At 47.0% G+C, this 288,358-nt stretch overlaps 3 protein-coding genes and 3 non-coding genes across 11 annotated transcripts in view; 1 reads left to right on the forward strand and 5 right to left on the reverse strand.

Moving 5' to 3' along the window:
- Nucleotides 1-56,358: 56,358 nt before the first annotated feature.
- Nucleotides 56,359-112,502, reverse strand: LOC119446256 (6-phosphogluconate dehydrogenase, decarboxylating). 3 transcript variants are annotated; one of them, XM_037710639.2, is made up of 12 exons: nt 112,346-112,502; nt 73,765-73,840; nt 71,304-71,448; nt 68,778-68,997; nt 67,005-67,071; nt 65,501-65,635; nt 63,964-64,089; nt 63,467-63,530; nt 60,116-60,243; nt 59,373-59,506; nt 57,938-58,160; nt 56,359-56,637 (listed from the first exon to the last, which is right to left on the reverse strand). In XM_037710639.2, the coding sequence occupies exons 1-12, from the start codon at nt 112,492-112,494 to the stop codon at nt 56,518-56,520; spliced, it is 1,587 nt and encodes a 528-aa protein (XP_037566567.1). In that variant the 5' UTR covers nt 112,495-112,502; the 3' UTR covers nt 56,359-56,517. The 3 variants fall into 3 exon arrangements, with proteins under 3 accessions (XP_037566567.1, XP_037566568.1, XP_049519997.1); XM_037710640.2 differs by lacking the exon at nt 112,346-112,502 and adding an exon at nt 89,009-90,086; XM_049664040.1 differs by lacking the exon at nt 112,346-112,502 and adding an exon at nt 75,937-76,178.
- Nucleotides 112,503-121,823: 9,321 nt separating this feature from the next.
- On the reverse strand, nt 121,824-200,760 carry LOC119446259 (chromodomain-helicase-DNA-binding protein Mi-2 homolog). Its single transcript, XM_037710642.2, is given in 34 exon segments — nt 121,824-123,239; nt 125,972-126,066; nt 128,300-128,374; nt 130,904-131,263; nt 131,768-131,862; nt 133,604-134,231; nt 142,579-142,792; nt 143,436-143,618; nt 145,919-146,105; nt 147,938-148,029; nt 149,942-150,042; nt 150,969-151,010; nt 153,448-153,825; nt 154,607-154,841; nt 156,689-156,813; nt 159,661-159,778; nt 160,527-160,658; nt 161,912-162,053; nt 164,314-164,369; nt 164,695-164,812; nt 171,254-171,375; nt 173,044-173,181; nt 175,765-175,965; nt 176,662-176,956; nt 178,826-179,241; nt 181,452-181,730; nt 185,814-185,990; nt 188,187-188,330; nt 189,239-189,439; nt 190,567-190,667; nt 192,881-192,926; nt 192,928-193,050; nt 196,918-197,546; nt 200,532-200,760. Coding segments are annotated over 33 exon segments (6,309 nt in total). The 5' UTR covers nt 200,617-200,760; the 3' UTR covers nt 121,824-123,239; nt 125,972-125,995.
- A 57,642-nt stretch (nt 200,761-258,402) lies between these two features.
- On the reverse strand, nt 258,403-258,474 carry Trnae-cuc (transfer RNA glutamic acid (anticodon CUC)). Its single transcript has one exon. It is a non-coding gene; the product is annotated as a tRNA-Glu (tRNA).
- A 13,016-nt stretch (nt 258,475-271,490) lies between these two features.
- Nucleotides 271,491-271,562, reverse strand: Trnae-cuc (transfer RNA glutamic acid (anticodon CUC)). The gene has a single exon. It is a non-coding gene; the product is annotated as a tRNA-Glu (tRNA).
- A 2,624-nt stretch (nt 271,563-274,186) lies between these two features.
- On the reverse strand, nt 274,187-274,258 carry Trnae-cuc (transfer RNA glutamic acid (anticodon CUC)). Its single transcript has one exon. It is a non-coding gene; the product is annotated as a tRNA-Glu (tRNA).
- Nucleotides 274,259-275,314: 1,056 nt separating this feature from the next.
- LOC119446263 (calmodulin) overlaps nt 275,315-288,358 on the forward strand; it is a 112,271-nt gene continuing 99,227 nt past the window's right edge. For 3 of the 4 annotated variants that reach the window (XR_007466129.1, XM_049664047.1, XM_049664046.1), the window contains exon 1: nt 275,315-275,908. Coding sequence is in view for 2 of the 4 variants with exons in the window: in XM_049664047.1 (XP_049520004.1) it covers nt 275,906-275,908 (3 nt within the window). In the remaining 2 variants the exon portion in view is untranslated. The remainder of the gene's footprint in view (nt 275,909-288,358) is intronic. The other variant, XR_007466130.1, reaches the window with a different exon arrangement.

The raw sequence follows: 288,358 nt of genomic DNA on the forward strand, positions 1-288,358 counted from the left end.
CCACGTTACAGGACATCTAGGACTTTGTACAGCTCAGGCGGCGGTGTAAGCCGACGCAGTGGTGATGGAACGCAGCCTGCTGTATATACCGCAGCTAGTAAAACGTGGCCCGAATTGTCGTAGCTATAACTGAGATAGCCTCCGAAATCTCCGGCGCTAAACTTACAGGCGCTGACTAACTAAAGGCTTTAAGTAACCTGCACGAGGAAAAGGACACATTCGTTCGGCATCGTTGCAGACACGCTGCCGCCTTGCACACTAAAAACGCATGCGGTAATAGCGGCATAGGTATAAATGTCCTGGGCCAAATTACATTGCATGGAAGGCGGCAATAAAGCTGATGCTTAGAGCACGCGGGGCGGCGCTCAGCCGCTCGATGAAACTGCAGTAATGGCGGGATCGTCGTGTTCTTCGCCAAGGGAGGTACGGGAATCACCGGCCGGGTAATGAACGCGGCTTCATTCAGATACATGCTCAACTATGGCTCTGGACAAATCTGCCGAGGAAAAAAAATAGTTGCAGTTTCGCCCGAAAGGCGAAGCATCGATTGCGATAGCAAATTAATAGACAGCTATACAAAGCAAAGATAGTAGATTTATCGGCCGTATACAAACTTGCGAACATTCGCTTACTAACTTAATTAACAAGCACGGTGTCAGCCCGCACCCGCAAACATGAGCACATCACACTCGATGAGCGCGGACACTCGCTGTCAAAACGCTAGCGTGAGGAAGCGCGGCAGCGAGCGAAGTGACCTTCTTGCTGTCTATCGCTTTAACGCAAATTGAGCGGCGAGAATGCAGCACGCTCAAAGATATGTGAGCCGTCGAAGCACCTAGACTGCCCTCAACGCAGATCGGTTTCAAGATATGGCGCGCGCCGCTGCGCCACACACTTGCTGCGGGAGTATAGACGTTTTCACGAGGGCGCTCCCGACGGTCTGGCGTGGAGAGTATGTGTCAGTGTTGCCTGTTCGGTCTGGACTGTGAGCTTGCCTTGCGCTTGCATTGCGGAGTGGTAGCTTTCCTTCGATGTTTCCGTTTATTTTTGTCACGAATGACTTACGCTCGTAAATAATGGCATATATACTCATCAAAAGGCTACAGGTCAGCACTGTGCAGTTTATGGGTGTGCAAACAACCAGCGGAAAATAACGATTTTCGGGACTAAGTGTGTCCACAACACAGCACTCCGTGAGACCACTGCCGCGATGTGGTATGTTCACGCTTCGCCGGTTTCCTGCATCACCTGAGGACTTGGCATTTCAGCCTAATGTGAACCAATGCACACATCAGTAAAATAACGCATTTTGGTAAACTCGTTTCGGCACATTTCCCAACATGTTGCGAGAATTGTCAGCTCTTCGATGCAATATTTTCTCGTATGTAGTGGCAGAGGCTACATTTATTATTCTTTCAAACACGACTTCATTCCAGTGCCTAATACGGGGGTCACATGGCGCACTTTTGATCGTGATCGATCGAGCCCGATATGGGTCGAATTTCTTGGTCGCGATTGGATTCTTTGCTCAATCTGCGGAAGGGAGCCAATCGCGGTCGAACATTCCGATCCATATCGGTCTCGATCGCTGTCAAAAGTGGCCGTGTGACACCGGTATAAGACAAATTGGAGCACTCTGCGAGAGAACTAGTCGGTAAATACACTTCGCAACGATCTGGAAAAATCGTGACCTATGGAAGATGTATGCAGACCCTGTGTCCACCAAAACATTGTCTCTGCGTTCACACGCACCCTACGCAGCCCTGCCCATAAAGGTAATTAACTTCAACAGTGTGGTGCTGCATCGAGCTCACCCATCTTTGAGCGTTGTCTATGTGCTTGGGCAGCAAGAGAATGCAAAAACGAACGTGTCAACCTGATCAGTGCGGCCTAGCGCCAGTGTTAGAGTTCGGGAACCGTAATGCGCTAACTGTGCGTGGCGTAGAGATTCGCTAAATGAGCCCGCGCAAGTAAGAACGTAAAAAAAACAGTATTCGCATGGGTACGCGGACAATAGCATCATGCTTGCAAGAATAACAGTAACGAAAAAAAATTCGCACAGTCGATCAAGTGAAATACTTACGTGCGTGCAGAGACTGCTTCGCTGACCACTAAGCGCTTTTCACGTGCACGGTCAGTAGTGGTTTACAGTCATATGCATATGTATTTATTCGACAATTGTTAAGACTCGACATTACTTTATTATGAACATAGCACAGTGAGACGGTGTAAGGGAAACAAGAGAAAAAGCAGAGATGGCCCTAACGCTGCAATATTATTGGCTTATTTCGCTTCAGAGATAGCGCACAGGAACAATTCTTGCCGTACGCGATATCTTCAATACAAACTTCGCGCACGATCTACGTTAAGGTTCACCGTGAGCGAAGCTTGTTCCAAATTCAGACATTCGAAAGAAAAGCCATCCCAGGTAAACAAACGTAAAATATGTGTAAACAAATATATCTTTATAACAAGTCCTGTTATAATCCCTATTGGGATTGACAGTATGTAAAAATAAATAAATACTAAAAATAAAAATCTAGCACCTGGGCTGTATCAGTCGCGCTGGCATCTGTGATCACTGCCGCGCGTCGGTTCGCTGCCGGTACCGCGCTGCTCGATCGCCACGCTGTATGCTTTGACATTTAGTTATAAGCACCCTGCACCGCACCAGATCCAATAAATTTTGCATGATTGAGCTGTTCAGTTGCGTCGGAAGCGTATGGAGTAACCACCGCATATCTACCAACCACAGACACGCGTCGTCGGGCCGCCGGCGCCTGGTTCTATAAGCATTGCCCGACAGCTACGTACGCGCCTGCTTTCGCTAAATGAGGCAACCCTCAATCGCGAAACGTAATGGTGATCAGATTCAATCGACGATACGGTCACATGTGCCCAGCAATAACAATGAAATACACCGCTGATTAGCACGCCAGGTCTCGACGAAGCAGACGTGGCTGCCGCCGCTACCGACGAAGAAACACCACATCCACTGGCTGGGCTTGCTGTTGCCATGGCACACTACACTGAGCGCTCACGCGAGCACGTGAAACATGTAACAAGTCAAGCGGCACAAGACAAGCGAAGCGGAAAAAAACAATCGAAATAATGCGCGGCGAAAATCACACAACCGAAGTGCGGCCGGCCTGCTCTCGCAAGGCGCACAGTCCAAAATGGCGGCGACGCTAGACGTCGCTCGTGTCGGCCAATGGCGCTGCTCAAACGTCGGTTTGTGAAAAGGTCTATATTTACAACGCCGCTCTCTCCCTGCCTCCCCTCCCTTCGGAACCTAGCGCGCGACGGAAGACAGTGCGCTTACTTCCCGCTTTACGCCCTTGCGCGTGCGAGACTGAGCCGCGATCATCGGCTCCTCTCGCGCGTTTTTCACTCGCACATTCCACAAACGGCTCGCGGCGACGGTGTTATCGCCCTTGGACTTTAGACGGAACATCACGGCGACGCCGACGGCAAGAATGCGCCTGGAGTGTCCATATAATTGATATCGCAATAAAATAGACAGGCTTGTTCAGCATCGCTTGCAGGCATGCTGCCGCCTTGCCCACTGAACACTGAGCATTTTATTGTAGTAATTTGGCAAAGGCTGCCTGCTATCAGCTGAGACTGTTGTCGTCGTGGGGGTTGTTGTTGTCATTGTTGCTTGTTTTGTGACTCAAGTAGGCGGAGTAATTATCGATGTCAAAGATAATCGTGTGCCGCAGCTTTGATGACACGCATAAAACACAGGGCAGATTCCACGCACTGTGGAAATCGACGTTATGCTAAGCATTTTGCAGGCAGCTTGCCATGCAGCATTGTTTGGGGTTCCACAAAGCGCTATACGAGGTTGGCCACTGCGTTTGCGTAAATCCATTATTTGCGTGTGTGACGCGAGTGCCTGTGTGTGGCGACAGAAGCAAGATGACGACGGCGGTAACGACGATTGCATGACTTCAACGAACGATCGAATTGATGTGTAATGGTAATGTGTAAATTAAATATTCACTGACGACAGCGCGTGGTATCAGTTAGAGGAGACTGTAGCACATTCTGATGCCCGTGCTCTTTTATAGCCATTCGGACGAGTAACGCGGTGCACCTGCTCGCCTAAGCCGAACAGTAATGACGCTGCCATAATGGAATTTGATGCCACGTTGTCGTGCTCAGACACTATGTCAACCAGGAAAGAGCGCGCCTCCATATTTGATTAAGTGGACTGGTAACGACGACAAGGGTGGTGAAAGTTCTGTACGATGTTTGGGAGGGATGAGAAGGTGGCGCGTTGCTGTCCGGCGCTCGGAAATCAACGCTCGGGGGAAACTTGCTTTTTCAATTGCTGTTTGAACGGATGTAACCACCACTACCTGGTGTTCTGCTGTCGAGATGCCATGGTCTTCTTACGCGTGAAACCTGGCTCGACCGCAGATGTCACGCGAGAATCAAAGGCGAGAGTCGGATTACTAAGTTGGAATGTCGATGCAACGACCATCACGGCATCACGAACACGAGCATATAGTGATCGGCAGAAGTTAGTAGAAATATTTGGAGGACGCTTAAGCTTCGCCAGAGTGGAACGCGATAGCATTCAAATATTCCTGACTGTTTCCCACGCTTCCCGGCAACCCGAAGTTCGGTTTCGCCTCACGCGATTGGCCTAGGCCGCGATATCGGCGCGGCTTGGGCAATCGCGTGAGACGAAACCGGACGTCGGCTTTTCGAACACGTACAAGATAGCGGCCTGGCAGCTTTCATTTTCTTTTTGCTTCACCTTCGCCCATGGAGGAAGGAAACACCAGGAGAGGCCCTGGCCAGCACGAGCGTATTGGAGAAGGTGTGGCGGAAGTCACGTGCTGTTTTTCGCAAAGGAGCACTGGGACGGGTACCCCAAATGTCAACGTTGCCATGACAACTGCGCTCCTGAAGCTTCGCTGCTGTTCTCGGTCTCTGAAAAGTGAGATAAGATTTTTCCGCCGGTGTCTTTCCCGCAGCACCTTTTGTTCGTGAGAAAAGCTGACTTTGGGGTTTGGTGTGTAAGCTTGAAAGTTATGTTTTGGGTCTGTGAGTGTGAGTGTCGGCCAGCAATAGATACACTCAAGCAATCACGGCGCGGGTTTTCGTCGTCTTCTTCAACGTGCCACGGAAAAACACAGGAACGCGTCTGCTTCACTAAACCTGCTACAGAAGTGTCGTAAGCTTTGTTTTGACGCACGTCGGCAGCACACACTTCCGGCCGCTCGTAACAATGCAAGTTCAAAGTTCGCGCCCATCTGCTCCGGCGAGCTGCAGAACCCCTGATTGGAGGCGCAAAGAGAGGTGGCACACCAACATGGCTGCACTTCCGGCTTCAAAAAAGTGACGTCAGGGCCTCTCCTGTTTTGTTTCCTTCCTCCATGCCTTCGCCTCTGCGCGCCGTGGCTGCGCGGAGGCGAGAGCCATGTGGATGATGTTGTTGCATGGAACACAGCGGGCCGCGCCGCTTTATGAATGGCAGAAACGCTGGAAAATGGGCTTGTGTTTGAGTTACCAGGTAACAGAACTATGTTTTCTCGAATATTCAAATTGCAGTCCAACGCTATTATGTCAGTAGGTTGTGATTTAAGTTGCACTTTACGATTTTTCTTACGCATTTTATTTGAGAAATTCAATTACTTAAGTATCACCTCTGCGTCACGCGGAGGGCCTGCGTTGTTGTGGTTCGCTTTATGCATTGAAGCACAAAAGTAACTGGAATGCTAATGCATTTCTCCGCAAAGTTCGGGAATTTTAATATCTCGAAACTGGTGTCATCCTGAGAATTCGTAACAAGTGGATCCGCCTTGCGAACTTCACGGCTAGAATTTGTACATTGTAACATGAATTTTTGTTGATAATTCGATTATGCATTTCAGTTTCTTGGGCAAGTAATGTCCGCCTCTTCGAGTAGACCAGCTCGTGATCTAGAATTGTGCTATCTGCCATAGGCAACCTTTAGAATATTTTTAAAGGGTTCGCTAAAACACCCGGTGTAATTTTTTTATATTCGTGCATACAAGCACCGTCGTATATACGATGGCGCTTCTCGGCTGCGTCGCTTCAAAAGCAGGGGTATAGGCTGAGGCAGGACTGCTGGAACATCCCGTATTTGTATACGAATTGCAGGTCAAGGTAAATCGGAGGCCTTGGGAGGCCGTTTACCGGTGATGCCACCCGTCCAAGTGCACTCCGCTTCAGCAATACAGTCGGATGGGCGTGGCCTGATTGCCTCTGCGAGGGTGACGCAGCCAGGACAGCCTGCGAGTGGAGTCGACGGTTCGCGCTTGAGAAGAGCTTGGAACGAACGCGAGATGGGCTACTCTTACTTCAGGTCGCCATGCAACGAGACGGAGGGACAAGGCGGTCGTGCGCCGAAGAGAGCCCGACACGGGATGAACTCGTCTGGCCTTTCTAGCCTACAGACCGGGGTGAGTGCCGCAGGCCCCCTGAGGTCAGCCTACTTGAAAACGAAACTTTACCACGTGAGCTTCTTTAACCTACGGTCCCTATTCTAGGGGCCGTACTTAAACGCATGCGAACGGAGAAATCATTTGTCTCGGCGTGCATCCAGTAATTCAGTTATGGCGGTATATATGTTGCATTTAAGGCAAATCAGTTCTGTGGAAATCCGCTAGGTGGAAGAAGTTTCATGAAACCTACAGCTGCGGGACGAAAAAAAAAGCGATATTTTTGCGTTGCTGCTTATATCGAAACATAAATACTCGTGAGCAGCGGTTGTCACCTGGACAGGTAAGCCGCAGTCTTCAGTATGGTACATCCGGAACTTTGTAGCTGCTTTGCTATGATGAGCAGAGGGATGCTCAGAGCATTTATGAGTTTGGCTAAGTGCTACGATATTGATGAATGCTGTCGCTGCGCAGTTTGCTAGCGAAGCCTTCTCTGCGAACCCCTCGGGACATTGCTGGCCGCTGAATAGCTCATACATAGTACAGCAGGCGTATAACGAATCAGGTTATATACCAGATGAAAAGTTACATGCGCGTTACGGCGAAACCAAGTGGCTCACAAGACATCTGCTATGTGAGAATAACGTGAACAATTCTGTGTGCGTACTTGGATACCAATTCAAATTTCACTGTAGAAGCAATGAGAGTTGAGCGGCTCGCTATGGATTGGTGACGGCTTTTCCCCCTTGTGATGTTGACTTGCGCTGTGCAGCCACCATGAATAAAATCGCACGCAATGTGTGTCTCTTTGCCTAGCGTGTAATTCAAACGCTTCACGAAAGCTTTGCTTAACGACAATTTCAACAAGGACGTCGTATCTACCGATCAGTGGCGCACCAGCTACTTTCCGAGTAGAGGGGCAAGCTCCCCAGCACCCTCCTCGCTCTAGAGAGAGAAATCTGTGACGAAGGCCAAACCTCGGCCGAATCGTCGGAAGGCGTGCGTGCGTGCGTGCGTGCGTGCGTGCGTGCGTGCGTGCGTGCGTGCGTGCGTGTGCGTGCGTGCGTGCGTGCGTGCGTGTGCGTGCGTGCGTGCGTGCGTGTGCGTGCGTGCGTGCGTGTGGTGTGTGTGTGTGTGTGTGGTGTGTGTGTGTGTGTGTGTGTGTGTGTGTGTGTGTGTGTGTGTGTGTGTGTGTGTGTGTGTGTGTGTGTGTGTGTGTGTGTGTGTGTGTGTGTGTGTGTGTGTGTGTGTGTGTGTGTGTGTGTGTGTGTGTGTGTGTGTGTGTGTGTGTGTGTGTGTGTGTGTGTGTGTGTGTGTGTGTGTGTGTGTGTGTGTGCGTGTGTGTGTGTGTGTGTTAGCTTCTTCTGATATTATGATTAAGAATCGAGCCCCTCGGTTCCTTTTATGTATATATATATATATATATATATATATATATATATATATATATATGTATATACCTGCAGGTTCGACATTGTTGTACTAATATTTCAGTACAGGCAGGAGGCACGGTGATTTGTTGGTCCAGTAAGCTGCAGCGCTATTAAAACGTTTAAGTACACCCAGAAACTACTTTGATCGGTTGGCTCATAATTTTGCAGCCGCTACAGCGCTATACGAATGTTCGGACACGGCCGCTGGATAAAAAAAATCACAGCATATCCACGGGGTGAATGATGATGAGTGGGCGAAGCTCCGGAGGGAATCATCGGATCTCCCGCTTAAGGGGACGCTAGCACAAACGCGTTAGAAACGTGCAGTACTCTCTAGTAAGGGGGAGCGGCCACAGCGTCTTACGCAGCCATTTACACATGCCGGAACGTGCACCGCGTTTGCCGACGCCACCACATGACTGCTGAGAGAGTATACCCATAGAGAAAGTAACTTTTTTTTTCTTTCTCTATGGTATACCCCCCGTATTCATAAACGCTCCTCGACTTGAACTTGACTTGCCACCGCTTTGGGCAGCGCGTTCGAAACGCGTTGAAGGTAAGACGGAGAGGCCACAGCGTCTTACACCAGCTTCTTACACGGGCCGTAACGCGCTAGCACAAACGCGTTAGAAACGCGCTAGAAACGCGGCCTTTCGTTAATGTTGGGTATTTATTACCATCGTGGTGCGTGTGTCCATGTCCGCTTCGTGGCGTAGTGGGCTAACGCCACGCGCTCGGAAGCGAGGGGTCCCTGGTTCGATTCCGCGCTACGGACACAACTTCGGAATTTTTTCTTTCATTTTTCCCAGACTGGTTACGCACTACTACTACGACGACGGGGACGAACGAGTGCCGCTATAAGGAGCTTCGCCCCTAAAAAAGGTGCGGCCTGCCGCGTGCATCGAAAACGGTGTGATCCGCCGCGGCCCCACACGCCGGGGGCTGTTGTCTGGCATCGGCATAGGAAACGCGTCAGGAACGCGCTTGGAACGCCGTCGCGCGTGCAAGCTGACGGGGTTGGAACGCATCAGCTAGCGCCGTTCGGCCCAGCCAAGCGGCCGACAATGCAACTACGGCCGTCACGTTCGCTCCCATAGCAGCATGCCCGACGTGGCAGGCCGACCCTTTTTTTTTTTTTTTTTATCCAGCGGCCGTGGTTCGGATATAGTCCCATCGGTAGGCCGAAGCTACAGCTTCTACATCGCGCATTACAATGATGATTGAATGGGCAGGAAAATCATTCTATACGCCACAATCAGTTGGCGAACTAAGTTCACTTGCTTGGTTTTGCTTCCAGCGTCGGATTCCCGACTCATCCGTTACATCTCCGGGATTCAAGACCGCCTGGTGCGAGACCACGATGGTCGCTGCCGGGTTCTGCATATTCTGGACGGTGTTCGCCATCGTCGTGATCCTCTTGCGGGAGCGTCGCGCGTCTGACGACACCAACGACTCGCTATGCCAAACGGACGACTGCGTTCGACACGCCAAGCTTCTCGCCAGCATTACGGCCACCTCGAACGTGGATCCCTGCGAAGACTTCGCCGCGTACGTCTGCTCCGTATGGTCTCCTCCCAGGTTCCAGATTGACGGCAACTACTTGTCTGCCATGGACGCTGCCATCTACAGCTGGTACAGAGGACTGAAAGAAACGCTCCACAATGGCGTCAGCCAGATGCCCGTTGGCATCAAGGCACTCGAGATGTACGAGGCCTGCGTCGGCGGCGAATCGCGGTACGGCACCAACCGGGACGAGTTCCTGCGTTTCATCAAAGAGGCGGGACTCGGCTGGCCCGAACACCCTCCGGAAGGCGTGAACGCCCTCTCCGTGTTCGTGTCGCTTGCGTTTAACTTCGAAGCTCCCGCCTGGTTTTCGGTTGTCATTTCCGATTCCCGAGACCGGAAGCACTGGCGACTGGTCATATCCCCGGACGGTTACTTGCCCATACTGCTGGCTCATCACAGGGACATCGTTAAGAGAGGCGGGTACGTTTCTTACTGGAAAAGAATCTGGAACTCTATTGCGCCAGGGGTCGCCCTTCCCAGGGAGTCCGAGCTCGAAGCCGAGCACCGCACGATGGAAGACATATTGAGGAAGCTCCACGTAGTAGCGTCAATTCCACTGAAGGAGACTGCGCTGTTTACTCTAGGCGATATCGGCAAGTACACTCCCTCCCTTCCATCCTCAAGTTGGCTCGAGGCACTCAACGAGACCTTACCTCTGTATCCAACGACGGCCACAGAGGTATACTTCACCGACGTAAGCTACATGAGGACGGTCGGCGACCTTTTTGCCCAGTTCGACGACAGGCAGCTCGTGCGACACCTCTCTTGGCTCTTCGTACAGCTGTACGGCCCCGTCGCAGATCCCAGTCTTCTCGTCGATCGATTCGGCAACGACGACCTCGCGAACGCGTCTCGCCCTTTATTCTGCGGCTCCAACGTCGAAGTTTCCTACAAACTGCTCCTTTCGGTGTTGTACTTCGCCTCGAGAATTTCCAGCCACGACAGAAATTTGGTCGACACCTGTTTCGACTCGTTAATCGTAATGGGAGCGGAGAAGGTCACAAACTCCAGATGGCTGGACGAGAGCAGCAAACTGCTCGCCGGAGCCAAGATCAAGGCCGTCGAAGCGCGCGTCTGGCCCGACGAAGTGCTCGTGAAGACCGGCGTCCTGGAGCAAATCTACAAGGAGTTTCCGGAAAACAGGTCTTCGTTCGCCGCTTACTGGGCCGAATCTCGCAGGAAAATTCGCAAGGTCAAAGAAAGAAAGCTTTACCGGCGACTGTACAATCAGCCTCTCAGTTCTCGAGAGCCGTACCTAAACTACGATGCAACTCTCAATCACGTACTCATCGCCATAGGCGCTCTAGTTAGGCCGTTGTTCTACAGGAACGGAACCAAGGGCATGTTGTACGGAGGGATCGGTTTCTTGATGGCGCTGGAAGTTGTGAAGTCGCTGGACAGTGCCGGATTGCGATGGGATCCCAGCGGCAACGTCGTCGCCGATTCACTTTTCCCAAAGACGTCATTGAAGGAGTACGCTGCGCGTGCTTCGTGCTTCGGCTCAGAAGAAAGGAACGTCACTGTCTTTCCGGAGATCCCGGCGTTAGAAGTCGCTTATGCCGCGTTCCAACAGGCACTGAAGAGCGACGGACGTCGGTTCAGGATCGGTGGGAATATTACCGAGGAGCAAGTGTTCTTCTTAACCCTCTGTTTCACGACGTGCCTGCGAAGGTACGTCGTAAGCCCCACCAGCGCCGACTGCAATAAGGCCGTGCAAAATTTTCCCCCGTTTGCGAAGACGTTTTCCTGCCCCGACGGTTCCAATATGAACCCGCTCGTTCGGTGCAGATTCTTTGACTGACGCCCGAAACGCAACCCGACAGGACACTATATAGCTTGCTTGAAAGACGCTTGTTTCTTCTTAATGAATTTCCGTTTTTGCACTGCGCTCAAGAAAGAGACGAGATATTGTCGACTACTAACTAGAATTGGAACTAAGGCGTCAGTGCGGGGGTTAGTGGCCCACTATATGTCACCCACCTCTTGCCCTAGTTTGCGAAACATGTTTCTTGCAGCCTAGGCAGTGCTTCAAGCAGTAGGTCGCCATTTTGGTTAGGCTAACTAAGTTGAGCGGTAAGGCCTGGTTTTTGTTTATAGATTGTTGTAGTTTCTTTTTTTATATATCTTTACGGTGGTCTTTTATACGTATCTGAGGATATTCTTCATACAATATGTCTAGTTTTCTGGTTTTCTTTTTCTTTTACCTTGAACCATGTGTGCTAAGTGGTGCCGCGGGCGTGGCATTTCTCAAGGTTTTGCGTATTCATAGTTAGACTATAATGCCTCTGTATGTAATATAACTGGTCAAGAATTGGTCTGTGGAACGAGCTTCCCGGCCAGCTACTTCCATTTTCATTGCTGATGTGCAGGAAACGTTTAAGCGTATATCTACCATATTAAGTGCGGAACATTTAAAGCTTGCTGAAGTGGCCTTGCATGTATGAACAGCTTAATCTGGTGCTGCGCCATTTTTGTATACGAATGAATGGCACGTGTCCGTTGTGCAGCAGTTGCAAAAAAAAAAAATGATGCTCCACGTTAGGCTTCGTGCAATTTTTTATCTTGACTTTATGGTGAGAACTTCAGTCTCTGCATTTTAAAAGAGAAATGTGCCGTTAAATTTGTGTTTGATCATAAATGTTGCTGCTAAGGCAAAAGAGAGATGCGCGTAAAGGAAACGTGTGCCTTGTAGTTAGTCTTTGCTCCTGTCTTGTTTCTGATAGGTTTGATAAAACATTTAGCATTCTATCGTCAATGACTTCTTTGCTTGTCATTGAACGGCCTATACTCAGGCGTACCATAAACACTCATACGAGTCATTTCAGAAGCCGATGTTTGGAAGCTACGTTTTCTGGAGATAAGTTTATTTTTGTCCGTTTTTGCCTTGGTATTTGTTCGCGAGAAAGTATTCACAATAGCGGCTCAACGCATCGTAAAATATTTTATAATAAAATCGAGTAAATGTCTACGTGACTCACATTTTCAAAACACTGAACCACCACCTTGGCAAATAAATTTGTAGGATGAATATCGCCCGCATAGAAAGCGACGTTTGAAAAATTGTCATTCCAATTATCTGTCGTACTAAGCGCACACCCGCTTCTCGAAGAAAGCCTTAACACAACTTTGTGCATAGCTTTATTGTGTACGTGTGTGCGCGTGCGATTGTTTGACTGTTTATGTGTTTATCTGATCACTATGGAAAACACAAGGCATACGGGAGATGGAGATTCAAGACGACGAGCAACGTGAGAACAAGGTACAAGCAGGAGCCAACGTTTCGATAAGTGGGCTGGTATTTTTTAAGGCGGGAGCCAACGTTTGAACAAGTGGTTTATTTATTTTTTTTTTTTGTAGTAATGTCAAATTGTTGAAAAGACACCACACGTAACTTCGTTACGTCGCTGCGCGCCGTATGCTATATGCGCGAGTGAAATCGAGTTTAGCGACTATAGATTCACATCACCTTGCACCATCGGCCGCAGCACGTTGGGCGCTGTGCGTTTGGCTTCTCGTCGCTTTCGTATCCATTCGCGCTGTTGAGCGCGCCGGCGCTCCTCGAAGGCGCGCTCTACCTCTTCGGAGCGAGCGACACGGGTTTTACGCATACCCGAGTCCAAGTGGCCAACTGATGACGTCGCAAGGGATATGGCTATGTCAAGAGAGAATAAGACACAGCTATTTGTTGGTAGACTATTACGTTTTATGACCGGCGTTTCGACACGCATCGTCATAGATTAGGGTTTGGGCAACAGGGTTCATCGCTCCGGCGCATTGTTTTTGTCTATTTGGGTCCCACGTGTGACAAGGGTAGTTCAAGGGCACGTTGCAGGTCCCCGAGCCCACAGGGGTATGTGCCATCGAGCTTGCGCCCTTTCTGCACTATTACCAGGATTGGTCCACTTTTCAGCGTGACACCACCACCACCGCCACCGCCTCTTGTGAGCCTATAAAGCCCCGCTTAAAATTCGGCACCTTGTAGACAATCGAGGACATCGTCCATTCGTGGTAGAGGATAAACCTCCTTGCCTGTGATCTTGTTTAGTCGGCGGTAATCCACACAAAATCGGATTGAGCCGTCCTTCTTCCACACTAGTACCACCGGAGAAGCCGAAGGACTGCGTGATTGCTGGATCATGACACATTGCAGCATGCTATCGACTTGTTCACTAATAACGTTGCGTTCGGCTTGTGACACTCGGTAGGGACGCTGACGTAGTGGAACATGGTGACCCGTGTCAATACGGTGAACAAACGCTGACGTGCGCCCCAGACAAGGTTGGCCGAGGTCGAAAGAAGCGCGAAGACGGTCAAGCAGTTGAACGAGCTGATTGCGCTGAGCTTGCGGGAGCGTGTTATCGACGCTGCACAACAAGACGTCGTGGTCGGGTGAGGCGGGTGCGGCGGCAGAGATGATGGCATCGATAGGCAGTGGTGTCGTATCGCAAGGCGCATCGTACGGAAAGATGGCATCAAAAGTGTCGAGACGCCCAACAGACTCGCCGTGTAATAGAGTTGAAGGGCATGGAAACGGATTGCACGCGTAAACTGCAGTTGAATCATCAGCAAGTGTGACGACTGCGAACAGGTAGTACAATGTTCCAGCGACGCGCCCATTCCTCCGACGGCGCAAAACGCGCAGTGGAATTGGAGGCGACAGAGAAAGCAGGGATGACGACGTCAGCAGCGACAACCGCTTTAGCAGACGGGCGAGGGTCATCAACGGTTGTGGTACAGAACGGAGACAAGGTGAGTTGTGCACGAGTGCAGTGCATGATGCGTGGAAAGAAAGTCCCATCCCAGGATAACGTAATGCGACACATGAGAAAGGACGACAAATTCGACAATGTAGAGCGCATCTTGAATTAAAACACGAGCGGTGCAGATGGCCGAAAGCTTGACGTGCTGCGAGCTCGCTGTGCATAGCGGAATATCAAAAAAACACCATGAGAGCACCAAGACGTAGGCGGCTGTTTCATGACCTACATGACACGCATGCCATGATATTCAGGTCATGACATATCATTTATATTCGTCATATACTCTTGTCATAGTGTGCCAATTTTGGTACATAACAAGAGAGAGAGAAAGAAAGTACGTAACAATTGTTTAACGAAACGACCATGAGAGCACAAAGTCATAGGCGGCTAGATAGATAGATACGGTCAAAGTAGCAAATGTTCGCCAAGAAATGCTTCGCATTTAAAACCGGAGTCGTCGGCATAGAACTTATCTAATCACACAAACAGCTGCTCCTGTGTCTGGCGCTGAGCCGTGCTCCCTCAAGGGCTGCAGAAGATAGCGCCAACCCCCTTCCTTTCCAAATGAACCACTTAGTAGTCCTGTGTCGACAAAAGCGTTCGTCGCGACACCGTCTATAAACACTGCAATCTCGTTAGGCGGTGAAAGATGAGGTCTTGGAAATTTCGACGACGGCGCAGTTCTTGCCTCAGGAACTGCGGTCGTTAGTTTACCTCCTGGGCATGGTTGGAACGGCGAATCACGGGGGAAAGGGAGCGGTGGCGGGGTGAAGGAGATTGCGTGAGCTGTAGGCGGGCGACGTTAATACGAGTCCGTTGCGCCAGGTGTAAGACGCTCTGTAGGTCGTTGAGAGACATGGCTATGGTTGGATGCGCCATCGCGAAAATAGAGTCCGAGGAGGCGACAGAGGCGCGCAACGTGCCCCGGAGTACCTTAAGCTTAGTACACTGGACTAACAGACAGGGACAGGGGACAGACTTCGGATCCTCGGCTTACACTTACAAAAGGACGGGGGCGGAGGATACGCCATACAGAAGCTACAACACACGACCACGCAGATCTTGCGCATGATTCAACGAATTACTAGCAGGAAGAGGGGACTCAAGGAACAGGACCTTATTCGATTAGTGCAGGCTCTGATTGTGAGCCGCATTGCGTACTCGGCACCATATTTAAATTTAAGGAACGCGGAAGTGGAGGTACTCGACCGGCTGATACGCAAGGCGCATCAGCAAGCGCTCGGACTCCCACCCGGAAAAGCTACTTTTCGCCTCGAGGAGACAGGGGTGTACAACAACGCACGGGAAATCATAGAGGCCCACCTGGTAAGCCAGAAGGAAAGACTACTACGCACAATAGCGGGACGCTGCGTATTGGAACGTCTTGGATATTCCGTACGGAAGACCAGCGCGCTGACCAAAATCCCAACACGAATACAAGAAACTATGTACGTCTCACCGATTCCCAGGAACATGCACCCAAACTTCCACATCGGACGGAGACAAGCCCGAGCGCAGGCGCTCGCGAGAAAGTATGGAAACCAACCCAATGTCTTGTACGTAGACGCGGCCAGCACCGCAAGAAGCACCGCATTCGTCACCAGCGTAGTCGACAATCACGGGACGGAAATAAATGCATCGTCGGTTTCCAGAGTGAGCGCTGCGGAGGCAGAGGAACTAGCGATAGCGTTAGCCATCACGACGAGACCGCAGTGGGATTGCGTCATAGTTCTGACGGACTCTCAGACGGCATGCAGAAATTACTCGAGGGCCAAAATTTCCAGGGCTGCACATCGCATTCTGAATGGAGCGCACCAGCTGCCACCATACATACAAATCGTGTGGACTCCGGGACATGAGTCCTTACGCGGCAATCAGCAGGCACACGCCTACGCCCGAGCGCATGCACACCGGGAGCCGCGAGATGACCGCGCCGAGCAGTTCCAACCAGAGCCCATACCATTAACCTACACTCACATCCTACAACACTATCGCCTTTCACGAAGAACACTACCCCCACCTCATAATTCTCTGACGCGAGAGGAGGCCGTAATATGGCGAAAACTCCAAACAAACACATATCCACATTTGAGTATTTACCACGCCATACACCCTGCGCTGTATTCCTATAAATGTCCACACTGTGATCAATGTGCAACACTTTACCACATGGTATGGGCTTGCGCAAACACATCACAGCTAACACCCATAACTCACCCCACCACACGGCAATGGGAGGCAGCGCTGTGCAGCTCCGACTCGACGGACCAGCTCAACCTGGTCAACCGAGCGAGAAGGGCAGCTAAGGCCGCTGGACTCCTGGACTGAGGGGACCACCCACTGCAGAGCGGGGGAGCTACCTACGCTCGCGTGCTCTTTTTATTAAAGTTTATTCTCTCTCGCTCTCTTAGTACACTGGCCCTTACAGGTGGTCTCGGATGCGAGAACGGTACGTGAACCAGCCGTACCGGACTTAGTAGCGTGTACAAGTTGGTCGCTGGGCTGGATGGGACTGGCGTCGGTTTGCCATGAGATCGTGTAAGGACCTCAGCATAAGTGAGCGGCGCCGTAACTTGCGGCGGCGAAGCTGGGGACGGGAGGGCCTCCGCAACTTGCGTCTGGATAACCCGACGAAGAGATTGGTCCAGTGTGGTGAGAGCCTCGGTGACCGATGCCACAAGAGAGAGCTGACGTGCAACTTCCTCACGTACGTATTGCTGAATTTGAGGCCGCAAGGAGGTGTAGTCAACACTAGTGCGGCTAGGATCCAAAGCTGAAAGTTTAGCCGTTTGCATTCCAGGGCGACGTGTGGAGATGCGCTGTTTACGCAGCTCGTCAAAACTTTGGCAAAGTTCAACAACCTGAGTAAGGCTCTGTGGGTCTTTAGCCACGAGCATATGAAAGGCGTCATCGCCTATGCCTTTCATTATGTGTTTGATTCTGTCAGGTTCCAACATGGACGCATTCACCCTCCTACAGAGGCTGATGACATCCTCAGTGTAGCTTGTGAAGGTCTCACCAATTTGTTAAGATCGTTCGCGGAGGCATGTGTTCAGTGCGAAGCTTGCGCACCACTGGCCGGCCGGGAAACGAAACGAGGGTCTCTTTGAAAGCTTACCAGGTGGTAAAAACAGCTTCGTGGTTCTTGAACCACAGGTTGGCCACGTCGGTAAAATAAACGATGACGTTAGTCAGCTTGACGTAGTCATCCCACTTGTTGTGTACGCTAACCCGTTCATACTCGGCCAGCCAGTCTTCTACGTCGTGACCGTCAGTGCCACTGAAGACTGGAGGATCACGCTGACGAAGCACCCCAGCGCACACGACAGATGTGGGAGCGGGAGCAGCTCACGAGGGGCCGGCGTCCTCGTTCATTGCGAAGGCAGATGGTAGCGTATGGCTGCAGAGTTCCAGGACGCTGAAAGGGACGACCCAGCACCTCCACCAAATGCAACAAGCGTATTCTTCAGGTAGGCTTGATAGAGCACTCGACGAAGCGGTTAAAGAAGCTGGGTCAGTTGAAAACCGACCTAGCGCGAACCACACGATTGTCAACGTCTTCTTCCACACTGGCACAGAGCTGGTGCCGATGTGCTCCGGTACAATGACATGCATTACATACATACATACATACATACATACATACATACATACATACATACATACATACATACATACATACATACATACATACATACATACATACATACATACATACATACATACATACATACATACATACATACATACATACATACATACATACATACATACATACATACATACATACATACATACATACATACATACATACATACATACATACATACATACATACATACATACATACATACATACATACATACATACATACATACATTACATACATACATACACACACACACGCGCGCGCGCACGCACGCACGCACACACACACACATCAGGTTAGGTTAGGTTAGTTAGGTTAGGTTCGCTTGCGTAACCGCCTCTAACATCATCAACATCATAATGATGTGTATTGCAAGATGAAGGTCTTTCTCAGCGACCTCTAATTACCCCTGTCTTTCGGTAAAGCTGTTTCTCTAAATATTTCTTTTTACTAACAATTTTGCCAACAGCAGCATATCACTTTGGGCTTGAAATACGAAGTAGAATAGTAGAATACATATAAATTACGATACCCGGGTAAACGCAAGGACAAATCAGATGCACATAAATCGATAGCTAAAAGGAAACAAGAAAGAAAATTGCAGGAAGCAAGAATGCCGAAGCCCCTCAGCCATTCGACGCAGACACATTCAAATATTAAATAAAGGCAAAGGCAGCTCCTCCATTCTATTAAAAAATGAACGAAGATCGTTTACATAGCTGTGAATATAACGCTTGTTGTTGCTGTAACAATCAAGAACGAAACACTTGGGAAACAAGAACAAGCTTGTTTTTTTTTTTTTTTTTTTTTTCATTTCTTGGTTTCTTTCTTCTTGGCGCAGGAACTATTTCGTGTGAAACTGCAATAATGGTGTACTTCAACACCATGATGCGCCTATATCTGCGTATGAGAAAACACTTCTCCTGCCAAAAACAAAAGGAAAGAAAAATATTTGCGAAGCTAGAGCAATCACGTTGTTTGTCGACCCACTCCATCATGCCCTATGCTTCTTTTCTCCTGCGTGGGAAGTGATAAAATACGACTAGCTGTACGATATTTGACAAGCACGAAAGCACTAGCACAGCCACAGCGTAAGTGAAACGCTAAGAAAACGAAAAGGATCAAAGCGATGCGCAAAACAGTACCACGAGCAATCTCGCTTTTGCGTTTTGGCCCTTTCGCACTTTCCATCAGACGGCAGCAGCGGCTTCCATCTGTTTAGCATGGATGTATGCATACCAGTGAACTCACTGGTGCGCAAAGCGGCATTATCACGATGTGAGCAAGACAAAAGAAAGTGCTCGCTCGAGTGTTTTCTCCCGGTTCCTTTATTTTGCCGCTTTTATATCCCACGTGAAGAAGCGGCTGGCGTACGGGCTGCCATGGGGCCGTTGTCACGCATCTCTGCATTCTGGAGACACGCTTGCCTGACATGTTTGTTTCTATTGCTCTTTTCGCTGTCAAGCTAATGCGGATTTTAATGTTATCGTGTCTGTGCGTTATAATCTTATCAATCTGCAATCTGACAACAAACCACGCTCCGTTCCTCACAAGGTGCTAAGGTGGCCCCGATGACGTGAGCGACTGGAGAAGGATTTGCACGGTGGCAACGCGGCAAACAAAACTCTTTGCTGGCAGGAACTGGCGCTGCTATTTTAGCCGGTGGTGTCAACGTGCTGATCAGAGTTGAACGAACGAAGCCGCCGTATTGCAGGCGCAAAGAAATGTAGCCGTTGTCCTCACTGGGCCTTTTCGATTATCCGTTCCTGACAGACCCGGACTGTCCAAAGCTGTGCTTTCAGCCAATGAGCGTTGCCTGTGCAGCTTCTCGGACAGTACGGGACTGTCAGAGACGGATAATCGAAGAGACCCACTAACACGTGTTATACGTGATATCGCTCGCACTCTTACTTATATAAGGATGCATGCTAGTAAACCGAAAAAAACACCACCCAAGCACTCCGTACAGATGGTTAACCAGCGAAGCTGAAGCGTGCAGCCCCGGAGTTTAGCAGTGTGTTAATCCCGACACTGTATTGAAGCGTTTCTCAATTATTGGTTACATGTTTGTGTTTCTAGTGGAAAGCAAGTGCCAATGGCAGGCGGATGCTGCTAATCACGACGCCGAGCTAACTCCAGATATCGAACGCATGCGACAACGGCGAGCCGAGGAGTAGGCGTGGCGGGCAGAGCAGCGTCAACGTGGCAATGGCGGGAACGCGTTCGCTAACGACGTCACAAACGGCGCTGCCAATGGCGCGCGTGCTTTAGTGCGACGTAGAGAACGACGTAACTGACGGCGCAGCCAATGGAGATGTTTAGCGAAACATAGGAAGAACGGTTTTTCGTTTCGCCTAGCCATATACAGCTTAAAAATCGTTGTAAAAATCCGCCCCGCACAATTCTGCGTAAGGCTCAAATGACCCATTGAGCGAAATGCAGATCCACTAACCTGAAACCTGGGAAGGTGCGAAGCATGCAGTGATGCACCGCTAATGGGCTCATATTGTCTTAAGCAATGGTTCATAACCCCGTAAACGCGACCTCCCCATTACGCCGATAGAAGTGAAATTCTAAGCTGGAATGATGAGCGGCAACGCAGCCAGCTGTTGAAGACGACGATGACGAACGCGGGAACAGTGGCACGAGCGCGTGCCGAGCGCGAGCACGAGCAGCTTGCTTACCGTGACTACGACTGCGACGACGACTACGACGACAATTACGACAGGAGACGCCGACAGCCCGGGCGCATAAGGTGCTTCGCACCTAAAAGTTCTGGCGGAGATTCGTCGCAGACCTGCTGCAGACATCATGTAGGCATGTTCTAAAAAGTACCTGCAGCCCATACACTTTGCTAAGGCAGTTTGGAAACTATATATGCACAAGAACCACAATACCATGGACCTGCGGCTTTGCAGTCTTACTTGACTTATATAATGCATGTCAAACCTAGCGTTCTAAAGGAAGGCCACCAGTCCCCTCAGCCAGGCGTGCCGAACAGCTTACGTGTAACTCTCCGGAGTACGGTGGTTATTCGGACGGCGTGAGTGCTACGGAGTACCTCGAGGCACTGCACCGCTATCAACATGCAATGCGAGGCTGGACGACAGCGCGTTGCCACGCACTCTATTGCCCGTCTGGCTAACAGCCTACGCGCCACGGTGGTACCGACTCGTCGGCCGCCAAGCTCGTTCGATGGAGGAGTTTGGAACGCGTTTCCACAGTAAGTTCCTCCCTCTTGAGTATGAGCCCCGCATGCGTCGGGAGCTCGAGCTTCGGACCCAACACCCCGATGAATCTCTGCTCGAGTATGTCCGGGCTATGTAGGAGTTCTATCTTCTTGCTGACGCAATGGTCAAGCCCTTCAAACCGTCAAGCCCCTCAAACCTTCGCCGCTTACCTTCGGAGCGCCCGTCATTGTGACCAACTGGCCTCCGATGCAATTTCCGATGCCATCTGATTTACTCCGCCGCCAGGGTCCGCGGCCGACGAGCCATTGCAGCCGGTAAGGAACACCACGTGAACCTACCGCGTGATCCCCACGAAAGGATCAGAATCTACCCCATCACGAAACACATGCACCCCATACACAACACCGAACAATGGCAAGCCTGGGCAGGAACCGTTAGGAAGGCGTGGGACGCCCAGGAAGACACATTATAGGTGGGCGCACAATGGGGGGGGGGGGGGGGGGGGGGGGGGGGGGCTTATGACGGCGACAGTCCCCGAGTCTCAAGTCAACCTCCGCAACTGTGCCTCTATCATAACTACGAACCCCAAGCAGACAAAATAAATGGAAATTGCGTTAGCCGCAATGACAAACCCCGGTGCAAACATCCTCAAGGACTCCCAGCAGGCCTGCCGGAATCTAATCAACAAGGCTGACGCTTGCTGCAGCCCGTGCCTATAGCGATGAATTGCGAAGAAAAGAAAGACCAGGCGAGGTACGCGCCACGCACTACACTGTGAGCTGTCAGAAGAAGAAGAAGGATCCTCGCCATGGCCACAGAACAGAACGGGCTTCCCGATTCAAAGTAAGACTACCTGATTTCTATACGTTTACAACAGTGCTCGGTGAGTTGTATGGCTTTTAAGACAAGATAGCGCAAATATTTCTTGAGCGGCAAGGATGCGATGGCTAGAATAAACCACAGATGGGACCGTAAAAGCTGGCGCTTAATGCTTGAGTGGGGCGCGTTTTTCGCCTAATCTTCTGCAAGAGAGATAATAACTACGATCAAGCATAACTGCTCGTGGCTGGTCGAAGATTGTTAACACAATGTGCGCTGAAGCTTGCCTGGCCAAGCGTGGTGGCAACAGTCGAGAGGCATGGCCTCCGAGGCTGCGGGTGCAGCAGATCTCGGAAGCCATCGGGGAGGGATGACGAGGAGATGGAGGGAAGCAACGCAAAATCTGAGTTGGTGAGGTAGGAGTATGTTGGGAAGTCGATCGAAAAGTTCCATGCCCTTGGTCGCCCCCGACATATCGCTTAAAAGTCCACGGGTTTCCGTCATATCAGTTTCAGTTTTCAGACGTTATAGCCATATTCTGCGAGAAGGCCATTGGCAACGTTACCTTCCATTAGTTTATCTCCACCTTGAATTCCGCGAAACTATCCGTGAAATGTTGATCTGAACCTATGATGACGCGTTCTGTTCACAGAGGCCCCGCGACGCTTCCAGAGCAGCCAGAACAACTGGATGGCGGAAACAAAAAGCAGAAGAAAAGGAAGAAGCGCCGCTCAAAAAGCTCGCGTAAGACCAGCGATGGCTCTACGCAGGAGTCGACGCTCATTTCGCAAGCATCGGCGGCGTGGAGTACACCCCTGACCGCGGAAGACGGGGAGACGTACAACGCATTGCCATTCCGGGTTGCAAGGGGGCCGAAAATCGCCTCGGATAGGGCATCGGTTGACAGTGCAGCACCCCTGGCGGCCGGGTGGCTAACATGCAAGGATTCCACCAGCAGCGACGCACCGCACCAGCAACAGACGACCGTCGCCGAAAGGAGCACGTCTGTTGTTGAAGCATTGCCGCAGACGACCACCGCCAAAAGCAGCTCGTCTGCTAAGGAATTGCAGCAGACGACTGCGGCCGAAAGCAGCACGTCTGCTAAGGAACTGCCTGAGCCCGGCGCTCCAGCGAGACGGGAGCGACAGCCGTCAGAAGCCTCACTCGTCCCTATGTCGCTAGGCACGTTCAATCCAAGCAGCAGGCGTGCATCGTCTCGTCACTGGGGCGGCAGCCTGTTCGACCTGTCACCCAGCACTAAGTTGGACGAGACGACGCTGGTCCTCGGATCTCACGCGAGCATGCCCGAAATCTTTGGAAGGTGGGCCCCAGACGAGGGGTCGTCAGAACATCAAGGTGCCGGTCCCGCTGGTGCCGCGGGACCTGCAGCGCTCAGCGTAACGCCGGGAGGCAGAGCGCCAGAATCGCTCCGACGTCCCGCTTCACCTAAGGACGGGGTCACGCCATCGCGACTTTCCAGAGGACAAAGGCGACTTTCTGCCGTGCGATGGCCGCCCGGTAACGGGCAAACACCGGACAGACGCTCTGCAGGAGGCACGTCGGTAGCGCTGGTACCAGGACATCCGACGAAAGACGCTCGGACCGAGTCTGAGGTATCGCACTGGTGCCTGGTCTCGTATCGCTTATTGTAGCACAAAATGCGATGAGAACGTTGACGCGCTTTCTTTTTTTTTTTCGCCTGAATTGAATTCGCTACAGAAAGCTTGAAATCGTTGAGTCAAAAGGTAAAAACGGAGGTTCTTTTATGCTAGCGACCTTCTAGTAAATTTTCATCCCTGCACTCCATACCGGCCAACATTTACAATTTTGTCATAAGATATCATATAGGTAGGAGTTGTTTACGATTCTCGTAATGACAGTAATGTTTCTTTAGATATACGACATTTTCGTTGTGTGCAGACAAGGGCAAAATTTATATCACGGAAATGCATATAGAGTTGCCCATCAAATTTACGACCTGACTTTTCGTGCTCACTCGATTATTTAGACATTCGCTGCAGCAACGGCCGCCAGCTACTCTATATAAAACTAATGTTATAGCGGTAACCAAAACTTCAGCCGCCATTACGCAACTATTTAATGAATAACCTTCACGAATGTGTTTTGTTTGTCGTAGGTGCGGATATTCTAGCTGCCTGCCTACAGCGTCCAGAACAAAGTCTCCGATTTTTTTTTTTAGCATGCAGTTAATAAACTTCAATAATACACCTTTTGTTAGTGATTTTCGCAAAATTTCAGTATTTTCTTACTGCGACTGTAGTATTGTTTCTTGTAAATTCTTAGATCGCCCCGTTTCCGACGGGAAGAACTTTTCTTTACACGCGTTCGGTGTTGCGCGCGTCGCCCAAATGCGATGTAAGCAAACTGATGAATTGTGTTATTTGGTACTTTATTGTACATCACGTAACGAACACGGAGGACGCAAACAATATGGACACTCGCTATGCATTATGGTGCTTCCTTGCTTTGTATGTCATTGCGGTAGAAATTTTATGGTCACTCCAGGCGAATTTCTGCTGTCGGCGTCGCCGTGAGGTCCCGTATAAAATTCCAGTGCGATAAGATTCAATCGCGCCCCGCACACCGTAAGCTCTGGGTGTGAATGGAAGCGTGCGAGGGTGGTCTGCAAAAGATGATGGCTTTGTGCGATGTCCAATATTGGAGGTCACGTGAGAAAGCGTTCGCAAGGCGAATGGGGGGGGGGGGGGGGGGAGTTGAGCGCATAGTTCCGTGATTGAGCATGCGCTAGGGAAGGAGATGCGTTGTAGTGAGAGGCAGCAGAAGCGTTCGATTACTCCTGTTTGTGCTCTTCTTCACGCTAGCCTTGGGACTCGGCCAGTGTTCGCGGTCATCGCGTGAGATCTGCTCATGTTTGCCTGTACTCGCATTACACGACCATGCTTGCTATTTTAATTAGTGAGCGAATGTTTACTGCAGTTTATACGGCCGATAAATTTACGAACCTTACTTGTGTAGTCGTGTAGTACTTTCCTATCGATATCAATGCTTCGCCTTTCTGGAGAAACTGCTACTTTTGTTATTGCCGCGTCTGTACACTTTCCACTCAGGCGAGTCTACACTTTCCACTTTCTTTACTCTTATTAGGAAGTCTTAGCTCGTCTGTAGACTCATTACCGCTTGAGGATTACCGGTTACCGGAGCTGCAAACGGTAGTAGCAACCTTGTTAACGACATCTCGTGATGGTTTGTCCTACTGCAATGCATTTAAAATGTTTTTGTGCTGCGAGAGTGTTCTCGTCGAGGGAAAATAATAATAAAATAAAATACCTGCATGTTATAACGATTATGTCGCTGTTGACGCTTTAACCCAACGGTTAAGTAGAATATCCAGGATCACTGCACTCGTAGCATTGTGTGATTTCCCTCGTTAATATCTGCCTAAGAAGGTGTCGCTAGCAGAGTTGTTGCATCCGTACTCCACTCACAATTCCGCGTACCGTAATACGATTACGGACAACCTAATCTCTCCATTAACAGCACCCGTGTTACTGGACTTTCTTTCAGATGCGAGCAATGCAAGCTCCGCACGCCGCCGTCAGAGTTCCGCGGAGCGGCAGAGTAGATCGCGGAGAAATAGCGGTCGCCAGCTCCCTCTGCTGCACGTTCTGGTTGACGTCGATCGGCATCCTGCTGCTTTTCTGGAGTCACCACGCGGCGGACGACCGCGACGACCCGCTGTGCAAGACGGAGGACTGCGTCAGGCACGCCGAGCTCATCGCCGACATCACTGTCGCGACGAACGTGGATCCCTGCGAAGACTTCGGCGCGTACGTCTGCTCGGCCGTGTCGTCGCCGGCCAGCTTGGCTACTGGAGGGCAGACCGGCCACCAGAGCGCGTTGTCCTCCGCCATGGACACCGCCGTCTACGCTTGGTTCGACGGTTTGGGAGAGACGCTACGCAACGGCAGCCTCGCGCTGACGACCGGTCGCAAGCCCCTGGAGATGTACGAGTTATGCATGGGAGGAGACGACTCGCGTCAATACGGCACCGACCCGGCGGAGTTCCTGCGTTTCTTGAAAGAGGTCGGGCTGAGTTGGCCCGAGGACCCTCCGAAAGGCGTGGACGCCATCTCCGTCTTCGTTTCGCTCGCCTTCAACTACGAAGCTCCGGCGTGGTTCTCGGTGGCCATTGCGGAGTCGCCATCGGGCTCCCAGGACTGGAGGCTGGTCGTCGCTCCGGACCGTTACACGCCCGCGCTGTGGGCGCTTCACAAGAACACGGTCAAGTCCGGAGCGTACGTCTCGTTTTGGGAAAGTATGCGGCGATCGCTGGTAGGCAACTCCGCGACTTCCCTCGACGATAAGGCGATCAACGAGACGGCTGCGATGGAAGACGACATTTTGTGGAAGCTTTACCGAGCGCTGACGAGGCCGCTGAAAAAGACAGCGCTGTCCTCGATCGCGGAGCTGGCAAACTACACGACCTCGATTTCGTCCGCGAGTTGGTTCAGGGCGCTGACGTGGAGCCTTCCGCTGCGTCCTACGCTCGCCACCGAGGTCTTCCTAACGGACGTAGCCTACGTGAGAACCATCGGCGACCTGTTTGCCACGTACGACGACCAGAAGCTGGTACGGCATCTGTCTTGGAGCTTCGTGAAGATGTACGGACCAGTGGTGAACCCTCGGTTGTTCGCCGATCGCCTCGAGGACGCCAAGATCGCCCTACTCTACCGTCCCTTGTTCTGCGGCGTCAACGTCGAGGTTCCGTACAAGCTGCTTATTTCGGCCCTGTACTTCGTCGCGAGAATTTCCGACCACGACAAGGCGTCCGTCGACGCCACTTTCGACAGCTTGATCCTCGCGGCTGCAGAAAAGGTGTCCAACTCCAGTTGGCTGGACGCCGACAGCAAGTATCTGGCCGAAGCGAAGATCAAGGCCGTCAACGCGAGCATCTGGCCCGACGAGTCGCTCCTAAGAACGGACGTCCTGGAAGCCATCCACGAGGAGTTTCCGGAAGACCAATCTTCTTTCGCCGCTTATTGGGTAGCCTCTCGGAGGGCAATTCGTTGGGGCAAAGGTCGAACGCCTTACCGTCGACACTCGGTCGGCCCGATCAGTTCCGAAGAACCGTACCTGACTTACGACGCCGTCGCCAACAGCGTGCTCATCGCCTTGGGCGCACTCGTCGGGCCGTTGTACTACAGGAACGGCACCAGAGGCGCCCTGTACGGCGGCATCGGCTTCCTGATGGCGCTCGAGATCGTCAAATCGATCGACAGAGAAGGTCTGCGGTGGGATCCCAACGGTAACGCCGTCGATTCGTTTCTGTCGCAGCCGTCGCTGGAGGAGTTCGTCTTGCTCAACTCGTGCCCCGGGCGAGGCCAACGACAGACCGCGTTCCCGGAGATTCCGGCCCTGGAAGTCGCTTACGCCGCGCTTCAAGCGGCGCTGAAGAAAGACGGACGTCGTTACAGAATCGCCAGATACCTGACCGAGGAAAAAGTGTTCTTTATAACGCTCTGCTACATGACGTGCGCGCAAAGGGGCTCGGATAACCACGCCGGCACCAACTGCAATAAGGCCGTGAAAAACTTTCCCGAATTTGCGAGGGCGTTTTCCTGCCCCCGGGGTTCCAAGATGAACCCGCGCACGAAGTGCGTCTTTTTCGACTGAGCGAAATGTGAAACCTGGCGGCTGGGGCTTATCGGTATTCGTAAGTATTCGTAACCGAATCTCGTTTGAAGGCGTGCTTCGATGGGGCGAGTTTGTTGCGACTGGACTACGACAGAAGCAGGAAGGCACTCGCCATTCGAACGCTTTTGTGCGAATGCCGTACCGCTCTTCCTTGCGGTGTCTCATTTTGGTTCTCTGGTTGAGAAACCTATTCAGTGTCATCAATAAGTGGGTCGTTTCGTTCAGCACTTATTCGGGGTCTGGTCATTAGGTGTCGCTGTGTTTGCCACAAAACAAAAACGGTACATCTTGTCCTCGCTACTGTTTCTTTTTTTATTTTTCTTTGTTGCTTTTCTTTCGGTTTTTCTGACCGTGCATCCCGATGAGTACGAATAACCCCATTTTGTCTCGTGCCTTCAGTGTCTTCTGTGCGGGATTCTTCGAGAATACTGGCCGGGTGATACTCGCGTGCTTTCACGAACCGAAATAAGGCTTCTTCGAGAACTTATATATATATATATGTTGATAGCTTTCACGTGACGTCACGCACCCACCTTATCACCGTGTCGGGGCACCAACATGGCGACTATATATATGTATACGAGTGCTTCAGTCCAATCCATCTTATTGAAAGCTTTCACGTGACGTTATAGAACCCAGCTTATCATCGTGTCGGTGCATCAACATGGCGGCTACAATGACGTCAGTGCAAGCCATATCTATAGTGCGCCACCCCGCTGGTTTTGAAAGAGCGAGGGCACCGTTTCAGATGCGGACAAAGCTGTTTTCTTTTTTAGATCCATCCGATCTCAACAAGGCTGCTACAAAAAGTCACGTGTTCAGTCGGCCCCTTCACATGCATCTTCCCGGTTTTCCACGAGAGCATTACTTTGCGCGATCTTTTGCGATCTTTTGCGTCAAAAACAGCCGTCGGTATTGCTTTCTTATTATCGTCGTTATACCATGTTTGCCATCGCCGCCCGTAACGCCTTGTTTTCAATGTTGATTTCGATCACCCCCTTGCCTTTCGCGCCGGCACGCGCATTCTTGACGGCGGCTGTTTTTTGCGAAGCAGCGTGGCACGATTTCTCGAGATTTCGAGTAGGGCTGACAGTTCCGAGCGACAAAAAGAAGCAGCATTTACAGAAGCGAGAAGTCGCGGCCTTTAGAGAAGTGCGAGCGAGCGAAATGGAAACGTTTGAAACGATCGAGTTTTGCTTGGGCAGAAATTACATCCGTGGAAGCTTAGCGCGGGCGTAATGGTGTTGTAACGGCAGACCCGTCACATTTTTTGCCTGCCGTCGGTTGGTGGAAGATAAGTGGGCGGGACGCGGCATTGATGCAACAGCGAGCTGCTCGGCGCGCGCCTCGTTCTCGATTTATTTTTTATTAATTTTTTTGCTGGAACTGCCACGCCACCGCGTGTTGTCAAATGATAATCGAAAAAACGCGACGCTTGCTAAAATGGCGTAATCTCTAGGCGTGGAGGAGCTTCCGTACCAATGTTTAATGATTGTACGAAACTGCCTAGCTCGGGGTAAAATGCCACTCACTCGTGGAATCGAAGCGTGGGAAGTGCGTACGCATTATTTTTTTTTCTATTACTATTATTAGTTCCCGATTCCGTTCAACGCTTAATGGCAAACATGACATGGCACAAAGAAAAAAGAAAAGAACGAAGCCATTTCGCGCTTCAGCTGGAAATACAAGAGTGCATCGCATGTTTCTGTGTGGGTGACTGACGGATTACCCATTGCATGAATAGTATATTGTAACGTAGATCGAAGACGGAGTCTTGAAAAATAGATGCTTCTCTTTAATGGCGGGCCAGAAGAAGAACGTGCAGCCTACGCGCTTCGTCGTCTTTCATGGCGCCGACCTTTGCGCGCGCCGTCCCGCTGTGCGTGAGCCCCACATCATTGTGTCAATTGCCCCCCGTGCGAAAAGCGACCGTCTCGGTCGCGTCAAAAAGTTCTGTCAGCCATGACAAGAAATGGAGTTCCTCAGGTGCATCTGGGCGTTCACGTACGCGCATGGTATGGTTTCATGCGTACTACATGAACAACTTCAGCGCGAGGACGACGACGGAGCGAACGGGGGTCGGAACTGCAGGGGACGACTTCGTAAGTGACGTCGCTGAGGCGGCGTGTAACCTTGTAGGGACCGAAATACCGGCGGAGCAACTTTTCCGAGAGTCCACGGCGACGGATGGGCGTCCAGACCCACACGCAGTCGCCGGTATTGTAATGGACGTCGCGGCGACCCTGGTTGTATCGAAGGGTGTCGGTATGCTGTTGGCTCCGGATACGATGTCGAGCAAGCTGGCGGGCTTCTTCGGCTCTTTGTACGAACTCTTCCACGTGTTCGCTGGTCGGGCTAATATCATCCACAGGTAGCATGGCGTCAAGTGTTGACGTGACGTGGCGCCCGTATACAAGTTCGAACGGCGTAAACTGTGTAGTCTCTTGTACAGCAGTGTTATACGCGAAGGTGACATAGGGTAAAATCTCGTCCCACATTTTGTGCTCTACGTCGACATACATGGAGAGCATATCAGCCAGCGTTCTGTTCAGACGTTCCGTTAATCCATTGGTTTGAGGGTGATAGGCAGTGCTCTTGCGGTGAGAGCTATGTGTTAGCTGGAGAACGTCATGCATAAGTTCGGCTGTAAATGCTGTACCGCGATCCGTGATGACAGCAGAAGGCGCACCATGTCGCAGGACGATGTGGTGAACGAAGAACTTGGCCACTTCATACGAGTTTGCTTGCGGAATAGCTTTGGTTTCGGCGTACCGGGTTAAGTAGTCGGTAGCGACGACTACCCATCTGTTGCGCGAAGAGGTCACTGGGAATGGCCCAAGTAGATCCATTCCTATTTGTTGGAACGGTGCTTGAGGAGGGTCCACAGGGTGGAGAAAGCCAGCCGGTTTAAAGGGCGGTTTCTTGCGGCGCTGACAATCGCGGCAGGTCTTCACGTAGCGTTGAACAGAAGAAAAAAGCCGGGGCCAGTAATACTTCTGTCGTATCCTTGCTAATGTCTTAGCGAATCCCAGGTGTCCCGCGCATGGCTCATCATGGCAGGCTTGCAAAATGTCTTGGCGCAGCGCCGACGGCACGACAAGGAGGTACGTATTTGGACCGCTTCCGCAGTTTTTCCTGTAAAGGACGTTGTTGCGCAAACAGTACGATGATAAGCCGCGCACGAGCGAGCGAGGTAAAACACCTTCAACTCCTTGAAGGTGCTCGATCAGCGGCAGCAGCTCAGGGTCAGCGCACTGGTGCTCAGCCATCTTTACGGCGTCGACAACGCCGACAAATGGCAAGTCATAGTCAGGGTCCGACGATGTCGTAGGGAGCGGTGCGCGGGACAAACAGTCAGCGTCACTGTGCTTCCTTCCAGATCGGTAGACAACGATAACGTCGTACTCTTGTAAGCGCAGGCTCCAACGGGCTAGTCTGCCTGAAGGATCCTTGAGGTTGGCAAGCCAGCACAAGGCGTGGTGATCGCTGACAGCCTTAAAGGGTCTACCGTACAAGTAGGGTCGGAATTTACTAATTGCCCACACAACCGCTAAGCATTCTTTTTCAGTGGTTGAGTAGTTTTTCTCAGCCTTGGTGAGACTGCGGCTTGCATAAGCAATAGTACGTTCCGCACCATCTTGCCACTGCACAAGAACTGCGCCGAGACCCGCATTGCTGGCGTCAGTATGGATTTCTGTGTCTGCGTCTTCGTCGAAATGAGCAAGTATTGGGGCAGCTTGCAAACGCTGGCGCAATTCATTGAACGACTGCTGCTGCTCGTCCGCCCAAATGAATGGCACATCGTCGCGTGTAAGCCGTGTGAGAGGCTCGGCAATTGTCGAGAATCCCTCGACAAAGCGTCTATAATAGGCGCACAAACCAAGGAAGCGTTGGACAGCCTTCTTGTCTGTGGGTGGTGAAAACTCGGCGACGGCAGCTAACTTGTCGGGGTCTGGTCGGACGCCTTGAGGACCAACGACATGGCCGAGAAATTTGAGCTCTTGGAACCCAAAGTAGCATTTTTCGGGCTTGATGGTGAGGTCGGCAGTACGGATCGCAGCGAGGACGCTCTCGAGTCGTGCGAGGTGCTCGTCGAGCGTGCTCGAGAACACGACGACGTCGTCCAAGTATACGAGGCAGGTTTGCCATTTGAGTTCAGCAAGCACGGTATCCATCATCCGCTGAAAGGTGGCAGGTGCGGAACAGAGACCGAAGGGGAGAACTTTGAACTCATAAAGGCCGTCAGGTGTCACAAACGCTGTTTTTTCACGATCCTGTTCATCAACTTCGATTTGCCAATATCCGGATTTAAGATCCAACGAAGAAAAGAACTTGGCATGTTGTAGACGATCCAATGCGTCGTCGATGCGTGGCAGTGGATAAACATCGCGCTTGGTGACACGGTTCAACTTTCTGTAATCTACACAGAAGCGTAACGTGTTGTCTTTCTTTCTGACTAACACTACAGGGGAGGCCCACGGGCTTGTGGACGGCTGGATCACGTCGTCTTGGAGCATCTCTTTCACCTGCTGCTTGATCGCTTCCCTTTCCACTGGAGACACTCTGTAAGGATGCTGGCGAACAGGACGTGCGGATTCATCCGTAATAATGCGGTGCTTTGTGATGGACGTACGCCGTACTTTGGACGACGTTGAAAAACAGTCGGCAAACTCGTTCACGAGACTCAGTAGTCGGTCTTTCTGATGGTTTGGCAGCGTATCGTTAACGTGAATCCGTTCGTTTAGGCTGGGTAACTCAGATTGCTGAGACGATGCGATTTCCAATGTGCCAATGTCAGTAACATGAATGATTTCTCGAAGAAATGCGATTGTCGTTCCTCGTGGTACATGCCGATACTCGTTGCTAAAGTTTGTTAGCAAAACGACTGAACATTTGTTTTGCACCTCAAGAAGTCCTCTGGCTATGCAAATGTGGCACTCAAGAAGCAGGGGGATGTTTGCCTCAGCAATTCCTTCGGCGACGTCCTCCATGTCGCATCGGACAAGGGTAAGCACACTGCTCTTGGGTGGCAACGTGACGTGATCGTCTGCAACGCGTAGCGCGATGTCACGGTCGTTGTCATTACTGTGCGCTATGGCTTGCGTAGTAGCAAAACTGACTCTAGACTCTTGCAGGTCGATGATAGCGCCGTTCGCCTGAAGGAAATCCATGCCGAGTATAAGGTCCTTTGAACATTCAGGAAGAATGACGAAGTCGCCGATGTACGTGAAGCCTCGAATGTTGACTCGTGCCGTGCACCGGCCCATTGGGGTTAAGAGGTGCCCTCCCGCAGTACGAATCTGAGTTCCGGCCCATTGCGTCGAAACTTTGTTCAGCATACGTGCGAGATTCTGGCTGATGACAGACGTGTCCGCACCCGTGTCGATTAACGCCGTGACTTCGTGGTCATCTATGGTAACTGGCACGTCGCAAGATACTGACACCGAACTGCACCGATTTCTCTGCGTCTCAATTGCGTCATATCGCGGTCGTCGTAGTGGAGGATCTTCAGCGTTCGCAACGTCAGCGACCTCACCTCCGCAGGTCGCTGGACTCAGTTTTCCCGGGAAGCAGGGCTGGGTGAGCGACGCCTTGTTGCGCTCGGCGTGAAGAGGGGGCTGGAAGACCTGTTTCGGGCGGGTGACGGTGACCGGGTGTCATGGAATCGTGGGGCAAACGAGGTCCTGGCGTCCGCGAGGTAGGCTTCAATCTCTAGAGGGCGTTCGCCATTTCGTGGGCACGGGGCGTTCAGTGAAAATCCACGGAGCCCAGCTCGGCGGTAAGGACATGCCCTGTAGAGGTGGTCGGCTTCACCGCAATGAAAACACAAGGGCCTCCGGTCTGCAGTGCGCCATACGTCGCTCTTGCGGGGTGGTCGCGCTTCAGCCATGAATGGCGTGCGGCGAAGCCTGACGTCGCCAGTTGCTTGTTCCACGGCGCGCACTCCATGGAAGTCCGGCACGTCGCTCACACCGTGAAAAGTCGGCGACAACGAACTTCGCGCAACTTCCGCATACGACATGCGAGGCTGTGGCTGCCGTATCTCGGGCTGTGGTGTCTCGCTTCGCTCTGGGACTTGGACTGCCTGCCTGATTTCCTCTCGGATGATCTCAGCCAGAGCAAGTCGCGGTACCGATGCCGGAGCCACCTGAAGCTTCTGGAGCTCTTCTCTAACAACAAGCCTAATGAGCTCCCGCAAGGCGTCGGTATTGTCAACAGGTATAGTGAGATGGTCACGTGATAGGGTCGACACGTCGCGGTTGTACTGCCTTGTTCGCTGCTGCAGTGCCTTTTCCATTGATGTGGCTTCCGCGAGAAACTCTGCAACGGTCCTTGGTGGGTTCCGTATCAGGCCTCCGAATAGCTCTTGCTTGACACCACGCATTAAGTTCCTGAGCTTCTTTTCTTCCGGCATGGACGGATCCGCGCGTCGGAAAAGTCGGCACATATCCTCGACAAACATTGCGACGCTTTCGTTCGGCCGCTGTACTCTCGCCTGAATTGCAGATTCAGCTCGCTCCTTGCGATCGAGGCTGGCATATGTGCTGATTAGCTGCCGTCGGAATTCGTCCCATGTTGATAGGGCCGCCTCACGGTTCTCAAACCATGTCCGCGCATAGTCCTCGAGGGCAAAGTAGGCGTTGCGTAGCTTGCGCTCCGGAGTCCAGCCGTTGAATTCTGCGACACGCTCAAAGTGATCGAGCCAGTCCTCAACATCCTCGAAGGTGTCCCCATGGAAGGATTTGGGGATTAGCGGCTGATTAAGCACGACCTCGGTCGGTGCAGTTGAGGAAGAAGACGGAACTGATGTACTCATCGTTCTGACTCGGTTGGGTAGAGGCTCGTGCTCCGGTGGCAGTCCTTGAAGTCGACGGCTTGTCCGTACGTGAACAGGAGTCAGCTCGACCGGACTTCGTACTGGGCTTGTAGGCAGGGTTCGATCTGGGAGTGGTAGCATATACCCAGCACCTCCACCAGAAAAATGTAACGTAGATCGAAGACGGAGTCTTGAAAAATAGATGCTTCTCTTTAATGGCGGGCCAGAAGAAGAACGTGCAGCCTACGCGCTTCGTCGTCTTTCATGGCGCCGACCTTTGCGCGCGCCGTCCCGCTGTGCGTGAGCCCCACATCATTGTGTCAATATTCGTTCATCTTCTATTTATCTTTTGGGGGTGATTTCACGCGCCAAAAACTTGCGTATTCAGACTTATTTGAACGCTATATATAGAACTGTTTCAGTCACGTGAACACCCGCAGCTGCTGCTGGTTTCTTCACAGCCACCACTCTTACGCGCGCTGACGCACAGACGCGACACAAACCTGCACACACATTCGCAAGCGTACTCGTACACATAGGCGCTCTCGCGCTAAGCTGGTTGTGAAATGAAAGCGCTATGAACTTCGAATTCAAAATGTCGAACTAGAAAGGAGGCAGACATTTCTGAGAAAGAGAAACTCGCTATTGGAAAGCAAACATTTTCTTTTTCCCCGGCGTGCGCATGACATCTGACATGCTACTCTGCTTATGGTGGGGGAGAGCGATTAAAAATGTTCGAGAGTATAATGGGTCAAAAATTAGGATGTGCGAGTACACTTGACGATGATATTTACGGGCGAGACGATTGCGAAAAAAATTCGGGCTTTTCTATGCCATGAAGTAAACTAGGTGGAAGCTTTCCGGGAAGCCCAATTTCCGAGAGGTACTTGAATGAATCCAACAGTGCACCCAACATGAATGAAACAATGAAACAACCACGTATCGCATTCTGCGAGAAATTTTTTGTCTCGAGCGCCAAATGGATGTTCACGACTGGTTCAGTTATAAACTTCGTTTCACAAATGACAACATTAAAGCTCTTCTTGCCCGCTTATCTCGAAAGTCTCAACCTATACCTCAATGCTGCTTATAATAATGAGGGATCCTTTATCTTGTTGAGATTCGCGACGCCTTTAACAGATATTGAGCCGAGAAAGTAGTTCGGATTCCTCTTAACTCAGTAGGAATGGACCCTGCCGTCCATTGTGCGAGATGTACCCGCTACGGCTCACCGAAAACAGAAAAAGCCATCGCCGATACGTCAAGGAGCCCCAGAAAAGAAGTTAAGTCAGAAAGTGTAAAACATTTTGGCGGTGAGTTAGGTAGGTAGGTACAACTTTATTCGACAAAAGGTGTCGTTCAAGGCGGGAGGTATACCGTCGGTTAGGTCATAACATCCTAACTTTTTTTTGTGTGTGTGTGTGTGCTGGGTATTACTTCGGGCTGTGGAATAGCCGGCCCTGAAGAGACCTGTCTTTCCACATTTCTTCATTTAATTACGAAAAGGATCATTATTCGCTGGAAGCATAACGAGGAAAGAAAAATTATTCTTCCACTATTCCAGACGGAACGCGGCACATTGATCATCCCGTCAAACATGCTAGTGGCATCAGCATGTTTGATGCATCAGCTAGTGGCATCAGCCTGAAGAGAAACGAATACACATTGAGTATGAAGGAGGTTCAATTGACCCGAAGCTCAATGGTGCTTGGCTTTTCTTCGCCGTCACTGGATATACGTGGCAAAAAAAAAAAACAAGTCGCGTACAAATATAGGTACACCGCGACAAAAGGAGACAAACAAAACGAAAATGTAGATTTTTGTTATTATTTGATTTGAAAACAGATATACACTTTCAAGAAAGTAAGACAGAATAAGGCATAGGCTGGCAACTGTCACTAGAAGCGGCAGAACGCCTGCCTATACTCTTCAGGAAGGAGAGGATGGAGGCAAAGAAATGAAAGAAGGGAAGAAGGGAAGGAAAGAGAAAAGAAAGAACACGATGACTAACCTAAAAAAAACTAAAATAAAACAAATAAAACACACAGAAAGATCACTACAGGTCCCGCTAATATTTTTTTTTTAGAAAATAGAAGAAATAATGTCGGAGGTCTCATCACTCGCAAGCAAACAAAAAAATGCTACGTACGAGAAGACAAGTCAGTATCTCTCAGAAAATTAAGGAGGGCGTGATGATCCTGGCTGCGTCGAGACGCACAATCACTCGGATAGAGGCATTCATCGAAGGTGGTACACTGCAGGCAAAGAAGGTGACAGTCTCTCAGTAGTGACGTGCACGTCGCTATGAAAGCAGGACACTTCGTTATCACGTGGAGTGTCCTGCGTGGAGTGTCCTGCATCCACAAAACGCGCTGTCCACACGTCCTTCTCGGTGTAAACGTCCACACACCACGGCACAGCAACGCCCCTTAGCTTGATTACCAGAGCTCTAGCGCTAAGAGGCAAGCCTCGAACGCGGGGGCGTACGCGTTCTATTTGCGACATGCCGGCGTTGGTGCTGCTTGAAGAGGTAGTAGCGACGAATCAACGGACGAGCGTCATCAAGCCTGCATATGTCTGGCCAGTCAATGACGGACACTGACAATGACGGACGTTGACAATTTCCGGACTAATGACGCCACGATTGGACAAACGTTGCAAACCGGAATGTAATTTTTGGTGGGGTACCAATGGTTTTCTACTTCGGCGAGCTTTTCTGCCACAACGACAGTACAGTAAGTGCTTCATTTTCGCTTTCAGCAAAATGGATGGATGAGCAAGCTGGCGTTACCTGGAGATTCATTTCTCATGGCATGGATATATATATATATATATATATATATATATATATATGTGTGTGTGTGTGTGTGTGTGTGTGTGTGTGTGTGTGTGTGTGTGTGTGTGTGTGTGTGTGTGTGTGTGTGTGTGTGTGTGTGTGCGTGTGCGTGTGCGTGTGCGTGTGCGTGTGCGTGTGTGTGTGTGTGTGTGTGTGTGTGTGTGTGTGTGTGTGTGTGTGTGTGTGTGTCAGCCGTTTTTATACTGCACTCCACAATGCGAGTTCAATTGTAGTTTCTGCAGAGCGTGCTTCACCACTGTATTGGTCGTTATGTGGTGAAGCTTTTTTTCTGGGCGCGAGAGAACAAAACAATATTATACATGTACAATTCCAACCAAATTTGACGGTATTCCATATGACTACATACCTATGTCCTACGTTATAATCAGCCAATACTTACCAATTATTAATGTGCTGAATGCACGCCTCAAAAGAAAAAAAGATGGAAAGACAGGGGCCTTAACTATGGTCGCGCAGGTGGTGAAAATTAATGCGGAGTCCCTCCCTCCTACGGCGTGCCTCATGATCATATTGTGGCTTTAGCACGGAAAACCCCAGAAGTAAATAAAAAGAAAACGTGATCGCGATCAGTTGGCTATGCTACACTTGGGGAATGTGAAAGAGAGGCGCACGTAGTCCAACGAAGACTTCTTGTGTCACCATAAAGGAATAACAGCCCTGACGCTTCAGTGGAGCGTGCACTTATAGAGTGTCCACGATACGACCAACTGCGGGATCGCCTGATTGGCCGTTTGAACCTTGTGGACGGACGCCTTCCATCAGTGAGCAAAGTGAACTGATAAGCGGAGGCATGTTTTCAGTGGCCTCCGTGGTTTTTTATCATGGGACGGCCTCTCAGGACCATTTCAGTGCTGTGAGTGCCATTTCAGTGTAACACATTACACTTTATGTGCAAGTTTAGATGTGGCGTTCTCCCAACGTGATGTGGCGACTGCACCAAATAACCAGGTCATGCTTGTGGAGCCCATGCCGAGTTGACACTATTTGCATGCTTGCGAGTTGGTTGATGGTGTGTGCAACGTTTGTTTTATTATCTTGCTATTTTCATCTTTTCTTCTCTTTTTTTTCCTCTAGAGTACTATATTATATACCTCTTCATTCGTCTTCACTTAATAATAAAACAATAAATAACGAGTGTCTCGATGACGTGTGCTCACAGTTCAGGTCGAAGTTAGAGGGCCGTACCGAGACACTGTTGTAGCTCTTGCGCGGGATGCCGTCTTCAGACGCCTGTTTATCGCTTAACCTTCCCACCCTCCCAACCCTTTTCTTTGCTTAGCCTCTTTCATTTCCTAGACAGCATTAATTTTCTATCGTTGACAGCGCGTTTGGCGCGGTAAGCTGGTCGCCTGAAAAATGCTGCAACCAGCACAAGCCAGGCTGGTGCTAACCCCCCTCACTCACGCAAAAAAAAATGTTCCTATTCATCGGTGTTCTACTCTTCCAATCACATTGTTTTTCGACATTATTCAGTGTTTATAGGAAGCAAACTTTTTGCGCACAGAAGAGCTAACTGAATAGAGTGCTGGTTCGGGCGAGTTGACGATGTGCTTTCGTCCTCCTTTTACGCGCAAGAAACCCGCCTATATCGAAAACGTTAACTTACTCCCAGGTCCGCCTGCAGCAAGCAACCTTTCTCTTCCTCCTCCTCTTAACTTGCTCCTGTATTAGGCTCTACAATCTAAAGTAAAACTTTCGCGCACACGTTCGACTTCGTTAACATCAAAAAAGCCGACTTGGTGGTGAAGGAAAGGGTACATCTAAAGAGTGTTTTGGAAGCAAGCGATGGCCGGAGACTGAGGTTAATACCCGGGCTCGCATGGTGACAAAAGGTAGCAGAGTCCCCTCCGCACCATGTGCGCAGGAGAGGAAGGCGCGAGATCGATGCGGTTTTAGCGAGACTCCTTCGTTGCTTCATCGAGACGCGGCCAGCGACCTATACGACGGTGTCGACATTCAAGCCACCGCCGAGCCACGCTTTCTGCTTCCCGGCGTTCCGCAACTCAAGACGGGGGCGTTGAGAACAAGAGGAGTCGAATTCCCGATGGAGCCGGGCTCTCGACAGAAAATAGTTCCGCGCCTAAGAACCTTTCACTTTGCCTTTATTTATTCCTTTTTGGCGATTCCGCGTGCTGTACGAGCATTTCGTATCCCTCTCTTTCTATTTAAGGCGGCAGTGTGTGCTCTCTTACTTTTTTCCTGGTTCGTGTTTTTTTTTCTTTCTTCGGACTTAATTTTCACTGGGCCTTCGTCTGTGGCTTTCAGTTGTAGTCTTTTGTGGTGATAATTTATCCTTTGCCACTAATGAAAAGGCAATGAACTGGTGACGCAAGAACATGAGATGGGGGTGGAAGTGGGAGGAATATGTTGTGAATTGCGTTACTTGCATCAAAGTTTCGAGTTGAGTTGCGGTTTTGCCGATTTTGTACGCGTGGCTTATATGCCCTTTTTTTGTCCACTAATTAAGCGGCACTTCTTGTGTCTCAAGACATTACTCTAGGCTAACGGAGTATGGAAATGCTCACAGTCTGCTTAGATGAACTGACGTATGGGCGGAGCAATTATGAGTTGCGCTAAGTACGACGGGTTTGATGCGTGCTGCCACTGGGCAATGCTTGCTGATGTACAATTTTTATATTCATTCTCACATTGATTAAACTAGCTTTTTTTTTTTCATTTCCAGCGGTCCAGCTAATGAAGAAGAGAAACAGAACTTAGCATCGTTAACTCTCTTGGGTATGTGATAGCATAATTTATATTGCGACATCTCTACAGCGCACGCGCGCCTCGCGGGTGACCTTGCCCATTCTCAGTTACGAAAATGATGTTTCTATACCATGTATCTGTATTGCGATTTCCTGCACACTGTGACGCGCTCGCGTACGTTCAACGCACCTCGAATTTTTCGGTTAGATAGCTCCAAAGTTGGGTGAAGTTCACCTATATAGTGCTATCGGTCACGCATAAAGAAATGCATGACCGATTGTGTGTTCGAAACTCTGTCTTCCAGCAAAGCAGCCCACTGCTCTAACCATTAGGCTACGATCGCACGCATGCTTCTCTCCCGCCAAAGCAGCGCTTTGAGACGTGTGGCGAGCGCGTCACGTGTCAGTTGCCCACATTCTTCCCTCGTGACCCCTAGCGCTTCGAGACGTCGCGTTAGAGTGCGCTGCCTTCGACATCTGCCCACATTTTAGAGCGATAGCTCTACTACCCCAGGTACAAATCCAGAAAACGGCTGGTTCCGTAAATCGGCCAAGGACAAAGTGGGCCTTAGCCTGCCTAATGCGTTTTGGACACGCGCGCGCCTCGGGGCAACAGGAACAATAAAATAATAGAAAAAATGGTCCTAGGATCTTCATATTTTGATATAAGACGGCTTATAATGCTCCTGTAAAATGTTTTTCCAGCAATGCAGTTGTGTTTAAACGTGAAGCCAACTTTAAAGGGATCGTCGTAAGCTTGGTTTTTATAAGCTGGCTTTCCCACATTGTGTGCTGCAGTGAAGCCTACTCATAAAGAAAAATGCGATGCGAACGGGGCCCGATAGCGCTATCGCGTTCCACTCTTAAAGGTGAAGCTTAAGCGTCCTCTTTTTTCGTCAGACAGATACCTACGATGTGCCATCCTATACTGCTGCCGCAATAAAGAAGAGGCGCAAATACTCCGCTGAAGTAAGTTGGAGCTTTACAGAAGTTGCTCCGCTGAGAGAGAGAAAAAAATGATGTAGTTTCGCCCATAATGCGAAGCATGTGATGCGATAGCTGGCACAATATTTTGCGCAGTATATCTTGCGCTGTTTCATCTGGCATAAGTTAGGGTAAACATTCGCAGGGGTGCGTGGCGCTGTCTCCTGTGCAGAAGAAGAAGAAAGCTTCGGTCATGTGGAGGTGGCGCTCCCGGTGGCGAAGTGGAGAGACACAGCCATTCCTTCCTTCTCTTCGCCATCGTGCATTTTACCACTGGTGCCATTTAAGTCATTTCACCAGGGTGCCAGTTTAAGGTAAGTTACCGAGCGTTAAGTCAGCTAAACATAGTGGCTGGTGACGTGACCGCATTCTATAGGCGCAACATTCTCTGCTGTAGCATCGGCGTAGTGGCTGAGATATATATATATATATATATATATATATATATATATATATATATATATATATATATAATATATATATATATATATATAGAAATCGCTTTATTGTATGATATAAAATGCATCGCTGCCCTCAGTCCAGGGCGTCGCTTAATGGCAGAGAGGTAAAACCTCCGACTGCCACTCTGTGGGACCGCAGTTCTAACTCACTCGAGGCACTGCACATTTTCTTTATTTTTATAAACTTCTCGCAAAGTTCTTTTTTTTATTTTATTTTTTTTTATTTCTGCTAGGAGCACCAGCAGACATCGGCATCTGTGGCAGGAATCAAAAAAACGACTAGGGTAGCGAGTCCATAACATATATCTCTGTATAGAAGCATAATACTTTAAATTAAGTTAAGCCCAATAAAAAATACGCAATCCAACTCTGCAGCACGTAGCTTATTTCGTACGTGCGTTGTTCGTGGTTTTCCTGTTTTTCAACACCAATCATGAAGGTACTCGCGTTCGATCGAGATCCGTGCGATCCCATACTGGCGAAATTGTGCTGGCTACACTTTCAAATGCAAGCGTTTTTTTTTTTTGCCTTCTTAACCAATTTTTGCTCTGTCGTGCCGCTTGATTTCACATTCGCACGAACCACAGCCACCACGAAGACGTAGAGCAGAGGTACAATTCCCCCCCCCCCCCCAAAAAAAAAAAAGAAAGAAAAAAAATCTGCCCGACTTTCTTTAAAGGTTACCCCGTAGATGTCGCATAACGACTTAGAAACCCCGCTTAGAACTTGTGGCATCAACGCCACATTGATCTGCACGCAGCTTTCTTGGTCTCGTGAACTTGTTTTCTGCTAGGATGTAAATTATCCCGCACTCCGTCTTCCCAATTCCGCGCAGTGCAGCGGAAGCTGGGGGTTGAGTCGGCCAATTAGAGCAGAGAGCCAGAAGAAGGACTCGTCCACTGCACGCCTCCGATAGTCCCTTCAGGCGACGCTGACTGAATGGAATCTTCACGAAAGCAAAGGAAAGCAGGACCCTCAACACAACTTTGAAGCAATGTATTTCACGTTTAACTCGCAATAAGTGAAATAGAAGCATTTAATGCGGCGCAGCGTGAGATAACAATAAACAAGTTGGCCCCAAATGTAGTTTTGTTCCTGATGAAAAGATTCACCATCACTGTACTATATTTTATAGCGTGACGATGGAAATAAAATTTTTATTGTATTGACATACTTGCCCCGCAAGACACTCCATCACTCATATTCTTCCCCAATCCGCAGATTTCTGTCAATAATTTTCTCTTTTTTTTCTAATTTTGGGAAAATGGCGCAGGGTGGTTCGCCGGATATTGCCCGATTAGTGCATTGTGGAACACTGTAGATGCGGTTACTTGACGCCCGTTAACCGTTCGCAGCCATTCCCGCCCTCTCTCCCCTCCCCCTCCTACGCCCCCCCCCCCCAAAAAAAAGAAAAAAAGGAGGGGAAAAAAGCTATAAAGAAAGGAACGCCGCAGAAACCGCGTGAGCCGGGAACCCATCACCACTGAACGGCTTCGGAGAAAATCCGCAGTGGCGGTGCTAGCGTTGCTGGAAAGCACGAATAGACAAAAGTATTTGGAAGCATGCTTAAGAGAGTACAGCAGTGTTCACAGCAATAAGCCCGCACGAGTGGCCGTGAAATCGTTGAACAAGAGTATTGCTCCCCTATCCTTATGCTTGGATCAGATGTGCACCGAATAACTTGCTATTGACGGAACGGGTATGTACATTATAGCGTTAGAAAATTGTTGCAGTCTCCTGTCTTGCGCTCCTCAAATTTCTACACTTAGGCGCACACAGTGGCCAATCCCTTGTCACTCTTTGCTATCTTGCACGATGACAATGGCTAATGCTGACTGGGCTGTCCATTCCAAGACTTGATGAACAAGCTATCTGTTCAAAACAAAACCGTCAAGCAAACATAACTATTCGTGCATGCGAACGAAATCTGTATAGGGGCAGCTAAAGAAACACCATCATTTCAGTTATTCCGAGTATTTTTTTTTTTATTTTGTGAACTTACCCATCGCCATCAGATTTAGGGGGGGGGGGGGGGGATGCTAAGCGCTAGATTTCCAGGACACACTTAGGTAATAAAAATCTGAATGGTGGCCAGAGCGCTACGAAGCAACTTAAAAAAATGTGGTTGATCCCTCTTATATAGGAATCGGTATAGAACACGAAAGTGAAACGTGTCTTCACAGAAGTAGTGTAATGTTTATTGCACATTGATATATAATGTCTATTGGTGTTTTGTGGCTAAAGCGCCCTTAGGCGTTGATGCACCCACGCTGACGCCTGGTGGCACGTCTCCTCCATCACGACTACCAACGTCGATGACCATGAGCAACCGTCGTGCATATGGAAGCTGCACTACGCTGCACACGCTAGCACAACGCGAAAGACGAAGCACGTAACTGACACACTAATACAACGCGCAAGACAAAGCACGTAACTGAATCGTCACCGAGTCAAATCAGCGCGTACAGCGCGTCGTAATTGCAGCCTCCGCGATCAACTTCAGAAACATTTTCAGAGCTGATTGCGGAGGCCACGCTCCGCTGTGCTGAGTACGGTGAACGCCACTACCAACGCCACCTAGGTGGCGTTGGTAGTGCTTCTTGATGCCAGCGTCCCTTCGAATGCTGGCATCGAGGCGTCGTAGTGGTGAGACCACCGAAGCGTTCACTGTCGGTGCGCGTTAGTGTCATAATGCAGTACTTCTCTTTTCTGCTCGTAGGCGGCGGCACCGCCCCGAACAAGAGCGCGGGTACACGGAGGAGTGTTAGATATATAAGGCGCGTCTGTGTAGCTCTCTGCAAATGCGTTTGTGGCGCAATGGGTTAAACGCTCGGCGATCTATCGTCGCGGACCGAGAGGTCGTGGGTTCGATTCCCAAATTTTGCATGTTTGTGGAACTTTTTCTTCTGGTTTCTTTCTTTGTATTATGTTCTATGACGTATTTCCGTGACGGAAATGCGTCAGTGAAGTCTTGGTGGACCCCGGAATAAAACACTTTCGTGTTAAAAAAAAGAAGAAGGAGGAGGAATAAACTTTTATTGTGGAACCAGCACTTTAAGATGACCGAGCCTAAGCCTACCATGAGGGGACGTCGAGGGCTTGCCTCGCCGCCGCCTCACGGGGGTGCTGGGTCGCCCAGGTTTGGTCGTCGAGGGCGGAGCTCCGCAGAGCCTCACGCAACCTCGACGAGAGGGTCGTGGTGTTAATTTGTGTGCACTGTGCTGGGCATTCCCACAGCATATGCGGAAGCGTAGCCGGGTGAGTGCCACAGCACCGGCAGTTGGCGGTATTGTAAACTTCAGGGAATATAAGGTGGAGGCGGGCGGGTGAAGGGTACGTATTTGTTTGTAGCAGACGCAGGGTGGTAGCCTGCGCCCGGCTGAAAAGAAGAGACATTTTTTTTGAAAAATATCAACTATAAACCGCTATTAAAAGGTTGACATTTCTCCAATATCGCGATCGCGTGCCCTCACCATACTCCTGGTGAGTAATTTGATAATGTTTCCCATAATGAGTTGATCAGTGAATTATTTTTAGAGCGAAAGCTCTACTACGCCATGTCTCGCCATGTCTCGCGTCGCAGTGACCTTGAGCCGCCGGAGCGCAAATGTGGCAGGTGTGACGTCACGTCATGTGATCCGCTGCGGAGAGGCGTCGCAGCTGCGGTACCACATGACTAGGCGAGAGTTTAACGGCTGATTCAAGGTCGATCCACATAGTTCACGAAGCTTCGGGTGAAAAGCGGTTCAGAACGAATTGTCACCGACATCAGCAAGGGTGGTTATGGGAGCAGCGATTGAAGCGCGACTATGTTTGGAGGGAATAAACACTGGGAAAGAAAAAAAAGCGATTTCTAATTAAAGCGAGACGCAGTTAGATTCATTCAACGAAAATAAAATTCCTAATCAATTTTATGTACGCATGGCGAGAAAAGAACGTACAATTCTATTTTACTTGATCATTATCAATAAGTACCTTTTTTCAGCGCCCACCGTAAGAGCGCCCATCGATAGCGGCGGGTGTTGACGCCGCTATCACTTGCAATGTAATGCAGCTCTTGGAGTGCATGGAAAGGCGCGCTCGTAAAGTTCACCTGTTACAATACGCCCCCCTCACATATTGTGTTGTCTTGCTTGTCGATGTTTGTCTGAATTTGGTGACGCGGGTAGTTTCATTGTTTCTTAACCTGTGCAGTCAAAAGTAGTGAGTTGCGATCGTCAGATACTTGTTTGCTTTAGTTGTTTTCGTGCGACAGCGCTGGCCGACGGGCTTGGCGTCCAACGAAAGGACGAGCACTACGTAATCTACTCCCAAAGCATTCGTCGGCCTTCAAAGAAAGTATGTTCTGTGCAGCGATGCGATTTCGACACCTGCACGGACTGACCTTTTCCTGCATCGCTTTCCGCGCTGAAAGCTGGGAACGCCCATCAAGTCGAGTGGCGGGGCATTTGAATATACAGCTCTAATGGCAGGCCTTCGAAAACAAATTTCGAGCCTATGAGAACAAAATTACGTCACTTCTGTTTTAACGGATATGACGTCACATTATTTTTTCTTCCACCGGAAGTGTTCCCTCCTCACACAGATGGCGCTAAGCCTCATGAACCGCCGATGAGCCGCCATGTTCTGAACGTATGGGCTTCTATGGAAGCTTCGCTACCAGGTATATTTACCTTGGGTGCATCGCCGGCGCTTGGTCGCCAAGTCTCGCCATGGATGGCGCGGGCTAGGCCGTCTGTGCGTGCGCTTCAGCGCAAGCGACAGCCTGAATCCAATCATTCAGCAGATATAGTTAGACGGCAGGCTGCGAAATCTCAAGCAAAGGCAACGTTGCCTGCTGAAACACCGGAGCAAAGGGAGGCCAGATTAGTAAAAGCAAGCCAAACAGACCTTCCGCTCATGATAACTAGGTTTACAAGAGTTAAACTTCAGCCATTTTTTTTTGTTTAACCCCACAAAGCCCGAATGCCATTCCACATCAAAGAAAAGTAAAAGAGCTTACTTACATTTATTTACGGCTATAGGGGGGTATATATATTGGTACAAAGAAAACAATGAAACAATAATTGTGTACCCATTAGTTAGTACGGTAATTAATTACTTAGTAATTGATTTGCAGAACTATCCACAACTGAGAACTAACTTCCTCCGGTATATCAAAAACACGTGTATGAGCCCTGCATATGGTTTCCAGTACTTAAATCAGTTTTAGGTGCCAAAATAAGCGTATCAAAAATGATACATTGGGCTTTGTGGGGTTAAACTGACATGTAGTTTGTTCTTTCTCTTTCTTTTTCTAGTTCACGGTCTTGAGCATTCCTTCAGTGGGTTTCTTTGACACAATTCGCGTCATCCTAGATACACAGTATTTCAGGCAAACAAGCCAGTATGTCAGGCACGCATAAAAAAAGGAACCTTATTGCAAAGGCAATGCGTTATATACTGCGACTATATCGGCTATGTTACTTGTTACTAAGCGACATAACAGCGTGGTTATAGTAGGATACTGGCGTGCACGCTCTGCTAGGTTAAACTATACATTTTATCACTTTTACTTGCGTTAATCACGACATGTGCTCTGAACCTGCTTATTTTTCCTTTAGTAATGCTGCCGATCTCATAAGACATCATGGCAGAAAAGGGTTTACATCAAAGTACATTGCAAATATAAATTAACCAATCTGAAACATAATTTGCTCTTATCAAAGATCAGTTCGATCATTCCAAGACCATCGTTTGCCTGCGTGCCCGCTTCACTGCGTGGCCACGTCACTGCACGTCACTGCACTGCACGTCACTGCACTCCACGTCACGATCACGTCACTGCGTGGTCGTGACTTTTGTCACGACCCCGTGACGATGCGAGTAATCTAATAAGTTTAAAAGCGCAAACGAATACGGGACGACAAGAACCACAGACAAAATTATTTGTCTTTGTTTCTTGTCTTCCCGTCTTCATTTGCGCTTTTAAACTTAATAGACTACGGAATACCAACTTTACCCCAAACTGCCACCCTTCTAATATACGAGTAAGCTCTGAAGAAATGATCGGAGCAAAGCTTCCCTTGACTGTGAGCCTATCGTTCTTGCACCTTTCCCCAGGTATCTTCGCGAGTATAGGGTAAAATAAACGAAGACAATGGCGACTATAAAGTAACGGCACCTAGCTCAAAACGAATTAAGTTTCTTCCCATTATTTTTTTTTTTCTTGTGCCTCGACGGTAACCCGCGGCGTTTCATGTAAGTGCAAAGCTTCGGAACAGAATACTTGAGAGCCGACGGGGCTTCAAAAGTTGCACCGCCAAAGAGGCTCTCGGCGGATTGCTCTAACCACCGGCCACGGCGGCTCAAGAAGACTTCAGAGGCCGAGACGGACAAACGAAATCCGCCGCCCTGAACGTGCTCTCCGCCACAAAAGACGCAGACGCTCGCTCCGGCTAGTTCCGGCAGCACCGCAGCTCTGGGTGCAGTGGCGTGGAGCCAGAATTCTTCTTCGAAAGAGATGCGAAAGGCCTGGGCACAATAAAAGTAGTATATATACTGTTAGCCCCACTGCTTTCAACTTCAGCCACCACTGCATTTCAGCAGTGTCCTTTCTTTAGACAAAAATTATTTTTTAATCTTTTTATTCTCTTTAGTTTTGTCCTTTTTTTTTCATTCTGGGCATTTAACCTTCCCCCTTCGTGAAGCATCTTTCATCTTCGGGCTAGAAACAATTTTCTGTTGCTGACAGCGCGCCCAGCACGGTCGGCGGTACGTATGAAATATCTCTGGAGCCGTGGAAGAAACGGTAGCGTCCTCTTTATCTCTTGTCCTCCCTTTCCTAGCCTTCCCTCTTTTTTTTTTTTTTTTTTTCCTTTTGCTATTGGCCAGTTCAAGATGAAATCTTGTGTACTTTTTTTTTCTCCTAGCGCTCACTGTTTCAACTCGATCTCCTGAGCGTAGTAATCTTACGGAGCAATTTTTTGCCGGCTACATACAGAGATAAAAGCCCGAGAAATGGCTGCGCGTGTTGCGTTTTACCTGTCCGTCAACTCTTCGTGTCATCATCGTCTTTAGGGCTAACAGCGGCGCGCCATTTTCATATCGCGTCGGCATCTGCAACGGTTGCACCCGACCGCACCGTACCGTGTTTCAGTGCAAGAGACGATCAGTCTTCGACGTTTGAAAGAACTCTGTGAACTTGAAGACAAGGTTTTCTTTGGCAACTTCGCAAGAGTTTGGTGTATACATGGAATCTGAGTTTACCTGACCTCGTGGTAAAAAAAGGGCTCTGGAGGCGCTGATACGGCGCTTCCAGAGCGCCGTATCGAGTCGCAATATGTATCAAAATGTGGGTCTTCACGAGGCAAGAAACGAGAATTAGTCACAGGGAAGGTAAAATTAACGGTACGGGCTAAATAGCACTACTATATTGGACTATATATTTCTTCTTTCTTCCAGGCGTTAGCACACACCGGCGCGCCATGTACAGGCTCTTGCTTATCTCGACTGCTGACCGGTTGATGCTTGCGTCTACTTTAAACCCAAGAGCTTCTAGGAAGTGTACGTTACCTACGGTTCACATTGGGTGAATCCCTTCGCATTTCATTACGATGTGCCGAGTGGTCACCGGATTTTTGCTGCAGCATACACATGCCTCATCTAGTTCCGAACATTTGCTCCGGTATGTGTTTTTTTTTTTTAATATTTTCTCCGGTGTTTGCGCTTGGCAGAGATGGTGCCGCCATCTAGGAGCGCTGAAGCGAAGTACTGCATCATGACACTTACGAGCGCCGACAGTGAGCGCTAAGGTAGTCTCAGCTCAGCCGAGGCTCCAACACGGTGTAGCCTGGTGTAGGTCACGCTGCCACGGCTGCTGATTTGTCAGTAGATCTACTGATATTTAAAATGTTCTGCTGACTCAGTGATAAGGCGAATGAATCTACTGATTTTTTTGTCTTTTCTACGGAAGCGAAAGCAAAAGCTGCTACTTTTCTAGTGCCGAGTTTAATTTTTTGCGGTGCCACCTGGCGAAAAAAAAAAAAAAAAACAGAGGGGCTACATGACTCGGAGACGAGCACATTCTTGCGTTTCGAGATTCTCAATCATGGTGCGACCTCTGTCTTATGAGCAAAGATGGGGAAAGGTAAGACGGTGAATCAGTGGAACTGAGTGGCACTACCGTATCCCACAACTATAAAACCAAAACAATAACTATTTTTCCTGCGGCGGTATGAGCGCCTGCTCTGTGCTAAAAGAGAATAGGAACCCGCACTTCTTAGTTATTTACTAGTTCTGAATAGTGCAGTCAGGCTGTCAATTGCTGCTCGTGTACTGCACATGCCACATGTGACAGGGCACGTCACCCATTGCGTCGCATCAACTCACGCATTAACCGGACTTCAGGGTGTGCGTTTCATTTAGCTCGCCAGAACTCACCAACACTAAATCTTTCAGGTATTAACTACCATATGACGCCTTTGAATTGTCTATCGCGAGGTCTTGAGTGTCTTTAATTTCGCGAACCCCGGGTTTCTCAAAATTATCGCCAAAAACCTCGACGTCATTTTTGTACAGTTTCATAGAAGCTGCAATACTAAAATAAGTACCAATAGAAGCACTGAATTCGTGGGTTCGAAAAACTAAGCGCAAAATTTAAATACAAAACTTACTGATTTCTATTAATTTTTTAACGAAATCTACTACTATATTTTTAAGTGTCATGGCAACACTGGGTGTAGGCCTTCTGACGAGATGATGAAGCAGTTTCCGTACATGGTTTGTCTTTCGCCTCCGATTAGCCTGCATGTGACGCCTCGTCGCCTACGGAGTGCAGCTTCAACGTGCGCCAGCAGTGCTTACTCCAAAAGGACTTCTTGGGCAAGTTGGTGCCGAGATTTTCTGGGTATACTTGACTGGGCGCGAAATACATTTCGTGAAAAGGGGGACAGCAAAGACAGCGAAGCGCCAAACTACCAACTGTTTAATGACAGCCTCCGAACGTACAGAAAGAAGGGTCGACTTCCACGCGTGCGCAGAGAGCCAAGGTGTGACATAGAAGTACATGGTCATGATTACATAATTTCAAGAAAGCACATTTTTGCAGAATACAATGTGATGGTTGTATCGCTAACACAATCAGACCCTTTCTTTTTAATAAAGAAAAGCTTCCAACTCCCTTGTTGTCCCCACTTTTGCCCAGAATCGGTATACTTGCTTAAAGCGTGGCTCACAAGGACAGGCCTTACAGTGCGCAGGAAGACTTTCACACTTACCAATACTTACCATGCTCCTTACCATGCTCCCTCAGTCTGTCATTAATGCAACGTTCCGTTTATGAGATACCGGTCCGGTCTATGAGATACCCCTAGACTGCCGCAGGTCCTACATTGGACAAACGGGACTTCGTAAGTTAGATTTTGATGACCCAACAATACATGGAATACCGTTCGCCGCATCTGGAAATCACATAGAAAATTCACACGCCATGTGTGTGTTTATGGTCAGTTCACTTGCTATCCAGCTCCGTTACCAGAGGTACCCGTGTACGCCTCGTAACGGGCGATTAGATAACGAATGTGCCAGTGTAGGAAAACTCAATAAAACACATACCACGCGAGGAGGAGGAGGAACAAACTTTTATTTAAACCAGCAGTTTAGTTGGCTGGGCCTAGGCCTCCCACGTGGGGACATCGAGGTCTTGCCTCTTCGCCGCCTCACAGGCTTGCTGGGTAGGCCAGAGTTGGTCGTCGAGGTGGAAGCTGCGCAGGGCGGCGTACCATTTCGACGAGAGGGTCACGGTATTATTTGCCGGATATTGGTCTTTACATTCCCATAGCATGTGGGGAAGCGATGCTGCCTGAGTCTTAAAGATCTTGCAAATGTTACTAAGGTAGGTGTCTGGGTAGATACTGCGGTAACGTGTTAGTGAGGGGTACTTGTTTGTCTGTAACAGGCGAAGGGTGGTTGCCTGTGCTCTGTTTAGCTTGTGATGAGGGATGGGGAAGTGAAAAAGAAAAACTTTGTCTTAAGAAGTAATTATACATTATACGCTGTATAACGTCACGAAATCGCACATTGTGTTATATGGATGGGGCCTGCAGTAGAGGGCTTCGATCGGACAACTTTTATCACCCGGGGTTTGTTTAATGTGCACCTAAAAAGAGAAGCGCGACTCGCTTTCAGACATCGTAACACGGTGGTCCAGAGTCCAAGAAAACGACGGGCAATGCTAGTCTTTGAAACATTGTGGCTCGAGTCCAGGAAAAAAAAAATGTCGAGCGGTCGAATGCGACGCTAAGCATTGGAAAGCGAGGAGCTTGAAAAAGGAAGAAGAAAGGAAAAGAAAAAAGACGCAGCCCTAAAGGCGCAGCGCGAGACATCGCAGCGCGACTGCGGGTACAGAAAAGAAAGAAAGAGAAGATATGGAGAAGGAAAGAAAGAAAGAGCTAGGGAGCGGAGGGCCGGAAACGCGACCAGACGTAGACGTTCAAACATGGCAGTGTAGAGTTAAAAAAAGAAAAAAAAAACTTCAACACTGCAGTGCAGAGTTAGAAAAAAAAAGTACACGATCTTTTCTTGAATTCCGCAGAATGCAGCAGTGAGTCGAACATAGGACCTCCCGCTCAGCGGTAGAACGCCATAGCCACCGAGCGAACGTGGCAGGTGGTATTTTGCATAACGCAGTCGAGCTTCGCTTACTTCGACAACCATTTTCGATAACTATTGGTATTCTTTTTTTTTTCTTTTTTTAGGTTAGGATTATGCCAAACATTCAGCGCCCTTTCAGTTTTGCAATTCTCATATTCAGTTCATTGACTATCTCATGCCAATTCTTGCCGCCGTGTCTATGTCATCCTACCAAAGAGAACGATTCGAAGAGCTACGTGTAGGGTAGCAAATTTAACGTTCACCTTCTAGTTGACTTGCCTGCCTTCGCCTGCCTTCCCATGTTTCTCTACGGGGTTGTGGTCAAACTATGTTCCCTGGGACACTACTCCTTTGCGCGAGTAAAACGCGGATTACATGAGACCGCGAATTAAATAGAAAGGTTAAAGGGTGTGTGCGTGTGTAGAAGTAAAAAGGAGGGGGGGGGGGGGCAATCAAGTAAAACGACGAACAGATGTAGCAGTGGAAAGGAAAGAAAAGGAGATTTGGATCAAGAGCATCGCAAAAGCTCTAACGGGACTTCTGCGAAGCACGGGTACCAACGGATAAAGAATTACTACAAGAATTCTGGCACGGCTGGCGAGTTCTCCACACATGGGTTTCGCCTTCTACGTGTGGAGCATTACCAAGCGCTCTGCTTTCTCGTTTCAGCCCGACCTGACGCATTTTATTATTATTTTTTTTTCGCTTGCGTGCCAAGATATATCCGTCACCTTAACGTGCGTTGCGTCTTACTACCTGTGCGTATTGTCTGTTTTGTTTTGGTTTCTTCTTGTAGCCCTCTAGATACAGTACACTGTACTCTAGAGAACGCCGTTTGCCGTGCGCGGTTTCGCAACCCGAACTTCGCGCCTCGTCGCCGTCTGGTGGTTGTAACGGAAATCTAATTTGTTACGATTTTTGAACCCCGTCGCTAGCAGAAACGGTACGTCGTCCGATGAACCGGCACATTTGCGAATTGTCGCGCCACAGACTTCCTTGAATAAAAGCGACGATATTGTGCACCGCTAAGCTGCCTGCCCTGTATAATATGAGAAACGTGTCATTTTCGCTACGCTGAGTTTGACGCCTCAAAACCTCTTCTGCAATTGATTGTTACGAGCTGTGCGATTTGTAGCTAGGACGCACGTAGATAGCCCATGTATGCATGCGTGCGTGTGTATGTATGTGTGTGTATGCATGTACGTACGTATAGATACACGCCTTTTACGCGTTTATGTAGTGATGTGTAGATATATCAAGGTGCATATGTGTGGGTAGTGTGTGTGTGTGTGCGTGTGTGCATATATATATATATATATATATATATATATATATATATATATATATATATACATATATAGTCGGTGCCTCCTCGCGCGCCTAATTGTCAGAAACTCCGATCCGATCAAGTTCCACTGGTGGGGCAACAGGCGCATATCACATATATAGTGGTCTTTCATCACTCTTCATTCACTTCTAATCGCCCGTTTCCCTTCTTCCCCTTTACTCCAGTGTGGATTATAGCAGGCCAGAGACACGGTCCTTCGGCCAACCTCTCCGCCTTTACCACTCATTAAACCTTCCCTGCTTGATACCCCAAACTTCTTTAGAAATGAAATATTGTGGCGTCAACTAAAACTCGCACTTTTCTTACCCCGCGTACGTTGCGCTTATTCATGTGTCGCTTCTGCCCTGTCCAGACAGCAGATCTCTCCCATACCATGTGCCAATGCCCCATAAAATCCCCCCCCCCCCCCCCCCCCCGCCCGCACCCTCAAACCATCAATCAGTAGCGAGGAGCTGTGGGAGACTGCCCTGTGCACCTCCGATCCCGCACTACTGGACCGAGTCCTGGGGTATCGGAGGCCTACCCCGACTGGTAGACTGACGTCTAGCCAAACAAGGTACGTGGTGACGGACCCCTGCTGGGAATGGAGCACACAGACCTCCCTCTCTCCTCCATGGCCCCTCCCCTTTCCTAAAAAGAGAAATAAAACTTCATTCATTCATTCATTCAACGAACCTCTTTAACGCCAACTTGGGTCACTGGGTATCACAATAAAAAAAGGAAAAAAAAAAACACCTACGTGGCATTACACAGGTGTCATCTGGAGTTCACTTACATTTTTCCATCTTGAGCTTTGGCAGTACAGGCGATGACCCACCTACGTTATCATCATGATTGGCCGGTCGTCAGCGACGAATAAGTGAAACTAGAGCAACAAAATTTCACAATTTCACCCGAAAGGCGAAGCACTGATAGTGATAGCAAAGTATTAACGAAGTAAGTGTTGTCGGCCTTATAAATTGCACTAAACATTCGCCTACAAATTAAAAGAAAGTCGCAGTTTCGACCGAAAGGCGACGCATCCATTCGATAGCAAACTAGTGGACAGCTATACGAAGTAAGGGTAACAGTTTTATCGGCCGTATAAACTTGTAAACATAGGCATACTAACTAAATTAATAAGCATGGTGTCACGCGCGCACAAGCAAACATGAACGCAACTCACCCGATGACCGCGGAAACTCGCTGTCAAAACGCTGTAGTGAGTAAGCGCTACAGCTGCAGCGAGCGAATTGACCTTCGTCCCGCTGCTCGCATAAACGCGAACCAAGACGCCAAAACGCAGCGCAGGAAGGAAGGACTCTTCCCCCGCCGCAGATGGTTTTCAAGATACAGCCGCCCGGGCAGATGCGCGCGGCGTAGTACGCGGCCTCCCCCCTACCTACCTACCCTCCCTCCGGAGGGTTGCGCGCGAGTGGAAGACGGCGCGCTTCCTTCCAGGTTCGCTCTCTTGCGCGAGCCGCGATCGCCAGCTCCCCCTCGCACGCTTTCACTCGCACATACAGAATACGGCGCGCGGCGACAATTTTATCGCCCTTGGACTTTATACGGAACCTCACAGTGACGACGACGGTGACGACGACCGTAGAAATGCGCTTGGAGTGTCCATATAATAAAATACTACAGAAATTCTGAGAATTGTCTATTAATGCGTAAGCATTTTTATTGCGACACTTCAACCGGATTTCTGCCGTCGGCGTCGCCGTCATCGTCGCCATGAGGTTCCGTATAAAGTCCAAGGGCGATAAAATCATCGCCGCGCGCCGTATTCCCCCGCGCGCTATCACGGAGAGCGAACGCACGGCGGAAAGCAAACGCGACCGTCGCGCGAAAGGCCGTGGTGGTATGGGAGGGAGGGAGGCGGGGCGACGCTGTGCTCCGGCACGAAATGCGTATCTTGCAACCGCGCGCAAGGGGAACTGGCCACTCAATCTCCCACGCTAAAGCAAGAAAGCGGGAAGGCAGCGCGGGAGGGAAGGAGGCTTCTACTCTGCCAACAACTGCGTTTGTACTTTGCCCGGCTGTGTCGCCCGCACCGTCTCTTATCTCCACGCGGCTCTGACCTTTGCATGCGCCGTGCATTCGCCACTCAATTTCCGTTGAAGCGATAGACCGCACGAACCTCCACCCGCTGCGGCGGCTGCGCCTGCTGCCAGCGTTTTGACAGTCGTTGTCTGCGGTCATTCAGTGTGATCTATTCATGTTTGCTTGTGCGCGCTGACACCACGCTTGTTAATTCAGTTAGTAAGCGAGTGTGTCCAAGCTTATGCAGCCGATAAAACTAAGATCCCTACTCCGAATAGCTCTACTAATTTGCTATCGCAATTGATGCTTCGCCTTTCGGGCGAAACTGCGACATTTTTTTGGCTCGGCTGTTACTTCGCTTTTGCTAACTTGCTTTTCCTAGCTCGTGCATGTCTACCCATCGTTCCTCCGGTGCCAAAGAAATGAAATGAGTGTACTAAACGGTGTGGAGGTGAGTTGCCAGGAAGCTGCTTGGCGCCTTCAGAGCATTAACTGAGTATTAACTGAGCCAGAACACAGTCACAATCTGTTTCACCACAGCTGTCTTTCCATTTTTTTATATTCTCTTTTTTCGTTGCAACCTCGAGGTGGGGATGGCGACGTCACCAGCGTTCTATTTAACGCCACCACTCATTTATTGTTAAACTATTATCACTTGTAGAAATCTTTATACTCAGCATCCCCACAGCAGGCTTCTTTGCACACAAATACGCAATGCGGGGAAGTAAGCTTTCAAGGCGGCCTGCCGGGAACGGCTGTCCGATTAACTTTATTGTTGTTTAAATTGTTTCTTATCGCTTATAAAGCGACCAATCATCTACATTTACACTATTGTATTGATTAAATTTATTACCTTCGCAAATTGTGCATTTTTGCGCAGATACAAGGCATTGAACAGAAGAGGAAGACATTAGCTGGCGCAGCCATTGGACGCCATTTTGACTGCACCATCAACCTCGTCCTTTAAATAAAGCCGGTTCAACATTAACCGTAACAATATATATACTACACACAACTTGTACTTTAAAAATCTTTATTTTAAACACAATATAAGACTACTATATTTCAAAACTGGCGTCAAAAAGTGACAAGCCTTCTGGGTGAGGAGGAGAGGACCACTTGTGTGGAGGGGAGGGGGAAGGGCAGGGAGGCAAGATTGGCCGAGGCCGCAGAGATCACGCGTTGTAAGACGACGAGGAGACATTGCCACCATGACCGGTCCAGTTCGTGTGGATGAACTTGCCGGGCTCGGAGAGTCGCTCGTACGTGTGCGCCCCGAAGTAGTCCCGCTGGGCCTGAAACGAGTGAACACGTGGACTGTAATGTAAGGCTGTGCCCACTTACTAGCACTTCATCAGTGTTTTCCTGGTTTTTAAGTGTTCCCAGTAGAAACTATCACAGTGAGGAACTGCCCAAAGCTTTCTTCAACCCAGAACCTTTATTTTCGAAGAAGCCGTATTGAGTTTCCTCTGTAGCTTCATGCTATACATGAAGCAACCCCCCACTTTCAGATTGCTGGAAAAATTCGAAAAATATAACTCTGGGGTTTCTCGTGCCAGAACCATGATCCGATTATGAGGCCAGCTTAGGTGAGGAGAATCTGGATTAATTTTGGCCACCTGGGGCTCTTTACCATGCTCCTAAACCTAAGTGCTCGTGCATTTTCGCATTTAGTCCACATCGAAATGTGACCACTTTGGCCTGGACTGAACCCGCAACCTTGAGCTCAGCTGTGCAACACCCTAGCCACTGCGCTGCCACAGTGGGTGCAAATTTCTGCAGTGCTGATTTGCTTACAGCTAGGAAAGATAAGGATAACGATAAGGATGTCCCACTTGGATTATGCGAACTCCTGAACAATAGATCTTTACCTTGCATTACTTTTATCTACAAGCATAAAGCTTCATGGTATTTAACCCAAGCAGGAAGTTTATCGAAACTTTTAGAAAATAAGCTTCTGTTAATTTGAACCACTTGGGGCTCCTTGACGTGCATTGAAGACTGGACAATACCCGCCTAGGTGAGCCACCGTGAAGGGTACTGTCCAAGAGAATAAAGTTTTAAATAATGCAACTGTATAAGCCTAAGCATGTTTTGTTTGCCAACTGCTGTCAAAATGTTGGGCGCCAAAAAAAAAAAAAGAAAGGCGAAAATATATTTAGACTTCTATAACCAGGATGGTTTTAAAGTTATCCTGTTCTAATCTCGGTGCACACGGCTGTGCATGACTTCAAGTCTGAATCGCATATTGCAAGTAAGCTTCATCGCCAGTTAATGCTTTTTCGTGTTTAACATGTCACTGCTATATAATATGGCATATTCAAACCAGAGATCAAAACGAAACAAGTGTTTTCTCATTCCCATCAAACATCTTGTCTCACTGAGCAAATTCTTGCAGGGCATGCGCTTTTAGCCACTACAGCCTCTTGAAGTCGCTGTGGATGTTCCTATTTCATAATGCTGAAGGGGATACATATACCTACATGCAGCTTTGGAAGAGTAATCTTAGTCTAAACTGTTAGAGTTTTGCTTTCTACTTCGAAAAAGACCGTTCAGAGGGCTTTGCATATCGTCTACCATGCTACTGAGGCACACCTGAATGAGGTTGGCCGGCAGAGTGTCCGAGCGGAATCCGTCGTAGAAGGCCAGTGCAGTGCTGAATGCTGGCGTGGGGATGCCTAGCTGTGCAGCAGTGGCCACCACATGGCGCCAGGAAGTCTGGCAGTCGCGGATGGCATCCACAAAGAAACTGTCGAGCAGCAGGCAGCTCAGTGCGGGGTTCTTGTCGAAGGCTGCCTTGATGTTGCCCAAGAAGGCACTGAGGGAGAACGATAAGAATGCAAATATAAAAGATTGATTAACCTAAGGCGGAAGTCCCTTTGTTCATTTAACAACAAAACTGAGAAAAGTGACAGCCAAAAGTGACAGTGCAAGTGACAAGAGGACTTCGATCACTAGCTTTCAGCACAAGCAAAGCGGAGTTATAACAAAGGAAATGTCAGGGTGTTTTCAACACACACACACACACACACACACACACACACCACCCACACACACACACACACACACACACACACACACACACACACACACACACACACACACACACACACCTTAAGGAAGCAAAATGTAACCGGAGGTCACAAAGGTTATTTTAATAAACACTCAGATTAGTTGTAATTTTACAACAAGCAGCAATTATGATTTTCAAAAGTGGCCAATTAATTTTATGTTTCTGTTCAGGCATAGTAAGAAAACATATAAGATGCTATATTTTGGGCAAACCAATCATTGTACTCTTGTACTAATACGCCGTAGCTGCTTAGTGCTAGCAAACAGAATACTTACAATGTCACAATGCCCCTACCTCATAGGAATGATTCCAGAATGAGTACAATTAATAGCATTTATAATTTAGAGCATCTGGAAGTGTCATAAATACGATAAGCACGTCGAAACTGTTTATAGCAAAGTCGCATCTGACATGAAAATACCTTGGTTATATCAGTTATATTTGTTATAAGCATATAATTGTTACATGCTGATATCAGTAAGACTGATTTATTTTGTAACATCAGTTAATTCATTTTGTCGAGAATCAACTATTGAAAGTATGTATCTGTGCCACCTTCTGGAAAGCTCGATAAATGGAAATGTACCTCCCCCAAAACGACCAATTGTCTACTAATTACACTGTCTCTAGGATCAGTCGTTTTCATTACACTATCTCTGGGATCAGCCCACTTTGCCATTACACTGTCTTCAGGATCAGCCCACATTATTCAGCGAGAAACCATGGAAAACAAGGGAAGAAAGCTTCACTTTAATAAAGAAATTATGCACTTATTATGTGCTGCCCTGTGTTCAGCTATCTGGCAAGATAGCAGCAGCCACGATCAGCAAAGTCTGGGAGTGTTTGCAAAGAGTGCTTTGGTTTAGCACAATCACAGCATCACAAATGAAATATCTGCGCCATGTGTTGGACACAATGTCTTAATAGCACTTGCACATAAAGATCAGTCATACTCACCTCCGGATAATGCAGCCACCACGCCACATCAAAGCAATGGCCCCGTAGTTAAGGTTCCACTTGTATTCCTGGGCTGCACTTCGCAGAAGCATAAAGCCTTGGGCATAGGACACAATCTTGGAAGCATACAGTGCCTGAAAGAGCACAAGATGAAGGATTTGATTGACTGACAATGTATCAATCTTTTTTTTTTTCATTTACTGGTCGACTGATTGCATTTGAAGCCCCAAAACAACACAGAGGCCATGAGATGTGCCACAGTGAAGGACCCCGAATTAATGCGACCACCTGTGGTTCTCAATGGGCACCTAAAGCTTGCTACAGGGTAATTTTCGCATTCTGCTGATAACCGAATGTAGCCACGACGGCAGGGAACTGAACCCGCAACCTCAACCCCATCAGCAGAACACCACCGCCACTGTACCACTGCAGCAGGCATAAGATGAAAGCTCGCTTCAACAAGAACAGTGTGCATTAAAGATTTGTGTAATAAATAAGTTGAAGCAACCTTTAAACAGTTTATGCTTTTTCGGTCATAACAAAATGTATGCTGCTAGAATAAGCCCTAAAGAACCAAAACAACCAAGATGTTTTTTTCTTTTTCAAGCAGTAGACATAGTTTAGCTTTGTGGCAAAAATTGGCACTACTTATCTGCAAATTTTCGGTACAGCAAGTCCATACCGTATCTGCTACAAGACGAAACTGGGATCGGTCTTAGGCTGAAGAAGTGCATTATGCTCACCTTCCGAATGTGCTCGACAAACTCCGTGGGGTCACCAGTCAGCTTTCCAGTAGGGCCGGACAAAATCTTGCTCGCCTCAACCCTCTGGTCCTTGAGTGAAGACAGGCAACGGGCAAATACAGCCTCTCCTGCAAACAACAATAGAAAAGGTATACATTATTAAAATAGTTCTGGGGTTTTACATGCCAAAACCACAGTATGATTATGAGTCGTATCATTGTCAGGGTATTAATTTTGATCATCTGGGTTCCTTTAATGTGTACCTGAATCCAAGAAAACAAGAGTTTCTTGCATTTCCCCACCATCACAATGCAACCGTTGCTACCGGGATCGCACTTGTGGCCTCAAGCTCAGCAGGCAAGAAGTTGGAGTGGCACCCTCTTGCGAGTGACATCACGCCCAGGATGCCACTCGCTCCAGCTCATTCAGCTGCTGCATGTGCTCGATCGCTACATGCATGCTCGGGTATTAAGTACGCCAGCCATACTTCCGGAAGGGCGTTTAGGCTGCTTTCAAACCTAAACTGCAGTTTCTTTTTTCGAAACCACATGAATCGTGAAAATTTGCGACTTGGATATCAAGAGATGTAGCGTTGAAGTAATGGGTCTACGGCTGTTTCAATGCAGAGGTGGGCCATGTCTGTCCATAAATTTTGCATAAATAGACTGTCTGCAAATTCAGCATGCAATATTTTATACGATGCTTCGCTCGAAACATAACATTCCTTTACCACTTCCTCATGGCAGACATTGTATTTTACATGGAACAGCAATCTTGGCATTTGGTGTCACCATCATAAATCTGTGGTAGAATACTGCCTGTGAAGCTTCCATCAAGATTATAAGTGCGCTGGTGAGTTTTAGTCAAACGTAGGCACTGCAATAATGTGTAAAAGAAAAAGTTAAGCACACATTTCGTATGAAAAGAAATGACTGCTACTTTCACCGTTCTCCAAAACAGGCACCCAGAAAAAGCATTGTTCATAGCATTTAACACGACTGCTCATCATGTATATTAGTGTACACTTCACGAATACCATAACAGCAATCACCTAAAAGAAAAGTTTCGTGGTTAAGATCAAGAGCCACACCATTACAAGCGACCTGCAGCAGCCTTTATATCGACAATAAGGCACACCCCTTCTACAAAAGAAGCAACTAACAGTCGTTATGGAATTATTGCGAGGCACGCATTGTTCACGAGACCCAATCATTCACTACAACTTTGAATTGAAACCACAAAGCAGTTCTTTACAGTGCCAGTTACAATACCTAAAGTAAACTCAAGGCACTAAAGTGCAGCATCTTGAAGAGGAAAATCAAAGTACCTTCTGCATCACGATGTCTCGAACCTCTGTGGTTTAATTAAACAAATTCGGAGCTATTCACTTGATCCAGTTCATAAAAGACCACCTCCTATACCAGCCTCATAAAGAAGACGCCACAAACTTCACGAATTCACTTGATTTTTCCCCTTCACCGGTGAATGATGATATCTTCGATGTGTCCCATACTACTATTGAATGAGGCTTCGGCTTCTTGCTAGCTGCAGCCATACGATCTAAAAGGCATATTTCGCCCGAATATTTTGGCCGAGCAGCTCTGTCAGTTTCAACAAACGGATCCGTCATAACGGTTCCTTACGTAACAAGCACTTGTTCATTGCAGAACAGAGTTGAACATGTAGTGCTGAAAGAGGAATAAATATAGGTCGATGCCTTCTCTAGGCTGCAAACACCTGAAAGTGTCAACTAGCTTTACTTCAAATTCCCGGCACTTAAATTTAACTGGCGAAGAACGGCCTAATATTGAGAAGCAGTTCAAAAAGCAAGCAGCACAGGCAGAATTTAGACTGCGGTGTTATTTCACTACTTGTGCTACTGCCAAACGTTTGTGAAAAAATGCGAAAGTTCAATATTATACCATGAACTACTCGTCGTGAGCAAATGTGGTTTAGCGGGTTGAAATCCAAATAAATACTGTCGAAGTCATATACAGCCAGGATTTATTACATACTTGTTGCACCATGTCAAGTATGGTCGCTTAACTGGACTGTTCTATACCGTGTTTTTGCGTTGATGCTTTTATTATTCACGTGAACTAGAACTGCAGAGTAAAACCGCACATGAAAAACCCGCAATGCTCTCGACTAAGCTATATCGGTTGGCACTGTAGCGTTGCCTTTGATGAATAATATATTGTTCTACAAGAAATAAGCTCTTTGAATAAATTTTTACAAATAAAAACATTGTAAAGATATATTTGTAAGGACCGTCATAACTGTACTAGCATAGGGAATGAGAGCGAACAAATGGAAACACTGCCGGAGGCGCCCGGACACAGCTCAAACTAAAGCCGGTTTAGCACAAACTGTAGCAGACGGTAGGCACGGCGAGTCCATGCCCTGACATTACGCAAGCGGCGCTCGCAGTGCCCCTGTAGGTCGTTCTTGGGGCTAATGGCCCCTGGGCTACCACGGCAGGTATTTAATATTTCACAAAACCTGCATAAAGCTTGGCTTGCAGACCTAAAGTGCACAGCAACCTCCCTAAAAAAAAAAAAAAGCTAGCCTGAATTCCATGATAACTTGAACAAGTTTGCATATTTTTTGTTTGGTTTCTCACACATGCAGCACATATTTTTATCAGGGCTTTCAAACAAAACAAAAGTATTCCCAACGTTTTCTTCTGTCACAAAGTTCTATGCAGTACGCTGCAATGCCTGTAGCATTTTCTCAAATGGTTGAGATAACTGCCAAATCAACCACAATGCGGATATTGTATGTGAACAAATAGGGGCCAATACCTACATTGTACAATTTGACCGAAACTGGTCATCGCTTTCATAGCCACAATGGTTTCTTTCTAGATTTGTGGCTACGAGCTCACCCATAGGGACTAAATACCAGGTAAGAAAGAAGCAGCAGCCTAGCCTGCGCAATGCTCCTTTTAAAATATGGGATCATTCAGTGAGCCACGCATAAAAGGTTTAGGTTCTTGCTTATCTCATTGCACATCGCCATGGCCATGCTGTACTACCACTCATCTGTTTCAACCTTGCCTTCCATTCATCACTACCACAGGCAGTCTCTCCCAAATCACTTCCATCGTACAAGCCACGAAACTCACCATAGGCCCCATGTCTCAAACGCCAGACAGTAATTGAACAGCATGGGGGGGTTCAGCTGGCTGTCACATCACTTATGAAGAACAAATCAATGAATTGCCACATTTTGGGCAAAGAACAAAATACGTTCTCGTGGTTGTTTTTATGACGCACTTCAGTTCACCCACAGAAATGCAGTGCACTGCAATGTGCACTATATGTACAATTTTTTTTAAGAGGAACTCACCAATCAATGTAACTGGAATTCCATGCTGGAGTGCAGATATTGCTGTCCACTTGCCTGTTCCTTTCTGCACGTCAAGAAACAGTAACAACAATGCAATATTGCATTACGAGGGACGCAGACATGGTAAAAAACAGTATTAAAAAAATTTGCAAGGGAAAAGCACATTTCCAATGCATAAACAAAATTGATTGAAGTGGTTTATCAATACGAACTAAAAAAGAAAAAGAATGAAAAAATCGTGTCCAGGAGCTAAACTTTGTGTAGGGTTTTTTTTTTTTTCGCCATCAATTACTGGCTCAACGAAGTTGCACTCCCACCATTTCCAGGATCAACCACCTGGCACGACGAATAAGCAATGATTAGAACTAGAGGAGAACCAATCCTTCACAAAATACAGCCCCTGCACCATCAAACCCAAAACAAAGATTATGGGACTTGACCAAGACAACATGAACAAAACTAAAAAGCAAAGGCAAACAAGTCAGATATAGGCTCACCTGCCCAGCAGAGTCTCTGATCTTTGTCACAAGGGGCTCATTGTCAGTGTCCTTGAACTTGAGAATGTTGCTTGTGATTTCAATTAGGAATGAGTCAAGAACACCCTTGTTCCACTTGGCAAGAACCTATAAGAAACAACAAAATTTTCATTGCTCTGATAGGAACCTGGCTCCTGCATCAGTGAAAATCAATGCATTGAGCAAGTTATGCAAAGTCCTGCAAGCTGCACTTGCATGCACTTGAAGCCACATGCATGGACGTAAAGTAATGCATTAGTTTTTCAAGTTGAGTAAAAATCTATTCATCACAAGGACAACAAAAACTGCTGCTGCTCATAAGCATGGGTCAGTGAACGGTTCCAAACGTACAGAACTGTCTCCTGCTACAGGCAATTCCTTCACGACCATGCTGTTTCGCCACATGTGTTGGCATCCCTTCGGCAAAATATCAATCTTCGAAACCTTCGAACAACAACTTATGCAGTTATGCAGAAATAGTGCACATCTGGGAACCTATGTGAAGCGAAGCCTTCCGGAATTGGTTAAGCAAATGCTACAAATTGGACTGTTTCATTCCTGCATCTTTGGCGTAAAGGAAACTGATGCACGCACATGTGCTTTCGCACACCCGTGCTACGCAGTGTGACACGCACCGAGATCTCAAAAATCTAGTTGGCATTGGCACAACAGAAGTATACGAGCGATTGTGGCCTAATGGTTAGAGCATCGGGTTGCTCTGCTGGATGACAGAGGCTCAATCCCACCATCAAGCACGTAATGCAAATAGTTCTTTTTTAAGTGTGAGCTATTCAGAATCAATGAATGAATTCTGATTACCACGATTTGATTAATTATGAGGCATGCCGTAGTGGGAGACTCCAGATTAATTTTGACCACCAGGGGATGTTTAACATGCCCCCAATGCACGGAACACTGGTGTTTTTGCATTTCGACCTTCTCGAAATGCGGCCGTCGCAACCGGAATTTGATCCCGCGACTGCATGCTTAGCAGCGCAACACCATAGCCGCTAAGCCACCGCGGCAGGTGGCAGTCGGGAAAGTCCGGGAGGGTTCGCAAATAATGCTTCGCTTTAAGACTGTTAATGTTAAAGGGCACACCAACTGCTTTATAAATATGCCATCATGGGGACCCATGAAAAAGTGTAGGCAACCTATAAGAAAGCTGGTTCATTGATTTGGATGAAAATTGGCACTGCACGCAATCGGTGAAACAATCTGCTAGCTGTTCCTGTTCAATCCAGTCATGGTCATGCATTTCTGGAGGGAGGGCTCAGCTCCTCAGGAATAATGACAACCTCATGAAACTTTTTTCCTCACATCGTGACATCATCCCTTGATCTACACCAGGTACAAGCCTGCATTTCATCAACTAAGATCCTTCTGACTGACCTACTATACCAATCACGTACTACTAGGCACACCGACCACAGAGCGCTCATGCAAACCATACATGAAGCGCTAACATGCATCAACAGCCAGGCAGTTACAGTTGTGCACTTGGCACTCCGCAACGCACCTCGCTCATCTGGTCGTGGTTCAGACCAGCTGCGTTTTTCATGAGGTGATAGGCCTCACAGATGAGCTGCATGTCACCATATTCAATGCCATTGTGGACCATCTTGACAAAGTGACCCGAGCCACCGTCACCAACCTGCACAAAAATACATCATAGCTTAAACTGAGAAGGTGGACACAATCAACATAAGGAAGCACTGAGGACAATAGGACAAAATTATGTGTGTGTCTGCGAGATAACCCACTCACTATGAGGGATGACTATAGCTTCAAGTAAACTTCCACCATGCCCTCAACCATGTCCAAACCTTAAAGCAACTCGACATAAATGTCAGCACAAAGCTAGAGCTCCACAAGACATTACTTTTACAAGTTAAAGTAGTCAGACACGAATGTAAGAGAGAATAAGTTTTTCCTGTGCAGTTTCTTTGGCATGGCCTAAATCCACAGGTACACACAAACTCGCTTACTTACTGCAGCAATTTCCCAGGAGCTCGGAACTGCTGCCCACCTGGCTCGAACACTGCGAGCTCGCCTCGTGCCGCCACGCTCGCGTACCCGTTCACTTCTTCCCAGAGCTTGGGTGGCCGCTCCGATCCTCTAGCGGCACCTCGCGGCACTTACATATGACATTTTACCCCCCACTTTAGAAAGTTGTTTCATTTAAACAACTTTTCGAAGCACGTGCATGGGTAAAGTTCGCAGTCCGTAAGGCACAAAGTGTTCACATGTAAGAGTTTTTCCACACGTACATAAGTAGTTCATGAATGTCCACAAAGGCAGCAAATGCAGTAGGCACACTTCATGCTGCAAATTTACACTCGGCTCATTTAGTCCATGCCTACATATTCGCTACCCGTTGTATATTCTGCCAATTCTTGTAGACGAGTGGTAGGTCACCCCTCTGAAGTACAAATTGCTTGCCTAAGCAGCAATAAACCATCATTACTACATTCATTAAAAGAAAGGTATTCACATTGTGAAATCTAAGAAACTGGTCTAAAAAAGGATGCTGAAGAGACACTAAATTAGCTCTGACTGATGAATTATTCTTTCAAAACTCCATTTTCATTGATCTCGCAGTACAACGATGATTACTAAAACAGAAAATGAAGGCAAGACTACAACTTTTATGTTCAATTTCTCGCCATGACCACAATGTCAGCATCTGTGTGATGCCATAGAACTCAATGTAATTTCACATTTTTGGCCCATTTGAAACAGTAAACCTTATTACACTTTGTTTAGTTCAGTCTTTGGCTCCTTTAGAATGCAATGTAGTCCATCTTTATCTATAAAAAATTAACTAGGCCGTAGCAGAGAATGAAAATCCATGACATCACAACGAGCTAGTGCAGAAATGTCAAAGCGGCATCGCCATCCGTCTTTAATTTTTTCCTGGCATTGAAGACCCCTTCTTCACGGTAAGGAATGGCTTTTTTCTAGAAGCATAATTTAATAGAGCTCTTTAGTGCCTCTTTAAAGGACAAATCGTAATTACTCACCCAATCACAGCATGGCTCTCCATCTGCCTTTGCAGAAATGCTCTGGAAGATTTCCTTGATGTGGGGCCTGAAAGAAATGCAAAGTGTCAGTTATCAAAACAATGGTCTCTAAGCCAGAATCCAAAACTTGCTGCACAATTTCCCAGAGTGCGTCAAAAAACAATGGGCAGCTTCGCCCGTAGGGGAAGCGCCGACTGCGATAGCACGTTTTAGCATTTCGATTGAACTTCTTGGGCGGTGTTCTAACTATACACAGCTCCGACCAACATAAACTGTCATGATTAAAAGCTTTAACACACCGTGATATGGCACAGGCACCACTACACTGCCCGTAAAATTACATTACTTTCAGTTTCATAACCGATATTCTTTTGCACTTTTGATACTAATTGTTAGCCTTTCAAGATTTAAGATAAAAGGCATGCGCTGTGAATGTTATGTTTCATGACAATTGTTTATGGGCCACCTTTCTCAAAATCCCGAGGAATATTTTAGTCGAGAACGTAAGACCTGGCATGATCAACCGTAGTGATAGAATAGTGTAGCAATATAACCGCATATACGGCATGAATAAGCATATAGCATACATATACCTAAATATATGATCCTCATGGGAATGCCGACAGCGAAAACATGCTTGGAGTGTCTATACATTTGCTATCGCAATAAAAATGTGTGAACTATCAAGCAACTGTCTAGCGGGAATATGGATTGACTGTTGTGCACACAGTCTAAGAATCTCAGTTCTCTAACTACAGGTTTTCAACTAAACCAGCATTCCAGCTTCAAAATGCTAACGAATTACAGAATGTTCCAGACATCCTTTTAAAAAGTTGCAGCATTGAATGATAGCAGGCTTTTCCATTCTGCTTGTGCAAATAAGTAGCTAATTAAATTTTGCTTGTTAGTACTCTTTTTAGCCTAACAATGAAAACAGAAAATCTAGAAAGGTGGGAGAAAGGCTGCTAAAGGATCTTTTCATTTTACGTGAAAGTCGAGGAAAAGAGCTTCAATTCTACTATGCCTGCGGAGATGGTGAAACACTGCACTACTGTTACTAAACGACATGTTTTATAATTGAGTGGATAATCCTACCTTGACAACATTACCTAAGGGAATGATATTAGACATTGTTTTCAAAACAAAAAAGTGTCACTCATTACAGGAGCCTGTTGCGACTGGCAGCTGGATTCATGCAAAGCCATGATAGCATTAGTGTGAATTATTGGCGCATGAAAAAGAGGACCAAAAAATGTATTGACTGATGAGTGTTATCACAATGTGGCACCTCGGATGTGAGAGACTATAGATTGGAGAGCTGCAGATAAATTGACCATCCAGGGTTTCTTTAATGAGCATTCAAAGCATTCCATCTCCATTGGTATGCAGACCCCCCGTAAGAAAAAAAATCAATCTGATCATTAACAGATCACTGTATCCAGGGTGATGTGACACCCATTTAATATGAAGTGCAGTAAACAACATGGATCATTACCACTATAAGTGGCTTTGCCGTAGTTATCTGAACAAAACAAAGGGATCATGGGGAAATGGAGATTATAACAGTGGGAAGACAAGGCAAGCACGTCAGCCTGAAGCCAACATTTCGACATAGGCACTCGTCTAATAAAGGCGAGTCCCTGACAGAGGCAACTCCTTTTGTCAAAATGTTGACTCCAGCCTGAAGCTTCCCTCATTAAACCACTGTTGATCATTTCATTATACTAAACTCTAATTGACAGGAATCTCAGCTAAGAGCTAGACGGGACCCACCAGGCATCGGGGTTGCCGCCAGGCATGAGCGACGGGCCTTGGCGTGCACCTTCCTCACCGCCGCTCACTCCAGAGCCCACGAAGAGGATGCCCTTGCTTTTGAGGGCCTCACAGCGGCGCTCGCTGTCCTGGTACTCCGAGTTGCCACCATCAATGATGATGTCGCCTTTGTCGAGCAGAGGTACCAGCTTGTTGATAAAGCCGTCGACTGCCTCTCCAGCTGTCCAAAAGTGAAAATTGCATGCATCGTCGTTGACACTCGATCGTTCAAATGCAATTTGCGAGGAAGTGTAAGAGGGAACTGAAAACATTTTCATGACACAGCGATGTCAATAATGAGTACTTTCATGCAACACCAGCTGCCGAGGAAAAAACATCCCTAGAGTATCCTCTTCGTCAGCTCCGTTGCTAAATGTTTCATGCATGCGAACGATGCTTCCTAGCATCTTGTTGCAACTGCAGGTTGTTGTGCTATATTTTCTAGCACTGGATTGCTCAACTTTCATCCACAGCTGCTAATGAATGACGTTAGATATGCTGATCTCCTAAGATTTAGCATATGCACTCTGCTCGCCTGTGTTCTCATGCACAATCAGTTGGAGCAACAGCTTCCTGAGCTAATGTGCCAAATATTAAAGCCAGGTGAAGTACATTCTTTCAGTCAAGTGTTTATTGCTCATTTATTATGATGCTTACTTCTGCCACAACAGCATGATACGCATGTTGAAATTGATGGCTTGATGTCTCGTCTGGCTCGGTAGTAAGTTGATGTTAAAAAATGTCACAGTTTCGCCCTAAGGGCGAAGTAATGAATGCGATAGCAACACAGCAATGTCATACGAAGAAAGGTGAGCGGCTTTGGTAGCAATATGAATTGTAGTAAACATGAGCTGATTAAGTAAGCAGGTGTGCTGCGGCGTAAGTAGACCAACATGAAGAGAGACTCGATGACCACGAGAAAGCGCCCAACATGAAGAGAGACTCGATGACCACGAGAAAGCGCGTGTGAAACGGTGGTGTTGATGAGAAGCGCTTCCCGTGGGCAGCGCGTGCGAAGGGACACACCTGTAGTGCTGCACTGCCGATCCGGGCAGCATTGCATGTGTAGCGTGCGTTGGAAAATGTGGCCCGACTATTACTAACTGAATGAACAAGCGTGGTGTGAGCGCGCACAACAAACATGAATAGATCACACTGAATGACTGCAGACACGACTGTCAAAACGCTGGCAGCAAGCGCATACACCGCAGCGGGCGAAGGTACAGTGCGGTCTATCGCTTCAACGGAAACTGAGCGGCGAGTGCACGGCGCATAAAGGTCAGAGCCGTGTGGAGATAAGAGACGGTGCGGGTGAGCGACGAGCGCGGTTGTTGGCAGAGTAGAAGCTTAGAACTGTGCTATCTGCCACAGGCAATTTTTTTAAGTTTGCTGAAACTAAAAAAACACCCTTTATATGCATGTCAGAGTTTACTTCTGGTATTATTCCATAAAATCAAGTTATTACCTTTTCGATGCTTCTTTTTTCAATGCCTCTGGAATTTTCAAGTGAGTTGGCACCGGTCAATTTTATTTACAGCAAATTTGCACATGACTACAGTTTCCTTTTATGGTGGACTCACGCTTGAACACTATTTTACTCTGAAGCACCATGATGTTGTGCAAGGCCAGCAAGAAAGAAAAAGTGGCAGTTTCGCCAGAAAGGCGAAGCATCGATTGCGATAGTAAATTGATACAGCTATACAAAGTATGGATAGCAGTTTTATCGGCCATATAAACAAGCAAACAGTCGCTTACTAACTAAATTAACAAGCATGGTGTCAGCGAACACAGGCAAACATGAACCCATTACACTCAATCAGCGCGGACACTCGCTGTCAAAACGCTAGCGTGAGGAAGCGCGGCAGCAGCAGCGAGCTAAGTGACCTTCATGCTGTCTTTTTCTTCAACGCAAATTGAGCGGCGAAAACGCACCACGCACAAAGCCATGAGCCGTCGAAGCACCTAAACTCTGCCCTCAATGCAGATCGCTTTCAAGATATGGCGCGCGCGGCCGCGGAACTACGCAGTTGCTGCGGGAGTACAACGCCCTCCCTCCTCCCTCTCCTCCTCTGAAACCGGCGCGCTTACTTCCGGCTTTTCCCCCTTGCGCGCTTTCACTCGCTGATACAGCATACGGCGCGCGGCGACAGTGACGTTATCACCCCTGGACTTTATACGAAACATCACGGCGACGCCAACGGCAAAAATGCGCCTGTATCCATATAATTGCTATCGCATTCGCAATAAGACTACCTCCCAACCTGTGCTTCAATTCGAACCCGGTAATGCCAAGCATAGCTTACACGACATTCTGCTGTAAACCTAAGGTACATAACAGCATGTACGAAATTCAAGCCGATACAGGGTCATCTTTGTTTTGTTTATCATTACAAGCAAGCATGCATCTTCTCAAGGCATCATTTCACACTAAGGCAGATCATCCACAATTGAGCCTCGCTGCCTGGGCATCACAAAATATAGCCTGACCTTTGACAAGCAGAACAATTCGGCGTGGAGTCTTGAGCTTGGAGACAAATTCATCAAGGGAGTGGGCACCGATAACCTTAGTCCCCTTTGCCTCTTTCTTGAGGAACTCGTCCACTTTCTCGACCGTTCTGTTGAAGGCACATACCTAGGGGGAAAAAGGGGTAATTTCAAAGCATTATAGACAGACAAAACTATCAAGATGCAACAAGAAGCGATGTGTTCCTTTATGCCTTTAAAGGGGCCCTGAAACACTTTTTATCGAAGTGGAGAAAGACATTTGAAGTGAAAATAGGTTATTTCAGCATCCCTTTGCAGGAAAAAGTATTTCAATGCGTTCAGCAGTAGCGGGAGTTATCAGCAATCAAACACTGCCTCCGTTGTGCTGCCCTACCTCCTTCAATGCCTTGCACTGCGAAGGCTACGGCTAAGTGGGGCGGGCCACAACGCTCTGCCTCCGAGACGTCACCGTGGCGCGCAGTTCAAATTTCATTTTGGACTTCCGATTTTGGTGCCTACGACACGCTAAACGTAAGCCAAACGCGGTTGTCCTCAGCGAGCCGCAGTGCGCTTAGCCAGTGGACTCGTGGCGGCACCTCGCGGCGGCCGCGAAGTAGCCGACCGCAGCGACCAATAGCAGCCGCGTATTGGAGTGTGCTTTATTACGAAATAAAGCACACAGAAAAGAGCGAGGATCATGGGGTTTTTGAAACAAGAGCGTTTGAGAGAAAGATAACTTCGCGCTCCGCTTGCGAGCTCCACGGACCACGTGCGACAGCAGAACTTGGCTGGGATGTTCACAACAGCGTATACTACCCGCGGACTATGTTATTTCACCAAGCCCGAGTGGTGGTTCAGGGCCCCTTTAAACGTTTCTTATAGCTTTGAATCTCGAGAACTCGCAGCTCTTTACTCGTTGCAAAACTTACCAAGAATAGTTCATCATACCCAACCATGCAGACGACACTCTGGTACTTCAAACACTAGAAGGTAGACTCATTTGCTGCGAAGAAGCCACAAGTAGCTGTGACATCATAAATGTAGTGGTGAGACCTCCAAGCCACAATGGAAAATATCAGTGGCAAGTCGAGAAAGCAATGACACCTGCCCCAAGTGTCTTAGTGTCCAAGTGTGACAGGGTAACATGTCACAATACAGCTTTAACACATAAGCAAATCCGATACAGAATTAAAAGTCGACAGCCACTGTCGGCATACGCTAAAGAGGATGAAGGCGAAAGAAAGCCTGCCCGCTCACGAGACATTCATTACATTACTTGACATTTTCGTTCTAATGCGTTGTTACTTCCTATTACTTGTTTTCTCCCACCAAAAGTCGTGGGTTCGAGTGCCTTAATTAACTCTACCTTAATTAACACCAAAGGTGGGTAGTGAGTTTGACTCGCTTCCTTCGCGATGTCAATTGGAATCCAAATTGGGGATATGGCCGGTTCGCCCATATTTACATGTTGGGTCGTGGGTTCGAGTGCTTTAATCAACTTCACCTAACACCAAAAGTTGTGGGTTCGACTCCCACCAAAGGTCGTGCGTTCGACAAACACAAGAACAGCCATGCATTTCTGCGCAAATTTCGGGATTTAATATCTCGAAACTCGTGTCATCCTGAGAATTCGTCCCAAGTGGATTCGCCTTGCGAACTCCATGGCTATAATTTGTAAACTGCAATACGGGTCATAAGGTAATTAGTTAAAAACTTAATTAGTAAATTTTTGTTCATTCGTCGATTATGCATTTCAATTTTTTGTGCAGGTAATGTCCGCCTCTTCGAGCTCTAGACCAGCTCATGAGCTAGAATTGTGTTATCTGCCACAGGCAACCTTTAAAAATTTTTGAAAGTGTTCGCTGAAACCCCCTATTGCAATATGAGAGCACAAAAGAGAAAATGGTAGAATTAACAGGAATACAAAGGTGCAAGTTATTGTGTTGTGTCTTACACGAGATGTGTATAACGGGCTGAGAGAGAGCTCTTAGAGGTGTTTTGCATTGCTGACTATATAAGAAGTTAGTGCGGTAGCCTATATGCATCTCATGTCATCATAAATTGAATAATCACATGTTACCCATGTCCCCACACTAAAACATACAGTAAAATATATTACGATTTATTTTTACATAACAGTATGTTGATGTCATGATGTACGATGTATGATGTCACCTTTGACACGAAAATACTACTTTCGTTACATCCGGTATTTGTTATAAGAATACATTCATTACATGCCGATATCGGTGAAAACATTTAAAGTTTGCTTCCTTATATCCAGTAATTCCTTATATCCGATAACTCGTATTGACGTCTGACAGTAAAGTCAATAGTCTGCTTTATTACATGTGAGCATTTAATACAGCAACCTTTAAACGTATGCGCTGTTGTCTACGTGCATGACTAGAAAGACTGGCTAGAGACAAAAGACCACATACAACAAAAAGTTCTGAATGCTCACCACAAAGCCATGGTCATTCATGTTCAGGATCAGGTTCTGTCCCATGACCGCCAGGCCAATAAGGCCTATGTCTGCCCTGCACAAAGAAAAGACAGGTACACATTAATTATTTCAAGATATTCAGTGGAACGGCACCTTTCTTGCATCTCTGTAATGTTCAAGTCTAAAACATCTAATGTAGTAATGTAATGTATGTAGAATATCTGAAGACTTATAGAGACAAGATTTAATAGAGCCAAGAGGTGTATGTCTGGTGCAAATGCTTTGACAAACGGATTTTTGCTGAAATGTTGGCTCCAAACTGCACTTGTCTCTTCCTCTGTTCTCAAAAATATTTCAATGTGTGTCCACCATGCATGGCTTCAAGTAAACTTTCACATTATTAGCAGGAAAGTACAATGGCCTAATCCAAGGCTAGAAAGCAGCATTTTAGGGTAGTAGACTGTAACCATATGCTGCTAGTGCAACAAAATACCTTGCAAGCATTAACACAGGTGCATTGCAAACTGCAAGCAGGTGTTAGCCTTTGCTTTTGGAAGTCTCGCATGCTGCAATAATGGCGTGACACGCCTAAAAATTTGCGGACACTGCTCCAGCAATTGTGTGTGTCTTGATTTCAGATAATCCAGATAGCAAGCACTAATTAGACTGAACTGATTGGTCAGCCATTTCACGAACAGCAGAAATTGCAACTTCTTTCGCTGTATGATCACTGACGTATCAACCTGTCGCGTGTACATCCATTGCACAAGTACAGCCAATGTGTAAAAAGTAAAATTTATAAGAAATTGTTTTGGAGCAATTTCTCCAAGCATGACAGCTTGCTAAATCCTCATGATTGGTGCAAACCCAAAGTGCAGTAAAAAAAAAGTTATAAAACCACTAAGCATCGGAGAAATGTTCCACGAAAGTGGCAGCCACTAAAGTGGACAAAGTGCCTAGTCTGAAGCAGAAGTATACTGCCGATCAAACAGTGTCATGCACACATCAGTTTCATCTACATATCAAACAAGTACGGATGAATCTCGCCAGAGCGCAACAGAAACTTGCAAAACATTGCAAAGAAGTTTCTTCAAGGAAATTCACTTACTCAATGTGCAGTTTGCCATTTGTTAAAAGAGAGGTAAAAAATAGGAAACAATTGTGAAGCACCATCTCCGAGGTAGGTCCAGGAAGGAATATCTGGAGAGGACTTAGGGAGCCCTTTTGTTGAAAGCAGAGAGATTTGCAAGCATAAAATATTCGCCTACACGCTACTCTGCAAGGGAGAAGGAGGGAAATGCCCTAGACGAAGGAGGGCAAATCAAAATGAAAAAAAAAGAAAGAAAAATAGAACAGCACGACCATATCTTGATTTCACTTTTGGCCTTTTCAGTGATGAAGTCTGGCGTCTCATTTTGATTTCACTGCGGGCTTTTCTAATTATAGCTATAGCGCTTTGAAAGCGAACCAACGAACAAAAAATCGAGGGCTTGATAGTGCGCGAATAGAGACTGCCAGGGACCTAATATGTGCCTGTGTGTCAAAGGGCTGACATCACAAACAGACATCAGCCCACATCGAAGTTGAATCATGGGAGGCGCACCCTAGCTTCCAAAACCCCATCATCTGAAACGGATGCTTGGGAACATTTAACGAAAATATTACATCGAGCTACATTGAAAGATGAGTCATCTGTAATAACGAATTGCTCATTCTTAGCTAAAGCAGAGCTTCCATATGGGCAAGGAAATGACGAAAAGAGAAAATCGGAGTGGCGCCACCTGTTGCGCACTATGGTGCCTCTCGCGTGACGTCAGCACTGGCTGATTCACAGAGAGCGGCAAAGAGGGAGGTCGCGTAGAGATTACGTCAACTGTCAGTTCGGGGCGGGCTGTTCAAACTGAGGAGCAGCAGCGGGACCTTCGGCGACAATATTCTACGCAACGAAGTGATCTGTTGGAACAAAGGAAGCGATGGGTAGACTTGTAGACGAATAATCTATCGATCTAGCTCGACTTATTTTCCTCTGCGTCCCTTTAACCCGAAAACGGCACTTGCGACGTTACACGTGACGCGAAACGGCAGCAGCTTACGCGCTGAGTATAGGAAGGCACTGCAGGTTGCATGTACGCGATCAAAAGTATATGAGCGAGCGCTATAGGCGATGGCGTACTCGGGCGGCTCGCCTACTTTCTCATCCACTGGTTGAGCTTCATCGCCGCTGGTGCAGGCGCGACACGGGCAGCCGCTCGGCTGGAACCTCTGCAACGCTCGCGGCGACAGCGACAGCGACCGGTCCACCATCGCGGTGGACTACCTCGTCCTCGCCGCTTCAGCCGCGGCGGCGGCTCCAGAAACTCCTCCACCGACGCCTCGGGTTGAGAGCACGGTGATGATGATCCCAGACAATGGCACATACCCACAACACGAGGGATTGATTGTCCAAGAAGCGGGCGGCAGAACAACGAATTGGCAGTTTCGCCCACAGGCAAATCATTGAACGCGATGGCAACGTTTCGCGCTGCGCTCGAGCTCTTCGGTGTTCTAACCGTACGAAGGCGATATGGCGCCAGAGCCTCGTGCGGCACACGTGGCCGCTTCACGTAGAGTGCGCGGCGATTGAAACGCCGTACTCGGACCCCGGACGCTAGTTTAGAGTTGGGGCGCTTAAAATTAAATTACGGGGTTTCACGTGCCGAAACCACGTTCTGACGAGGCACGCCGTAGTGGACGACTCCGGAATCATTTGGACCACCTGGAGTTCTTTAACGTGCACTTAATTCGAAGCACACGGGTGTTTCTCGCATGTAGCCCAGATCGAAACCCCGGCCGCCGTGGCCGGGGTTTGATCCCGCGACCTCGTGCTTAGCACCCCAACACCATAGCCACTACGCAACCAGGGCGGGTGACCGCCGAGGTGCCAAATTCAGTCACGATGTATCATAAAGGCCTTCGCTGTCATCGTATATATAACAATGCATCGGCTCGGTGGCCCCCAGTCTATTTTTTGTGACTCCCCCACGTGAGGTCAGCATTCGTTCGAAGTTTAAGGTTCAAGTTACACGAAATACTCGGTATCCAAAGCGTGGTCACGTCAGCTCGAATAAGCGTCGGTTCTCCCTCCTATTCTCTCATACGGATGCGCATTTATCCTTCAATGCGGGCAAATAAGTTGAAGTAATTACCATCCAAGAGAAGTGATGAAATGGCGACAAAGACAAAGGAAGTCCTTGACCCCGTTGCCACGACTGAACGCGAACGTAACGACAGTTTGCGTGTGTTCGGTCATTAGGAGAGCAGCGCCTGGAAAGCAAGCCGAAACAAAACCGCCTCGCTCGAAACTTGCGTTGATGAATAGCGCTGCTTCGCCAGTACCCGAACGGTCCTTTTCTTTTCTACAACGATGCCAAGGGTGTACAAGTTACACCCTTCGGACACCCTTTCCGCGCTAACGGGGACAAACTGGCGCAAAAGCGGTGAAGACGAAAGATTCCCCCCTCTCTCATCGCTACAACGCGACGAAAAACTTCTCGGGTCCTCGAGTTAAATAAGCTCATCCCGCTCTCATTCACTGCGCATCTTACCAACCACTCTTACGGCAGCTGCTAATTTGGCGCTCAAGAAAATCACGTCAACAAGGCGCGCGTGCGCGCCAACTCATTCGTAACGAGCGCGCTCGAAAAAAAAGCCGGTATATGTATACGGTGCCATTAGGAGCCGCTTAAGAGGGAGTTCAGAAAAGGCCGAAACACGTACACGACAACGACCGGAGAGATAGCTGGAACAGCGCGGCCGAAGCGAGAAAACGACCGAGCGAATCAACAGCGCGGCTTTCTTTTCTCCCCGTCCTCGACAGTCTCTCGACACCCTTTTTAGAGCGAGACTTTCGACAGGAAGGAGCGGCTCGCCCCCCAAACAGTCCTCCTCGCGATGTCCGAGATGGAGGCCAGAGATGCGACGCAACGAGCGCGCGCCTCGTCGGTCTGTGTAAGTCTATTGTGCGCTCGCCGCTTGCATGGGCCAGCCGACCGACCAACCATGCGCGCTCAATGTGAACTGCGCAAACGCGCTCAGAGCGGCTTTGCGAACGCAGCATACTTGGCCGGCCATATAGCCCAAGAAGGAAAACGTCGGTTTAGAAAAACATGAAAATAATAAATACTACTTGTCATTCGCAGCATGCGCGAAGACGGCAAACATATTGCTTAAGCGCGGTATAGAAAAGCGAGGCGATATATAGGATTGAAAATAGAGCCGTCAACACGTTCAGTTGCGCGCTCGATCGCTCTAAAATTGTTGCGTGCAGTGTGGCAAAAGCAGGGTCTCGTAAACTGGGGCACTGCGTGCCTGCCTGTTTTCCACCGGTCATTTCAGAATAAGAATAATACGTGGTAATGTTCAATAGCCTATAGCAAGAGAGCAAGAATTCGTGATGGGCCGTCTCAGCCTCTAGAATCCGTGCAAGAGTACGTTTATCCAGGCTAATTAAACGAAGAGGTAACGGATCATGAGAAGGAAGCCTACAGAAGAAGAAGAAGAATAAAAAAAGGAAAGGATTGAAGCGCATACGGCAGGCATTACGTACGAAGTCATGACCGGCAGCGTACCACTATCCTTGAAAAGGAAAGTGTACAATCATTGTATTCTACCGGTAATTAATACAGGGGGGGGGGGGGGGGGGGGGGGGCAGAAACACCGATGTTAACAAAGAATCTTAACTTTAAGACCGAGAAAATATCAAGGAACGAAAAATGATAGGCGTAACGTCCAGAGACGGGAAGAGAGTGGTGCGGATCAAAGAGCAAACGGGGGCTGCCGATATTCTATAGTTGACATTAAGAGGGAAAAATGGAGCTTGGTAGGCCATGTAATGCGTAGGGTAGTTAACCGATGGTCTATTACAGTTATAGAATGGGTGTCAACGGAAGGGAAGCGCACTCCAGGACGGCGGAGAATTGAGTAGTGTGACGAAATTAGGAGAGAGAGTGAGGAGAATGATAAATAAAAGGCAGGGAGGTTAACCAGGACCGAGCCCGGTTGGTTACGGCGGAAGCGGAAACAAATTTGCAGGCATAACAATAGAATCAGCTGGCGCAAAAAGGGCAATTAGAGATCGCTACGAGGGGCCTTCGTCCTGCAGTAGATATAAATAGGATGGAGGTGAATGTGCGTATTGGTGACATCACTAAGCTTCACAGCCAGCGCGAACCCGTGAATTGAAGTTATTTATAAGAGCTGCGCCTGGGTCACATATATGCCTCTTATCCTGAAGACAACAAAAACTAAAAAAAAAAACGCTTAAGGCGAGCGGCTTTAAGCTAGGTAGTTAATTAGCGCGCATTAAAATTATACTTTAAAATGACGTCTTGTTGGACTAGTTGGTTCATATTTGCAGGACTAAGAAGCGCACACCTTATACGTCCTACCTTCTTTTGCCCCGTCTATATAGGCCGTGCGCCTTGTTAAACCTGCAAAAATTATACTTCTCCAAGCTGCATGGAAATGCTGACCGAATCTGCAGAGAATGGCTTACGACAGTTGCTGGAAAAGCGCCACAGACAGTTTTGCGTCGTCCGCTATAGTTTGTGCGACTGAGTGTGCAATCTCGCAGGCAGAGACAACGCAGACCTATTTAAAATGTTTAGAAGGAGGACGAGTTTAGATATCGCATTTGTCTACATCACTCGCATAATAAACAAGAGATCCGAGTGCTGGCTGATTGATATCTGCAGGCGACGAATCTTTCTCGAACAGACGATGCCAGCGGTTCTTAACCGTCTGTTTGTTGCAGACGACGATGAAAACCACACCAAAGGCACCGAGCAACTCTGCGTTTGAAAGCGCAAGCTATACGGACGAACTTGTCCAACCTACCGCGTCTGCGTTAAAATGAACGTAAATATAGAAAGAGCGATTCTCCTAGACAATTCTTCAAGACTGGAGATGTCCGGTCGCTCAAAAAAGCAGACGTATTCGGTATAGGCCTCGCCATCGTCTGCTTGTTGTGCAGACGACGGCTCGAAACGCGCGCCCATGGCCGCAAAAGACTGCGATATAGAGCCGAGCGACACTGCATTCGATTATGCACTGCTGCGGATAAGATCGGCAGGCGCAGTGTGCGAATACATTGCAATGCTGCACGAGGAAAAAAAAAAAAAAGACAACGGCCACGAGCACGTGCGCCCCCACAACACGCACGCAGAGAGAAAGAAAAACGCACGATATACGTAACGGTGATTACTGGCGCGCACCGCTAATCGCGCACCACCGCCCGTCTGCGCCCGAAAGGCCGCACGTATGTACACACACACGCACCGTGCGAGCGGTTACGCCAGACGACCGACGGCCAAGTCAAGCCAAGCAAGGCAAGGGCCGCGTAGCGTGCGTCGAACTCGGCGCAAACCTTGCCGTTGCCGAGTGTGTCTGCGGCCTTGTGCCAGAAAGGAAAAACGGGCGTCCCTCGATTATTGCCGAGGGCCGTTAACAGGCGCTTTTTCAGCTTCACGCTATAAAGACTGAGCTCTTTGCCGATTTTCTTGCTTTTTTATCTTTTCCGGGTCGCTGTCTTTTGGCATGCACACGCCCGGATATAACCTATACAGAGACGCCCGTAATCGAAGGTGCGCTGGGCATTCATTACACGAAGCAAAAAATAGAAGAGAAACCGCGCAGCACGCCTCGGGTTAGCGTGAATAAGGGGCGAGGGCTCTTGGGCACGAGTAGAGATATTGCGAACGACAGCTTGCATACATCTTAGCCAAAATTACCCTGGAGCAACACCATGCCCCGAGGTATAACCAGGTGCGCGAATGGCGGCGTGCGTACGCTGTAACCAAAGAGTGAGTGAGGAAAAAAAAAAAAGAATTCCACTGAAAATAAATAGAAGTACACGTACTATAACACGACTTAGCAGGCAAAAAAAGGGGGCAATGACGAGTAGCAGGAAGTGCGTTAAAACAGAAGGCCGCAGATTTTCAACACCTTTCTTCTGTATACATAACGACAATTTTACAAGTCGAGTGTGCCGTAGGTTAACCGATAAATGATAAGCATCAGTCTTGAGGCATTATGCGCCTTTTATCGGTAAACGTAAAAAGAGGGACATTCCGTACATTGAAACGAGTTGAAAAATCGCGTTTTGTTCCGATGTAGTACGCACGTGACCGGAAGGCACGTCAGCGGAAGTTTCTTGGGGCCGCACACTCGCTGCTGTTGCGTGCACGAAACCGTCTATTCTACTACTGGAACGAGAATGCCATCAGCTAACGACATACATATGCAGGGAGGCTTCGCGTATAAGAAGTAAGACGCAAGGAGCACGCCAGTAAAATGAGACGAACAGGGGCGCTTGTTCGCATCAAGTCAGTAGTGGTTGATGACGAAAGAAACTTTAGTTTTAAAAAATATTTCTTTACAGGTGGTTGACTTCGGCTTTCGTATGTTTCGAAGCGCACGAAGAATACACTGCCTAGTTTGCCGTATACACGGTGTTTCCCACAAAAAAAAAAAAAAAAAAACACTGAGGGAACTGTGGCGCTATACAGTGTATATATGTAAGCAGCAAACGTGGCGGTTCAGTCAGTATACGGAATTGATGAAAACTGGCTTCAAACGGCTTTGCGAGTTCGCAAGTTTATTATGTTCTACTAAAATATTCCTTTATAAATGCATTAATTCGCGATGATTACGCGTGAGCACAGAGACCAATTGTCTTGGTGTGTTTAGAAAACTATGAGCGCTTCGAAATTTAGAAACCTAAAAGCGTAATAAACAGCGGCACAAGTACGTCTGAAGCCACAATATCGGCGATTAGACAAATCCGCCTAATATTTATCTATACCCATGGTAATTGTACAATCGCACCGTCACAGTCCTTTCAGGTACATTTTGTAGGAAACTATATGGTCCAACAAAACGGAATATAAAAGCAACGACATGTGTACATATCAGAACTTCGAAGCTTTCAACCAACAAAAATAGTCTGCGGTAACGCTGGCTTCAGTTGCTTACAGGCTCACTCTGCAGTATGCGATAAAGATATTGAAACGAAATACTTCCACATATGGGTGGGGCTTTTGGCCGCTGCAGACATGTCGATATATTAAGCTCCGCCATCCCTCGTTTCGAAACGCTTCGTGAAAAACAGTACTTTGCCTTTTGGCACAACAAGCAAAACGAAAACTTCGCTGCTTCAAACGCCAGGAGGCAATCGGTTATTAGAAGGCTTATAAAGCGCTCACAGGCGTACGAAGATTGACAAAATGTAAAAAAAAAAAAGAAAGAAAAAAAATTGCTACAGTTCGCAGTACCACCAGCGTATCGGAAAACAGCGGGCTGCAAGCGTCGAGCCAAACATCGCTGCATGCAAATTGGTGTTTTTCAGTCCACGCTTAGCCTCTGTGGGTAATGCAAGCTACAACAAACCGCGCATAAGGGGGCACCGACACCCAAGTCCGAAATCGTTTTGCTCGTTCCGCCTGAGTGACAGTGAAGGAAAGCCGGAGATACAAAACGAGAGGGCGATAACGGACCCCCAACCTTCGGCAGGTGAAACGAACAGGATACACGAGACCTGTGGCAACGTATTATACACGGCTCGGCGCGGAAAAGCAAAACACGAAAGCGTAGGGCCGCTCCAATTTGAACGCGAAACCCAGCGTGGGCTGCGAAGCACAAAAAAAAAAAAAAAAAAAAAAAAAAAAAAGCCTGCGGTGAAATCCGCCCCGCGGTGGAATGGGTTGCACGCCTATACGGTGGGTGACACGAAAAGTGAACCCTGTCGACGACGTACGACGGCGCGGAAAGAAACATTGCGCGTTAAGCTTTCAAGTCTTCAACAAAAAGCTGAGGAAAAAAGACCAGCTGACCCTCAAAGATGAAAGCAGGATCTCGAAAGTACGAGTGTATACCTTTTATTCCCGGCAAAGCATATAAACAACGGCCTATACTCTCGGTGCCAGCTTTATAGCTTGCCTGAAGTTATCGAAGGCGGATCCAGGGGACGTATTCTGCGACCATCGCCTGGGCGATACTATCACCTTCGCGTGACGTAGTGCTCAACCAACCAATCAGCTCGTCCGCATTTGCTCAACCAACCAATCAGCGCGCACCTAACGGCGCTACTGACGCCGAGGAGATCGGTATTTACTATCGCCGTAAGTGATCGTCGCAGAATACGTCCCCATAGTATAGGCACCGGAACAGGAGGTGGAAAGCTTATCAAAGTTAGAGGGGAGCATATGAAGAAACTCTAATCAAAGCATACAGAAATCCGAGGAGAGTGGGTCTCGCTGCACGTGCTGAACTTCCGGCATGCTTCAGAACACACAATGAAGCCACAGGAAGCGCGTGCAGGGGAAATTATTTGTCACGTTTGATTGAAGCGTAGAAGTAATAAGGAAAAAGGCCGAAAAGACAAGTAACCGCAGATGGGTGCCGATCCTACGTCTTCCGCATTGCGTGTACTAACCGCCATTACCATGCTGGCAGATCCCGTGGACACCGCGGCGCCAGATTCACCTCTACAATATCTTTATTATTTTTTTTTTTTGTAGGAAGCTATGCTCCCATCTATGCCCGATGTACAGAAGCTAATCTTTAACCAACGCTACACAATAACCAACTGTACACTAATTCGATACTTCCGGAATCTGCCCAGCGCGCACACGTACGGATACGCGATTTCGTCCGAATCGATAGGGCAGGTATGTAGCAGGTGTACTCTTTCGAGACCCCTCGTAGATTACATTGAACATTATTTTCCAATATTTTTCAAAATTTACTAAGAAGCGATAACGTAAAATGCTCCTCACGAATATGAAGTAACACGCACGAGGACGTGGTTTAATCATATTCCTGCCGTCGGCTTTCGCGAAAAAAAAAAAAAAAAAGAAAGAAACACCAATTCGATGTATGGACCGCTGTGTCGATACAGACGACGAAAAGCAACAGTGGGGCGCGTTCCGAATATTGCGAGTCGACAAAGTCCCGGACTGTCCGCAAACCGTCTGCGGCTTCCGGCCTGACTAGCCCTGACAGAAGAGCGCGTCGCAGTCACGTGATCCAACTGCCGGGGACTGCCCGTGGTTTCCTTCGAAAGCACCGTAACGGGAAGTCACTCTCCTGACTGCCGCCGTCTGCTCTTTGCTACTCGTAGATAGCCCCCTACCCAGCGAATTGATTAGCATGGCCTCCGAAAGGTCGCTGGATCGAATCCCGGCCGCGGCGGCCGCATTTCGATGGAGGCGAAATCCAAAAACGCCCGTGTGCTTGCGTTGTAGTGCACGTTAAAGAACCCCAGGTGGTCAAAATTAATCCGGAGCCCTCCACTACGGCGTGCCTCATAATCAGAACTGGTTTTCGCACGTAAGACCCCAGAAAGAAGAAGCTCAGTGCACACAGTATTTGCCGTCTGGAACGCGCAAAGTACAGCAGGAGCACACGGAATCTTTCACAACAAGGCGTCAAACACCGCGCGCGCATCTTTTTTAAGACAGCCGTCGAATGCTATATAGCTGCTTGCGCGAGCAAAAATCTGCCGACAGCTCCAACAGTTCGCGGCCAGTCCGCGACTCCCAGTCCATGAAAAACGAGCGCGATTCTGGCAGCCCACTACAGTGTACTAGTACACTCTTCTAGTACACTGTACAGCCCACGGACTGGTGGGCGGAGCTTCCGAAGCTGTTCGAAAAAATCGAATGCGGGACAGCAGTCCCATGCAGTCCGGGACTGTCAAGGACTGATAGTCGCAGAGGCCCACCGACGTCCCAACCTAACACGCCACGTGACACCTTCATCCGAGTCTTAAGGCCAAGAAAGGCGGCTTTTAATTGCCACAAAGAAAAAAAGACTGCGGGCCTTAACGCCCCGAAACTGCGCAGTCGGTGCAATCTTAAGGGCATTTTGGGCATTTTTCGGGCATTTTGTTGCAAGCTCATATTGAACGTGACTGCATATAGTACTTACGATGCCGTCTTCAGCATCTAACCACTGTTATATTAAACAAAAGGTTGGGTTTCCTTTTTTCACGTCCGTAACAATACCAGTCGCGGTAATCAGAACCGACTCGAAAAGCTGTTTTCGGGTCTCGTGAAGGAGGGGGGGAGGCATATGCAGCGACACATTTTCCCCCTCCTACTCGCCCTCTTTCTTTTGTCAGGCGGCCGCTTAAGCGAAGTGGTCGTCAAGAAGAAAAAAGGGGGGCTTCCGTCATTTCCGCGCTGATGTTCCCGGAAGCCGAGACGGACACAGGAGGAACGCCGAGCGGTCATGCACCCGTCTCGGCCTCAATCCCGCTTAATGACGCTGCCCAAATTGAACGCGCGCGCTGTATTTTCTGCCGTTCATTCTCTCTGGCATCCGAAGCGCGGCGGGTATCAACCAAGTACGCGCAGAAAAAGCCGGAGCGTCATATGTTCTCTTTGGAGGTCAAGGATATAACCGTGACGTCCCAGGCTCGAACGATCAAGACACCCGTTAACCAGGAATTCGACCATATCCTCCCAAGACCCCCTTATACAATACATTGCCTTCAATTTTTTTTTTTTTTTTCGAAATCCACTCCGAAGTGATTAAGCAAAATATTCATTCTGGGCAGGAAGTATACGGTGCATGTGTAACTAAAGTGGTTTAGTCCTTTTCTTGTCATGCGCTTTCGAGAAAGGTGACACTAAATTGATCTAGGCTACTGGGCCGGTATTTTGTAGCGATGCGCTATGCTTTATTCTATACTATAGCCTTAACATCCACCGCTCACGGCCGGCTGATTCCGTTGATAACGTGAGCGGACCGTCGCTCTGACCACTGACCAAGCGCGAAAAGGCATTAGCACCGGGAAGGCATCGCTACAAAATACCGGCCCTGGAACCAATATGTTTCGAAATCACCGAGATTGCGTAAAAATATCGGACGCGGCAGCAACGTGACAATGTACTACACGTAGTTCCGTCTTCATCTCTGCGTTTAATTAAGCACTGAAATGCAGTTTTTACCACAGCAAGCATGAGGAGATGATGGAGACAGTTTTTTTTTTTTTTTTTTTTTTTTTTTTTCATGTACATGAAGACGCAGCTTTTGGTATCTAACCGTGACATATCAATAAAAAAAAATGGTTTTCTAGTTCGAAACATAACAGTAGACAATAACAACCACCTTGGACAGCGGTTGTGTTTCACAGTTGTGTTCGGGTCTCGGGAGGTTATAGTTTTCAAGTGACGTCACGGGCACGGCTATACTCGCCGCATACTTGTACCCGAACATGGCGGTCACGATGACGTAAGTGCAACATACCGCGCGTACTATACATTGTTTTGCTTCTGGACAGTGACCGTTCTTTTTTTTTTTTTTTTTTTCACCGCATTGTCCCCAGTTATCGACATGTCGCTCGGCGCAATATACCGCCTGTCGTGCTGCCGCGACCCTTGTTTACGCAGCCTCTCGACGTCCCAGCACCCTAAGATTGCAGCAACAATGACGTCAATGCAAACCATTGCAGTATTTAACACGGAAACCACGGTATAAGGGCACACAACCACGCATATGCACCTGCGAAAGCGCCCGTGTACCTTCGCTATAAGCTTATAAGATTTTCAGGAAACGACTCGTAATTTGAGAGCCTGAATATATCGGGTGTCCTGCCTCGTAGGAACTTTCGTAACACGCAAGCACCAATATCTCGCAGAATTTTACTACAAAAATGTGGCGAGAAACAAAACAAAGATAACGACAGTAAAGACGACAGTAAAGACGACGTTAACAGACACTATCGTATAGTTGATCTACGTTGCTAGCACCACATTTTTTTTTTTTTTAGCGTAAACACGCACAAACTAGCCAAACGAAGCTTTCTATATTAAGATGCATATTTATCGACGAGAAGCCGGTCAGACGCGTATATACATCTGCATGTGGGCTGATTGTTCGCGAAAGCACTTTCACGCGAAGTCGGGCTTATTCGCGAAAATTGCGTTCTCATTAACTCCATTGTGCGGTACACATTTACCCCTTTTTATCAACCACCGGTGACGCACATGAATTCCGTTATCTACATTTAGTGTTTTTTTTTTTTTTTTCGTCGTTCTAATACGGGGAAAGCAAGTGCCAATGATGAGTGACGCAAAGGTGACCGCACTTGTTTGGGGCGCTCGACAGGTGCGCGCTTCGGAGCGAAATAGAAACAATGCACTCGCTGGGTGCGAGACGATATACTTCAGAGCCTGGGCAGCTGCTTATATTGAAACGCAAGCCGCGCATGCTCTTCAGCGTACGTTTAACCCGGCAGCTGGTGTTTGCGTGTTGTGTGCAACGATATATAGTATATATCATCCCGAGACACCGCAACAGCTCGGGGACGTAAAGGCTTTTCAAGTAAGCCCTCGTCGACTGTTATACTACGATAGTGAAAACAATTCTGTTTTCTTTAAATACATGCAGCGGTTAGATGCTGAAAGAAGCAGCTGCGTGTACACGGACCAATTAATTCGTCGCCTCGTGTTTATGACAAAAAATGACAGTCACTTAAGTATCCCTACGCGATTTGAATGCGAAAGCATGAGGACTTGTCTAATTAGTTATCACCTTAAATTGAAACTCGATCCATCCTAATCCACCTTGCTCTCATTTGTACCAACTTTAATCCAACCTTAATCCAGTTTTTGGAGTTGGCCAGGTCCAACGCCGTGGCTGTTCACCGTGGGATTTTTCGCAGTGCTAGGCCGCAGCAGGTCCAACGCCAGGAACGTGACGCAGTCACTTGGTCACGTGGGTTTTAGTATCATCGGATGATAACGCCGGATTTTCCGCTTTCGAATTTAAAGAAAGATCGGACAAAGCTAACCTGCGATGACTAAACGGTCCAGTTCTAAGCGACATCAAGAATGAACAGTAAAGGTGCGGACAAAAGTAATTGGAACGTAGGAACACAGGAGCTGCGGCCGAAACGCCTTCCAATGGCCTATAGCAGCCTCAACACTGCTGCTAAAGGGCATTGGGATGGAACTTCTATGATCGCCGTCCTGCGCGCATGCGTAATCCAATTTCTCGCTTCCCCTTGAAGCTGCTATAGAGGGATGCAGTTGTGCCACAGCTCCCGTGTTCCAATTACTTTTGTCCGCACCTGTACATCGATCGAAGACGAGCCTCCAGCACGATATTGCTTTAATGGGACCGTATAATGAGCAACCCCAAATCAGTTCGCGAACTGGGAAACTGTTCTTTGTAAACTGTTTTCGTTATTTTGAAGTAACAGGTTGGTTACCATGCAGAAGCGAACAGCAGCGCCGGTAAATCAATGCGACGTCACGAATTCCAAAGCATTCTCTCGTATCTGGGGCCCCCCCTCTGGTGCGAAATTTGCCAACTTCAATATTTGGCTGCTGTGGAATACGAGGCGGTCTATTTTTACTCGTAAAATATAACTCAGTGATATAACTCGACATAAATCGACGCAATCAAAATCAACGATATAACAGCAAGCAGGTGCGGGAACTTCAAAGGCTTTCGTTTCAGCGTCATTTCTCACTTATATCAAGCCCACAGGTAGGAGTGGCCTTAGTATTGTAAAAGTGTTAATTTACCACAATACCACTTTGCATGTTATTTTCCTATTTAGTGTCCCTTTAACTTAGAAGTACAGTCGCGGGGAAAACGCGCCCGATCGCTGAGCGTTCAATCATTCCGGCAGCCGACCCAAGGCCGTGACCTGTCAAACCCCAGACGCAATTTTATCAAGACGCGAGACAAATAAAACCTCGCAAGGCCACCAAGAAAGACAAACGTCAATGATTCATCACCGGGCGTTAACTCGCTCGTTTTCCTTCGAGAAGGCTAACCTGTGCAAGATGTAGAAGTACAAACGCGTAATAAAGAAGTAAAAAAAATAATAATAAATTAAGTGCACGAGTTTTCGACACGCCATACGTGAATTGTTAAATTGTGGGGCTAAACGGTGTCGAGGCTGCGCAGTTGGTTAATAACCTATCCCTATTTGCAATCGGCAGGCATGCAGGGAATCGAACGCACAACCTCTTTAGCAAGCAGAACGCACTATAGCCACTGAGCTCACCGTGGCGGCGGGTACATCCTCTTGCGAGTTCATCCGGGAAACGCGCAGTTTTCCGTTTCATTTAGCCCCGACAAAACCCGCATCGAAAAGCAAAGACACGAGAGCCGCGGTCCTTAGTATAGATCCTCGGTGTTATCACGGCGGTCACAGTCAACCAATCAAATCAGTCAAAACAGCGAGAAGGCGCCAACAAACACTTACTCTTTTCCAGGTTGCCACTTGGCCGAACGGCTGCAGAGACCGGCGCCCATGTCTGACCGCAGGAGATGTGTAAACCCAGCAGCGAAGTGGTCGGTTGCCGGCTGTGACTAACACGTACGGGGCGCACTCGGCTAAACAACGGAAACTGCGCGGCGCAGGAGCAGCACACGCCGTGTACGGGTCCGGGAGGCGAGAGTTTTTTTTTTTTTCCCCAGCCAGTAAGTCGCGACGGTCAGTCAACAGTAGAACGCCGACTTCTTCTGGCCGGGACACTCCGCCGAGTGACGTCAGACGCACAGCTCAGAGTGCTTCGTCGAACAGTATAGGAAAAGCCGGTGCGATGACTCGGGGATTTGCAGATATCCCGGAATATCACTGCGGCGTGAAAAGAAATCCCGGCTACTGCGAAACCACGGATGAGACGTTCTTTCTTGTACCAAAAGGAGTATTCTTCGGTCTCAAACCTTCCAGGCGGTGCACCCTCTGGACGAATCAGCAACAGACGGTGCCGTTGCTCGCAGAAGGGAACAAGAACGGTTCGGGAACAGTGTGGGTCCACTTCTGGACTACCAGGCCTGATCGGGAGAGCCTTCGACGCGGTTGCAGACGATCCACTCAGTGCACTCAAGAGATGGGGCACCCTGTCGTTTAACCGAAGGGGGCGTGCTATTTCTCCGTCGATTGAATAATAAAAAAGTTATCTCGGTAGAAGATAAGTAAGCGTTGCAGTGTCACTTAGCAGGCTGGCGACGGCCCGTGCTCAGCAGAGCCACAGAAGGCAACCTCGACTGAACGCGCGCCTGCGCAGGGCGGCACTGACAGGCTCTCCACTTCAGATTGGGGCACGCTGATACCAGGAGGAGGGGGGAGGAAAAGGGGGTTGTGATGATGGTTACCGCCGGCAACCACGCTTCCAAGGCATACACGTCGCACTCCCTTGCACTGCGCTGTCGGTAAACAACACACGAACACGACTGCGGTGTCGTCTCCGAAAGCGAAGCAGACGACACGGCTTGAAACGAAGCAGACGACACAGCCAGACGATCGAGACAGACGAGCGCAGCCGACTCGCAGCCAGCTAGCTCCAGCGGCGTAATAACGCGCGGGGCAGCGGTCCTCCAAGCAAAATTAAACGCGCCGCGCCGCCCGCAAAAGCCGCGACCACTAGCCGCTGCGCGACACGAAAAGAAAAGAAACAAAGTAAGAGCGAAAAAGAAACAAGAAAACGCGGAACCCGTTTTCTAGGTGCTCGCGCGCGCGTGAAACGCACGGAAGTGTGCCCCCCCTCGGCCACCTCTCCCACCCGTTCCCCCCTCCAACCTTCCCGACCTCCTCGAACCGAGCTGCCGGACGCCGCCACTTTGCAATGCGCGGCCCTGTCTTGCAGTGTGTGTGAGGATTACAGTGAAAGTTAAAAACGAGAGCGCGCGTCGACACACCGACACACAAAGCAGCTACGGGAGGTCCGCGATGCTGCCCCCGTCTACCGGGTTAAGAAAGAGAGGTGATGGTGGGGGGCATGACAGCGTAGTTGGTGCTGTGCAGTTAACAGGAGGAGGAGGGACAACACAGTTATACCGGGAGGCGTGACGAATCAATTGTGGCCGCAGCCGACGACGGCAGCAGCAACCTTACGGCCCTCCTTCCACAGAACATGGGGGGGGGGCTGCGTGTACTTTTATTCGTTTTCCTGGCGGAAATAAAGTTGCAGAAAGAGCAATTCTCGCGGCAGTCTTCTCGGTCAGAGCGTCACGCGCTAAGCCGACGCCGAAGAGCGCGTGCTGACACACAGCCACGGACGAGCATTCATCCGGCACGTGGAATGCCGGCGCCGTGCTAGCTACCGGTGCCAGTGCGTGCGCTGCCAAAAAAAGGGGCGAAACGTGAAGCGGAGAACTTCTAGCCAAAAAAAAAGGAAGTGAAAGTTCGCGAAATCTCTCGCGGTACTTTCTTTCCTTTTGCTTCGTTTTTATCAACTTCCTATCACGTTCCCTCCGGCACAAAAGCGAAGAAGCGGCAGCTCGCACGTGGTCCGGCCAGCAGAGCCATCCCGAGCATAGTTTGGCCGTTTACACCGGCGAGAAGGAGGTCTCATTTCGGGGACCGGAACAGTTATGCAGTACAGCCTCGTTTTGGAAAAAAAAAAAAAAAAAAAGGAAACCTGCAGGGAAATACGCGGCAAGGTTCATGATACGGATGACAGGCATCCAGCTGTGTATAAGGTACATTTCACTGATGAAAGGGATATTGACAGTAGCGCCAGAAAGCCGCCTAGCTGGTGGTGTAAACAAAATTAGAGTGACGCGACGAATATTCACTATCGTGACACCGATTGCGCGCTACGAGGCAAGATTGTCCGAGATCTGAAAAAAATCAAGGAGCGCATGGTCAGCATAAGTGAGCATGTTTAAGATCGAGATCGGGAGCAAGAACCTTTCGAGAGTTGGAGCTGGGAATGCTCGTGGCGTAACGCTCAGGCAAGCGATGTTGCTCTTCGGACCATCGTCTCGGGGTGATAAATGAAAGCGTCTTGGCGCCCTCTGGTCGTTGCGAAGCTGCGAAGGGCCTGTCAATGTTTCCATTTGAAAGATGGCAAAACCAACTATAACTCGGCAATTATATACTCCATCTCTCACAAGTCGTTTGCAGCTCTACCGAAGGATACGAGGCGTACACGGGCAATATCCCTGCGAAGTGGAATATAGTTCTGGGCGTAAGTGTCTGATTAATGGCAGGATTATAGATAGTTTTGTTTGCTTGGTACATGATACGTTACAGCGTTACGCGACATGTCAAGACTTTTGTGCATGGGGATACGCCCATACACAATGGGGGATACGCCCATGTGCGACTCTTGTGGAACCAGAGAAACGATTGAACGCGTCTTATGTCTCTGTCCCCAGTTCGACGTCGAGCGTGAAGCTCTTCGGACAGCATTGAACCGGCTGGACTCTAGGCCATTTTCGGAAATGAAGATCCTTGGACCATGGCCGTATGCGTCGATGGCACAGAAAGCCACGAAAGCGTTGTTGCAGTACCTCAAGTCGACAGGTCTTTGCGACCGTGTGTAGACTTCGTGCGAAGCTTCAAATGTGCGCGAAACTGTGCTCTCCCTATCTCCTTTCTTCCTCTTATCATCCCTATACCCCTTCCCCCAGTGTAGGGTAGCAAACCGGACGTGCGTCTGGTTAACCTCCCTGCCTTTCCCCTCTTCTATTTCTCTCTCTCTCTCTCTCTTGTGCATGTACGTCGTATACAGCGAATTCAGCAACCGCTGAGCAGACGACGCGGCGCGAATGAACACACCTCGAGGGGCATTCGGCCTTTCTATTGGCTAAGGAGTCCTGTAGCTTGTCAAATCCAATGAGAGCGCGTGAATTGGCCCGCTACTAAGCGTGCCTCAAAATAAGTTTTCATTGTAAGATCTTAACCCAGAGCCGTCAGTGGTGCTCGCTTCCAATTACGCGTGAACCACAGAATTCGCGACAAACGTACAATCAATCGGATTAGACGGGGTGCCGTTTCTGGCGCTCATGACGTCACACAGGTGACGTAATCTGATACGGAGAGCGCGTTTTTCAAATGAGACAACAGCGTTATGATAACATCAATAACTCGGCGAAAGCAGCGGCAAAATGTAAGACACATACATGACAGTATCGATCCGTTATCATATCTTAATTCGTCCTGGTCCAATGATCGAACACGGCCATTCCGGGGCAGAGCTAAGCAGGATTATTATTATTTTTTTTCTCGATAAGTATTTCAAGTGAGTTAGGCAGAAGGCTTTCAGGTGGCGGCGGCGAACATGATAACTTGAAACTCGCGAACTATGTAAACTAGCTTCGTGCCACATTAATCTGGATAATAATCTTCCCCTTTATTTTACAGGGTCAAGTTCAATGATCATTTAAACAAAGGGCAGTTAAGTATTTCAACTGGAATTGATGTGGACGACCGGCGACTGAGTTTACACGTTTTCACCTCGAAAACTTCACTGGTCACGTGATTATGCGGAGTCGGTTTATAGATCCCCATTTCAAGGTACTTTTCACTGGTCATTGTTTTGTTCCTCCTAAAAATTATATTGTGGGGTTTTACGTGCCAAAACGACGATCTGATTAAGAGGCACGCCATAGCGGGGGACTCGATCCGGAATAATTTGGAACACCTCAGGTTCTTTAAAACATGCACCTAAACCTAAGTATAGACGGGTGTTTTCGCATTTCGCCCCCGTCATTTGTCCATCCTAAAATAATAAGCTAGGCTGCTTTGTACTGCAGATCCGCACAAGGTTTGTGAAACCAAACACAAAGCCAAGACAGTAAAATTGCAAGCTGCACACTTGTATACCTATACACACAATTCACACATTTATATACTGTGTGCATCTACCATACACACTTACATATCAGGCCTTCTGTTTAGCTATCGTTGATTTGCTAGATCAAGACAAGGCCTTGTTAAAAGGAGTGGTGTGACGTTTGCAGCAACAGTGACGGGCGAGTATATAAGTGGGACATACGTGTGCGAATTTCCAGAGAATGAACGGTTGAAATTAGCGCACTTATTCCTCTCGTCCTTGCCTGAGTGTGCTAAAATAACTGTCTAGTACGTTTAGCAACGTCCCCAATACCTAACTGTTCTGCTGTTTGAATGTGACGTTATTCTATCATCGCATTTCTATAACTTTTCACGACGCCATTCGTTCATGCGCCTTGTTTTTCATTTCTCCGAAAAATATTGTAATAAGCCTCTCATATATACAAACCATCTCCCAGAAAGACGTGCACGGTGTCTGTCATGTTCACACCCACTGAAATTCACTTAAATTTCTTCGCTTTATCGGTCTCTCCGGATAACACACCACATCATCGGGGCTGCCACCTTGAAAAGTTCACCGTCTTGACTGCCGCCTGTGACCTCCAGCCACCGCTGAGTTCAATTGTCATTGAGATCTCAATGGCAGTTTGGGCTGCCGTGTAGACTCCAGTCAACTGTCACTAATCCCGTCGGTTATCCGCTTAATGACAGCTGGAAGTGCTTGTGTAAATATGGTGTTAAATGACCCATCTAAGTACATCATAGTAGACGGTCTCCGCAAACACGCAAACTTCAGTGCTATGGAATAGAGAGCGGACTTAATTGCGCAAAGAAGCCTAAACCTCAAGACAAAAGGTGGGCAAACGACCTATAGGGTGCGATCTCACGTAAACCGCCAGTCAGGTTAGACGACCTCACTTAGTTTGAAACTCGTACCATCAAGTTGAGGTGCTTTCAAGAGACTGACACTGTTGCTCCGAACGGCCTCGCCTTACCTCATTATTGAGGTTGAAATCGGGTCCTCAAGCTAAGCCTTGTTTCGTGAGTTCAAGATCAGGTACTTAATATCGCAAGTGCTTCATGTCTTTCACGGTTCCGATCCATCTAATACAGATGGCTCAAAGTTATGGTAGAGCGAATTAAATGTTTCTTACTATAGGCTGCGATAGTACATGCTAGGTCAAGGCGCCATCATGGCTTCAGTCAACCTCACCTACATGTATACGTGAACATATATTTTTAAATACGTAAAAATTTACACTGGACGAAAGTGTACTCAATACCGTCGACTCAATCACACAGTACCGGCAAATGTACAAATAAGCAGCTGCAAAAGATTAACCTCAAAAGCCAAACTTCACCAAGCATTCGACCTCACAGATGGAAGTCAGAATTGCTCACCTCAATCACAGAGCTTGTAGGTGTTGCCAACCTCGTCTCATTATGTGGAGTTAGGGTCAAATGACATTCGGGTCAACTTCACAAAATCGAGAATCTCATGAGCCTGCCAACTTCTGCAGTCAAACCTTTGCGTTATACTTCAGAAGTCAAACGCACTCTGGAGCAAGCCAGCTGCTCTGGCAGTTCAGTTCTGGCATTTCAGTTCCACCAGTACCAAATGTGCTTCCAACGACAAAAAAAAAAAAAAAAAGCATGACTGAAACTACACTGCTTTCCTCAAATATACCGGATTACCTATTTAATGGAAACAGACTTATCAAATATGTGTGGTACATATCGCAATTCTGTCACATCAGATGGATTGTTGAAGAGGGTATACGCGCTACTTGCAATACATAACTGCAGAGTGCCCCCTCTATGGTAATTTATTTTATTTATTTAGCATAATTCCAAGGCCCGAGGGCATTACAGGCAGAAGTGGAAAATAACAGATGTTTGCACAGTAAAAGAAGAAAAAGAATACAGTAATAATAGTCACAGTTACAGTTATAATTGACGAAAGTTCACTCATAGAAATTTCAATGACTTCTGAGCACATGTTCCAACTGCGGGATAGAAGACGATAAGTAATGACGTAGTACATATGTAACGGAAATCCTGATTTAGCAGCCATTTCGAGAAGTACGCCTACAACTGTGCCCCCTAGAATCCCTTATCACTAATAAGAACTCCAGCCATAGCTCATGTTAGTCATGTACTAACCGGACCATCACTGATGCACTTAGCCACAGAGGTCGAAGACGTATTTCTCAAACCTGGTGCTAAGCACGGAATTGCCGCTAAATTTGAATATTCAATACTGCTCGGCTTCCATTCCGTGATCGGAACATTTGCACAACAGTGATTAAAAGATACCGGATTACAGGCAAATTATTATTTCGCTCTGCGCATCATGGCCGCCACGTTTCGATATATATGAGTATGAGCACGAATCATAAGTGCTTTAGCACCTCAGAATAACTTCTTCTTGGGTGAAGTGGTGTTTTATACTTAACATGATACTTAGTAGCGCAAGAACTCGTAATAAAAGATAACAGTGAGAAGGCACTTTCGGTCACCACTTTCCTCGAGACCTGCCATTCATTCCAAGACGTTGTTGTCTAGCAACAGGACGCGGCAAAAAAGCGCTCCCACTGTCAACGTTCGTTGAGCTTTCTTTTGTCTCCCTCTCTCTCTCTCTCAATTATGGGGTTTTACGTGCCACAACCACGATCTGATTATGAGGCACGCCGTAGCGGGGGCCTTCGAAATAATTTGGACCACCTGCCCGGGGTTCTTCTCGCATTTCGCCTCCATCGAAATGCGGCCGCCGTGGCAGGGATTTGATCCCGCGACCTCGCCGAAAGTTTTACGGTCGCAGTTTGTGCGGCTTTACGGCGCTTTCAATCTAAGGAATTTATCAGCACTCATCACCTATCAGAACTTCAAAGGTAGCTCATAAGCGCTAACTGGGCCATCGATGCATTTTGCACTTAGATTTAGGTGCACGTTAAAAATCAAAATTAATCCGCAGCCCCACACTATACGGCGTCTCTTATGCATAACCACATGTATATCGCTTCGGGAGATTAAAATCTCGTGACTCAAATCATCAACCAGGCAATTTCATCCTACACCACGACCAAAGAGTCAGAGCGCAAAGCTCTATTCATCCACGCCACCCGTTATGTTCGGGACATTTCCAATCCGCGATACACGTCGTTCATGATCTTCACGGAAAGCAAATCACAATTTCCCAGCCGGCTCGTTCCCGTGGCTTTGGATTCCGTTTCTGACTGCCGCGGCCCGCCTCCCAAGCTTGCCACCAAATATCGTGGCCCGTACATGGTCGTCGAATGTACATTGCCCGTCAAGTACATCGCATAGCCACTGACATTTCTTTTTTTTTTCGACAACCGCAGCCCTGAACGTGGAACGGTTCACGTCAGCTGCCACAGGCCCTATACTGCGACCCTCTCGTTGACTAGTGGGCCTAAGACGCCAGGATGGCTAGTAGTCTTCGTCGCCGGGGCTATTGTAATGAGGAACACGAAGTCAGCGGTTCTGCGTTGCCACCGCTGAAGGGCGAGTCGCGGTTGGGTCGGCTGCCATTCTTGAAGTGCGTTCGCTGACAAGGTGCGATCAACAATATAAATACCCCCCGAACAAATATCAAAGGTGTTTTTTTGTTATTCCCCGTAAAGCACGGGGCTCCTATATACCCACTATGTGGGATTGGCACAGAAATGGATGGGTTATTCCAATTTATATAATGAAGAATAAATTACAGAATATATATGGACTTAGCGCTATAGAACGTAAAATTATTAGTTAAAATAAAATCATTGAGATCAGGTCGAATGAATAATCATTGATTTCAAAGTACAGAAAAAAACGAAAATATAGAGTTTTAACAGGGCATTCGGTGCTGGCCAAGTCTTCGAAGAAGTAGTTCCAATATTGTTTTTCTTGCAGCAGTAAAGCGGCGACAAGATAGAAGGAAGTGATGAAATGTTTCTTCCTCATTACAAAACGAGCAGAGAGTAGCGGGCACCAATCCCGACCTGTGTAAGTAGAAGTTCAGGGAGGGAATGTGGCAACGTAATTTTATGAGGGACACCTCAAACGTCATCGTGTTACAGGATTCACTACGCCAGGAAAATACCACGTGCTTATAATCAGGAGAAGCAGTCAGTACTGGGCCTGGTAAGGCTTTCATTTTATTGCGATAGCAAATATATGGACACTCCAAGCGCATTTCTGCCGTCGCCGTCGTCGTCGCCATGAGGTTCCGTATAAAGTCTAACGGCGATAAACTCGTCGCCGCGCGCCGTACGCAGTGTGTGCGAGTGAAAGCGTACGAGGGGAGCCGGCAATCTCGGCTCAATGAAGCGAACGCGAGGAAGGCAGGCCAGAAACGCGCGGTCGTCTTTCGCCTTTTGCGCGCGCGAGACGCGGGGGCGAGGCGACGGACAGGGGCGGGGGGAGTGCGTTCTGCTACATCGGCTGCTGTTCACAGCGCGGCCGCACCGTATCTTGAAAGCGATCTTCGATGCGGGCGAAGTGGGCGCCCGCGCGGGCCTCATCTTCAAAGCGATCTGCGATGGGGACAAAGTGCATGCGCCGGTAGCTTCGTATGCGCTCTGCTTTTCGAACACATCCGAAATCTAGCCGCCGTGATGTGTGCTGTCACCGGTATAGAGCAGGAAAGACAGGCCCGAAAAGTGACGTCGTTGCCAGTGAATCGGCAGTTTCATTGAATGACAAACCTTTACGACCGGGCACCCAAATCAAATGAACACATTGCAGATAGGCAGCAACTTGCAAGTGAAATAGTTCTAGCCTGGGCGAATCGCTAGACGCGGTAAGGGAAGAGCGCGCAGACAAAGAATTCAGCAGCTATTGTAGTTGTTTTGTCTAATTTACGTAAAGCTAGACTTACTGCTATAAGTTCAGCCAGAAAAAATAGACACAAAGTCAGGCAACCTTGATGAGAACTATCAGTCGGGTTTTCTTCTTTCTGCCGTTTTACGTGCCAAAACCAGTTCTGATTATGAGGCACGCCGTAGTGGAGGGCTCCGGATAAATCTTGACCAATGGGGTTTTTTTAACATGCACTACAGCATTTCGCCTCCATCGAAATGCGGCCGCCGCGGCGGGTATCGAGTGCAGGCAAAATATTCCGATGCCAGCCTTTTCCTCGCACTTCTGTCGCAGTGATAATGTTTGTTCCTAGTGTGTTTGGATGATCTTGTAATATGCTGCTTATGATGCCGTAAGGTAATAGTTTCGCGTGGTTTCGAAAAAAAAATGTCATCAAACAACTCACCGCGCAAGGGCGATAAAAATAATCTCGTCTGAAGCAACCTGACGATCCTACTTCCGTACTGTCACTCACAGTGGCCCGGTTCGCTTTAGTGAACTCATTAACTGTTTGCATTTCACAGCGCATAAAAAAAAAGAAGGAACGCAGGTGTATGGGGCGTAGAATTGATGATGTAGAGCGCCTGTTCACTTCATACTTTCATTGTACAGGAATCATCATCATCATAATCAGCTTACTTTTATGTCCACTGCAGGACGAAGGCCTCTCCCTGCGATCTCCAATTACCCCTGTCTTGCGATAGCAGATTGCGCTATAGCTAGCTGTCTTGCGCTAGCCTTGCGCCTGCAAATTTCCCAATTTCATCAGCCCACCTAGTTTTCTGGCCTCCTCAACTGCGCTTCCCTTCTCTTGGTACCCATTCTGTAATTCTAATCGCACAGGAATACAGACTTTCTTAAACAAGTGCAAGATTCGCAGAGAATGGGGTATTAATTACCTTGCGCAACAATATCAACACAGTAGACGGAATGAAAGCGGAACATAAATGAAAAGTCCCAAGAAAGTGCCGAAACAGAGACTGCGGCTGAGTGGTATAGTCCCACACCGCGTTGAATAACAGTCAGCGCTTTTTCCAAGTAAATAGAAACGTTCTGCGCCAAATATGTGCCCATTGGAAGGCAATATTATGTCAGTTAACTGCAGTCAGCGCGTTCCATTACCAGAAAATCGGGCCAAATTGTTCACCAGCGGTGGTACGCTGCCGTGTATACATTTCAATGCGCGTCGTCAGCCGCCTATCCACATGCGGTAACGGTGCTGCCACTTGTAATCTCGCGGCGAATTCTACTACCAACGGAACACTCACGCCATCTCTCGTCGTACCGCGTAGCTAACGGCACCGACCCTGTCCGCGGCATTTGCTATGCGTGGAAGCCAAATTCAAGGAGATGCGTCAGCCACGCGGAGAAAACATCATCAGGGGACGCGAGAGAGTCAAACAGTCTGAAACATCAAAGAAAGCTTCCTTTATTACCAATTCACACGTATGCGCGGGATCCATCGTTTTCTACCTTTTTTCGCTTTCTTTCTGGTTGCATAATTAGCCCAAATTATTTACTCAGCTCCGCAAGTCATAAAATTAGACGTAAGACTTCCGAACAACAGCACATGATGCTCAACGTTACGCACGACTTAGTATATATAGTCACGGTGCTGAGTCACTGAATACGTTAGACGCGCTCACTCACCAATAAAGGCGTTTTCAAATCAAGTAGCCCTTGAAATATTCGTTCTTGCCACCGTTCTGCTGGAAAATTACATCGATGGTCTCTATCTCTCTCTCTCTGTCTGTGTGTGCACATTTGTCTGTATGTCTGCGTGCGTAAAGAGCAAGAAAGCAAAGCACACACACACACACACACACACACACACACACACACACACACACACACACACACACACACACACACACACACACACACACACACACGCACGCACGCACGCACGCACGCACGCGACCAAGAAGACGGGTTACAACACGAGTATCTAGGGGTGCGCTCTGCGGAAGACGACGACCTTGAAATGCATCTCCCGACCGTGAAACGTAGGCATGTGGAAACGACTTATCCGCGTAACACGCTCTCCCACGATTGCGCGCTTTTCGTTGCGAGAACGGGTCACAGTAGTCGATCATATAGAATTACCCAGTTGCGAGAGAATGTGCAACGTCCACTAAGTACGCTAGCTACATCGCAGCCACGTACCGCAAAAATACCGAGCTATAGAGCTTACGATCGAACGCGTGCTTATACCTGCGCATTTATACTAGACACAATTTCCTGACGTAGCAAGCACCCGTACAACCTGTCCGGAGAAATTTTCAAAATCACCAACAGTCACTAAAAATCCCAAAAATACACGCACTTAGATATAGATAGGTGCCTTACGATTTATCCGACACATATTCACAGAGGCTATAACGAGCGGGAAACCTCGAAGCAACGAAGTGAACTCAGCGACTGGCCCGATTTAACGAAGTTGCGTGGCAAATATGGGTGAGAGAACTGGTGACAGGAAAACCTGTTGCGTTCAAGATGCTTGGAAATTTACCAACACGCTGCCACAGTAAACGCATTAACTGCACGGTGCATTGAGGCTGGCCTCTTTTACGGAACTGCCCGCTGCATGGGTTCCAAAATTGCAAGCTTGGCGTGGCTCCTACCCGTAGGTCGGCAGAATAAGTGGATACTCAAGCTCACGCAGACTCACTATATCACTGACTCTGTAGTTGTACTCACGTCATTATCCGTTGGCTTCTAATGGCTGTGACTACATAACAAATATCGGCGTCCCTCGGTACCCCTTCTCCTACATTGCATAGCGAGCGTTTCGACTCTGGCAGGTTTGAGATGCCTTCAGCGGGATACCACTCACTCACTTATCACTCACTCACGCTCACTCACTTTCGCTCTCACTTATCACGTAGACACGGTCGTCACCACAGATGGAGAAAATTCTCGCAAAAATGTCTACGCCATTTTCAACGCAGCCGCTGCGCAGTATTGGTCACTACAGTGGGCCGTAAGCTCTCCGTTGAAATGAAGGAAAGGAAAAAGAAAGCTTTTCCTCCTTCTGTATATCTTGTTACTGTACTTTCATTTTCGGGAGTGAATAAATAAAAATTCTTCTTCTTCTTCTTCTTAAAAGTCAGTTGTCGGTTCCGTTAGCTACAAAATCTGCAATACACGCCACTGCAAAGTTCTCCACATGAGTATTTATTTCATTTTATTTTCCCATCCTAAATCAGGAACCCTGTTGTTGCATTCTAAGTATATGCCACGAAATGACTTTATCATCCCGCTAACTTGAATAATATACCAACACGGAGTGAACAAAAAGCGCCACACAAGTGACTGAAATCGAAAATAACTGAAATGTTGAAGCAGACGTCCGCTCGTCGTCGTCGTCTGCTATTTATAGACAATAAAAACACAGAGCGCCGCCGTGAAGACGACGATGCACGCGGTGCGCGTGCGCACTTCGTGCTGCGCGAGCTTTCAGGCTCGAGGAGGACCTTCGGAACGCCAGATCGAACGGGTGTTTTTCTCTGTCGCGATCGTCAGCTGCCCGTACTGCTTCCCACCTGCCCTGCCTCAAAGTGTGTTTTCCTGCCAGCAAGCTTTCACTCAAGGCGTCCTGCTGAGCCCGAGGACCTTTCCTAGAGGACAAGGCTATACTCGGCGCTTTGTGGGCAAGACGTGAGTCCACCACCGATCGAGACCTGCGGCATGGACCACAGAGGAAGCGCCACGCCGAAAGGGGAGAGAAAGCCGAGCAAGAGCGAACAGCCTCGGGCGACGAAGAGCCGTCGCTTGTCGATCCGCTGTTCTTTGTTGGCATCGACTACCGAATTAATCTGCCGGTCGGCGATCGCCCCGTACGCCTCTTCTCCTGCGTGGTACAAGTTCATTGCAGTCGTTAAGACGAAGAGTCGGCGGAGGACCACACGAGCGGCAGCTACATACGGTGGCGTGGAACATCGGCAAAGATCATCGCCCTCTTCTGAGCGAACGGAGCGCGCAGCGGAACGTGCGAAGCCAGCGACGCGGAAGGTGGCCACGACGAGTTCTCGGAAGACCAAGCAGGTACTGGAAGAACCCCCACCGACCGGCGCCGACGACGACGACGTCAATGCGACGCCGACGAGCAAGAAGACGTCGAAGGCGAACACACCGGGAAGCTCGTCTCCGAGGACGACCGTAGCCGCCACGACCTGCGCTGCGCGGTGTTATCGTCAATGCTCGAGGAGTCGTCGCTCGGCGGCTTTTGGTATTCGCGACGTTGCGAAGACAGCGATGTGCGGCGGCAAACGAAGCGACTCGTTTGAAAGAAGCCGTCGTCGTCGCGGGCGAAAGCGCGAGTCCTCGCGTCTTCTTCGCACCTGCAGCACATCGGTCAGCGAGCGCGTCGACAAGGATCGCCCAAGCAGCTGTCGCCGTCAACGGGCAAGCACTTCGACTGCGACGACCGTAGCCATGCCAAGCGGCGTAAGCGGCGAAGCTCTAAACGCCGCTCGAACCTCGTCATCGACGAGCGCAGCTGCCACCGGTCGAGGCACGAGACAGCGTCGCCTCGTCGTGAACTGCTGCTCTCCGGTCACCGCCTGGTCGCCCAACGACGAGAAACGTGGATGGCGAGGGCGCACCGGGACCGCGGCCTCCGAGGTCGGCAACAGCATCGCGGAAGCTTCCGAGATGCCCGAATGCCACCAATGCGTCGCGAAGCGCAAAAAGGCACTGAACGAAGCGAAGCTTGGACGTTTACGTCGTCTAGGATAGCTTCTTCGATCGACGAGCAGCAGCCAGATTGTCCGTGCTGTCAGTCGCGCGAAGCTGAGAAAAGAACTCTGCAAGGAGATCGCGGGGCTGTGATTTGCGCGTTCGATTAAGCGTGTCACGTGGGGTGACACGAACGACGATCACCCGTTTCGGCACAAGCGAAACGTTTTATGCCAGACGACTCCAGGGACACGAAGACAGCATATATGTAATTAACGTACGGTAGTTGAGCAAGATCTAACGTTTTATTAAACGACGTAGTATGGTGCTTGTCTTGTCGTTCATTAAAGTGCAATATCATTTGCACGACCACGCGTCGCCGTAACCACTTCAGTCCGCTATCGATTCGAATGAGAAGTTGGTCACTACCCTCAGATGGCCATTCCTGCCTTCATGTTGTCAGGGCCTCGTTCACACTGGGCAACAACTTGTCTACACTTGTACACAACAGCACAAGTGCTGCCGGTGGCCCTGGCGAAATGATGTGGGGAAACACGTTCACAAAGGACGCCTGTGACTTGGCCACAGTTGTGAACGTGAGGTATTGAAAAATGTGACGGGAACATGGAGTTTGTTAGTGGAAGCCGGAAAAACGCCATATGTTTTATTTTATCCAGTGTGGCCAATCCCCCTCGTGGGTACGAGCCATGTTTTGAGGCAACAACAACAACAACAACGCCATAGATCGTTTCAGTAGACCTATTGAAACGCTTTATGTGCACACTGGCGCTATGGAGCGCAACAGACGGTTTGGAGATTGTATACCAGTACCTGGAGATTGTACCAGTAGCTGCTGCGTTCCCACTATTGGAGCAACCAGCACTGATCAATTAGCAAGCCCTCCAACCACCGACGCTACGGCCCCGACGTGAATACAGGGTTTGTGGAGCACACTAAATAAAAATAAAAAACGGCAAAGCTTGCACTAGGCCGCGCAAAGCTCGAGACACAGCGAAGCTGGCCGATCGATTGCGTCATAACATAAGAGATACCTGGCATAACCAAGCTCAACTCAGGCATAGCCAAGGCCGAACCTAGCTGCTACCTAGTTCAACCTCGACAAGGCCAAGTTCAACCTACCTACTACCGGGAGACGCAATCAACCGGCCAGCTTCGTTGTGACTCGTGCTTTGAGCGGCCTAGTGAAAGCTTTGGCTCCCCATTACGCCTACAGAAGAGACTAAGGAAGAGAAGCTGTGGAAGAAGACGACGAACTTCGCGGGAGCAGTGGCACGAGCGTGTGCCGAGCTCGAGTTCGTGCGCTAACCAAGGGGCGCCAACGACTCGGCCGCGAAAGAAGACGACGACGCTCGAGCCAATGCTGATGATGATCATTGCGTGGCACACGCACAAATTACGGCTGGCTTAAACAGCTTCGCCGTTAAAAATAATAATCAGTCAATTTCATTAACATGCCCAGGAACAACCTGGTGGTTTTGGTACTTTTGGTAGGACAAGGGTGACTTCAGCGTACTCGTCTGGTCGAACCAGTTTTCTGTCATCGTAGGAGACACGCGCGCTTTTCATATTCGACAAACATAAGTCCAATATATATCCATGATGCGAATTCGGCACATGGTTTCACTGTAAAATGTTGATGAAAGAATCAAAATGAAGGAGAGTGGACTCTCTATGTGTAATATAGTTGCTAAGGTGAGATATCGAGAGGTTGGCACAGGCGGCCGCATTTCGATGGAGGCGAAATGCAAAAACGCCCGTGTGCTTGCGTCGTAGTGCACGTTAAAGACCCCCAGGTGGTCAAAATTAATCCTGAGCCCTCCACTACGGCGTGCCTCATAATCAGAACTGGTTTTGGCACGTAAAACCCCAGAAAGACGTATTCCAGGTACGTTAAAGGGGCTCTGAACCAACCCCCGGGCTTGGTGAAAAAAACATAGTCCGCGGGTAGCATATACGCTGCTTTGAATATCTCAGCCAAATTTTGCTCTCGTACGCTGTGCATGAAGCTCGCAAACGGAGCGCGAAGTCACCTTTCTTTCAAATGCTCTCGTTTCAACAGAAGCCATGATCTCACTCTTTTCTGTGTGCTTTATTTCGTAATAAAGTACATTCCTATACGCAGCTGCTATTGGTCGCTGCGGTCGGCTACACCGCGGCCACCGCGGGGTGCCGCCACGAGTCCACAGGCTATAAGCGCACTGCGGCTCGCTGAGGACAACCGCGTTTGGCTAACGTTTAGCGCGTCGTAGGCACCTAAATCGAAAGTCGTAGCGTCTAACATCCAAAACTGAAATTTGAACTGCGCGATGCGGTGACATTTCAAAGGCGGAGCTTTGGGGTCCCTCCCCACTCCGCCGTATTTGTAATCTGCATTTATACCATACAGATTCGGGAACGGATTTCAAGTCCGCCCGCAGCTCACACGCAAGCGTACTACGAACAGCGATCAGCACTCGCCCTTCGATGTTCTTACCACCACTGCTGTCACGATCAATGCGGTAAACGATATCGTTAACCGAAAAATAATCTGATGAGGACACTTCGGAATAAAGCCACGTCTCTGTCAAAACTAATATAGAAGTAGATGAAAAGATATTGCAACGAAATTCATTAGATTTTTGTCCTCAGGCTGCGAATATCTTGATAGTAAAAATTAGGATTTCCATTCATGATTATCATTGGTAGGCTTTCTAACTCACTTGCGCGAAGCAGACTTTCGCGGAGAGGCCCTTCAAACGGCTTAAATAAACAGTCTTTTTTTTTTTTTTTTTTTGACTGACTGATGACAACTATTTATGTAGTCATCAGTCAATGACTGATTGTACTATTTATTTTTTGCTGTCACAGCAGAGAGCAAGTTGCAAGAGCGAATTCAGATCGAAGCGGGCAGACTGATTGCTGCCATGTTGTTGCGCAATCGCTGTCGCCAGCGGATGTCGTCGCGCTGACTTCCGGGCGACAAGCGATATTCTCTGGCTGGCCAGAAACCGGCGACGCGACCAGCGACAGCGACGAAGGCAAAACCTGCCGCTCGTCGCTAGAAAATCGCGTGCATGCGGTTGCGCCTTTAATCATTTTTCTCTGAGTCATTGTTATTTTTTGCTGAATCATGCTCATGACTATGACTTCTATGATCCTTTAGTGTTTCTTTCACTTAGTACCCATGTGCGAACACATTCAGCGGTTTTTGAGTGTTAATCTTTTTTTCGCTGAGTCATTGTCAATTTTGCGAAGTCATGCTCATGACTATGACTTCTATCATAATCCTTTAGTGTTTTTTTTTCCTTAGTACCCACGTCCAAACCCATTCCAGTGGTTTTCGAGTGCTAATCATTTTTCGCTGAGTCATTATAATTTCTGCGGAGTCATGCTCATGACTATGACTTCTACCATCACCCTTTAGTGTTTCCTTCACTTAGTGCCCACGTCCGATCCCATTCCAGTGGTTATTGAGTGTTGATCTCTTTTCGCTGAGTCATTGTCACTTTTCCCTTAGTCATGGTAATTATTGAGTCGTAATTGTATTCTACTATGATTATCGTTGCTACCATAACCTTACTTGCACCCATTACCATCATTAATTCTCGATTCTTTGGCACATCGGGTTTTTTTTTACCCCTAAGAGCACCAAGACTTAGGCGGCTGTATCATGACCTACATGACACACATGTCATGACCTATCATTTATGTTCCTCTACACTCATGTCATACTATACCAATTTTGGTACACACCAGGTTAACGAAACGACCATGAGAGCACGAAGACGTAGGAGGCTGTTTCATGACCTACATATGGCACGCATATCATGACATTAATGTCATGACCTATCATTTACGTTCGTCATAAACCTTTGTCATACTATGCCAGCTTTGGTACATACCAAGTTAAGGAAACGACCATGAGAGCACCAAGACGTAGGCGGCTAGATAGATACACTCAAAGTGGCAAATGTTCGCCAAGAAATGCTTCGCATTTAACAGTGTCTTGCAATTAATCAACAACCTGTAGTACTAACAAGCCGGCTACGTGCCAACTGTATCAACTATATCAACTGTGCCAACTGTTAATGTCGCCGAGCGACATTAACAGAATAAGCCTCTCCGTTCCAGACGATAGGCAAAAAAGCTTTCTGGAATGCACACAAGCATTCTCTTCTAGATTCGCGAAAACTTGGTGCAAAAAGATTAGACTGGATGCCAAGGAAGAGAGAGCGGTGTAGCTCTTCTGCTTGCAACGCACCGCAAGTTCACCGACGTCGCAATTTTCTTTCTTTTTTTTTACGTTTTCTTTTATTAATGACCAGGACGCTTAGCTGCCTTTACTAGAGTTGCTGCTCCCCTCTAGCATTTAGCGTCCCAGCACTCCGCGCACTAACGTGTCGCCATCTATGGTCCACTTACGCTACTGAAAACAATTTCCGTCACGGCCTCCGAGAGCGGCGTACATTGAAGCTTACGCGGCAGTCGTGTCGTTTACGCATCCTTTACACGCAGAATATCTGTGCTGCAATATAATTCGTACGTGTTTTCAGTCAGCAAACCTCCACTTTTGTGACAAACACACGGTCATCGTGGAATATGCGTAAAAACCGGTTTGGTGCATGTTTCCCAAATGCGTGCCCAATGCTTACGTGCACAGTCGGGTAAATAAATGCATGCGAGCTGTGTTTATGTCGTTTTCAAAAATGAATCTGTGTTGCTTCAGACTTTATTTGTATCTATCTGTCAGGAAACTGCAATCATGTGTAAAACCCTGAACATAATTATGTATACAGAACACTAATTGGTTTCCACCGAAATCCATGCCGGAATACGCTCTCTTAAGTGTTTTTGGTGTCGTGTACAGACGGAACATCTGCGCTGCATCATATGTCATACATGTTATTTTAGTCATCAGACCTCCGAATTTAGGTCGAACACAGAATCTTCATAAAATATGCACGGAAAAACGGTTGGGTACACGGTTCCCAAAGTATACCCAATGTTCACATGCACTGTCCAGTAAATGCACGCGATCCGGGTTCGGAAAGCGAACCGTTCGCTTTCCCTCGTGGTGACTGGTCAGAATCGAGCTTCCTGTGATCTTATAACGGTTTGGAGAGCGAACCGTTAGAGAAGATCGCCGTCCCTGGACATCCTCGAATTCGGCCATATTGTTGTATTCAGTAACGGTGGCATTTTGAGCCAACCAGAGACGCCGACGCAACCCTGTGGGCCAATCAGAGCTGACAAGATGGCGAATTAAACGATATGGAGGAATCTGACAAAACAGAGAGAGAGATTGATTATGATATAAAATATGAGAACTAGGCCTGAATCAAAGAAAGTTCTGATCTGCGACTTAATTAGCCTTGCACTCTGATGTGACGTGGTCTCCAACATCATCAATCCCGGAGGCCATTTATTCGGACCAAAGCCTCGCAAACTCGCGCGGCGGCAAATTTCGAAAAGTCGTGATTGAGCGAGGACAAACCGAAACTCCAAAGCGGCGCCCCACAATTTATGCCGTGTATATTTCTACCAATAGGAAATAAACGCTAGCGCTCTGGTGCCTCCAGGATTCATCATAAACCGCAGAAGCATACGCAGCAGAGGTTGACTGGCAAGGTGATTATTTTTTATGACATTTTCTTCGGTCGCCGGTTTACGCATTCGCAGGTGTTCATGCACCACCTCTTGCATCACGTATACGAAAAAGAAAACATTTCTCAAAAGTAGCGCGTACCTGTCCGGTAGAAAAGAGAGGACACAAAGGAGTTATCCGGAGTTTGTATTGACTTATTTCGAGTATGTAATCGAGATAGGTCAATAATCTACGCCGTACAACGTTGTGCTGTGTAACTTTCATTCTGCCATTTGTGTGACGCATTTGGTCGCCGAACTTTGTGCCGTTTGAATTGTACTTTATCCACATGATGCATAAGTATATGTCATGTATAGCGGATTAACACACACACACACACACACACACACACACACACACACACACACAAAAGAAAGAAAAATGGGAATCGAACCGCGCAACACACTGAACTTAGTGAAGGCAGCACACACACACACAGCGTGGTCATCACTCGTACGAGTTTACAAGTCACGACACCACGAATTCTGAAGTAAACCCTCAATTTTCAAAGAGCCTATATACGAGTCTTTATTACTGACTGTCCTCCTAAGACCCCTTGTACAATACATTGCACATTGCCTTCAACTTTTTTCGCAATTCACTCGGAAGTGATTACGCAAATTGGGTACGACGTACGGTGCCCCCCTCCCCATGTGGCACCGTACAGAAGTTATTTACTCTTATTATTGTCGTACGCTGTCGATAAATTTGACACTTAATTGATCTAGATCTCTGCGTCGTGCCAGACGGCGAAAAGCAACCTTGAGGTGTGTTTCGAAATCACTGAGATTGCGGGAGAATACCAGACACGGCAGCAACATAGCAACGTACTACACGTAGTTCCATTTTCATCTCTAAGTTTAGGCAATGAAATGCAGTTTTTACCATAGAAAACATGAGGAGATAGTTATTTTTCCCCGTACATGGAGACGCAGCTTTTGGCATCTAACCGTGGTACTTAAAATTTAAAGATTGTTTTTCACGTTCATAACATAACCTTAGACAATGAAAACCAGCTTGAAGATCGATTATGTCCGATAGCTTCAATCGGATCGCAAGAGGTTATATATGTTAAATTTTAACAGTGGACCGAACTGTACATGTAGTGGCTTCGAAACTTTCGGCAAATGCTCTAGACACGCCCAGAGAAAGACAAGGCCAAATGCCCATAATGCTTTCAACGGGACCTCCTGCTGGTTCTCACTCTCTCTCTCTCACTCACACACTATATCTCTCTGCTTGATACGCGGGGAGACTAAATTTACTCTTGATAAGGAAAAGGAATGGAAATGTTTTTTCGCAAGCAGCGAGTAAAAAAATACAATAGAACGACGTGCTCCCAGAACAAAACTGCCACGCTCCTGCATTGCTTCTGTGCTCGTGTGGTCCTCGACGAAGCGCGTCCCCGGTTCCCGGCTGCGCGCCTCAATTATATACGTTTTCGTCCAAGGTTAAGCTAGGAGAGTGAGAGAAGCGGGAAAATCCAGCAGACGAAAAAAAGACTATGTTGCAGACGACGTCAATGCCGTGGCGTTGCTCCGCTATACACACGCGGAAGTTTTGTACATCCTAGTGTACGGGAGACGCCCAGGCCAAGGTAGCGCGACCTCTTCTACGTACGTTCCCTCTTCACCAGACATAGCACTATCAGAAAGCCAGCGCGCACGGTGCAAACGCTCGCAGACTTCGCCGAGTAAATTCCGCGTTGGAATTTTCTCTCGTTTACTCCGCGTTCCCGATTCCAGGAGATGACAGCCAGAAGACTGGATAAACTTAGTTGTATTACGTGTCGGCTTGTAGATAATGAGAGTGTTCTAGATTCTCGTATTCATCCCAACCACCGGCCACCAGGCTTGCTCAACTGGACTCATATGGACCACGTGTGTCTCGCGTGTGATTCCACGAAATTGGTAGATGTGAGGTTCATGTGGAATACGAGGCTTTCTGACGCTCAAGCCAAGGTGCAGTGAATCACGGTGTGCCATTTCTCAATATAAGCCGCCTCGGATGCGTTGTTAAAACGACGTGTTTGTTGTTAATGCTTATACAGATAACCCCGGGTATGAGAATTTACGCTGAGAAAAATAAATGCGTTTTCATCAGTCAAACTCGAAGTCAGAAGGCGATTATAGATAGGTCTACATCCCGCTAAAATTTATATCGTTTCTTCTGAGCGTGGGGCTGCAAATTTAAGACGCAAATGTAAATACAGAGATAAAGATTGCGAGCAAAAATACGGTGAGGGCGATAGCGGTTTTCCCCAAGGCTTTACGTGATTGGAAAATAAACTTGTGAGGTCGACTGAAAACCCACACAAACAAAATGAAAACGAATTTAGACAGATACAGCTGTACGTACCGTCGCTAGAGTGTGGGCACAGCGAGGATATTCACGGCACATGATCGGCCGCACGTAGCGACAAGCCTTGCAAGGAAACGACCTTTCAAGGCAAAGTATGGTACATCTTTCGGCCACTCAACCGAGGCAGAGGAATACGTTAACTATGAGAGCAAGGCTTATTTCTCTCTCTCTATTTCTCTCTCTATTTTTTTTTTCTACATGAATACACCCTGCTCGTACATTTTACGTGGTTTCATTAGACCTCTAAACTACTCTCAGAAAATACCTGCGCATATTTGGTTTACCTTTTCAGTACACGCTTACTTTCGGATCGGTGTGTCAGTTCTGGTTAGGTTGATCGCTGCGTGAACGAAACAACTCACTGACTAAAACGTAATATACGATTTATTAAGCGTATAATACGTATTACTAAGTGTTATTCAATTAAAAAAAAAGAAACAGTCAATCCTGTTTGTTTACGCGAAACCGTACAAGAAAGGACATTTCGCTTCTGTGCACTCCTAGCCAAGTTTACAGTCAGTGTTTTGCTTTTACTCCAAAAGAAAACAGAGACATATATAGCGACAACACATATGTTGTCGCTATGAAAGTTTACTTACAAGCAAATACAGAAGCAAAAGAGCGAAGGCTATAAAGCGTGTTGAACACGAACTCCACATTGCTTCTTACAACCATAAACCTCGACCACTTCGATTCTCAATCACGAGGGAAAGAGCATCGCGTACGACATCACAGGGAAGGCGTGCCCTTGTTCTGCATATTTATTCGGTTGCTTGTGCGAACGTTGAAGAGAAGAATTAACTCACATCGATCTCGTCATGTCCAACATTGCGAACGACGTCGAACGTAAGTAAGTATACGTGAGCCACAAAAAGCGCCCTTCGTTCGATTGTCTCGAACGTGCAGCACGGCTCGCGTGATCGAAGGGCACGCCTACGTACATGAGGAGCAACACTACACCTGCAGTAGTAGTTCGACGGGTGACTACAGGAAATCCGCCAGGCCTGCCAGGCCCGTATGCCGTATCCACGTGAACACGTGATATCTTCCTTCCTGATCACGTCGCAGGACGCGAAAGCTGCTCGACGACGCGCTTTTGCCGGTAGCGCCTTGCCATATAGCCTTGCATATAACAGTCGCCACTTGTAGCCGGCAGAAGCCATCGGTTCCTGTGCCGGTAGCTTCCACGAAACGGAACGTTATAGAACTTGTTCACGGCAAGGATCGCGCGCGGTGAAGACAAGTCGGTGATGTGTGTGTGTGAACTTGAATTCCGCGGCGTTAATACGACAACATACTAGATTAATGCACGCGATCATCAGGCGCGCAAAGGGATAATCACGCCACCGCTAATCTCGCGCGCGATACACACACACACACGCACGCCGAAACGTGCATACTTTTGACGCGTCGCCGGCTCGGCGATCGCGGAGCTTTGACGCCGAGAACAAAATTCGCGCACTTACTTTGCTTTTTGGCAGCTCATTTTCGCGGGTCGTTGGAGGAAGGAGTTGGTCGAGTAGTGAAGACTTGGTGAAGGCACGAAGGGGAAAACACGATCTACTACAGCAGCTCTCCGCCCAAGTGCGGCAAAGAGAGAAGCAAGCTTTCGCATGGGACAGGAAGTTTTGTTTTATATTTTGCCGACAGGATGTGACGTCAAGCAGAGGAAGACATATTGCGCATGCGCGCTTGGTTTCCGTAACCGAAACCGTTTTTTCGCTGGCTCTGTCAGCCAAGGAGTCAGGGGAGTCAGCTAGCACCCGCCTCGACTTCGGTGAATTTTTCCGCGCGGCTACGTTCTGTTCATTCTGTTACAATCTTAATCAATTTACTTCTCACGTACTTCTCACGTACGGCAGACATCGGGGAATACCAACGGCGGTGGCGTGATTAGTTTGGCAAGGCAGCTCCTGAACGCAGCATTTGCACTCATTAGTGAGCAGTTTTCCGTGCTGTGGCTTTTTCTTTCGGCCGGCAATGCTGCGACTCGGTCGACGAAGTGGAAAAAAAAAAAAAAAAAAGGGGGGGGGGGGGGGGGGGGCGCTATATGCCTTCGTTGCCAAGGCGCTAGCCACAGCTAGCCTCGGCAACGGAGTTAGCGAACAAGAGCTGCAGCGTCGCCGTGTTCGAGACAATGAGGGTCCTAGCTACAAGTCAGGTAACGGTGATTGCGTACCTGCACTACGTCGACCGCGCGCTGTTCAACGCGAAATGTGTGGTTTGTGCGCTGTGCTTCTTGAAACAAGTAGTGCAGCCGTGCAGCAGGGGTGGTGGAGGAGCACAGTGGCTTCGGGGCTCCAGTTTCGCGTTCATAGACATGTGCCACGGCCGCTCAATGGAAACAAGGTTTTCCATTGAGCGGCCGTGCATGCATGTGCTCCCGTTTTGGTCTGACTGGCGGCTGTCGCGCGATTGTGGTGTGTTCCTGGCCAATGTCCTGGCCTAGTATGAAGTTTACGATGCTAATACAACTTGTTCACGTTCTTCCGTGCTAGATATATGCCATTAATTTGCATGGCGATCGAGCTGAAAACGAGTCTGTGTTCCTTGCGTTTGTGTGTTCCTAAATTACTTTCTATTGTGGAAGTTCTGGCAGTCTTATTACGAAGGGGAGTACGAACGTAAACATATTTCTGTGTATGTCTCAAATTTTGAATTGCATATAAATCGACCTTTACGACTGATATGTGGGCTACGCTGCCTGCCGGTTGCAGATCAGCTACTTTAACGCTCTTCCGTTTGGTAGACTGATACATGGTGCACGTTTATTTCCGTACTGTTGCAAAACAGCCATTTATTGTGTTTATTCACTCAGTACAGATGTACTGCAGCTTCGCCGAAGTGCATTTGAGTTACGCGGTGAAGCATTCTAAAAGTGGGAGAGGGCTGCTATCACCCAGCACTTATAAGGCGTCCAGTGTGCATAATGTGACAGAAGACGGCGGGTGCGCGAGCGTATAATTAAAGAACACTTGTTATGTCCAGTGACAGTGGCCCCCCTTTCCACTTTGAGTATGCTTCACCGCAGTACATTGCTTAGGCTTCACCGCGAAACATTATGTACTGCGGGGAAGCTAACTTTAGGGAGCGCCGAATTGTGCGATGTTTTTAGTATACCTGTTCGAACTTTTGTAGCTTGTTACACCGCAATACAGAGGTACGATGCGATGAAGCGCATCAATAGTAAGGGGGGGGGGGGGGAAACTAAATATCGTGCAGTGAAGCATACTAAGAGTGGAAAGGGCACATCTGCCACATAGTATATGCCTGTATATATATATATATATATATATATATATATATATATATATATATATATATCATCATCAGCCTATATATTTTATGTCCACTGCAGGATGAAGGCCTCTCTGTGATCTCCTCTGGGCTACCCGGTTACTAGGACTCATGCTGCCCTTGAAGAAAACAAGACATCAGCAGCCCCAGCCAGTAAACATGCGAAGCCGAGCACAAGAAGAAAATTAATTAAAACAAAGCAGACACACCCGATCATTGTCATTACGTGTAATAAGAAAACTTAACATAGGACTGCGCCTCCACAAGTGGGAAGGTGACGTGCCAGAACCGGAAGGCATGGATGCCAGCTCTATATACGTACAGTACACAGATATTGAGCAGGTGTTACCCAGTCATGGTACCTGTTGGCTAGATTGCGCTCTCCAGGATCAGCAATTGCCACGGCTGTAGCTTCGGCAGAGTGGCTATAATATAGAATTGTGGACTGCCTATCTTTTGGTCATAAGTTCGAATCCTCACGGCACAATGAGAACTTTCTTTATTTGCAATTTTCTTGCAAGAAATTTGGGAATTCCAGCAACAACACCAGTAGACATCAAAACAACCGAGGGAGTGAGCCCATCGCAGTTGTTGCAGTAATGAAGATGGCACAAGAATTGCGACGAGCACACTACATGCCTTTGTTCTTCTGCTAATGCTCAGTTACTTTTGTGGTACAGTTAAAATGAGTTCAAGGAGCAAGAATTTACCCCAGAACAAACATTTGGTTTAACAGCTGTATCTAGTAGTATACTTTAGCCTACGCAGCTTTATACAACCCTGTGCATGAGTGGCATCCTCCAGATTAAAAAAAAAAAAAAAGTTGAGCTTTTGATATTGCTTTCGAGCAAATGCATCTGTTTGGGCCTAACTGGTATATACATAGTGCACATACTTGCATTTGGTATACGTTATCAGCAAATGTCAAGTCACCTTACCTCTGCAGCAAACCACTCCTGCAATCAAGTGTGCTGGTCTGGGCTTTACATGCATTTCCGCCTGTGCAGTAGGTATAAGTCCTTGGCTGTTTACTGCCACTTTATCTTTCAAATGTCCGGTTGCACAAGAAGGCTTTGACAACACTGCAACAGTAATACCTGGGCAGGCTTCACGAAAGGCCACCAGTACCACCTTGTTGCAGACTGTGTTGAACGTCCTTCTTGGCTCGACTGTGACTAGAATCACAGGTACATTTCCTCCACAGCGGCTGGTATTAGCAATGCTTTGATGCAGAAACAGGCTATTGTCGCACAATGTCAAAGTTAGGTCAGAAACCAATCTGACAAAGGTGGAAATAATCTTGTCTTTTCCAGATAGTAGTTCAGCCTCCCTTGTGAGGCACATTCGTTCAAGCAATTTGCACACTGTCGATGTGAGTGAGATTGGTCAAAGGTTGGCCATAGGTGTCTAGGTTTCTTGCCTGGTTTTGGTAGTGGCATCACTACCGAGTGTTTCCACTCTGTGAAGAATTAACCAATATTCCAGATTTTATTGATTACAAGCAGTAGTGGTTGCTTTTTCATTTCGGGAAGATTCCTCAACATCTGCCAAGTGACTCCATCTTTTGCCAAGTGCGTTCTAAGTGTTGACAAACTCGAGAGCAGCAACAGGTTCTGCCATCATAGAGAGGTTTCCATTCCTTCGGCAAGTGGTCATTAAGGTGCATATAAGTTTGGTGACGGTCGGTCGCTGTGAGGTAGATGGGAAAAGCACCTGCTGCTTGTTCCTCAAATTCCTCAGATGTGCACTGAAGATCGAGCAGCGTGTTTTCAATAGTATAGCAGCTTTTGGTTCATCCTGTGAATGTGTGCCACAGCTTATGAGACGTATGCATTCAAATGACAGGCAGCGGTCCATCCACTGGTCTATGGAGTTGCTTAGCACGAAATCTCGTCTGCTCAGTCTTGTGCAGAACATTAATCAAGGCTTGTTGCGTGCAGCCACAATTTAAGTATGTTGTATGCAGCTTGGCTTGCTCACCCCAAACTTGCAGCAGGTACTTGTAAGGGCTGGATGTTGCCCGATTAAGCTCTAGTTCGCATGTCGTTCCTCGCACTGTGTAAAGAATGTGTGTTGCTAGTGATTCTTCAACGCCTTCACATTCTGCAGGCTCAAGTACGTCACGAAAAAGCTTCCAGCCTGCAACTGTGATTTTGCGAACGTGGCGCATTCTCACCCAGGCATCGTGTTATCTAGATTGGATAATGGTTGCTGCCTCTCGGGTCAGAGTCGCACTAACACTCTGGGCGAAGGCTGCAGTCGCCCAGGTTAGGTCACCATACTGTCCTGGTTTGAGTGGCGGGTGTGGCAGTTGGGATAGTTGGTGTCATTTGCTAATATGAGGGTCGTTTGATAAGTATGGTAAAAATGCAAGAAATAGCGCTACAATTCTGTTTTCTTCTAGGTGGCGCGCGAGAAGCACCCTTTATATGATGGAAGAACTTGTTTACACTGGTACCGACAGTTAGTAAGCTTCTGACAGCCATTGGCACTGAGCTGTAAGGAGATTCCCGCCAAAATTGGAAAAGGTGAATTTCGAGCAGTGATCAAACATATTTATTTAAAACACTGGACGGCTGCCCAAAGTCGAGTTAAGCGAAGTTCATGGAAACTCTGCACCATCACTGAAGACCATTTACTACTGCATAAATTAATTCAAACAAGATGAAGCACATCCTGGGCGTCCAGTGGAGGTCACCACGGCAGAAATGGTATTGAAAATTCATGGAATTGTCATGGAAAACTGCCGAGCGAAGGTACATGAGATAGCTGAAATTGTAGGCATCTCGGCAGAGAGAGTTCGCAGTATTCTTTATGAGAAATTGCAGATAAAGAAGGTCTGCGCACGTTGGGTGCCGTGACTGATGACGATTGACCAAAGGAACATAAGGGCAGACATCTCGAAGCAGTGTTTATCGATGCTTAATCACAATCCGCAGGACTTTTGGCATCGATTTGCAACAGTTGACAAGACGTGGATACATCATTACACTCCAGAGTCTAAACAGCAGTCAAAGCAATGGACTGGGCCTGATGAAGGTGCTCCAAAAAAGGCAAAGACTGTTTATTCAGCCAGAAAGCTGATGGCGACTGCCTGTTGGGATTCACGAGGAATAATCTTTGTAGACTACTTACAAAATAGCAAAACGATAACAGGACCATATTATGCAACACCCCTAGATCAACTGAAAAAAGAATTTTCATTAAACCAACCTGGTTTAGCACAGAAAAAACTCCTCTTTCACCAAGACAATGCTCGGCCCCACAGATCGCTTGTTGCAATGGCTAAATTGCATGAGTTAGGCTTCAAGGGTGTGCCTCATCCACCCTATTCTCCGGATTTGGCCCCCATGCGACTTTTTCCTCTTTCCAAACCTGAAGAACTGGCTGGGTGGAAAGTAATTTTCTTCAGCTGAGGAGGTTATCTCAGTGGTAATCGACTACTTCAAGGGCCTCGAGCCATTCTTTTTTTCTGAGGGGATAAAAAAATTGGAGCACCGCTGGAAGAAGGGAACTATGCTGAAAAATAAAATATTGTTTTCTTCAAACATGATATCTTTAATTGCTTTTTGCCACACTTATCAAACGACCCTCATATAAAATCTGTGGTGTCTGCTTCGTCAAGGTGGCATCCTCTTGGTCATGCATCTTTGTACATATCCCCAATGTGTGTTATGTGCATTGGAGTCACCTCCACTGAGTATTCCGTGTTTGGGAAAGCCAATTTGCAGATGTCGAAGCCAAGTGAAGTCACCTCGAGTGCGGTGATTGGTTTTGGGACAGAGGTAGACCGATGCCAAAATAGCTTCCTTCCACTGCCTTAGCCTGCAGCACACTGCCACAACTTTCTGATAAGAGGTGCAGTATAAAATAATGTTCAGTTATATATGCGGCGGAGCGTCTGCGCAAACAAAGATAGCCGTTTGAGCCTGCCCAAACGGTGCCACTACTCCCCCGATGTTCTGTAGGAGCATCGGGCAAGGAGTTAGCCTTTATTGGAGTTAGCCTTTGTACCCTTGTATATCTGGTGTTCTGCCTCAGTTTTCCTGGAGCAGTAGGATGATGGGTTGGCCCTCTTGCTGAAATAACGGACCTAATTTGGTTGCACTAGCGCTCAAGCTGCACCTTCCGTTGCACACAGTCTGGAGTAGTGGCTGCATGGAACGATTGAGGGAGGCTAGCAGTAGGGGATTGTTGGGGTTGTGGATTTCGCAGTCCTTCAGAATCTTAAAAATAAAAAAAAAAAATTTGGGGCAAAGATGACTACGGTCATTACGTGAGGATTAATTTGGAGGAGCTTGCCGTGCTGATCCATGTACACTGCGATCCTCTGTTGTTGCTGCTGGTATTCCTACTGCTGTTGAATGTTCAGTTTTAATTATTTTGCCTTGTTCTATGAGAACCTATTCGAGCTTGGCATACAGAAGTGACATGGCTTCTTTTGTCATTTCCTTGCGCACAGTTTGATTTGAGGGAGCACAGCCCTTAGTGGACAGTAGCTGTTGACTGGCGCAGCCTCTTCTGTTGCGGCTTCTTGCTGTGTTTCATTTTTTTTTAGGCACTGAAGAAGCAGACTTACAGAATGTAGACGTGCAATCTAGGCATGTCCATGCATCTGGTTCTATTTTTTTTGTCACAGATGGTTCTACAAGAAATTGAAATTATTGGCAAAAGTTGAGAACAAATGCTGTTTTCATTGTCGGGTGCCACAAGTGACTGGAACTTCCAGTGAACTGGGCAATTACTGAAGTTTCTTACTCTGAAGTTAACTTAGTTCAAAAGTGATGGCCCGATATACATTACTGATCTTCTCAATTTTAGCTCCGAATCCTCTGATAAACAATTAAGAAATTTCAGACAATAGACGCAAGTTTATGTACACAATCTGCCATGTTTGCCTCTACGTGGCCATCTTCAACGCATTTATTTTGTACAAAAAGGCAGGTATACAAAGCACTCGCATTTGTATTTCCTCATGGACATTGTGAAAGCGTTGATTTCTGGAAACTTTGACATGAGGCGAAGACACTCGGACAATCTAGCTGCATGCTTCATCGCCCGTCTCGTCCCTGGGACACCTGAATGATAGACGCCTATAGAGCACTCCTTTGTGTGCTCATGCTCAGAAAGAGCAGACAATGAGAGCAATTAAGAGAAAAACAAGAAGTGCACCAAAAGTCGTGTGAAGACTATGGAATGGCACTCGGTGTACTACCTCGTTAAAAATTGAGCATGTCATTTACCATGGTCAAAATAAAGATAAAATGATGTTTCAGGATTCACATGGATCCCTTGTTAGCATTTCTGCAGGCGTCTCAAGCAGCACAAGAATGATGTCACCACAGGCCACACAATTACAAATTGCCTTGCAGAGCATGCCAAGAAGACAAGTCGCAAGATAAGCGAGGGACAATGCCTGCATCATGGCCACAGAGAAGAACTGGACGATGAGGCTCGGTCTCGAATCGCTAATTTCAAACAAGTAACACAATTATTATCTGGAATTTAAAACCACATGTACGCCCGAATTTCGCAACATGCGCTCAACGCTACTTAAGAACCTTCATAGCAGACATTCCTTTGTGAACAAGGGATCCCTGTGGATATTGGAACGCTATTTTTTGTTTCAGCCATGGTCGGTGACCTCCTCCATTTTTAACAATGATCTTGCCTGACCAGACTATTCCGTCGAACTCTTGACTACGGTGCAATACCTCGTTTTGAGATGTACCTCACTGAGGCCTTCCTGCATGAATAATTGTAATCCCAGATGGTAGTTGGATGTATCTCTACACTGACCAGCTACAGAAGTCATGTTCCTTCTTTTTACATAATTCTCACTCGAAAAAAAGCAAAAAAAAAAAAAAAATTCTGGCAGCACAGCGAGACCAAATTTTCTCACACTAAATATTTTTTGTGTGTGCTCTCCAATAAGCATACCATTCTGAATGTATTTGTGGCATTTATTTAGTGTAGCAATTCTATCAATCAGTTTCTAAAATTAGGCACATTAGTAATTTTTTTTTTATTGGAAAACGCTACCCTTATTCTTGGGGAGCCTAAGCTCTTGGGTCAGAGTTGTTGACTTGCAGTAATCTATCTCTGCTGTCCGCTCAAGGAATAGGAGTGACAGATAGCTGTGTGGGCATTTCTGGTAACGAATAATTAAAGAAAACTACATAAGCTCACCAGTGTGATTGAGGCATCTCGTAAAAAAATTCAATGCCTGATGCACAATGTTTCCAGTTCCGACCTTGAAGATCAGCAACAGCCGATTGCGAGGGCCCAGGACGCGGCCCGAGCTCAAGGCATTCTGGAATGAGGATGCCTCTCCAAAGCTGCATTTACATAATAAAGATGTTTATTCTCTCTCTCAACATTTCTCGTTAATATGGCAATTTGAGTACTTGGCTTTAGTTCTTGCTTGAGCAGGTATAAAGTGCTTGCGTCGTCTTTGCTTTTTTGCACTTTTAATCTATTGCAACAGCCACAACTCTCCCTGACAGCAGTCCCACAGTCCACAGCCAATGCTCGCACCGCAGTGCTACCGTCGCAAGAAAATGGCAGCTCCGGAGAACGGCTCTGAATTCTAGTCTATAGTAAAAGAGTGTGCTGGTCTGGGCTGGTTGGTACATCATTAGGACGGGAATAAACAGCGCTAGGACGGGACGAAGTGAGTGTCGGTCTACTCACTTCGTCCCGTCCTCTATGCAGGGAGTTCCACAAGCAGTGTTGCCAGGTTTGGCTATGTATAGCCAAACTGGGCTATAGAAAAAAATTATTGGCGTCGACTTGGACGAGTTGGCTATGTGGCTATATTTGGGCTACTGAAAATATGCGACTTGGGTATGTTTGGGCTATAAGTGGCACCATAATCCACACTCCAGAGGTGGCTCCGATCGAGTAGAAACAAATCTCAAAGGCTATGTTTTAGCCAGCTAAGTACTGTACTAACATGGCTATGCTCAGAAAGGGAAAGCAATAAAACAGGGTCGGGCGATCATGGCGCCAACATGAAAGAAGGGAAGCACGGGTAGATGACGTGCTCCAGTGTGTTCATGGCCATGGCACTTCGTGAACTATCGCGCCAGGCACATCTTTCGACCTGCTCCACGTTTCTCACGCTAAGCTTTACTGCCACTTTCCTTTTCCTGCGAGATGAGTTTTTGTTCGTGCTTGCATTTGAGGTTCATTTCCATAGGTTAGACTTGAGGTCAAATCCTCCTTGGAGAGGAAAATCTGCGCGCTTCTTACACTGCATGGTGTGCCGTTTTGCACAGCCATCCTTTAAAGCTTCGCTTACACCGATTGAGACAGTGAGTGGCATCTGTTGTCTCTCACTTTCTTTAACCCATGTTCTTGGCGTTCTAGAGACCTAAGAGGGCGGCCAGGATGATGTAAATGAAAACTATATCGAGTGTGTCCCTCCTAACCCGGGCCAAGCTAAGTGAAGAAAAAAAAAAGAGAAAAAACAAGATAGGACGATGAGACAAATAACACGAGATATCACAGTGCAAAAGACTGGTGCAAAAGACCCCTGGTGCAAAAGACCCCCCCCTTCCTTCATCGCCGCTCATAAAGAAAACTTGACAGCCCTGACGGCTGCAGCCATTACAGGAGCTTCCAAGAATAGTCCAAGAAAAACAGTTCATAGAAATGATGATTTTATTTTTTGACGACTATACACGAAAGAATGGCCACTACAGGTACCAAACCAAATTTTTGCACATGAAACACCTGCACACCTATAGGAGGTTCATATCTATTCTGGCACAGTTAAAAGCCGTGAATGAAATCGCAAGCAAAACAAGTTTGACAAAATCCAGTATGCGCACAGCGAAATAAGGATGGGGCAGCACGTATCCATTAAATTTTCATTACTAGGATGAGAGGTGTTTTCTATGAGCTTCGGGAACAAATACTTTCAATACAAAATTTTACTGGCAATGAGTATCGAAACGTCGCTGGAAATCTTAGCGGAGATGCTGCCCGTGAATGATAAAAACACTCAAAAAGCTTCAGTGGTCTACGCCGTGCCGTTTAAACCAACTGTTTAACTTTCGGCCAGAATTTTCAATGAATAAAGTGCAATCGCAACTTGAGAGGAACCAACAAACTAAATGGACGAAGACAATTGCAATAAACCTCACAGTTTGACTCAGGTAAACAGAGGCACAGTGTTTGCAATCGTTACTGATCACTGTGATCGCACCAAAAATCGCATTCATTGTGCCAGGAAAATAAAGTAGACCACACCACTTTTGAGCCTACGACAGTATCCTATCTTATGGTACAAAAAAATAAAAATAATAATAATAATAAATGATGAAAGCTGGCCACGTCTGCTGACTTTCCATAGGAAGCAGGGAACGGGGACGAGCAAAGGAGAAAAGCACAATAATACGGCGCGCTTTTTTGGCGGCCAACAAGACGCAGACTTGTACATAAGAAAAACGATTCGCGAGCTAGGACAACAAGAACTTCTTTTTTTTTTTAATCTTAAAGGAGCGACAAAACAGAAAGCCCCGATGACCCCTTTCCCTCCCGATCCCTCCCTCCCCGAGATATAAAAATACTCCTCGTCGATCTTTGACGCAGCTGCAGTTTGCAGCTGCGCCTATGTCGCGATAACTCCCTCCCCCAACCCTGCACACCCCACACCACGGCAGATTTTAATTAAAAAAAAAAAAAGACAGAAAAGCAACCAACAGGACCGAAAGCAGCGGTAAAGATTGTTTCTTTTAAGACAGTGGATACGCCACAATGACACACACTCTGGTTCCAACCTCCTTCCCGAAATGAAAAACAAAGCGTCGTAACGTTGTCACAGATGCTTATCCTTTTTCTTTCCGTTTTCTTGTGCGAGAGAAGAGGAGAAAAATCTTGCAAAATGGGAAGGGGGTGCCTGAGTGGGAAAACATGAGGTGGGGGGCGGGGCCAATGAAAAATGTTTGGATTCCGAATGCTGGAAAAGCTGTGAATCCTGTCAGTCATCAAAGGAGACTTGTTTGATTCCTGTTGTCCAAACTGTACAAGGTCCTCTCTCACTTGTTGCTCACTTCTCTGCAACAAAAGACAAAAAGAAGGAACAATGCAAGGTCAGGGTCGCTGATGCACTGCAAAATTTCATATTATGAATGACAGTGGATTTTTACCATGCAACCCTGGACCTGGCCTAATGAGGAATGCGGTAACGAAGTATTCCAAATCTATTCGATCGCTTCAAGTTCCTTAAAGGGGACACTGAAGAGAAACACTTAATCATTGTAGACTGATGAAACTATTGTTTCAAAACTCAATTTTCATTATTTAGGTGTTAAAAGGTTGCTCATTCGATTGGCAAATGAATGTTGAAGTTCTATTTGTTCAATTTTGTGCCAGAACCCCAGCACCGAGACATCAGTGTGATGTCATAGATTTGAAAGCTTTCTCATATCGGGGAAGTTGTGTGGCAAAAGTTCTTGAAGGTCTATAAGTGCAGCTTTTGGATCCTTCAGAAAACGATGTAGTCCATCTTTACCAATAAACAAATAACTAGGCCGGAGCAGACAGCGACAAAATCCACGATGTCATAATCAGCTGGTGCAGAAATTCAAGCTGGCAGCGCCACTCCCCCCCCCCCTTTTTTTAATGCCTGTTCTAATAAGTGGCTTTTTTGACATTACAGAAGGGTAATATACAAACATAGTGAAACAGCACAAAGTTGAAAGGATAGCAAACGACAGGACGACCCGTCATCTTTGTCCTTCGCGCCGTTTCACCATGTCGCCACACCAGCTCACCCAGCTGTCATTACTTCATTAATTTACTAATACAGCTAAAATTATTTTTCTCTTTAGTGTCCCTCTAACGTGTGCCAAAATCAGAGCACAAATGCGTTTGTACATCCACTGAAAAATGGTCACCCAGCATAGGACATCTAATGGACTGAAACGCAAATCAGGTCTTCACTTCCACTATGGCCCACCATGTATGTCGTACTTGCCAATGTTTCCTGCCTCATAGCTGAGAGCTTTGTCAAATTCAAGTTCAAAAGGCACAAGCCAGTTTAAAGCGCCGATTCCTCACAATTTTAGGAAAAGGAAGATATGATGAATACAAATTACAATTAAACTCCATCACAAGAAAATTTCTAACAGTTGGAAAAGTCACCTTTCCAACATGCCTGTTGGTTCAATGGTTATAACATACCAATTTTCCAGTTCACATCACAATGTGCAATGCGCAAAAAACACTGATATACTGCAGCAGCAACAACTCAAACATGGTTCAGACATATCTAAAAGGAACTTCAGAATAGTGTTTGCCACATGAGGTGGGGGGCGGGGCCAATGAAAAATGTTTGGATTCCGAATGCTGAAAGGCTGTGAATCTGTCAGTCATCAAAGAAGACTTGTTTGATTCCTGTTGTCCAAACTGTACAAGGTCCTCTTCACTTGTTGCTCACTTCTCTGCCTGGTTATAACATACCAATTTTCCAGTTCACATCACAATGTGTGATGCGCAAAAAACACTGATATACTGCAGCAGCAACAACTCAAACATGGTTCAGACAGATCTTAAAGGAACTACAGAATAGTGTTTGCCACATGAGGTGGGGGGTGGGGCCAATGAAAAATGTTTGGATTCCGAATGCTGGAACTTCAATTCCGGCATATCGAGGCGGGGCCACAGGTGGGGCATGACATGCTTCACCACGAATGCACATTACCATCTTCGTAGCAATGTGCATGAGTGAACTTGCTTCTGCAGTTATAAATTTGTGTCGCCACTGCGTTAAAACGCAACACAGGATGCAGGAACATTACAGATTGGCGATGCAAGTGGGAACATAAGACATTTTTACCAATAAAAGGAAACTGGGCCCAAGCAGACGCCATTAAAATTCATGATGTCACAGCAAGCTGGAGCATAAACTTGAATTCAGTGGCACCACCCTTAAAGAAGGGCCCTGAAACACTTATCTAATCGTAGAATGGCCTACTATTAAAGGACGTCATTTCACAAACGGCGTGCTGCAAAAAGTTTCTGAATCCTTCCGCTATAAGTGGAGCTACTGCACCAATACCCAGCTTTCTTTTTTCGTCGCCGCTAGTGCACTGGAAGCTACACGGCGGAGAAGCCAAGAGGGCAAAGCCCCGGCCAAAAGTTGAGTGTTGCAGTGGCGAAAGAGCTCGCCGCGGCACTTCATGGTGGCTGCAGTAGATTACACTACGCAGCACACCGCTGGTATCTCAGAGCCCACGCACAGCAGATGTAGCTATGCGCAGTGCAAAGAAGAAATGAATTTCACCTTTTTGAGATTGCAGTCCATAACATATCTCATTTACTTAACTCAAAATTAGCAATTATGTATTACTGAGAATGCTCTCGCGATCATGAAATCAGCCAATAGCGTTGGGTGGGTCGAGCTGCCTTCAATGCTGCTGCATGACAACATTGCAGAAGAGAGAGCAAGCGATTTCTTGCTGTCTTTGACAGGAGATTGCGAATTCCATGCTGCATGTGCAGTGCAGTAAAATTTGGCTTGCATGTTCACAGCAGCCGCTATGACAGATCAGCACTGTTTTCTCACAATGTTGAAAACGTGCTTCAGGGCCCCATTTAGTTTATTGTATCTTTTCTGGCTCACCAAACACCTCACGGTAAAAGCGGCATTTTTGGTACTATAGTACTAAAACAGCTCAAATATCTTTTTTTTTCGTTAGTGTCCCTTTGAGAAAAAACGTAGCAATACCTAAAAGACACAATGAATCCTCATGCAGAACAAAGGGAAGGAGCGAAGCATTTCTTACATTCTTGATTAGCCGTGATTACGACTAGTACTGACCCCTGAATGGGTGTGGAAAATTGCCTGCCATCAACGATGCAGCTGCCCCACTAGGAAATCCTGTAGGAAGAGGGAAGGAACGAGTGAGTGGCCACAAAGAACACCCACAAGGCAAAACACCATCACTCAAAATGTGAATGCCCCCTTTTGGCATTCGGCAACAACAAACTTTCTGCAGCACAGTAAGACTCCCTTCAAAAAGAATGCGAGGAGCCCTTTCAAAGTCTGTTCATCTCTGAAATTCACAGTTCTTCTGAACCGAGGTTCATTTGTATGCATTAAAAAAATCTACTTGCATTTAGCCGATTCTGCGGTAAAATCAGACTTCCATGGCTACTTTCTCATAAGCCGGAATGACTGTACTATTGGCTTTGAATGACGACAGCATTCGTGAAAAGCTTACCTGTGCTGCATAAGAGGAACCACTGACTGATTCCCCGTGGTGCCTTAAAGACCATGGAACATGTACTATTTGAATGCCACATGGACCTGTCATGCGTGGGCATGGCATCTTAGGTTCCATGCCCTGCTGCCCAAAACAGTAGCAAGCCTGGTATGGCATGGTATGGTATTCCTTAGCTGATGGCAGCAAGCCCTGGATATATTGCTCTTCTTTCTGGGGTCTTACGTGCCAAAACCAATTCTGATTATGAGGCACGCCGTAGTGGAGGGCTCTGGATTAATTTTGACCACCTGGGGTTCTTTAACGTGCACTACAACGCAAGCACACGGGCATTCTTGCATTTCGCCTCCATCGAAATGCGGCCGCCGCGGCCGGGATTCGATCCCGCTACCTCGTGCTCAGCAGCGCAATGCCTTTGCTGACTGAGCCACCGCGGCGGGTGATATATTGCTCGCCTACATCTTTCTTAAGTTGGCCTCCTTGATAAAGCTGTAGTCAAAGTTTGCTTCATGCTATAAGAAGGTCTCAATTTTTTGCCACCATCTTCAGCTGCAAATATTGTCATCAGCCTTAGTCACATATATTCCTAAACAATCACTGCAATGGTTCAGTATCTATGGTATACTGCTGCCGAGCGCAAGGTTGCAGGTTCAATCCCCAGGCGCAGCAGTTTCATTTTGATGGGCAAAGTGCAAAAAAATTGATTGTGTACAAAAATTTAGGTAGCATGTGCCAGGTGGTCAAAATCAATCTAGGGCCCTTAATCTTTGTCTGATAGCCCCAGTGTTGCCTTGGGGCATTAAACCACACAAAGTAATCAATCATACCCTTACCAACATTTTGAATGCAGCCCCTGCGACTACGCATCAAACCTACAAGACCCGGTACTCAGGACAAGAATGAGATTACCATGGAGCAAAGAAAAAAAAAAAAAAACTTAGGAGGCAGCACGACATCAGCCTTTGCAAGGCAACTTCCCATGATGTCACACTCTCCCTGCTTTCATTTATAAAACGCGCACATCGTGCATTGAATCCTGGGAACAGCATGCCGCAAGTTGATTGGATCATATTAGGCTTGAACAACTGCTGGCCATCGAAGTTGCTGTCGCTTTGTCCAGCCTGTTCCACCCACTTTCTGCTTGCCGCATTTGAGACCTTTTTGGATTTCGGCATCGGTACCTGGAAATGTTGTCGCCGTTGCAACAACACTTGCTCCAAAGTGTCTGCACAGTTAGCCATGCATTACAACTTCCGAGCGTTGCAGCAGATGACGAACCCAGCGCTTCCATGCGAGGCGACTATACTCGCGGACAAATTTCTGTGGAAATGAAGGGAAAGCTACGGGCGCATGGCAGCACTTGACAGTGCTTTTAGTTGCTCGGAACAGACGCTGAATCGATGCAGCTTCCACGTGTGGCGGTTTTGAGTTTGCTCAGACGCGGAAGGGAAAAGCTGCAAAATAAGCAAACGTTTACACTCAGTGGTGTGTTCTCTTATTAACTGTTGCTAATAATGGCGTTTATGTTTTTTCTTCCCCAGCTTAAACTAATGTGGATTTATACGCGGAACACTTTTCAGAAGCACTCTCACTTGTATGCGCTATGCCTCTGTAGCTGCATTCCTTTCATTGCCACAAAGTTGTCTGCGAGTATAGAAACAACTGCTTGCTATCATGTGCTTAAGTGCTTTTCCCATGATTCCTCATTATTAGTTTGTGACCAGGCTTTAAGACTGTCACGTGATACTTTCTCCCAAGTTATCTTTCTTTCCTCCATGGCCATTACCACCAAGCCAACATGACAGGTGATTTGGTCTTGATCTAGAGTCTGTTGTGAAGGGAGCCCTACTGTGCTCGTATTCTTGCATACTGAAACATCCGGAACAATACCTCGCAGCAGTGAAGAGATTCTGTTGGAGTCATCACACCTCTCCTGCTGCACTCCCTCCAACATGTATCTGATGCCTTTGAGAGAATGCATCAAGTTCCGGTTTCAGCCTCGCAAGCAACAAAACTCATGCGCACTAAAGTGCCTACATACCAGCATTAATGAGAAATTCTCGTCGATGAGATCAACACACAAAGCCTACATGAAAGCAGCCAACTGGCTATTTAAAAACACTCTCTGTGTTTCCTGAATTGCTTTTACCAAGTCCACAGATCGGCAATTCAACTGCAAGGTAATGCCTCTTAGTTATAAATCCGCATCATGATCATCCCCATGCGAGTGTGGATTATTAGAAATATACTGAAAACTTCGAATGATAGCTATTCGACTCACTATTTGAAAGTTTTGATTAAATATTTTCACAACCAAGGTTTTTGCCGTGTGCTCTACTAATTCCCTCCCCCTCGGCCTCATTGCTTCACACTCTGGACATAACAGTGACAAATAGGGTTACGAGTGGACTGCCCTTTACACTAAAGAAGAAGCTAAACAATCACACTTTCCTAACAAAAATATGTGACCAGTTACTTAAAAGACGAGTCAAAAAACCTATACAGCGCAGATGGTGAAACAGGCATGAGAGGAAATTTACAAAGTTAAATCATTTATTTCATCTAACAAGAAAACGGCAAATATTAACAACAAAACATCAAAGCATAAGTCAAATATACTGGGAGGGGGGGGGGGGGGCAACAAAACATGACTCGGCATTTCCAGTGGGTTTTCATGCAACGAGCGACTGCATTTCTAAAACCAATCTATGCGTAACGGCATCAGAGGCACTGATCCTGTGACGCAAGGTTAGTGGGGGACTAGAGCTATCTTCTTTGTTATGACCGATACAGCGAAGACCTTTTGTGAGAAAATTAGGTTTAGAAAGAAAGACATTATTACGTTCAACACAGGGAATTGCAGGAGAGCAATGCGAGGAAAAGCAGGCGAATTAAGAATCAGCCACCCCGAGAACCATGACACCACAATCCAATGCGTAAGCTCGAGTGTACATGACAAATGACTGTCATTGAGTGACGTGCAATGAAAACTAGTGAACGAGGCAGAGAGGTTAGAATGCCAGTTTGTACAACACAGGCAAAAAGAAAATGCCAGCTGGCCAGCGAACAAAAAACAATCGAGAAAATCTCATCACTGGCACATGCTCTGCAACACCAAAATTCCACGTGTGAAGGTGCACGAACACAGAAAAGCATCAAAGGGGTCATTAAAAATACAAATAGTTCCAGCTGAAGATGCAAGCGTGCACAAGTTTCAGGTAGCCGGTAGCGCAATGACAAAGGCTTCAAATGGGCTGACGAGCATGTGACTAGGCTAAATGGCCAGGAAAAGCAAGCATACAGTTGCCATCTTGTGCTACAAAGTTGTGCTAGATGTTGCGCAAAAGTCACTAAGCACAGGACTTTTGCTGAACAGGCAAGCCACAAGCATGAGGGGAGCCAGGCAAAAGCCAACCGAACCAAGCACACGTAGTTCACAGCAGACGCTTGTCCTAGCTAAATCAGGCGGGACAAAATGTCCTGCCTGATGAAGCCTGAGGCTATTTCAACTGGTCATTTCAACAGTTTTCCAGCTGTGCTACAAAGTTTGTGTAAGTCCAGCTATCGGGCCACACTGCAAGAATAAGTAGGCCCTAACAGGGGTAATCAGGAGTAGTAACTACAGCCATACCATCTATATAGTATCATTGCAGTAAAGCTTATAGTAGTATTACAGTAAAGCTTAACTGAGTTCTTACACAACCTTTGCAGCACCACCACCAGTGCGCTGTGAACTGACCAGCTGAAGATGCCAAGTGTCACTTGGATCACAAAAGCCACAAGTGGCCTTCAGCAAAGTGGCTCAGCCTAGTGGCAACAGCAGACCAGCAGGCTTCAAGTCTTGCAGGCGTTAGCTACAAACAAGGCAGAAACAATAGAGCAGGCACTGAACAAAGTTGGACAGAGTCAGCAACAAAGATCGAATTCCAAGCATCCCACAGGTCACAGCCCGTTACGAGGTGCGGGTGACACAATATGAGCTTTCCAAGGTGCAGAAAAGGCAGGTGGGAACAGCAGGCTGAGACAGCACAGCAGAGACACAGGGCTAGCAGAAGGAACATGCGCCGCACTTCACAAGAGGGCAATAAAGGCGGGGTTAGCTTGAGAGACAGCTGCTGTGTAGATGGATGAGGCTTGAGGCGGCACGGGGAGCGCAGTCAGAGCTCTGAAGCAAGAATGGCTTCAAAGCTGTGTTTTTCCTTGACCTGAAGCAGGTCAAGGAAAAAAAGAGTCCAGAAAGTTGTTCATGCAAAAATTTGGCGAGGAAATAAAGCGCAGGCACAGGCAACATTGAGAAACACAGTCATTGCTCCTCATTGTGAAGGACAAGCAGGAGGGTGAGGTAGTGGCTGCTTCTGGCAGTGGAGACAGAGGCAGTCGGGAAACAGGCAGCAGAGCACTATCACAGCTCGGCAGAGGAAGGTGAGGAGGAGGATGAGGAAGACGAGGAGGACGGGCTGCTGTTGCCGCCAGCGTCAGGCGAGGCAGTCTGACCTGAGGCCTGGGCGAGGGCCGACTGGCTCGAGAAAGCGGCCGCGGCCGCCGCTGCGGCGGCCGCAGCCGCGGCAGCGGCGGAGGAGGGTCCGGCAGATCCCGGTGGTGGAGGGGGCGCGCCGGCGGCGGCCGCAGCAGCGGCAGCGACAGCGGCCTGTGAGGGCATCACAGAAGCGTGGGGTCCCATGGCTGCTGCCAGGGGCGACGCCTGCCCCGATGGCTGGCCCGCCAGCCGCGACAAGATGCCCCGCTCGGACATCTGCAGCCGCTGGGCTACCGGCGGTATGCGGGCCAGCGTGGCAGGCAGCCGGCTCACATCCGACTTCATGTCGCTCAGCAGCTCCTCCAGCTGGTTCAGCACTGGGAGAGCACAACGGGGCGCCAGATGAGGGCATGGACCAATTCCAACAGCGGTCACTTCACTTGCATCATTAAGCAGAAACTACAAGTGGACCTCATTATAATTAAGTCACACACAATGCAAGGATGTCTTCATTATATACAATATTCATTGTGAGCATACATATATTTGTTTGATGCTTATATTGGCAAGAAAAAAATTCTAGATTCACTTTGTTGAACCTGTGTTCGTTATGTATACTGCACATCTTCCAGGGTCAACAATGTCCTACTGCATAGGTCAATGCCACTTTCCTTATTTGCAACAAGTGACAATGGTGAAGACAGCATAACCAATCAGATTCACTACACTTGTGCATGTTATGTCACTTAAGCGTGAACGCTCGAAGACAAATAACAAAGGTGTTCTCGAGAGCTTAGGGAAGAGGCTATGCAATAAAAACTGCCCTGTCAGGGCACAAGAAACGCCAGTCAAGGAGAAAGCAACAAGTTCAGTGCACTCACCCTTATGGAGGACAGCATTTGCCGGCTTGTTCCCTGCAAGGGACTCTTTCGACAAGTGCTGGTGCGATTCCGCAAGGCACTCGAGCTCCGCAAACCTGGGGATAACAGCAACTAACTCGGCAAGCGGCCACAGCAACACTCAACCGTCACGCAAGCTTTCCAACCTGCCCCAATTAGTATTTGATTATTTATTCTAGTTCAAAGCCCAATATCGCCAGGCTGAGGCACAGGCAAACCTGTACTACCAGCTAGCAACAAGAGGCATATAGTAGTTTTCACTGCTTTACTGCTATCATCATCATCATCAGCCTAATTATGTGCGGTGCAAAACGAATGCCTGTGCGAGTGGTCTCCAATTACCCCTGTCTTGTGCCAGCTGTCTATACTGCTATAGCTAGGCTAAAACAACATTGAGCTGAACATTGAAGCTAGCTGCACTATGGATTTTGAGAGTCAATTATTTTTCGCTTTAAAGGTGGGGGAGGGAGGTGGAGGAATGTTTCAGCACACATCTTTCTCTTCAACCTTTGTTGAACAACAGATAAGTCCGTCATGTTAAGGCTTTTCAGTAGCTTGCTAAACCATTATATAAATTGCAGATTCAATTTATTTATCGCTGTGCTGCAAGCTTGCCCACTTTGTCCCTGAGAAGAAACTAAACAAGCATGCCAACTTTTATCAAGTTTGGTTCAAAAATAGGTAAGGATAGCTCTAATCACCATGTTCCCCCTTCATTTCAGCCCCCTTAGGACATGCTCCATCATCACTAGGGTGAGATAAGTTTTTCATGCAAAAGCGACAAAAGTAGATACAGTCGAACCTCGTTAATTCGAACTTGGAGGGATCTGTACGAACTAGCGGGAGGTCCCTTTTATTAGCGGTACTAGCACACAATACCAATATTAGAAACGTATGAGCTATAAAGTAGGCCCTACTGCACGTTTTTAGGAGCGCAATGTCAACGTACTGCGCAAGTACGGCATACGCAATGGCCAAACGGGAATCCCGAGAAGCAGGCACGCACTTTCAGGCCCGAACAGACCACCGCACGCAGCGCCAATCGTTCCATGCATCGTGGCAGTGTGCAAGCAGGAACACGACGCCATGTCACCTATCAAAATGTGTTTATTTACGTAGAACCTGCCTTGAAATAATCGGTAATTTGCGCCTGAGTGACCTTTTTTTTGGAGCAACTCCGACAGCATCGAATGCAGTCTACTCACGAGCTCCAGCGCGGCCTCTGAATACTCCTCACCGGAAAAGTAGCGTGCTACCGTTTTACAGAAAATTATGGCGCCCTTGCAAGCGCGAGGCCACATGATTTCTGCCCGCTGCTTTGAACATGGCGCCTTCCAGTGTTCGCGGAGCGAGCACATGGTTACGGGTTTTGGCATTCGGCGTGGGATTGTGCGAAAAGTAGTCTGTGCGGACATGCACTCTTGTTATAATTAACTGTGGGGCGTGTTTCAGGTTTAAATTAAGGAGAGTTTTTCCTCATTCAAATACACGTCACTTTGCTGGGACCAATGGGCCAGTTCGAATTATCCATTGGTTCGAATTAACGAGGTTCGACTGTAATATTTATAGCTTCCATTCAGTCTAGAAAGAACTACCAACTATACTACCTGCCTTTGCAGCAGTGATGTCTTAATACCACCAACTAGGGAGATTTATAAATAGGGAGCCCAAAATGTGGTAATGCACACAGTCAGGCACACAAACAATTTCAAATTTTTGGTTACACAAAGCCATTTGGGGACGCTACTTCAGAAACTCCCCTAATGAGACTCAACGTGAGACCAGTCTACTGCAATCAGTCAAACTTGGTCACCCCACCTGGTGTTGAGCGCCATGGCCGGATGGTTTGGGTCCTGCGTGAGGTTGAGGTAGGCCGCACGGCGCAGCTGCTCCTCAATCACCAGGGCCTGCTCCAGCAGCTTGAACCTCCTGGCCAGGAACTTGTTCTTTATCTCGAGAAAGTTTCCCTTGCCCACGTCCATCTTGAAGGGCTCATTGATGATGCTGAAGGCCACGTCGTTCTGGATGTCCTGCCAGCGGCCATAGCCGTGCTTCACAATGCCCGCCAGCAGCCAGTAGTCGTGCCGCCGGTGCCAGATCTCATACTCGCGGCCCGGCACAGCCGCCCGTTCCTCGTTCTGCCACAGTGTGTGCAGCTCCGTGAAGCCGCCATCGGCGATGTTGAACATGAACTTGCGCTTGCTCAGCGGCACGATGGGCTTTGGTGTTGCTGCCGTGCTTGGCGCAGGCGTTGCAGCGCCGCTGCGCTCACCACTGCTGCTGCCGTCGGCAGATTTCTTCTCGTCGGCTGCAGCAGCAGCGGACTTCTTTTCGTCTTCAACCGACTTGGAAGCCTGCTTCCCACTCTCGCCTTCTTCCGCTTTGGATGTGGTGGCCGCAGCCTTGGCCTCTGGCACAGGCTCTTCCACTGGTTCCTTCTTCACCACTGCGTAGAAACAAAAAATTCTCACAATTAACTCTAATGATCATTTCACTTTCTCCACTCTTCCTATCTTGTATCGCTGGTTCGCACAAGAGTTGGACATCATTGCGTTGCCGCTATCGCTCGACACAGCACTACGAAATATAGGCCTAGGGGTGGCATTCTTGTACGATCCCATACTCAGGACAATGACTATCGCACGTGTGACTTGCACTACATGGATAAGTATACACAGGAGACAGTCTTCCAGGCACTGTGCCAAAAATGCTGGCGCGCTCATCAATGCCGATGTGTCCAGCACTATAGTTGGGTGCAACTTTAGAAGGCAGCGGCATTTGCCCCACAAAGGCGGATGCACACGTGCCTCCACCAATGGGCGCAAACTCTAGACTGATTTAATGAGCCGGATGGCTGGTGACCCCGCTGACGGAGAACATAGCACCTTGTGCTTAGAGCTTGGTCGAGTTGCGTCAGCGGGACTATTTCTTTAGCCGCGAAGGCAAGCAACTGCGGTGCTGCAGTCATCTGGGTGGGGCCTCTCCAGCCTTCTCAAGTTGTACCCGACTATAGTCGTATGCAATCTGTAATCTGCTTCGTTATTTTATCAAAATTTTGTTATACTAATTTCACCTTTTATGCAAAAAATTACAGTTGCTAGTGGATTTTTCCTACATGGAAGGAGCTGAAAAATTTTTCTTATTATATTGGGCAATGGCAAAGAAGAAATCTGAATAAGAAAAAAAATTGTTTTGCTGAATTTGAGAGTCGGCGACGAACAATACGGTTTCATGCCATGTCAATGATGTCTTGACATCTGTGGCACGGATTGAAGCCACGCTTTCACGTTCCCTCCGCTCCCGCGGCTGATAGTGTCGCTGGTAGCAGGGAATGAACGATTCGTCTGCCTCTCGTTTCAATGCGTCTCCAAAACTCAAGATTACACAACCTCCAGCATTAAACATGCAGTCTTTGCACACGCAGCAGATTACCTCTAAAACAGGGCGTGCAGCCGGGCTGCTTATGTGCTCAGTCATGCTGACAGCCATGTGCAGCCACGGCAGTTCTAAAGGAGATGCATGCCAGCCTGCCCCCTGCTCCTTAATGTGTATAAACGTGTATGATCGAGTATAAACACAAATTGTTACATTAAGGTTCAAAATACAGCGGAACCCCGATTATACAACTTTGAAAGGACCACGCAAAACTGCTGTATAATCCGTGCATCGTATAATCGAAAAACAAAGAATATCGGCAGTGACACTCAGTCTTGCCCAAAAAATGGGTACAGACCGCCTGAATAAGCCCGCGGCACGAACCTGCACTGCTTCTAAGGAAGGTAGATTAAATTATTAAAAATTACTGTATTTATTACATTGTAACGCGGGTTTTTCGTTTCAGTATTTTCGTTGCGTGAGAATTCGACCGTCGCGTTACATAACGTCAAAATTTACCACTTTAAAAAATATTCTAAATCGCACAATTTTTAGCGTTACATGGCAACCTGTAACTTTACGTCTCAATCCAACCCACAGACAAGTCGATTGAAGTCAGAACTTGTTTTTGGTTGGAATCAACGCTTTTTTCGCTGTGCTTGTGACTTGTTAGAAATCTGCAATACCCTACGGCCTTTTGCGGTTTGACTCCGTTTATTCGCGACGTTATGGCGACTCAGAGCATTCGGTATGATGGTTGCATTCGAAAGACAAGCAATTTTGATGACCGAAGGGCTGGGAAAGTCCTCCGCGAACCGGTGTCTCGACGTCAAGGGGATTTCCCGCTAGGAGGCCACGGTGTGCGGACGTGTTTTCGCATGGGGCTCCTCTTTCGGATCTGTGTTTTGGATTTTCATCGACTCCGGTGCCCGATTCATCTACACCATACGACTCACCTAGTGGACCGGAGCTACCCGATACCTCTGGGGTCACTGTGAGTCCATTTTCCATCATCTCACGAGCCTTGAAGACTTCGACGCGGGGAACGCCCCAATAAGCCTAACGGAACAGGCGTCTGCCCAACTTAGGCACGGCTGCATCGATGCATGTCGCTCACGGTGGGCACCGCTCCACCTCGCGCTCTTACTGACGACATTGCCAACCACGGCCCTGCAGCAAGGCAGCGTCTAACATCATTACCGCTATTATGCACTGTTTCGGAGTGCGCTAACGAGCAAACGGTGCCAACAATGCTTAGCAACGCCGAAGAGACGCTCACAACCGACGACAAGCCAGCAGCTATCGGATCATTGAGCGACCGCGACGCTGCCAGCGTTCCCATCACAGAACAAACGAATGACTCGCCACCGGGGGAGGACATGGACGAGGATACCACACCTTTAGCCATCGACACGGACACCATAGAAGACGAAGCCTACAACGGAGCCTGTTGGAAGGTGGTCCGCAACAAGCGACGCGCCCGCAACGCTGCAGCCTACGAAACGGCGTCGCTCCGTCAGAACGCCTCTGAACACCCTTCCGCCGAGCCCAAGCAGAGCGGGCCAAAGCGCCTGCCTCCTCTTCCCCTCCGAGATGAAAAAGTTATCCTCCGGCCTCTCGGAGGCCTGAGATTGGATAAATGGCCCAGACCAACGTTGGCCACCGCGCTTTGGACAGCGGCCGGAGTGAGCCCAAATGACCGGAGAGACCTCATCCTAAGGACCCGGCCAGAACAAAACCTGGCAATAATAAGCACCCCATCATCGCACGTCGCAGATGCCCTGCTGAATATCCAGGAACTGTCGATCAACCAACGCACCTACCCGGTGTCTGCCTATCTAGCCGCCCCTGATGATTCGTGCAAGGGTATCGTTCCGGGACTGGAACCAGGCACCCCCTCACATATGCTGGTAGAAGAGATGCAAGCATCTGGAATCCAGATACTACAGGCTCGAATGATGGGTCAGACGAATATTGCACTGGTCACGTTCGAGGGCCTACGTGTGCCACGCTTCGTCCGATTTCTTGGGGCAGAGCTCCGCTGCTACCCACACCGTCCCCGCCAGCCAGTCTGCAAAACGTGCCTCAAATTGGGACACCGAGCCGACCACTGCCCCACACCAGACGTCACTATTTGCGAACAGTGCGGCATCGAGAATCCCATCCCATCACACCCATGCTCTCCCCGGTGCAAATCATGTGGAGGGGACCATCCTACAACTGAACCGAAGTGCCCGCAACGCCAGCGACAACCCTTCAACAGAGCCTGGGTGAAAAAAGCCATCGAAGATGAACAGCGACAACTGAAGGCCTCCACCAATGCGGATCCTCCATCAGCGACAACCCCTGCTTCTGGAACATCATTCAAGAAAGCTGGCCGGTCTCGTTCGAAGACGCCGTCCAGATCCCGCCCCAAGGCTCGGGTAAACTCCAAATCCCGTTCCCGATCACGCTCCCAGTCGTCCTCCGCCCGCAACCAGGTGAAGCGTCAGACTACCCCGGCGTCTCAGGCATCCCCGCAGCCCTACAAGAAGGCACTACTAAACAAGCTGGCAACTTCAGCAGCTACCCCGGACCGTCAGCAGGCCCAGGCCCCGGAGAACACCAATGCCAAGGCGGCACCTCGGGAGGTAAGTTGCCCGCGGGATCCCCCACAGCTCGCTCCCCCCCAACCTTCACCCCACAACATGTCCCCCTCTACTCCCCTACCGAACACCCACAGTAATCCTTTCCCCGAAATCGCGCGGCTACGCCGTGACATGGAAGCGCGCCACGCTCACATGCATGCGCAGCTGGAAGCTGCAATAGAGCGCACAAACGCCAGAATACAGGCAGCTATAGAGAGCGCGCGGCGGGAGTCTCTAGCGCTCCGGCAGGAGATCATAAGCGTCATACACGCATCAGAAGAGCGGACACACGCCCTATTCGCAGAGTTAGTCTCCCGTTTGGATTTTATAAGCGCACCCCTGCCGGATTCCAAATCCGCGCGTCCCCAGCCACCCCTTACAGGTGCAAGAAGATCGCACCCATACTCACGCCCGGCGGCTTCCTCTCTCGAGGATGATGGCGACCCTTAGCAAGCAGCAGCTCGTGGTCTGGCAGTGGAACTGCAGAGGATACCGTCGGAAAAGGGCATCCCTGCAACAGTACGCTGCTATGTCCACACATCCTCCTGATATTATCCTCCTACAGGAACCAAACTGCTCCCCTTCCCTATCCGGCTTCACCACTTTTACGGGTACCTCTCCACTCGTGGGAGCCCTAGTATCAAAACACTTAACGTGCAACTCCCACACTATAAACATCGATATCCCACACCAAATTCTTGAAATCATTACACAGGGCAAGAACAGTTGCAGTCTCTTCATACTTAACGTGTACAGTTCTCCCCGCTCACGCACACACTCGTTTCATCGTCTTCTAATAGAATTCGGACGCCTTGGGCGCACCCTTCTCGTGTGCGGTGACTGTTGAACGCTCCGCATACAGTTTGGGGGTACCGCAAATCTGAAGCCAAAGGAACTCGACTCTGGGATGACATATGTAACTTGAGATACACCTTACATACAGACCCAGGGCACCCAACACGTTTGGGTAACAGCGTCACACGTGACACGTGCCCAGACCTTACTTTTTCCAAAAATACAGGACCAGTGATTGCGCATGGTCCTCTCGATGAACATCTAGGCAGTGACCATTATATCGTGGCCACTACCCTACCACTGCAGAGTGCACACTGTCCCGAGCGGAAAGTGCGCATCACGGATTGGACGCGGTTCAGGGAGCGCCGACAGAATCCTCCTGAAGGTCTAGGATATGAGCAATGGATCGAGTCCCTTTCTTCTGACCTAGATGCGTGTACGCGCACACTGGTTACCACAACTGCGACCCCGGACGTGGACCCGCACCTACTGCATCTGTGGGAGGCACGTAGGGGGCTCACGCGGCGTTGGAAACGCCAACGTCTCAATCGCAAGCTTCGCCGGCGTATCGCCCAAATTTCGCAGGAGGCACAAGAATATGCTGAGACACTCGTCCGAAACAACTGGCGAGGTTTTTGCGAGCGTCTTTCAGGCACCCTAGGCACCGCGAAAACATGGTCGATACTTCGCGCACTCATAGATCCCTCAAATACAAGGACGCAAACATTTCATCGCCTACTCAGCTTAATACATAAGTACCGAGACGATCCGGCTGCTCTTCTCAAAGAGCTAGAAAAACGATTCATCCCTACCGGCACACCTCCACAGTATCTGAATTACCCGCACGCAGAACAATCTAATGAGGAACTCGACGCGGACATTACAATCGATGAGGTTCGCGTGGTACTTCAAGATCTCCGTCGAACCACGGCCCCAGGCGCAGATCGTATCAGATTTTCCACCCTTCGTAACCTCAGTGATTCAGACCTCCATCATCTGACAAAGCTATTCAATGATCACTGGCGTCAGGGCACGCTCCCACAGGCATGGCGTCATGCTGACATTTCGCTAATACCCAAACCAGGAAAGCCCGTAGACATAGCAAATTTACGGCCAATATCCCTTACTTCATGCATCGGAAAGTTAATGGAGCACGTGCTTTTGCGGCGACTGCAACCTTTTCTCGAACGACAGTCATTCTTCTCCCACTCACAGTTCGGATTCCGGGCACATCTCTCCACGCAGGACGTGCTTCTACAGCTCAAGGAAGAGGTTATCGGCCCCCCGTCCCGTGCCCAGACGAGGGCCATCCTCGCCCTTGATCTAAAAGGAGCATTTGATAACGTGGCACACGATTTGATTCTTCGAAATCTCGCAGAATCACATTGCGGCAGCCGCATGTATAACTACATTCGCTCTTTTCTGCGGGACCGAACAGCCACCATTGGAATAGGACCACATCGGACAGATACGATTCGCCTCACAGGTCGCGGCACCCCTCAGGGATCAGTTCTGTCCCCCACTCTATTTAACATCGCCCTCGCAAGACTACCTCAGCAGCTCGACCAGATCCCCCATGTTGCACATGCGATTTACGCAGACGACATCACGATTTGGACGACGCGAGGGTCAGACGGGACCATTCAGGATCGACTGCAGCAGGCCGTCGACATCGTCACCGCTTACGCACGACAGGGCAGCTTGTCCTGTGCCCCACAAAAGTCCGAGCTTGTTCTCATCCGCGCACGTAGCATTACCCCTCCACCCGAAATCACGGTGCACGTGGATGGCGTTCCTGTCCCCCAAGTAGACCGTGCTCGCATTCTTGGACTACACGTTCAGGCGAATGGGAAGGCGAACTACACTATATCTCTCTTGTCCCGGCAGACCGAACAGACTTTGGCCATGATTCGGCGGGTCTCCAACAGGCGCTCAGGTCTACGGGAACGGGACCTACTGCGCCTGGTGGAGGCCTGTGTGATCAGTCGCATTACTTACCACCTTCCCTTCCACAGACTTACGCAGTCGGAGCAGACACGGGTCGACACAATGCTGCGAAAGGCGACCAAGCTCGCCCACGGCCTCCCACACTACACCGCCACGAAACGTCTGCTAGCCCTAGGGACGCATAACACTCTCAGTGAGTTATTGGAAGCTCAGTGGGCCAGTCAAAGACAACGTCTTTTGCTCACACCCACTGGGCGGCACTTGCTCTCGAGATTGGGACATCCAGTTTTGCACAATTATGATGAAGAAATCACCATCACTATTCCGACTTGGGTCCGTACAGCCTTAAAGGTGCACCCACTACCACGAAACATGCATCCTGAGCATGACGCGGGACGCCGGCGCGCCCGTGTACGGTACCTGGTGCGCATGCTCGGTGACATCCCTGAGACAAATACCCTATACACGGATGCTGCTCGGTGCCACAACGGGTATTCCGTGGTAGTGCTGGATGGCGCTGAAACGTTTATTACGGCCGCCTCCTTACGGAATTCTACACCTGGACACGGAGAAGTCCTTGGAGTAGCGCTTGCTGTGCGACACGCTCTCCAGATTCCTGGGGAGGTGTATATCCTAACCGATTCCCAGCAGGCATGCCGCGCCTTTTCGACGGGACGCGGCTTCTCCAAGGCAGCTCTCCACATCCTACACCAGTCCCCAAACACAGACACATCTGCCCCACAGCGCATCCACTTGCTCTGGACTCCTGGCCATGCCTCACTGCCGGGTAATGACCGCGCACACGCGGTCGCTCGAGAAATTACCCTCCGAGCTGCCCGGCATGACGAGGATCGGAGTCCAGATCAGGCGGGCTCCCCACTCACATACAGAGACGTATTAAAATACTATACACGAGCTAGACACACCATGGGTCCGCCGCCGCTGTCATTCTCGCGAGAGGAAGAGGTGGCGCTCCGCCAACTCCAAACAAACACGTTTCCCAATCTCCTCTCCCTACATAAATTTTACCCTGACCGCTACGCAGACTCTTGCCCGGGCTGTAGAAGCTCCCCCACGGCGTTCCATGTCACCGTGGAGTGCACCGCAAAATTATTCCCTCCCCTGCCAGTCATCTTGCACCCCTTCCGCATCAAAGAGCTGTGGGAGGATGCCCTCCGCGACGGGCCTCCCGAGGTCCGCCGGGCCCTAGTTCAACGGGCCCGTGCTGTCGCTGAGATCGTTCTAGGGACCCCGGACTAGGGGTCCCTCCCACACTCTTACTACCTTTTATTTTTGCAATAAAATGTTTACTCTCTCTCTCTCGACGTCAAGGAGTTTTTTTCACTGATTAAGTATTCAGCTAACTATTTTATGCCACATATTGCAACGTATGAATTGTAGCTTGTGAGTCTGCTTAGAATTTTTTTTTTCTTTTTCGGACGGTACCGAGAGAGGCGTCGTACGAGGCGGGTCGGCGTCAAATTGCATCATATAATCGAGGTTATTCATACATTATTTTTATGGGGGTTTTGCAGGGACCAAACCAATTCGTCATAAAATTTGGCTCGTCGCATAACCGGGGAACGTATAATCAAGGTTCTACTGTACATGCTGTTCTACGAACAAGAAGTTAAAAAAAGTTGGTTACTTTATTACATAGAGAGTTCAGTTATACGTACTGAGGTTCGTTATATCGACATGTAACTGCATATCCGAAAGCAACCAGGGCTCCAGAACAGCCTCTTCTGGTAACTAGACACTCTACTTAGTGGAGATATGTCTCTCTTATTTGTATGTAGTCTCGCCGTTTAGATGCCGATATGTCCAGTCCCATTGCGAAGACCCTTACAATGCAAAGGGAAGGAAGGAAAAGCCCACTGCCTGAGAATATCACAATGCACCAATGCACCACCCTGGTAAACTTCCAACACTGGAGTGCATCAACCACTGCTGAGAAATGAAACCGTGATCTCCTGCTCAGCATCAGGATGCCACGGCCCCTAAGTCACTCTGGTGTTGGCAACACTGCTCGAGTGGCCAACAACTTACCGACTTCCTTGTTGTCCTTGGTCGCTGCTGATGCTGCTGCCTCTTCATCCTTCTTGGTCTCACTTTCAGCCTTGCCTTCCTGCGACTTTGACTCTGTTGTTGACCCTGAGCCCTCAGACTCCATTTTTGTGTCGCTCGCAGAGGACGACGGCTCCTTGCTTGCTGCTTCCTTGGCCTTGTCCCCATCTTCTGTTGACGTAGTGGGTGTTGAAGCCTGTGAAGCAAAAGGAATAATTCTGAAACTTGGTCTGTGTCACTTTGATCACAAGTCTTGCATTTTACCATCATTGAATACAAGCAGCAATGATGCCAAACGTGCACAAGCCTCTCGTACGCATGCTCTATTATTTCCCAAATGGCAGTCTTTGTCAAGCTATTACAAGCTGGCTCCTTATCGACCATTCCCCACAGGGGTCACTGCCTCAGTATGTGACGGCAAAAGTGTTGCAAGCAGGTATTCGTATTCAAATGAAGCACACAGAAATGCAGGGCTTTACAACTTTAAAATCTCTCCTCTTCTTTTTTTTGCACACTAAAGCAACCGGACAGATTAAAAAAGGCTTTTGTCTTGGGTTTACGTTCATGTGCTCTTTTCTGCCCGACTCTAAACTCGACAAATTACAACAAATAAGGTGCCGTCAAAATTTCTCAGGTCAGGTAATTGTGGATAGTCTCGTGAAAAAGGATACACCAAACAATACATGTAGCTACCCTGTAGAGAATTTTATAACCAAAAAAGTTGATAAGGACAAGGTGAGCTCATTTTCGGTTAAGGTACGCAAGAACAATCTCCAAAAGTCACTTTTTGCACTTGGTTCATTGTGCAATGAAAATTACACGAGGACAGGAAGAAGCACCTCAGAGCCTTCTTTGTCCTTGGCTGCTGCATCCTTGTCCTTGTTCTCATCTGCAGACGGCTTCTTGTCCTTGTCCTCAGAAGAGGCCGCTCCATCAGCCGTTGCCTCAGAGTTCTTTTTATCTAAGCCAAGTTCCTCGGGTAAGATGCTGTAGCTACCATTGATGTGCTCAAACTCTTGCACCTACGCACAAAGAGAGCATTTGGCACAAATTAACAGTAAGGAATAACAGTGCAGACGCAGTCGGGTACAAAGTATAGTGCATCCAAGGATTACAGCATGGAAATATATGAACTGAACAAAATAGAACTGAATTCCAAACCCACAAGTACAGTTAAACCTCGATATAATGAAGTCAGTAAAAGTGGTAATTTGCTTCGTTATACAGTCGACGACCGATAATTCGGACTTCACGGGGAACGTAAATAAGTCCGAACTATCGAATGCCCAAAAAAAAACGAATGTGCCCAAAAAAGATAATTTTATTTGTGTTTTAATGCCCTTGCGCAAAGATGTGGTAGATTCGTTGCTGTACACACTTCCACTTACGCGTAACCAAGTACACCTATATTTCTGCCAGTTTTCTGTTGTTGCTGTACGCTGATGCAAGGACAGCAAAGGCTCGAGTCAGATCCACACGGCACATCATTATCCGAGCTGGATTCGCTGTTTGACGGTGGGAGAACTTGCTCAATTATTTCGTCATCGTTCAGATCGGCACACAACACTGCGCTGTCGACGTCTGCAAAGTCTTCAAATGTAACAGCGGCAGGAGTCGGCACACCGCAGCCTAGCAGGTCATCAATGATGTCCGCATTTAAGCTCGTTGTGGTAGGCGGCAGTTCAGGCTCTTCAGTTGTGGAGTCGGGGTCATTCAGACTGCGACTCAAGGCTCATTTGGAGTCAGACTGTGAAGAGACCGTTGCTGCCATTTGACGCAGCCTGTCGATAACTTCATGAGAACGACTTCTTGGAGCCAGCAGAGCGCTGTCTGGAATGCCAACTAAACAAATGGAATAGCGAGAGCGGCCATGCGCTGGGATGCTGGAATAGGATGTGATCGTGATGTTGATGCGACCTCACAATTCAGGCAAAGCCTCCAAGATCAGCATTTGTAATTTAATATAAGGTGTAGTGCTGCGACCGAGACAAAGCCTCAGGGATTACCGTCTTATGTGTTATCTCCGAGGCCATACTTGATGCTTGTATATCTGAGGGCATACTTCATGTCTCATCAAGGCTGCCAAAGGAGATAATAGCGGCAGAATTCGCGTACGCTACAGTTACGGACGGAGTCCAGATAATCGAATGTATAGCTGGCGGCTGTCTGAAATATCGGTCGTCATTACACATCAAGTCTTCAGGGTCAGTGGCGATGCCGCGAAGCTGTCCGAATTGTTGAGCATGTCCAGATTATCGGTCGGCGACTGTATCGAAATTTCGTTATATTGTAATTCAACCTTTTATGCAAATAAGTATAGTCGCATATAGTATAATTTTCTTACCATGGATGGGGTCGCTAGCTTTTTCAAATTATCGGGCTATTGGAGCCAAACAAATTTGGATGCGAAAAAAATTAATTTTGTTAATTCGAGAGTTGACGACGAAAGATATGGTTTCAAGCCAGTGATGCTGTTGTGTCCACACTGTCCCCGTGGCTAATAGTGTCGCCTGCAATCGGACAATGCTATCATGAAAAGTGCCGGCAGTGAGTAATCTGCCCCTCTCGCTTCAATGCGTCTCCGAAACTCAGGATTAAGCAACCTCCAGAATTAAAAGCACGGGTAGACAGCGCACAATGCCACACTCTCTCGGCTCACCCAATCCTCGCACACGCGGCAGGCTACCTCTAAAATAGGGCGCGCGGCCTGTGTATGTGCTCAGCCACACTGACAGCCATGGGCAGCCACGGCGGCTCTAAAGAAGGAGATGTGTGCCAACCTGCCCCCCACTCCCTTCCGTGTATAACCATGTATAAACACTCTTCATCATGTTGAGGTTCAAAATACATGATGTTCTATGGACAAGAAGTTATAAAAAGGTAAATACATCATTACATAGAGAATTTTGTTATACTTAAGTTTGTTAAATCAAGGTGTAACTGTACGTAACCACGCAAACACAGCCACAGTATTTCATGATGATGAGCATCACTTCTTGCAGGAGCATGCACCAGCTTATTTTCCTTTACCACAAATAAAACATTTGCAGACGCTTCTAAACAATGCAATATGCAAGTTAATAACATTTCCTGCTTTTTGTAAAACCAAGTAGGATCAACTTTGAAGTGCAAGATGAAGGGGCAGAACAGACATACACATCAAGAAGAGCCTCACCATATAGCATTATAAAGCGAGGCAGAGCTGTTTTTGTGTATGCGCTCCAGACCAGAAACAAGGGACATTCCTGCTAGGCACTTCATTTTTTTGCTAAGCAGCGCTTACTCTGGGCGAAGATAAATGCGAATTCCACAGATCACACACCTTTTTGCGGATGAGGCTCATGACCCCAATCCGTGTTAGCACGTGCTGCCTGCTCAACCCTTCCCGAGGGACACCATCAGCAAATGTCTCCGCGTTGTCGACGCCAGGTTCACACAAGTGCCGCATGAACAACGACACGTACGCCTTGAAGTTCTTCTCGGACTTGCCACGCAGGTCTCTTACCAGCCTGGGCAGGGAGTGAGCAAAGGGCAACCTTGTGTTACCGTGCACGAGTGGTTAGGCTAATAGTTAGGGTTCGTTAGTCAGCTAGCTGGTTTTGAATCATGGTAACAGACAAGGGGACAAGTCTGACAAGAAAGGAAACAGAGGCAGAAAGGTCAATCTAAGGTGTGTCCCTTAGCCAGCTACTTTACGCTGGTGTAAGGAGAACTGGGAAAAGATGGGTGATGACAAGGACAGAGAAAAGAGGCACAGTACAGAACGAGAAGGTCTACTGAAAGCCTAGATTCCAAACCCGCATTTTTAGAAGGAAAAACCAGTAAGGCTTGGATTGGTTGAAAACTTTATTTACACGGCCATGAAGTGCCTTATGTAGAGTCCAACAACAATCAGTTGTGAGACTCTACACACAGCATCCAAGCGTGTCGTGCCTTCTCAAACTTATCCTATTGCATTATCAGACTATCACCATGCTAAGAACAGCATTTGGTGAGGACTGAGCTACAAAACACAACTACCTGACTGCCGTTCCTTCTCTTACCCCTTCTCATGTCAAACAACACGGCAGGTTGTGCACCTCTCGTCACAGCACAAATTCCTTGCAAAATACCAAACATGTGGAACAGTGTTGTGTGTAGTTCTTGTACATAGTATTGCAGCAGTGAAAGACTAACTGACATGCTGTCATATAACTAATGTTGAATCACTGGTTACTTCGTGTAATGTAATCTATGTCAGCACCAAGATGAGCAAACCGGATAAAGCATGAACAAAAAAGTATGCTGCAGTAGATACCGACTGCAGTTAGTTAGATCCAACATGTTAATTCCATTAATTCAACTCTGGTTAATTTCTTCTTCCTGGGGTTTTACGTGCCAAAACCAGTTCTGATTATGAGGCACGCCATAGTGGAGGGCTCCGGATTAATTTTGACTACCTGGAGTTCTTTAACATGCACAACAACGCAAGCACACGGGCGTTTTTGCATTTCGCCTCCATCAAAATTCGATCCCCACAAAAGGTACCGGCCAGCGCCCATGCAGGCCCATATTTTCTCCTAAAATTGGCCTTCACTGGATAATTCAAGCTTGACCAGTAAGCATGCACGCACCTTACCCCTATGGCGACTCCAACAGAGACACCTTCAGTGGCAGCGTCTGTCTCGGTGGACCTTAGGGGACAGTGAATGCGTGGAACATGTCTCCCATCAAAAACGCCTATATTCAGCTGCTTTAGGGGGATTTTCAAGCGATAACCATAGCTCACAATGTCTAATTACAGTATTTACACGATTCTAACATGTGTCTTTTTCGTTTTTCTTCTTTCAGTAAAATTGGCCTGAGAATTGCCTCAGTGTAATTGCACACGAAACCGAAACCGCCTTTGTGGTGGTCGTATGCTTTACTGCACAACACGAATGCATTGCAGTGAAGCTGACTAAAAAAAAAAAAAAGACCTTGCAGCGACACCGACTTCAGGAAAATGGCCGAAAATGACCCCATTACCGAAAATTACCGAAAAGACCCTTACCCATTTTTCTTGCTAAAAAATCGGATGCGCGTTGAATTTCTACTTTGTTCAGAAGCTTTATAGTCATTTCTATGTTAGTTTTCCACTTCGGACACACAGAAAATGGGTGCACATTTGATTCAGGCGCACATTAGAATAGGGCAATTACTGCCGAATGAATCAACGGTGTGTTCTGGCTTTTTTTTTTCCCTATATCTTGTTTAACTTGACCAGTTGGATGATTCAATCAATTTCATCAGTCCTCTCAGAGTCGAATAAACGGAAGTCTCCTGTACCAGCTTTACGCACCTTGAACCATTACTAACTCACCATTGAGAGTTAAAAGCATCCTGAGGAGGCATGCCATATCTCATAATAGCGTTCAAGAATGCCTTCCTCTGTCGAGCATTGAACCCAAGGACCTGCAAGAGAGAAGCATGGCTTAGTTCAAAATATGCACCAGGGGAGCCCTGAAGGTATTATGCATAATGTCAAAATGTTTTTTAAATATATATTCTCTCACATGAAAGCGCAGAACAAACATATACCTTAAGTAGCCAGCTAGCTTCAAAGGCTGAACATCATCAAGCTCATCACTATACAGTGCGACATAAGAGCTGCTCACAGATATCACTGCCACTTATTATATACTGATGTGCCTAAGTCAACCTTACTTTTCTTCTTTTATAGCAAACATACATATTTAAATTAGAGATGGTAGGCTTATATATAGAGCTTATAGTGCACCTATGTGAAAGTGGCCTCATGTTCGGCTGCGATTCACTTCAGCATTGGAGTTAAGACCATACCAGCTTTTTCACCGAACTTACTGATTATTATAGAAATCGAAAAGTAAATATTCGATTCGTGAATTCAATTATCCTAACTAACAAGTATTTTATTCGTATATTCGAGCACCGGCACTTCCCTAGTAGTCAATTATGCATGTAGAGTTATTGCTCAAGTAATGCCCACCTCTTCTAAGCAATCTAGTTCAAGGAATATAATTGTGCTATCTGCCACAGGCAATATTCTGAAATTCTGTATAGTCCTTAAAAAAAAAGCAAGAAAAAAGAGGGGGGGGGAGAGAAAGAGAGGAGGGGAGAGGGAACATCTGGTATAAGCAGTTTCATGAGCAAAACTGCGTGCACATAATGACATCAATGGACAGCACAGCAGACAAATTTGACCCCCCATACAGGCATCAGACATCTATGAATCTCGTCACAGGATGACGAGATTCAGGATCTCGTCACATGTGTGTGTACCAGGCCCCCTTTAGAACCAGCGGGCACGCTCGGCCCCGATTCCCAATTAGCCTGGATCGTCCTGCCTCACACAAAATGCGAGGACAAGCAACGATTATCGTTTATGTAGTCCACACATCAACAAGCAGCAGCATCCATGAACTCGTGGACATTGCCAGTCATTTTAGCATACTACCTGGGAGAATGTGGACATGTCGGATGAGTAAGGAGTCATCATCTGCCTTCTTCGCAAAAAGAGGAAAACACTGAAACACAGACTCATTTTGCTAGGACAAGCTGCAGAACTATACATGCGAAGAGAATGAGCTAGCAAGCACGTATTTCGGTCAGCATCAATTCGTCTGTGCTTTAACAATGTTCAGTCTGCGCCATCATTGGAATCCTGGAGCAGTGCTAAATGTTACGTCGTACGAATCAGTTTCATTTGATTCTGCCTTGTACTACTATTGCGGGCAAACAAAACTTGAATGAGAAAACTCAAATCAGAACGGCAAAACTGGAACCAGAGACCACCAGTTAGCTCGAATAAACATCTATATGCAATACGCCCGTCTCTGACGAGGAAAAAACTGAACCCTTATGTGGAATACACGGACAAAATTATTTAAATTTCTCGTACTTGAGTCTTAAATGTCTTGTTTTAGCTTAATTTCTACAAGACAGCACATCACGACCAACAACCCATGTGCTGCCTGACAAACTGGTTCAGATGTGAAGTCTAGGGTTTCACAAAAGCTTGTTTGGCCGGGGATGATCATGTCACAATTTATAGAAGTTTAAACGAATTGAAGAGGTTTGTTCCACTGACTATTCTGACCATTGTGAGCAAGGCTCGAGTACGGGGGCAAAAGAGAGCCTAGACGTCTTTTGTTCTTTTAAACTTCAATTTTTGGGGTCAAAGTCCATCTCTTTACACAATTATGCCATGGCCCATACTCGAGAGAACAGATAAATGAGTGCAAAATATAAGCACGGACTAAGGCAGAGACAAGGCTTGTGCCAGACTTGCAATCCCACACTGCCCTTTGAAGTAAACATCGCAGCCAAAGGAAGGAGTGGCACTCACCTCAATATTCCCTCCAACACGAGCCAGTAATGGGGGTAGAGGCCTGTCCTTCTCACTGCCGCCCCGACTCTTCCGGTTGCGCGACTTCTCTCCCGCGCCACCTATTGTCCCGCGTGACAAGTGAGAGCAAACGAGAGGGGGGGCAAAAGACATCAGCATGTGCAGCACAAACAGGAGTTTGTGGGTTAGTTGGCTGAGCATTTTTTGGGTTGCAAGTTGCAACAAAGGACCGTCAGGGGCACAAGAATGTAAAACAATATGCCACATGGGCACTTATGTAACAACTGACCATTTACTGTGTACAATATACAGGGTGTTTCGGTTAACTTTTGCCAAACATTAAAAATATGTAAATGCTACATAGCTGGACAGAACCAAGATAATGTTGTCTGCCGTCGCTTATAGATGCTCAGATTATTTTTTGCATTCCGCCTAATTAGGTAATTAGTCTTAATAAACTTTTCAATAATTTTAATTAGATGAAAACTGTCAATAAGACAATTTTAGAGCACCATGAAGAACTCCCGATACAGCTTTCTGTTGCTGAATACGTGCTACATCAAAGTGTTTTTCCGAGGGTGAAAGAAGCCCCCGAATACACGCAAAATTGCCGCGTGACCGGCCGTTCGAGTGAACAATGAAAAAGTTAATTAGTGAACATATTTATTTATCTACATGGACATTGCAATTTGTGCCCTAAGATGAACTATTAGAAGGTTAATTACTGAACATATCTAATTAGCTACCCAGGCATTGCAATTTGTCATGAAAGTAATTGCTCACCTCTTCAGGTAAGCCACCCCCGAGCAGACTAAACTAGCTAAATGCTCTATGCTATATTTTTAAAATATGTTCCATTTAAACGAACAAAAAGAGCATATGGTATGTGTACCGGAATAGTGAGATGGACAAATTAAATAGGGAAAACTGCAGCACTGCAGCTTTACCCCAAACACATGCAAAAGGAGACATCACGAAAACTGCACATGCAAGGCACAGATAAATGCAGGTCGGGCAGGAAACTCACCGTCATTCTTTTCTTCGAAGTCGTCATCGTCTTCTTTGTCATCTATGGAAAGTAAGAATCAGGGTTCAACAGAACAGGTTTGAGCACACCACCAGGAGAAGTTGGCAGGCGCAGGCGCCGAAACGACAGAGGGGCACAGAGGTCCACATCACCGCGTCTTGCCGACGAGCTCCCCCACCTCCGGGGGACCACTGGTGGAAGGGAAAAGAGGCTACGTCCTGGTGCGGCAAAGCGTCGCACAGACGTCCCAAGTAACGAGAAGGATCTCATTATTATTCTTATTTCTTTTCTTTCTTATTTTTTTTTCGGAACGGCTTTGAGCCTATCAACACGGATCCTCTGTGCCCACTGCTGTGCTCCCGGCTCCACTGCGTGTGCCACCAGCTGCTTGCGTGTGCGTGCTGCTTCTTGAACGCCCCTAGCAGCACTTGTGCTGAGGAGACTCGGGAGAGAGAGAGACAAAGTAATGAAGAAAAAACAATATTCAATACATGCGCACGGCAGTTACGTCTAGTCTATCCTACTCGGAAAGCACTTATCCAGCCACTTACCCTATGCAGAACACCGCGAAATGCAATGAAAAGTGAACCTGCTACATGACGGCATAAACTGACGTTGAGAGCAAACACTCAGCTCGTTCTACTTAAAACACTTTTACACGTATTACTCAAACTTGCAGCTCAGGTCCAATCGGAACTGTTTACAAGATGTATGCGACATGTCTTTATCTTAATCACTGCTTTTGCTTCGGTGCAGTAGCTTGGCATGTACAATTTATCACACAGGGCCTGCAGGGGATTTAAAATAAGAAGTTACAATAATTGAGGATCTTAGCGCTACGAATTCACAGAACAACACATGGCTGTTTTTAAAAGTGAAGTGACAAGATTCTATTTCAATGCAGTAAACGGCAAAGAGACCTGTCAATGTATTCACAAAAAACTGCCAATGTACATGCCAAAACCACGATTTGATTATCAGGGAAGCCGTAGTGGGGGACTCCGGTTTAATTTTGACCCCCAGGAGAACTTTAACATGCACCCAATGCACGGGACATGGGCGTCTTTGCATTTTGACCCTATCGAAATGCAGCCGCAGCGACCGGGATTTGATCCGGCGACCTCGTGCTTAACAACGCGGCGGATGTTAATGTGAGAACTCTCTCATATGAAAAGGGTGCTAGCCAATAGCAACATTGGACACACAGTAAAACCTCATTAATTCGAGTTTCACAGGACTGAAAAAAAAAAAAAAAATGTCAGAATTTAATGTCAAATTACCGAGGGTATCAGGAAAACAATAAACAAATGCTTACTACATCTACAGGAACTAAAATTTGGGCGAGTTCTTAAGAATTCATATTTGACTCAAAGCGCAAAAAACAAGTCCACAAGAAGGAAGACCATACAGGACAAGCGCTCGTCCTGTCTGGTCTTCCTTCTTGTGTCCCTGTTTTTTGTACTTTGAGTCAAGTATGAATTCTTTCTACGTCAAGACTTTTTATTTACTGAATGAATGAGGAAATCCTGTTTCTATTTTGCACAAATGCAGTTTGCAAGCTGAAGTTCTTGTCATCTCGTGAATGATTCACCTTTGCAGCGGCGAAGGCCACGCAACTTCCATTTGCAGCAGGGCCGCGGCGTGCGCCTTTAACTGAGACACTTTTCCCTACCGTGCACACATCTAGATTATTTTTTCGCCCATGAGCTGGTCACCAACAGATCATTTGGCCATTACAATGTAGCCAGTGCTCTTCATCCTTGACAGCTCCACACTCAAAATGAAACTGTTTGCTGCAACCGCTGCGGACGAAACAGGGCCGCTATCAACACGATGATAGATAGTGACCTCGCAGTTCTGAAGGCACACGGCTGATGCGCACACCGATTCAAAACAAAACTAGTTTTCCGCAACCGCTGCGGATGAAACTGTGGTGGCTTGCGACGCATTCATGGATGGCGACGACGCAGCTATGAAGGCACGCGGCCAATGCAGTCTTATGCGCGGCAGTAAACGCAAGAATAATGACTTTAAAGACACAAAAAGAAACACAGCGTTGCGGCGTTGCTGTCATTCACGTATGATTTGCGATTTCTGAGGCTGGCACCGTTTTTACTCTATTGCTTTGCACATTTGCAGTGCTCTGCGCTCGCCAAGCTCCGCGAGTTTTCCGAATAACCGATGTGCAGCCTAATACGTCCGAATTAACGAGAGTCTGAGTGCATTAAAGAATGCACATGGCTGCCGGGACCAGAGGACGAGTCCGAATTATCCAATTTTTCAAATTAATGAGGTTTTACTGTGCAACTAGCAAAGGCAGTCGGTCAATGGCAAACAGCTCTCCTAAACAAAAAAACGTCATGGATTCAGCCTCCATTCTTTTTGCAAGCACAGTGCCCCTTCTGCTTACAAAACATACAGCTTTGTCTATAATAAACCAAAGTGCGACAACAATAGAGTAAGGGTGCACGACACACACCGGAGGGCACTGAGAAGTCCGAGTTGTAGTCAGACAGGTTGTCCTGCCATGTGGCATCGTCCTGGGCGCCCATGGCGTCCGTGTAGTTGACCTGCTTGCGGACGCGCTTGCCCTTGCCAAGGGAGCGCGCCATGTCCTCCTGCTGCTGCTCGTAGTGGTGGCGCAGCAGTTTCTCCCAGTAGGCGGGGTCGGCCGACTCGGCCTCCTGCTTGAGCACCTCGGTCTCGGGCTCCTCCTGCTCGGCCTCCTTGGTGACGTAGGCGGCCACCTTGAATGAGCCCAGGTACTCGTTGGCCCACAGCTCCTTCTGCTCGATCCCTTCCTTGGTGCGGTCTAGCAGCTCCTCCACCGCCTTGTCGTCGTAGTGGATAGTGTCTTCTGCGCGTCAGCGACGCAATTATGGAACAATAGCAAAAAATTTTTTGGGTTATACAGATGACAAAAACCACATAACTTTCCTCGAGGGCAAGTGAAAAGCCAGAAGTAGACAAACTAGGATGTAGATACATGCAGGTGCATGCAGGACAATGTGACGCTGGCCGACGCCGGTGTGCCGTCGTCCCTACGTTTAGTCGGTAAGGTGATGAGCAAAAAAGCGGCTACCAGAGCGGCAGTTACAGCATCCAGCCCTGTAATACAGTGGAACCTCGTTGATACGATTCTGTGTAATACATTTTCTTTTACAAGATGCAACTTTCTTTTTTTTATTTTCCTGATCTCTTGATTTGGTTGGATAATACATTCGATGATATGCTCTATTTTCCGGTTCCCACGAGGATCGTATCAACGAGGTTCTACTGTACACTACACAATAGGACCTTGTTCACATTTTCCCAGTTACTGGCTGCTACTACACATTTGTACGTTTTCAACACATAGCTCACAGACTCCTGGCTTCCCAGCTTTAAAGTTTCGCTTCCAAGACCCTCTGGAAAATGTATCAATGGGATTTTATTGAATACATATCTTTGAATACATATCTTTTTTTTTTACTAACCAAACAAACGCACTAAACAGTGGTCAACCAGTCACACTTTCTGCATGACTGTGATTGAGAAAGCTGGGTGCACTTCACGCAGGTTTAATTTAGGTACTACTCACACACACAAAAAGACAGAGAGTGGAAAAAAACGACAGCAACCAGGAATTGAAGGCTCACCTTTGCCCTCATCGTCCTTGAAGAGCTCCTCAGTGCCAAAACGCAGAATGTCATCCAGTTCCTGTTTCGACATGGTGTTTGAGCGGCTGCCCATGCCCGGTCGCACTACCAGGTGAGTCAACATCATCTTTTTCTTCGCTACTTGCGTGATGCGCTCCTCCACTGAGGCACGCGTCACGAAGCGATAGATCATTACTTTGTTGGCCTGGCCTATACGGTGAGCACGGCTGAACGCCTGCATTGTTGTAACCACAAAGAGAGGTTAGAACACTGCGTTAGGGCACTTGTCTATCAAGTGAACATTTGACAATCTCCTCTATGGCAGACAAAACACCAAGGACATGCATCCACGGGCTTGTTAGTGGTCTCTTTGCACAGGTAATATCTCTTTCAGAAGAGTTTGATAAGGCACAGTCATGTCTCGCAATTGAGAATACGGAATCTGCTGTTATCAACGCCTACATTTACGAGAGGTGCTCCCGTGTTCAAAAGTACGCTGACCAGGCGTTCTGTGAAAAGAAGAACTAATTTCTTTGAAACTTAAACTGACAACTTGAAACAAATGAATGCCCTGTGACGTTTGCAATGCCCTAGTCTGATTTGCAGTCTTCATTTTCAGGTTACACGCCAAGGAACAGGTAAGAAAAAAAGAAACTGTACATGTGTACAACGCGTTGTAAAAACTAGATAGTGCAGTAGAACCTCGTTGATAGATCCCATGACGTACGATTTCCCATCACCAATGTTTGTGATAAAGAACACAACAAATGACTCAATGCAGTTACACTACTTTTTTGCCAGTTCATATGTTCCTGGAAAACACTATATTTCGGCACCAATATTCAGTACATTGCCAAACTACGATCACATGATACGTTTTCTGGCTGCTAGATCCCATGTAAACAAGAAAAGGCACGATGCACGCGCGATCGTGAGCAGCAGCCGCCCGCCACAGCAGCAGCTTCCCCACAATACTCGCAAGCCCGTCTCACGTCAAACTGTCAACGCGCACTCAGTTTTCTATTCCAGTGCCAGCAAATCTCCTCGCAGGTTTTCGCATGCCACATTAACAGCTATATCCCTGCCAACCTTGTTGTGAATGAGCATCTTCAACTATCTGTTTCACAGCACATGGGGAGTAGTGTTGTTGGAAGCCTACTGCATGCTTTTAATTTGCAATAACCCAAATTGCGCCGCCACACACCAGCTCGATTTTAGTTTCCCATAGCAGTCTTTAAAACCCTGAGCAATAGGAAAACTACAACGTGCGTCTTGGATCACTTGGGCCTCACCAGCTGGACACACATCAGTGTCTCCTGCCAAAACGATTTGCACCATGTCAGCACGTCAAAACTTCCCCGCTAAAATTCTCCACTCAAAGAAGCTGCTGATCCAGACACAACTCGAGGAGCACAAACGTATGCTTGCCGAAGCCGCAAAGACGACAACGCGCGTCTCGTGCTGCAACGATTCACGCAATGCTTTGCATGACGTAGATGTCAACTACAGTCGAGCCTGTCAAATATTTCCTAGTGACTTCGGATCGCACGTTTTACCAGTTAGTATGTTTTCTCACGCTTTTTTTTCCCCCAATGCGTATGAACGAGGTACATCTTGGTATCACACTGCTAATTACAGCACAGATTAGATACAAAAGTAACAGCTGACTAATGGCTGATGTCACCCAACTGTTCATTAGCACTTCTGTCTAAAGGTAGCAGTATTACAGTGGTGCCTCAAGTGCCAACTACCAACTGGGCATCATGCATGGCCTAGCTCTTGATACTGTGCTAGACATCAAAAACAGCCTTACAACTGTAGCTTGTATAAAAAAAAAAAAAATCCTGAGGCAGCACCTCAGCACAAAGGGAAAAAGCGGCTGAGCGACAAAAGCACCTTTTAACACTTACAAGAGACGGCCATAAAGCATTAAACTCTTCTCTGCATTGCCCCAGGCCATTCGTTGCATTTTACAGATGGGCATCATTTTTTTTCCCCCTTCACATCAAGCACACACAGCCGTCAGTCCAAGGACTCCGAAATCACACGAACAACCAACAAGCAAAAGGAAGCCACCCGTACCTGTATGTCGTTATGTGGGTTCCAATCGGAATCGTAAATGATGACAGTGTCTGCGGTTGCTAAGTTGATGCCCAGGCCACCTGCTCTCGTAGACAGCAGGAAGCAGAACTGGGGTGCACCAGGAGCTGCATGAGAATGAAAAGAAACACTTGTATAAGGACTGTCCACTACAATGCCCAATGCAATGCACAGACACAGTGTTATAAATCCACAGATCTGCTCTCACAGTTGTTTAGACAGCTAACGTCTTATTAGTCCACAAAGGTACAGAAACGCAGGGTCCTTCAATTTTATTCAGGGAAAATGACAGCACTCATGAGAAACTAACTTAGCCTGAAGTCCCATCAGAGATTGTGAACACGCCTTCAATTAGCTACCTTATAGAATTACAGTATTATCAGCAAACAAGCCACTGTGTACATGACAGAATCTACTGCTTAATGGCAGGATTCCTAGGGTACTTTTAATTCTCAAAAACTTCCAACAGGGAGTATGAGAGTTACTCTCATGTGACAATGTGCTGAAGCTGTGACGATGAGTGAGATGGTAAAGCATCATATCACATCACGGGGTTTACTGTCCCAAAGCAACACACTTGCTATGACGGATACCTGATAGTTTCGACCTCTTGGGGTTCCTTAAAATTGAGCCAAATGAAAGTACACGAGAGTCTTTGTATTCCATCCACATATGAATGCGGCTGCAGTGGCTGGGAATCGAACACTAAATCTCGTGCTCAGCAGCAAAATAAGTAGGAGGGTAAATTGTCGATTGATTGGCTCGATGAGTGTTTGACTGATTACCGTAATATCCCAAGAGATGCCCCACCCCCGAAAGAAAACCCACCACTGCTCTTGGCATGAATTGCTATTTTATTTTTCCCACAACACCAAAAGATAGCCAACTTGTAATCCTACTCCCCTAGGGGGGGGGGGGGGGGTCGAGCTCCACGAGCGACTGGCATCGGCGGTTCCCCCTTCTGCTTTCCTGCCGACCACGTCTGATCATGTGCGTGACGAGGTCATCGACATTTTGTTCGACACTGATAGTGACTGTTTTTTTAAGTTTTGAGGAAGGCTGAACAAGGGCACATAAACAAACCTTTACAACCTTTGGCTACAATGTTTTTTTCCCCAACTTTTCACGACTGTACAACGAAAGTTAGCCCACTCCCTCTTTTCACCCAATTTGGTCTAGATTTTAGGTGGGCTATCTCTCGGGATATTATACAGTAAATCCTCGTTAATTCTGATTTCACAGGAACGGACAAAATGTCTGAATTAACCAAAGGTTGAATTATCGAGGTTATTCAGAATACAATAGGCAAATGCTTACTACGTCAACACAAAATTTTATCTAGTGAATGAATGCGCAAATCATGTTGCTTTTCTGCAGAAAAACAGAGTGGAAGCTGAAATGCTCATTTACGCGACACATTGGCACTTGCGATCGAGGCCTCCACAACTTCCACGGCCGCAGCACACGCCTTCATTTGCAACATGCTTTGCTGTACTGCACACCCATCCCGATTATGTTTTCGCCAGTGAGCTGATTGCTAACAGATGGTCCGTCCATCGTGATATAGCCGGTGCTCTTCATCCTCGACAGCTTTGCACCAAGGCAAAACGAAACAACTGTTTGCCGCAACCACTGCGGAGAAAACCGCGGCTGCCATCGACGTGATTATGAACGATGACATTGAAGTGCTGAAGGCACGTGGCCGACGCACGCACAGAGTCAGAACAAAACTACCGTTCGCTGCAACAACCGTGGACAAAACCGCCGTCGCTATCGATGCGATCATGGATGGCGACTGCGCAGTTTTTTTTGGGCATGCGGCTGACGCACGTACCAAGTCAAAATGAAACTACTGTTCACCACAACCGCTGCGGAAGAAACCGCGCCCACTGTCGACACGATCATGGATGGCGACTACGCAATTATGACAGCCCGCAACCAATGCAGTATTATGCGTGGTAGTAAACGCAAGAATAAAGGCACAAATAGGCATGAAGCGTTTTGGCGTTGCTGTCATTCACGTAGTATTTCCGCTGATGATTTGGCGCTAAGGACTCTGCCGCTTTGTTTCGGTTGGACGCTAGTGCCGTTGTTGCTCTTTTGCAGTCACACCTTCGCAGCACTCCTTGCTCACCAAGCTCCGAAAGCTGTCCGAATTAACCGATGTGCGGCCAAATATGTCTGAATTGACGAGAGTTTGATTTCATTGAATAATGCATACACTGGCCGCGACCAGAGGACGAGTCCGAATTATGCGATTTTCCGATTTAACAAAGTTTTACTGTATTAACTGATCCATTCATTCAATTTAAGATCCCAAAGCAATACAGGTTCTATGAAAGACACCAGAATGCAGGGCTGCAGAATCATTCCGGCTGCCTAAAGTCTAAGCACACAAGCATTTTTGCATTCTGCTCTTATCAGAACACAGCCGCTGCAGCCAGGAATTAACCCAGCAACCTCGTACCCGAAAGAGAAGGAAGTGACTAAAGTGGAATTTGTTGATACGATTCTGCATAATACGTTTTTCGGGATAATACGTTTCTTTTTCTCTTTCCGATAACACGATTTGGATGGATAATATGTTGGATGATATGATTTTCAGAAGATACGCTTTATTTTCCGGTTCCCGTGAAGATCGTATCAACGAGAGTCCACTGTACTGAGGTTTGCTAGAAAGCTTCCTCCCACGGACATCATTACTGTCTCTACAATTGGATCACTACCACAGCCTTGAGTCTGCTTTGGCCACAGCGCCACGGCCTGTGCACTATTCACGAAGTGCGTATCCCGAAGTGGCAGCTAACAGAGTTCTGCAAAATTGAGCTTCCCATCTCTAGATCTCATTACAGAACCTCACTGCTTGGGCGTAGTGTCACAGGTTTCCAGCTACAGCAGCGAAGACACTCGAATCGCTGTATGCTTCACATTTGCAATGCATAACACAGCCATACCATTGAAACGATCAATGGCCTCTTGTCGCTGGCTGCCAGTGATGCCGCCGTCGATACGTTCATACTTGTATCCCTCGGCTTCTAGGAAGTCTTCCATAATGTCCAGCATCTTGGTCATCTGTGAACAGCAAGCAAATCATGCACATCTGTAGAGAACTATCAATGGCACTAAAGGTTTACACTTTTCAAAAGATACTACCTACGTTGCTAGTCCAAAACAAGATTTGAAAAGGACACAAAATAATTTTCATCACTTTCAGAAATCTCAAGCTAGGACTGCTTAGGACAGATTGCCAAAAGCTTGCTTCTAGTGTCTTAAGCAATACAACGCAAGAATCAAGCACTGAGCATCTACAAGCTGTGCAAGCTATACTTAGCCAAGAAGTTGCTAGACAGAAGTTGCCAGCTAGCCAAGAAGTTACCTAGTTCTAGTGTCTCGGCAATACAAGATGACATCCAAGCAATTGGAACCTTTACAAGGTAGTAGTTAAGACTTCTAGAAGTACCTCACGAGACAACATTCAGTTCAATGCATCATAGCCGTAACAGCACTCTGTGACGTGAAAACATCAAAATAGCCCTGGCAAGATGTCTACAAATTGTTTCTTCTCCTTGTCAAGTCTATGCTCCCTGCTTCAGTCAGCTGGCTGACACCAATATCCCTGCAACTGATAGCTCCTGAACAGAGTTAAAGATTCCTTATTGCCTTGTTAAGTTGTGTTAGCCAAACAACAAAACATGCATGCCTACAACTGAGATTCGGGTTATTTATTAAATCTAAACAGGCCTCCTGAGTGATGTTAAGCAACAACACTTTGATATTGGCCAGTGACAGTGACATACCTGTGAGAAGGACAGTGACATACCTGTGAGAAGATGAGGACACGGTGGCCAGTTTCTTTAAGGTGGCGCAGCATCTTGTGCAGCAGGATGAGCTTGCCGCATGCTTTTGTGAGAGCTGTGCCCTCGTACGCTCCGTTAGGCATGCGCGGTGCCTCCTGCGAGATGTACAAGAGACGCACACGAGTTCCAACACGGTTTTCAACAGATTACCGCATCACAGAAGAGTATAGTTGTCACCGGAATTTGTACCAAAATAGCCAATGACGAGTTTAGTCGACAGGGTGTAGAAGTTTATGGATATCTCTGGGAAATTCAGCACACTTTTCATGATTTCCTTCAGTACGGAAAGAGCAAATGCTAGGCACTTTTACCTAGACTTTCACCACAAAATGGCAGTTCAAAAGAACAACTACATGTAGAATGTAAACTTCAGTGTTGGAACCACTCATTAGCCAAATGCCACATAAAGAACTAAAGATGAAAGCAAGGATATGTAGCAGTTCTTAAGCACATTTGCATCCACAGCATTATGCACAGACTTCAAGCTATGTTCAGTAGAGCCTCAGATTGCACAAAGATGTGCAGGAGTGGTCCTCATAACAAGTCTGCTATGATCTGAAGACCGAGAAACACTCATTCCTCATTACAGCTAGCTCCAAGTCCAGTTTTGTGAAAGTTTTAACTTCCTTGTCAGACTCTTTACATGGTTAACTGGGTTCGACTAACTTGACTGATATGACCGATTGATGGGGCTTATTGTATTAAGAGAGAGAGAAAAGTTTAATGATACAAAATGCAGAGAGGTTGGCCCGAGGTACATTCTTCTAGCCAACTACTCTGCACTGGGGCAAGGGGAAGAGGGAAAAAAAGAGAGGAGCATGAAGGGTGACAATGCCGCCAGGAGGATGTAAAACATATAACAAGCAATTAGGGCTAGCAAAGAAACAACAGGGCTCTGAGAGAGAGACTGTAGTAAAAAGCTCAGGGTTAATCTGACTACCCGGGGGTTCTTTAATGTATATCCGAACTGTAGTTCACAGGCATTCTTACATTCTGCCCTTCTCGAAGTGTGGCCACCAATAGGGAATCATTTCTGTAACCTCACGTGCAGCAGAGCCACAACCACCAAACAACCACAGTGGGTATAAACTTTATAGTTCTTGAATTTGCCATATATTCAGAGCTCAGTTGCCCTTGCAGTTCCGTCGTGCTTGTCTGGTGTGTCCTTCCATTGTTGGCAGCTGTACTCAAGGTATTACAAAATGAACAAGCAAAAAGTAGCCCAATTTCTTGCTAAGCTCTGTTAGGTTTAACTTCTGGCAAGACAACTAAATTTGCAGATCCCTTCTGTGCTGGTCTCAAAAGGAATACTGTGATCATGAACACATAAAAAAAAGAAAGAACATACCTGTGAGGCAGCGGGGAATAGATATGGGTGGTTGCAGCATTTCTTCAGGTCCATCATGATGTTCAGCAAGGACACCGAGTGGCTGCCTCCCTTGGCGTTAAGTGCCTCGTAGTTACGAGTCAGGATGTACTTGTAATACTTCCTGCAAGTACACACAATGTGAGCTATGAGTAATGCAGCTATGCAGTAATGTACTCAAACTGAAGAGCAGGACTAACTTTCTTTGGGAATGGGCAGCAGTGTTGACTACATGAAAGCATACCGGACGAATGAGTCAGCTCCATACAAAAAGGACCACAATAGGCACATGGACAAAGGACAGACTGAAAAGTTCCTTTTATGGCAGCAGTGGTACCAGAGTTCACAACTTTGTTGTTTCTGTACCTGGACTTAACTTGGCTGTGCAGACTGAACTGCCTGTCCTGCGAATGAAGAAGCCTGGCGGCCTTAAATAGAAGAAACCAGTGGACAGACCTCAAATCTACTTGCAAGAAAGCACCCATGCAGAGTTGTTAACAGTCATCAGCTTCAGTCATGAGGTCCAGAAATCCTAAAAACACCTGTACTAGCATGCCTCCACTTTGCTGAAACTAAGATACAGCATGCTTGCACTGATAGGAAAAAGAGAAGGCTTGATCACATATCGACAACAGCATTAAAATTTGTGAATGTCTTTTCTTTCCTCCTGAAGTGAAATTGAACACTTTCGTATATTCAGTGGTGCCTGCCATTTTACAAGCTTCAGTTTCAAGAGTTGTTCATGACACCTCTTTTAAGTTAATTCAATTAAATTCTGGGGTTTTATGTGCCAAAACCACGATATGAGGCATGCCGTAGTGAGGGACTCCTGGTTAACTTTGACCACCTGGGGTTCTTTATGTGCACCCAATGAACGGTACACGGATGTGTTTTTGCGTGTCGCCCCCATCAAAATGCAGCTGTGATTCAATCCTGCAATCTCAGGCTTAGCAACGCAATACCAAAGCCACTACAGGCCAGCACAGTGGGTCCGTGAGACTTCGTTGGTATATTTCTGGGTCTTTATTTCCCATTGCCAAATACGCACCTTGATATGAAGCTGTAATATTATGGGACAGGTATCAGAAAGCAACTTATCAATAACATCTACCATGGCATGACATGTTAGATAACAGAATGCAACTTTCCTAGATCCCTGTGAAAGAACACAAAACAAAGAAATAGTTTTCTAGACATCATTTGACCGCCCTACAGAATCTTTATATTGTCTTTTTAATTGAACCAGCTTGCCCCGCAGTACATGTGGGTATTCAAATAATAAAATGGAGGTCCACCTCACATAGAGATTTAATTGAGTGCTTTCAACATCCAAAAGCAACACTGGCACTAGGAGATACCCCAAAGTGGAGGGTTCTGGATTGATTTTGAGCAACTAGTGTTCTTTAACGTAGACCTGAATCTAAATACACGAGTGTTTTTTGCATTTTGCCATCAAAATGTGGCAGCAGTGGCATTAGAGAAGCCGTAGAATTCTTCCCAAGCATCACTATAATGCACATGACTACTGCTACTTATGGGGATTGAGGTATGCTTCGGCACCTCTGTGAGGCATTCACTTGTTCTGTCGTCCCTATGCCTCTCTCCACTCGCGACGGTTGTCGGCAGTGGCACTCCAATCGCGGTGGTTTGCGGTGGGGGCACTCATGTTGGAGATAGGGAGAGATCTCTCCGGAGCAGCACTGGGTACGTACACATTTTCCTCTTGTCCACCGACTCCTTTGTATCTCGGACTTGAGCTCACATACGGTGCCTTTGCACGTACGGCGAGTGCGTACCTTGTGTTGATCATTTCCGAACGCTAAGCCGAAGAGCGGTGCCTAGTGCTCGCACATAGTCATACTGTGTCAAACCACACTTATCGGAGGCCCAAGCTGATGGAGTTTGTCTAAGCTGTTGCGAGTAGACAGATTGGCTATCACGGGAGCAAGCAGCACAGCTGCGGGGACGTTTCTTAGCGCCGTGTCACAGGGAGCCACCCTCTCGCAGTGACGTGCTAGCAGCGCCCTTTTCGCCCTTGGCATGGAAGCCCTTTGATTCCTGCCCCGGCCCGCGACCAGGCGTTTGTGCAGTGTTGGGTGACGCCACAGATGGCAAACTGTTTCTGCTAACTCAGAGCAATACTGCGTGCTCTTGTGTGCGTAGCACTTGAGCCCCATTTTGTGGTCTGAGCGCGTGCAGCGCAGCGGTGCGCTAGAGTACGCAACGCTACGGCCGACACGGCCTTGCTAAGCTTGAACCCGGGGTGGTCGGTGATCCTGTGAGATACGAAACCCCCCACACACTTGACATCTTGGTGACTCTCCCCCACCCCAAATGGTGGTGACATAAAACTGCAGCAGAGCACATAAAATATTCCAACTCACTTTTGGAGAGGGGTAAGGTCAACACGAATGATGAATTCGCTCTTCGAGGGCATTCCCTGCACAATAAAGGAGGACTATGTCAGTACAAATTTCACAGAAATCGGCAAACACCAAGAGTGTACCTTTATCCGATACAATAATAATAATAGATAAAAAGCAAGCTATTCCCCATTCCTGCATACCAGAAAAGAAGAGAGTTGAGCAGAGTCGCAATCTCATTGGTCCTTTCCCACAGATTGTGTCGACGCAGTGTATGCACAGTGCTCAAAAACTGAATGTGAACAATTTAAAAAGTACTGTAGCATCAACCAAGAAATATAACTAACGAGTGTCCCAAACAGCAGCATATCTTAGCAGCAGCTAACATCCCTGCGTACACACCTTGAGCACATCTGCTTTGAGCCTCCGCAACAGGTGGCATCCCAGCAGATCGTGAAGCTTCTTCACCTGCTCCTCTTTGGCCAGGTCAGCAAACTCATTCAGGAATCCCTGCAGGTCGCTGCAGGTGCAGGGACACGGCAACAATACACAGTCAGCTCATGCTGGCAAACTGAAATGTGCTCTCACCCTAGTGGTGCGTCGCCCAAGGTATCACTTCAAGGTCACCACACTTTGCGGAACGAAATGAGGTCCTATATTTAAGTGCTATTCGGTGGGCTAGGCAGACGGATAGGTGATTGATCAGGTTAGCAAATGGAAACCACGCATTTATTCGCCAGAGCGTGCAACTGAAGGAACCTGAGCCTGGTGCAGAAGCGTGTATTCACTTATACACAAGGAAGACTGTGCCACCATTAGAGTCGCCAACACACTTCATTATCAGTTGTTGGTCTCTTTGCGCCCTATCTCTAATTGATCACTGTGGTCTACCTCACATATCTTTCTGTACATTACCTGCACCAAATATCCATGAAGTGCACATACTAAGTGTGCATGTGAGTGATGTGCAACTTTTCTTAGTAGGGCAATCCGGAGTACACTGTGGTGAAGCATCACTGCAACTCTGTGCATTAGAACAGCAAGTAAGAATGACTCAACATACAAAACAAATTTCTTACTAAACTATCACTCTGCACATACATTTGAGTTCAGATACATATACCGTATTTACTCGAATCTAGGCCGATCCTGATTCTAAGCCGACCCCCTAAAGTCTGAAGCCAGAAAAAACTTACCTCGAAATTAGGCCGAACAAAAAAGCAAGAACAGCATTCACAAAATGAAAACGGCATTTATGAGCTGTTTTCATGAGCTTGGCATGAAGATGCCGAGCTCATTCTACGTCATCATCACTGCTAGCCTCATTGCTATCTTATCGCTGTCATCTTCTAACAGTGCACACTACATTCAGTACCATCAAGCGCATTAGAGATGGTGCACTTTTTGAAGGAGCACGCAAACAAAGTTCCCGGGTAAATGCCATCTTCTTTGTGGCGCATGCAAGAAGCATCTCCCGTTGCCCCCTCCAACGACGGGCGTTTTTCTCATCGATGTCGAAGTCCCGCCAAGCTTGAATGTTTGACGATGCCTCAGCAGCTAGCAAAACTTTTCATATGAAAGCGGCACTATAGTGGCATTGCCTGTTTGATGCTATTACGATAACGCCACGCCGCACGCCTATAATACCGATACAACACTATAGTGGCACTGCCTGTTTGGTTCCATTACGATAACGCCACGCCTATAATACCGATACAACACTATAGTGGCATCGCCTGTTTGGTGCCATTACGATAACGCCACGCCGAAACAATGATAATACCGAAACAACACAGGTCAAAATGGCGACGTCGCTCGTGTACTTCAGCTGGCTACTGGCGCGGCTAGTAGCGGCTGCGATCCTGACTTTTCTAAAAGATCTCGCTAGCTATATGCCATATTTATCAATATCAGTTAAAAACTGGTGCGTTTTTTAAAGATCCTCCAATCTAAGTCGACCCTAGATTTTGGTATATGATTTGAAAAAGACAATCGGCCTAGATTCTAATAAATACGGTATGAGCTTCATTTTGTGCATATATCTAAATGGATTAGGGCAGGGGTTCTCAAGCATGTTCGTTCCAAGGAACCTTGCTAAGCTCCATGAAGCGCCAAGGAACCCCCCCCCCTATTGAACCGGATTCAATTGTCCTAATGAACCGAATGTCGAATTACCCAGGGTATAAAGAAAACAATAAATGAATGCTTACTATGTCAACACGCCTTTATTTACTGAATGAATCAGCAATCTTGTTCGTATTTTGCACAAGAGCAGTGTGAAAGCTGAAATTCTTGTCATCTCATGACTGATTAGAGCTAGTAGCGACAAAGACCTCCCGACATCCTTCGCAGCACGGCTGCGGCGCACCTATTCATCTCAATTCAATCAGACACGCTTTTCACTACCACGGACACATCCCGATAATGTTTTCGCCAGTGAGCTGGGTAATGGGCATGGGTAATGGGCATGGGTAATGGAGGTTCTGTGGATCGAGCACACCTCGTGTTCGCCGTTTTAGCCACTTGGCGAGCGCGGGACCACGGAAAATTTATCAGTGGCTCGCGGAACCCCGAGCAGGGGCCTGCGGAACCCCGAACAGGGTTTCCACGGAACCCACTTTGAGAATCCATGGGTTAGAGTATGTATTTTTTCACTTTTCCAATGTGTGCATTAAGGGGACAAGTTATGTGCACAAAAATATTGCCTGCTTAGGTAGGAAGGCCAAAGAAAAATGAGAAATGGCAGTGGCACATTTCCAGGGGTGTAGAAATACAGTCGAATCTCGATAATTCGAACTCGAAGGGGCCCGAACATTTGTTCGAATTAACGAAAGCACGTATTTTTGAAGTATTCGAGCATCATAGCAAAATGAACGAACGGCGCGAGTCGTGAAATTTCGCGGCGCGCAAGCGCATAGCGAGTTATGTCCACGCCGGCCAATGCTCTGTTCCCGATAACGGCAGAAAACGAAACTTCAGGGAGCGGACGGCGCGGACATGGCGACGGGTACGTGCACGCGGGGACCGTCGAAGGTGAGGGAGGAGGGCGGCAGGAAGGTGGATTTGGCCTTGTCAACTCCGCCGCTTCGGTGGCTCCCCTCGCCCTCTCTCTCAACTCCCTCACAGCTTCCTCACCTTCGATTGTCTCCGTGCGCGCCCGCCGCTGGTACAGCCGGCTCAGCGCAGATTAGCCCACTCCTTGAAGTTTCGTTTTCTGCCGTTATCGGGAAGCGAGCGTTTGCGCCAGTGTGGGTGCCGACGCCACCGGCCCGGCGCCAGCTTAGGCCGCTCCCTGAAGTTTCATTATCTGCTGTTATCGGGAAGCGAACGTTTGCTGGCGTGGGCAGTTCGTTGGCCGGACTGGGCCTCCACCGCTGCATGAAGGGGTCTCTCCAATGCTTTTGCTCTACGGCGGTGTCGGAGCAATGCCGGTCGGAGGCGCCACCGCGTTATTTGGCGCGCTGCTGAGAGCATTGTCGGTCCGCGGTATGTTCGATTAAGGGGACAGACTCATTTTAGACACTTTTTCATTATTTATCCATCAATTTTAATGCAACTGCACTGGCTTGTGTAGTTTTTTCTGCTGATTTCAAATATGTAATTACTTTTCCAGTAAGTTATTTTGTTCCTGAGATAACTGAAGTTCATCTTCCATTGTTTAAGGACACAATAGGAAAAAAAGTGTTTAATTAAAAATTATATTTAAGCTATGGCTGAATAGACTAATGACTGAAGATTGATATAATGCAAGCACTTTTTTTATTTGGCCATTCTTAGCTAATTTACAGCACAACAAACTTTACACTTTGAAAAGCACCTGCCATGCAGTTATAATTTTAACGATTAATTAATTATGAAGACTTGTGCTCAAAAATCTGCTTGCATACTTGGATTGTGTATGCATTTAGGTTTCCATTGCAAAAAGAATTATTGTTGTACCTGCCCTAGGTGCTGAGATATGTAGGCCTCAAAATTGAAAAGAGTCATAAATTTACATGTTGAGAAAAGTGCAAAAAACAAATAGCACACAGTTTATTTAAAAAATAACAAGTAGAATGTGGATATTTTTCAATGCAGGTGCTAAAAGCCACCAGGGATATAGTCTGACTGCTGCTTAGCGTTGTAGTGGCGCTTCTTTAGTGCCTGCTGGACACGCTCGGTGCTTGCATGCTTGCGTGTAGACTCAGCCGCTCGGTGCCTGTCTTTCTCGTTCATCCGTCTGGTGCTTGGGAGGCTGGGGTTCAGACTCAGCTCCTCCAGGATGCCTGACGAGGTTCTCAAATTGCCACAGTTGAACTTCATCACTGCCTCGGCAACTGCAGCTTCAACCGTAAACAGTGAAGCATGGCGTTCCTTGGGTGCCAGTGCCCAGATAAGGGAATGAAGGCTTTCGTTATTGTTTTGGGTTTTACCCCGTTGGCACCTTTCTAAAAGCTTTCTTTCCGACAGGCGCTCATAAATCGGTAGCAGAGCTTTAGACACATGCGGTGGCAAATTGTAATGGTGCCTGGGAGCGGGTTCCCCCTTTGCTGCTGCTGCATTTTGGCGGCACCAAGAATCTGGGCCTGCCGGGCATAGGCTGTGATTTGACACATTGTCATTTGAAGTTACATGGTGATATGTCGCCATTACAGCCCTTTGCATGGCCTCAACATCTCCCTTGTGAGATTTGAGGGCCCAGCCATAATACGAGCTCAACTTTGTTATGAGGTCGCCAGTAAGCCTTCCCCTTCCTCCGAGGGTTTCAGAGCTGCCTCCCTTGTGCCTTGCAATCAAATTGCGTAAGGCAGTGCCCATGCGCTTCTGTACATGGTTCACACAATCCTCTTTTTGGATTTTGATGAAGCCATAAACATCTGCTTCTTGCAAAGCATGGAAAGCGCGGCTGTCACCATCTGAAAGAATGGTCGTGTATCTGAGGCCGTTTTTTCTCAGAGACCTGTTAAAAAGGAGAACAGCTGCTTCCACCTCCATTTCGCCAGCTTTCTTTGCAGTGTTTTTCTGGCACATGTGGCTGTCCCGCCAAGTCTGATATGCTGGATCGTTTTCCTTCGGCCCTCGTTCGCACCCGGCACAGAAGTTGCTCAACACAACATAGTCGAGCACTAGCCCAGTGAAGAGTTCAATCACCGCGCCCACACCTATGTGAGACGAGTGCCCGCGTGTCATCCATGAGCCGTCAAATGAAACGGCAATGTTGTTGGCGTTTTGAATGTCCAGTTCTTTATAAAGTTGCCGAACTGACGTCGCGCACTCGCTGGTGACTTTTTCGGCTGCGCGAGTTGCTGCAGGAGTCAACTTTTGTTTGACATATCCCTGCCACGTTTTTTTATGGAGACCGCGATGGGAAATGTTCATAGTAGAAAAAATGTCATTCATTGCTGCTTGACGATTGCCAGTAGACTGCATCGCTCGAGCGGCGAGGATGTTCACGGCGAACGGATTCACTTTCTGATCGCCGTCCACCCGCGGAGAACTCCATCCTTCCGCGATGTCCCCACAGTTTGCACAGCTGACACACACTTTCACGGCAAGGCCATACTCTCTCTCGCGTTTGTACAAGCTGACGTTGCCGCCGCCGCAAAATTTGCATTTTAGAACGCCGAGCAGTCCACTCAAACACTGAATATCGGCAATGAAGAAACTCTCCTCGTCGCTCTGTTGAGTCGGGGCAGCGCTGGCCGGTGCGTCGTTGCTGTCATCAAAAAAATCAAATTTTCTTTTCGTCGCGGCGGTTGAAGCAAGTTCCCGCAGTTTTGTATCGGCTTTTGTCTGCCTTGCCTGCAGATCTGACGGCGTCAGCATCAAAGTATCGCGGCGCACGCGGCCGCTGTTTGTCGTAACTCCGCAGGCCGGCTGGCCAGCGAGGCCTAATTCTCCGTCAGCGGCCTCGGGCGACTCGGCGAATCGCTCTTTGTCGGCGGCTGGGGTGGGTGACACGGAGCCCCGATCTTCATCCGCGCGTTCCGCTGATCGACGCGGCAGCGGCTTCTTTCCTTCGTCGCAGACGCGGCTGTTATCTGTCGGAGCATCCCAGACGCCCGACAAGCTTACATCGGCGGCGGCGGCGGCTGGCGACCCATCACGTTCTTCGTCGACGCTTCCCGGTGGTAGACGAGCCTTGAAGTTGTTGGCCAAAGACTTCTTCCTTTTCTTGCCAAACTTATTCCGCGAATGGAACTTTCGCGCTGAACCAGGCATTGCGAGAGCTTTGGTCGTAAGCGCGCAGATCGAAGTGCTGGCAAAATGGCGGCCCAACTGTCACGTTTTTTTTGCGTTGCGACGCGCCAAGCAGACGACGCGGGTCACGCTCAGCCAATGAGATGGCTCCGTGACCTCACGTGCGCCCAGTAGCCAATAGCATTGCGCATGTTGCTTTTTTTTTGTTGGCTTTTTTCTAAACAACCAATGAGTGAAACGAAGTGGCGACAGCGGGAATTTCAAAACGAAGAAATGCTCTTTCAAACGAGACCAAGATGGCGTCTACGGTGTTCGCGAAACGGCAGCTCTGCGTCGAAAGAAAACTGCCGTTTTGGCGTCGGATTCCGCGCGAGCTCGACTCGCGCGTGCTGTTTGAAATGTTATTACGAATAAATTACCGATTTCTGGCGTGTGAAAATTGGCAGACAGATAGAAAAATGCTCGCAGAACGCTAAAATGCCATATAAAAAAAATCGACTTTTTCACCATTTTCCGGTCCCAAAGACCCGTCTCCCCCCTTAACCGTCGCAAATGCTTTCGCGCTTGAACTTTCGAGCGTTTTCGCCCATTGAAATACACATAACTTTGACGGGACCAGAGCGTCAGTTCGAATAAACCGGCAGTTCGAATTAAGCGTGTTCGAATTAACGAGATTCAACTGTACATGACTTTGCATGCAAAAGTAGAATCAATCAGTCAGAACAACCGAAGTTACACCAAGCAGTCTTATGTTTAAGAAGCTGGCACTGCTCGAACTTACTTGAAATTTTGCGGACTCAGGAAGTTGAGGAGATGGAACAGTTCCTCCAAATTGTTCTGGAGTGGTGTACCAGTTAAAAGAAGCTTGTAGTTGATCTTGTAGTTGTTCAGCACCTTGAAGAACTGCATACATGCGCACACAAAAAGAAAGCAAAGACTGGTCAACATAAGAAGAAGCTCCTCAATGAAAAACAAAAGGACAAAAATGAGAATGTCACAGCAACAGCATGCTACTTTATAGTTGTGGCACATTTGCATAATATTTCCGTATTTGCGTAACATGTGGTGTTTGCGACACTGCAAGCATCTCCCAATAACAGATGTTCCTTCTCTGGAATGCCCCAGAAATGCCAAACAATGGCGGACGTTTGCACAGGCTTTTCGTTTGCACAAACAATTTTTCAAGTGAAACTGCGCAGTGCTCAGAGACTAATGTAATACAGTAGAACCTCGTGATACGATCCCGTTACACATGATTACCTGGTGCCAACGTTCACTATTTATATTGAGATCGCAAAAAATGACCCAGTACAGTTACACTTTTTTTTTTTTTTACAGGTTCATACATTCCCAGAAAACACAATCTATCGGCGCCAATGTTTGGTACATTGGCAAACTGTGATCATATGATACGTCTCCAGTTTCTAGATCCCATGTAAACAAAAAAAGACGCTAGGCGCGTGCTCCGAGAACCATAGCCACCTGCTGCAGTAGCTTCCCCGCAATACTTGCCCGCCCGTCTCGTGTGAGAACGGCGGCGCACATTCGGTTTCTTACTTTTGGTACCAGCAAATTTTCTCCCAGGGCGACGACGCCACATTCACAGCCATCACCCCCGACCCGATTGCGATCAGCATCTTCACTCTTGTTTCACAGCGTATGGGGCGTAGTGCCATTGGAAGCGCACTGCACTTTTAATGGGCAATAACCCAAATGAACCTCCATTCCCGGCTGCAGGCGGTGTGAAGTGAGTGTCATGTTTAAATCTGGCAGCATCATAGACATTCTATTCCAGCATCGCCAGCCGGCTCGATTTCATTTTGCAAAAGAAAATGACAATGCGTGTCTCAGGTGGCTTGGGACCAACTCAACGGTCTCGTGCTGAGTGGGCTTGAAGAAGCTTCTGACACAGGCCGAATTCGAGTATCGCAAACGTAAGTTTGCTGAAGCCACAAGAACATCAACGTGCCTCTCAGGCCGCCCCACCAGCTCTGCGCACGTCTGCCGTCTGCTTCAACGATTCATGCAAAGCCTTGCATTAAGTACATCTCAACTACAGTTGACCCTCGAACTTTTTTTTGTGACTTTCGATTGTACATTTTCCCAGCTAGCAAGTTTCTTTTTTTTTTTTTTTCGAGAACATATGAACGAGGTTCTACTGTACAAGGAGTGTGTGGCTGCCGGCACTTTTTGCGCTGCCAGTGGGCGCTGGGGACACCAAGCTGATGCATTTTTGTGTTGTAAGTGGGAGCCCTTTTGATCCATTGTGCCTGCATTAGGCCCCTCAGCCATCACCCAGCACTTGCTGGTGGCACAAAAAGTGCCATCCGCCATATGGTTCCAGTATCACGTTTGGATCACTGGGCACTGTACACGCTTAGCATTGTTTACCAGGGTACTGTTTAGCTCAGATTGTTTTTTGTGAATGCACAATCTAACATGTGGGCACGTTGATCTGTTTCAGAGTCTGTCCACAAGAGTGACTGATGCGGTGAATTCCCCCTTCCTTACTGCAACAGCAAAATTCAAGAACACAAAGAATGGGCCTTAAGCATGCCATTGTGCACCCACCTTAGACTGGTTATTTTTCAGTCGATGAGCTTCATCCACGACCAGCACTTGCCAGTCCACTGAGCCGAGAATGGTGGCATCAATGCACACCAGTTCGTAAGATGTCAGCAGCACATGGAACTTCACTGCTGAATCTTTCTGCAATGAGAAGCAATATGCACAAATACTGAAGGTGGAAACTTGTTGTCCATGGAAATCGATACGCAAAATTTGTTGCACACAAGTTCACCGAGACAAGGTGCAGCAATGCTATCAGAGAGCACAGTTTCAGCCAAATGAAAAAAGCTTGCAGAGTTAATTTTTCCACTTGCAACATAAAAAGAAGTACTGATGTGGCATTCTGGACATACAGTAGACTTCGATCAATTCGGTCCTGGCTGAAGGACCCGGCCAGTGCCCATGCATTTCTATGGGCCCAAACTTTCCTTATTTCAATCCTCAAATTGGCCTTCGCCTGATAATTCAAACTTGACCAGTCAGCACGCACGCGCCTGACCACTATGGTGACCCAAATAGCGACCTCTTCAGTGACAGTGTAAGCAAAGCTTAGGGGACAGTGAATGCATTGAACACCATGTCATATCACATCGAAAATCCCGATTTTTTGCTCATTATTGGTAGATTTTCGATTAGGGGCGTGCAAATATTCAAAAAATTTGGATACAGTCAATGACCGATTTTCCGGACGGCTGTTTTTTCCTACATGCCTGATAATTCGTACGCATTCGCAGCACCGCCACGTACCGCATAGAGTCAATGTATAAGAACGACTGAAATTTCGGGATGCAGAAAACCTTCGCCTAATAACTGATATGCCTAATAAGTTTATTGGCAGGCCTTTAGAGCTATTTCGAACGTGCCTGTGGCGATTTGAGCCCTTGGGGGCAGTAAAAGGCATGCATTCATTTTTTCGGACGTTTTCGCGGCTCCTAGAGAGTCAGAAAAATGGGACGTTGAGTGTATTATCAAAAATGATATTTTTAATATTTGTATTTGACTCAAAAACTAGGCATTTAAAACTTTTTGAATATTCGATTGGGTACAAATTTTCCAAACAAACCGAATATATTTCTGGCTATGCAGGCACAAAACATGATTCTTAGCGTTTGTTTCTAAGAATATGCATATGATTTTGTGCTGAATTTTGTAATAATTACATGCTGCTGGCGAAATTTCGCCTGTAAGGCATGCTTAACTACTAGACGTCTCGGCCTTGTGGGAAAACCAACCTCTCGGTAAGGCGCACAGGTTTGCAGACGAGGGCACATCTTTTGCAGCGCCACCCCAATTCCTGAGCTTATTGCTTGACAGCAGATGCCTCTGCGTTTACGGGCATTTGATGTTGTATAATAAGGCATAGGTTAGCGAAAACACACAGCTGGTGGGAATTATTCAATTTTCAAATGTCTAATGTTTTATCATTGGCAATGTAATCGTGATATTCTACCATATTAAAATAGCCAAGCTTGTTATAAATGCATGTGCATATCATTATACGATATTCCAAGCTATGTATTTGTATTCTGTTTATATCCGAAAATTTTGATATTTGCACACCCCTATTTTCAAGCAATAACTAACTCAGAATGTCAGATTACGATATTTACCGGATTCTAAAACATGCTTTTTTTATTTCAAGAAAGCTTGGCCGAAAATTGCCTGTGCGGTGCAGTCGGACATACTGTCAAAACTGCCTTCACGACGCTCGTATGCTTTACCGCATGACACGAATCTATTGCGGCGAAGCTGACTTTAGGAGACTGGCCGCCACTGTGCAACACATATTATAGACCCGTGCTCATTTATCTTGCTAAAAAATCAAGTGCGTGTTAGATTTTTACTTTGTTTAGGAGCTTTAATGTCACTTCTACGCTATTTTTCTGCTTTGGACACATAGAAAGTGGAGGCACGTTTGATTCGAGGGCATGTTAGAATTGTAAAATACTGCCAAATGAATTAGCGGTGTGTTTTTGCAATTTTTTTTCTGCTGCGATAGTTGGATCATTTTTGTCGGTCCCATCAGGTTCGAATTAACGGAAGTCAACTGTATAATATTTTAATGTTGAAAGTCCAAACCACAGGAAAAATATCTGCAAGCATCAGTATGCCCGAAATAATTTACTATGCTGTGTACTTGTTCCTGCAAACCAGTTTCAATTTCAGTAGCCAGGAAGTAGATGCATCCCTGACAAGACAGTTTCAGTCTACAAATTTCTTAACGTTTGCGGATTACTGGTTACCAGAGCCATGGACGGCAGTAGCAATGCTGGTAGCATGATCTTGTGGCATTTTGTCCAACTACCACGAATTTGAAAAATTTGTGTCGCCTCAATGTGATCACCGAAAAAAATCATGAAAGTGCTGCACGTGAATGATTATGCCGCTACCAACGCATTACACCAGCACTGAAGTATAATATTTAAGCCACTGCAATATTGGTTCTGTGTGCTCTCTGGTTAGACTTTGCATCATAAGATGTCGCTATCAGCGTTGTTACCACTGCAACTCCCTCCAGTCTCCCAGTGCTCCGCAAACAGCAATGCAAAGATTATCCCAACAGTGTTCACAATGACTGCGAAATCTTTAGTACACACAACCTCAGAATTCAGCTGCAGCATCCCTTTAGAGAGGGAAAAGCGATGCATACGTTGACCAACCCTTCGCAAGAGCAGACAGCACTGGAACGAACAATACAGCAAAAATGTACAAATGTGCACTCACTTTCATGCGGCAGGCCTTGTTGGGGTTGCGAACCGCCTTCTCGTCGAAAGAAAACTCGTGCTCTCGAATGACAGCTCGACTGTCTTTGTCCCCAATATAGGTCACCACGTAGAAATCCGGTGCCCACACCTCAAACTCACGCTCCCAGTTGATGATGGTTGATAGTGGGGCGCTCACGAGGAAGGGACCACGGCAGTGGCCCTGCAACACACCAACGCCCAAAGCATTGAATGCACGAGGTTGCACGTGCCAATACAGACACACAATACAGCACGCAGTTCTTGCTAGTTTCATCCTAATCAGCCTATTTTATGTTCACTGCAGCATGAAGGCCTCTCCCAGCAATCTCCAATTACCTCCCCCCCCCCCTTTTTTATTTACTGAAATAAAAATGTAAGAGATGTAGTCACCCTGTCTTGCTCCAGCCAACCCCATATTATGCCTGCAAATTTCCTAATTTCAGCTCAGCACTTAGTTCTCTTCCATCCTCGACTGTTTTTCCCTTCTCTTGGAACCCTTTCTGTAACTTTAATAGACCACCGGTTATCTGCCCTATGCATTACATGACCCACCCAGCTCAATTAGAACTCGGCTAGAATATCGGTTAACTCCATATAAGCCAACTCCTCTTCAAGAGATCTTCAAGGCACGTTCGTGCCTGCAGTGCAATATTACAGGCAACCAAGGCTTGTCGTATGAGAAGTTTATGGTGTTGAGAGAAGACCCGCAGCATAAAAGTAGGGAAACTAGAATAAGAGCTCATCACTACTTTAGCATCATGGCCAGGCAGGCAAAAGGGTCAAACAGCTCCAAGTGAAGCACTTTCCTATCCAGCCAGTACAAGGCTTCCAGCTCAGGTAGCAGCAAAAGAGCACAAAATGAGCGAGTGCTACTGACCTCCTTGAAAAGTGAGTAGAGGAAGACGATAGTCTGGATGGTCTTGCCCAGACCCATCTCGTCGGCAAGGATTGTGTCCGTGTGGTTGGCCCAGGAGAAGCGGAGCCAGTTTACCCCTTCCAGCTGATATGGGTGCAGCTCGTTGTCATTCTCAACGACAAAGGGGGGCTGCACCTCGTACTTTCGCTTTGGGTCGACAGGGGTGCGGTCCTGGCTGGTTGGGGTGCCCCGGCCGCCCCGGGAGTCGTCGTCCCGGAGATCCCTAGACTTCTTGCTCTTGGACTTGCTCTTCCCGCTGGAGGCGAGAGGTACACAACAGAAGGTGAAAAGGGGCAAAAGCTAAACAGCATGGAGAAACAATCCTTTCTCTCTAGTTTATTCGACCAGAAAGTACTAGAGGAGAGACAAGGGTACATGCACAGCTATTATGTCCCTGGCTCTGCTTTTGACCTCGTTTATAGCAGACTACAACATCAAATCACGCTACCAACTTCAGTTGACTTCTGTTAATTCAACCCTGATGGGACCCGACAAAAACAGTCAATTCAACCCAATGGCAGAAAATATGCTGCAATACACTGCCGATTCATTTGACAGCAGTTGCCAGATTCTAACACAGCCTTGAATCCAATGTGCTCCCACTTTTTATGTGTTCAAAGTAGAAAACTAACATAGAAATGACAGTAGAGCTCCTAGACAAAGTATAAATCTGACGCGCACCTGATATTTAGCAAAGAAAAAATAATGTTGCATGCTTCCGATCCTGACGATAGCAAAAAGATGAAACCAGTAAACTTTATCTGCACAGAATAGAAGTTTATTTACACCTAATGTCCATTGCCATCACTCTCAGAACTTCATCACCGTCTCTGAACCACAATGCCTCCACACGGTCCATTGCATGTTCCATATTATCCACTTCTCAAGCAACTTCGCAACAATCGCAAAATGGATGTTGGTCCCCGCATAGAGTAACCACTTCGTTAGTTCGTCCTGCGACGTGTTGCAATGGTCTGAAACGTCAAAAACATGTGGCACCATTTGTTGCCACTAGCTTAGCACGTACAATAATTTATCTTTTGAATTAGCTTTTGTAATCGAAGATGAAAGTGGCACATTGCCATCGTTAAGCTATGCGAGAACCACATCCATCGCCATGTTGTGATGGCTATGATGCTGGCTATGAATGACGGTAGGCTGTTTGATGCAGTTTCGGTTTTGTATCCGATTGCACTGCGCAGGTAATTTAACAGCTCAATTTTACTGGGGGAAAAAAAAAAGCACACTTTCAAATTGGATAAATACTGTAATCATTCACTATGAGCTACTGTCTTTGCTTGAAACATCTTCCCACGGTAGGCCGGAAATAGGCGTTTTCAGCAGGGGATGACGCGTGACGTATTCACTGACCCATTAGCCCAGCCAAGACAGAAACTGCTGCTAAGGGGATCGCAATTGGGGTCAGTCATATTCCTGCTGACCGGTAAAGTTCAAATTATTAGGCAAAAGAACAATTTTAGGATTGAAATACCAAACCATTGGGCCCATAGATATGTATAAGCACCAGCTAGGAACTTTGTTCAGCACTGAATTCAACTGGAAAATTGACTTAATCAAAGTTGCATGAACGAAAGTCTACTGTATCTGGAATTGCTAGGCTTGAGATGCACTAAAAGACCTACATTCATACAACACTCACAAAAGAGCCCCCCCCCCCCTCCCCTCCAATCCCTGTTTGCCCTTTCCTAACTCTCACTCTTACAGAATTCCTCAGCCTCTTCAGGCATCAAGATTGGGACCATCCCATCATTTAACATACAAGCTACCAATGACATTGGCTGATCACCGGAAAAAATTTTTTAGTGGAAAGTACTGTTGCTTATGTGAACGACCATGTTTATGATGACAAAAGCCTGAGGATCACATGAAAGCTGAGACTCACTGTAAATTAAACTAAGCACACCTGCTTGACAGCTGTTACGAACAGAAGGACCCCTCCCTGGGGCTGCGTTTCGTAACGATTCACTTTATTTTCCCTTCGTTATGCTCTCCATCACTGGCTTGGAGTAAAGGAGAATGGATAACAAAATGAATCGTTACAGAATATGGCCCCAGAACAGCCACGGCAGTAAAGGAAAAAGAAGCAGGGATAGGCATGTAGTACCCGGAGGACTTTTTGCTTGCGGCAGGAGCTTGGTCGGCGTTCTCGACCGAGGCCCTCAGGTCCCAGTAGTCCTGAATGGCCTTCTGGAGATCAGGGATCTCGAACTCTCCGGGTTCATCGGCCTCCCATGAGGACTGGTCATAGGGCAGCTCGCGCCACTTGACCAGGTAGTGGTTTGTGCCGTCACGCAGCGTCCGGTGGTTGATGACGCGGTGCACCTGCAGCCAATCAGGCCGGATGCCATACCGGTAGTACTTCTCCTCCAGGTTTTGGTAGTTTTTGTCTCGTGCATGCTTCTCCCCCCGGCTGCTCTTGTTGTCACTGGTCCCGTTGGAGCCATCGTCTGGTAGAGGGGGGTCGTCCATGTCGTTCTTGCGACAGTAGTTGCGAAACAACCCCGGGTGATAGACATCCAACTGCAAAGATTGACCGGAAACACAGCAACAATGTGATCAATGTTATCACAACAAATCCTATCAAATTATGGGGCTTAACATTTGCAAGTAACACGTGGGCTATGAGGGGCACTATAGGGGACGGTTCCAGATTAACTTCGACCACCTGGGGTTCCATAATATGCACCGAAAAGCAAGTACAGTGGAACCCCGTTGATACAATGCTGCGTAATAAGTTTTTCGAGATGATACGTTGATGATACGTTACGAGATGATACACTTCGGTAGCTCCCTTCACGCTCCCTCTCAACTCCCTCGTAGCTCCCTCACCATCGACTGTCTCTGTGCGCGCCCACCGCCGGCCCGGCGCCAGCTTAACCCACTTCCTGAAGTTTTGTTTTCTGTCGTTGAAGCGAGGCGTTGGCCGGCGTGGACAGTTTCATTGGCCGGACTGGGCCTCCGCCGTTGCTTCCCTCTGCGTCGCAGCGTTGGCGTCACAGCGACGTACATGCGTGTTCCCGCGCGACGCAGAAACGGCGACCTTGCCATTTGAGAGAGTGAAATTTCCGCCGCAGTTCTTTTTCTCTTTTTTTTTCTCCACGCAGCATTGAGGGGTCTCGCCTAAGCTTTTCGGAGCAATGCCGGTCGGAGGCGCCGCCAGGTGATTTGGCGCACTGCTGAGAGCAATGTCGGTGCACGGTATGTTCGAATTAACCATCACAAATGCTTTCGTGTTCGAATTACCGGGCATTTTCGCCCATTAGAGTACACATAACTTTGACGGGACCACAGCGTCAGTTCAAATTAACGAGATTCGACTGTAGTCCCCCCCACAGTTACGCGAAATTTTGCTTGACTCGGCACTGAAAGCGTCCCCACTAAGTGTTTCTGGCGCTTTCCTACGCACGCTATCCAACGCCAAGAGCACTGTCAGCTGTATACTTCGAGGAGTCCAGTGTCGGGACGAGCAGAGTCTCGCGAAACCGTAACTATTTCCAGAAGTGATCGGCCGAGAATTGTCATCTTCCGTGCCTTTGAGCTTGTTTGAGATTTAAGTACTTCTTAAAAGACCGCACTATCATTTCATTCAGGTTCAGTACCAAGCCTCGCATTTAAAATGAGCCTGCTGCAGGGCCCGCCAACCGCAAATCGTCGACGTCAAGAAACCGAGCCGCGGCAGACTTTCCCAGCTCCTTGGCCATCAAAATTGCTCTGCTCTTGAAGCGGCCATCGTATCGAATGCATAATGTCGCGAACGAACGGAGTCGAACCGCAAAAGGCCATAGGGCATTGCGGCATCGTAACCAGTTACAAGCACAGTGAAAACAGCGTCGATTCCAATCAAAAATACGTTCCAACTTCGGTCGACTTGCATATGGATTGGATCGAGAGGTAAAGTTACAGGTTGCCAACGTACCCTAGAAATTGCAGGATTTAAAGCATTTACATTTAAATAGCCAATTTTGCTGTTATTCGACTGTAATGCAAGGGTTGAGTTCAAGCAACGGAAATAGTGAAAAATATGTGCGTTACAATCAATAAATACGGTAATTTCTTTTTAATTTAATCTACCTTCATTGGAGCAGTGCAGGTTCATGCTGGAGTCTTATTCAGGCAGTCTGTACCCGTTTTTCGGGCAAGACTGAGCGTCACCTGCCTAAATTCTTAGTTTTTCAATTATATGACACCCGGATCATATGACAGTTTTACGTGGTCCTCTGAAAGTCGTATAATCAAGGTTCCACTGTAATTTCATTTGGAGTGCTCGAATTCGACCATCGGAACGCAAACTCAAGAGCACTTGAAAGCAACCCGTTGAATATACCATTAGAATGCCACCTCTAAAATGGTACTGCCGATATTCCAAGAGCATAGGACAAGGCAAGAAACCCACAACAGTCTCCCATTCTTAGTATCAGTGTGGACTCTCCTGTTTTGCTCTTGTGCAAACATGAGGTTCACCCCGCAAACGAAAGTGTTCAAACCACATGGAAGAATCTCTTTACAAAGCTTTGCTAATGATTTACAGCACCATCAAGGTCACCAAAACCATTACGATCTGCTCTTTATTATGATGACAGCATGTGCGAGAATGTAAATGAGACTTGGGTTTCCGTAATCGCAACTTCACTGTCACGTGCACAGTTACAAATAGTTACTATGCGATAACATTCATTTCAAAAGCAAAACCTGACCAAGGCACAATACTAGAAATTCAAATGCTGCCCAACCTGGTTTTCAGAGATCCAGGAGCAGTGCCAGTAGGACATGTCGTGCCACTTGACAAAGAACTCCCTCAGCGGCTTTGGCTGTGGTTTCTTGCTTGTCGACGGCTGCGGCGGGGGCGCCGTCGACGTTGATGGCACTGCAGCCACCTGGCCATTGCTGCTGCTCGAGCTGTCCTCGGCCTTGCCGCCTTCCTCCTTCTTGGCGTCGCCGCTTGCGTCTCCTTTCACCTCGGCCCAGCGCCAGAACAGGATTCTCTGAACCTTTCCCTTGAGCGGCTCCACCTAGTGTTGGCCGTCCGTGGTACCATAGACGCCACACGCGCAAGCACCAAAAGTGCATTGCAGAAAAAAAAAATCGAAGGAAATGGGAAAGGGTGTGATGGAAAAGAAAAAAAAAGACACAAAGCAAGAAAACGAAATTCATTTCATTTCCTTTCTCCTAGCACTTTTTTCTTTATAATGACAGTGCAAGTGGGACGACGGCACAGCGAATAAACACACTGGACAAGCACTGAACTATCAACTTGAACTCGCACGTTGTTAGTTCAGCGCTTGTCCTCTGCACTTCTATTCTGTGTCGCCATCCCATTTGCGCTGCCATTATAATGATAAATAACAAACTTGGCCAGTTATACACCCTGTTGCAATTTTTTATCTTTAATAGACCAAATCCTGCCATGCAACAAAATGGTGCATGGCACCGTAAACGGTGCACCGTTTTGGTGCACTCCAACTTAGTAAATTGCACTGCAATTTACTAAGTTGGAGTCACAGGCACAAAGAGAAAAGCCATATTTAGTTTGTTTCCACTCCTTTAGATTCTAACTTCCACTTGGATATCCATAATATTTGATGCACGAATGAACGCAGCATTAACAAAAACAAAGCCTTCAAGTTATGCTATGCCAGAATTAAACATGCCCTCACAATCTTTGTTCCCCGTTACCTATATTGTTAGGCATGTTTAGGATCATTGAAAGGTCTCAGGCAGCGCTAGACTTTGGGTACTCAAGCCTTCATCAAAAGAGACGATGCCACTGTGAGCACACACAAGTGTTGTCACACACACCAGCATTCGTCAAGTCCACGCTACTTCCGTGGAGGGTGCCAGGCAACGCTGAAGGGCGAGGAGAGGAGTCTGCCTCCATCTCCAGTGGTTTGAAATAGCGTAGATACAACGTGAGGCCAATTGGGCAGCCTTGAGTAAGCTCTAATGAGATATGCGAGCAGTAGCTTCGTTTCTCTTGACAAAATCTGTAACACACCAAAATGGATACTCCGACCAAGAGTAACACCCTGCTGCAAGCGGTGTCTTTTCATTAATGCAAACTTAAATCCTTTCCCTCCCCACAAAAACTGACATACGTTCCTTTCCAGCATTTTCCATTTCTTCCAATTTTCCCACTATTTCTCACTGCATACTTGGTGTGTTTCCATAATCTCCGACTTAAGGGAGGTACAAAACAAAGTGTTTACAACTGCACAAAAACAATGAGACTCCGCTAACTTCGACTATTGTCCTGACAGTTTTGTGCAAGCCTCTGTACCGATCAAGCAAAAATTCACCATTCCAATCTAATCCAAAATATTTGCAACGTCCAGCTGCCATACCCTTCCATGACACCGTCTATTTCGCATGCATGCTAAAAAAAATAATAGAAGAAGTTACTGAAAACAACTGTCAAAAGACATAAAAGATACTGCACCATACAGGCAGAAAGCAAAATGAATACACAATAATTTGTAGCTTCTGTGCCAAGGACAGCCTTCATGACTACAACACTTAGATTTCGGTGATTGTATTTTTGTCGACCCATCCCTCAATTTAATTTCAATCAATCAATTTAGTTTCAAGGGAACAAGAGAACCAACCGTTATTTTCTAAACCCTTGTTTACACTGGGAGAACAAATTCTGTAACACGTAACAACACATAGGGGAAAAGAAACCCGCGAATAAAATCAGGCAAGCCGCACGAAGACAATGTATGGATCAGCATTAGCTACAAGGGCAGAATTAAAGGAACGAAATAAGAGTGAACGAGCACGACTGCACTAACCTTTCCACGTGTAAAGAAGGAAATGTATCTTTAAATGTATTGAACAGCAGGCAAACATTAATCGAGCCCTAACCTGAAGTTATACGTGTGCAATCAGGAACTCGGAGGCACACAAAATTACTTACAAGCAACTTCCCGGGGTCACGAAGGAAAAGTGGGGAGGGTGTTCATCTTCGAAGAGGGAAGACAAGCAAACGAAGGGGGATGATCCTGACAGTTAGGCTGGCATTACCAAATGTGTGAAAGTCGTTTGGACAGGCAAGTAGCGAAGCAAGGAGAGTGAAAGATAAACGAAAAAATTTTAACCAGACAGCGGAGGCGAGACAGCAGGCAAACCAGTCCAAGCAATGTGCAAGAAAAAAAAAAAAAAAAAAAAAAAAGCTGGTGCTAGCAGTTACAACTGCAACTTCCAGGACATCATGCATAAGTATGACTGGCTATGCAAGTTAACGTTGGAATTGTAGACAAAACTTGTCACTAGTGGCACAGGACTCTACATGTACTAGTATCCCAGTAATGGCAGCATAAGATCCCCTACACGGACTCTCCCAATTTCAGCTGTAATGAGTAAATGTGAAAAACCCAACTTGAGTATTAGCTAAAAGGCATGTTACAGCCGTGATCACAATTAAAACTTCCTATCAAACTTCTCAAGATCCATTAATTATTTGTAACCACTACACACACCAAGACTGAATTAACATGAAACCAGCGTTATTCCTAAGAAATGTGAAGTAAACATGCTCAAATGCTTGCAACTCTAAGTTCAAGTGATAAGCTAGAATAAGCTAGAACAAGCATTTATGTAAACAGTTCCATCGCTGTGTCTGCGATTACAGAACTTCGAACTGAGTGAATTCCTCAAGTCTGACGAGAGAAGAAACATTTCCTACCACACGATCTCAAACATTACGCAATAGCTAAGCTGTGCAGTGCAAGGCGCAAGTGCAGGAAAACCAACGCCTCAGAACCAAAGTACTGAAAACCAAAAGCAAGGCACCAAGATTTGAAATAAACATTTCAACATATTATGTTTAGGTAGTATACTACGCAGCAAAGCTTGTTAAATTTAGCAAGCCTTGCAGGCAGGAGCTGTCAGAATGAGGCCTCAGTTGCAGCAATAGCCTCTGATGTAGTACTATATTTACTCGCATAATGAATGCACCCCCCAATTTTCCAATCAAGAAGTGCGTTTTTTTTTCCTCGCGTAAAGAATGCACCCTAAACTTGTTGCCGTGAAGTAGGAGAGACACGGTACGATACGGCACCCGATATGGCGTCCGGTGGGTACGATTACATCGGACGCCGAATCGCACTGTGTGTCTCCTACTTATACTGCGATAGCAATTGTACGGACACTCCAGGCACATTTTTGCCATCGGCGCCGACGATTGTGCCTCAATCTCCCGCGTTCGAGGGAGGAAAGGGGTAGGAAATGTATTCCGTCGTGCGCCTGGTGCCGGGGAAGGGGGGGGGGGGGGGGTGCAGCCAGCAATTGCACATTGCAAGGCTGCGCACGCCTTATCGTGTCAGTGGTGCTAGTCAGTGGTGTATTCTGACTACGGTACGTTAGGACAAAACACTGCAAGAAACACAAAACAGACATGAACACGAAAGTGCTCAGTCCCATCTGTGTTGGTTTGTGTATGTCACAGTATCATGCACTAACACACCCTAATATTAAAAAACTTACTGCTATGTAATGTTTCTGCAATTTTCAAGTCGTTTGAAAGAAACTTTCTAAAGTTTTAGCCACAAATAAGGCAACATAATGGCAACTATGTCAAATTTTGCCAACACTCTTATTGCACAGGATGATTGTGTGTGCCAATGTATTGATATAAAAAGCACACGGCAACACAACTAAATTTAACAAAGCTAAATTCCTTGAAAAACTAAACAGAACAATGGGCATTTAAGAGCGTCAATGACAAGGCGTTCTTAACATTTCTTAACCTAACCAGTTAAATTGGCAGTGCTAAGGCTAATGCTGCAACCAAGGCATGCACAGCTCTAGATAAGGTGCACACACACCTACAAGGCGTTAGCCGCGCCAGACAGAGCAAAGAACAGTCTGGCATGTTAATTGACAGGATGCGCATCCCTTGCCTCCTCGCCTCTCACAAGGAGATCTGAGGAGGCACGAGTCAAACGTTTTCGAGAGCAATCTACACGGGCTTGCAGCGCACGCCAATCGCACTACACAGGGTAAACGATCGATTGCAAGGAGAGAGCAGCCCCCAAGAGACGAGCGAGAGAGACAGAGTGAAAAACGAAGATGGTAGAGAAGAGGAGGTGATCACTTGCCGAGCAGCGCGGACAGTTCCACTTTCCGGTGGGGACGTTTTTCAGAGGGGGGTTCAGACAAAAGGTGTGGAAGGCCGCAGGACAACTGTCACAACACAACAATTCGCCACCGTCTTTACACACCCGGCAGAACTCCATGTGCTCGTCTTCCTCCTGCTCCTGAATACCTTCGCCCTCCTGCACAAGCGATGGCAGAGAACAAGTGATCAGGCCCGAGTGGGCAGTGAAATGCACGAAAACAAACTCCGTAAAGAGGCATGTGCAGAACTCCTTCAAGTTTCAAAGCAGGCGACACACAGTACGATTCCACATGTTATCAGACACGCGAGCCCAACAACAGCACCCAACAAGTTTCCAGCAGGTTACAGTAGGAAGACGGCTGCTCTGACCACCAGAACATGTTGGGAACTTGTTGGATGTTGGTACCACTAGTTGTGCATTATGGTCGACTCTTAAAGGAAATGAATCGGTCATAATAAAACGGACATTACATCAACAGCTTCTGTGCAAAGATAGCCTGCACACCACCTTCACGTCAAATTTTGATGTAATCGATCGTAGCGTTATTTTTCAGAGTGAACTGCACTGTGCATTTGATCATGGGAAGAATTTTACCGTGTGTTCAGTGCTTTGAGCGATTAAACAACATTTTGATTGTACAAATATTCATGAAGATTAACGTCTTGTCACATCACGTCTTGCTTTTTCATGCACCAAAAAGCAACACTGTTCTATTTTTTGTCTCTGTAAAAGAGGGCCTGGCTCAGGACATATAGACATGTCTATATAGACATATAGGCTGTTGGCATATAGACAATATAGACAATGTTGACAATATAGATTTGATAAGGTGATGGCCACAACATGAAGCATCAATCTGTGACCATGAATAACTACTATCAACTAAGCATTAGAATGAAAAAAAAAAAAAAAAAAAGCAGAACTAAGCACTACATAAACGAGTATTGCAGAAACAAATGCCAGTTTATTGTTGCACCTCTTAGCACCAGTATAAGGATGTGGTGATGTAAGCAACTTGAAATTACAGGGGAAAAAATCAATCCCATTGAAGTAGTATGTCAAGCAGGATAACTAAGATAGAATGAGCTTCATTTCTAGCTTGGCCTTAGCAGCACATGGCAAGACTCACACAAAGTACTTATCAATGAGACAAAGGCATTCAGACAGTTCTCACAAATGCATGTCAGTCAACCATTTTCGGTCCCATCACAGCACTGGTACACACCAACTGAACAATATGCTGCAAATACTCCAGTACGAGTATCCTAAAAACCAGGCTAGGCATGTGGCCACTTACAACAATCCTGCATGCTATACTGGACGATATATAATCATGATCGAAAGTGATCTACAGTCAAGACTCATCATCACAAGGTTTCAGAGAACTCGCATGATACAAGCAGCAAATTACTGATGTTCTTTACTACAAGTATGTGAAACCAGGAAATTGTAAAAACCAGCAATGTATTATTTGTTGGTTTAAAGCAGGAACACAGGACGAGGTAGCAGGTCGGCATGCGACTCACTTTCTTTTGAAAGCAAGATCAGAGGAGACGGCCAATGCAAGTTCTCTGGCTGCCGTGATGTTACACAGGTGGTGCAAAGCAAATGAAATGTGCACCTATGGTTAACGTATGATGAGAGTTGTGTGTACAAATTCTAAACGAAGCCATAGGTGGCTTGGGGTGAAGCCCACTTCCAGTTTTCTGCCTGGGGTTTGCCCCCCCTATTGCTAAAAAAAGTTTCTGCAAAACATTTTTCTTTTCGTTGATTACACGTTCTCGGTGTGTTTTACAGATTTAAATTGTAAATAAACACTTTTGTCTGGTATTTATATGAGCCGTCATTAAAGGGTTAGCATTGTACTGTAGCTTCCCGAACGTTAAACATTAAGCACTAATGACAAAATTTCAATTCTCATCACTCCCATGATGTGGATGATATTGGTCCAGTTATCACCGGAGATTACTACACCGCATCAGCACATTTTCCAAGACAGTTGTTCTCAGTGTCGTCCATGCTGTTCAATATTTCAGCTACTTTATATCAAAACCTTTAAGTGACAGTGCCATCTGATACCAAACACAATGCTTTTCAAAATTCAATCTTTGGTAAAATTTTCTTTTTTTTTCAAAATTTTTACATCAGAAGTTGGTGTAGGCCTTACATGAGCGAATAAATAAGTAAATAAATAAATAAATAAATAAATAAGTCAAGTAACCAAGAAATCAACATTTACTGAATATATGCGGTGGTGTTCTGTGAGTGACAACAATGACAGAAGGAGAGAAATGAACTGCCCAGCAGGGGCTGCGACAACAGGCGAAATGGACATCAAGGGCAGCAACTCACACAATGCGGGCAGCTCCATTTGCCCTCGGGCGGTTCTTCGAGCTCGGGCTCCAAGCAGACCAAGTGGTAGGCACGTGGACACGTGTCGCACAATATGATTTCACCCCCTTGCTGGCACACCTCACAGTAGTCTTGGTGATCCGTCTGCGTGTGGTACAGTTCATTGCAAGAAAGCGGATCAGTGCCAGAAAATAGCAAAGGGCAGCCTTCAACTCAAGTATGCTAGACCCATGCCTCGTTAAAGAGACAGCTCATCTTTACATAAAACATGCAAATAAGGCTACACTAAACAACCAAGAATGCTACACAAAATACCTTAGTAGTCAACGTACATGAGGAAACACACTTTTGTGCATATGACCGACCACTGGATGTAACCTACAATCCCAGCCAACAACTCTTATTTCTTGACCTATCAGTTTCAAGCAAATCAATTTCAGTGGTTGCCTTCCGTTGGCATAACCAACAAAAGAAGGCATGCCAAATGAAGACACGAAGGTCTGCTTCCTGTCATGAGTTCTTAATTTATGCAAAAATTTACAAGCTGAAAATTTCACAAAACTGGAAGGCTACAGTCTAAAGTGGACTAAACCTAATGCCACAAGCAAGGAGACACCCACGAAATTCAGTAGTTACGAATATGCATGATTAGCCACATTTGTGCAAAATTCAGGCCAAGAACTTATGGGCTCACACAGTTTTGCCACATTTAATGACATGAAAGGACGTATAAATGCTGACACGCCGTTGATATGCCGATCGACACACACTGTGATGCCAAGGCATCACACTGGATGTCGCAAGAAAATGACAAACAGAAAATGTGGTCAAGCAAGCAAGATCGGCTAGTTAATTACAAGTATTATGGTACATTATTTTACAATGCAAATTTAGATGATACAGAGCGAGATGCACAGGTAAAAAAATGTGGCCCATGTTCAATAGACCATTGAGATTGTCTGTGCAACACCAGCGTCCCACTGGAGATCGCTCAGTCCCAAAACTTGCCAAAGTGTGGAAATGTCGAAAATAAACCGTCAAATTAAACGCACCTCGTAGCCATCATTCTCAGCATCCGAGTTGGGGAAGCTTGCAGTCGTCTTGGTCTTCTTCTTCTTCTTGGCCTTCTTGGCTTTGCCCTTTTTGGAGGAGCCCTTGTCACTCTTAGCCGGGGGAGGAGTCATATTCTGCGCTTCTTCCAGCGCAGCCTCAAAATCCGCATCGCTCTGATCGCTCACACTGTTCTCGTCTTCCTGTAGGGCGCAAAGCATGCAACATTTTCACTCTTCAGACGGTCACTTATTTTGCCAAGGAGCAGCCAACAAACAAATTTTACTTGCTGTCAATACACGTCCCTTTCAGCTATGTATTGTATTTACCCAATTCTAACGCAAGCCTTTATTCACCAAGAAAAAGCGCCTGAAAATTAATTGCCTGTGTGTCACACTCGGACATAAAACCAAAACTGTGTTTGCTGCACTGGCGACAGAATACCCCGAGAACTACTGTCATAGCCAATGGCATCACCAGATGGTGGCATAAGTTTTCACACGGGTCAGCGATGTTATGCCACTTTCATTGCAAAACCATATTCAAAAGATAACTTATTTCACACGCTAAGTCAGCAGCAACAGAGCTGCATCTCGCATTTTTGGCATTCCTCAGGTTAGTATGCATCAAAGGATGAACTGGCAATGTGGTTAGTGAAGGCGCTTACTAACATAACAGCCCAAGGACGCTTTTAAAAACAAATGTCTGCTTTGCGTCTGGGCTAAATCTAAAAAAAGGATAACAGTTTCACAGCCATTCCCAGCATGTTAGCATGTTCTGTTTACCGTGGCTCTCTTTCTGAAATACAATGCTTACAAGCAATGGTCAACAGCAGTTATAAAGGTCACAGGGCCAGCCTATGTAGCGACATCATAAACTATCTTTCCAGCCGTGTCAGACAAGAATGGCCATCTTCATTCACGTTCAACTGCTCTTCAGACTACAAAGGCAACTAGCACTGCTGTGAAGTAGCACACAACTGAGTAAAGCTGACTATTATTAACTGTAAGAAAGTTAAAGCTGCTTGCCCATGAAACATGCATAGCATGGCAATTAACTTGGTAACGGTAAGAAAGGCTTGCGGCACAAAGTTACCATACCAAGGTAACTTGCTTGGTTCTCAGGCACATTTTCAAGTTTCAGGAATGGCAAAAGATAAAACAAACATTATTGCAATAGGTTATGTGTCATTTGCATCCCACACCACTTAATACTTTAAAGATTTTTTGGAAAGGATACCCAGACTTTCACATTACACAATTGTGCGTCCATGACACATTGACAAGCACCCATGCAAGAAATCCAGCAAACCATGCAAACAAACACTTACAGAGCTCTGCTTTTTACGCTTGCCGATGCCACCCAATTTAATTTTCAGCAAAGGCACCGACTTCTTCTTTTTTGTTTTGCTTCGGCTTGACCGCTCCCCATCTGCATCCACAAGAAGTAAACAGGGGCAAAAAACGTTAGGCAAACTTTCGTCAATGTGCTGCACACTCATGCTTTCAAGTCTTGCAATAAAGAAGCAAGTCTTAAACTCATGCATCCTCATTCTTCTACACAAGCGTAAAGAAGTCCTTATGCTCTGCTTCTAGCACACTGGTTCAACCTGGATGCTTTCAAGCGCACATTAAAGAAGCAAGTCTTACGCTCTTCCATCCTTATTCTTCAACACAAGCATAAAGAAGTCCTTATGCTTTGCTTCTAGCAGCCACATTCTGGAACCATCAGTTAGCAGGAGAACAGTCTCGACGTAATCCAACTGGCTAATGTAGTGCAAGCATACTTAAAAATAAATTTGTCGGCTAGGTTAGACAAGTACCGGATTGTTGGAAGACAGACACAAGGAGCTGCAATTGTGGCGACGTCTTGAGACAACAGGCGAGCTTTAGAATCAGTGTCCCCAAACCGGCTTTGCATGCCTAAACTGCTTTGTACATCCTTTGCATTCTTTTGTACTCTCATTGCTTTCTTTTGCACGCCCAGTGGTTTGTGTCGCCTAAATTTGGGTCCCCTATTCCTAAAACTTAATATTGTGTATAATATATGTGGGGTCCTTCATTTTTGGGTTTTATATTTTGGAAACTTGGAGGGCAAAGGTTGGGTGTTATAATTAAAGAGGAAATACGGGGATAGATCAGCCGTTTTGTTGTCTGGTAAAGAAAACCGGGAAGAATTTTTTTTTTTTGTGCGGCTGCCCAAAGTTTGAGGGTTTTCCTGTTAAATTTTACAAATGATTAACACAAGAAATAGCATCTCTTTGGACATAAACATTCCCTTTAAACAAGTGAAATCACTCACAGTAGCATGTAATGACAGAGATAGCTGCTTGCAAACAATGTGGCAAACTAACCTCTAAAAATGCTTTTGTCAGACATTATTAATACATTTAAAAGAAAGAACATTAACAAAAACAACAAATAGAGACAAGTTTCATGATCATTTCTTTACGTAGTTCTGTGCACTTTTTTAACTAAGTACAAACAAAAGTGCGCACAGGGATGGTTCACAGTAGGTGTGGTGCTTTTCCTTATCTTAGAAACTATTGTTGACGTACATTATCACATGCATTGGGAGCATGTCTGTGTCCATCCTTGGGGGGACCTGCTTAGCCTTTCATTCTTGTTTTTCATCATCCTGTGTTACTGGTTCCCAGTATATACTCTTGCAAAAAAAATAATGGCATGCCAACTACACCAATCGGCTACCCTTCTTCAAACGAAACATAGTTGGGTAAACATCTTCTCAACATCATCATGTTGCTGTGTTAATTCGCTTCCCAGTGCACATTTACATGCAAGAAATGTTTGGGAAATATGATGCAGTGCGCCAATGTCATATTCATGTGAACCCGGCTACTAAAAACAAAACAGGCTTTAGTTCACTCAAAGCCGGCAGGTGCTGAACATGTATGTTTACACAGGCCGACTTTCTGCATAAGTGTTAAGCGAAAACGGGGCACAACAGCGCATTCACATAATACTATTAATAATATATATATTGACCACTTGCTGATAAAGGCGGGCAGCGTTTGTTAGTTTTGTAACACTTGCACTTATAATTATCCTTTATGAAGGGGCGAACTTCGAGGAGAAATCGGGTTTAACCTGATTTTCAGTTATGTTGTTCAGGGTGCAATAAAAAGGGGACTATCGGGTTTTGCCCGAAGACGAAAGACCTACGTATAAGCAATGAGCAAGAAAAGCAAGAAGAGCTGATGTGCCCAATTCTTTTTTTTGCTAACAGCCACAAAAGCAGCCAGTAAAGCAGCATTCCGGGCAAGTTGGTAATCCATTACTCAAGTATTATTGCGCAACAAAAAGACACGGACGTGAGAAAAGAACAACACACACCAAGCGCAAACTTTCAACCCATTTTATATACAGGTCTATCAGTGTATCGGTCAGAGGGTCAATGTTGCATTTGCAACATTGGCTTTCACATGACAAAACAATAGACTTATTAGATAATTTAATAGACTAATAGACCGATAGATCTATTATACTAATACACTGATATAAGTACTAGATTGCTTAGTGTGACTCTCTATTAGTTTTTGCACTAGAACTTTTGCTAGGGTTAACACCGAGACACATGGCGTCCTCGTCCTATCATCACGCAATTGTCACAAGAACACTCCTTACCGTTGTCCTTGGTGGAACCAGTGGGTGTGGATGCAGCCGCCCTAGACTTGCCGCACAGGCCTGTCATCTTCGTCGAGGGCATCATCCGCGTTGGGGTTGTCCCTCAGGAACTCGTGCCACTTAGCAGAGATGAGCAACACTATCTTGGCCATTGCAATCTTGGGGTTTGCCTGCGCCAAAAGGAATGCGTTTTGGAGCTGGTAAGTGCTCGTCATGAGGAGGACTTGTCGCTTCTCCCCTAGTTGCTTGACAAAAAAGTTCCTTCACATTTCACAGCGCTCACCACGAGATAATGTTAGAACTACGATAATTTGAAGCAAGTGCTCGCTATCACAAGCCCCTTTCTCGTGCTTAAGTTTCTAAATTAAATCAAATTAGGAGGTTCAGCATTTTAAAGCAGGTCCTCATTGTATCTTGACATATTCAGCCATTTCCCAAAAGTGTACAGAGAATATTATTTCTAACAAGCCTAATTTCTACACATAAATTATTCAGATGTATTGTTTTTGCTTCAGGCTAGTTTTGGGCAAGCAGTACCACTCATCTGGGTCGAGAACGAAGTTGAGCAAGTCTGCTTTGATTTGAGATTGGCGACAGTGCTAACAGAACAGAGATTAGAAAGCAAGGAATCAAGGGTGCCAAATGGCCTTCTACGTCTGTTCTCTCAGCACAATTCCTATCCATCAGTGCTCATCTTAGCTTGACAAGAGAAAGTTCCATATGAACCAATGATGGCTGGACCTACTCTCAAAACAAATTAATACTTGCATTTCGTAAGCTGCTAGCAAGATGTCACAATCACATTTTGTGGCTTTCTGATCACTTTTAAGTTCTTTTGCTTCAATTAATTGCGAATTATAATATGGTGTTTTTGTGCATTATTTTCTATCAACACTGTATCCATGCATGGTACTGAACGGCAAGGTCATTAAGTCACTATGCCTGCAACTAAAGCAACCTATAAGCTATCACAACTCCTTAACCTGTGGGGATGCACAACTCTCACGTATCCCCTGATGTTTTCCCCACATGGCTCCTGTCTCCTGTAATCCAGCTTTGTCGCATGGCGTTTCGGCGGCAGCGTATTGCGAGAGATGGCGCTAGTGTTGCTCGGCTAACGCCACCTAACGGCGGGGTTACTTGGGCGCAAAAGGGAGAAGGCACTTCCTCTTGGCTTGAGAGTCGGCGAGCAGCACGCACGGACTGTCCGCGCGTGCGCCGACCCGCTTCACAGGACCGTCCCGTGAAGGCTTAGGAGCAGGACACCGGTATTGACAAACACAGATCGTTCGAACTCACCACCGTTCGCGTGACCATACACATGAACGACTAGGCGATGGTGTCATAGCATGGGGCAAACATATTCACTCGCTATCCGGTCGCGGCGAGTCCGACTTCCTTGACTTGTCGCGTGCCCATGTGAATGTCCTGTGGGTAGTTATTCGGCTAGCATGCATCCGTGTATGAAAGGCGCAACAAATGACCTTTTGATTGTTTGCACTATTGTGTTGTCGTTCCTTTGTCCCAGAGCAGGTGCGAGACCCCACAAACCCAAGGTGGCTTACTAATTGACGAGAAAGTTTATTTTTTGACCATATTGATAAACGCTTTTGACAGACTGAGCTGTCCTCGGAATCGTGCATGGATCTTTTAGATATATAATGTATTTTCAGTTGGAAAGAGAAATATTTAATTGCACTTACAGGACTTCATTCTTGGGCTCTAAATTTCGATATTTTCTAAAGCATCCTATGGTTTTGTAAACAATTTCGTTCCAGAAACAATTCACACTGTACACAACATTAAAATCTGTCGCTATGTGTACATACATTTCAGTTGCTCCAGCAAAATATTGCCCTTCAGCATGGAGCCTTACGACGAAGAGAAAATGAACACAAAAGTCATCTTCGAGTGACACTATGCAGTCATCTCAATTTCCTAGCTTCTAAAAGATACTTCCTTAAGGCCCACAAATGAGTGTTTCAACCACAAATCTCCGCCATCCTTCCAGGTTAGTGGACACAAGCAAAAATATACTTGTGAATGCCTTCATAAGCTGTATAACCACATTTCCTAAACTGGCTATGTTCACAGCACATCCACAGTGGTTCAACCATTTCCTCAAACCCACTCCTATTGTAGAATATTCATTCGCACCTCCATGCCTTTTCATAGCCCAATAAATTTGACTTTACGCTTACTTCAAAACCACTTAAGAACCAGGGCGAAAAACGATGCATTAAAACGAAAGCAAAACTAGTTTAATTCCAACTCAAATGCTAGCTGCTACAGCTAAATTCAACCTCCAATGGCGCCCCCTCATACACACCACTGTTACTAAAAGCGTGAAAACGCAATAACATTAGCAGAAGTGCGCTACTGCTTCCATAGGAAGTGAAGCTGTTTTATTTTAATTTATTTTTATATTTTAGCAGTCAACGCTCCTTCCGCTCATGAAGTCATTCATTGCCACTTGTTTCTTGTATTGTCACTCTGAAGCAGCTTTTAAACAAGTCAGTGCTCAACCAGCCTCATAACAATTGAGTCATGCTTCTAAAGCAAGCAACAAAAAGACATTACAGACTACTACAAGCAGTAAAAGATTTGAATTCAATAATTTTGCAGCAGTTTGTTAATTCTACCTTTTCAATGGTTTGACCAAATGTTCCAGTCCCACAAGGGTCGAACTAACAGGAGTTTGCTGTATTAAAGCCATCTTTTTTCTTTTAGCCCATGGTACAAACACAACATGCTTCTTATCCCAGTCACCCCTGAGCCTGCAAAAGACTATTACCAGCATGATTTGTGGCTGCCGTGGAATTGCAAAACTTATTGGGAAATCAGTCTATGGTTATTCGCCAGAAATCACAAAAAAAGCCACAGTTAAGAAAACTGTCATCAAAATGTGTGGCAAAAAGCACTGGCAATACACAAGTATTCTTCCAAAAGTCAATTGTTACGCTATGCCAGAGGAAATTATGTGGAACATCACATGACATCTTGAAAAATGCGTGGAAACACAGATGCTAGAAGCCGACCTGCAAACTACGACAGTGAACAGTTCCCATGTGACATCTTGCACTACGCACTGAATAAGTGCACAATGACACACAGACGCACTAGCAATACTCAGACAAGGCACACAGCAAGGCAGCAATGCATCACGACGGCACTGAAACCATCTGGGCTTTTCGAAATGCCTGTAGAGAAGCAATTTTTTCGTTACTCAAAATTGCATCAGAACTGGCACTTACTAGGTAGCTTCACTCGGCAGCTGAGACAATCTAAGCTCCAATGCGTACTGGTGATTTGAAATGCCATGCATAAGCGAGTGAGTCATTCGAAGACAAGATCTATGGCTTAGCATGCAGTAAATTTTCAAATGTCATTACTGTTAGCACCCCCCCCCCCCCCCCCAATCAGAAGTCTTAACTTTCTCAATAACAAATTATGACTGTTTTCTCATGTCCTCTACTTTATATATATTTTTGGAAATGTGGCAGAAGCTCGGCAGAAATTTCAGTTGTATCCTGATTATATATAGTAACATCAGGCCAGTCACCACAATTACAAAAATTAATCAACAGACATTGGTCTCTCATAAGTGATGTGTTACCGCATTAAAACAGTTTAAATATTTGTTACAAGTAGATGCACTGGCTATGAGTGAGTTGAGGGCCTTCTAATGCAAGGAAGAGCACTAAATTTAACAGCAGTGATAAAGAGCAACACATTGAACTTCTCGTCAAACCTGGTATTAAAGTTACTTGTGACATCGTTCTTGGTTAGCAGACTACCTTTACAGGCTACCTTTACATTCAGTGCTATGTTGTTGCGATTAGTCCGAATATCGAAAAATAAGCTGCATCTCCACATGGAGACACCTTGATTGAAAGGGCTAAACAAACAAGGCACATCTAAATCAATGGCACACGAAACAGCCACCGACAAGCGCCACTTCCTTCGGCACACAACACGTGCAACCTTCTCGCAGCTTGCAGAAGAAAGATCACTGCAGCAGAATTCACTTTGCGCACCTTGGTGATCAGAGGCCGCACGTGCTGCGAGAAGAGCTTGTAGCTCGTCAGGTTCTGGTAGTCCGCATCCGTGTACTCCATAGGCACGTCTGTCAGGCCCAGCTCCTGGCACACTTCCGTCGAGCTCTTCTGCTGCTCTGGCTCTCCCGCAGCGGCCGCCTGGGCAGCAGCAGCGGCAGCAGCAGCCGCTGCAGCAGCGGAGGACGCCGCAGACTCGGCAGCGGCAGCAGCCTTGTCCAGCCGGGGCTTCTTGGCACTCTTGCGGTCCACCACATAGTCGCTATCATTGTCCGAGTGTCCACCCAGCAGCTGGCTGTCGCTGTCGTCGTCGTCCTCCGAGGCGGCGCGCTTCTTTTTCTTTTTCTTGCCCTTCTTGCGCTCGCCGTCGCCACCTTTGCCCTTGCGCTTCTTCGCCTTGGTCTTCTTGGGCTTGGGCGGCGTCTCGGGAGGCTCTTCTTCCTCTTCTTCTTCCTCCCCGGGGGGCTCATCCTCTGTGCCTCCCCCGCCGACGCTGGGGGTCGGGGGAGCGCGTGTTGACGCCCCCTCGTCTGATTCTTGGCTTCCCCCGTCGCCTGCGCCTCCCCTGCCGCTGCCCGCTTCTTCTTCCTCCTCCTCCGCCACCTCCGACCCTGTGCATGCAGCAACCAGAAGAACAAGATTAAGAAAAGGCACGACTTTAAAAACAAGCAAAGAGAAAACTGGACATTGTCCAGTGTTCTCCACAAACCATTACAGTCTAAACTATATGCTGCAATTCATACTGGACATGTCGGCTGGTCTTCTGAGAGTTGGAATCCACATTGATCATATCCTCGTTAACGTTTTATTGCATTCTTGATTCTAACATCTGATGAGTGGTGGTGCAGCTTGCACAAACAGAAGAAATGTTTGTGTACCAATATACCGCTTTGCTTTGAGATAGTCCCAAGACCTCAGCAGACCATATGGTCTAAAGTTATACTGAAGGCGTCTTACGCTTATCTGAGTGATGAATAGAGCTCCATTGAAGATCACGGACAGCCCCAGTAAAGATGGACAGAGAGAAGTGGGACAAATAAAATGTGCCGACTTCACTGAAGGTATTCTAGCAACCCCGTCAAATACATACTAACATCTTTGTTTATGAGGCAAGCAATCAAAACATAACTCATACCACTATTTTGCGACTCCTGCACCTTCCACACAGTACACAGCAATGAAGGCATGGGTGTGAGGAGAGTTGATCAGTGTTCTGGTCGTTTCTTTTGACCGATTTTACTTCGCTGTAATACATTTCGGGGCTTTAAAACAAACTTTTGTTGGAAGTCAATGCTTCATTCATAACTCTAAAATCTGGCGTTATGTTACAGCATTGTCTAACGCAGAGTGACAACCAGCCTTCATTCAACTGATGATACTCCGTTATTACCCAAAAACTAAATGCAAATGTCAAAATCACACATCTGCCTAAGAGCATGACTTAATATCAATGTCTCAACTGTACACACTGTGCACCTCTCAATCACGGGGTGCATGTATGGCGCACCAAGAACAAGCTACATAATGCACCTGAGAGTTTGTGGTATCATTATGTGTACCATAACGCTGCAAAATGTCAATTAGAAATATTAACACTGTCATGCAATTTTTGGCTGAATGAGTGTCTTGCACAATGCACATGATACATTGTTCAAAAAGCTACGGACAACAGTAATTACCACTCCAAAAAAGGTTCAGGACCCTAATGATACCAAGTTACAAAATTGAATGCACTTTCTATATGTCAAGTCACTGCATAGGTGCAAATCCATAAAGTCGCTTTCCAAAAGAAATTGCATATAAAATTATAAGGCACTGCATCAATAAATGCACTGCTGCTTCAACTAATTTGTCAACAGAGCTATGTGTATTGTGTGGTGTTGAAAGTAAGCGGCACACACTAACTATATGTAAAGGCTATGTCCGAAAGAAAGCACCACTTTAGCCCTGTGGTCCCTAACTACGCATAAAACAGGTTTCACACTGCAATGTATTCCATGCAAAGCAAGGCTTCGATCAGGTACACATTACGGCTACCTGTGAAAGCAGCGGCTGACATTAGAGCGCATGCGCAGAAATAAATGCAGTGCAGTGCTGCTCCGGCCAATTCAATGCATTCATGCTTATGATGTTACTTGGATGCACACGAGCTTCTGACATGTTGCACAGCATGTCACATACATTAAGGGCTTCATACCAATTAGATCTGGCTGGCATGCTCGAAGTGTTAGGATGACACCAAAGCTTATTAATTTAGAAGGTGCTCAATCAATCGCGTTTTAGACCATAGACACTAAAAAGCAAATTGTAAGTGCGCAATCGTCGCTGGCCAATGGAACCGGTTCGATGTGCTCGGCCCTGAATTCCAGCAAAATCTTGAATGCCAAAACGATCACGAATGGCAGTGATCAGTTACAACAACGCATCAAACATACTTTTCTGTCGCGCAATGTGCTTTAATTTGACGCGTTCAAACAAGACGACGCCGAAATGCACAAGTCGCATTCCAGAAAGTCGGTAGGCCGTGTGCACACCGAGCCGGTACGTGCCGTATAACGGCGGAGAGTGAGACATCCTGTAATACGCTGACACCCGAGAATTCGCATGCATAACAACCAGGAACTCTGGTTGTCTTTGTCACCAAGGCGCCATTTTATGCTCTTTTATTTTCCTTTTGCTGTCAGAGCCTTTCATTCACAGCAACGAACGTGAGAGTGAAATCGCGAACTCAAAGCGCAAGTCGACATCTAGCAATGAATTAGCTGCCAACGGCGTCACCCGCAAATGACTAAAAAGAAGACAACAAAAAGGAACAGATCCTTCGGAGGTGCCCACCCAAACGTGTGCGAGCACGTAGTTCACGTTTCGGTCGCCACGTTAGGACCATCCATAGCGCGCCCATACAAACGGAATAAAGAAAAGAAAAAGGTATAAAACGGAACAAAATTTCATTTTGACAGTTTCATTTCGGTCATCGAAAACGTAAAAAAACCCAGCCATTTTGGAAAAACGCTCCTGCTAGCCTCGTTCCGAGGTTCAGATCAATATGATAATGAGATATACATATCCGGATAGTTATCCCGCCGTCTTCCTCCATTGGCGACAAGTACCGAAAAGCAAAATCGGGGCCCGGGTCCATCCAGCCCTGCTGCGAACAACCATTCAAAGCCCAACGTGCTCGAGACATCGGTGACACCCGTCAAGACACGATCCGCGCACACCAAAACAGACCCATGTGCTCGGTGAGACGCCGGTCAAAAAAAGAAAAGGCAAGCAGAGAGCCCTTCGCGTCCGACGCCGCCGTACGGCTTACTAAGCCTAGCGTGATCGGGATAGCGGGCGCGAAAGTTCGGCGGTTCCGAATTTGTTTCAAAGGGCCGACCGCGGTCGCCGGTGCTCGCAGCGTGCTCGGAAGATGCCCGCAGACACTGTGAGCGGCGGATAGACGCGGGGTGAAACCGATATCGAGCCGACGACGCCGGCTATCAAGCGCGAGCGACCGGCGAGCTCGAATAAGAGGAGGGGGGGTCCCGCTTCGACAGGTAGAACGCGGCGGGCGCGCACACACAAAAAGACCCAAGCGCATCATCGCTCACCGGCTAAAGAATCGTCTTCTGCTTCTTCGGTGGCCATCTCTTGATCTTCCGACTGTTCTTCGTCGCGTCCGGAAGGCGCGGGCATAGCAGTTTGGACAACGCCGAAACGTGTCCCCGAATCTTTTTTTCACAGGGGGCCGGAGAGCGTAAGTCCGCCGGGGGCACCACACAGAAGACTATCGGCGTAAAGATGTCTACGTTATTTTCTCACACCCTCCCTCCTCGCTCCTGCAACAAAGTAGAGGAGGAAAATGGACTGACGGGTAGAAGGCAGGGGGGGGGGGGGGAGACGCGCGAGGGAGCGCGCGCTTGGTATGTGCGCATGCGCTGGCTGACGTCATCAGATATCCCACAAATATTAGCAAGCGGGCAACCCTACCGCTAAGAGCGGCTGCTAGCTAGGAGAGGAGGAAATAAGAGGGGGAAGTCTTGCAAAAGAAAATAAGCGGTAAAATTATACCACGTGATCGCAGTTGGCAATAATGGCCTACGGCGACGCTGGCGCTTTTTGGGAGACGCCGCGCTCGGACCGCGAGATGTCCGCGTTCGGCAGAGTTGCGGTGACCTATCGTTATGTAACTTTCTTGCCATCGTTGCGTAAAAGCGCCGATTGTGCGACCTGTCATATGTTCGAGAAGCCGCCGGGTTCAGGCGCAGTTTACCGGTGTTAACCTTTTCCCCCTAGCAACTGTCAGCTATAGCTTCGTCAGAATGTCATTCACGGTTAATTAGCATAAAATTTCGTGAATGAATGAACTGCTTTGCCTGTGAAGCGGTACCATCGTCATCCCCTAAACTTGTCCGTTCAACAAACGAAATCTCAGAGAGAGGTGATTCATACCTCTGACCGAATGAATGAGATTTCGCAGGATGCTCGCCTCCGTGTCTTTCGATAGCGTCACATGAAGATTCCAGTGTTCATTTCAGAAGGCAGCAAATACTGTTTGGCACCAACTAAAAAGCTACAAAAGTCTGGCTAGACGCAATCTTCGAACTGTCATTTGACGGGAGTTGAAATGCAGCTGACTGACTCCTCTAAACGTGGATTGATTTCTTAAAATTTGGAGGAAAAAAAAAAAGAAAGCAAAGAATCTACAATTCATTAGAGTATAAGTACGAATAACCACCTAATCCCTCCCGTCCGCCATTGCGCACATTCGTACGGACCACTTTTTTCAGCTCTCTTCGTTTCTTCATTTCCTTTGTTCGCGGCGGGCGGAGGTTTTTGCTTTCAATTTTTCTCGTTCCGTCGTTCTTCTTTCTATCCTCTCCCATTTCGCCAACTGTGCGACTGTCGGCTGGCGGCGGAAAATTCTGTTTTTCTTTTTTCTCTCTCTCCTCTTTCCATTCTCGTTCAACCTTTCTCTCGCTCCGTGTGTCTATCTCTTTCCCGGCGCCTTTATTTCCTCCTTTCCGGCTTTCTTTCCTGCCGAAGGCTGAAGGCGAGTGCCAGATATATAGAGACGGATAGCTGCAACGCCGGGATTCGGAAGGAAAGAGGGGGGTCGAGAGGGCGAAGCGAAAGAGCGGCGGGGTGAGGAGGGGGAGAGAAGGGATGCCCGGGGGGGACCGTATACTCAACGGAATTATACATAGCCGGATACTTATCCCATGCCAGGCGCAAGCGCGCAAGCAAACACGTACAAAAACCGGCAAAATAATAAATGCGAGAAAAAGCGGCCACCGAGGCGACTATGCATTTTTTGCTGTTTTCTTTGGTTGGTGGGAAGTTACGCAAAACGTGGCGGATTTCGACTTTTAATACATCTGTGTTCCTGAATCTCCGAACAAGTGCGCAAAATATGCAAAGGTCTCGTTGCAATCTCCGCGGCGGCGTCCTTCGTGAGAGGCGTTGAAACAGCGGATCGCTGCTTCTGGTCGCGGGCGCTCAGGCGATCGGGCATTCTTTCGCCGGCGTTCGACGTTTAACAATGATGCGTTCCATAGCGACGTTTTGGGCGACTTCCTCAGTGCAAGACGAGTTGGCTGTCCTGAGCAAAGAGTTCGCAGGTCCTCGAAAATTGCTTGCTCTCGTGGTACCTATAACACAGTCGAGGTCTTTCTTTTCTTTTTTTCGTCTGGTGGATAGGAAAATAGGCGCACTTCATTCCTTCGTTTTCCTCCACTTTCGTGCGCTCTGGTGTTTCGGTTACTTTCCGAAAGCCAGATGTTTCGTGAAGTTGCACATTTTGTCAAATTTGAAATTAACGTTGAGCGATGCGTTCCTGCGTTCGCTATCGTGGGCAGTTAAGAACTGTTGACCCTGCCAGAGAAGCATGCGCTATACAACCAATAAATGCGAGCGCGTACGTTGAGAGCAAATTGGCGGAACACAGAAGAGATTTTAGAACCGTGACGACCACCGAGGGGCTATACGACCAAATTAACTGAGCCAATTTTGCTGACGTCGCGACCTTTTATACCATACCGTTAAGGCCGAGCTCGTGCGCGCACATACTAAAGCAACAATTAAAAAGCGAGAAGAAACGCATAAGCAAACAGCCGGAATCATAAGAACGCATGATGATCAAAGCTAGTTGACTCGACTTTTGAACAATGCTAAATCCAACGTCCGCCGTAAACACCAAAGACGTCTCTCGCACAATAAATAGACACTTTGGTGCAATTGCGGTTTTGTTCGTTATATCCCTTCAGGCACGCATCCGGACTTTCAGTGCACTTCGGACGAACACGTGACCAAACGGTGGTCACGTGTTCCATAGCCGCACGCTTGTAACTTGTCAGTCTTAAAATATATCTGCTATGACCAGTGCCATGTATGACGTATGTATTACTCCTGCAAGAATGAGGGTTACTTCCGTAACAAGGATTAACCGTGGGAAACGGACGAAATATACAGCGAACCGTTTTTATACGGTCTAAACTTGGTTTCGTTTAAAGAGGTGACATGTATGTTTCCGGAATGCGATCGCTGTCCATGCTCGAATTAGCATGCCGATACCCGTAATGCCGATTTTCCGTATAATTATCCTCATTTTTAAGGGCCCCTTTACAGGGCATTGCTTAAGGCTGAGGACGAGAAATAACAAAAAGGTCATGTCATATAATGAACGCAATAATTAACGGAACAGCAGCCGTTTGCCAAACAAATAAGTAAATACGAAGTCGAGAACAACAAAGAACAAAACTTCTATCGCTAATATTCTGCATAGTAATATCAGTAGTGGGAAATTAAAGCATACAGAAACAGCCAATGCAAACAAAACGCTCTTTTATGCGTCGAAGCCCAAAAGTAACTGGAACGCCCATGTATTTCACCCCACACTTTGGGAAACAATATCGCGAAGCTGGTGCCATTGTTAAGATTCTTTTCCAAGTTGTGGCGTCGCATCGAACGCAACCACAGCGCTCCGATGAACGCGCACCGGAACTCGTCAAATCTGGCGCCACCGTCTATGGGAGTTTCCCATTTGGGGCTTGGACTGTCGTTTGTTGTGTTCTTCCTTCAGTACGGCTGCCCCGACACGGTGGAAGCAACGCTACACAAGTGGATACGCCTTGCAAACTCGCAGGCTACAATTCGCAAATTACAATATTTGCCGTAAAGTAAATAATCAAGAAGTTAATTAGAGATATTTTGTTAATTATTTGTATGTGTGTTTCTATTTATCGTGCTAATAATGCCAGCCTCTTCGAGAAATCCAGCTCAAGGACAAGAATTATGCTATCTGACACCGGCAATTTTTAAAAATTCCGGAAAACTTAAAAATCATCACCCCGTATATCGGAACTTCAAGAGACCGAACATTTTAATGTGAAAAATTCAGAGAGGTTAGCCGGAGGAGCTTTGTCTCTGGCCTGCTACTCGAAGACTTCAAATAAGTGGCTATTTCCACCGCACTCTATGAACGAATACGTTCAGCCGACCGTACTAGATGACATCTGCTTTCTCATTTCTAGTTACATCCATGTGTGTATTCTGCTAGCAACACGAAAAAAAAAAAAAAAAAAAAAGCACTCGACCGCGCAACGCTTGAAACAGCGAAGCTTGGCGATCGTAGCCCATCATTTTCCGGAAGTGTGCGCGAACTTTTCATCTTATTACTCATGATGATGATAATTTCTTTTCGCACGTCTCGGACTTACGGCCGTCACTACGCGTTGCATAGCGCAGCTTGCAACACCAACACCGCGTTTCAATGCCGACACCGTGTTCCAGGAGATCCGCTCCGTGAAGGAGTCTCTCTCGCTCTCATAGCTTGCAAAACCTCTTCACCTCGCAGAGCACGAGCGTACGAACGCGCCAGCTGTGGACGAAGACGACGACGCTCGCACGCAGTCATATGATTCGCATAAATGCATGCTCTGCAGGTGTGGCTGTATAGCCTAGTGGTCACGATGCTCGCTTTGGGACCGGGGGTACGCGGGCTCGAATCCCGCCTCGGCAAGGAAGTTTATTTTCTTTCTTGGTAGTTTCTTGCTACGCACCACAAATTGCGGCTGACCTAAACAGCTTCGCTGTTAAAACGGCGCTAACATTTCCGCTGAATCTTATGTTACTTCTACAGCTAAACAAGAACAGTGAGTTCACATGAACACGGAGACTTGATTTCATCAACAGCGGCGAAACAACGCAGGTCACAGCCTGGAGTCGACGTTTCGACAAGAGTTGTCCTAGTTTTCTTCCCTAGGACTGACGAAGACAAGTAAATTTGCCGAAACGTCGTCTCTGCCAGGCTGATGAGTATAAGAATGATAAGCCATGGACCCTGCATTGGAATAGCTGACTCCCCCCATATGCGACCACTGTAAGTGTGAGAGACCCTCCAGCACCATCCTCGGCCAATGCATCCGCTTCCACGTCCAACGCCTGTCTCTTTCGGATCCCGCTAAGCCAACTGGACGATCTTTGCCCTTTACAGAGGCAAAGATCCTGCAGTTGCATGGCCTCACCCATCATCCAGTCAGAAATCCCCCTATTGGCGCCTTTTAATTGCTTTTCTAAAATCGACAGAGTTGAGAAGACACTGTGTCTACTATACTGCGCACGTGAACGCCAGCTCGTTCTGCCTCCACCTCCTCTCTTTCCATCCTTCGTCGCCCTCTCCTGTGTGCAGGGTAGTCAACCGGACGCAGTCTGGTCAACTTCCCTCTCGTTCCTTGTTTTCTGTCTCACCCTTTCCAGGATGAGGCTTCCCGTGTTCAACTTCAACCACTGTTAATCCCGTAATCTGACTGATATATATATATATATATATATATATATATATATATATATATATATATATATATATCCAGCTTTACGTGCCAAAACTACGTTTGATTATGAGGCACGTGGTAGTGGTGGACCTTGGACCAATTTTGACCAGCTAAAGATAAACACTAGTTCAGGTTATACTGATGAAGTATTATTTTAAGAACTATATAGTCTATTTCACGATAATAGGTTGATTACTGGAAGAGACAACGAAAGTCAACGTTAAATCTTCCTTTTTAATTTCGCGCCAAAACGACAACGGCGGTACGTCATTGCGACGTCACGGATTTCAAAGTATTTTTTCGTATTTGGGCCCGCGTTAGACCAGTAAAAATATGTTCCCAAAATTTGCCACGTTCAATCTTTGGCTTCTGTAAAACATTATGTATTCAATTATTTACCGATAAAAAAAATTACCGTAGCTTGCACTAGTGGCGCAAGGCTAAAGAAACAGCGGAGCTGATCGGCACCTAGCACTAACAAGACATCCTCAGCATCTTCCGGAATTTATTAATTATTGATAGATTATCGATTACCTACTGATTGGCTATCGATTGGCTATCGCAAGGCATTGGCCACGTATTTGGGCTAGGCTTAAACACCTTGGCTAGTTCACAGGGGTTGTTACGTCTCAACCTGGAGAAGCGCAGATCTTGGACGCAGATCTTCAACCTATACGTCAAAACACATTTCGGTGGTTTTTGAGTCTTAATTTTTTTCGCTCAGTCATTGTAATTTTTGTTGAGTCATGCTCATGACTACGACTCCTACTATCGTCTTTTAGTGTTTCCTTCACTTATCAAGCACTTCAGAACTCATTTCGGTGGTTTTTGAGTGTTAATATTTTTTTGCTGAGTCATTGTCATTTTTGCTGAGTCATGCTCATGACTATCACGTCTACCATCATCCTTATTGTTTTCTTCACTTACTACCCACGCCACAACCCATTTCGTTGTTTTCAGAGTGTGAATCTTTCTTCGCTGAGTCATTGTCATTTTTGCAGAGTCATGCTCGTGACTATCACGTCTACCATCATCATTTAGTGTTTCCTTCCCTTAGTACCTAGCTACGTCTGAACACATTTCAGTGGTTTTTGAGTGTTAATGTCTTTTTCACTGGGTCATTGTCATTTTAGGCGGCTGTTTCATCACCTACATGACACGCATGTCATGAAATTCTTGTCATGGCCTATCATTTATGTTCATCATACACTGTTGTCATACTATGCCAATTTTGGTACCTACCACGTTAACGAAACGACCATGCGAGCACCAAGACGTAGGCAGCTGTTTCATGACCTACATGACATACATATCATGATATTCATGTCATAACCTATCATTTATGTTCGTCATACACTCTTCTCATACTATGCTAATTTTGGTAAATACCAAGTTAACGATACGAACATGAGAGCACCAAGGCGTAGGCGGCTGGATAGATAGATATATACATACATATATATATATAGATAGATAGATAGATAGATAGATAGATAGATAGATAGATAGATAGATAGATAGATACTGTCAAATTGGCATATGTTCGCCAAGAAATTCTTCACATTTAAAAGTAGGTCAAGGAAGGAGTTCGGCGTTAGCGTTGGTTGTATATACGGGGCTTTGGTCAAGGATAGGGAGCCTACATGCAACGCCGTTTTAGTCAAGGAATCTTGTCTGGGAACGTCGTAGAAAAGCGCGAGGAACGCGCCAGGAACGCCGTCACCCGTGGACGCCGACGCGTCCCATCCCCCGCAAGTAGCGCCGTTCACAGCTTCGCTGTTCGACGATCTTCGCGGAGTGGAAGGGGCGGCTATTATTTCTTTCTTTGTTTCATTTTTAAGCGAAGCTTTATATGACTAGACGAAACGAAAAAGAGTCTGTTAGTCGCCTGTCCATCGAAAACTATCATCATCAGCATTCGCTCTAGCGTCGTTGTCTTCTTCCGCCGCTGGCTCGTTCCGCCCCTCGGGTAGCGCTTGAGCTCGTGCTCGGCACGCGCTCGTGCCACTGCTCCCGCGTTCGTCGTCGTCGTCTTCTTCCACAGCTGACTCCGTTGCCGCTCATCATTCCAACGTAGAGTTTCACTTGTCTTCTGTCGTCGTAATGGCCGCGTTTACGGGGGTATGAGCCATTCATTTTCTTACGTGACGGACAGGTTTAATTTTGAAGCAATTTAATTTCGGAAAATCGCAAGCCGCAATGGCGGATGAATGCTGCTAACCACGCCGCCGAGCAAACTCGAGACATCGAATTCAAGCGACAACGGCGGACTGCGGGCATACCGTCAGTGACGTCGTTCTCTCCGTCGCAGCCGAATGTGTGTGTAACCTCATAATTGAGAACTACTTTGATGAACCGTCGGGATCAACTCAGTGATAAAAACCGGGGCCGCACGTTTCAGCTGCGCAGGTTAACCAACTTCACGGAATGGAAGGGCCGACGAATGTTCTTGCATAGAAAGTTTTCTTTTACTGTAAAAGTGTTTCTTTCTTTCCGTATTGCGTAACGGTAATTTACCTAACGCACCTCAAATATTTTTTTTCTCTCGCTTTAGCATCCTTCTAACGAAATATTAGGGGCAGCTTCACACTAGTGGTGCGAAGACTGGGCAAACAGCGAAGCTGGCGACCCCACCCAGCTTTATCTCGGTGCGGCCAAGTTTTTGCGAGGTTATACTTCGAGACTCGGCCACGTTTTGCGCAAAGAACACCCCGGAATCATCGACAGCCCAAGGAGACATGAACACTCGGTCATTAAAGTATCTGGAGCCTTCTGGACGCTGAAACGCTTTTGCTCGGTTTTGCGGGCTCGTAAATCCGGATCTTCTGCAAATCAGCGACGTTTCGCTTCGGCGGCGCGATACTCGGGATCGGACCGAAGTCGTCTCACTCGCTCTCGAGCAGCGGCGCGGCGGCTCTCGCGCCGCGCTTCCTCTGCTTCGGGAGTGAAGCTCTTATTCGGCCGCCTCACCTTCGCGGCAATGTGCTAGGCGCGGCGACGGCGCGGCGACGCGGATCTATATATCCCGTGCGTCGGCACAGTGACGTCACGGCTTCGTTCCTGGTTTGCGCAGCCATGGCAACCAGTCCGCACGGCGCGGTGACGTCATGGCTCGGCAAAGTTAAGGCGAAGCGATGCAGCGCGCGCGATGACGTCACGGCTCACGCAGCTGTGGCGAGGCTCGGCGCAGCTGGAGCGAAGCGTTGCTAGGCGACGCATGGTGACGTCATCGCGAGGCGGAGGTTTTGCGGCGTACACTCGACGGACCATACTCGAGCTTAAACAGCTTCGCCAGTTCACAGAGGTATGTGCCATTGCGCTTGGACCCTTTCTGTACTACCTCCAGGATCGGCCCACAGTTTTTGTTCGCACTACGCGGCCTGACCAGGAGCTTAAACAGCTCCGCTGTTAAAACACTGAATTAGCCTGGATTAATGAAGTGCGAGGTGTGTTCAAAAAGAAACCGAACTTTTGAAATAGCGCGCCATACGGCAGAGGGAGCGCGCTGCTAAGGTCCCTGTATGTTCCAAAGGTAGCGCAAACCATTGTTCAAATAGGAAAGGAGAATTTCCTCCCCGCCCCCTACCCCTCTCCTGACTTCTTCGCCGTTTTGCGCTCTCCCATTGGACGAGGCTTCACACGTGACGAATAACCCGCGCGGCTTTCGTTATCGCGGGAAAACGGCGCCATTAGTGAGCGTAGAAACACCGGGACACATGTGCGCTGTGCGTGAGCGTAGGCTTTTTACATTTTTGAAGACGCGCTCGGCTGCAGCAGGATGCCTACTTGCTGTGCTGTTGGATGTTCGAATAGCATTGCCAAGGGGGGCAAGCTTTTTGCGGTTCCTCGTGACAAACAAAACCTCAAACGGCGAGCGATATGGCTCCACGGTATCGGAAGAAACAAATTTGACTGCCGCCGAGGGAAGTCATTACTGAGGGGGTTTCCGATCACTGTTCTCACCCAGTTAGTGATGAACGCGGTAAGGTGGGTGCGTTCGCGAGTTCACCATCAGCCAACAACTCAGTTTTTTTTTTTTTAATGTCCCGGTTTATGCTCTGCGGCGAACAAAAAGGCGCATTTTGGTGATATGAATACCAGCATGACTTCTATTAAAATGAGCATAATGAAAGAGTCGTCAATTAAAGAGCAAAACGCAGAAAGCGCGTGCACACACGGAAACCAAGGCATATAACTGACGGGGAAAGGGAAGCGGGCGGATGCATTTTGGAAAAAAACACGTCGAGGGTATTTAACACATAAATGTATTAGCCGTGTTGTGTGTGCATAGTTTGATGTACCTCTTTGTTTTCGTAAATGCGTCAGGTAAACAGAACACCATTCGATTCCGCGAAAAAATCAGCAGTGGTAAAGGCTTCTTAGGATTGCGTTTAACTTGTTCTACCTTTCGTTTTCCTCGTCTGAGCGATGCAGATTCTACTAATAATTGAAAGTACTACATATCTTACGTACAAATCTCACGTACGAACAGACTTGTGAAAATGCGCCGCGAACAGTCGCGTTTCAAGCAAGCGCTTCAACGTGCCGCATGCGATATGAAATGAAGCGGGCGGTAGTGGCCGTGCGCTTCGCTCACTGGGCGAGGAGGAAACTGTGCGGAGAGGAGGAGTTTGCGCTACCTTTGAAAAATACAGGGACCTTACGCGCTGAACGCGCTGCGGCTACTGAGCACACCTAGCGGCAGGTTCAGAGACCAATAAAAAAGAATTCACGGGGGCTCTTATGTTATCGCTAAGACGACTTGAAGGCGAAACCCCAAGTGCCGATGGATTATAGGCCACTGTAATTCACTGAGTCATCCACCTTGAAGCCGATCATCGTGTGAGGGTAAACCTCGTGCTCTTCCAGGTACCGAGATAATCGATTCAGTATTGCATGTTCAGCAACCTTTCCCACGCACGATGTGAGCGAGATCGGTCGTAGATTCTCGAGGCCTGGAGGCTTGCCCCTGGTTTATCTACGCAAGATGCCATGCTCCTACTCAAGAACCAAATAATCAGCCACAAGACTAGGGACACGAGAGCGATACTGGGACTAGACATGGAGAAAGCCTTTGATAATATCCTCCATACATTTATACTCGAAACCATTTCAAACCTCGGTCTGGGTAGTCACTTTCATCAATACGTCGAAGCCTTTCTCAGTGGAAGGATGGCTACGCTCAAGGCTGGGGACCTAACATCAGATACAGTGAAGCTAGGCAACCGAGGCACACCCCAAGGAGCAGTCATCTCGCCCACTCTCTTTAATATCTCAATGATAGGTCTCGCTAGAAGACTCGAAGGCATCGAAGGCATTGAATACACCATTTACGCGGATGACGTCACCATATGGTGTACTGGAGGCAGCGACGGAGAAATAGAACAAAGATTACAAGAAGCCGTAAACGTCACTGAAGAGTACCTCATCCCAACGGGACTCCGATGCTCACCAAACAAATCAGAACTACTGCTATACAGACCTAAGAGAAGAGGCCGCAAACCCAGGGGATGGATTCCTCCTGGGGAGAACGATATAATGCTCTATACCAGGAGCGGAAGCGTCATCCCAAGGGTGGACTCCATCCGGGTCCTGGGCTTGGTGATAGAAGCCAACGGGTCCAATAATCAAACGATTCTACGTATCGCTAAGAAAGTGGACAACGCAATTAGGCTTATCAAAAGAGTAACTAACCGCCGACATGGGCTTCAAGAAGAAAACGTCGTTAGACTGCTTCACGCCTTTGTGCTATCTCACTTCACCTACGTAGCATCCATGCACGAGTGGCAGAGATCCGAAAGAGACAAACTCAATGCATTGTTAAGGAAGGTAATCAAGGTAGCTCTTGGGCTACCTATGTACACGGAAACCGAAAGACTCATGCAACTAGGAATGCACAATACACTGGAGGAAATAGCCGAGGCACAAGAAAGAGCCCAGTTCTTTAGACTCTCTACCACCCGATCAGGAAGACAGATCCTCAAACGAATTGGTATACCAATTACTGCAATAGATAATAATCATAGAGAAATTCTTAACGATCTGCGGAGGAATATTACAGTCATGCCTGTTCCAAGGAATGTTCACCCGGTTCATAACGTTGGCAGAAGGCAAGCCAGAGCCAAAGCCCTGCTAGAGAAAGCTCAAAATCAGGCTGAAGAATGCTCGTTCGTTGACGCGGCTTTCATGCCCAATAGACGAGCTTTCACAGCAGTCATTCTGAACGGCAAAGGTGAAGTCGTCAACTCGGCTTCCACGTACACCACGCAACCAGACATTGCAGAACAAGTAGCCATCGCATTAGCACTTTTAGACCAAAAGACATCCAGGATCCACAGCGATTCTAGGGCAGCCGTCCGAGCATTTGCCAAAGGAGTCATCTATAGACAGGCCCTGGCAATTCTCGACGGAAAGGTCGTCAAACCCCACACGATCATCTGGTTTCCTGCTCATATGGGAGAAATCAACGGTGCTCCCGTGAACCTCAACGAATCTGCCCACAATGCTGCCCGAGGACTTGCCAACCGTGCAGCCACAAGGCAAGAAGATGCTGAGGTTCCTGATTACAAGGACCACCTCCTCACGTACAACGAGCTAACCAAGCACTTCTACCTACAACGCAGGGTCTTCCCCCCTCCGCATAGTAAACTAAATAGAGCTCAAGCCATTACGCTAAGGCTCTTACAAACAAGAACTTATCCGAACCCTTTATTAATCAACAAGATCTATCCGGAGATATCTACTAATACAACATGCGATAAATGTAACGACACCATTGATCTAAGTCATATGCTCTGGCGTTGCTCCGCGTTACGCAGCGACAAGGACAACACTGAAGAGCGGTGGGACGCAGCTCTACGCAGTCTCACATTAGATGAACAGCTATGGGCAGTCCAACGGGCCCGCGAAGCGGCCGATAGGCTAGGCCTTTCGGTCCCAACGTGGGAGCGGCACGCTTCGGGCTAGGAATCTAGCGCGACCCAATGGACCAAAATAAAGTTTTTCCATCCATCCATCCATCCATCCACCTTGAAAACTGAGTCATACATCTTGAATCTCCGAGTCATACCTCTTATTTCGCTTTGATTCCATGCAATTTGCTTTGTCATCACTGTTAATTCGCTTTGATTCCTCTTAGTTTCATCCTCCTTAGTTCACTTTGATTCCGCTTAATTGGCTTAGTCATCCTCTTATAAGGTTCGCTTAGTAATCCAATTTAATTCGCTTTGACTATACTCTGAAGTCACTTATATTCCCCTTAAATGGCATTGATTCATTTTAATTCAGTCTGATTCCTCTTAAATCGCTTTGTCCTCCTTTCTAATTCTCTTTGATTGTTCCTAATTTGCTTTGATTACTCTGAATTTACTTTGATTCATCTTAATTCGCTTTGTCATCCACTCATGCCCAGTTATGTTTTGGCCCGCTAACTTAGCCTTTAACTCGCTGGAGAGCTAGCCCACTGATCTTTTTTATACGATACGTGCTGACGGCATGTTTTCGCTCAAGGACGTTGAAGGCCGGCTGAACAATGAGACATATAAGACTTTCGCCTTAAAGAACCCGGGGACACCTATAAGCACTTCTTGTTAGTTGTGAATGCGAAAGCATTCACCTGGCACGCTAGTGAGGCAGCAGGGCCCTTTCGTCCGACCTGCACCGTCGAGGCGTACTCACTCATGACGTGGCGTCGCACCCAATGGGAATTTAGGTGCCGTTTAACTGTTTCAGCCGACAGACGCCGGTTTTTTCGCTCGATGGGCCACTTGACGCTTTCGCATCAATAACGTATAATCGGCAGCAAGGACTCTTTCGACTTCACGAAACACCTCGAGTCTACGCCACAAACGAGACACTTGAGCACAGCACCAAGCGAGAGAGCCGCCGTGAACCTGGATATCGTAGCCATCTTCGTTTATTTGGACCGTGTTGCCGGCGCAAGTAACGGATTCCGGAGTTACCAATAGTCCGCTTTATCTTCAGCTTTCGTGTCGTGTTATTGCCAACTAACGCGCAATGGGATCCGATGCAATGTGTCACGGGACTGGCTCGTACGCGGTCCCTTCCACAATGCGAGTCTAGATATAGGAGCGAGTATTTTAAGCCCGAACGTTGATATATAATATTTCCTATTACTTTTGGCTAAATTTATTAAAAGTTATAAAGCGTACAAGAAAGTATTTATAATCAGTTTAAAGTTTTGTGGTTACAGATAATACTGACTGAGATATTTAGACAAAAACCTGCAGAATAGCCAGAGCAACAAAGACAGCTTTCCGAGATGGACAAAGGAAGCAAGTACTGGAACATTTGGCTCCAACGACAGTGCCCCGCTTGAGTGCTTGAGTTTCGCAATGTTTGTATCGTTTTATCATACAAGAAAGGAGGACAATAATGACACAAATGAAAACTGGGATGATCTAAAAGAAGAATGGAAAGAAATCTTAATAGAAGCTGGGAAAAACATGAAAGGAATAAACACTAAGATCCTGAATGAAATATTGCGTAGAATACGTATAATAGAACGAGGAGGAGAACAGACTTGCTGCATACAAGAATACCTCGAGTGTTTACGTGCCAAATATAAACATCACTTGAGAGAGATAAGACAAAACGGAAAACGTCACACAGAATCACAGCAATGTGATCAAATGAACTTAAGTCAACCAGTTCATGAACTAAAAAAAGACACCGAAGGAAAGAGAAGAATAGAAGCAATACGGACAGACAAAGGTGAAATCACCACAAATGAAGAATCTATTAAGGAAGTATTCCTTGATCACTTTCAAAAAGTATTACAAGGAATCAACACCATACAAGATAGCAATGCAACCAGATTATTTGAAAACCTTCCACAAGTACAACGAGAAGACCACGATCAACTGTGTGCCCCTGCCACCAAAGAAGAAGTATTTCAAACAATCAAGAAAATGACGCGAGAAACAGCACCAGGACCAGACGGTATTTTGACAGGATTCTACCTTACCTTTTTCGACATAATCGGACAAAGACTAGTAAAAATGATAAACAATTTTATCATTCAAAAGAAGAAACCTCCTTCTTTCGCAAATGGAAGAATTATTCTACTAGCTAAACCAAACAATGACCTACTAGATGTGAATGGGTGGAGACCCGTCACATTACTAAACACAGACTATAAAATAGCAGCAAAGATCTTAACAAATAGACTAAATGATGTATTGCCAATGATTATATCAGAATTACAAGCAGCAGCAGTTCCAGGGAGATCGATATTCGCGTCTTTGACTTTAACACGCGATATATTCACTTATGTCAAACAAAAACAAATTAAAGGTGCCTTCATTACGATAGATCAAGAGAAAGCATACGATAGAGTGAACCATCATTATATATATGAGACTATGAAACAATTCGGTTTTCCTCAGGACTTCATAGACATCATCAAATTACTATATAAAGATATTACAAGTGAAATACAAATTAACAACACGCTCACAGATTGTTTCTCGGTTACGAGAGGGGTGCGACAAGGTTGTTCACTCTCACCAGGACTCTTTGGATCCGCTACTGAGAAGAGTCGACCAAGAAAAAAGAATGAGAGGTTTCCCATTGCCAGGATTGGGGGAAATAAAAATTTCAGCCTTTGCGGATGATATATCTTTATTTATTAAAGATGAATGCAGCTACCAGACATTTCTGCAAATCTTCGAAGAGTATGCTATAATATCTGGAGCAAGAATTAATCAAAAAAAAAAAAAAGCAAAGCACTGCGATTTGGGGATTTCAGAGAAGAATCACTTGGTGAAGTACAATTTGTGCAAGCTGCAAAAGTTCTCGGATTGTGGTTTCAACCAGGAGACGTTTCGCCAAAAAGTTGGGACGAACCCCTAAAAAAAGCTGCCCAAGTGGCCGAAAACCCACGCCATCAAGATTTAAGCCTAATAGAGAAGGCGGAAGTAGTGAAAACAAAACTATGTTCTCCTGCCTTCTATGTAGCAAGAATCGCAAAAATGCCTCGACTGGTTGCAAACAGACTGACTACCCTCATAGGGAGCTTCCTTTGGGGAAAGAAACCAGCACCAGTTACAAAAACAGTTACTAGAATACCCCCATCACGAGGGGGTTTAGGGATACCAAACGTTTCTCTAACAGCACGAACTCTGGCAGCAAAAACAGTAAGCTCATTAATTCACGAGAATAACTTCCTTGGAAAACCTTTACTGAGATATTGGATTAGTACTCTTGATCGCTTTGTCACAACAGAGATCTGGAAAGGCCCGAGAGCCGAAATCCCGCTTCAATTTTACAAAGAAGCAGTGAACACAAAAAAAGCGATCGAGGAACTCTGTCCAGAAACCCCACTAGCAGACATAAAGACCGCAGAAATAAGCGCTACAATGGCTCTGAAGGAGTTGAATATGGAAGATGTACCAAAAAGTCTACCACATAAGTGGAAATTTTGGAAACACACGCAATTACCGAAGGAAGTGAAAGACTTTGAATGGAAAAGACGGTGGGGAGTTCTCCCGACAAAAATAAGACTTGCACGGTTCGGGATCACACCATCAGAGGAATGTCCTAACTGCAAACAACCTGAATCGCAAAGGCATGCATTCAAAGAATGCCCTTCAGCAAAAGTTGTTTGGAAGATAGCCAATACCAAGTTCAGAACAAATCTAGCCAAAGAAGAGAAGAAGAAAAGCCTCTTTGAAAAATTACTGACCATAGTAATAACGTATAATTTGTGGAAAAGAAGAGGGCTTGCTGAAATTAAGAAAAAGCCCCAAAAGCGGTGTATCCAGTATTAAAAAACACCAGAATCATGATGTGCAAAATATTAAATGAAGAGCTAGAAAAAAATGGAATAGACAATTTTTTAAAAAAATGGCACACACAATTTTGGATAGTTAAAGAAAACACAGTTGAAATCCCACTTATTCCATACTAACACGCCTTTAAATCTTTGAAATTTAGGAAAAAAATGGAATTATGTGACCCCAACAACATTTAAAGAATACCAATTTTGTGAGAAATAAAGGGCAGCCTAAACATTGTATAAAAATACAAGGCTGATCCATTTGCAAGTGCATTTTCCAATGTTTTGTGAGTCAAACTAAACATTGTATAACTGTGCAAGGCTGAACGAAAGTACAATATAATAGCCTAAACATTGTATAACTGTTCGAAACTAATCAAATTTTATGTTACAAATGCCTAGTGTATAATTGTGTGTAATAGTGTGTAAACAGATACCAGTATATCAAGAAAAATGAATGGTGTTACACCTGTGAATTGTAAAAAAATGTAGAGATGACAATAAACTTCTCCTTGTGTTTGTATCGTTTTATGCTGAAGTTTTCTTTCTAAACACATTTTGTGTTTAGAACAACACACCGCAACATTTCAGACCATCTCGGCTATGAACGATGCGAAGTGTCACTTACGCAAGCATGACACTTCGGTGATGCCTTGGGTGTTGATAAATTGGCACCATCGAATTTCGTAGTGGGTTTCATCGCCAATAAGGTTCGTACATTAACTCTACAGTATGAGTTCCAACACGTTACATGTGTTATTTGGGTGCAAAATCATGTAGACGTGTTCTTCTTCCGCATACATATTAGTTTTGTCCATGTTGAAAATAAATATTTCTTCCTAACAGTAATGCGTTACAAGCACGGTGTAAGAATAAGGAGAGGTGCTGACACTCCCCCCTCAACTCGCGCGAAAGCGCCACTCGCTCGCGTCCAGATTATGTTCGGCTTGGTTGCAGCTGGTTCGGCGCCGGCGTAGAGGGCGCTGCGGTATGCGGCCCCAGCCTCGGCGTCAAGGCGCGTGTTGCCGCTGCCTCGTCTTCCTGCTTGCATGTGCGGTTGCGCTGCTTTGAAGGCACGATTTTTGTTCGCGTTCGTTTCATGAGCTTGTGCTTGGGTATTGTCGCCACGGGCCCTCGACTAAGGTGGCAGCGGCCTTCTGAGGGGCGTTTGAAATGGCTAGAAAGTGCTTCGTTCCGAACTGCAATTCTGGATACCTGACTTGTGCGGAGCGTGTGCCTTTATTGAAAGCGCCGTCCGACAGCGGTCGTCTAGAGCAGTGGCGCCGTGCAAATCTGAGGGCAGACCGAACTCTAACGCCTACCGACCATGTCTGCACCAGCCATTTTTCAGAGGATACGATATCGATGGCATATTACGCGGAGCGCTTGATGAAAGGATTCCCACCTTATTTCCAAACTGTCCAAACAACCTCACACCGTCAAATAAACCTCGAAAGCCGCTGCGGAAGAGAGAACCTCCTGTGTGCCACAGTAGCTTGTGCAAATTTTGCTGCATGTACAAGATATATACTGGGTGGTTTACTGTCATGCACCAAGATTTGAAAATATGTAAATGTCACGTAGCTGAACAGAACCAAGGTAATGTTGTCTGCCGTCGCTTGGAGTTACTCAGATTATTTTTTTATTCCGCTTAATTACATAATTATTTTCATAATTGATTAATCAACCTTTTAATGCCATAATTGGATAAAAAGTGGGAACGAGAGAATTGTACAGCAGCAGGGAAAACTCCCAATAAAGCTTTTGTTGCTCAATACGTGATACATGAAAGTGTTTTCCGAGCGTGAACGAAACCCGCGAATACAGCAATATTGCCGCGCGACTGGCCGCTCGGGGTACTTTGGGTGCATTCGTGAGCTTCTTTCATGCTCGGAAAAACACTCTTATGTAGCACGTATTAATTGCAACAGAAAGCTGTATCGAAAATTTTTCATGTTGCTCTACAATTTTATCGTTGACACTTTTAATCTAATTATAATAATGGAGAAGCTTATCAATAAATAAGACTAATTATCTAATTTGGCAGAATGTAAGAAATAACTGAGTATCTCCAAGGGACGGCAACAACATTACTATGGTTCTGTCCAGCTACGTGACATTTGCATATTTTGAAATATTTGTGGACCCTCTAAAATACTGCTGTTTTCTGTGCAGATGTGTGCCTGATTTTCAAATTTGTTCCATCCTGGCTACTGAATTTTTTTTCTACAATGCGCGTGCGGTGTATATTACACGCTTGCATGTTTTTATACAACATTTTTCCATTGTGGGAGTGTATGAGACCGCAAGCTTCGGGGATGGTTATCATCTATTAAAATTATCGAGCTACTTCATGCACAAGTTTTTTCGTATTGTGTCTATGCAAAAAAAAAAAGGGTCTATGGGATTATTGTGTGGTGGGTGTAAGTGTATTTGTGGACAGGCTGTAGCATGCATTGCCAAACACGCTTACATTGGCACATTCTCATATGCAATTTAAGAAAAAAGAAAGTCACCTCTTTTTTTAGATCTTGCAAGAGCCACTCAGTCCTCAATGGACGAAAGCCCAATGAATAATATACACGGCCTATGTTAAGTGGAATTGGAATAAAAAGGCATTTGCTCAGGTTTTCATCGGTAAACTGTGGTAGTGATGCTCTAATTCAAGATAGACGCCTGCCTTCGTCCCGCCTAATAAATTCCCATTTGAAAGAGTTTTTACATAGCTGATGTGCATTCTCATCTTAATTTCTAGCCATGAACAGCCACTTCGCTCTAGTGTATTGCATATCGCAAGCTTGTGCCGTTTCATTTCTTAATTTATATCGCGGCCACATTGAATTCGCGCAACGATGTTTGAACGGTTTTCTGAGTGTGAATGGAAGCAGCGATACGCATGAAATACATTTTCTGGTGCAGTCACTATTTTCTTCTGATCGAGGTGTAGTACGTGAGCTAACACTTTCATTTTTTCTTGCTTGGATGAACGGCTAGACCGGACGAAACAAATTGTGCGCGCGAGGGTAACTTCAGTGGGCTTCGAGTGCTGCCCGATTGATCCGTGTTCACGTCAGATACGCCCTGCACAAGGAACCTTCATGTTACCGAAGCCTGGCACACTTATCACTTTAATGTGAAATAACGATTTTTTTTCGCGCTTTGAGATTTACTGACTCCACTATGAACGAAAATTTAGCGGAGGCAGAAGAATGCCAAGCCGCCGGCGCCGCTAAGCTGGGACCGCTGGCCGCGGCGCCATCTATCTGCTCGCAGCAGAGCTAGTCGGTGCGCCCGCCCGCGGCCGAACATAATCTGGACGCTCGCTCGCGCGCAGTGTCAACACCTAAATATTCTTCCACCGTGGTTACAAGTTAACAGCGTTACAAAATGATCATGCGGGCCGCGAACCTTAGCCCCGATTACTGGCTGCATTTCAGTGCTGCAGAAGTTGAATTGTGTATTGCCATTTGTCTTGGACTTTGAAATGGGTCGCACTTTCTCTTTTGGTATCCTTGTCGGAGAAGGGCTTTAGAAAGTAAGTAACAATCTGCTACGCATAATTAAGGGCGAAGTACAAGGACAGAATGCATCTGCTAGCTCTTTTATTTCACGCATATCTGTTCTTAGTGAATGGTACAAGGAGATTTGTACAAAGAAATGAACCATGCGTAAATAAACCTCCAAATTGTGATCTTTACAAAATAGGACTCGCTTACTTTGTGTGCTTCCCTCAATGCAGTTTGGTCGCCTTCCCCAAGAAGCCCCCCCCCCCCCCCCTACCTTCCCCCCTTCAATCTCTCTCTCTCGCGAAAATTGCAACGCCAGGCCTCCGGTTCACTGCACTGCATATTATTTACACGGCCTGGATGACGATACGAGCTGCTCTGTAAAGTTGGCCAAACAGCAGTCCGCAATCTTGACTTGCGTATACTTACATAGTCAATGGAATTGATGCTACAACGTGTACAAATTGTGTGTCACAGATGGAGATGTGACGGCTCGGAGAATGAAACAACAAAAAAAGTTCGGAATTTTTAGAAGAACTGTTTTTTTTTTCTTTTCTTTTGTCGTTCATTCCCACTGTGTAAAAAACGAGACAAACAAAGCTACAAACGAGTGGTTCACTTTAGCCCAATAAAATGAAGTGTTGACGTAAACCATGCGAATATATGTTATGAGCGCCGTATGCTGTACATGGGAGTGAAAGCATGTGATGATGAGCCGAGTCGAATCATTTGCTACGGCAATCGATGCTTCGCCTTTCGTCCGAAACTTCGACTGTTTTGTTTCCTCTTCCTAATGCTTCACGAATTGGCCGATTATTTGAACCGGCACTGCTGTATGGCTCGATGGACGTACGCGAATCGTACGTCGTTGCGATGAAGTTACCTACAGGCGATTGTTTAATGTGTTAGCATTCTTTGGGAAATTCACGAACTTATCTATGCGACGAATTGGGCCTGTTGGCACTTAGTCGAAAAGGCGGCAACGCAAAAACGACACGGGCGGAGATAACACGACAAGGACGAGCGCTGATCCTTGTCAGTGATGGCCCTGGTCGTCTCGTCTCCGTCCGTCTCTTTCAACTATCTGACTATCTATTTATTTATCTATCTATGTAACCGTTCTCCAGCCTACCTGGGTCAATGGGTAGTCGGTGGTCGAAGGTTTCGCGCACCGGGCTGCTGTGCTAAGGTAACAGGGTTCGAAACCCACCATCGGATCAACATGGCTCACCGTGTATGTGCCAATGGAAAATAACGCTACCCCTTTCTCTGACCTGCTGCTGCATTGAAACGCGCAGCAGCAAGACATTTCCACGGAGAACGAAGCTCAAATACTTACGGAAAGACGGAAAAACCTAGGAAACGCACGTTCGGAACGGCAGGGCGACCATCACTTGGCAAGCGCATGGCGTGCGGGAGCAACTAAAAGCGCGCGAAAGCAAGTTTCGCGCCCCTTTCTTGACGTCAGGGTCACCTGACAGCGTAGTATCGCGCGCCGCAGCCATTCAGCGTGGCGGATGCGCTGGCTCCGCGAAAGAGGGGGAGAAAAAGAGGAGGGTGACAGCGCCGGAGAGGACGTCGCGGCCACTTCCTCCGTGGTCGCGGTGTAGAAACTAGTTGAGGACAACATTTTAATGAATCTTTGACATTCAAGAACCTTGCTTTTTACATTTTTGTACATATCCAATGGCCAGGGAAAAACCTAAATGACGCTGTCCTTCGTTGCAATAGATTGCGCAGGAGGAGCTGTTACCGGTCGTGTATTGTAATTATAGCGATATTATAGACGCAACAGTGAGTACGTATAAAAAGCAGGAGTTGTGCAAGTTATAGATTCGAAATGCGAAGATAGAATGAAATATACGAATGCGAAGATACAACTTGATAAAGGGCAAAAAAGTGTCGCTGGAAACAATGCTCACTGCTTGTATACACAAATCCTTGCAACAAGATATTTTAATATAGGTATGTCTCCAATAAATCTACGCATATAAGGAAACGTCACTTTATATTGTGCGTCAAAGAAGACAAATAAACTGGTTGCGCAGCCACAGATAGTAAACTTTACGCATAGAAAGACAGACGATCCAGGTAAGACCAAAACTACGATCGCAGAAATCGTGATACGTACTTGGGCCATGCGGCGGTCGCGACAGCACCATAAGGGTAGAATAGAGGAGTAATAGTGAAATCAGTACGACAATGAGTCATTTAACGGCCTGTAGTGCGGAAACAAATATTCTGCTCCCAAAATTAAAGAAGGGTATTGCTTCGGTTCAAAAAAGAAGTAAAGGCTGGTATCTAAAATGGAAAGAAAAGGCCAAACGAAAGCCACAGATGACGCGGTAAGTTGAACTACCTAATATACGAGTGTGTTTGTTGGAAAACGCCGCGTGGGCCGGGCTTTCAGTGAGCAAGGTCGGTCAAAATTGGTTATTGATGTCCTCGTAATTCTCGCATTCGCGCGATAATTTTGATCATCATGCTAACTGTTAGAATAAATAAACGCAAAATTTTCTGCGGCTTTAAAAGCTAATGAACAGTGATACGTTTTCATAATTACCGGTTCATGAACCTGAAGGAACAGAGCTTTTTACTTGCATTGATTTTTGCTGCTTCGCTATCTAAAGGACAAACTTCACTCGGTGGGCAAATTTAGCGAATTTGACTTCACACGTTATTCCGATGACTATGTGGGCGTACAGAAGCGCCAGCGTAACCATGAGTTCCTGAAACATTGAAAAGAAATGAAAGACATAAATAAAGAAATGAAACGGCGCAAGCTTGCGATATGCAACGCACTAGAGCAAAGTGGCTGTTCATGGCTAGAACTTAAGATGAGAATGCACATCAGCTATGAAAAAACTCTTTCAAGTGGGGAATTTATTAGGCGGGACGAAGGCAGGCGTCTTGTCTTGGATTACAACATCACTAATACAGTTTACTGATGAACACCAGAGCAAATGCCTTTTTTATTCCAATTCCACTTAACATAGACCGTGTATATTATTCATTTGGCTTTCGTCTATTGAGGACTGAGTGGCTCTTGCAAGAGCTAAAAAAAGAGGTGACTTTTTTTTTAATTAATTGCATATGAGAATGTGCCAATGTAAGCGTGTTTCACAATGCATGCTACAGCCTGTCCACAAATACACTTACACCCACCACATAATAATCCCACAGACTTTTTTTTTCTTTTTCGCGAAGACACAATACGAAAAAAAAAATGTACATGAACCAGCTCGATAATTTTAATAGGGGACAGCCATCCCAGAAGCTTACGCTCTCATACACTCCCGCAATGGAAAAAAATGTTGAATAAAAACATGCAAGCGTGTAATGTACACCGCACGCGAATTGTAAAAAAACAAAAAAGAAGAAAACAAATCAGTAGCCAGGATTGAACAAATTTGAAAATCAGGCACACATCTGCACAGAAAACAGCTGTATTATACAGGGTGCACAAATATTTAAAAAATACGCAAATGTCACGTTGCTGCACAGAACCATAGTAATGTTGTTGCCGTCCCTTGGAGATACTCAGAATATTTTTTTTTGAAATTCTGCCTAGTTACATAAATAGTCTTAATTAATTGATCCACTTCTTAAATATTATAATTAGATTAAAGTGTCAATGAGAAAATTGCAGAACAACATGAAAGACTCCCGATACAGCTTTCTATTGCTCAATACGCGCTACGTAGAAGTGTTTTCCCGAGCGTGAAAGAAGCCCACGAATACACGCAAATTGTGCCTCGAGCACCCGCCGTGGTTGCTCAGTGGCTATGGTGTTGGGCTGCTGAGCACGAAGTCGCGGGATCGAATCCCCGGCCACGGCGGCCACATTTCGTTGGGGGCGAAATGCGAAAACACCCGTGTACTTAGATTTAGGTGCACGTTAAAGAACCCCAGGTGGTCCAAATTTCCGGAGTCCCCCACTACGGCGTGCCTGATAATCAGAACTGGTTTTGGCACGTAAAACCCCATAATATATATAATATGTGCCTCGAGCGGCCAGTCGCGCGGCAATTTTGCGTGTGTTCGCGGGTTTCTTTCACGCTCGGAAAACACTTTTATGCATCACGTATTGAGCAACAGAAAGCTGTATCGGGAGTTTTACATGCTGCTGTACAGTTCTCTCGTTCACACTTTCCATCCAATTTTGGCATTAGAAAAGTTGATTATTCAATTATGAAAATAATTATGTAATTAGCCGGAATTAAAAAATATAATCTGTGTATCACCAAGCGACGGCAGACAACATTACCTTGGTTCTGTCCAGCTACGTGACAGTTGCATATTTTAAAATTTTGGTTCATGATAGTTAAGCCACCCAGTATACAGGGTGTTTTTTTTTTTTTTTTTTTTACCTGCACCAAGTTTTTAAATTACAAAAAGGTAAATCTTGGTCACGTTATGCTTACCATTCGAGTGTACGGATTGGCTGCCTCTAGATACAGAGCAATTTCCGCACTTACGTGCGTAATTAGCAAAGTTACGCTAATTAACTTTCTAATTATCAACAATAGGCGGCTACAGCAAATGAGTACTTTTATTTTATTTATTTATAGTACCCTCAGGGCTTACAATGAAGCATTACAGAGGGGAGGGGCTAAAGATACAGATAATTATACAAAAAGGAGAAAGGAAAACAAGAATAATAATCAGATGACAGCGCACGGTATAATGTATAAATAATGCAAGTAGGAGCGACACAATAAGCATATTATTATGGTAACAAAAAATTAATTATACAAAGGAAAAACAGAAAACTTCGGTAATATAGATAAACTATAAATGCGTGGTATATAGGTCAAGTTAGAGTGAGGCAATAAACAGAGAATGATAGAAAATAAATCATTATACAAAACATACTGTTTGTAGACTAGACGGATAAGAAAAATAGAAATAACTTATAAACAATACTGATCAGGAGAAAACGGAACTGATTCGCTATACATTCACATCAAGTCATACTAGATAACGTTAGTGAGTGCTTTACGGAAGTCATCGGTGTTAGTTATATAGACTAGTGGATCCGGTAGGTGATTCCATTCCTGGCATGATTTCGGAAGAAATGAATTACCATAGGTAGACGTCTTGTGGAATGGGATGTTCACCTTATGACGATGGTCCAAGCGTGCAGAGGTAAAAGAGGGGTTCGATAAAGCGTGACTTGAGTGTGGGAATTAAATGGTATATTTTATGGAACAGACAAAGGCGAGCGATTTTTCTGCGTTTAGAAAGGAGAGATATGTTTAGGGCAAGTTTCATGCTAGTTACGCTTGCTGTGCGCTGGTAATTGTTAAGAATAAAACGAACCGACCGATTCTGCACAGCTTCTAAGCTGTTAATTAATGTTAATTGATGAGGGTCCCATACAGATGATGCATACTCTAGGTTAGGCCGAATATAGGTGACATATAACTGTTTTTTTAGGGGAGAGGATGTGAGTGCAAAATTTCGTTTTATATAGCCCAGCATACGGTTAGCTTTTGATGTAATGTGTTCGATATGTCGTTTCCATGAGAGATTATTTGTGATGTGCACTCCGAGGTATTTATAAAACGATACTGCTTCGAGTGGGATGCTGTTAAGATGGTAGTTAGAAAAAGATACTTTGCTACGTGAGATTCTCATGAATTTACATTTTGAGGTGTTAAGATTCATGTGCCAGCGGGAGCACGAGGTTGTAACGTTATCAAGGTCTGATTGTAATGTAACCATATCAGAATCATTAGTTATTTTTCGGTAAATTACGCAATCGTCGGCAAATAAACAAACAGAACTAGTGATTTCATTAGGCAGGTCGTTAATATAAATGAGGAAGAGTAAGGGCGCCAATACTGAGCCTTGAGGTACACCCGATTCTACTGGTACCTCTGGTGAGTCATTGTCATTGATGGTTACATATTGGGTACGACTAGAAAGAAAGCTGCAAATCCATTTGAATATTAATGGGTCAATATTTAGAAGGCTTAGCTTATAGATAAGTAACTGGTGATTAACGTTATCAAAAGCTTTAGAAAAGTCTAAAAAAATACAGTCCGTCGCAAAACCCGAGTCCAAGAAAGCATGCAAGTCGTTAGTGAATGTTATCAGTTGTGTTTCACAAGAAAAAGATTTCCTGAACCCGTGTTGATAGGGTCTAAAAAAATTGTTTGATTCAAGAAAGTTTACAAGGTGAGTGAAAATGATGTGCTCAAAAATTTTGCAGGGTACCGAAGTTAACGAGATGGGTCTGTAATTCAAAGGATGATGTGGGTTTCCCGATTTAAAAAGCGGGGTCACCTTACCAGTTTTCCAGTCAATGGGTAGGGCACTGTCGTTAAGTGATCTAGTAAAAATAAAGGTAAGTATGATGAAGCTGTATTCTGCAGTGTTTTGGAGAAACTTAGAATTAATACCATCAATACCACATGATGATGACCGCTTTATCTTGAAAATTCTGGCTCGGATACCTGCTGGGTCTAGGGTAATGGGATCCATCGCCAGAAAGTTAACGGATGTAAAAGGATGTTAACGGATGTTAAAGGATGTAAAAGGATGTTAACGGATGTAAACTTATATTAGCTGTGCAGAATGATTGGGCAAATGTGTTGTTTAGTACAGAAGCGCAAAGATGATTCGGAACTTGATCCCCTGAATCGTTTACGAGATTTATGGTGCTGTCTTTAGTACATTTCATGATGTTCCAGAAGCGTTTTGGGTTAGTTTTTATCAGAGACGGTAGGGTTAAGTTGTAGAAGTTAAATTTGGACGTGTTTAAAGCGCTTGTATAGGCTTTGGCAGCGGATGTATATGCCAACCATCTATCAGCGTTTAATGACCTTTTAGCGGAACGAAAAAGTCTGCATTTTTTGTTGGATAATATTTTCAGATGGTTATTGTACCAAGGGGCGTTAGAAGATTGATGAATGATTCTAAGCGGAATATATTTGTTGATGAGATGCATTACTGTAGTTTTAAAAGACAACCACATTTCTTGAACTGTTAGCTGTACATGTGTCCCAAGGAAGTAGTCAAGAAAGGCTGATAGCTCAGAGTTTATGGCGTTAAAGTTAGCTTTCTTGTAGTCCCTAATATATTTGGTGCGTTTCTTTACTTTTGTAGGGGGGATGGAAATTGTAAAGTGTAAGATGTCATGGTCGCTTAGGCCAGGCACGTGGGTCACTGGTGAAACATTATCGGCATGAGTGGCTAGAATCAAATCAAGCAAGGAACTTGTAGTTGGTGAAACACGGGTTGGTTTGATAACGAGCTGTGTAAGGTTAAAATCTGCGCAAACGTTGAGAAATCCGGTAGCCTCTGTAGATGCCGGATTAGAAAAGGGGCAGGGACGCGACCAGTCAATAGTTGGGAAATTAAAGTCTCCAAAAAGAAACATAGGTGAACCAGGAAATCGAACAGATATTTCGCTTAGGGTGTCATGAATTTTGTCTGCAAAATCACAATCGAGATTAGGTGGACGATAACAGACCCCTATGATTATTTTTTTGAAACCAATAGATAGACAACACCACAGTAATTCCAAATTAGTAGTCACACTCAAAAGGAACGATTAAAAACTGGTGCCCGTCCTCGACACTACCTATTCCAACGATCAAATTTTGAATAGCGGAGTTCACGTGGGAGCTACGCGAACAATTAGTTCCCCTTGGCAGGCTGCTTGAAACTGAAACTGGCCGCAAACAGAGCGTCTGTGTCGTCGATGTCACCGCCCCCCTGCCTTTCGTCACGTCTCCGACGTTACCGCCTGTCCGGCCCAACGAACAGCTTGCGTTATCTCCTTGCTGTCTGCGGCGTTGGTACGGTAGCGTTGGCCTAACGCTTCAATGCCGGCGGGCCGCCAAATTTACTTCGTCATTCCGTCGAGTGCCACGTTGCGCTGTACCCCGCTCCTTGGGCTTTTAGATACTACAGACACGGCGTGATATCAGTCTGTAGCGTCGACTGCGAACGCCGCAGATAGCAAGGATATAACGCAAGCTGCTCGCCGGCCGGACCGGCGCTTACCTCGGAGACGTGACGAAAGGCAGGAGGGCGGCGACATCGACGACACCGACGCTCTTTTTGCGGCCAGTTTCGGTTTCAAGGAGCCTGCCAAGGGGAACTAATTGGTCGCGTAGCTCCCACATGAACTCTGCTGTTCAAAATTTGATCGTTGGGATAGGTAGTGTCGAGGACGGCCCCCAAAGTACTCATTTGCTGTAGTCACCTATTGTTGATAATTAGAAAGTTAATTAGCGTAACTTCGCTAATTACGCACGCAAGTGCGGTAATTGCTCTGTATCTAGAGGCCGCCAATCGATGCGCTCGAATGGTAAACTTAACGTGACCTAGATATGTATTTTTCTAATTTAAAAAATTTGGTGCCCTAAAAAAAAGCACGCTGTATATCTTGCCCATGCAGTAAAATTTGCACAAACTTCTGTGGCACACAGGGGGTTATCTCTTCCGCAGCGGCTTTCGAGGTTTATTTGACCGTGTGAGGTTCTTTGGACAGCTTGGAGATAAGGTGGGAACCCTTTTATCCAGCTCCGCGTAATATGCCGTCGATATCGTATATATCCTCTGAAAAAAAATGGTTGGCGCAGACATGATCGGTAGGCATTAGAGTTCGGTCTGCCCTCAGATTTGCATGGCGTCACTGCTCTAGACGACCACTGTCGGACGGTGCTTTGAATAAAGGTACACGCTCCGCACAAGTCCTGTTTCCAGAATTGCAGTTCGGAACGAAGCACTTTCTAGCCATTTCAAACGCCCCTCAGAAGGCCGCTGCCACTTTTGTCGAGGGCCCGTGGCGACAATGCTTTTCATGAGCACAAGGCCCGTGGCGATGTGCGTTTCATGAGCACAAGCTCATGAAACGCACGCCAACAAAAAGCGTGCCTTCAAAACAGCGCGGCCGCACATGCAAGCCGGAAGACGAAGCAGCGGCATCACGCGCCTTGCTGCCGAGGCTGGGACCGCATTCCGCAGCGCCCTCTACGACGGCGCCGACCAAGCTGTAACCGAGGCGAACATAATCTGGACGCGAGCGTTGTGGGGAGAGAGTCAGCACCTCTCTTGCTTATTCTTACACCGTGGTGCGGACGCATCTCACTTGCGCTCCGTATCTTTTTGAAGTTTTTTTGAGCAGATTCTCTATGTGCGACTTCCAGTTTTGCTATGGACTTTCGGTAGGACACCCTGCACCCACAGGGACCATCGGAGGAACCGTCAAGTCACGATTTTCTTGGCATTTAGCCGTTTTCACGCGTATCACACCGTTCCGCCGCTGGACTAGTTAAGGCCTAGCTCAACTGCGGACCTTGCATCTGCCCGGAGGCGACAGTTGGGCCTAACTAGCCCAGCCCGAGAAGACAAACATGGTATACTCCGTTGAAGGGGATGATATTGACCCTGCGGAGTTGAACGATTGAACGTGGCAACACCCACGAGGCTCGTCCGACCCGGCCGACCTGCAAAAACGTTTCGGCCGAAAGAAAGCTGATCCTCCCAAGAACGCCGAAGGAGCAAACAGTGAAGGCGCTACCACTCCGACCAAGCGCAAGGCACGCCCGCCGTGTCTACCGTGACGCAGACCCATGCCTCGCCTACCCGAAGACGACTATAAGAGTGTGCTTCGACCCAAGTGTGCTGTGGACTTAGCCAATATTGGCCTCGTCACATTCTTGGACGCGATCCACTCAACTAGCAAAATCGACGTGGAACAAGCCGAGCAAGCCGACCAGGTGAGAGTTCACCCCATCAAGAATACGATCACCATCACCACGCCGGACCGACAGCGGGCTGACGCATACAGGACCATCACGGAACTGCGGAACGAGAAGTACAACATCGACATGCCGGTGGCGGCGTATGTACCCGCTCCTGACGACTCTATTCGGGGGTGGTTTACAGAGCCTACACCGACGAGACGGAACAAACGATCCAAAGTGAACTTGTTAGCAGAAATCCACAGCTACCGATTGTGAACGCAAGAAGATTGGGCAACTCCAAAACTTCGTGATCACTTTCGCCGGAAAAGACTTGCCAACACTAATCAGGTACCGTTGCTTCACTTTGCACGCGTGCCCCTTCAGAGAGCGGGCGGAGGCGTGCTTCAGCTGTCGCAAGTTGGGGCACCGCGCCGACGTATGCCCACAACCACGACCAGAAGATCCCAGGTGCCGAAGATAGGGAGAGGAACACCCGCCACCGCCGGAGGGGGAAAAGCTTACCTGCGCCCCGTCGTGCGTCGTCTGTCTGGGGAAACATCCGATGGGAAGCCGCAGCTGTAAATACCGGTTCATCCGACCCAAGCCGACTAACAATGGCCGGATTCCCAACTCTAATAGCCAGACGCAACACTCAACCACGACCAGATTATCCCGCTCCACGCAAAGGACCCAGGAGACTCTCCGGGATCGCTCGGAATCCTTCCCACCTCTACAAGGCCGGAGCCAGAGTCGGGGCAGATCGTCGTCGAGACCCAGAGGTGCCCATAGTAGTTTGAGCGTTTGTGGCTACCACAGTGAAAGTTTTGCTATCTCGTTTACACGCGTCCGTGTAATAAACCTCCGGATTTCTACCGAATCTGCGTTCGAGTGTCCTGGCCCGTGCAAGGCCCCGTTGTCTGTGGTATCTCTAGCTCATGTTTTTAGGGATTGGGGACACAGAGATCTGATGCTCGTATGTCCGGTGGGAGGAGTTCTGTTTGGTCGTTACAATGTGCCGGTCTGAGTGGATACCCCAATCGACTGTATAAGTGTTCGGCCTTGCTCCGTGGCACTGAGCCTTTCTCGTTGTGCGATCAGTGTTGCAGCCACGAGTTCCTCAAAAATGTTGCTAAAACCCAATGCCTCAAAAAGGGTCGTGCTAGTGCTGATCGGTAGACCGAGCGCCGTCTTATAAGCTGTGCGTATCAGGGCGTTTACTTTAGTTTCCTCTGAGTTTGACACTTTTTGGAAAGGAAGGCCGAAGGTTACACGGCTTATGATAAATGCCTGCACGAGCCTTATCTTCTCTTCCTCCTTGAAGCCTTTTCTGTTTCTTGCTACTCTGTTCATCATCCTAGACATACTGTTAACGGTTTTCCGGAGATATGCGATCGTGTGCCCTACTGCTCCATTTTCCTGTATCCATGTTCCGAGTATACGAGCTTTAGATACCTCCTGTATTGTTTGACCTACAAGAGCAAGCTTTATCGGAAGTCAATCGTCCTTTCGTGTATAAGGCGCTCTTACTCGGATTAGTTCGGATTTCTCCGGGGCGCAATTCATGCCAGCTTCTGCCACATGATCCTCTACGATGCCAAGTGGTTTATGATGATCTCTATAATAATCATTCCGTCGTTCGCAGATTCCCCGAGCTGGAGGAAAGAGAGCTGAGGGAGAGAGAGAACATTATATAAAAATAGCATCGCGCAGCATAGCGGGTGCGAGGTGGAGAGGAGGAGTCAGGCAGGTGGTATAGTAGGATACAACTTAAAAAACGGCAGTTGGCAACAAAGACACGCGGAACGCGCGGAGTTGTGTTGCTCCACCAGCCAATCACACTGTCGTAATGTGATCTTCTCAAAATCTCGTCGTGCTTGTTACGACTGTAATCGTCGTACCTGTCCGTTCCGCTATAATAGACGAGAGAAGAAGTATAAAATTATGCGCTTATAATTTTATTTTTGTGCTTGCCGCCTTATTTAGGTACCAGGGAAAGTTTGAAGTACGAACTATTTGCAACCTCGCGTTGGAACAAACGATAAACTTGAGCACAGCAGCAAGCGAAAGAGCCGCCGTGAACCTGGATGTCGTAGCCATGTTTGTTTTGACAGCGTTGCCAGCGCAAGTAACAGATTCTGGAGTTACCAAAAGTCCACTTTCTCGTCTGCTCTTGTATTGTGTTTTTGCCAACTAACCCGCAAAGTGTTCCGATGCAGTGTGTGCCGATGCAATGTGTCACGTGACCGGCCCGTCCCGCGATCCCTTGCGCAGTGCGAGTCTAGCTTTAGGCGCGATTATTTCGAGCGCAAACGTTGACATACAATATTTCGTAGTAATTTGGGCAAACTATAATATAAAAGCTAGAAAACTAGCAAAAAAGTATTTCTCACTAGTTTAAAGTGTTGTCGTTACAGATAATACTGACTGAGATATTTAGGCAAAAAACCCGCAAAATAGCCAGAGGAACCAAGAAAGCTTTCCGAGATGGGCAGAAGAAGCAAGTATTAGAATATTTGGCTCCATCGACAGCCATGTTGATGTTGACTGACCTATCCCAATGTTCGTATCGTTTTGTGCGTGAAAACATTATTTTGTAAACACGTTTTATGGTGCTACGGCAACATTTCAGACCATCTCGGCAATGAAAGCATATGAACGATCGATGCCTTGGTTGTTGATAAATTGGCACCATCGAATTTCGTAGTGGGTTTCATCGCCAATAAGGTTAGTACATTAACTCTACAGTGCGAGTTCCAACAGGTTACACGTGTTATTTGGGCGCGAAGTCACGTACACGTGTTCTTCTTCCGTATCCATATTAGTTTTGCCCATGTTGTAAATAAATATTTTTTTTACCTAACAGTAATGCGTTACAAGTTAACAGCGTTACAAAATGATCATGCGGGCCGCGAACCTTAGCCTCGATTACTGGCTGCATTTCAGCGCTGCAAAAGTTGAATTGTCTATGGCCATTTGTCTTGCACATTGAAATGGATCGCACTTTTTCTTTTGTTATTATTGTCGGAGAATAACAAAAGTATATATATATATATATATATATATATATATATATATATATATATATGGAAAGGGGGATCGCAAGTGGCTTTTTAGGCACAGTCCTAGCTGTTGGCATCCGCAGCTCGAGCTCTAGTCTCGCGCCGAAGCGATGGCAGTGCCCACGGCGCCTGCATGCATATTCCCCACTACAATTGTCCCCGCTGCAAAGGTGAGCCATCCTGGCGAGCTAAGGTGATGACACGACGAGGGGGTCATGGTCAGTGGCGTAGCCAGAAATTTTGTTCGGGGGGGGGCTGAGGTTGCAGCGCGGCCTCCTCCTTATAGAATTTGTCGAGGGATCAAATACATGAATAATAACTGCATTGCCAATGCCATTGTATATTAGATGCTGCAAACGAATTATTGAACGCTACGCACTATCAAGTAAAATATGTGTTTTTTCATAAAAGAATATATTCGTATGTCCTACAAATTCTGGCAGAAATAACTGATATCAATGCGGTCGCGTTTTTTTTTTGTCTATTTAATAAGGAAAGAAAATATCACACGGACATTAGAACTATATGAGTTATAAACCAGCAAAGCAGTGTATACAGCTGATATGAAGAACGTAAAGGCCATCTAATGAATAAGTTGAGGACAAATATTTTGATAAATCTTCGTCATTCAAGAGCCTTGTTTACATTTTTGCACATATGCAACGGCCAGGAAAAAACCTCAATGACGCTGTCCCTCGTTGCAATAGATTGCGCAGGAGCAGCTGTTACCGGTCGTGTATTCTAATTACACCGAGATTATACTCGCAACAGTGAGTACAAATAAAAAGTAGGAGAGAGAGAGAGAGAAGTCGTAAGGGAAATGCAGGGAGGCTAAACATGCTGAGTCCGGTAGGCTACGCTGCACTGGGGAAGGGGTAGAAGGGATTGAAAGAGAAGGAAGAGAGAAGTTCACAGTTCACACGTTGCACATTTAAAGTTAAGCGTTCATCGCTGAGTTTCGTCACAGGCGGTCATACAGGCTTGTGCACTTCAAAAAACACAGCAGCGCCTTTGTAGCCCTGCATATAGCATACGCACGAGGCCACGCGCCCAAGATATTTTCCTGCATAAAAAACCTCTCGTCCAAGTGCCCCAAAGCCGTCCGAAGGGCAATACTCTCATCTTCGTATCTGTGGCAGTCACATAAAAGTAGTTCTGCAAAATATACATTAGAAATGCGAAGATAGAATGGAATATACAAATGCGAAGATACAACTCGCTAAGGGCAAAAAAGAGTCGCTAGAAACAAAGTTCACTGCTTGTATACACAACACCTCGCAACAAGATATTTAAATGTACGTCTAAGTCTCCAATAAATCTACGTATTTAAGCAAACGTCACTGTATATTATGCGTCAAACAAGACAAATAAACACGTTGCGGAGTCAGAGATAGTAAACTTTGCGCACAGAAAGACAGATGATCTAGGCAAGAACAAAACTATGACCGCAGACATCATGATATGTACTCGGGCCATGCAGCGGTCGCGACAGCACCATACAGGTAGAATAATACAGGAACAATGCAGACATCAGTACGAAAATGTGTAATTTAACTGCCTTCCCAGCGGCAACAATTATTCTGCACCCAAAATTAAAGGAGGGTTTTGCTTCGTTTCAAAAAAGAAATAAAAGCAGGTAGCTAAAAAGGAAAGAAAAGGACAAACGAAAGCCACAGGTGATGCGCCAAGTTACTACCCAATATCCGAGTGTATTTTTGCCAGATGCATCGTGGGCCGGGCTTTCAATGAGCAAGGTCGTCAAAATTGGTTATTGATGTCCTCGTAATTTTCGTATTCGCATGATAACTTTGATCATGATGCTAACTGCTAGAATAAATGGCTAAAATTTCTGCGGTTTTAAAAGCTAACGAACAGTCATACGTTTTCATAATTACGAGCTTATGGACCTGAAGGAATAGAGCTTTTTACTTGCATTGATTTTTGCTGCTTCGCTATCTAAAGGACAAACTTCTCTCGGCGGGGAAGTTGAGCGAAGCGGTCAATGACTTCGGACATGTTGATGCCGACGTCTGTGTGGGTGTATAAAGCACCAGTCTAACCATGCGTTCCACAGACATTGTAGAGCGCAAGTAGTTTTTTAGTAAACTCTTGTAAAAAAATATTCTCTCTGCGCTGGCAGTGGTCACTGGAAGGGTGACTAGAATCTGGAACAGTTTGTACACATTTACATAGAACCTGCAGTCTCAATGAGAGATGGGCGTCTATTCCGGTGCTAAAACCTAAAACACTCCCTCGATGTCGTTGGCATCCTTGTTTAGGTACTTTGCACAAACAGTAGGCTGTTCGATTCCAGCAATATACGTCGTTTCGTCAGGAAGTATGGAGAAGCAGCCTGCTTATGCAACTAGGCTTGCTTTGATAATTTCGCCACAAATTTCTATAATTTGGTTTTGTGCATCTGGGCTTAAATACGAGGCGTTGCTGGGGCAACTTTCCAAATGGTTCTTCAGATATGTATCTCCACAATCAGCTCGCATGCGAAGAAGCGCTCTGAAAATACCTGTATTTTCAGGGGGGCCTATGCTTGAATTCATAGGGCCACTGTCCCTGTGGCCAACGAGAGTCAGACCTTGTAGCCCGCAAAAAGAATTTCCTCAATAATAGGCCATTTCCTTTCTCCTGTTTTCTCAAATTTTACTTTGCCTGCCTAGTCCAGCTGATCGATCACATTGGGCACGCGTCCTGAAAATGTTTGGAGAAAATTATCAGCTGCTAGCTCACAGTCACGGTAATATTTAGTATTTTCGTGTGTGTGGAATATTGCGAGCGCGTGCTTTCATTTATGGAACGGCTAGGACATGAGGGCTCCAGTGCACGCATGTTGGTCCAAGTTTATAACAGCATTAACCCCATAAAGTTCCAGAATTGAAAATCTTTTGAAGCACGCCTTTGGAAATGTCAGTGCACCTTTCGCGTCAAAAGTTTATGAGAACTTTACACCCATAAAATTTCGGAATTGAAATCCATGCACTCCGTAGATTCCGCGGCCGCTGCGAGATGCCGCAACGCGCCCGCTCGCTATCGAAAAGCCCTTGAAAGTTTGTGCTCGGATGGGGCTCCTTGCGTTACGTGACCTCAGGTACCACGAAATCCAGCCCGAGTTCGCAATGTTCGTGCCGAAATGTCTTTCGAGCGTGAAAAAGACATTGTAGACAGAATGCAGAATGATTGAACATAGCTCGCCTACACGAACATGTCGCAGCCTATGAGACTAGGACACCTGAACAATGGAACATTCTGCACTCAAGAACGAATTATGGTCAACAAATGCTTCGACATACACTTCCGACTTTGCTCAATAACCTCGCCTTACGAGAAACAGACCTTCTGTCCTTATGCAGCCTGCACAACTACTTTCAGTCAAACTAATCCTTCTTGTTTAATGAGTTTGTTCATATGCAATACTGTATGACTTTTTCCCCCCTTTATTTGCTTTAGTTTATGCTGCACTGAATATAGTGCTATGTTATGTTTTTTTTCCTATTTTCCTATAATAAGACTTTTTTATGTAATCTATAATGCTCATGTATAAATTCAATATTTCCTTGTTAATGCAGACTACTTGTTTTTCTAATTGTTAAAGTGTATTACTACCTTTCACGTATACACATTTTTTTTTATAATTGACCCCTTCCCATCTGTTTACTCACATGCGGGCGCCCGACGCCCTCTGTTGCCTTTGATGGGTTTTTGGGCTGGTCAAGTTGCCTGCGTGCAACTTTTTATCCAGAACCCCACCATGTCATTCTTTTCATGGGAAGTAAATTATTATTATTATTATTATTATTATTATTATTATTATTATTATTATTATTATTATTATTATTATTATTATTATTATTATTATTATTATTATTATTATTATTATTCCCGGCGTCGGTGGTAGTTTTGGTCGGCGGTGCATGCCGACACGAAAAATTTCGGGGGGGGGGGGGGGGCTGAAGCCCCATCAGCCCCCCCCCCTGGCTACGCGCCTGGTCGTGGTACGGCTTCAGGCGGCTGATGTGAACCGTCTCGCGGCCACGGCGGCGCTTGTCCGAAGATGGTGTCACCGGTTCGACCACGTAGTTGACAGGCGATGTACATTCGACGATCCGGTACGGACCCTGATATGTTGGAGCGAGCTTTGGGTTAAGGCCTGGAGATTGGAATGGCAGCCGAAGCCAGACGTGAGAATCCACGGCGAAGGACTGTGTTGGCTGATCGTGGTCGCGGCGATCTTTTTGGATGCCTTGGGTATCCGACGTGAATGAGCGAGCCAGTTGACGGCACTCTTCAGATGTCGAGCAACTTCAGAAAGCGGGGTGAATTCAGAGGCGTCCGGGTGATACGGAAGTACGGTGTCAAGGGTAGATGATGGTTCACGTCCATAAAGAAGAAAAAATGGTGAGAAGCCTGTGGTAGCCTGAGTGGCGGTATTGTACGCGTAAGTCACAAAAGGGAGGACGTCGTCCCAATTGGAATGATCCGACGCAACGTACATTGTGAGCATGTCACCAAGAGTGCGGTTGAACCGTTCCGTTAGACCGTTAGTCTGTGGGTGATACGCCGTAGTGGTGCGGTGAATAGTGCGGCACGCTGCTAGTAGCTCATTAATAACGTCCGACAAGAAGACGCGGCCTCGGTCGCTGAGCAGCTCTCGCGGTGCGCCGTGCCGTAAGATGAAATGCCGTAAGAGGAACGCTGCGACATCGCGAGCAGCAGCCGAAGCTAGTGCAGCAGTTTCGGCGTATCTTGTTAGATGGTCGACTGCGACAATTATCCAACGATTTCCGTTAGCAGTGCATGGAAGGGGCCCATAAAGTTCGATCCCGACTTGGTCAAAATGACGTGCAGGACACGGTAAAGGTTTCAGTGGGCCTGTCGTATGAGGAGTTGTCTTGCGTCGCCGACAGGCTGCACATGACCGAATGTATTTGCGCACATAAGAATACATGCCTCGCCAGTAGTACCGCTGGCGGAGCCGCTCGTACGTTTTCAGGACGCCAGCATGTGCTTGTTGTGGGTCGGCGTGGAAATACGTGCATATGTCGGAAGGCAAATGGCGAGGGATGACGAGCAGCCATTTGCGACCGTCCGGCTGATAGTTCCGGCGGTACAAGATGGTGTTCCGCAGCACAAAATGGGTGGCTTGGCGACGAAGGGCTCGAGGGCATGTATCCGTTGAAGAAGTAGTTAGAATGTCAATGAGAGACGCAATCCACGGATCCTTTCTCTGTTCAGAAGGCATGTCAGAAACAGTAAGCGCAGCAACCGGGCAGTCCCTGGATGCGGGTGGCGTGTCGTCGGATCGCATGAGTGACCGGGAGAGGGCATTCGCGTCAGAATGTTGACGCCCGGAGTGATAGATGACGCGAATGTCAAATTCCTGGAGTCGAAGAGCCCAACGTCCAAGACGCCCCGACGGGTCTTTCAGTGACGCAAGCCAGCACAGCGCGTGGTGGTCTGTCACAACGTTAAAGGGGTATATATATATATATATATATATATATATATATATATATATGTTTTGTCCATGTTGTAAATAAATATTTTTTACCTAACAGTAATGCGTTACAAGTGAACAGTGTCACAAAATGATCATGCGGGCCGCGAACCTTAGCCCCGATTACTGGCTGCATTTGAGTGCTGCAGAAGTTGAATTGTCTGTTTCCATTTGTCTTGCACATTGAAATGGATGGCACTTTTTCTTTTGGTATCCTTGTCGGAGAAGTGCCTTAGAAAGAAAGTAACAATCTGCGGCGCATAATTAATGGCGAAGCAAGGACCGATTGTATCTGCTAGCTCTTTCCTTTCACGGATATCTGTTCAATTCTTGAATGGTACAAGGAGATATGTACAAAGAAATGAAATATGCCTAAATAAACCTCCAAATTCTAATCTTTACAAAATATGACTCGCTTACTTGTGCTTCCCTCAATGCAGTTTGTTCGGCTTCCCCAGGAATCCCCCCCCCCCCCTTCAATCTCTCTCTCTCGCGAAAATTGAAACTCTTTTTCCACTGAATTTTGTTAGCTGTACATTGCATAATGTTCCTTTTGTACGCTAAATTTCCTGCATTGTGTTTCTTCCAATGTATCGCCCAGTGCTGCCTTAAGTCTGCCTAAAGCTGGGCCTCTGGTTTAATGCGCTGTATAGTATGTACACGGCCTGGATGACGATACGAGCTGCACTGTAATGTTGGCCAAACAGCAGTCCACAATCTTGACTTACGTAGACTTACATAGTCAATGGAATTGATGCTACAACGTGTACAAATTGTGTGTCACAGATGGACATGCGAGTGCTCGGGGAGTAAAAAAAAAAAAAAAAAAAGAGAGAAAAAGCGTATTTTGGGAAGAACTATTTTTTTTCTTTTCTTTTTTTTTGTCGTTTATTCCCACGGTGTAAACAGCGAGTCAATCAAAGCTAGAAACGAGTGGTTCGCTTTAGCCCAATAAAATGAATTGATATAAACCATGCAAAGGTTGCGCGCCGTGTGCTGTGCATGCGAGTGAAAGTGTGTGAGGGTAAGCCGAGTCTAATAATTTGCTATCGCAATCGATTCTTCGCCTTTCGTGCGAAACTTGGACTTTTTTGTTTCCTCTTCTTAATGCTACACGAATTGGCCGATGATTTGAACCGGCACTACTATATGGCTCAATGCACGCGATCAAATTGTACGTCGATGCCAGGAAGTTACCTACAGGCGATTATTTAGTGCGTTAGCATTATTTGGAGACTTCACGAACTTATCTATCAATGCGGCGAATTGGGCCTGTTGGTACATATTTCAAAAAGGCGGCAACGCAAGAAAGACACGGGCGGAGATAAGACGACAAGGACGAGCGCTGACGTCATGCTACTATGCCAGAAATTTCCTTTGTCAAGCCTGGCGTAACGAAAGCGGTGACGTCAAAATCACGGTTGCCCAAATAGGAGCACCCCCATTACATTCTACGGCAGTCGAGCCCGGTAGTATGACGTCATAGATTGTAGTGCACAGGCCTCGTGCTATCTAGGTAGCGTTGCATAAGCAGCCGCCGGAGTATAACGCTTCCCCCCCCCTTCCTCTCCCTCTCCTTCCCCGGGTGCCTCGCGCAGGCTAGATTGAGCCGTCATGGTCGGCTCACCCTTGCGCGCTTTCACTCGCACATACAGCATACGGCGCGCGGCGACGCTATCGCCTTTGGACTTTATACAGAACATCACGGCGACACCGACGGTAGAAATGCACCCAGAATGTCCATCTAATTGCTGTTGTAATAAAATCAGCGCGAGAGTGGAGCCCGGTTGTCGCTGCAGTACAAGTCTCACTCACAACTCGTTTCTAAGTAGGCAATACGTTGTGTCACTATATCATTCAATGCTAACGCATTATACCGCCCACCGTCATCGCGAGACGGGTTCTGCCACAATGTTTTTCAGCTTTTAGAGTAGGTACCCTAGGCTCAAGGCAAGCGCACCTTCCCCATTATTTTTAATTCATTGTGATGACGCAAAAAATATACACCATCCCATCTTTCAGAAATTATTCCGCCATTAGCTTTTCTCAGCAAAGGAACAGCTTGACTCGGATTTCTGTCTCATTCTAACAAGGAAAGCCTCCACAGAAATTTCCTCTTTTTTCTTGACGCTCAGTTTTGATGCAATTCTCTATACTGACATATTCTAAGTGAAATGGTCTGTTTTACTTCACAGCTCGAACTGACACACTTCTACAATTCTTTATTTACAATGCTTTACAATTCTGTATTCGCTTCTCACGCAAACAAATGCAGCCTTGTGTGGGGAACGACGTCCAAAAACATGCATAAGTAGGTTATGTCTTACCAAAAAAAAAAAAAAAAAGCTTTGCGTCGCGTTGCTCAGGCTGCGTATGACACTCAGACGGGAGATTTATTTTCAGCACCTAACGTTCTTTCCTTTTAGCGGATGTATGATTTCAATCTCGCAATAAAATACGTGACTAGCGCAAGATGCAATGATACCAAGTTTGTTAATCTTTGCAAGTTAGAAAACCCGGGTGAAGTTCAGTACGACATTCGAAATCGCGAAATATGGGCGGTTGCTTTTTGATGGACCGAACAAGTGCGTAATAGATCAGAATGCAGAGTACCGATGCTACTGAAAACTTTTTGAATAAAGAATATCGATATAAGCGCAATTACCCGGCAGAAATTAAAAGGGCATTATGCTAACTGTGAATAGACAGGTTCATATACCATAAACTCAAGTTCTCTGTAGAACACTTTGTTTGATTCTCTGCGAAATTACCAAAATAAAACATGCGCGTTGTGTTCAAATTGTGTCGGTGATTCGAATGCATTTGTACTAGTAAATTGTTTCGTATAGCCAAATGTTCATACGCTCCTTGATACGTATTTTTCTCTTTACATCTTCTTTTTCATGAATTATTGTTCGACACATGTCAAAGACGATTATATGTGACTGTCATATGTGTATTGCGTCTGAAGTAATATCGTTGATATCAACGTACTGCACTAGGTAACAATTACTAGTAGATATATTATTTACAATGTAAATACATATTCATATTGTTACGGTAGATTCGGACAGGACCGTGCGCGCAAGAGAAAGACGAAGAAGAAAAGGTAGACTGTCTCTTGGAGCTGTGACCTTTCTACCAGCCTGCGCGAATACCGCCAACTTTTCCCCATGTAAATAGTTGTAAGTATACGTTTTTGCATCCGGCTTCCTCTTCGTCACATTTGGTGGAGGTGCGGGGTAACGACTCATAATGCAGCTTCGCAGTGGCCGCCGCTTCGGTTCTTCAACGATCTCGCGCGAAAGGGTGCCTGGCTTGGCAACGCAATTTCTTTTTATTTTATTTTCTTTAGTTCGGCAATATTATTTTTGTTTTATATTTAGTTTAGTTAGAAGGCTCGGAAAATTTTTGAGGAAGAACAGTTTTACAGCGAAGCTGTTAAGGGCTCACTCTTCGATGGTCCCTTCCGGCAATAGAAAAAAGAACTCTCATTGGCCGTATGCTGTATGTGCGAGTGAAAGCGCGCGAGGGCGAGGGACTCTTAAAAGGCAAAGACATGAGGCCTCCTCAGAGTCGGGAAACCAGATTATGCCGGTGGTGCAAGCCCCTTTCCCAGAGACTTCACTCCAAAAGTCTACTCGACAACGCAGAGCCCCTGTCCGCCTTAATCTGTAGAGGGAAGATAATCATGTGTCTGCGGCTGGCAACCTAGCGGCATCGGCTGACCTTCATCCGGGACTCTAAGCACGTGACGTGTACGTTATCAACCTCCTATATTTACCACCTGAGAGCAAGCAATAAACGTTCCATTTTTCTACATTCACCATGAGCTTATTTTATGTACCAGACGCGACTTAACAAGGTCCCTCTCGCCCGCTCTGCACCGTCGAGCCGCGCTCGTGACGTGGTATCGCAGCCAATGGGAATTTAGGTGATGTTTTGCTGTTCCTGACGGCAGACGCCGTTTTACAGCGAAGCTGTTAGAACCTCGCTATAAAGATCATTCAGTCATCCGCAGCTTCGCCGAGGTGGAGGAGACAGAGCTGAGAGAGAGTGAAAGCAGAGTATAAAAAGTTGTCGCAGTTTCACCTGAAAGGCGAAGCATCAATTGCGATAGCAAACTTGTAGAGAGCTATACGGAGTAATGATATTAGCTTTATCAGCTGTATAAACTTGGACATGCAGCAGCATCGGCAACACGCAGAACTGTTGTCGACGCCAACGGCGTTTTGCCCGCGTTCGCTCAAAATGCGTGCGGCGTAGGTGACTGTTGCCGGAGCCTCTGATATAAATAGGCACTGCGTTCCGCAGCTAAACGTCGCCTCCCTTAATAGCATCGCGCAGCATAGCTACAGTGGCTAGAATGGCCACTGTAGCATAGCATTTTAGCCACTGTAGCATAGCGGATGCGAGGTGGAGAGGAGGAATGAGGCCGGTGGTAGTGGGACGCGTAGAGTTGCTGTCGACGCCGACCGCGTTTCCCCGCGTTCGCGCCGAAGGCTCCCGGTGTCCGTGACTGCAGCCGATGCCTTTGGCGGTGGCTCGGCAGGTTTAGACAGTTAAGACCAAAGAACTGGACACTCGTCGCTTCCGAGACTGAAGCGAGAGCTAGGGAAGCTGAAACCAAGCGTCGCAAAAGAGAACATCCCGAGTTTAGTTTAATGATGCCGACAGTTTGCGTATGCGAAGAAATGATGATACGGAGGTTCAGGAACTTGGCCGGTTGAATTCACAGCGGTACTATAGTATACGCAGAACATCGCGAAGAACTCTTGAGCGCCAGCAAACTAAGTGTGTGGTTTACCACTACTTTGCTAGGCTTTCCCCAGCTCCGCTGGTCTCTGGTGTTTGTGATAGCATAGCCACACATAATTTTTATTCGCGGAGCTGTTTGAGCTCTTGGTTGCGCCGCGTAGTACGAACAAAAACTGCTCCTGGCGATGACGTCACCGCGCGTTGCCTAGCAACCATCTCGCAGAGCGGCGTGTGCTTCGCCTCCTCTCCGTGCCGTGCACATGTTGCCTTGACAAGGGACGTTAAGGAGAAGGAAGGAGAGCATGCGTGCGGCATGCGCTATGCTCGAGAGAGAGAAATATAAGATGAGGGCGAGAGAGAGAGAAGGAAAGAAATTGTAGCAGCACCAACGAGGCTACGCGCGGAGCTGCTCTGGCGCTGAGCCGTGCTCCCTCAAGGGCTGCAGAAGATAGCGCCAACCTTTCCTTTTCCAAACGAACCACTTAGCTGTTGCCGACGGCATCCGCGTTTCCCGATTCCCCGCGTTCGCGCCGAACGCGCGCAGTGTCCGTGATTGCAGCAGGCGCCTCTGGCGGTGGCTCAAAGGGGGCAGCACCGGTCACGGACGGCGACTCCTCGGCGAGTTGATTGGATTTTGCGTCGACTGGCTCCAGGGCCCGCACACTCTCGAGTTCACCAAATGGCCAGAGAGTAGAGCACTGCACGGGCCTATTTTTGCGGCCCGGGCCCGACCCGGGCCCGTTTTAGGGGCGAAGCTCCTTATAGCGGCACCCGTTCGTCCCCGTCGTCGTAGTAGTAGTGTGTAACCAGTCTGAGAAAAATGAGAAAAAACGTTCCGAAGTTGTGTCCGTAGCGCGGAATCGAACCAGGGACCCCTCGCTTCCGAGCGCGCGGCGTTAGCCCACTACGCCACGAAGCGGACATGGACACACGCACCACGATGGCAATAAATACCCAACATTAACGAAAGGCCGCGTTTCTAGCGCGTTTCTAACGCGTTTGTGCTAGCGCGTTACGGCCCGTGTAAGAAGCTGGTGTAAGACGCTGTGGCCTCTCCGCCTTACCTTCAACGCGTTTCGAACGCGCTGCCCAAAGCGGTGGCAAGTCAAGTTCAAGTCGAGGAGCGTTTATGAATACGGGGGGTATACTCTCTCAGCAGTCATGTGATGGCGTCGGCAAACGCGGTGCACGTTCCGGCATGTGTAAATGGCTGCGTAAGACGCTGTGGCCGCTCCCCCTTACTAGAGAGTACTGCACGTTTCTAACGCGTTTGTGCTAGCATCCCCTTAAGCGGGAGATCCGATGATTCCCTCCGGAGCTTCGCCCACTCATCATCATTCACCCCGTGGATATGCTGTGATTTTTTTTACATTGGGCGGCCCGCCCGAGCCCGATCAAAACTTTTATGGCGAGACCCGGGCACGGCCCGGGCCCGGAAATAATCTACGTTACCCGCCCGGCCCGGCCCGCCACCCCTTTACCTTAAGCCCGAGCCCGGCCCGAGCCCGACTCGAAACCGGCCCGAACCCGGCCCGAGACCGAAAAAGACATGTTTTTCAGAGTTGAGAAGCCCGAGAATAACTCGCAGAAAGCCCGAGCCCGGCCCGGGCCCGCGTCAAAAAACCCGAGCCCGGCCCGGGCCCGGGTCAAAAAGCACACGCCGTGCCCGAGCGCGGCCCGAGCCCGTGAAAAAACTCCTCTACCCGGCCCGGCCCGGCCGGGCCCGCGCTTTCGGGTAAGCCCGAGCCCGTGCAGTGCTCTACCACAGAGGGCAAAAAATCAACTGCGGCGCGTTCCAGCACGAAGCGCGCAAGTGGAGCTACTGTAATTTGGTCGCATACTTTAGTTTCGACCAGCCACGCCCCGGCAAGTGTGGAGGCGCAGCCTGGCCGTGACGTCACCGAGGAGATAAAGCTCGGAGCCGCCGCGATGGCGGCACAACTCTCGTTGTGCTCTTTCCTTCGAAAAGGCACTCACCTTTACAGACTCTGTGGCATGTAGCCTTGACATGTGACGACAAAAGAAGATCCGGACACTCGAAGAAGAAGCCGCTCATATTGGAGCGCGTCGCATGGCCAATCGAGAATCTGCGCGTCGGCGGCGAGCCGATTCGGAATACCGTGCCTAAAAGCACTAAGTATTTCCTAGCAAATCTTAGCCAAGCCTAGTAAAACCTGGACGAAGCTAGGTTGATCACCAGCCCCACTGTTTACTCCAGCCTTGCACCACTAGTGCAAGCTGCCCACATTTTTTAGATGCAAAGCAGCTTATGGCGGGGGCTTTGTCCATCCCTCCCGCGGCGTCCCACACCCCCACAGCGCATGGCGTACCCTCCCCCTCTCTCTCCTCTCCTACGCTCCCCCCCTTTCTCTCCTCTAGGAATCCGGAGCGGCGCGCACGACAGGTGGTGCGACAGCTGCATACTCCGCTGGGGGCGCCACAGTAGTTCCGCGGTATGAAAATGACGGAGCGCGCGCGCCTCATTCTCTCTCCTGTGCAGCACCGCGATGAGCGCTCGGGCCGCTGCCGCGAAACCATCTCTCGCTCAAGCTAACCATCTCCCCGTGGCTTCGCATCCACACATGGTTCCCTTTACCGGGAGATGGAGTAATTTTTTTTTTACTCGAAGGGTCATTTGACGCTTTCGCATCAATAATGCGTAATCGGCAGCAAGGACTCTTTCGACTTCACTATACTCGCGGACAACTTTCTGTGGCAATGAAGGGAAAGCTACATAGGCAAAGCGCGCACAAGCGAGAGCGCTTCTGAAAAGAGTCCCGCGTTTTAATCCACGTTGGTTTAGGCTGGGCAAGAGAAAACATAAACACCTTATTAGCAACAGTTAAATAAGACAGAATACACCACTGAGCGTAAAAGTTTACTTTTTTTTGCAGCTTTTCCCTTCCGCGTCTGGGCAAACGCGAAACAGTCGCACGTGAAAGCTGCGTCGATTCAGCGTCCGTTCCGAGCAACCAAAAGCACTGTCAAACGATGCCGGACTACTCGGCGCGGTAACACATGTGCAGCATCCACGCGACCGTAGCTTTCCTTCATTGCCACAGAAAGTTGTCCGCGAGTATAAACACCTCGATTCTATGCCACAAACGAGAAACAAAAGCCGCAGTGAACCTGGATGTCGTAGCCATCTTGGTTTATTTGGAGAGTGTTGCCAGCGCAAGTAACCGATTCTGGAGTTAGCAAAAGTCCAGTTTCTCGTCTGCTTTTGTGGCGTGTTGTTGCCAACTAACCCACAATGTGTTCCGATCACGGAGCATGAAACCTTTAGAGTGGAAACTCCGCCTGTTGCGGCGACCAGAAAATGTCACAAGCCTGCGAAGCCACTATCATGCTTGCGGCACCTGCGGCCGAGAAATAAATTATCGCCGTCTTGGTTGCCAAGACAACCGGTCCCGTGTGTTGCTCCCGTTCGGCCGCGCGCCTCACAAGTTCTACTGAGGGCACTCGCGCGTCCCACCTGCGTCCCATCTTAGGCTAGCAAATTCCGAACAAGGGTACACTGCACGTAGCAGTGCTGTTAGTATTACGACCCTCGAACAGACACCGACAAGAACAGTTGCTGTTTCACTTCATCATCATCATCAGCCTATATTTTATGTCCACTGCAGGGCGAAGGCCTCTCCCTGCGATCTCCAATTACCCCTGTCTTGCGCTAGCGTTTTCCAACTTGCGCCTGCAAATTTCCTAACTTCATCATCCCATCTGGTTTTCTGCCGACCTCGACTGCGCTTCCCTTCTCTTGGTATCCATTCTGTAACCCTAATGGTGCACCTGTTATCCATCCTGCGCATTATATGACCTGCCCAGCTCCATTTCTTGCGCTTAATGTCAACTAGAATATCGGCTATCCGCGTTTGTTCTCTGATCCACACCGCTCTCTTCCTGTCTTTTAACGTTAGTCCTAAGATTTTTCGTTCCATCGCTCTTTGTGCGGTCCTTAACTTGTTCTCAAGCTTCTTTGTTAACGTCCAAGTTTCTGCCCCATATGTTAGCACTGGTAGAATGCAATGATTGTACACTTTTCTCTTCAACGACAGTGGTAAGCTCCCAGTCAGGATTTGGCAATGCCTGCCGTATGCACTCCAACCCAACTTTATTCTTCTGTAAATTTCTTTCTCGTGATCAGGGTCTGCTGTTTCACTTAAAGGCCCACAAAAACAACGTTACGGCGTGCACGCTGAAGCGAACGCCGAACGCCCGTGTCGTCTGCTTGGCGTCTGCTTTGAGCGAGAGACACGGGCGCCGCCGAAGTATATTCTAGGCACTGTAGCCGAAGAGAACGCGCCCGAGAAGCCCGCCGGGCTTCTGCTTTTATTGCGATAGCAATTATATGGACACTCCAAAGCAGATTTCTGCCGTCGTCGTCGCCGTCGCCGTGAGGTTCCGTATGACGTCAATGGAGATGAAATCGTCGCTGCGCGCCGAACGCTGTATGTGCGAGTGAAAGGGCGCTAGGGACGCGCGCTTTCACGGGGAGTGAACCCATGGTGGAGAACAAACGCGCGTTCTTCGCCGGGGAGTGAACCCATGGTGGAGAACAAACGCGCGTTCTTCGCCGTGCTCCCTTAAGGGCTGCAGAAGTAGGCGTCTCTTTCCTCCTTTACAAACACCATATATGTAGAGCAAACGCGCCTTCTTCCGACACGCGAAAGGCCGTGAGGGGGGGGGGGAGGGAGGCGACGTTTAGCTGCGGCACCAAGTGTCTATTTATATAAAAAGTTGTCGCAGTTTCACCCGAAAGGCGAAGCATCAATTGCGATACCAAATTTGTAGCGAGCTATACGGAGTAAGGATAGTAGTTTTATCAGCTGTACAAACTTGGACATGCAGAAGCACCGGAAACACGCAGAACTGTTGTCGACGCCGTGGGCGTTTTGCCCGCGTTCGCACAAAACGCGTGCGGCGTTGGTGACTGTTGCCGGAGCCTCTGGGGGCGGCTCGGAGGTTTTCGACGAGATCAGAACGGGACACTCGTCGAGCAGCGTCGGAAGTCTTTACCACCTTCTCGCCTCACAACGTTTTTATATAAATAGGCATTTTGTGCCGCAGCTAAACGTCGCCTCCCTCCCCCCCCCCCCCCCCCCGGCCTTTCGCGTGTCTGAAGAAGTCGCGTTTTCTCTACATATATGGTGATTGTAAAGGAGGAAAGAGACGCTTAATTCTGCAGCCCTTAAGGAAGCACGGCGCAGAACGCGAGTTTGTTCTCCGCCGTGCGTTCACTTCCCGTGAAAGCGCGCGTCCCTCGCGCCCTTTCACTCGCACATACAGCGTTCGGCGCGCGGCGACGCTGGCGCTGAGCCGTGCTCCCTCAAGGGCTGCAGAAGATAGCGTCAACCTTTCCCTTTCCCTCAAGAACCACTTATCATCATATATCGGCGACGATTTCATCGCCTTTGACGTCATACGGAACCTCACGACGACGGCAACGGCGACGGCGACGCCGACGCCGACGGCAGAAATCTGCTTTGGAGTGTCCATATAATTGCTATCGCAATAAAACGTTGTGAGGCGAGAAGATGGTAAAGACTTCCGACGCTGGTCGACGAGTGTCCCGTTCTGATGTCGTCGAAAACCTCCGAGCCGCCCCCAGAGACTCCGGCAACAGTCACCAACGCCGCACGCGTTTTGTGCGAACGCGGGCAAAACGCCGACGGCGTCGACAACAGTTTTGCGTGTTGCCGGTGCTACGGCATGTCCAAGTTTATACAGCTGATAAAGCTACTATCATTACTCCGTATAGCTCACTACAAATTTGCTATCGCAATTGATGCTTCGCCTTTCGGGTGAAACTGCGACAACTTTTTTAGATGCGATGCATCTTATGCTCGGGACTAAGTCACTCCCTCCCTCCTTCCGCCGTGCGGTGTCCACACCCCTACTGCGCATGCGCATCCTCCTCCCCTCCCCTCCTCTCCTTGTCTCATCTCCTCTCCTCCCCCTCCTCTCCTCGTCTCATCTCCTCTCCTCTCGGCATTCCTCCTCTCCGACGCTCCTCTCCTCTCCGGATTGCGCAACGAATGGCAACACCTGCAGCTCCGTGCGCGATAATGCGAAGCAGCTTAGGTTAGAGACGCGACGGTAGGCGCCCCAGAGGCTCCGGCAACAGTCATCAACGCCGCGCGCATTCGGTGCGAACGCGGGGAAAACGCCGACGGCGTCGACAACAGTTCTGCGCGTTGCTGGTGCTGCTGCATGTCCAAGTTTATACAGCTGATAAAGCTACCTTGAGTCGACCCCATGGCTGCTTCGCATACTACTCAGGGTTCCCCTACAGGAAGATGGTGCATGACGCGCCGCCAGGCGCCGCCACTGCATGCGCCCCCGTCGGCGCATACTAATGTGACGTTATCTGGTCGCACGCGCACGCCCGCGCTGACGAGAGTTTCTACTCCTAAATAATCTTCCTCCGTGGTTCCAATGCAATGTGTCACGTGACCGTCTCTTCCACGGGCCCTTGCACAGTACGAGTCTAACTTTAGGAGCCATTATTTCGAGCCCAAACGTTGACATATAATATTTCCTACTACATTTGGCAAAATTTAATTAAAAGCTATAAAGCGAGGAAAAACGTATTTACCATTAGTTTAAAGTGTTGTCGGCACAGATAATGCTGCCTGAGATATTCAGACAAAAACCCGCATCAATCCAGAGCAACCAAGAAAGTTTTCCGAGACTGAGACCGGACTGAGCTGCGCTCCCCAGAAATCGGAGCTGCTCATGATCCAGCCGGGAAAACCAAAGAAGGAGCTGCCGCCGAACGTGATCATCACCATCGACGGAATGGCCATCAAGCCAACACAGCAGATTAGGATTCTCGGCCTATTGCTTCAAAGCGACGGGAAGGCACACGCCGCCGTCACAAAGATCAAAACTGCAACCGAACAAGTACTCAGTATGCTTCGGAGGGTGTCTAACAGAAACCGAGGCCTTAAAGAGGACGATGCCATGCGCTTGGTACGCGCGTTCGTCGTGTCGCGGGTTACCTACTCCGCCCCGTATCTCCAGCTGACGAAGGCGAATAGGGACACTCTAAACACGATGCTTCGTAAGGCAACGAAGCAAGCACTGGGCATGCCCTTATACTCGTCCACGCAAAGACTGCTAGACATGGGCGCCCACAACACGGTGGAGGAGCTCATCGAAGCCCAACTCTCTAATCAGAGAATCCGGCTCAGTCACACGGAACACGGACGAGCCGTCCTACGCAAGATAGGATGGCAGATCGAGCCAGTACCCCTCAAGGCGGCGCTTCCGGAAGACTGGAAGACGACCATTCACACCAAACCTCTTCCTCGGAACATGACGCCAGGCAAGGACGACGAGAGGCGCACCGCGCGGGCTAAAGCCATGGCCCAGAAGCTGGAAGAGAACCCCAGGGTCCTCTACGCGGACGCCTCGCTCCGAAAACACAGTGACCGAGCAGCGGTGGTGGTTACCTCAAAAGACAGGCTGATCGTCAGCGCGTCCCTGAAGACAACGGACCCCGCAGTTGCCGAAGAAGCTGCCGTGGCCCTCGCACTCACACAGCCGAGCGTGGACACCGTGGTCACCGACTCAAAGACAGCCTACGGAAGCTTCCGCAGGGGGGTAATCTCCTCCGCGGCCCGAGCCATTCTATCCAAGTGCAAGCCTCCGGGAAGAGCCATAGAGCTCGTGTGGGTCCCGGCTCACTCGCAGGTAGCAGGCAACACCATCGCTGACTACCATGCCCGAGAAATGTCAATCCGGGCAGAGCACGAGCCGGAAGAGCTACCGCACCCGGTTACCAGCTTTCGGGACATTACCCGGATGTACCGAGAGGAAAGGTGCAAACTGCCAGAACCGCACCCCAAACTCACCAGGCAACAACAGACCATCCTGCGTCGAGCGCAGGCGGGATCGCTTGCGCATCCCGTGCTGATGAACCGCATGTACCCCGCGGAACATGATACGCTCTGTCCTTTTTGCAAAAGGGAAAAGGGCACCCTGCCGCATATCTTGGCCGAGTGCACAGAACTCAAGACCCCCCCTCCTACCCTTCCCGCCAACACCCCCAATCCCCAACCCCTTGAGCGATGGGAGACCTTGTTATCCAGCCCCGCCCTACCGATTCAGCTCGCACTGACGGACAGGGGCCAGGAGCTGCTGGGAACATATGGGTCCCGTAACTAGGGAACCACCCCGTCTGGTACCTGTGGGCACCACCAATATATTTTGGGCCTAATAAATGTTTATTCATCATCATCCGAGATGGAGAGAAGAAGCAAGTATCAGAACATTTGGCTCCATCGACATACACTATACGGCCACGAGTTACGGTGAAAATCGCTAAACGCTCACACGAACACGAATAAAGAACAGGGATTTCTGAGGAAGTGGCACACCCGCTTCGTTTTCGAAATAAAAGGCAAACTAGAAATGAACATTTTCCCATTCTAAAAAACAAACAAACAAGAAATCAGGTTGTATGAAAAATTCTATGGAAAAATTTGTATCTTACGTGACTAAACAATATATGACGAGCCCATACTATGTGATGCTGTAAACGTGGTACATCAGTGTTTTGTTCCTACATGTGCTTTTTTGTCCAATAAAATTTCCCTTTGTGTAGTGTCTTATGCTGAAAATTAAATTTTTTTCTAAACACGTTTGGTGGTGCTACCGCAACATTTCAGAACCATCGCGGCAATCAAAGCTATGAACGATGGCTTGGGTTTTGATAAATTGGAACCATCGAATTTCGTAGTTGGTTTGTTCGCCAATAAGGTTTGCACATTAAATCTACAGTATGTGTTCCAACAGGTTACACATATTATTTGGGTGCCAAATCATGTACACGTTTTCATCTTCCATATACATATTAGTTTTGCCCCATGTTGTAAATAAATATTTCTTCCTAACAGTAATGCGTTACAAGTGAACAGTGTCACAAAATGATCATGCGGGCCGCGAACCTTAGCCCCGATTACTGGCTGCATTTCAGTGCTGCAAAAGTTGAATTGTCTATTGGTATCTGTCTGGAACGTTGAAATGGATCGCACTTTTTCTTTTGGCCTTCTTGTCAGAGAAGGGCTCTAGAAAGTAAGTAACATGCAAATGGCGCATAATTAAGGGCGAATCAAGGACGGAATGTACCTGCTAGCTCTTTTCTTTCACGGGTATGTGTTGTTATTGAAAGTTACAAGGAGATTTGTAGCAAGAAATTAACCATGCGTAAGTAAACCTCCAAATTCTGATCTTTACAAAATATGAATGACTTACTTTGTGCGCCTCCCTCAATGCTGTTTGTTCGGCTTCCACACGAAGCCCCCCTCCTTCTCTCGCTCTCTCATGCGAAAATTTGAACGCTAGGCCTCTGGTTTAATTCACTGTACATTGTTGATACGGCCTGGAAGAAGATACGAGTTGCACTGTATTTTTATCCAAACAGCAGTCGACAATCTTGACTCACGTAGACCAAGGACGTAGACTTACATAGTCAATGGAATTGATGCTACAGCGTGTACGAATTGTGTGCCACAGATAGAGATGTAAGGGCTCGGAAAAATTTTGAGGAAAAACAGTCTTACAGCGAAGCTGTTAAGGGCTCACTCTGCGATGGTCCCGTCCGGCAATAGAAAAAAAAACTCTCATTGGCCGTATGCTGTATGTGCGAGTGAAAGCGCACGAGGGCGAGGGACGCGTGCTTTCACGGCGAGCAAACGCACGGCGGAGAGCAAACGCGACTTCCCAGTGGAAGGGGAGCGGTAGGCGAGGAGGGAATCGAGGCACCCTAGACTGGGCGTGTGCGAGCCCGCTCTCCCACTGCGGCGCATGCGCGCAGCCCTGTCGGCCTCTGCCGCCGGCGCCGCAGACCCGCTCTGGGCTCTCGCGCGCCTCTCCCCTAACAGTGTCGACAACGGTGTTGCGCCGTTCCGTCACGTAGATATCGCGCTAGCGCTCTTATCAGTTGCCCTTACGACTCGCCATGGCCCGGCCGTGTGCCGTTCATTCGGAGGAACAACGCAACGAGCAACGTGTAACTGGCGACTGAATCTCCCTCGCGAATAGAGGACAGCGGGAAGGCAGCGCGGGAGGGAGGGGTTGCGGCTTCTGCTCTGCGAGCAACTTGTACTTTGCGCGGCGCCAGGCGGTCGCGCGCACTGTATTTTGAAAGCGATCTGCAACACGGCTCCTACCTTTGTATGCGCTGTGCTTTCGCCGCTCAGTTTCCGTTGAAGCGATATACCGCATGAACTTTCACCCGCTGCTGCTGGCACGCTTGCTCACGCCAGCGTTTTTACATCGGTTGTGGGCGGTCACAAAAAACAACGCGCAGAGCTGTTGTCGACGGCGGCGGCGTTTTGCCCGCGTTCGCACCGAACGCGCGCGGCGTTGGTGACGTGTTCGTGAAGAACGTGCCAACCTTAGCCGTACACCCTATATCGGTGTACCGTAGCGACCATAAGGCCATGGTCCCTGTGGTCACTAAATAAATGAAAACCACCGGATAATATATATTTCTCAATCTTTAATAGTTCAAATAACCAATTACACCGTCACATCTTAATAGTCATAATTGGAAATACATAATTCCCACCATAGTACAGCTTCGCCGGTCTTCCGTCTCCACCCCAGTGGAAGGGCTGACAGTTTTTTTGTTTTGTTGTTTATTCCCCCGGGGTAAAAAAAAGATAGCGTAACTTGCACTGCAGGCGCAATGCTAAAGAGACAACGGAGCGTATGGGCACCTGGCTAGTCCTGGCTTTTGGGCTAGGCTAAGCCCTACAATATCATCCTCAGCATTTTCTGGAATTGAGTAATAATCCATTATCGATTAGCTACTGATTGGCTATCGATCGTCTATTGCAAGGTATTAGCCACGTATTTGGGCTAGGCTAAGCACAACCAAGTCATATCCAGCATTTTCCGGAATTTATTAATTATTGATCGATTATCGATTAGCTATTGATTGGCTATCGATGACTGACTAAGCTTAAGTAGTCCCAAACATGCTTATCTAGGCTTAGCCACGCTCAGCTTCGCTAGTTCACAGGAGTATGTGCCATTGCGCTTGGACACTTTCTGCACACCGCCGGGATCGGCCCACATTTTCTGTTAACGCGTCACGGACTTACGGCCGGCTTAAACAGCTCCGCTGTTAAAAGCGAGAAAAATAAACCAAGGAACGAGTGGTTCACTTTTACCCAAATAAATACAGTCAATTGACAACAAAGGTATGGTCGCGGTGCCACTCAGTGAAAGAAAAAAAATACATTCAGGTTACATTTTGTTTCATCGAGTTTGTGTAACATTTTTGATGACGATAGTGGTGTGTTGCATCAACATCGTTTGTTGCCCCTAAATTCATCTTTGACATGCGTCACTTATCGCAGGACGCAGGAACCGATTTTTTATGTATTTGTTCTGAACGACTGATTGGTTTTCCACTGAATTTTGTTAGCTGTACAACGCATAATGTTCCTTTTGTACACTAAATTTCCTGCATTGTGTTTCTTCCAATGTATCGCCCAGCGCTGCCTAAAGTCCGCCATTTAGACTGGCCAGATTTTCTTAAATAAATAAATAAATAAGTAAATAAATAAATAAATAAATAAATAAATAAATAAATAAATAAATAGACAAGTAAATAAATAAACAAACGAGAAGAAGGGAGGTCCTGGCAACGCTCTCAGTCGTAATGACCAAGAAAAATCGTTTTTAAAGGTCACGTCGGATGGCTATAGCCTACTCTGTCAATGGACGCCTCAGTCGGTAAGTACAGAAGTCGTCGTTATCATAACCGTTGCTGGCGTGCAGGTCAGCCAAGAACTTTGTAATTCAGTGCAGCATTTTGATGCAATTCTCATTATTAGCATATATACTTAGACACTTTGAGTCTATCTATCTGGCCTCTTACGCCGACCCATTTATCCAAGTTGTCTGCTAGCTTTGGCCATCATGGTCGGGATGCTGTCCTGGTCGTTTCATCGTCATCATTACTCATTCGTCGTGTCATCGACGCCAACATTCATTCCCAACATTCTATCATCGATACTGCATCGTCATCATGCCGTCATGGTCACGGCCGACCCCGGTGAGCGACTGCATGCGACATATGTCGAATACCGTCACATGATTCAGAATGTCAGAATGATCTATACATGATTGTAAATAGAGGAGTCTTCAGCAATATGGTGTGTTGATACACTGTTTGAATTGTAATCGCATTAATGTTGACAATCGTCGTGAGGTTGGTTCAGCCGGAATTTTATTGGAATATCAATTATATGACACCCCTGGCGAATTTCCCCCGTGGTCGTTGGCGTCGCCGTGATGTTCCATATAAAGTACAATTGCGATAACATCGTGGCCGCGTGCCGTATGCTGTGTATGCGAGTAAAATCGTGCGTGGTTGAGCCGAAAATGGTGGCTCGATTTCGCGCGCACAAGGGAGGAAGGCGGGAAGCAAACGTGCCGCCTTCCATGGCGCGCAAGGCACCGGACCCTATCTTTAAAGCGATCTGCGATTGGGACAGGGTCTAAGTGTCCAGGTGCGCCGAGAGCTGATAGCTTCATGTGCGCTGTGATCTGGCTGCTTAGTCCGCGCTGGAGCGAGAGGCAGCACGAAGGTCAATTCACTCGCGGCTTCCTCACGCCAGCATTTTGACAGCGAGTGTACGCGGTCAGCGAGTGAGATGTGTTCATGTTTGCCTTTCCGCACGTGACACCATGCTAGTTAATTTAGTTAGTAAGCAAATGCTTATACGTTTATACGGCCGATAAAACTATCATCCTTACTGCGCATTACTGTCTAATAATTTGTTGTCGCAATCGATGCTTCGCCTTTCGTGCGAAACTTCGACTTTTTCGTTTCCTCTTCTTAATGCTCCACACATCTGCCGATGATTTGAACCGGCACTGTTATCTGGCTCGATGGACGCGACCAAATCGAACATCGATGACAGGAAGTTTGCTACGGGCGATTATTTAAAGTGTTAGCCTTCCTGGGACACTTCATAAACTTTTCGGGCGTTATCTGTCTATGCGGCGAGTGGGGCGTTTTGGTACATATTTGAAAAAAAAAATGACAGTCACTTTAGCATACGCCAAAGAGGGTGAAGGTGAAAGCCTGCGCACTCATGAAACATTCATTAAATTGACATTTTCATTCGAATGAGTTGTTACTTCTTCTATACTTGTTTTGCCGGCCAGAGGTCGCGGGTTCGAGATTCCTAATTGACACTACCCTAATTAACTGTGCCTTAATTAACCTCGCCCTAATTAACACCAAAAGTCGGGGCTGCGACTCCCACCAAAGGTCGTGGGTTCGAGTGTCTGAATTAACTCTATCTTAATTAACACGATGACGGCGGTGACCCGCGCACCATCAAAATTGTTGCGTGAGCGTTTGCATATAGGTAAGACACGATGCCGGGCCGGTGTAGTAAGTAAATTATTAATAAACCGAGTCGGCAAAGGGTACGATTTCGCGTCGACGACACGGTTTTCGCTCGATGACGTTGAAGGTCGTCTGAACGATGAGACATGCAAGGCTTTCGCCTTAAAAGGCGGCATCGCAAAATCACCGCCCGATCGCTCCGTACAGATGGTTAACCAGCGAAGCTGAAGCGTGCGGCTCCGGCCTTTATCACTCGGTTAATCCCGACGGTTTCATTAAAGGATTTCTCAATTATAAAGGCGAAAGCCTTATATGTCTCATCGTTAAGTCGACCTTCAACGTCCTTGATGGAAAACTGTGTCGTCGAAGTGAAGTCATACACGATGACGACTCGGTGTAGTAATTCACTAACCGCACCGACCCGGCATCGCGTCTCACCTATATGCATGCACACGCCACACGCAGTAATTTTGATGGTGCGTGGGTCACCATCGTCACCGTGTTAATTAAGACGACTTAGTTCAGGCACTCGAAGCCACGACCTTCGGTAGTAGTCGTACCCTCGAGCTTATGTGGGAGACGAACCCACCACCGTTGGCGTTAAGGCGAAAATAATTAAGGCACAGGTAATTATTATAGAGTTATTTAAGGCACTCGAACCCGCAACCTTTGGTAGGAAAAAAGAAGTAATATGAAGTAACAACGCATTTGAACGAGAATGTCAAGTAATTTAAATACGCCTTCACCATATTTGGCGCATGCTAAAATGGCTGTCAATTTTTGGTTACGTCTTTGTGTTTCTTAATGAGCGTTACGCACACGTTCGGCTGCGACGGAGGAACCACGTCACTGACTGTATGCCTGCAGTCCGCCATTGTCGCTTGTGTCCGATGTCTTTAGTTTGCTCTGTGGCGTGGTTATTGCAGCATTCGCCCGCTCATTGCCGCTTGCCGATTCTTCGAAATCAAATTGCTTCAAAATTAAATCTGTCCGTCACGTAAGACAACGAATGGCTCATGCCCCCTTAAGCAATGGACCATTCCCGCGAAAACGCGGCCTCCCCGTAGCGACGACAGAAGAGAAGGGAAATTCTGCGCTGGAATGATGAGCGGCAACGGAGCCAGCTGTGGAAGACGACGACGACGACGAACGCGGGAGCAGTGGCACGAGCGCTGGCCGAGCACGAGCACAACCCGAGGGGCGCCAACGAGCCAGCTGCGGAAGAAAAGGACGACGCTCTAGCTCCCAATGCTGATGATGATAGTTTTCTGTACACAGCCGATTTCGGCTAACCATATACGATTTCGCCTAGCCATACAAAGCTTCGCTTCAAAAAGACCAATGCTATACACGTAACGTGCTATATAGCACTCAAAGATTGTTGACCATACTGAGTGAAGATGATCATGTGATGTGTTGGGTTGTGTAACACGTACATATCCGTCTTGTGTTTCGTGCTGCCTTTACTGGCCTTAGCAAACCTTTTTCGTGGTCTAGTGTGTAAGACTTAATCATAAGGCACAAACATAGAAACGATCAGATGGGAGCTAGCTCGGGTACGAAGTATACAAATGCTTGTTCTCCGTACCTTTCAATCATGTGATGTTGGTGTACAGAGCGACACCATGGTAGCAGTTACCAGGAAAATGCGCTTTCAAGTGAATAAACGGGATTACGTCTCAGTTCAAGTACAAGGAAGAAATAGCGTCATGAATCAAATGAGAAGTTGGACAATGAATCCGCTTTCGCATTTTTCTTGTAACGACATAGTGCAAAAAAAAAAAGCAAAATGGCAGCGTATCTACCCCAACACCGTCTCCTTGACCTTTCGTTCGCATATCTTGTCTACGTGTTGTGTGGCCAAAAAAAAGAAAAAAAAAAGGAAGGCAAAAAAAAAAAAAAGAATCGAAATAAAACGCACATGGCAGAAAAAAAAAAGTACTTCCGACACCGGGAATCGAACCCGGGCCTCCTGGGTGAGAGCCAGGTATCCTAACCACTAGACCATGCCGGAGACAGTCCACACAGTGCTTTATATGATTTCAGGTCGCTTCTAGAGAGAGTATCCTGGTTAATTTCATTATGCTCCTTTATGTCCTTTCCATCAGTTCAGTAGTTTTCTACAGAAAGTATACAGGCTCATTTTATTATTTCGAAAAAGCGCAATACAAAATACAAGGATGTCCCTGCCAGCGCTGACGTTCGTGATCACTTGAAGAAAAGAGTTACGCGGTTACTTGGATACGCAACCGTATTTGCAGTGCTAAGCAGTTGCCTTTATGAGCTCTCTTTCGATTCGTGGAGATATAGCTGTCTTATCATATTCAAATACATTGCAATAAATTTTTTGTTTAGTGTAATAACATTGATGACATGGACAACGCTTGAACATTCCTATCACGTATTGTATCGTTCGTGCCTTTGTCTCAGAGAAAGTCTTTATTGAGCTACGCTGACGGAAAATTTTGCTGTAAAGTTTCGGATCCGCCTTTCACTATTTGCTTTTTAAGCAAGAAATTTATTTAAACAATGGGACTGGACGTTTCGTTGCCACACAAATAGTTATACGGGACGCCGTAGCGGACAGTTCCGGATTTATTTTGAACACTTGGATTGCATTAAACGTGCACCAAAAAGCACGTTACTCGAGTTTCTTCGCATTCCGTCCCATTAACTAGGGTGCCTCGATGCCAAACAGTTTGCCGTCGAGGCACCCTGGTCCGGCCGAGAAAGAAACCTGTGAGCTCGTGCCAGGGTCGAGCTAGAGCTAGGAGCACCGCGCGCGTCTTCCCTCTAGCCCGGCTGTGCTCGTGTAAAACAAGAGTCGTGTTCGGCCTGGAATTGATGATGATGATGTGTGATATTTTTGTGGCGCACGGGCCAGGTTTGGCCAAAGAGCGCCACGAATGAGGGATCGAAGTGGCGTGTGGACGTAGAAAGAATGTTCCAAATTTAAAAGGAGCACACAAACGCGTCAAAAAAAATATATATATATCGGCCACTTAAGTATGCTCCCGGGATTTGAATGCGAAAGCATAATGACTTCCATAAGTTATTTCTTAAAATTAATACTCCACCTTAATTCACCTAAATCCACCTTGCTCTAATTTGTTCCAACCTTAATCCACCGTAATCAACTTTACTCCACTTCAATTCACCTTAATCCCTTTTAAACCACCGTAATCCACATTAATCCACTTTTATCCACCTTAATCCAACCACACCTACTGGCAGCGATGCGGCGCGTGGCGCTATATATGTATATGACTGCGATTTCTTTTCTTTTTTTCACATATAGAAAAAAATGTCACAGTTTCGCCCTAAGGGCGAAGCAATGAATGCGATAGCAACACAGCAATGTCATACGAAGTAAGGTGAGCGGCTTTGGTAGCAATATGAATTGTAGTAAACATGAGCTGATTAAGTAAGCAGGTGTGCTGCGGCGTAAGTAGACCGACATGAAGAGAGACTCGATGACCACGAGAAGGCGCGTGTGAAACGGTGGTGTTGATGAGAAGCGCTTCCCGTGGGCAGCGCGTGCGAAGGGACACACCTGTAGCGCTGCACTGCCGATCCGGGCAGCATTGCATGTGTAGCGTGCGTTGGAAAATGTGGCCCGACTATTACTAACTGAATGAGCAAGCGTGGTGTGAGCGCGCACAAACAAACAGGAATAGATCACACTGAACGACTGCAGGCAAGGACTGTCAAAACGCTGGCAGCGAGCGTATATACGCCGCAGCGGGCGAAGGTACGTGCGGTCTATCGCTTCAACGGAAACTGAGCGGCGAATGCACGCACGGCGCATAAAGGTCAGAGCCGTGTGGAGATAAGAGACGGTGCGGACGAGCGACGAGCGCGGTTGTTGGCAGCGTAGAAGTGCCCCCCCCCCCCCCCCCCCCCCCCGCGCGCGCTCCCTCCGGCGCTGGCTTCCCGCTTCCTTGCTTGCGCGTGGATGATTGAGTGCGTTCGCTCTCCGTGAAGCGCGCGTCCCCGCACGCTTCCGCTCGGGCATACGGGGCGCGGCGAAGATTTTATCTATAGGGAACCTCATGGCGACGGCGATGGCGACGGCGACGGCAGAAATCCGGTAGAAGTGTCCATATAATTGCTATCGCAATAAAAGAATGTCTCGTACGATGCGTCAGGCAGGCGGTAGTAAGATTCACCTTTTGTTGTGATATTCTGCAGAAAAACAATCTTTACAGGCAATTTTGGCCGGTGGTGGAGCAATGATAAGTCTGACGAGCCAAAGCGCCCTAATAAACTCTACCTCGAGGTTATTTAGCGTTACATGTCTCCATCAGCAGAAATATTGGAGGGAATATGGATGTCATTATATCTTACGGAGCGGAATATAAAAAATTCACGCAGAAACTCCACAGCAGAGTCGGCTAAGTATGCGTAAACATTCTGCCACTTGCTCATCTCCACGCAGGTCTGTGTCATTATCAATCTTATCAAACTTGATCCGACCAGCATTAACACTTATCAAGCTTTATCGATCGTTATCAACCTTATCGGACTACATCCGACCCTTATCTACCCTTATCGGTTATCACCCCTATCGGACTCGATCCAACCCTTATCGACCCTTATCGGTCGTTATCAACCGTCGAACGTGGATGCCCAGTGAAGCTGTTGCAAAACCACCACTGCAACTGTTGAGGGGGGGTATGCAATGCTTTATTGATGGTTCGGATGCTTGTTATGAGCTTGTTGCTTATTGACACGTATGCTGTTCTGTGTGTTGTATTGGAGATTTCAATGAATGTATGCACTGTTCGCTTCACTTTACTGAGCGCTTGTAGCCTCAACCTTACGGGGGTATCAGCCACTGCATTTGTCGCCTTACTTGCCTTAGTACAACTTTTTCATGTTCTAGTGTGTAAACGGCCCTCATAAGGCATAAACATGGAAACTATCAGATGGGAGCTATAGGGTACGAAGAAAAAACGCTCGTTCTCCGTAATCTCCAATCATGTTTTGTCAGCGTACAGAGCGGCACCATCACTTAACAGGGACAAGCACCATGGTAGCGCTTATCAGAACGCTTTCAACTGAATAGCGCTCTTAATTAACTACGGGATTATGTCTCAGTTCAAGTACAAGTAACGACATGTAACGACATGATGTAAAAACGCAAAATATTAGCATATCTACCCTGACCCCGTCGCCTTGATATTCGACCAAATATTTTGTTTGCGTCTCATGTGAGAAAAAAATAAATAAAATAAAAATAAAACGGCATATGAAGAAAAAAAAATGTTGCGACACCGGGAATCGAACCCGGGCCTCCTGGGTGAGAGCCAGGTATCCTAACCGCTAATAGCCAGCGCTTTATATCGTTTCAGCATTTTTCTAGAGAGAGTATCCCGGTTCATTTCACTTTTTAGGAGAAATGCAATCAAGCATATAAAAAAACTGGCACTGCCAGCGCTGACATTGCTGATCACTTGTATGCAACGGGAGGATTGACCGTTTACTTGGATAAGAAAGTTGCCCTGTTGTGCTATAACCAGTTTAATTTATTACAACTCCTTTGCTGTATATACCGTAATAGCATTAATATTTCAGATAACGTGTTAATGTTTTAGCACATATTAAATATTTTGTGCCTTTGCCTGAAATTATCTTTATCAAAATTATCATCAGCTCACGCTGATGGACATCCTTGCTCGAAAGCCGCTCCCACCACTCTCCCAGAGGGAGCACGTATATGGCAATGCAGATATATAATGTGATTGCAAAGATTATTCAACTCCATACAAAATAAAATGCCTAATATGATGCGACGGACAGACTTTCTCTTTCACACACACACACACACACACACACACACACACACACACACACACACACACACACACACACATACATACATACATACATACATACATACATACATACATACATACATACATACATACATACATACATACATACATACATACATACATACATACATACATACATATATATATATATATATATATATATATATATATATATATATATATATATATATATATATAGTATGCAGACTTGTACTTCGTGCCTATACACAGGGTGTTTGTAGTTTTGCGGGGTGTTTTGCAGGTGTCCCGGAGAAGGCTAAAACCAGCATTTTCATTATACCTAATCAATCAAGGAAGGGCGGCTATGTCTCACTGAGCTTTTGATGGAAATATATACTCGCGGTAACGGTGATAGAATTCTTTCCTCCAGCCTGCTGGCACGATTTAGCCGTCCTGTAAGTAAGTAGAGTGTCGTTGGCGACGTTCCGGCATCGCTCGAGCAGGGAGCGGTGTACACCGTTGGTCCCGGAATATCAGAAGAGCATCGCCTCACCGGCTGCGCTGCACCTGTGCAGCCGAGCCACTTTTTTTCTTCCGCTCACTAGTACCATGGATTCTCCCGAGAGGGCGCCGCGGTCGCGTCACCTGCCGGTCAAAACGAAAGCATCGGCCGGCGTCGTCGCTGCCTCCGCCGCCTGGGCGGCGCTGCGTCAGCGGCGGCAACCTTTTGTGCTCCCTTAAGGGCTGCAGAAGTAGGCGTCTCTTCCCTCCTTTACAATCACCATATATGTAGAGCAAACGCGCCTTCTTCCGACCCGCTAAAGGCCGTGGGGGTGGGGAAGGGAAGGGAGGCGACGTTTAGCTGCGGCACCAAGTGCCTATTTATACAAAAACGTTGTGAGGCGAGAAGGTGGTAAAGACTTCCGACGCTGCTCGACAAGTGTCCTGTTCTGATGTCGTAGAAAACCTCCGAGCCGCCCCCAGAGGCTCCGGCAACAGTCACCAACGCCGCACGCGTTTTGTGCGAACCCGGGGAAAACGCCGACGGCGTCGACAACAGTTTTGCGTGTCGCCGGTGCTACGGCATGTCCAAGTTTATACAGCTGATAAAGCTACTATCATTACTCCGTATAGCTCACTACAAATTTGCTATCGCAACTGATGCTTCGCCTTTCGGGTGAAACTGCGACAACTTTTTTAGATGCGAAGCATCTTATGCTCGGGGCCAAGTCAGTCCCTCCCTCCCTCCCTCCGCCGTGCGGCGTCCACACCCCTACTGCGCATCCTCCTCCCCTCCTCTCCTTGTCTCATCTCCTCGCCCTCCTCTCCTTGTCTCATCTCCTCTCCTCTCGGCATTCCTCCTCTCCTCTCCGACGCTCCTCTCCTCTCCGGATTGCGAAACGAATGGCAACACCTGCGGCTCCGTGCGCGATAATGCGAAGCAGCTTGGGTTAGAGACGCGACGGTAGGCGCCCCAGAGGCACCGGCAACAGTCACCAACGTCGCGCGCATTCGGTGCGAACGCGGGCAAAACGCCGACGGCGTCGACAACAGTTCAGCACGTTGCTGGTGCTGCTGCATGTCCAAGTTTATACAGCTGATAAAACTACCTTGAGTCGACCCCATGGCTGCTTCGCATACTACTCAGGGTTCCCCTACAGGAAGATGGTGTAATTTTTTTTTCGCTGTTGCTTGCATGACGCGCCACAAGGCGCCGCCACTGCATGCGCCCCCGTCGGCGCATACTAATGTGACGTTATCTGGTCGCACGCGCACGCCCGCGCTGACGGGAGTTTCTACTCCTAAACAATTTTCCTCCATGGTTCCAATACAATGTGTCACATGACCGTCTCATCCGCGGGCCCTTGCACAGTACGAGTCTAACTTTAGGAGCCATTATTTCGAGCCCAAACGTTGACATACAATATTTCCTATTACTTTTGGCAAAAATTTAATTAAAAGCTATAAAGCGCGCAAAAACGTATTTACCATTAGTTTAAAGTGTTGTCGGTACAGATAATGCTGCCTGAGATATTCAGACAAAAACCCGCATTAATCCAGAGCAACCAAGAAAGCTTTCCGAGATGGAGAGAAGAAGCAAGTATCGCAACATTTGGCTCCATCGACACACGCTAATGCGTCACAAGTTCAGGTTCCAAAACGCTAAACGCTCACATGAACACCAATAAAGAATAGGAATTTCTGAGGAAATGGCACACCCGCTTCATTTTCGAAATAAAAGGCAAACTAGAAATGAACATTTTCCCATTCTAAAAGGAAAAAACAAACAAGAACTCGGGTTGTATGAAAAATTCTATGGAAACATTTGTATCTTGTGTGACTAAACATTATATAACGAGCCCATACTATGTGATGCTGTAAACGCGGTACATCAGTGTTTTGTTCCTACATGTGCTTTTTTGTACAATAAAATTTCCCTTTGTGTAGTGTCTTATTAAATTAAATTAAATTTTTTTTCTAAACACGTTTGGTGGTGCTACCGCAACATTTCAGAACCATCGCGGCAATCAAAGCTATGAACGATGGCTTGGGTGTTGATAAATTGGAACCATCGAATTTCGTAGTTGGTTTGTTCGCCAATGAGGTTCGCACATTAAATCTACAGTATGTGTTCCAACAGGTTACACATATTATTTGGGTGCAAAATCATGTACACGTTTTCATCTTCCATATACATATTAGTTTTGTCCATGTTGTAAATAAGTATTTCTTCCTAACAGTAATGCGTTACACTGTAACAGCTGTTACAAAATGATCATGCGGGCCGCGAACCTTAGCCCCTATTACTGGCTGCATTTCAGTGCTGCAAAAGTTGAATTGTGTATTGCCATTTGTCTTGGACTTTGAAATGGGTCGCACTTCTTTTGGTATTCTTGTCGGAGAAGGGCTTTAGAAAGCAAGTAACAAATGGCGCATAATTAAGGGCGAATCAAAGACAGAATGTACCTGCTAGCTCTTTTCTTTCACGGGTATGTGTTGTTATTGAATGTTACAAGGATATTTGTACCAAGAAATTAACCATGCGTAAGTAAACCTCCAAATTCTGATCTTTACAAAATATGAATGACTTACTTCGTGCGCCTCCCTCAATGCTGTTTGTTCGGCTTCCACACGAAGCCCCCCTCCTTCTCTCTCTCTCTCACGCGAAAATTTGAACGCTAGGCCTCTGGTTTAATTCACTGTACATTGTTGATACGGCCTGGAAGAAGATACGAGTTGCACTGTATTTTTATCCAAACAGCAGTCGACAATCTTGACTCACGTAGACCAAGGACGTAGACTTACATAGTCAATGGAATTGATGCTACAACGTGTACGAATTGTGTGCCACTGATAGAGATGTAAGGGCTCGGAAAAATTTTGAGGAAAAACAGTCTTACAGCAAAGCTGTTAAGGGCTCACTCTTCGATGGTCCCGTCCGGCAATAGAAAAAAAAAACTCTCATTGGCCGTATGCTGTATGTGCGAGTGAAAGCGCACGAGGGCGAGGGACGCGTGCTTTCACGGCGAGCAAACGCACGGCGGAGAGCAAACGCGACTTCCCAGTGGAAGGGGAGCGGTGGGCGAGGAGGGAATCGAGGCACCCTAGACTCGGCGTGTGCGTGCCCGCTCTCCCACTGCGGCGCATGCGCGCAGCCCTGTCGGCCTCTGCCGCCTGCGCTAGAGTTCTGGGCTCTCGCGCGCCTCTCCCCTAACAGTGTCGACAACGGTGTTGAGCCGTTCCGTCACGTAGATATCGCGCTAGCGCTCTTATCAGTTGCCCTTACGACTCGCCATGGCCCGGCTGTGTGCCGTTCATTCGGAGGAACAACGCAACGAGCGACGTGTAACTGGCGACTGAATCTCCCTCGCGAATAGAGGACAGCGGGAAGGCAGCGCGGGAGGGAGGGGTTGCGGCTTCTGCTCTGCGAGCAACTTGTACTTTGCACGGCGCCAGGCGGCGCGCGCACTGTATTTTGAAAGCGATCTGCAACACGGCTCCTACCTTTGCATGCGCTGTGCTTTCGCCTCTCAGTTTCCGTTGAAGCGATATACCGCATGAACCTTCACCCGCTGCTGCTGGCGCGCTTGCTCACGCCAGCGTTTTTACATCGGTTGTGGGCGGTCACAAAAAACAACGCGCAGAGCTGTTGTCGACGGCGGCGGCGTTTTGCTCGCGTTCGCACCTGAACGCGCGCGGCCGTTGGTGACGTGTTCGTGAAGAACGTGCCAACCTTAGCCGTACACCCTATATCGGTGTACCGTAGCGACCATAAGGCCATGGTCCCTGTGGTCACTAAATAAATGAAAACCACCGGATCATATATATTTCTCAATCTTTAATAGTTCAAATAACCAATTACACCATCACATCTTAATAGTCATAATTGGAAATACATAATTCCCACAATAGTATAGCTTCGCCGGTCTTCCATCTCCACCCCAGTGGAAGGGCTGAGAGTTTTTTTTTTTTTTGTCATTTATTCCCCCGGGGTAAAAAAAAATAGCGTAACTTGCACTGGAGGCGCAATGCTAAAGCGGCAGCGGAGCGTATGGGAACCTAGCTAGTCCTGGCTTTTGGGCTAGGCTAAGCCCCACAAGGTCATCCACAGCATTTTCCGGAATTAATTGAGTAATAATCCATTATCGATTAGCTATTGATGGGATATTGATCGGCTATTCAAGGTATTGGCCATGTATTTGGGCTAGGCTAAGCACAACCAAGTCATCCCCAGCATTTCCGGAATTTATCAATTTTTGATCGATTATCGATTAGCTATTGATTGGCTATCGATGACTGACTAAGCTTAAGTAGTCTCAACCATGCTTATCTAGGCTAGCCAGGCTCAGCTTCGCTATAGTTCACAGGAGTATGTGGCATTGCGCTTGGACCCTTTCTGCACTACCGCCAGGATCGACCCGCATTTTCTGTTAACGCATCACGTACTACGGCCGGCTTAAACAGCTCCGCTGTTAAAAGCGAGAAAAACAAACCAAGAAACGAGTGGTTCACTTTTACCCAAATAAATGCAGTCAATTGACAACAAAGGTATGGTCGCGGTGCCACTCAGTGAAAGAAAAAAAAATACATTCAGGTTACCTTTTGTTTCATCGAGTTCGTGCAACATTTTTGATGACGGTAGTGGTGTGTTGCATCAACATCGTTTGTTGCCCCTAAATTCATCTTTGACATGCGTCACTTATCGCAGAACGCAGGAACCGATATTTTATGTATTTGTTCTGAACGACTGATTGTTTTTGCACTGAATTTTGTTAGCTGTACAATGCATAATGTTCCTTTTGTACGCTAAATTTCCTGCATTGTGTTTCTTCCAATGTATCGCCCAGCCCTGCCTAAAGTCCGCCATTTAGACTGGCCAGATTTTCTTAAATAAATAAATAAATAAATAAATAAATAAATAAATAAATAAATAAATAAATAAATAAATAAATAAATAAATAAATAAATAAATAAATAAATAAATAAATAAATAAATAAATAGACAAGTAAATACATAAACAAACGAGAAGGTCCTGGCAACGCTCTCAGTCGTAATGACCAAGAAAAATCGTTTTTAAAGGTCACGTCGGATGGCTAGCCTACTCTGTCAATGGACGCCTCAGTCGGTTAGTACAGAAGTCGTCGTTATCATAACCGTTGCTGGCGTGCAGGTCAGCCAAGAACTTTGTAATTCAGTGCAGCATTTTGATGCAATTATCATTATTAGCATATATACTTCAGGCACTTTGAGTCTATCTATCTGTCCTCTTACGCCGACCCATTTATCCAAGTTGTCTGCTAGCTTTGGCCATCAGGGTAGGGATGCTGTCCAGGTCGTTTCATCGTCATCATAGCTCCTTCATCGTTGCATCGACGCCGACATTCCTTCCCAACATTCTATCATCGATACTGCATCGTCATCATGCCGTCATGGTCATGGCCGACCCCGGTGAGCGACTGCATGCGACATATGTCGAATACCGTCACATGATTCGGAATGTCAGAATGACCTATACATGATTGTAAATAAAGGGGTCTTCGGCAAAACGGTGTGTTGATACACTGTTTCAATTGTAATCGCATTAATGTTGACAGTCGTCGTGAGCTTTTTCAGCCGGAATTTTATTGGAATAGCAATTATATGACACCCCTGGCGAATTTCCCCCGTGGTCGTTGACGTCGCCGTGATGTTCCGTATAAAGTACAATTGCGATAACATCGTGGCCGCGTGCCATATGCTGTGTATGCGAGTAAAATCGTGCGATGGTTGAGCCGAAAATGGTGGCTCGATTTCGCGCGCACAAGGGAGGAAGGCGGGAAGCAAACGTGCCGCCTTCCATGGTGCGCATGGCACCGGACCCTATCTTTAAAGCGATCTGCGATTGGGACAGGGTCTAAGTGTCCAGGTGCGCCGAGAGCTGATAGCTTCATGTGCGCTGTGATCTCGCTGCTTAGTCCGCGCTGGAGCGAGAGGCAGCACGAAGGTCAATTCACTCGTGGCTGCGGCCGCGCTTCCTCACGCCAGCATTTTGACAGCGAGTGTACGTGGTCAGCGAGTGAGATGTGTTCATGTTTGCCTTTCCGCACGTGACACCATGCTAGTTAATTTAGTTAGTAAGCAAATTCTTATACGTTTATACGGTCGATAAAACTATCATCCTTACTACGCATTACTGTCTAATAATTTGTTGTCGCAATCGATGCTTCGCCTTTCGTGCGAAACTTCGACTTTTTCGTTTCCTCTTCTTAATGCTCCACACATTTGCCGATTATTTGAACCGGCACTGTTATCTGGCTCGATGGACGCGACCAAATCGAACATCGATGACAGGAAGTTTGCTACGGGCGATTATTTAATGTGTTAGCCTTCGTGGCACACTTCATGAACTTTTCGGGGATATCTGTCTATGCGGCGAGTGGGGCGTTTTGGTACATATTTGAAAAAAAAAAAATGACAGTCACTTTAGCATACGCCAAAGAGGGTGAAGGTGAAAGCCTGCGCACTCATGAAACATTCATTAAATTGACATTTTCATTCGAATGAGTTCTTACTTCTTCTATACTTGTTTTGCAGGCCAGAGGTCGCGGGCTCGAGTGCCCTAATTGACACTACCCTAATTAACTGTGCCTTAATTAACCTCGACCTAATTAACACCAAAAGTCGGGGCTGCGGCTCCCACCAAAGGTCGTGGGTTCGAGTGTCTGAATTAACTCTATCTTAATTATCACGATGACGACGGTGACCCGCGCACCATCAAGATTGTTGCGTGAGCGTTTGCATATAGGAGAGACACGATGCCGGGCCGGTGTAGTAAGTAAATTATTAGTAAACCGAGTCGGCAAAGGGTACGAGTTCGCGTCGACGATACGGTTTTCGCTCGATGACGTTGAAGGTCGTCTGAACGATGAGACATGCATGCAAGGCTTTCGCCTTGAAAGGCGGCAACGCAAAATCACCGCCCGATCGCTCCGTACAGATGGTTAACCAGCGAAGCTGAAGCGCGCGGCTCCGGCGTTTATCACTCGGTTAATCCCGACGGTTCATTAAAGTGTTTCTCAATTATTAATGCGAAAGCCTTATATGTCTCATCGTTAAGTCGACCTTCAACGTCCTTGAGGGAAAACCGTGTTGTCGAAGTGAAATCGTACACGATGACGACTCGGTGTAGTAATTCGCTTACCGCACCGACCCGGCATCGTGTCTTACCTATATGCACACGCTCACGCAGCAATTTTGATGGGTCACCATCGTGTTAATTAAGATAGAGTTAATTCAGACACTCGAACCCACGACCTTCGGTAGTAGTCGAACCCTCGAGCTTATGTGGGAGACGAACCCACCACCTTTGGCGTTAAGGCGAAAGTAATTAGGGCACAGGTAATTAATATAGAATTATTTAGGGCACTCGAACCGGCGAGCTTTGGTGGGGAAAAAAGAAGTAATATGAAGTAACAACGCATTTGAACGAGAATGTCAAGTAATTTAAATAATGTCTCTTGAGCGCGCCGGCTTTCGCCATCACCCTCTTTGGCATATGCTAAAGTGACTGTCAATTTTTGGTTACGCCTTCGTGTTTCTTAATGAGGTTACGCACACGTTCGGCTGCGACGGAGGAACCACGTCACTGACTGTATGCCCGCAGTCCGCCATTGTCGCTTGCTGTCCGATGTCTTGAGTTTGCTCTGCGGCGTGGTTATAGCAGCATTCGCCCGCTCATTGCCGCTTGCCGATTCTTCGAAATTAAATTGCTTCAAAATTAAATCTGTCCGTCACGTAAGACAATGAATGGCTCGTGCCCCCTTAAGCAATGGACCATACCCCCGAAAACTCGGCCTCCCCATAGCGACGACAGAAGAGAAGGTAAATTCTACGTTGGAATGATGAGCGGCAACGGAGCCAGCTGTGGAAGCAGACGACGACGACGACGACGAACGCTGGAGCTGTGGCACGAGCGCTGGCCGAGCAAGAGCGCAACCCGAGGGGTGCCAACGAGCCAGCTGCGGAAGAAAAGGACGACGCTCTAGCCCCCAATGCTGATGATGATAGTTTTCTGTACACAGCCGATTTCGGCTAACCATACACGATTTCGCCTAGCCATACAAAGCTTCGCTTCAAAAAGACCAATGCTATAACACGTGACGTGCTATATAGCACTCAAAGATTGTTGACCATACTGAGTGGAGATGATCATGTGATGTGTTGGGTTGTGTAACACGTACATATCCGTCTTGTGTTTCGCGCTGCCTTTACTGGCCTTAGCAAAACTTTTTCGTGGTCTAGTGTGTAAGACTTAATCATAAGGCATAAACATAGAAACGATCAGATGGGAGCTAGCTCGGGTACGAAGTATACAAATGCTTGTTCTCCGTACCTTTCAATCATGTGATGTTGGTGTACAGAGCGACACCATGGTAGCAGTTACCAGGAAAATGCGCTTTCAAGTGAATAACGCTCTCAACTACGGGATTACGTCTCTGTGCAAGTACAAGGAAGACATAGCGTCATGAATCAAATGAGAAGTTGGACAATGAATCCGCTTGCGCATTTTTCTTGTAACGACATAGTGCAAAAAAAAAGCAAAATGGCAGCATATCTACCCCAACACCGTCCCCTTGACCTTTCGTTCGCATATCTTGTCTACGTGTTGTGTGGCCAAAAAAAAAAGAAAGGAAGGCGAAAAAAAAAAAAAAGAATCGAAATAAAACGCACATGGCAAAAAAAAAAAAATTCTTCCGACACCGGGAATCGAACCCGGGCCTCCTGGGTGAGAGCCAGGTATCCTAACCACTAGACCATGCCGGACACAGTCCACAGGTGCTTTATACGATTTCAGGTTTCTTCTAGAGAGAGTATCCTGGTTAATTTCATTATGCTCCTTTATATCGTTTCCATCAGTTCAGTAGTTTTCTACAGAAAGTATACCGGCTCATTTTATTATTTAGAAGAAGCGCAATACAAAATACAAAGATGTCCCTGCCAGCGCTGACGTTCGTGATCACTTGAAGAAAAGAGTTACGCGGTTACTTGGATACGGAACTGTATTTGCAGTGCTAAGCAGTCGCTTTTATGAGCTCTCTTTCGATTCGTGCAGATATAGCTGTCTTATCATATTCAAATCCATTGCAATAAATTTTTTGTTTAGTGTAATAACATTGATGACATGGACAACGCTTGAACATTCCTATCACGTATTGTATCGTTCGTGCCTTTGTCTCAGAGAAAGAGCTACGCTGACGGAAACTTTTGCTGTAAAATTTCGGATCCGCCTTTCACTATTTACTTTTTAAGCAAGAAATTTAATTAAACAATGGGATTGGACGTTTAGTTTCCACACAAATAGTTATAAATGACGCCGTAGGGGACAGTTCCGGACTTATTTTGAACATTTGGATTGCATTAAACGTGCACCAAAAAGCACGGTACGCGAGTTTCTTCGCATTCCGTCCCATTAACTAGGGTGCCTTGATGCCAAACAGTTTGCCATCGAGGCACCCTGGTCCGGCCGAGAAAGAAACCTGTGAGCTCGTGCCAGGGTCGAGCTAGAGGAGCAGCGCGCGCGTCTTGCCTCTAGCCCGGCTGTTCTCGTGTAAAACACGAGTCGTGTTCGGCCTGGAATTGATGATATCATGATGATAATATGTTAAAATTTTGTGGCGCAAGGGCCAGGTATGGCCAAAGAACGCCACGAATGAGGGATCGAAGTGGATTGTGGACGTAGAAAGAATATTCCAAATTTAAAAGGATTACACAAACGCGTAAAAAAAAAATATCGGCCCCTTAAGTATGCTCCCGGGATTTGAATGCGAAAGCATAATGACTTCTATAAGTTATCTCTTAAAATTAATACTCCACCTTAATCCACCTTAATCCACCTTGTTCTAATTTGTGCCAACCTTAATCCACCATAATCAACTTTAGTCCACTTCAATCCACCTTAATCCCTTTTAAACCACCGTAATCCACATTAATCCACTTTTATCCACCTTAATCCAACCACACCGACTGGCAGCGATGCGGCGCGTGGCGCTATATATGTATATGACTGCGATTTATACTTTTTTTTTTCATATATAGAAAAAGAATGTCTCGTACGATGCGTCAGGCAGGCGGTAGTAAGCTTCACCTTTTGCTGTGATATTCTGCAGAAAAACAATCTTTACAGGCAATTTTGGCCGGTGGTGGAGCAATGTTAAGTCTGACGAGCCAAAGCCCTAATAAACTCTACCTCGAGGTTATTTAGCGTTACATGTCTCCATCGGCAGAAATATTGGAGGGAATATGGATGTCATTATAACTGACGGAGCGGAATAACAAAAATTCACGCAGAAACTGCACAGCAGAGTTGTCTAAGTATGCGTAAGCATTGTGCCACTTGCTCATCTCCACGCAGCGCGGTGTCATTATCAATCTTAACAAACTTGATCCGACCAGCATTAACACTTATCAAGCTTTATCGGTCGTTATCAACCTTATCGGACTACATCCGACCCTTATCTACCCTTATCGGTTATCACCCACCCCTATCGGACTCGATCCGACCCTTATCGACCCTTATCGGTCGTTATCAACCGGCGAACATGGATGTCCAGTGAAGCTGTTGCAAAACCACGTCTGCAACTGTTAAGGGGGGGGGGGGGGGGGTATGCAATGCTTTATTGATGGTTCGAATGCTTGTTTTGAGCTTGTTCTTTATTGAAACGTATGCTGTTCGGTGTGTTGTATGGGCGATTTCAATGAATGTATGCACTGTTCGTTTCACTTTACTGATCGCTTTTAGCCTCAACCTTATGGGGGTATCAGCCATTGCATTCGTCTTACGTGACGGGCAGATTTCTCGTTGGGTAGGCATAGAAATGCTTACGCATTTAAAATGCTATACGCTTAACGGCGCTATGTAGCACTAGAAGTTTGTTGATCATACTGACTGGAGACGAACATGCCATGTCTTGGGCTGCGTAACACATATCCGTCATGTGTTTCGCGTTGCCTTACTTGCCTTAGTACAACTTTTTCATGTTCTAGTGTGTAAACGGTCCTCATAAGGCATAAACATGGAAACAATCAGATGGGAGCTATAGGGTACGAAGAACAAACGCTCGTTCTCCATAATCTACAATCATGTTTTGTCAGCATACAGAACGGCACTATGGTGGCACTTAACAGGGACAAGCATGGTAGCGCTCTGATGGTAGCGCTTAACAGAGCGCTTTCAACTTAGTACCGCTCTTAATTAACTACGGGATTATGCCTCAGTTCAAGTACAACTAACCACATGTAACGACATGGTGTAAAAACGCAAAATATTAGCATATCTACCCTGACCCCGTCGCCTTGATATTCGACCAAATGTTTAGTTTGCGTCTCATGTGGGGAAAAAAATAAAAATAAAATAAAACGGCACATGAAAAAAAAAAAAAAAAAAGAACTTCCGACACCGGGAATCGAACCCGGGCCTCCTGGGTGAGAGCCAGGTATCCTAACCACTAGACCATGCCGGAGACGCTCGGGCAGTCGCTTATATCATTTCGGCATTTTTCTAGAGAGAGTATCCCGGTTCATTTCATTATCTAGGAGAAATGCAATCAAGCATTTAAAAAACTGGCACTGCCAGCGCTGACATTGCCGATCACTTGCATGAAACGGGAGGATTGAAATGGTTACTTGGATAAAAAAGTTGCCCTGCTGCGCTATAACCAGTTTAATTTATTACAACTCGTTTGCTGTGTATACCGTAATAGCATTAATATTTCAGATAACATGTTAATGTTTTTAGCACGTATTATATATTTTGTGTCTTTGCCTGAAAATTATCTTTAACAAAATTATCATCAGCTCACGCTGATGTACATCCTTGCTCAAAAGCTTCTCCCACAACTCTCCCAGCGGAAGCACGTAAATTACAATGAAGCTAATGTGATTGCAAAGATTATTCAACTTCATAGAAAATAAAATGCCTAGTATGATGGGTCGGACCGACTTTCTCTTTCTCTCTCTCTCACACACACACGCATATATAGTATGCAGACTTTTATTTCATGCCTAAACACAGGGTGTTTGTAGTTTTGCGGGGTGCTTTGCAGATGTCCCGGAGAAGGCTAAAACCAGCATTTTCATTCCGAAAGCCCGTGATATACCTAATCAATCAAGGAAGGGCGGCTATGTATCACTGAGCTTTTGATGGATATATATATACTTCCGGTAACGGTGATAGAATTATTTCCTCCAACCTGCTGGCGCGATCTGGCCGTGTCGTTAGCGACGTTCCGGCATCGCTCGAGCAGGGAGCGGTGTACACCGTTGGTCCCGGAATATCAGAAGAGCATCGCCTCACCGGCTGCGCTGCACCTGTGCAGCCGAGCCACTTTTTTCTCTTCCGCTCACTAGTACCATGGATTCTCCCGAGAGGGCGCCGCGGTCGCGTCACCTGCCGGTCAAAACGAAAGCATCGGCCGGCGTCGTCGCTGCCTCCGCCGCCTGGGCGGCGCTGCGTCGGCGGCGGCAACTTTTTTGTTGGCGCTTCGTAATTGGATACGAAAATAGAACTTACTTTGAAAGCCCGCCGGGGTGTCAGCCAGGGAGAGCGGGGGCCCGCGAGAGGAACTGTTCCGTCCCGGACGAAGGGAGAAACAAACAGCGACGCGAGCGCGAAAAAACCATCACCCCCGAGCCCGTGTTAGTGTGTGTGTGCGCGCGCGCGTGTGTGTTGTGTGTTTCGACATAATGCCCGTTTCCGTCCGCCGGGTATGACCAGCACCACTGCGGGACGCTGACTTCTGCAGCGAGCGCTTTGTCGTCTGCTACCACGACAGACTTGACTAGGTAGGCAATGTGCCGGCCGCGTCGTTCCCTGTCGTGATCGTGGTCCTGCGCGACGAGGCACGAAAAATCTCAAGCGGTTGACTTCTCTTCTGGTGTTTCTCTTTTAGCTTGGCTCGCTCTCCTTTGGGAAGCGGTTCGCGCGGCTAACGCACAACTTGTGGCTCGAGTGGTGTGAAAATCGCGCCGTAGACGCGCAGCCGCCTTCGCGACAGGCTTGACTGTGAGTTTCGTCTGCATCGTCTGCATCGTTGTCGTCTGCGAGCAGGATTACGCCCTTGGAATCGTCTGCTAAGCAACTGAAGATCAAGACAGATACAGTACTCAGAATGGTGAGTGAAGTCGACTATAGGTTTGTGACCTTCACCTTCCGATATAGACCTCCGCTTTGCTTCCTACAGATTTACACGAATGATTTTTTTTTCTCTTTACGAACACACGTTTATGAAAAGTATCCACCTTTCCATTTATTGGTCGGTTTATAACTCTTACGGTTGCCAGTTGCCCGCAGCAGTTTTCAAGCCGTCAATGACGCGATTCGATTCGTTGCCGTTGCGTGTGCTTTTTAACGCAGTACATACGCTCGTATGTCCATGCATGTAGTTATTCCCAGTGCTTTGAACCGATGTAGACGCCATAGTTACGAAAGTTTCTTTGGGACTGTACAGTAAGACACGCTTGGACGCTAATCTCAAGTAACGAGATTAGCGATCGAATCAGTGATAATCGCATTTATCGCCGCTACAGAGTCTGACGCGATCTGTTCGGGCTTCCCAACTGTCGAAATGCATTTTTGTGATTGAATTTCGCGTATATTAAAATAGTCAGCTTAGATATTGACGCGCAAGTGATTATTAGCCTGTTACACGATAGACAAAAACAAATCGCATACCTTCTGCCGAAAGTGGCTGAGTGCCTTGCACTTCCAAGCATTTCGAAGAGGAGTAATTAATACGCTTTTCTTTACCGACTTCTGATTCACCTTGCCGTCTGTCAAGCGAAAAATGCTGCTCGCCCGACAGCTTTCCAGAACTGCTAACCTTGAACTTCTACTCGGTTTGCGTTTTTTTTTTTTTTTTTTTTTTTTTTTTTTACGCATACGGCCGTAGTAAACTGACTTAGCGACCACGGAAAGGTATTAGTCGTCTTTGTACAATTTGTGAGAGTTTTATTCTGCGACAGAAAAGTTCCTAATTCTCTATCTCTCTCTTTTCCACTGCGCTATGCGTTCCTCGGGGTTACCGAAGAACGGAATGTCACTGCGATCACGCAAATGTTTATGGAGGTTCATATGGACACTCATCGCAGTGGTTCAACTCCACTCGATATAAACTCAAAGACATTAGCGCTGTTTGAAAACTTCGTGTAACATTGATTCATTCAGTATAACATTGATTCAGCCACAGTCTGGGTGCCTGAGGGTCGTCAAGCGACAATTTTTTCACGAATTCGTTAATACGTGTTGGGTATTGGCTCGCAATTGTTTGTTTGTTTACGCGCGCCTGCTGCGTTGTGAAGGTGGGTGTTCCGCTGAATGGCACGAGAAATATAGAATTCCGCGTGTTGCACCAACCCCAGATCAGAATCATGTAGCCACCACGACTAGAGAGACTTCACACGTATGTAAATTTTTCTTTGGCGTCAAATTTAAGTAGTTATTTCGTAATATATGTCGTAAATTCGTGCTTGCAATTTAATTTTATTCCTTTCAAACAGCGTAGGCATACATCTAGAGCAACGCAACATTTGTCTCATTTTTTATGGCCCAATAAACGCGTCGCTGAAATTTTAGCAGTAACGTGAAAGTCCCTTATACAGGCAGGTCTCTCAGGAGGCCCTATGATGTCTGTCAGCTGCTGTGATATGTGTACATTGTTTCTCGTGTCTTCGGTATTTAATTATCGTAATTTAATACAGTAATCTTGAAATGTCAGCCTCAACCCTGAAACAAGCCTTTGAAGTTGCAAGATCTCAACAGGGAACGAAACATGTCTATAAGAAAGCTGCACTTTTGCAAACAAACGGGCTTAGTGTGACCAAAAAGAGCATCTACGTTAAAATTTCGCCTTTTCGCTATTAGCCGCTTCGAACAACTATCTTTACACGATCGCCTTTTGTAAAACTTTGACGCTTCTATTAATCTTATCTTCCGAGAAACTTCATGCCAGAAGAGTCTGTCAAGATTATTTCTTTCAAATGATTTTTTTTTATTCGCTTGCACTAAATTTGATGAGAGCAGCGCCACATCTGCGCGACGTCACCTTCTGAACCTTACGTGCATACGTAACTGCAGTAGAAATACTGCGACACAACCAATTTTGATCATATTTTTGAGAGCCATTTTCGCCTCTAATCACCAACACCCCCATTGCGCATGTTTATTACGATGTAGCTAACCTTCTAAATAACGACATACACCGACAACGACACCAGCAACGTTGAAAAACCGAAAATTCAAATGAAAGGGAGAGCCTCGCATAAAAAAATTTTTTGTATAAAATATACACTTTATACAAAAATTTTTCAAGGAGATTTTACTGCTGTTCGTTATACACAATAATTCGTTATATGCGAGTTCGATATATCCGGGTTCGACTGTATAATGGTGGCCAGACGACGCAAACAGTCGTTTACGAAACAGAAGGTATGACGTGAAGGTAATATAACAAAGCGCCAAGAAACGAAAAAAAAAGGAGAAAAAAATACGGTAGTACAGACAATTAGCGGCATGGACTGTCGGTAAAAAAAAAGAAACGCTTTAGTGCAACGAAGAGAAATCAGTGATCACGAAACGCTTCGCCCATCTATAATCGCGCACCAACAGTGGAGAAAAATAAAGCGTCGATAAGCGGCTATATAGGACTGAGAGAGGAACAACAGCGCAGGAAACGCATCTTGGAATCCATCTCCTGGAATGTCTCCAAGAAGCACAGCTGCTTGGACACTCTTAACTGCATACCGCCCTCCCTTGAGCCGCATATATATCATTTCCTTATTCTACGCGGATGGTATAATCACCGATAGGGGAGGTCATACCGGCCGCGTCCATATAGCTAATAACAGATCTCGAGGATGTTGATTATGTTTATTGGCATCCCCTTTGAAACGGGGCGGATACAAATAGTCGCCTAACCTGCTTGATTTAATCAGGTAGTTTACTACATCTATCGCCGTATACCACTTTGCCTATCTGATCCCGTTCTTAACTTTCGTGTTTAAAACCACTATCACTATATTGTACCATTACCTACGCCTGCAATGACCCTAGTTCTATCAATATCTTCCCTGCTTTTTTTTTTTTTTTAGATTAGAGTCTCTCTAATCGTCTCTTATACTTATCTCGACTGCTTGCCAATTAACTCTTTCACCTTTGTTTGCCCGGGCCCAGTCAAGCTGTAAAAGAACAGCTTTTTGCGCAGGTATATATATCCCTACCGGGAATGTGTATTTTGTTTTCTGGAAAATAAAACTGAAATGAAATAAAATAATCTTATTTGAATCCCATCGCTTTTGAAAGGTGGACACTACCCACGGGTCTCGCTGCAGGTGAATGTCTTGGCATTTCATTTCGATGTGCCGAGTCGTTTCCGATCTTTTTTTTTTTTTTTCTTCACACACATGCCTCATGCTGTGGCGCATATTTTCTCTGGTATGTTTTTGGCCCCAGGGCAGCCAGCTCGGGCCTCCAATATCGAGGCCCTGCCCACTGCGTCACCATATACAGTCGGACCACCACCTCCAAACCAAATAGCACGTGGCAAATACCCTAACGCTCTCCGTGCACTTACTGGAGTTACCCCCGGAATGCTCTCTTCCTCAAACTTGCTAATTCGCTAAAGCATCCCAGCCTCGTTTTCCAATACCCAAGAAAGCGGAACCGCTCTACCTCAATAGCTACGCCTTATACTTTGACCACTGGGCCATCAAACACAATAGGTCCAGGCAAATGCACTCACCACTAAGACCGGGGACTCGGCTTGTCCGACTGCAGATGTACTCAAAATTAGAGACAGTTTTAGACTATAGTAGGACACAACTTAAAAAAAAAAAACAGCAATCGGCAACAAATGCACACGAACCGCGCGGGGTTGTGTTACTTCGCCAGCCAATCGCAGAAGCAAACAAAATCGTCGTCATGCGACCTTTTCAAGATGACGTCGTACCTGATACGACTGTACTTGTCGTACTTGTACGTTCCACTATAATAGACGAGTGAAAATGTATAAAATTACGCGCTTATGAGTTTATTTTTCTGGTTATCGCCTTATTTAGGAAACAGGGAAATCTTTAAGTATACGAACTATTTGCAGCCTCACGGAGGAACGATGGCTGGCGGTTATGAGGGCGTGGGCGGGGCATCACTGCAGACTTAAGTTGTACCCCACTGTAGGGGGACACAAGCGTTGGGGCCCCCAACGCTTGCGTCCCCCCAGTCTAAAATTACTATCTATTAACTCAGATGAGATTATAGGTCAAAACGTACGTTCCGAATGTAAAGCCGCGGGTGCGCGTGGTAATGTGTAGATGTGGTTTATAGTCACATTGTTACCGTCAGCTTTTGTAAAAGTTGATATTAATTCGACCTATAAGCCGCGTGTCGTCACAGATGACGAAATGTGTACGTGAAGTGCGTTTCGGATACCACGAGTTGTCATAAAAACTTGGGAGTACGCTTAAGCTTCGCCTTTAGGAGTGGAACGCGATAGCGCTATTGGACGCCGTTGACGCCGACAACGTCAATTCCCCTCAATGTTGCCTATAGAACCAAAGTAACAGCGAAACATGCATCACAATTGGAGGGCATTTAAGCTTCGCCTTTAAGAGTGGAACGCGATAGCATTCAAAGATACCCGGCTGCTTATCAGGCTTTTTTTTTTTCTCGCATATTCAAATTACAATCCGACACTCTCACGTCTGTATGTTGTGGTTAAGTCGTACTTTACGATTTTTCTGACGAATTTTACTTTGAGAAATTCAATTTTTGTTCACTAACACCTTGCGCCACGCAAAGGGCCCGCCCAGCCCGGTCGAGGTGGTTCGGGATGATGTGGTTCGGCAGGATTATTTCCGCCAGACGCCGATGCTTACGCCGACGCCGGATTTTCCGCGACACGGGGCCCTTAACGTAAAATTAAATCCAGGGTACAACATTAACGTGATAACCACGCCACGCCTTCAGCTTTTGTTTAGGCAAAGGAAAGTTGTTTTTTGCGGTGACAAACTTGAGACGTTTTTTTTTTTTTTTTCTCTCACCGCGTACATGATGCTGTTTTCAGCATCTAACCTTGTAGTCTAAAAAAAGAAAAATTATGCAGATCCAGCGCACGTGGCGGAGTCTGTGTGTAGCGTAGCTTTGGTGCTATATAATTAACTAAATAAATGCTATACAATTAACGGCGGCGCTTACAATTGTGTTTACGTTCATCGAACGCAACGTGCAATCTATTGTAATGATTATGCTTACGCACCGCGAAGGACACAACCTTCCTTGTGTCACAATGACACAGGGGCGCTTTCGTAACACACCAGCCGGTTATAAGTTAACAACCGACTTGAACAGCAATTATATTCCTTGAGTCTGAGGAGGACGCACTTTGACTACGAGGCACTGCAGATTCGAATGAAAAAAGAAAAAAAAGTCAAGGAAGTAGGCTGATCGATGGCTTCCGCATTATTTTTATAGTGAGTTCTCATAACTACAGAGTGATTAAATTTCGATTTATTGTGCACCCATTCGGGTAGGAAGGGGGGGGGGGGGGGTCCCAGGAAGAATTGAATCGCTTGCTCAAAAGATATGCACACAACTTAATTATTGGTAGCAAGGATTACGAGAAAACGAAAACAATTATCTATTTGTTCGTCGCAGAACGTTGGAGCAGGATGTACGTAGATACACATCCCATGACATACGGTGCTGTAATGCTTTCACCAAGGCGGTCGTGTGTAGTACAAGTGTGTAAAATGGAGCTACGTTGAGTATGCGGGGGGTTAAATTTACCCAGAGCACAACCATGCCATCACTAGACAGAACTGGCAAAACAAAAAGAGTCGCGTACACAAAGGTATACACCGTATAGTTAGCGTTCTTGCACGTGCCATTAAACTTGGTTAAATGTATAGTTCGTGGAACTCTGCCTTGTGTCAATGGATCAGACGTGCCGTCAACCGCAACAGTTTAAGGGACGCAGGATTTGCCAAGAAGCTCAATTCTCGCGAAGCGTGATCACACAGCCCCGAATTAAATGTTCCAGCATGTAGTAACCTTCCCCACCTACACATCGATTCATTAAATTAGAAGTGTTATGCCTTAACAGTGCAGTAATTCACATTTGCCGGGGAACCGTATCTGGTAAACTTCTGCGCTTGACATTTCTCGTATAAGGGTCAGGGACCGCATGAACCAGGTCAAAAAAAAAAAACGAATATTGGTATAGGACGGGACTGGCCAATCCCCAAGAGTATATAGGCATGCGCCATTGCTACACAAGGATCTACATTTACAGCTACATCTTATTAGTGCTCTTAAAAGGACACCAAAGAACAACTAGATCAATTTACACATGCACACCTTTTTAATTTCATTTACCAAGTCGTCTATTTGGTTTCCTTATAATGTAATAGGATCCCTTGTTTTGCGCACAAACGACTGACTATGATTCATCTCACACGTCGTTTGTAGCACTATGGAAACTGCAGGAACCTTTAGCCAATAGGGAAACCAAATGGCCCCTCGAGATGCGTTCATCCGTGCCGCGCCGTCTGCTCACCGCCACAGTATAATTAGCGGTATACGACGCGCACGCTCAGAAAAGTCTTAACGAGTCACCTATCGCTGTAATGTATCGCGTGTCAAGCAAAGAAGAAAAACTCTCTAAACCCGCCAATAATTGGACGTTTACGCCTGGAACTATATTCTGCTGCGCAGGGATGGTATACTTGTGTACGTATCGTACCTTCGGCAGGGCTGCAAACGGCTTGTGAGATGGATTATAGTGCCGTGCAGACGCCGTCAAAAATTCGTGACGTCAATGGCTAGCTGGTGAGTGACAAGGGTGGCTCCGGTCCCTCTCTCGTTTTCACCTCTTTACTGGCGTTATACCAAAACTGGTAACGCCGTCGTCGCGCTTCTGTCGTCATACACGTTGCTTCATCTGGTAACTGCTATATATATATATATATATATATATATATATATATATATATATATATATATATATATATACAGAAATTGTCATGCATACGAGAGCACGCGCACACCAAAATCACGGGCACCTACATACTATGTACATTCAATGAATACTTTTGATGGGCGGGCTACAAGAACCAGGCTGGTCGGAAATTAAGCCATACGCGTCCATCAGCCACCGACATGAACGGCATGACCACTGTCGCAGGCAATTCCCCTTCCCCAAGTGAAGAACACCTCCTCTGACAAAAACGACAGTAGCTCAGAGTAGAGCCTCTCCAAAAGTGGAAACACAGCGCGGCGGCGATGTCCCACGGCAACTGCCTCGCACCGGTTGCGCCTATAAACAAAATGCCCCCGCAGCAATTACAAGTCGCGCGAAGCAGCCACGCGAGCAACGACCAGATGTAATAACGCGGTTAACTACGAGGCCACGGAAACCAGCATGTACGGCCCTCCAAAATACCCTATAGCAGCGACGCATTGCAGCAGCACATGCTTGTTGGATTCTTGAAGTGGGCACATCCAAGGCATGGGCACATGGGCATGGTACACATCGAAGATGGCACCATGCCCCATTGGTCTAGTCTTTCACGCGTTGGGAGCACTTGCCACCCTAGACGCCACATGAAGTCGCGTAGATGGTCAGGCAGAAAGGACGCCGTTATCGCATCCCACGACAGATTAGAGAGCTTTAGATTAGGGGGACGCAAGCGTAGGGGCCCCCTATCGCTTGGGCGCCCTTACGCTTGCGTCCCCCTAATCTAAAGCTCTCTAATATTGTAACGTGCGCGGCGCGCTATATTGGAACCAGATGAATCAGTAAGGCTGACATTGTATCTACAACACGGTTTTCGATGACGTCTACATCAGGACATACCTGTTGTATACGTGGCGATAAAATACCACGGCCGTAGAGTAAAATGCAGGCGCTTTTAACACTTTTGGCCCACGATTTAAGTGTACGCCCGGTAACATGTAACGAATTTTTGTGCCAAGGAAATAACAGGCGAGTTCACGTGTGGGACACTGATCACCGTGTAATAGGCGAAGCAGAAATCGCAGAGCAAGCAGCCGGCATCGGACAGACACGGCTGGGAACGTGAACCCATAGAGTTTCTCACTATATTACCTAGAGGGAAAACTGGCGCTGCTGCGCTGTGGTATCCATGGGAATGCCGGTATATTGTGACTTCGGATTGGCATCGTTCTTGGATAGCCAGAACGCCTTGAAGACGCGCCTGGCTAGCACCGTTCCCTTTGTCACAATGATTCATTTCCTGCTAAAACAGCACGTAACAAACTTATTTAGCTTCATTTTTACACAAAAACATTTTTTTTTTAATTTCGAGGACTTATATATTGGATGCACAATTATATGAAACGTAAAAAGTATCAGCTGGCCACTAAAGTTGGAGGGCAGACGACAAGATTATCGCTCGCTTTGGAACAACTTGTCGTCTGTCCTTGCTTTTCTTCGCTTGATTCTGCATTGTAGGTGAGTAAACTTTATTGAGAGATTCACCCATGGGTGAATGAAAGCCTTTTATGTAGAATTTACTTTAAGAACGCATTATTTGTGTAGCCATATCCACATTTTAGACGAAGCCTCGTTCAACACTGGCCAACACAAGCCTCGTAGACACATATCCCGTCATTCCCATGAGGGCATGGCGCCCTTTAAGAAACTCGCATAGACAGTGGCGCCAGTTTACCCTCTAGGTGTTATAGTGAGAAACTCTATGCGCGAACCCACCGCGAGAGCGTGTTTGCCCGCGCGCCGCGCAACAGGCCACTTCTGTACTGCCCGACCAGAAGAAGGAACCAAGAAGGTACTGCCGCAAAATACAGACTGTGCTAAGTACCTGCTTTCTGATAGGGGTAAATCATACCCTTGAACATCCTGAATATTTCGCCTTACATCTTCAAGAATTGAAAGTGTCACATATGCATTTATAGGTGTAATCAAGGCCCAAAATACGAACAGAATCGCTCTTTTGAGGACGGAAAAATTTGGAGGACGCTTAAGCTTCGCCTTTACGAGTAGAACGCGATAGCGTCATCGGGACCCGTTCGCATCGCAACGCGCGGCTGTAGGTCTGGTAGAAATGCTGAAAAAGAGGTTTGTGTTTGAGTTTCCTCGTAACAGAATTAGGTTTTCTTGTACATTCAAATTACAATCCGACGCCGATTGGTAAACAGTCCGACGGCAAATCCGACGCCGAATGGTAAAGTCATACTTTACCATTTTCCTGACGGATTTCACTGTGAGAAATTCAATTTTTGTTCACCAAAACCTTGCACCACGTGGAGGGCCTGCGCGGTCGATGTGGTTGGATGATTTTCTCTGCCACCCGCAATCACACGCCGGTTGCCGACGCCGGATTTTCTGCGACACAGGGCCCTTAAAGGGCAACTCCGGCGATTTTTCGATGTCAACGGATGTCGATGAAATTCGCTGGGTCTGTTCCTCTGAATACCTCCGCCATGTCCTAAAAAAAGCAGGCTTGTGAGTTGCACAGATTTTTGCAAATGAATTTAATTTATTGCCTCGAGCACCCTACATTACCTCCTCCTCAGTTATAGGCCGCATTGTGTATGACGTCAGGAATAGTCCACGCAGAGCATGCCGGGATGCGCATTTACATTCGCACGCCCGTGCAGCCGGTCGATTGCAGCGCGCCCGCGCGGCGCTAAAGGGAACTACAGATCTAGGTACTTGCTGGCGACCCGTCTCCGCAAACGCCCCTAGCTCTGTGAGTCCCTGCGCCCTAGCGCCGCCGCGTCCCCAGCTTCTGCATGGCTCCACGGAGCGCGCCGCCGTGGTCCGTCAGAATGATGCATTGAGTTAACGGTGTTGAAAACTGACTGGCCACAATTTGTCACTTAGCTTGGATCTCAATTTCTTTCCCCTTTTAGTTTTACCATACGTTACCGCATACGGTAAGGTGCGCACCATGTTTTGCAAGCCGAGCCGGACCAAGCCTAAACATAGCGAGCAAGTGGCGTCGGCCACAGAGCCCACGCCGTGCATGTCCGCGTCTCGCGTGCGTTTTTCACCATGGTAGGACCAAGAGACGAGTTAAATTAAATTCACCTTCTGCAACGTGGCAAAGTGGCAGCAAGTATGTCAGTCCCTCTAACCGGAAGCATAACCTTGAGCTTGAACTGAACTTGTGGCCGTACCCTTCGTACGGGGGAGTAGTATACTCAGGCCGAATGAGAAAAAAAAATTCAAATAACCGAAAATCAACCAAAGAAACAGAACATAAAACGTGGCAGGAAAAAAAAAAAAAAAAACACTTCGGGTTGGTGGCGCCATCTAGTGACGAAGATTTTACTTAGAGGGGGCGCCGAGTTTTTATTGCAGTAACTAACTATATTCCACTTATCTGCTGGTGTAAAGTGTCGGCAGCGGTGCAATTTAAAACAAACAGTCCTATTTTTTATACGCAAGGCCTGAAGGTTAACCGCTGTCATCATTATCAAGTTACCGTACGCATCGAGCACACACGCAGCTCAAACGTATTCGGTCATCGCGGTACGTTACCGCACTTACCACACCGTAACACGGCACTACTAAAACTTGACTAAACAGTCGCGACAGGAGCAGAGCAGCAATGTATTGTCTTCTTGCCTGCTTACTAATGGCAAGAAGTTAGGCTCTAGCACTGTGGCATAATCGGTTCTTTCAGGTATGACTACGAGCTTGATGCTCTACCATTCGTCCACGATCACATGCATACTTCCCTCCGACTTCATGATCGGCCAAATGCAATCACGTTTTAACACTTCGCCAGCGCACAAATGCCATCGTCGTTTTAACATTGACCACATGACACTAACGTAAGTCCGTACGGTTGTATACACTGTCGCAAATCGCGTCAAAATCCCGTGTTTCTCTAGTTAATGCCCGTTCAGTACCTGCGCTAGAACCCAACAGTCGGCTCGCCACGGCCGCACTAGAAAACGATCGTCTTCTCAACGTGGTCGTCATCGCGCTGTTTGCGCACGCACAGCTCCGTTCGCGCAAACGCGTTGTTCCACCTTGTATCGCTTCGTTTTATCTCAAACAATGCAGGATAGACATCGATTCCAGCAGTGTGCACGCCTCCTGCTCGCGGACAGTTGCCGAGCCTGGTCCAGCGGAGGCGTTCCCGCGGCTATGGTGGCGAGCGGGGACTAGGGGGCTCGACGCAGATAGGTACGCGCGACCCCTAGGACCGAAAAGCACCTAGATGCGTAGTTCCCGTTAGTGCCGCGCGGGTGCGCTGCAATCGACCGGCTGTACGGGCGCGCGAATGTAAATGCGCTGCCGGGATCATGCAGACGACAGCGACGAGAGCGTGCAGGAGTCGACGATCGTGAGCTAGCGCTTGGCGTGAGATGTTGCTGTCGCGAGAAGTTGCATTACCTGTGGATGGGCAAGTGATGCGGGGTGGCAAGCGGTGTTGCGTTGTTGGCTGCACGAACTTCAGCCCTCGCCATCCGCAAACACAGTTTGAGCCGATGCCGATCGCGTTCAGCCGAGGTTAAGCCTATCACAGTGGCCGAGTTCGTGCGTCTGCTGCTGGCGGACCAGACCCACTGATATGAAGCTAATTAAGCTATTAGGATGAGGAAAGCTGCTTCTGTACAGTTTAGACCATACGGATTTGAAATAAACCATTCCTCATTTCGTACAATGCACACGCAAAAAGCTAGAAGCGACAACACGACGCGCAATCAACATCCGTATACGTTGCCGTTCGCGAATGCGGTCAGTCGCATGCACTCGCCGGCGCTTCCCTAAATGAAATGTGACTACGCAAATCCATGGCTGTATTATTGCCTATTGTTATGCTGACTAATTATTTAGCTTACGAGGTGCACTGTTTGCCTCGTATCCCAAATGGGCAGCAATTAAGCGGAGGCCCCTTCGATACAGCATGCGTAAACAACCGTCTCGTTCAGCTGCCAACGATGTCATACTTCACGACATCGGCGGCGTTTCTGCGAGAAAACTATACATTCTCTAAATGAACGATCATACGTGCAATGTCCTAATCTATGTCTACTTTACGGAACACTAATTGTGTGCATGAAGAGAATACGAAGAATGATAAGCAGGCTGCACAACGCTTGCCTACTACGGTCTCCCGCTCGCTGTTTCCGAAGGTGTGTGGTCGCACGTATCAGCGCGACCCAGAGTGATGTAACGGTGCTTACATGCACAAAATCTACCTGTTTTGATATGTTCTTACATTAATTGATGTCACCGATAAGCGGCTATCTCAAGCGAACGACATACGAGTGGTCGCTGTACCTGCAGATGTAAACAAATGCACCGGTCGGCGCTTTGGACTGTCAGCGGCGTTCTTGTGGGATAAAAATGCGGAAAGTCGTGTTCCACATTTTACAGTGAGCATGCGAAGCGGTTCCCTGAGAGGGGTAAAACACCTAAAATAGCAAGCAGCGCGTATATTAGTGGTTACGGCTACCCTTGGTCTTCATGTCGCAGCGCGATATGTTGCGCATGGGTGCTGGCTCTAGTGGTGGAGGACGGCGATTCGTGGCTATTGAATTCGTCTGAATCATAACTGTCACTGTTTGACAG

Source organism: Dermacentor silvarum, chromosome 3 (assembly GCF_013339745.2).
Source record: "Dermacentor silvarum isolate Dsil-2018 chromosome 3, BIME_Dsil_1.4, whole genome shotgun sequence".
NCBI classification, from domain to species: Eukaryota; Metazoa; Arthropoda; class Arachnida; order Ixodida; family Ixodidae; genus Dermacentor; species Dermacentor silvarum.

Coding starts and splice junctions, on each gene's coding strand:
- LOC119446256 (XM_049664040.1), bottom strand. CDS start 76,163: ATGTGCCATTGTCTGGGATCATCATCACCGTGCTCTCAACCCGAGGCG. Junction 68,998..71,303: donor AATTGTTCTGCTTGTCAAAG/GTCAGGCTATAT, acceptor ACTTTTGGACAG/CTGGAGAGGCAGTCGACGGC. Junction 65,636..67,004: donor GAGAGCCATGCTGTGATTGG/GTGAGTAATTAC, acceptor ATTTTTGTGCAG/GTTGGTGACGGTGGCTCGGG.